General features: G+C 35.5%; 5 protein-coding genes across 15 annotated transcripts; 1 reads left to right on the plus strand and 4 right to left on the minus strand.

The window, feature by feature from the left end:
• Positions 1 to 858: 858 nt before the first annotated feature.
• On the plus strand, positions 859 to 15,645 carry LOC142338386 (uncharacterized). 3 transcript variants are annotated; one of them, XM_075388126.1, is made up of 4 exons: positions 859 to 1,077; positions 2,254 to 2,433; positions 3,942 to 4,160; positions 15,218 to 15,645. In XM_075388126.1, the coding sequence occupies exons 3-4, from the start codon at positions 3,978 to 3,980 to the stop codon at positions 15,497 to 15,499; spliced, it is 465 nt and encodes a 154-aa protein (XP_075244241.1). In that variant the 5' UTR covers positions 859 to 1,077; positions 2,254 to 2,433; positions 3,942 to 3,977; the 3' UTR covers positions 15,500 to 15,645. The 3 variants fall into 3 exon arrangements, with proteins under 3 accessions (XP_075244241.1, XP_075244240.1, XP_075244239.1); XM_075388125.1 differs by lacking the exon at positions 859 to 1,077 and adding an exon at positions 1,733 to 1,814; XM_075388124.1 differs by lacking the exon at positions 859 to 1,077 and adding an exon at positions 1,742 to 1,814 and having other exon boundaries at positions 2,240 to 2,433.
• A 2,904-nt stretch (positions 15,646 to 18,549) lies between these two features.
• On the minus strand, positions 18,550 to 40,637 carry LOC142338387 (uncharacterized). Its single transcript, XM_075388128.1, has 5 exons — positions 40,389 to 40,637; positions 33,926 to 34,107; positions 24,452 to 24,629; positions 19,391 to 19,523; positions 18,550 to 18,883 (listed from the first exon to the last, which is right to left on the minus strand). Exons 1-5 carry the CDS (start codon positions 40,453 to 40,455, stop codon positions 18,757 to 18,759), a joined length of 687 nt encoding a protein of 228 aa, XP_075244243.1. The 5' UTR covers positions 40,456 to 40,637; the 3' UTR covers positions 18,550 to 18,756.
• Positions 40,638 to 53,002: 12,365 nt separating this feature from the next.
• LOC142337613 (uncharacterized) lies at positions 53,003 to 169,604 on the minus strand. Of its 2 annotated transcripts, XM_075386964.1 has the most exons (31): positions 169,144 to 169,604; positions 159,972 to 160,421; positions 159,054 to 159,265; positions 157,246 to 157,404; positions 156,723 to 156,835; positions 144,604 to 144,732; positions 144,007 to 144,106; positions 143,036 to 143,110; positions 142,618 to 142,759; positions 139,975 to 140,108; positions 135,544 to 135,731; positions 134,873 to 135,137; positions 130,698 to 130,778; positions 130,325 to 130,435; positions 129,391 to 129,554; positions 128,645 to 128,842; positions 128,007 to 128,127; positions 127,470 to 127,581; positions 123,175 to 123,308; positions 120,340 to 120,397; positions 119,686 to 119,795; positions 119,212 to 119,309; positions 117,057 to 117,270; positions 115,039 to 115,224; positions 112,401 to 112,460; positions 111,946 to 112,101; positions 59,374 to 59,470; positions 58,786 to 58,822; positions 58,424 to 58,511; positions 53,878 to 54,125; positions 53,003 to 53,355 (listed from the first exon to the last, which is right to left on the minus strand). In XM_075386964.1, the coding sequence occupies exons 1-31, from the start codon at positions 169,373 to 169,375 to the stop codon at positions 53,205 to 53,207; spliced, it is 4,623 nt and encodes a 1,540-aa protein (XP_075243079.1). In that variant the 5' UTR covers positions 169,376 to 169,604; the 3' UTR covers positions 53,003 to 53,204. The 2 variants fall into 2 exon arrangements, with proteins under 2 accessions (XP_075243079.1, XP_075243081.1); XM_075386966.1 differs by lacking the exons at positions 53,003 to 53,355; positions 53,878 to 54,125; positions 58,424 to 58,511; positions 58,786 to 58,822 and adding an exon at positions 58,846 to 58,900 and having other exon boundaries at positions 169,144 to 169,603.
• Positions 169,605 to 218,651: 49,047 nt separating this feature from the next.
• Positions 218,652 to 236,695, minus strand: LOC142338389 (uncharacterized). Of its 5 annotated transcripts, none has more exons than XM_075388134.1 (4): positions 236,542 to 236,695; positions 222,108 to 222,755; positions 221,096 to 221,299; positions 218,652 to 218,931 (listed from the first exon to the last, which is right to left on the minus strand). In XM_075388134.1, exons 1-4 carry the CDS (start codon positions 236,555 to 236,557, stop codon positions 218,834 to 218,836), a joined length of 966 nt encoding a protein of 321 aa, XP_075244249.1. In that variant the 5' UTR covers positions 236,558 to 236,695; the 3' UTR covers positions 218,652 to 218,833. The 5 variants fall into 5 exon arrangements, with proteins under 5 accessions (XP_075244249.1, XP_075244252.1, XP_075244250.1 ...); XM_075388137.1 differs by lacking the exon at positions 236,542 to 236,695 and adding an exon at positions 224,143 to 224,245 and having other exon boundaries at positions 218,704 to 218,931; positions 222,108 to 222,798; XM_075388135.1 differs by lacking the exon at positions 236,542 to 236,695 and adding an exon at positions 224,054 to 224,185 and having other exon boundaries at positions 218,704 to 218,931; positions 222,108 to 222,803.
• LOC142338388 (uncharacterized) lies at positions 236,600 to 254,154 on the minus strand. Of its 4 annotated transcripts, none has more exons than XM_075388133.1 (7): positions 253,960 to 254,154; positions 252,652 to 252,829; positions 246,362 to 246,652; positions 245,985 to 246,147; positions 238,026 to 238,210; positions 237,656 to 237,726; positions 236,600 to 236,991 (listed from the first exon to the last, which is right to left on the minus strand). In XM_075388133.1, the coding sequence occupies exons 2-7, from the start codon at positions 252,708 to 252,710 to the stop codon at positions 236,693 to 236,695; spliced, it is 1,068 nt and encodes a 355-aa protein (XP_075244248.1). In that variant the 5' UTR covers positions 252,711 to 252,829; positions 253,960 to 254,154; the 3' UTR covers positions 236,600 to 236,692. The 4 variants fall into 4 exon arrangements, with proteins under 4 accessions (XP_075244248.1, XP_075244245.1, XP_075244246.1 ...); XM_075388130.1 differs by lacking the exon at positions 253,960 to 254,154 and adding an exon at positions 253,798 to 253,897 and having other exon boundaries at positions 252,652 to 253,185; XM_075388131.1 differs by lacking the exon at positions 253,960 to 254,154 and adding an exon at positions 253,798 to 253,897 and having other exon boundaries at positions 252,652 to 253,191.
• Between the last annotated feature and the right edge of the window lie 17,606 nt (positions 254,155 to 271,760).

The raw sequence follows: 271,760 nt of genomic DNA on the forward strand, positions 1-271,760 counted from the left end.
CTCTTAAAGAACAAATTCGGCAATTTTTCTGTCCAAGTACACTCTCTATAAACTGGTATATAAACTTCAAGCTCATATATAAATTCGCACATTTTGAAAAAAATATGTCGAACTAATAAAGCAATCACCTACCTAGGCAACGCTTTTTTCCAACGCATCTCTATTAGGAACGCAAATTTATTCATAAAACTTTCTTTAAAGCACGACAATTCCAAGAATTTCGAAAGCGTTCTGAGTCATGGAATACTAAGAATGGATCTGCTTATTGAGTATGATATTGTTCAAAATCTACATTTTTAACACTGATTTCTTTGTCTGCACAGAGTTAAAAGTGACATGATCATAATACGCTCTGAGTAAAAACAAAGACTCCGGACCCTCTCCATCCTAACTTTCCAATGAGGGCACATCGCTCACTTTTTAAGTGGCCAAACATGAAACACTAAGCGCCGGCATTGCGTTACAATGCGTCATGCTGCTAAGAGGGTGTGAAACTGGAGCCTTGGTTCAACATAACAGTTTTTCGTTCCGATTGGTCATGCGAGGGCGTGCCTAGACCTTGGCCCAGACTTCAAAAACCCAATTAATCACAGCTAATTCCAAATTGCCATCAGGACTGGCTTGTTGGTTGAATGGAACCTTATTGGCGTCAAAGTTGTCTCAACAATAGTTCTCTTACATCAAAATCAGACCGCCAAAAGAGCAAAAACTGGTACCTTAATTTCGCTGCACAATTTCCAATTTAAGACTCTATATCCTCGCCCTAGGCGTACTTTACCACTTATTTTATCTTGGTGCTCTTTCTGCGCAGACCACTTACACCGTTGAGAGGAAAATTGATTGTCTTTCTGTGGTTTTTAAAAGACTTTTTCCACATTTGGTTGTTTCTCTTGTTTTTCAAGAATCACCTCTGCTATAACTTTACAACTTTATTAACGCTCATTCACTCATTCCCTGTAAAATCAATATTCTTTCTCTGTCATATCGACTTTACTACTAGAACCTTTGTAGTTCTTTACGTAATATAATTTGTTAGAACCTAATTAGTAAAAGAGCGTCTCCACCGCAATCGGAGAAGTAAGCAACACTCTCATCACCAAGTTGTTCCATACCTATTCACCTATAGCAGTTTTCCCTTTCAATCTCAATTAATTCTCCCCGATTTTAATTAATATAGAGGCAACACTAGGGTTAAACGATTCGCGGGAGAAGTCGTACCCATTATAAATACAGCGAACAGCGGCTTCCAAAATTTCCAGTAAAATAATGTTTTTCAAAAACTTTTGTTTTTTGACTATCGCAATTAATCAAATTTAAGACTTTAGATTATTTATTAGTCGGTTTATAATTTCCAGAGTCACTTATAAAGATTTTTATTTGAATCGTGGATAAATTGTGGAAAAAGTGCTAAGCAATCTAATAGCTGATATCAACTGTTAAAATCTTTGAAAGAACAAATCTCAAATTTCCAGTTATAGTTTTCCGGTGCCTTGTTCCCTTGTCATTTCTTTGAACTAATCAGACTAAATTAAGATAGTGCAATTAGAAAGAGAGGCGATACCTATTTCCTATTCAAACAATTAATATCCTTTTAAGAGGAAACGGTGGCAAACATGAAACCCCTGGGCAATAAAATTAAGTCAAATTATTTCACGAATTAAACGGAAATTAGGTAAGCTAACACTCTACCAAATTTAGCAGGGTCGCTATTGGTAAGTCATTTCTGATTCATTTTTTGGCAATTTAAATATATTTTAAATTCTTAGTCATAATTTCAATTTTGGTGCTTGGATCAGTAGGTAAAAAAAGCTGAAGTAAGTAATATCACCAACAATTTAGAATTAATTGCATCCAGCTGAAATCTTTTTCAATAAAGGTTTTTAGGACTAAATTTTGATAAAAATAGTGCAAGTTTTCAAAGAAATGCTGATATTAAGTAAAAGTTATTGGGAATAGTTTCTGTAAAGAAATAGTATTAAAAAACGCCTGAATCATGCCTGAGTTTCCGGAAAAACTATTGCACTATTTTTGTTTTTTTTTTTTTTGTTGAGAACACATTTTTGTCATTAAATATTTAAGTTCAAATTCTCGCTCCGTTCTGAGTGAGAAACAAGTCGCTTATGACTTATCTATGTTTTATAGACAGGAAAGAAGGAAAATAAGGAGTCGTAAAAACTTCACTTAATCCATAATTCTGTTCATAATTTTGCTCCCGATGTTGTAATATTGCTCTATTTAGAATTGTTATCTTAGGAAAATCAGAAGGCGCACACTGATTGACAGAAAGACACCATAACAACCACAACAACCAAAGATCAAAATAATTTCGAATAGACAACATACCCCTGAAGAAATATCCAATTTTCAATTTTAGCTGCTGAGACGATTCATAATATTCAGTTCGCTCTAAACCAGAACTTCAGATCTACAAACGTAAGTAATGATAGATGAATGGTTACATGACAATTTACCCAATTCCATTTTACCCAATGCCATTTTAACCTACGCCATTTTACCCAACCTGCCATTTTACCCAATGCTATTTTAACCAATGCCATTTTACTCAATACCAACTTACCCAATGCTCTTTGATCTTTTCGTTCAATTACCCGATTACAAATTAGCAGTCGCTGTTACAAGGATGCTTTAAAATATTTGTGGACAATATAATCCCATGTCTGGTTGTGATAGTTTCATATCAAGTCCGACAGGCCATTTATTTCACAGTTGGCTAAATAGTCGTTCTGGTTATTTTAGCAATAGGGTAAATTGGGTCAGTTGGCATTGAGTAAAATGGCATTGAGTAAAATGGCAGGTTGGGTAAAATGGCATTGGGTATAATGGCATTGGGTAAAATGGAATTGGGTGAAATGGAATTAGGTAAATTATCTTCACACCAGATGAATTTATGAGTCGCTGTTTCGAAAAACTCAAATTCACCTGTTTACATGAACATGAACAAAATGTGTCAGTATTTCTTAATCGTGAGCGAACAATTTAATCGTGGTTTATCTTCTTTGATAATGTTTTACTCTAGTATGGTGATAATAGTCATTATAGTTTTTCGGGGGTCTATGAAACATCCGCAAGTGCTGAAAATGGGTTAGAAACTAGTGTAGGGTTCGAATCGTCGTGCCTTACTTCAAACGATTTTGGTGTAGCATTGCATCAACTGATCTTAACATCTCAAACTTAGTCATATCACACAATCTCTTTTCTTTCCATTCCCTGTTTCCCAAGGCTTCATCTCACTAGTCAGTTTTGAACAAGCATAGCTTCTAATCTAAGCAATTTCTTATAGAAAAGCTCTACCTCTTAAAAAAATTAAATTCTATAAATAACAAATTCAAAGATGTACCTTTTTATAGGAAAAGTTTCTAAATATGTTACAAATTAATGTCTTACTGTATTCACAGCAATTTACAAATTGATGAGAAAATTGCGCGACGTTACATGTAAATTGTAACATATTATATTTTTTTTTTTTGCATTATTACATTATAATTTACATTAAAAACCCCGTTTATCATATATTTCCTATACTCAACTAAGTAGGGTCGAAACAACAAGTTTGTATTTTTTTTACGTAGCACTTCAAATTTGATTGCATTTTTAACTTTCTATCAGGCTTATATCCACCAGTTTAAGAGTGGAAAGAACTGTCCATGATAGGTGGCTCAAAAGTAATTCAAAATAGAAGAATTTCCCCCAAATTTTTTTGCAGACTGGGCGTTTATTGTTCGAAACAATGATGATAAAAGTGCCCAATTTGAATTCAAAAGACGTATATTTTAGTTTTAGTTAAGTGCAAATTCAATTACAAAATCAAAGAACGAAAGGCAGGTCCTATGTTCACAGCCTAGCAATGTTAATCACGAGGTAGACTTTCACCCAAATTGTCTCTTCTTAGACGCAATAATTCTCAAGATAAATAATTTCAGAATAAAATACAACACACCAGCACGCTATAACACGAGATGGTATCAACAACCGACATTCCGAATTCACAGAGCGGAATAACTCAAAAACTAAAGATGTCGAGAGCAGCCAATCATAGTGGAGTTTCTAAGCTGATGTTTGGGTTTTGTGTGCTTGTGGCTGTGACCATTTTTGTGCAGGAGACGACAGCATTGACAATTGCAGTTCCCGAAACCGAGCAAGTAAGATCCAAAAGTTTTCCTCCATTGAATCTCAAAAATCTGATTTTTACCACTGAAAATTAAAATTTTTCAGCTATTAAATGAATGATAGTTTAAGAATCCATTGATGAGCCAGGAAATGAAATGGAACGAAAAAAGGGTTGGCAACAAACATTGCTTCCGTCGTCAATATTCACCCTAAAATTGCTCATTTTAGAAACTAGGAAGACTCAATTTTATTGGGCCTATCATAGGGTACCCGTATTTAACGGCAAGTCAATATCAGTACTGGGCACGTCAAATTGCAAGTCTTATATCAGTACTGATTCAGAGCTATGATCATGTCACTTTTTACACTTGTCAGTATAAATGCAAGTCTTGGCCAAGACGTGCAAGACTAAATGCAAGTCATGGCCAAAACGTGCAAGTCTAAATGCAAGTCTTGGCCAAGACGTGTAAGGCTAAATGCAAGTCTTGGCCAAGACTTGGCACCTCTAAATGCAAGTCTTGGCCAAGACTTGGCACGTCTAAAAAGCGTCAAAAATAACAAAAAAAATGTCAAAAAAGGCCGAAAAACGTGGAAAATAGGTCCAAAAAACGTCAAAAATAGCCGAAAAAAAACATCAGAAATGGCCGCTTGGTGTCTGATAACTGGGCCTCGGGCCAGCAAGGGGACCCTAACTGAATTGCCCCTCTTCAGAATCTTCCCTCGGATAGGAATGTTTGACATGATAGGAATGTTCAGCAAATCTGAAAAATCAAGATTCATCGATTTTTGGCTAAAAATCGGCTCGAATTGGCTAAAAACGGCTGAAAACGGCCCATAGTTACCTGAAATGACCCATTAGGACCTCCCGTAGGTCCTGTAGAAGTGTCTGGTACCATTTTGTACCAGTCTGGTATCGATTTTCAGGACCCCGGGAAAGTACTGATATGTACTTGTAGACTTGCATTTAGACTTGCCCAGTACTGATCTTTACTAGCAGTTCAGTCAGGGTAGTGGATCGGAAAAAAGTCAACTCCAAATTCCCCAACGTTCTCACGCCTTGTTAAATTTTTTGCCAAATTACTTGCAAATCTTGGGAGCCAAAAACGAGTTATATTATTTGTCTGAAATGGAGATCCAGCTATTCACATTAGCAACTGACTTTAGTAAATTTTACTTTATTTTTTGCCAATTGCTCTTAAGATCAATGTTTACCGAGGAAAATTGAAACAAGATAAAAAAAAGTTTGATTTAAATAAATTTTTCTATATACTGTTGAACAAAATTGTTCCTTATCTCTGCAATTTTACACAGACACTCACTTTAAAAAATTTCTTGTTGTGTCTTTGTAACTAAAACAGTATTTAATGATATCATTACTCAGAAATTGATTTCAACAGTTTCAATAAAATTCTTGGTTCACAAGAAACGCTTTCCGATAGCATAACTTTGTTTTAACAAAAATTTTAATGTCTCCTTATACTCAGATAACAATCATTTTTGGTTTTTTATAGTTTCTTCCCTTATTTTATGTTAAAGCAGTCCGAAATAAATTGAAGGCGAACAAAACTTTCTTTGATGACCTCCAGTGGACTATTTGGTTATTGTTATTATTATGAAAAACAGTGGCCTATTATGAAAAAATTTTTTGGACATAATTAGCCATTTTATAATTTCATTTTGAACGTAATTTTTAGGTTAAACTGCCAATTGAGACCATATTTTTTTCAGAGGAGAATGAGAGTTCATCCAAATTGGTTACAAAATTGTAATTCTTTTCTGAATAATTTGTGAACACGTGGCGTGTGAAGATAATAGTTGAACGTTAAGTATCCTATTATGCTGCCTTTTTCAGTTTAAAGTAGAGTATTTCTTTTTTTTGCCCAACTGATCAGGTTTACATTTAAGTAATTGTCTATTTGATCAATAAGCAACAGACTATCCTATGCTAATAGTCTGCAGACGTCATATCTATTGATCAGCGTTAAATGAAAATATGAAGATCACATTCATTAAACCAAGGGGGGATAAAATTCTTCTTTAGTTGAGAGGTAAGATATCTGACGGCAGAAATCTATTTTATAGATTCTATGTTTTCAATGACATAGTAAAATTGTTTTTGAATTGATAAAGGCAAGAAACAACCAAAATCACCTTCGAAAAATGAATTATAAAAGCGCTATTAGTTGCCAATTAATACATTTTTCGAATAATTTCTTTAGCTTACTGAACTCATTTTAAACTTGAAATAGATTTTGCATCATGTTTGATTGGATAAAAACGAGAAGCAAGGAATAAATTAAAGCAACTTCTGGAACGAGATGTAAAGCTTTCCAAGTTTTGGCAAGATCTTATGAAATAACTTTCATAGGAAGTTAATTTCATAGGACAACGATGATTCGAAATTTCTGAAACATTATTTATTTGAATGACATAGAACCAAAGGTTTTTAACTGTTTTTTTATCTTTAGTTGACAGCAATACTTGTAACTTCTGTTAGATAACAAATAGGATGCTGCTTTTCAGTATGGGGTAACTTTTAAAAAAAAATTGTCAGTCATAAATCAAAAATTGTTTTTCATGAGCTTTTTTCAAGTGAACAAAAACAATTTAAATGTAAAAACGGGAAAAAAATGTGAAAACGCTTTTAGTCTTGGCACATTTTTATATACGCATCAATGTTTTATTTGTTTGAATTAAAAAGATGCCAATCTCATTTTTTTTAAATTTGGCACAGAGTTGAAAAGATGTTTGCTTTAGGTTAATATGAGTTCTGTTACAATTGAATGCAGGAAAAAATCTATAATACAGACTCTTTGAGATGACAGACGAGAAAAATGAAACTATTATTAGTAGCAAACTATAAAACTCATTAGGAGACTTACTTTTAGTATTTATGAACTGAGGGATTCTGTTGCTTTGGTTTCTGGAAATACAGAAAAGGTAGCCCTGTTAGCAATCTTTTACTGTTAATATATACTATCCTTCTAATCTAGATCCTGATTTTTTTTATTGTTAAGATTGAGAAAAGTTAATTCATAAAACATTTGAAGACCGTGCTGTCGAATTTGATCCGAAACTCATCTTTCCCGGGTCGAGGTTTGGCGGTGAATTTTCGTGAAATGCGGTGAAAAAAATTAATTTTCACCGCGTATTTCTTACATCTTTTTGCGGTGAATGCGGTGAATCGCGGTGAATTATTTATTTTCACCGCGTTTTCAGCATTCTTACAAAAAAGAATGGTCCCCACATGTGATCGAACCTCTGCCCTCCTGCATGACTTTCATGGTTTAGTCCACTGCGCCAACTGTCACTATCATCTCTGCAATTTCTTGTGAATTTAAATCAGATTGAGTAAACTTTGGAAATCACATGCGGTGAATTTTTGTAAGAAATGTAGTGAATTTGGCGATGAATTTTTGTAAGAAATGCGGTGAAATGTGGTGAATTATTTTTTTTCACCGCATTCACCGCTTTCACCGCATTTCTTACATTATTTTGCCACAAAAGTTGATGCGGTGAATTTTTGTAAGAAATGCTGTGAATTTTGCGGTGAATTTTTGTAAGAAATGCGGTGAAATGCGCTGAAATATTTATTTTCACCGCATTCACCGCAATCACCGCATTTCTTACAAAAATTCACCGCATTAAGCGCATTTCTTACAAAAATTTACCCAAAAACCTCGACCCGGGTTGCAATAGCATAGAGTTGTTGCTGAAAACTCGATAAACTTTTCCTAGGAAGCCAACTAAAACAAAATATGAAGCGAAGTTACTTTTTTCAATTGAGAGATTTTGGAGATCATTGCGTGATAATTTAGATTAGAATTTTTGATACAACTATTTTTTCTTGTAATCTTTTTAAATTTTCTAAATTTTTAAATTTTTTCTTGTTGATTTTTTGCTTTTTCTTCTTTAAAATATGAGCGAATTTTCCTAAATGATCAGACCTCGTCTCGTATTCAGACATTCTTTGCTGGTTAAATTTTGGCACAAAATTTTTATGGTATTCTGAGGCCGTTTTGCAATGCTCCGAGTTTCATTACGCTGACTTTTAAAAATATTCTTCTTATCTTCTAGTTTCTCTCTAAATATCTTCTAGTTTATAATCAAGCATTCTGCTCATTTTAGTTCAAATGAACGAAGGAAAGTGGCTAAATGAGCAACATTTCAATCATAAAAATCTATCAAAAAATTATCTCTGGACATTCTCCTTCGGAGTAATTTTTTGGAGACTACAGGGAAATTGTAATTAATTCATGTCAACCTGTCGTTGTCTACAAAAAGAGACGTTTATAACAAAATGTATCTGTTTATGTTGGTATTTGACAATTTCAATTGATCCTTAGCTGAAATGAAAACATCTGTTCAAGTTGTATGAATTCTTTGTGTTCAATTAATATTCATGATGGGTACACAAACCGGACATGATAGATGTGTGTGACAAATTTGTTATGTCGATTTTGTAATTAATCTTTGATGGGCAATCATTAGTTCAAAATCTGGTTTTGCACAGTATAAAGAAAACGGGGTACAACAAAACAAATGAAAAGTAAACTTTTCCAAAATTTCTTTAAAGCAGGTACTTTTTCCTCTGTAAACTGTTATTTTGTTACTCAAAAAAGATAGAAGTGTTTTTTCTGTTACGCGAAAAATGGCCTGCTTCATTTGCTTTGACCACCAGAACGGAAAAGGAAAATATTCAATCTCAAATATAGGCAAGAAGCGCCGAAACAAAGTTTCGAACGGATATTGTGCATTGAAAATTACACAGCTTAAACTTCATTTAGATATGGCACAAGAGCTAAAGCTGAAAATATTAGAAACAGCAGCAATTAGGAGCTCAGATTTTCTTCTCATGTCCGTTTTTGTCGAATGTCATATTTAATTTTTCCGATCCCACTTTAGTGAGAGGGAGGAATTATATTATGAATTGGTTTTTTTTGTTTAGTCAATTGAAGACAGGGCTACCTTTTCTTGTAATCATCACAGAGAGTTGTCAGTGGTATCATTGAAAAGCTCATCCACCAAAAAACATATAAATAGAAGGATTTGTTTGAAATTTGTCTTTTCCGGGAACTTATTGGGATTTAAATTTGTGAATACTAGACCGATTTCTGTTGTTTTTGTTCATATTTTCCGTAATTGTAGCCCAAATGTCCTTAATTTTGCTAAAGTTTATTAAGATTTTTAAAATTAGTGTTATTGATTATAACTCAAAAGATAGAGGAGTGATAATGAATGGATTAATTGGAAAATTTTTTGCCAATTTTTCGCTAAATATTTTTATAGCTGCGAAGCTGTAAGCTGAGCGTAGCTATATTGCGGTGCTCTTGGTTTTTTACAATTCAAAGAATTTGAATTGTATTGGGGCGCTGTCTTGTTTTTAAGATCTGTTCACACATTTTCATGATTTTTGAAGTCAAATTGGAGTAGTGATTTTGGTCACGCCGAAACAGGAAATGAAGCGAAAAAGCGAGTGGTTTTGCGGCGTGAAATTTTTTCGCTCCAAATTTAAAGTAGAGTGAGAAAACGGTGTTTGAACAAAAATTCGGTTTCTCGGTAGTGGTTTTTTGTTCACATGCGGCAATTTCTCTCTGATTTTTACTGTTTTTTCGATTTGCTGGATCGGATTTTTTCTAAATGGTTTTCCCAATCCCTTCACAGCTCATTCTAGGCCTAATTTTTTTATTTGAATTAAATTTTAATTTCTCGCTAATGGTTTTTTTTGTTCACATGCGGCATTTTGACATTGATTTTGTGTTTTTTTTCTTATTTTTTTTATCTGATTTTTTTAAAAATGTTTTTCTCAATTCATTCATAGTCCATTCTAAGTCTAGTTTTTCTTTTTAGTCAATGAAAATTCTTTGAATTTTACGTCAGGACTTGTCCTGCTATGTTTTTTTGTTTCGTCGTCTGACGCTCTTTTTTGGTTTTACATTTGTTCACACATCAAAGCTGAAAAAGTCAATATTTCTGAATGACTTCTTCCTCTCACTAACGGCATTTGCGCGCGTGACGTCATTTCTCACTCGCTTTAGCAAAAGTTTTTAGGTTATTTGCGTGATTAGATTTTGATCATACGTGACTTACCTCACTCAATAAAATGACTTTTGCACTTTAAAACTTAAGTTTAGTTTGAATTTGTTTAAGGTCAAAGGAACTCATACGTGCAGTAAAGGTCCCTTATATGAGGCTTCTGCGGAATGAATTTTAACAAGTGTTTTTAATTTATCGCTGAATGTTTTTCTTTACTTGTTTTTTTGAGCGGTTTCGAATTTTTTTTTGAATTTAGATCTGTATCTGTTTCTATCTCTATTATATGGCACGCAGGTCTATTCTTTCGCAGCTATTCCGGCAATCTGTCGGCTATGTTTTGAATTTCAAGCCTCCTCTTCAAAAATGATAACAACTAAGCTTCCTAGCCCATTTTGTTTCAGTTTGTCAGAAAAAGAAACCTGAAAACTTCTAACCTCTAAACACACAAAGAGGGCCTCTTTTTCCTATAAGAGTCTTCTTGACTTAATTGCTAACTTTTAGCTAATTTAACGCGATTTGTATCCAAAATGCATCTTTTATTTTTGATAATTTGAAGTATTTTAATTGACAAACTATCTCTTTCGCAAACTTTTGGAATAATGAGATGTTTTGATTGCACGTGCAACTATCTAAAGGCTAATTTTGGTACTCTATGTGAAGTCTTACAATCAAAATTTATTCGAATTGTTTTGTGGTGCGATATTTTTTTACTATAATTTTGCAATTTTTGTATTTAATGTCAATTACTGACAAAACTGATGTCATCAAGATTCCTAGAATTAACGAAAATCCAGTCCAGATGAAAATGTGGTCCAATGAATAAAACATATAAGCTTCTGAGTAAAATCAAGGTTTTCAACTCATTAACAAACTCTTTTCAAATTGTTTTCTTGGGTTTTGCTAGCACTTTTTTGAATTTTTTCACATTACCATGACTTAGACCCACTAATCAAAAAATTTAATTGGCTTCTAATTGGTCTAAGGGAAACTATATTGTGTTTTATTTTGTTATCTCATGGCTCTGATGACTTTGTTTATATTTGTTCTAAGACAAAATCAGTGAACTTTTCACTTATGAACAGTTTCTATCAAATTTCTGTCGACCTGAAACTTGATCTCAGCTACGACAGCCCAATTTTTTGTTACCATTTGAATAAAAAATTTTTCTCTCATGTGGTATGTTTGATTTAAAACTAGTGGTTCCTTGTTTTTTTCTCCACAACGAGTTTTCAAAAAAACATTATGTTTTTTTACATATTGAACCACTTTTGGAGTTCATTTTTGTTTGTTTATAATTTGACAGATTATTGCCAGTTACAAATTAAGTCTGCAAATGTTTTTGATTATAAAAGTGCTCAATGTCTTTGTTTTGGATGTAAAAAGGAACTGATTCAATAACTTAAAAAAATTTATTATGGTTAATGGTTTTTACCTTCAGAAGAAAAATTTTCGAGAATCAAAAGTAATTTTGAACCTTCCCTTTTTCGTTCTCGATTTTGTCATTATCTGGATTAGTGTCAGTAGTCTTAAGTATCTTCTGGTTTTGGCTGAACCAAACATCATTTTTCTGTTGATTGTATAGTTTGATTGATGTTTTCAGGGCTGCCATTGTTTTCACAAGAATTTTTATGAATTTAAATTGCTGGTCAAAATTTCATGTCCTTTTTGTCTTTTTCACGTAAACCCCTTTACAATTGGACCCAATAATACTCAAATGAGACCCAAATACTCTCCGTTTACAAAAATTTTTCAATGGTTTTTTTGTTCTTATTGTTAAAATAGCTTCAACACTGGGTTTTTTAAAATAGATCGTTAATTTTTGATTTTTATCCGTGTTTAATGTGTTTTGGAGTCTTACGACTTACTCTCATTAATATCAACCGAACTGTTTTCTTCTGGAGTTGCGGGATAATCTATTTTTACTTTTAGTTCAGAACTTACCGTCTTTATCACTTTTGAAAAAAAAACCTATTTTAAAAAATTCAGCGAAGTGTTTAGCCTTGTCAATTTTTATATTCTTTCTATGAATATAATTTGATTTTCCATTATAAAGATATGTCATTTTTTCTTTTTGGATCTCCAAATCTAATTTGTAGAAGTGTTTTGCTTTCAATAAATCGTTTGTTGGCTTTGATACTATGCATTTTCAGTTAAAACTTTTGGTTATCTGAGATTTTTTTTAGGTTTTTTTTTGTTCTTCGTTTGCCACAAAAAAAACACTCATGTGGAGGTCCTATTGGTAAAGAAATATTGCTGAAATGATAATTGTCAGTGAAAAGATAATTGTTTTAGCGGCTGCGACAGAGTTTTCTTGCTAAATCAATTTTTTAAAGACTTTTTTTGTTTGTTTTTGCTGTTCTTTTTCCCGTTTTCTGTCGTAATCTGGATAATGACGCTTCTGAAACCCCTTTTTAAGAAATATAAATTAGCAATTATCAATTGTTTTCTCAATTATACATCATTGGTACAAATTGAATTTTTTAATGATTTCAGATGATACCTATCGATTTTATTCACTTAGAAAATAATGGTTTTCAAAATCAAAAACCTATATTTGAACTCGGCCTTACTGCCGTTCTTTCTTCGATTTAACACTGAGTCTCATTAAGAACAAGTCCCATGTCTTTTAAGTGAATTAAAGGTTAAATTGTTCAGTTTTGGTGTTACTTGATGCCTTTTTTATTTTGTCTTATTGTATTTTCTTTTAAAGTTTTGAATCAAGTTTTGAATGTAGTTAATGTTTGTTTTTATTTGATTTTTGCGTTAGTCTTGTCTCGTTATCTCATTAATGTCATTTTTCATCGCCCCAGTTATGCATTTTTACTTCATACATTTAGTGGTTTCTTGAACGATATGTGATTTTCTGAAAGTTTTCGATCTCTTCCTGATTTGTGTAGGCCATGAAAACAAAATGCGGATGAGGGGGTTCTTAAATTTTTTGTGTCAACGCACATTACCAAGGCTCCTTATTGATGACTGAGTCAATTTTAATTTAGCTGACTTTTTCAACTTTAGGAAGTGTTTTGATGTTTTTTGTCAAATTGAAATGTACAGCAAAAAATGTGTCTGATTTCAGAGTTGTAATTAAACACGTTAATTGATGCATTGGTATTAAAACCAAGAAAATATACTACATATTTATGCAAAATCATAAACACTTGCTCTCTTTGAAAAAGAAGTTTTATTAATTAAAATCAGTAAAAAAAGTTCTAATGCTCTTGCAACTTAAACATATGTATACATCAATGATTTTCAAAAATTTGGGTTATTTATCCTTCTATAATAATAACTGAATTTTTACACCTGTTGTGACCTCAATTACTTCGATGCACTTTAGGCCATTAATCATTTCAAAAATGGTGCTGAAGTAATTACAAAAACAATAGCTTACACTATTATGGGAAGCTGTCGTGTTGCTTTATTTGCAATAATGCTTAGTGTCTTTTTGCTGGTTTTTGATAGTATGAGTTGTGAAAATTTTGAGTTGTGAGAATAATACGTCAACTTCTCTCCGAGACAAATTTTGCTTGAAGCAAAAATTCTACCATGAAGAAAGCTTTGAAAATTTCAAAGTGTTTCAAGAGCGATTTCTCTATACTGGTTTGTCTTGAATAGTGAACGGTTGGCGTCAAAAGAAATGAACGCAAATTTCGGGTTTGTCTCACAAGGACCTCAAATCCTGTTTTTCGCTGGTCTGCTAATAGTGAAGCATTACTTTTAAGTTTCACCTTTAGTAACTAATGATTCTAAATTCACAATACGTTGTTCCGGCAAGTAGGAAAAAAGTTCAATTATCTGAAAAAAATGCTACGTGCTCTTAAGTAATGTTGTTTTTTATTTTAATTTGGCTGGAACAATATTCCCATTTATCGCTGATTTGAAGTTCTTTCAGTAAACGCATCTTGTCCTGAATGTAGGAGATAATTGATACCATTTCTGTTCACCGCTATAAGCGGTTCACCTTAAGTTCTGCAGCGACGACCTTAACTTACAAAGATTCTTAAAACTCAGTTGTCAGAGATTGCCTCATCCCAATGTGACGTGCTTAACTTTCATGCGTTGAGAAATGATCGATGCTCCAACATGATCTATGCAGACAAAAACAACTCAGGAACAGATTTGAAATTTTTTGGTCAGATTTCACTAAATGAGAGTCATATCTTAAACATTAAAACAAAAATTGATACTAAGATGATACAAAAAAAATCACGGTCTCCAAGGCTAAAGTTATGCAAACATTGCTCTCTGGTCAGACCATCATGAGCAGTAAACAGTCAGAGAATTAGTTGCGATCTGAATTCTTGGTCTGTGAAAACCATGGTCTCGCAAGAAGTTGGGAGACAATCGCTACAACCAACTCTGTTAAGAGCGGCAAAGCCGGTGAGATGGTCTAGAATTGGAGGTGAACTTTTGACGGATGGTATCAATATAAATCGCAGTATAAGAGTCTGAGCAGAGATCAACGTCTGGTAATAGAATTGATCACTGTCAGAGCTAAAAGATACCCTTTCTATTGAACCACTAAGATTGGTCCCCATCGAATGAATACTAAAAAGTGAAAATAATTGTAAATGAAAACAGATACCGTTGAACTGTGTCCCAAAAATGTATTTTAGAAAAAAGATTTGATTCTTCGGTTTTTCTAAGTCTTTTTTAGAAAAATCTAATCAGAGAATGGAGTCGGTAATTTATAATCCGGTCATAGAACAGAGTCGGGAGTATGGGGAGTGTTGTCGGATCAGAAGGAGAATTGTCATGATTCTAATATGATGAGTGTCACTCAAAGTCTGGAAAATGAAAATAAGAGCAACTGATGCTCATTTGGGCGTCTGGATTTTTTAAAACCTCCTATGTCTTAGCAGAATCATGTTAAACAAAGTTTTCATCTTAACAACAAATATCTTAAGCTGTCTTGGTAAATATTTTCTCGAAATACCCGTGCGAAGATCTCGCAACTTCATTCATATCTTGACGTTTTCTTGCTTGGAATCCTATCAAGATCTGATCAATTTATTTCAAGTTTCATTTCAATGCCCCTTTAATAATTTTTTAGGACGCCCTTTTGTACAGTGAAGACTCAAGTGACCCAACTTCATACGACAAGAGATCATCAGCCATGCACTTCTTCAAACGAGAATCTCCCCTGACAGAGGAAGAGTTGCTAAAGAGATCCTCCCCCTGGCACTACGGAAAGAGGTCATCCCCTTGGCACTATGGAAAACGAAGCTCGCCTTGGCACTATGGCAAACGATCCAGTGCCATGCACTTTTTTAAGAGAGATTCAAACGGGTATCCTTACTTAGATGAAAGCAGCAGTGAGGGATTCTATGCCTGAACGGAACGGAGATCAGGCGCTGATAATTAGCTCTTAACTGAGTACGAATCAATTTTGAATCTATCAACCGAGTTGTGATTTAATAATTATATTTGGATTGTTCACAATAGCAATGGTCAGATATGTAATTGAAGTTTCCCTGTTAAGGTTACTTTTATAGGGAAGCTAATCTCCTAGACAAGCACCGAGAGTTATCCAGCAAGAATTTTCAGCAGAAAAGAAAAACCTGTAATCTTGTGAGACCTATCAAGATAACTATATTCCTGCAAGAATCATTGGAAAAGTTAGTTTTCACAGGCAGAATACAAGCATTTAAAACAAGCATTAAGTTGTAAGAAGTACATATGCTCTAGTAAATTTACAGAGCTCGTCATTGTTGTGCACGATTGCGCTTAATAACCTGTCAATTTGACAAAAAACAAAATCCGCCAAATTTGTAAACAATTGCATAAAAGGCCCTCGCAATAACTGATTGCGCATTGAAGAGACAAATTACAAACTAGTTTTTGTCGAAAGAGTGACTCCTGAAAAAAATGCTCCTAAATACTTTATTGAGAGTTTGATACAGAAACTACCGAAAAAAAATTAAGCTAGTCACAGTTGTCCAGAAAAACCTCTCAATGTACGTTTTGGGCCAAAAAGCTCTCAAAGAGTTTCTCAGGAGTGAGAAAATAAATAAATAGCGATTATACTGAGCGGCAAAACTAAGTTAGCGCCCCCTATTTTTACGAATAACGAAAAATTATTAATTTTTGAGGCAATATTACTCCATCTTAAAATCGTATTTTGAGTACTATTTATACTCTAGTCCTCTCGCCCACCTATGAAATTCAGATAAAATGCAACGTTAACTTACCGGAAATCCCAATGTAAACTTGATGAACTCCATCCAAGTTTCATAATAAAAACAAACTTGTAGCAAAATCAACAGATATTTACATGCTTTCTTTTTCTACGTTTATCACAACTGCAAACACAATTTAAAGCAAATAATCATAGTTGAACAAATATGAAAACATATCACATCTCGTAACAATTGTCTTTTTACATTGAAACTTTGATAAATTTCATCAAATTTACCTTGCGATATCTGGTAAGTGAACGTTCCATCTTATCTGAACTTCATAGATGGGCGAGGAGACTAGTGCATAAATTGTATTCAAAATGTGAATATAAATTGGAGTAAAATTGCCTCAAAAATTGAAGTTTTACTTCGTGAAATTAGGGGGTGCTTTCTTACTTTGCCGTGCAGTATACAATTTACAGGAGAGATTTGATTAGTCGATTAGGCTAGTGGTTTTGATTTGAGGGATGAGAACGCAAAAAATTCCCGCAATTGCCGTTTTAAATATCATTATTTTACTTCAATCAAATTTACGGCCAAACTGGGGAACATTAGAATATATAAATTTGTCAGTAAAATTTTCTTTAATTTTTTTTGAGAACAATTTTGTTTTAAATATATAAGTTATTTTTTTTGTTCTTTACAGTTGTAATCTGGGCAAAAATCAAATTATATCAATGAACAAAAAAGTGTTGTCAATAAAACTCATTAGTACTAATCGTTTAGGCTATTTTTGAACATTTTTTATGAGACGGTGAGTTGCAAAGGCCGGTAAACGTGATACATGATAATTTCACCAATTTTTTCTCTTGTTCAGTTTTTTTAAAACAAAAAACTCATCGGCAACAAAGTTATCTTCTCCCAAAATCACCAAGGTTGTGTAAAACTAAGTATTTCTTGAAGAACAACTCATCAAAAATAGAATTTACAGATATATATTTCAAATTAACAAACTAAATTTCTGAAAAATTTGCAGTAGTTCCACGCACTGTTGTAGCAAAATTCCCAAGTTTATTGTTCTCAGCTAAAGCAACATTTGTCTTACCGGTGCAGCATTTTTGTTCCCCACAACTAGAGTTCGACAAATATAATGAACTGAAGCCTAGCATTGAGAAAAATTTCATGGAAGCCAAATAAACTGATCACTGGTTTGAGGTAGTACATTATATTAGCTTTAGACAGCAAAACATTTAAAAGCAGGCCCCGTTTGAGGCAGGCCCCAAGAGTGGTGGAATTTTTTTTTATTTTTTTAATCACCCAAGTGGTTGGTTATTCTTTCTTTAAAATGGATTGAGAAACTGGTATTTGAACCAATCATCGTTTTTCAGAGAGTTTTTTTCAGGTGCGGCATTTTGAGTTTTGGTTTCAATTTTTTCCTAATGATTTGTCACGAATTAAATAGAATAACCGTGTTGTTTGGTAGCTTAATATTAATATTTTAAGAATTCACTGGGTCAGTAATTGTTTTTACTACTCCAAAGTTCTGGGTTTATAAAACCATTATTGCGTTTTGATTTCGACCAGTAGACCAGTATTTGTTCTTTCGGATCTTTTCCGTTTGTGCCCCCCAGTACGTTATGCGTCCCCCAGCTACTGAGCACGTGCTATTACACATAGTAAATCATTATGCAAAAATATGGCACGTGCGTCATCGGGGTGTAAATAATATGCGCCCAAGCTGGGGGCATAAACGGAAAATATCCGTTGTTACTTTTTGGTGTCTTTTCTCATAGTTGCTTTAATGACAGGTCCTATTCTCATCTAATTCCTAAATTCTCATCAGATGCTGCTTTTAACGCAAGAAAGCCTAATCATAGGCGGTTTCAAGCGCTGACAACAAAATTATATAATATTGTCTGATGGAAGTTTTGTCATACGTTTGTTTTTCCTCTTGAGGTTCTGACACTAACACATCAAGAAGATGTATGTCAACATGTCTCATCAGATGACTTTTTGATCGTACTTTGACCGCATAAAACATTTGGTGCGCATTAAACTCTTAGAAGTTATCATTTTGGACTGGAGCCTCAGAGAGATTTGGAAGTATTCTTTTTGGTCAATCGGCACAAGTTGGGACCGCTGAGTTTTCTTTAATTTTCGTGAGCTCAAACTGTCTTGAATAGTCTCGCTACATTTATACATTATACATGTCTTTCTTCGATTTCGAACCTAAACATTCAAACTTAAGGATATTGAAGACAAAAAATCATTGCAAAAAACGTTAATTTGGACTTTTTTCCATTTACCGATTTTTAAATTACAGTATTGTATTTCCCAACAACGTAAATGATTGAGATTATTACCAGGTTAGAAAGATTTATGAAAAACATTGTGTGTGTTCTTTGTGGTTCGATAACAATGTACACTGTAGCTTGCTGCCGTTTCTCTAAATGAGTATTATCGGATGATAGACTTAGACACAGAGATTGGGCAGTTCAGTGTCTGGCACCATGCCGTCATTGCCGCATATTTGTGCCCTATCGTAAGTGTTGGTCATGTCGAAGGGTGCTTCGTAGTTGAAATTGCCAGCTGGACCATACCTGAAACACACAGAGAGAAAAGTACTCTCCTGAAGAGAGAGCATTCATTCCAAGAATGAAAACTGTTATCTGAAAAAATGTGAGGAGATTGAGATTACTTTTTTTTCAGTCATATACAAGCCTTATTTCCCTCAAAAAATGGTATTTGCCATCAATTTAATTTTTTCACACTTGAAAAAGTTTCTGTTTTGTCAAGCAAAGCGAATCAATTTTAATCCCGAACCCAGAGAACAGCCAATTTCAGCGCAGGAAAATCTATTTGCGAGTTTAACAGCAGTACTCATTCAGAACTATAGTCAAGTCGCTTTCTAAAGAAAATTTTTGAATTTTTGGAATAATTCACTGTTTAAAACAACCTTCCTTCAAATTCATTAGAATCAAACCACTCCCCGCGCACACTTACACCCGTACATTATGCGCTTGAAATTACGTTGTCTGGGCGACCTCAAAAACGCAGTATAGTCTGATCAGAGGTGATCGAGCGCGGTTGAGGTATGCACAAGGTACCTGCAGACGAAGTTGGTCCATGTCTTCTTCTTGTTCTTCTTCTTGTAGTGAGAGACACACTTCTGTTGGGCACATCCCACGTACTCCGTGTCATGCCAGAGCAACTGTGTGAGATGTGTACAAACTTTACCAGCTTAAACAGGAGGAGAAAATCGTAACTGCAAATTGTGCATAAAAAATACATATAAATACAAGTCTTAAATTGCAATTGGAAGAAAAAGAATCTAAAAGCATATCAACAACAAAACTAGCCTCTGATTGTCAACAGTGCACATAAACCCGCAGACACAAAAAATAGAGCAGCAAAACATTTTTTTTCTAATCTTTCACGTGGAAGTCATCAAAACACGTCACTAAACACGCGTTTTGTTTTGTTGCTCTATTGTTTTGCAAAAAATTGTTTTGCTACTCTATTTTTTGGGTCTGCGGGTTCGTGTGCACTGTTGACAATCAGAGGCTAGTTTTGTTGTTGATATGCTTTTAGATTCTTTTTCTTCCAATTGCAATATAAGACTCATCAACATCATCTTTAAGCTCATCAACATCATACTACTCAAAGGTAAAAAGCACAAAAATTCATTTATAAAATACACTAAGGCATAGAATGACAACAAGGAGGCTCGGTAATGTGGGTACGCACATAAGGTTCCGACCCCGCTCATCCACATTCTTCATTTAATTGACTGCCAAATGATAAAGAGGGAAAAATTTGAAAAACATACATATCGTCCAATAAGCAACTAATGGAAAAAATTGTTGTTAATAGGACTACCAGAAAAGACCATAAGAAAAACCAAATAACAAATAACGGCAAAAACTTGATGTCTGTATTAAAAAAACTCATAGCGAAATCAAACTCGCATCAGATGAAACCTAAATAAAACAGATTAACCTATACTTCATTGCACAAGATATGGCACCTGTCATCAATTGACTGGGTAACAGGGCGACAGAAAGAGCAAAAAGGTGAAATACGTTTCTAATTTAAAAAAAATATTTTCAAAGTGATTATTCTCATTAGATATTCGCTTAAATCAACAAAATGGTCAATTACATATCCAGAGGAAGCAATTGAGACCTGTCATTATTCAGTTTACGTCACACAACTCCAAAAAAGGGCATATACCAGCAAACTAAAAAGTTTTACACAATTTTGCGCAAAAATAGCAGTCAAGCCGTTAAAATTATAAACTTGTCACTAAGAGCATTACAAAAGTTAAATTGTGCAAAATTTCAAAGCCAATGGGACGTACCTTTTATATTAGGATTTGCAAAAAAAATTAAATTCAATTTAAAAACTCAAAATTAAATTTAAAATTTGTACAAAAATCTAAAATATTTTATGAAATCTTGAGGTAACAGTAAGAAGAAGGCCAAGAAAGCAAGAAATGTTTGAATCAATAAATGTTATTACTTTTTTTAATGAGATTGAAATTTATGGTGACGAAAATGAGAGCAAAATGCTGACAGTAGAAAAATATATTTGTTAAAAAGTTAACATGAAAACCATTAAAGCAAATAGCTATAAACTGAAATCGGTAAAGAGGTTCAGTTATAAGTCCTGGGGAAGCAATTGAGACATTTCATTATCAGGTATATGTCGTACAATAACAAAAATAAAGACAAACATAGGCAAAAACAACCGCATAAAATGTTCAAAAAAACAATGGACAAATTAGGATACGCTTTTTTAAAAGCTATGCATTGTCTCAACTATGCGATTGACCTGTAAATAAAGTCAAAAGAGAATTGAAGTAAATTGTGGCAAAGTTCAAAACTTCACTGACATTTGTTAAAACAACTATATTCAAAGACATAAAAGACATTCGTATTAAACTGAAATCATGGTCTAGGTTCATTTATACCTCCTAACAAAACCTTGGATCTTTGATTGATATGACTATGTCATTACAATTAAATATTATTACAAATGAAGCAATGCATAAGAAGTCCATAACATTTTAAGAAGAGAATTGGTGAGAGCCATAAAAACCATCATATTAAATTTGAAACAATATACTTTTTTTGAGTTTTTTTAGAAATAGTATTGAGCCCTGGTTTAAAATTATTGGCAGTTGTTTAAACAAATTGTTTAAATGCGGAATTATTTTGAAAAAAGACTGCACCCTATTAAAGTCCTATTTTGTTTAATGTAAGGATCCATGTTGAGCTGAAGATCGACCATGATATTGCTGCGCGTCTAATAAAACACTCAATTGTTTAAATAGTTACGGAAAAGATCAAGTTTTAAACAAAGTTTACCAGTGTATCAAAAATAAATCAAGCATTTTGTATAGTTGTTGAGATTGAATTCGCAAAAACTTGCAAAAATATAATACCAGAACACTCTTAAGGCAAGTGGGGGTAAAATTAGCTTGTTCTGAATTTACGAAGAATGTGACTGCAGTTTTTTGGTGTCTGCTTCCGTCAAATTTTAAGAAAGTGGGCTTAAAATAATAGGTCCCATTTTTGTTGAAAAAAGTCTCAATTTTGATAAATTTAGAATAAGTTGTAGCCAAAAAACTTGGATGAAACAATTCAACTATCCTTCTCTATCTTTAAAGACAAAATTAATCCCACTAACGGTAACTATTTTAACATATTTTTGCCAACATTGACAAAAATATGGTCAAAAACACAAAAATTGTGAATAAAAACATCGTATTTTTGTCTCCTGTTCACAAAATTTTAATCCTTAATAACTCCCTGTAATAAGCGAAAAACAAAAAATCTTTTTGATTCCATATTCTCCGCTGGACTGGCTTTCTAATGATACAAACCACAACTCTCTACGATGATTATATGGATCGCCAAAATTGACTAAACAAAAAACCCATTTGAGTATTTAGTTTCTCCTCCCACTAAACTAAGTCGGAGCAAATACCACAAAAAAGTAGAAGAAAAAAATTCAAATTTTTGAACACAAAGTGTTTAAGCAAGCAATCTGTTATCTGAGAATAATTTTAAATTGACGCTTTATAAAGCCGATGAGATACGCTGTTTTTGAGTTTAAGTGAAAAAACAGCAAAGCGAAAACCCTATTGAAAAGGGCGGGACTCAAGAAAAACGCAACAGTTTTAAGGAAACAGTGTCAAGATCGTAAAAAAATTTATTTACCAAGACAAAAAGAAAAACAACAGCGGGCAAAATTTTTTAACATTTTAAGAAAAAAACACAATGTCGAAGTTAAAAAACAATCAAGGATCAGCTGAAAACTTTTAATAAGTTAATTTACGTTTTAATAGAAACCAGGAGGTTGGTCGCAGAGTAAATCAGGGCTGAATCAAAATAGAAACATTGTGTTTTCTAGGATGGCCAGTATTCTGTTCATGTCCCAATTTACACGCGCCAGTCTTGCTTTTCGAGTAGAAATTACTGCATAAAAATAGTATGCTCAGCTTAATTCCCGCCAACAAGGTTTGATTTATATGCGATTCGAATTTCTGCGTGGGTGCTTGTACCATTTAATTTGTGTAGCAAGTCTTAACCTCTAATCTAATTGGACTTCGTGTTAATTGCCTACACACTAACTTATATATAAATAGCGTGTATACTTCTACAGTATTTACCAGTTATAAGCTACAAAATTATGACATTACTCCGCTCAGACTTAGTTTTGGGGTATGAGTAATTTTCAGACTATACAAGATAAGTTTAGCCTGGGCGAACTCTATGGCCTCAATATAATCATTATGAAGAAGTTTAAAGCACTTAAAGAAATTTAGAATATTCTGGAGATGCAATGTTTCAGAACTGAATTAAAATTTTACCCTTGAAATATGCTGGTTCAGTGCTGAAATGCTCTGCCACTCAAGTCCGGGAAATGAAATGACCTCTGAATTGTGCAACTAAGTGCAAAACAGGCAAAAATTTACTAATAAATCATAATTACGATGGTGTCAAAGTCATATACACCTTCAACTATCAACGGCCAAATTAAATAGGTTCAACTGCTTCTCATTAGAAACCCAACTGACCTGTCTCAAAAAAGAAGAATTTGGAAGCTTTTAAAAAGAACAAAAAAGTGAAACATAGAAAAAAAATTATTAATTTTATTTCATGAACAAAACTACGAAGTCATAAAAACATTATTAAAAATTAGTCAGAACATAAATACGAGCTCCTCTCGGGACTCGCACTTGGGCACAATTTTTCGGGACATGGTACTAAGACGCTCAGGCTGCTACGATTTATCTTGTAAAAACAATTGGGCTCTTGAAATCTGTCACTCGCAGTCTTACTTAATAAAGAGTCGCTAATAATGCTAAATTATGTCAATCCATCTCAATCAAAGAAACCAGATGGTATACGGGTAATCCCAAACTAAATTGAAGGAGTTATGGAGTTAAAAGTTTAATAATCTGGATATGCTGATGCTCAAATGAAATCTGTAAAATTTATTCACTCAATATTCTGGGGAGGAGTCCGGTCCATCTTTGTCCAGAATAAATTTGGCCGGCGCATAGAGTTCGAAGGAAAAAGAAAGAATGAAAACGGGTCACGAGATGCAAATTGTTAAGCGCTTCTGATTCGTGGGCGTTTTAGTGCCAAATGCTGTGCTTACAAGTTAAAAAGATGTTTAATTGCTCTCAAACGAAGTTTGCAGCAATTATATTAGTCCTGTCGTTCTTTTTTATCCGATTTTTCGCTTGACCGATTTTTCATATGACCCATTTGACTTTTCGTCCCCAAAAACGGGATAAACAGGTAGCACCCAGTGGGCATTAAGTGCTCTTAGAGCCTTTCAGATCACTAGTCTCCAAGGATGCTATTCACAGAAACTGTTTTGGAGACTTATATTTATGGTGTGAAGGGCGTTTCTTAGAGGTTGAAGATCTCCCCAGTGTTGACCCCCCCCCCCCTATTGCCCCAGCCCCCCCCCCCCCACCCCACTGTTGCCCCCCATCAGCCACCCCGGTAAACCCCTCCCCCCCCACCGGCTAGCTACTGACGAAGCCAACCGCTCGCCGGTCGTTTGAGAGCAATTCGCCCGACGTTGGTCGGTTATGTTTTTAATTGCTTATAATCCTACCTACCCTGACAATTAATGAACCAACTTACACAGGCAGTTCTGTTTGTACCACTCGTAGTATTTAATCTCCGCGTACCATTTCTTCACGAAGTCATACCCCACATTCCTGTTCTTCTTGAAGCCTCCTATGCCATAGAGGTTCTCACCCATTGACCCGAATCTCTCCTCCAACGCCTTTGAGAGTGGATCATCATACGGCAAATGATTCTAAGAAGATGTAGCAGCAAGGTTACAAATTTCATTGACATAATCTGTTGCTTGAGGCAGGACCTTCAGATCAGCCCAGACACTAAACGTTTTGTGCAATCTATTAAATGAGAAGATTCAGCTGCAGCAAACCAAATGATTTGATAGATTCCTCGACAAACTTCTCTTTGTGGAACTTAGTTTTCAGTATTATGTAAAAGAAGTTGAGATAATCCCCACAGTCCAGAAGACACAAAAACGACGTCTGAAATGTTCAGTATAGTTAGTTTTTAATGAAAGAAATTGTCGGTATGTTTATTCTAGAGCATAAGAAAGCCTCAGCGTGTCCGGTTTCGGAAGATTCAGTATGTTTGGTTTTTAAAGGAAAGAATTCGTCGGTATATTTGATTTCAAACCTAGGAAACCGTCAGAATGTTTGATTTCCAACGTAACCCGGGACGCAACTTCCTAGTAGTCATACAAGGATCATACATGATGTCAAACAAATCATAACGTATTTCCTAGTACGATCCTTGTATGACTACTAGGAAATCATATATGATCCTTGTATGAAATCAAGGAAATCATAAATGACAGGTAAAACTGCTCGTAGATTGCAAGCATTCGAAAACCAATTAATGACCGATTAAAACTTACAAAATCATTTATGATCCTTGTATGACTACTAAGAAATCATAGAGCGATGACCAATGCGATGATTTACAGGACAGTTTAAGGGAAAACCAATTTTTTTGTAACATTTTTTGTCATTAAGAATCAACAACTCACAACTATGGCGTTTTATGGTAATACTGATTAGTAAAGGTCCTGCTTGGTCCTTTTCGGTTGTTCGAATAGCGTTTATGGCGAAACCAGCTTGAGAAAAGAAACCATCTGTAATGAGAGAAGACTAATTTTAATTCAAAACCCATTTTTTTTTCATTGGTTTTTTTCTGAAAACTTTTGAATTGCTGCAGCTGTGACTTTGTCCGCATTCATGTGATACAAGAAGCTAAAAAAACTCAACCTGAAGTTTCAATAAAACGTTTGAGTTTTTAAATGATCTATGTAGGACTACCAAAAAATCAAACAAACCATATAAGACGTTGTATGATTACAAAAACTGCCCATTTTATTGCTTTGGTAAGTTTTGCTAACGCCAAGTATGGTTATTGTTGTTCTTTAGGAAAATGTCTACTAACTTTACGATTGCGTTACGCCTTCAAAAAAATTTTGTATGATCCTTGTATGACTAATAAGAAATGATGGAAATCATATATGACCTAGTATGATTACAACGAAAATATTTTTTTTCTTAAAGAATGGCTCCATTGATCGAGTTTTTTTGGTATCAGTTGTTTAGGGCGTAACTGATTAGCATTTTGTGTTAAGTTTGATATTTTGTATGATCCATCTATGACTGCTAAGAAATCATACAAATCATATATGATCTAGTATGGTTACAAACAAAAAAATTTAATAATGGCTATTGGCTGAATGATCGAGTTTTTTTGGTATCAGTTATTTAGTGCGTTATGGATTAAGCATTAGTGCTAAGTTTGATATTTTGTATGATCCTTGTATGACTACTAAGAAATAATACAAATCATACATGACCTAGTATGATTGCTAGGAATCATTTATAACCAAGTATGACTACTACGGTTTGTATGATGAGCAACCCCGGAAGAAATTGCCGGTGTGTTTAGTTATAAAACAAAGAAATCTTTGGTATGATCAATTTTCAAACGCAAGAAATTGTTGGTATGTTTGCCGTTAAACGTAGGAGATTGGCAGTGCATATATGGTCTGAAGCATAGCTTTGACATCCAGAATTGCTTGACATCTCTGCTTTAGCTCGTTGATGAAAGTTAGCGAACGAATGCAAATGTTATCTCTGTTTTTAAAGTTTAAAATGTAACAGAACTGTCGAATATGAACAGCGATTTGATTCAAAACTTAATATTTGCAGAGTTTTGATACGATCATGACAAATCAATCGTCTTCTATGGATTTCTTGTGGTTTAAAACGAAACGTACCAACCCTTTCCTCTCTCTGAAATCGAACATGCCAACGTTTTACTACAAATGAATTCAAACAACTATGAAAATCAAGTTAATTTTTTTTCTTCCTGGCCTTTTAAAACTTAAGATGAACAAATATAACAGTTTTTATGTTTCAAATGCTTAAAAAGCAGTTTATGCTCTTCCATTGACTGAAATCAACGCTGAAAAGGTACAAAAATTGCTTTGGAATTTCAAATTTTTAGAGCAAACATATATTTTACATTTTGAACCAAATTGCAATCTCAAAGCGCCATTGAGTTGCCAAAAAACAATAACTCGGGGATGTTTCTTACTTCTTTCTTTAATTCACTATTATTCAAAAATTTTGCAAATTAATCGTTTTGTGTAGATTTTGTAAAGCAGTGTGATAGAAAAAACTTCATATATCATTTAAGTCATATATCATGAACAGTTAGGTCTGCTCGAAGAAAATATTCCGTGTTTACGGCCAGATCCATCAAAAGAAAACATCAGTAGTTAAACGTATAGACCAGTAAACTTATCAGTTTGCATTTTTTGCTGCGCTCATAGAGTGTTGGTTTATGAGTTTTCGCAAGCGGAATAAAAATCGTTTTTAAACAAGTAGAAGAAACTAATTTCTCAAAATGAGAGAATAACAAGAATGATATTTTACAGTATAATTTAGAGATTTACAGGAGAGATCTGATTATTAGATCAAGATGGTGATTTGATTTTGGGGATGAAAAAGGACTCAAAAATCAGCTGTATATATACCCATTATCAGTGTGAAAGTCAAGATACAAAACTAATCTTAGCACCATAATTTATAGTGGGGGTCACAAGGGTTACCCAATATGGTTTGCTATATAAATGAATGCATTTGCACTTTTCTAGGAATTCATTCACACTTCCGGAGTTATCATAATCATTTAATACAAGCTGGGAAGATTTTTCATCAATTAATCTAACTCCAATAAAAGTTATCTAGAATCATCAGTTTGAACCGAGTATTGATTCACAGCACCATTTCTTGAAGATTCATTAAATCAGTATTGGAGACTTGAATCAATTTACTCCTGTCAGATTAATTTCGTAAGTTAAACTTTCTAATAACACTAAGTTTAAGTCTTCAACTCGAACCAAAATTCTAACACCCCCACTCAGACTTGAGCTGATTGCGTAGAGTCTGTTACCATCAAAACTGCTCTGAATGTTTCCATTTTCGGAACGGGTAAGGACTTTGTGAAGATGTCCGCTGCCATTTTGTCTGTAGGAACGTAATGAATTGAAATATTCCCATCTCCCGTTTTGTCCCAAATGAAGTGAAACTTTGTCTCGATGTTCTTGCTCCTCTTGTGCATAACTGGGTTTTGGCAAAGTCTGATACAACTTTGGTTGTCCTCTCCACTTGCCATTGGTTGTTTCTGTTGGATGCCAAAATCCTCTAGAAGTTGTTTCAGGTAGAGTGCTTCCTGAACTGATGCCGGCATGCCCTGATATTCTGCTTCTGATGAAGAAAGAGAAACTGTGGCCTGCTTCTTGACACCCCAGCTGAGTGCTGCGCCACGTCCGTTGAGCTTGGATAATAGCCCGTTGTTGGTTTTCTGTCGTTCATATCTCCAGACCACTCTGCATCACTTTACCCCACTAAGTCATAACTAGCCTCTTTTGTGTCAGTAATTTTTAAACCTTTTGAACCTTGAAGATATTGCAAAAGTCGTTTTCCGCATAGCCATGTTGATTGGTAGGTGCATTCATGTGCCTGGACAGAATATTGACTATGAACATGATGTCTGGCCTCGTCTGTGTGGCCAGATAAAAAAATGATCAAACCAAGCTTCTGTAGATCCTCTGGTCCACTTCTTCGTCTCCGTTCTGTGCTGTCTGAAGTTTCAAATTCAAATCAGCTGGGGTTCTGGAGGGTTTATATTGATCCATTTGAAACCGCTCAAGCATTGTTTCTATGTAGCATTCTTGGTCGACTGTGACTTTGCCCTATTCTTGTCTGATTCTAAGGCCCAGAAACCAGTGTAGTCTCCCTCTGTCTTCCATGTGAAATGTTGCTTCTAGTGACTTCTTGACATCGGAGATCACTGTCATACTTCTTGATGCTACTATGATGTCGTCAACCCAGACCAAGATGAAGGTGTGATCCTCTGCCTCTGATATTGTGAACAAGCAGTGATCGTTCCTGCTTCTGGTGAACTCCTGTCTCAGTAGGAAGTTTGCCAGCTCTTTGTACCAGTTGTTAGCAGCCTTTTTAAAACCATAAATTGATTTATTTAGTCAACATACTATCTTCTCCCCATCTGATCCGCGTTTTACAAACTCCTGTGGCTGTTCCAGATACACTTCTCTCTCAATTGGTGAGTGCAGGAAAGCAGTCTTGTCATCAAATTGGTGCATCACATAGCTCTGATTCGCTGATAGCTGAAGTAGAATCCTGAATGTCTCTGGCTTACAGGTAGGCGCAAAAGTCTCAAAGTAGTCCAGTCTTTCCACTTGTTTGAAGCCTTTCGCCACATAGCGTGCTTTGTATTTGTCGACTTGACCACTGGGTCCCAATTTCACTTTGTAGACCCATTTGCCCGGTATGACGTCCCTGTCTGTAGGTTGTCTCACTAGGTCCCAAGTCTCGTTGTCTTGGAGTGCCTTGACCTCGTCATTCATTGCCCGGTACCACTGGTCCCATTCGTCAGCTTGCTTGGATTCGAAGACTGTTTTGGTTTCCGCATAGTTACCCTCAGTCACAGCAAGATGGGTCCTGACTTCTCCAAAAATTGCGGATTATTCCTTGCTCGTGTTCCTCGTCTGGGCTCTGCCCTGTCCGCTTGTTCCAGTACCTCTTCAAAGAAGCCAACTGTCTATGAGAAGTCCTCTGTTTTACTGCCTTCCAGTCACTCAGAGTCTCTGAGACTCCCTCTTGTTGCAGTAGATTCTTCATCCAGTGCTGCTTCCTCAACATCTGAGGCATCTCGTCTCAATGTCGTTTCTTGAGTGTTGACGCTCTCTGCGTCATGCCACTCCTCCTTTATTGCAGTAGATGTGCCCTGCTCCTCTTAGTTGCCATCGTCTTGATGACCATCATCTGGGTGCCAGATCCCCAGTTGCTGTGACCCCTCATCTAGTAAGTCGCGCGTCTCTGTGTTGTCAGGGATTGAGCCCACTACGGACTCCTTGATGATCACATCTCGAACTACCACAACCTTGCCTGTGTTGGGTACGTACACCAGCTATCCGTTGTTACATTCAGTATAAGCCACAAACTCTCCTTCCAGTGCTTTGGGTTCACATTTGCTGACATCTCTGTCCCGCTTGCTCATGAAGACTGTGCAAACAAAAATAGATAGTTTATTTATTGAAAGCTTAGGTTTTATACCTCGCATCAATTCTGCTGGTCATTTTTCTACTCCTTGTCTCACAACCAAATTCCTGAACCCTGTTGCGTGAAGAATTGCTGCTGCCCACATCATCTTGGGAAGTCCTGAGTAAATGAGCAAAAATCTTGCCATCTCCAGCAGTGTCTTGTCGCACCTCTCAGCTAACCCATTCTCTTGTGGCGTCTCTGGTATGGTCTTCTCCTGTAGATTGCCTGCATCTAAGCAGTATGTCTAGTACTGCTCTGAGAGAATATCCTTCGCATTGTCTTGCCTCAGCCTCTTGGGCGTCCCCACACTGAGAACAAATTTCTTCAGGCTGGCCAGTGCTTCACTCTTTGCCTTAAGCAAGTCCACAAACACAAACTTCATGTACTGGTCTGCAAACACAATGCAGAACCGGAACACTGACAGTGACTATACTCTGAAAGGTGCCATCACGTCTGTGAACTCCCTCTCCAGCTACTCTTCTGCTTGGGTCTCGGCCATTCTTGGTACTGGAGCCTTTCTGATCTTGGCCAATGCACACACATTGCATACATCATCGAGTTCCCCCACTGTCTCTGGTGCATTCCTGACCACATCCGCCTGATTCAAATGACCCAATCGTCTGTGCCATTTCCTTGCACTGTCAAGTTTCACGCTGTTGGAACTCATCTTGAATTCTAGAACGCTGCAGGGCAAGTAACAAATTATTTTCTTGTGTTAGTTTTACCCTAGTTCCCTTCTGGAGTTTCATGCAGCTGTTTCCTTTCTCGAAAGTGAAGCTATGTCCCCACTCCGTGCATCTTGAGACTGATAGGAGGTTTGAAGTATAGTCCAGCACACACAAAAAATTTTTGAGTTTGCATTGAAATTCCCCTTTGATTGAGGGTATGCTGATCCTCACACAACCTCTGCCCACCACTCTGGAAGCCTCCCGTTGGGATTTCTGAACACTCCACTGATTGAATGGGCACAAAGTCCAGGAACGCATCGATGTTCGTCACTATGTGATCTGTACAACCACTGTCCACTAGCATGCCTGCTGTCTTCCACTAGGTAAGAGCTGCCCAGTATTCCCCGTCTAGTGAAGCCAATGTTCGACCCATTGCCACTGACACCTGTTTGCCTCCATCTCTTTGTCTCTTTCATGCCCTTTCTAGGTGACCTTTCTCACAACACTTGCTGCATTGTGCTGTCTTCTTCCTCCTGCAGCACTTAGCAAAGTGTCCAGGGATCCCACACACAAAGCAGTTTCCTTTCTTGGGTCCCTTCTTGAAGTCACGCTTCACTGCCAGTGCCACTGAACCACTTTGTTCCTTGTGCCTCTGTGCTGTGCTCTCATGGAAGTTCTGCAGCCTTTTCCTCAACTCTGTGAAGTTCGTCGCCGGGTTAAAGCTTTCCTGTATAACAAAACTTTCATACCTCATTGGCAGACCAATGAGGACCAAGGCGTTGAAGAGGGTCTCTGAAACTGCTACCCCTGCTTCTTGTAGCCTTGTGAGCAACTCCTGTCCTCTGATGATGAAGCTATCCAAATCCTCAGCATCCTCGAGCTGCAGTCAAGCAAGCTGTGCCACCAAAGTCACCACGGTCGGCGTCTCCACACTCTGAAATCTCTCTTGCAAAAGCTTCCAAGACTTTTCTCTATCTCCGATGCCGTCATCTCCCACACAGTCTTGTCGCATCAGCATGAGGGTTGCTGCATCTAGAGTCAGTGCCAGATGGCACCATACATCGTTCCGTTTCTCCTTGATGTCTGCAACTTCCTTCTCATATGCATCCTTTCAACACCTTGTGGTTCTCATTGGCTAGTGGTGCAGGCTCGTTGGGTTGTTCCTCTGTCCCAAGTAGTGAATTGTAGAGTCCCTTCCTCTGCATCATTGCCACAAATCTTGTGCTCCAGATTGGAAAGTCCTGTGCTTTTCCTGTGTAGGTCAGGAGCTTCACTGTCTGTTGATCCATCGTAGTTTGAGCAGGCAAAACAGTTTTGAAAAGAAAAGTTGCTCAGCAGAAAAGGATTATGACTGTCAACAACAAATTAGTTTTGTTTTAGAAATTAGTTTTAAGACTTAAAAATTGCTGGGCCCATAACCTGTTGAGCTATGGGTTTTCGGAAGCGGAATAAAAAGCGTTTTTAAACAAGTAGAAAAAATTAAATTCTCAAAATGAGAGAATAACAAGAATGATATTTTACAGTACAATTTAGAGATTTACAGGAGAGATCTGATTATTAGATCAAGATGGTGATTTGATTTTGGGGATGAAAAAGGACTCAAAACTCAGCTGTATATATACCCATTATCAGTGTGAAAGTCAAGATACAAAACTAATCTTAGCACCATAATTTATAGTGGGGGTCGCAAGGGTTATCCAATATGGTTTGCTATATAAATGAATGCATTTGCAATTTTCTAGGAATTCATTCACACTTCCGGTGATATCATAATCATTTAATACATGCCGGGAAGATTTTACATCAATTAATCTAACTCTAATAAAAAGATATCTAGAATCATCAGTTTGAACCGAGTATTGATTCACAGCACCATTTCTTGAAGATTCATTTATATCAGTATTGGTGACTTGAATCAATTTATCTCTGTCAGATTAATTTGGTAAGTTCAACTTTCTTATAATACTAAGTTTAAGTCTTCAACTCGAATCAAAATTCTAACATAGAGATAAAAAACCTCTTTTATCACTTGTAGTCTTAGACTCTAGAATTTTCAGCTCTAAATAAGCTACACGTACTTGAAAATCTCTTCATTTTTTGTTTCTATAACTAATTGATAAAAAAAACAAAACTTGTCTCACTTTATAAACAAATTTGAGCTATGTTTCATAATCAAAGCTAAAAGATTCAAATAAGTTTTTAGACATTGTTGGCTGTCAAATCCTCAGAAAAAAGACTTTTTTAATTGAAGTTTGGGGCTGGTTGTTTGTTTTTTACTCATTAATGATCGAAATTTGAGCCGTTAATGATCAGATCAAATTTTGTTAAAAAAGAGTTTTTTGATAGTGAACAGACGGTAGGCTATACAATTCTTTGACTATTTGTTATTAACAAAGCATAAATATCGAATGTTTTGACAATAACTGACATAAAAAGCAAGGGTTTGAAAGTTTTTAGTTTCTTTCATACTGCATCATCTCAGACTTTTAAGGTTAGTTGTCTCTAGGTTAAACAACCTTTTCGTAGCCCAGTTTCGTGTAGTTTTTCCCTTGCAATTTTCGTGGTCGAACTTGCCCTAACGTATTCGAAGTCTTTCGCATTTTTTTACACTTTAAAAGAAATGGTAAAAATGTTAATAAAAACTTATAATTTCAGTAAGTTGAACAGTTGTCTTGTAACATCTGGTATAAGCTCCTGTCATCATTGCTACTTTCTTTGCAAAAGTTTGCTGGAGGCGTAGTTATGACATTGAAACCGTGCTAAACTAGTAAGAGGATTATTTATCTTGGAAGAACTTGTAGGAGGAACATCGGCTTGCGTAAACTCTGGCTGAAAACTTCCTAAACTAAAAAGTTTGCTGACTAAATACAGGGTCATGCCAAAAAAAATTTCTGCGCGTGTTAGTGCGATTCTTACAAGATAAGTATTCTGGGATGTCTGGGGGAAAAACAAGGCGTCAATCTCTAGCCATGCGTCAATCACGCAATTACTATATTTAGGAGAATGGTTTCAATTACTAGTCAAATATCAGTTTAAGTGTTTCATTTTCTGTTTTTATTTGAACATTTATTATTTTTCTTTTAATGAATTGATTTACAGTTTTCGTTAATTATGGTTCTTCTGAATTATTTTGTGACATTCAATTCTATCATGTCAATACACTGCCTGCTAGAGAGATCCCGGCTGTTGTTTTCAGGAAATTGAAGATATTGAGGAAACTTTTTCTTTTATGGCTCAAATAACGCCATTCTTACCTTTTTGCACTTGTCTGCTGTCTCTTGAGCAGACCTCTCCAAGTCGTCATCCCACTTGAGTTTCTTCATGTTGAGTGGGTAACCAGAAAAGTACTGACCCTTTCTGTCCTTCCACCCCAGGTCATTGCGGAACACATTCTGACTGTCCAATGCTTCCTTCTTCTGCTGTTCGGTCAACTCACCTATAAGAAGTTACCCAGTTCGGTTTTCAGTAAGCTGCCACAGGAAATTACTATGGAAAGTTACTCTTGTTACTCTTTTACTGAGCAGTATCCTAGTCAATAGACCTCGACGTATGAAAAGGATTTAAAAGTCTAGTAAGGGAGAGGAGGAGGAGGAGGAGGAGGGGGGGGGGGGGGGGGCAAGGTGAGGTCCCAGACGAAATCAAGTATGTCTAGACCAAAGATGAACCCACGAGGAAGGCGTCGTGCGTTCAATATTACAAAGCCTGGAAACTTCGTAAAGTGCATGAAAGACTAGACATGAACTCACTAAGGTCTGGTGAAAGCACGAAAGTCTACACATAAGCACTTTCTGTCCGCGACGGTCTGGACATACCAGTTTCCAACTGGCACTTCAACCTGTGGGTGAATAATTAATGTAACACCAGACTTCTATAGATGATTTCGAGCAAATCATGCACTTTTTTATGGAACGTATGAAAACCCAGGAAATCGTATCTTTGGTTGGCAATTTTTTCCTTAACTAACATAAAAAGGAGACCTAAGAGAAAGCACTTCTGAGTGCAAGAAAGAAATTTCATTGCAAAAGTTTTTAGTTAATATTGAGGAGTGTTCAAAGATGGTTTTCAAAATGAACCAAAAATTAATCCCAAGACGCAGAACCGTCCTTCATTTAAGGTCAATTTGCTTTCAGAAACCAAAACGCCGACCAATATGTCAAAACTGTACTCTGTTCGTGAATGATGAAAATAATGCGCCATTCAACTTTCACCCAACGATATCTTTTCTCGAGAGATATAGGTGGTACCATTGAAAAGCCCTTGAAAACTGTGCTTTTAAGCAGATTCTCAAATTTTCTGTTTATCGAAAAAAAGTTGAGACCCAGTTTTTTTCTTCATTTTTGACTTTTAACCATTTCACACCACGTAGATGAGCTTTTTAATTACATTTAATTTAATCACCATCTCTGTAAAATTGTTATCATAAAAAATACGGTAATGGGAAGACCCTAAAATATTGACTTGTTGAACAAAAATCATCAAGTTTATGTCTATGTGCTTATGTAACACTTAGATAAAGAATTAGGAATCAAAAATCTCATAAAGTTGTTCTCACTTTCATTAAGTTGTTAATTGATTTTCAAGCAGGTTAAAAAGTTTAGAATTGCAGTACTAAACAAAAACAATTTCAAATGAAAAAGCGCAAAAAGATTAGGAAAACCAATTAATCCTTTTATGGGGATTGTTTCCAAAAAGGATGATAATTACAACATATCTAAAACAGTTCAATTAATTGTGAAAACTAAATTATTTCCAATAGAAAATGGCGTACAATAACATCTGCTATCTAAAAAAAACAAAACTTCAAGGTATTGTTCGTTGTCTGAAAGTGAAAAAAAATGGATCACCGAGTGCAAATTATTGATGAAAATTGGGATACCTTAAGTTCTCAAAAGATTCAAGTTGCCAATATTTTACTACAATGATAAAACAAAGCTCTAGCTATCAATTATGAATGCAATACGGCCGAATTTTTTCATTAATAGCCGCATCGTCTCTTAAGATGGTTTTTATTTCACTCCTGTTTTGTATTTTTTTAAATTCATAAGAGGATATTGGTTCCTTCATCTTTTTTTGCCAATTTTTACTTTTCTTCGACAAATTATTTTGCATTTTCTACACAAGTCTTCTTCTTCGTTCAATCCTTTCAATTAGCATATAATAATATTTTCTCAGTAAAAGAACAAAAGTGAATGAGTGAAGCAATAAGAAAACCGAAAATGAAAAGGACGAAACCAATAAAAACCCATTTCCAGTTTTGCCTTAGAAACTAGTTTTACTTAGTTTTAGTTTAAGTGTCTAATGCTATTTAGTAATTGTATCAGTATGTTTATCTTCTCGTTAATAAAGATTAAGAGTAAAAACCAAACCCAATTATCCCAACAAAAAAACATTTAACTTTTGTAAATTTTTGCTGATATGTCATCATTTTCAGGCTAATTTCCTTTTTTGCTTCGTTGAATCGTTATTCAAGTGCAACTGTTTTCAGTTAATCGGTAGGGTAAACATTTTTAGGAGTGAAACAATTGTGGTGCAAAGTGGAATCAGTTTTTCGAAGCCATTGTTTTAGAAATAAGATCACAAAAAAATCAAAAAATAAATACATTTTCATGCCGTCTGCTTTCCAATCAAACCATGTGCTTAATTTGTATCTCTTTGTTCGGCAATGTTTGTGGCCGATTTTTTGTCTGAAAAAAAGTATTCAGTTTTTAAATACTTGTTCTGTTAAAATTTCTATGAATACGTTTATCTTGTTGTTATGATTCCCTAATCCCTTACTAGAGTGAAAACTAAATTATTTCCAATAGAAAATGGCGTACAATAACATCTGCTATCTAAAAAAAACAAAACTTCAAGGTATTGTTCTCTGTCTGAAAGTGAAAAAAAATGGATCACCGAGTGCAAATTATTGATGAAAATTGGGATACCTTAAGTTCTCAAAAGGTTCAAGTTGCCAATATTTTACTACAATGATAAAACAAAGCTCTAGCTATCAATTATGGATGCCATACGGCCGAATTTTTTCATTAATAGCCGCATCGTCTCTTAAGATGGCTTTTATTTCACTCCTGTTTTGTATTTTTTTAAATTCATAAGAAGATATTGGTTCCTTCATCTTTTTTTGCCAATTTTTACTTTTCTTCGACAAATTATTTTGCATTTTCTACACAAGTATTCTTCTTCGTTCAATCCATTCAATTAGCATATAATAATATTTTCTCAGTAAAAGAACAAAAGTGAATGAGTGAAGCGATAAGAAAACCGAAAATGAAAAGGACGAAACCAATAAAAACCCATTTCCAGTTTTGCCTTAGAAACTAGTTTTACTTAGTTTTAGTTTAAGTGTCTAATGCTATTTAGTAATTGTATCAGTATGTTTATCTTCTCGTTAATAAAGATTAAGAGTAAATACCAAACCCAATTATCCCAACAAAAAAACATTTAACTTTTGTAAATTTTTGCTGATATGTCATCATTTTCAGGCTAATTTCCTTTTTTGCTTCGTTGAATCGTTATTCAAGTGCAACTGTTTTCAGTTAATCGGTAGGGTAAACATTTTTAGGAGTGAAACAATTGTGGTGCAAAGTGGAATCAGTTTTTCGAAGCCATTGTTTTAGAAATAAGATCACAAAAAAATCAAAAAATAAATACATTTTCATGCCGTCTGCTTTCCAATCAAACCATGTGCTTAATTTGTATCTCTTTGTTCGGCAATGTTTGTGGCCGATTTTTTGTCTGAAAAAAAGTATTCAGTTTTTAAATACTTGTTCTGTTAAAATTTCTATGAATACGTTTATCTTGTTGTTATGATTCCCTAATCCCTTACTAGAGTGAAAACTAAATTATTTCCAATAGAAAATGGCGTACAATAACATCTGCTATCTAAAAAAAACAAAACTTCAAGGTATTGTTCTCTGTCTGAAAGTGAAAAAAAATGGATCACCGAGTGCAAATTATTGATGAAAATTGGGATACCTTAAGTTCTCAAAAGGTTCAAGTTGCCAATATTTTACTACAATGATAAAACAAAGCTCTAGCTATCAATTATGAATGCCATACGGCCGAATTTTTTCATTAATAGCCGCATCGTCTCTTAAGATGGCTTTCATTTCACTCCTGTTTTGTATTTTTTTAAATTCATAAGAGGATATTGGTTCCTTCATCTTTTTTTGCCAATTTTTACTTTTCTTCGACAAATTATTTTGCATTTTCTACACAAGTATTCTTCTTCGTTCAATCCATTCAATTAGCATATAATAATATTTTCTCAGTAAAAGAACAAAAGTGAATGAGTGAAGCGATAAGAAAACCGAAAATGAAAAGGACGAAACCAATAAAAACCCATTTCCAGTTTTGCCTTAGAAACTAGTTTTACTTAGTTTTAGTTTAAGTGTCTAATGCTATTTAGTAATTGTATCAGTATGTTTATCTTCTCGTTAATAAAGATTAAGAGTAAATACCAAACCCAATTATCCCAACAAAAAAACATTTAACTTTTGTAAATTTTTGCTGATATGTCATCATTTTCAGGCTAATTTCCTTTTTTGCTTCGTTGAATCGTTATTCAAGTGCAACTGTTTTCAGTTAATCGGTAGGGTAAACATTTTTAGGAGTGAAACAATTGTGGTGCAAAGTGGAATCAGTTTTTCGAAGCCATTGTTTTAGAAATAAGATCACAAAAAAATCAAAAAATAAATACATTTTCATGCCGTCTGCTTTCCAATCAAACCATGTGCTTAATTTGTATCTCTTTGTTCGGCAATGTTTGTGGCCGATTTTTTGTCTGAAAAAAAGTATTCAGTTTTTAAATACTTGTTCTGTTAAAATTTCTATGAATACGTTTATCTTGTTGTTATGATTCCCTAATCCTGCTCATAATTTTTAGAATTCAAAACTATCAACCAATGTCTTTTTGCCATTTTTTTGCTTTAGCAATCCAAAAACCAATGTTTTTTCAATGGTAATTGTAAATGTAAGAATGTATTTACTTTTTATGTCATTTCTACACGAAATTTACACCAATCTTCTTTTTTCCATCTCGTAAAGCGTCAAGGAAAAAACAATAGTAGATTTCATTTCTCAGTTTCTCAACTCTCAATAATCTTGCAAAGCGGTAATATGAATATGGGTAATCTTTCAATCTTTCAAGCGTATGGTAAGTTCATATACGGATCTTTCCCGTTTGTGCCCCCAGCTTAGTGGGTGCATATTATTTGCACCCCCAGACGCAAGTGCCATATTTTTATATAGTGTTTAACTATGTAATACCACGTGCCCAGTAACTGGGGGCACATAACGTCCTGGGGTCACAAACGGAAAAAATCCTCATACAATATAATATTGGAGACGCTGGCATAATTTTGGATATAAAAGTCTGGTTTTATTGTATTGGTCTTGCAGGACCGGGAACCTGCAGATTACATTTTGTTGCAGGCATGAATGCACTTTAGCATACGACTCTGTCATATGTAATCATGTATTAACCTGGTGTAACAAGATCGTGGCGTCATAGTATAACTTTTCTTGCCACTCAAGATTATGCATGATCTTGAAGGACTGGGGTTCGTTTCTGTACAAATTTTTCAAGACTCCGATATGCACATGAATGATATTTTATGACTCTGGCATTGTATGTCTTATTTCAAGAATCAGGAATGATTACTTATTTTTACAGTTCTAATGTTTAATTATGTCTAATTAACTCTCAGAACTATGTCATGATCTTGTTTTACCTCGTAAGAATCTGGTATGATTAAGTTAGCTCTTACAAGACATGATTGTGATTGTTATAGTGCTGCAAGGCTCATCTGCCGCCATGATTACGTATAATTTTCTAGACTTGCAATCAGTTAAAGATATTTTACAAAAACAACCATTTTTCAAGTAGAGATCGCAGAAACAAAATCTTATAAATTAGGTTTCAAATTTCACTTATCTTTGAAAATACCGGCAGGACAGCTCAAATGCATTATGTCATAGTTCAATTTGAAAGATGGAAACAATAAATTGGACCTAAAGGGAAAAATAGTTGGCATGCAAATGACCTCGGTGATGCTCAATTGCATGTTTTGTGGTTTTCCGAACGTTCGCTTATTTCAACTTTGTGGGACACGCTATAAATGCACATGAGTTAGCAAATTTTTCAGAGCTGCTATAAAGTTTAAAGGTCAAAGGCTGTCAAGAAAACATGCGGTATATTTCATATAAAACAAAATGCCGCCAAACAGAATATAGACATGGGCATGCAAATGAGCATGTGAGGGACAATTACATTTAAGATTTTCGGTTATCAATCTTTGCAACTGTATGGGACTCAAATGATAGGTTTTCCTCCAATTGAATTCCCAATGAATTATATCCCCTAACACCCACCCGACGTGGGATTGTAAGCGAAAATTTTTGTGTGGTGTGTATGCGTTTATGACAATTAGGGGCATATATAGTCTGTCCCATAAAGTTGAAATAAGCGAACGTTCGAAAAACGCCAAAAACGTGCAATTGAGCATCAATGTGCTCATTTGAATGTCAACGTTTTGTCCATTAAATTTTCATTCATCAGTTTTTTCTACTTGTTTTAAATTTGAACTTTGACCTTTCAACGCTAACCTGTGGCTTTTGAAACGTTCGCTTATTTCAACTTTATGGGACACGCTATAGTAGTTAATATATATTATGTTCTAAATTAATCTCTTCTGTAACAAGAAGAATTCGTGAACTTACCATTTTGGGCTTGTGCGATGTAGCTGCAAACCACAAAAACAAACGAGATCAAGAATAGAATTCTCATCTTTTTAAAAAGTTTCTCAAGGCAACTTAACTAAGCAAGGTCCGGTCAAATTGTGAAATTATCAAGGATTTCACACTTCAAACAAACTTCGCGACATAGAAAACACGTGGACCTTAAATTGGACAGTTGTTTTTAGATAAGAAACAGATGTCGTGCTAATGCACTGCCCAAAAAATAATTAAAATAAAAGAGTTCAAATAATTGAACTACTGTTCTTTTGCTTTCGATTGGGTGCCAATTATTAGTCTTCTGGGGGTAGTAAAATTAGCGGAGCAAATTGAATTTCGATCAATTTTTGTCTGAATTTAATTAAGGAATTTCAATGCCATATTGGTATTTGAACTTGGATAATCGCACGCGCATATTTTTACTCCTCCTCTATAACTGGCTCATTTTTTTTACAGGTGAAATGATCCTGTAAAAAGTATCAAAGGTAGAGTGCATTTATATGAAAACGCTGAGAATGGTTATGTAGAACCACTATACTTCACTTTGATTACATGCATTACAAAAAGCTCCTTTTGAAAGTATTTTAAAATCTAGTGTGTCAAAAGAATTGTTTCAAAACAGTTAGTGGGCAGATGCACTGACAAAAAACGGTTAATTTTTCGGAAATTTCATCAAGGATATGATATAATTATACACCGCCAAAGATTGGGAAGATAGTTCTGAGTTTGGGGCAAAAACAAACCTATTATAGCAGCGATCAACTTCTTCCCAACAAATTCTATAAAATTCACCGATATAAAGTATATTGATCAATGAATATTTAGAAAAAATACCTGGCGGATTGCCCTTACAAAAGGTGCGAATGTATAGTCTCAAAAATCAATGCCAGGCGTGAGGCCTCAAAAAAAACTTTACAGAAAGTTCAGATGTTGTTGTGATGCCTTTAATTGATTTAACCTCAATTAATGTTTTTTTAAACATGTAAATTACTCAGACTATAACCCTAAAGTTAGATATCTACATGCTCTAAAATGCTAAATAAATTAATCAGCATTGTTATTAATATAGTAATCTTCAAATTGTGGCTGTTCGTTTTTATAGGTAAAAATAGGATTTGAAGGCTCCTATTTGTTTATTAACGGGTACTTTCCTGTGTTGATCGAGCAAAAACTCGGTTAAAACATTTTTAAAGCAAGTTTTACTATGAAAAATTCTTATTGAGGAGGGCAATTTGTTCCATTTTTGAACGTTTTTCCAGATTAAAGATTTGTTACTCCACTTCGTTTTCGTTTTCTTTTTTATAATAATTTGATTTGTTCTGTTGTTCTGTCTGGCGTTATGGCGACTAGTAAACACTTTAAAATTTTGGGATGTTTCCCATTGTTTTATATCTGTTTGTAGCTTCATTAGGCTAACTTTTGAGATAAACAATTCGGCTGGTAGGATACGATCCTTAATGAGAAGAACAATGGAGTGGTCAAATTTTCGACGAAAATAACAAACTTTTATTCCCCAGTTAATTTGCCTGTTTATGCGGTTTATGTTATTCACTGTAAGAGTTTGGAGGAATACTCCACTGAAAGAAAGATGAGAGAGTACAACTGACTTGAAAACAAAATGTTTTCAAAATTTTACCAAAAATATGCAATTAGAAACATATCGTTACTTATTATTTCATTTTATCTAAACGAATGAAAGTCCGTGTCAATCTATTGAACAAACAACAGTGACTGCGGAATGAACTCTGAAAACTCGGAGATATATCATGTAAAAACATACAGGAAAAGAACTCGAAATATATTGATTATTTCAAAGACTACATCAAAAATCTGTTTTATCAGATAAAGGAATTTACTTGCAATTATCTGGAATTATGAAAAAACCGCATTACACTGGAAAATCAATGGCTGCTCAAAATTAAAAAAAAAACATTAAGTGGAAGATGTTAAACTTTGAGGAAAACTTTTCAAGATTTATAGTAATCACTTTGGTCACAATATCTCGTGAAGTGCAGAAAAAACTTGTTCTAACGAAACAAACCAAAAAGAGCAGAAAAAATGGAATAAAGCAATCAAAAGCAGTCTTGTGTATGTAGGTAAAAGTTAAAGGCAGAACATGAGTAGATCAAAAACTAATCGAAATTGTAAAAAAAATCGTGAAGCAGTATTATTGTAAAACTTATACAAAGATGTCGAAAATTTTTATATTTTCACAGCTTCCACCAAAAATAAGGATACAAGGAAAAGAATCAGCCCATTGAACGAAATAAGGCCTACAAAAGTTAAAAATAAAATCAAAAATTTTGACCTTGATATCATTGAAGCAAAAAAAACCACAGTTAAAAACTGCAAAGTTTTTGGAAAGCATGAAAAGAACTATATCATTAGAATTGTCGCATCTCTGGAATTTTGCTCACCCAAAAATATATCTCGTAAATATTTAATTGCTAGTGTGTGATAAATACAAAACTGATTTAAAAATGATAAAAACAGACCGTTCTAAAAATTGTATTAAAAATTAAAATCATCGCAAATCACATTGCAACAGCAAAACACTTGACAACATAGCACAAAGCATACAACAATGTTGGAAGTTTGATTGAATTATGAACTTAGATCAAAATTTTTGGGGTACCAAACTGATTATACACTTGGGTTTTGAACTGATTATTCAGAACAGTGAATAAAACGTACCAAAATTTTCCAGATTCAGGATTTTCAGTTAGACAAATGTTTGCCGAACTGCGAAAATCAAATTCATCTTGAGACATCTAATTAAAACAGATTGAAATGAAACTAAAAGTTATTTATCATCAACACCTCCCCCCAAAAATTGTACAGAAGTTACACATATAAAATAATTTAAACATTATTTGCAAAGATTTTTAGAATTTTAGAACTTAATAAATTAAATGAAGCCACCAACAAAAAAATAAAACATCATGAAGTATATAAAAAATCTTGAATAATTTCTGAGTTTTATTAAATGCAGGGTAAACAGGCAAAAGCTCCCAATTATCGTAGAATTTTTTTTTAAAATGGCAAAAAAACAATAAGTGTTTACAGATAATGTCAAAAAAGCGTGAAAATTATTATGAAATCAAAAAAGTTACGAAATATAGTTGAGAAATTTGTGAAGAGAGATCTTTATTATTTGGTTTTCGCGTCACTGAAATAATCGAGACATGTTTAAGTAAAAAAAATGCGAAAAAAAACCGAAATTGAAGAAGCAAAACAATCTTTCAACTTTTAAGAGTCAACCTCTCAAAACTTTTCACACTTCAGTTACGAAACAAAATTTCATTGAATTTAACAATTAACTTTAACATTTAATTTAACTTTTAACATTTAACGATGGAAAATTTAACTGTTTGATGAGGCAAAAAAGAGTTTGTTTTAACAAATCAAACCACAATCCAAAGTAAAATGTTAGAGCAAAAAATTGTCAAAAACCGCCAGATTGGCTTTTATTATTTCATGAAAAAACACTTCCTGTCACAGAACAAACTACACAATGTAAAATGTTTGATTTTGATTAGAGTTTGATACAACATAAAATGATTACAAGAAGTTTTATAAGCAAAATCCAAATATACAAAATAAGCAGAAAGCAAGAAAAAATTTTTTAAAAAAACCGATTGTGCCATTGAAGGGCTATTGAGGATAATTAAATACATTATAACATCAACTGCAGCCGTCTAAATAAAAGAAAACCAATCCCTCTATTCGTGTCGAAAAAACCTCAAGGAAACTAATGCTGTCCTTGAGTCGAAAACACAAACACTCCTCCTCAAATCGCAAACAACCACGAGCTCTCCAACATTATGTACTTTCAGCTATTGCTATTAAAAACATTAAAAATCATAATTTCGAGATCGTTTTGGCAAAAGTCTTATCATGATGAAAAAATTTCTCAAAATTTAAACTCGAAAACTCACCAGAAATAGAATAAATTTAGAAAACGCTCAACCGACGAAACAAATATCGACTTGAACTAAGTGGGTTTTTGGTAAAAAAAAAGTCAGTTTTAGTGTTTATTCAGGCAAATAGACGGACAGAAAAAATACGTTCATAATCAGACTATGCTGCAAAATTTGAGCTGATTGTGAAAAACAGCTTGTTCTCTATCAAAAAGTCAGCAAACTTAAATACTCTAGGGCTTCCGGAACTGAATTGAAGCAGTATGATCTCAAAAACCAATTAAACAAAAAACTCTTTTTCGAGCAATTTCGACTTGAGTTTTTTGTTCAAGCTGGATTTCTTTTTATTCAGTAAATTTAAACCAATAGATATAATTAACTATAACTAGAACGATAACTAGAACTATATGAGTCCCGCCATAAGGAGCACGAGAGCGTTGGATGTTATAATTGGCAAATTTGTTTGTGTATTTTTATGTGTATTTTTTGGCTATCGATGCTCAAAATGAACATCTGCTGTTTTTTACAACGTTTCTTCTTCTTCATATTCAACCAAACAAGATTACAGCCAGCTTGATAGACAACCCCAGGTTAGGGTGAAATCAATTTTCAATAGATAAAATTTCTCGAAAACCTTCAATTCCAGGGTACTTTTAGCTTCCCCTTCCATAAAATTTTTTACTTCTGCCTGATACTGACATGAATTTCGATATGGTGAAAAGTTAAGAAGATTGTTTAATTGAGAAAAAAATTGAATCGGGCTACTCTGTTAAAATAATTATCATCAGAACGTTTCCGAAAAGTTTTCGGCTTTAATAAATAACTTGATATATTAACACTGTTTACCGTTTTAGTGTAAGGTCCTAAATTCTCTCACTAATCCTATTAATTGTTGCTTGTAATAACGGTTAAGCATTTTTAAACATCACTCCTTGAATGTTTGGTAAACCATCCTATCTGGTTTTGTTTTTGGATCAAATAGCCATTATTCATTAAACAACTAAATAGCTATCAGTTCTTTTGGTTAATGTTGCCCATAAGTGTCAAGTCCACGGACCAGAATTATACTGGTACAATCTTGCAAAAACAAGGCAAGGTCTAGTCTTCAATTTTCTTGCAAAACGTTCTGTATTAACAGTTTAGCCTGATGAATCATAATTCAAAGAAAACCGCTTTAAGAATTATGCTGGGCCTCTGAGCTGACCTTCTTCATAAGTCTTCTCCAAAATATTTCTTTAGGCTGTTTTACATAAAATTTAACTGACGATTACTCCTGAAACAAAATTTTATAGTAAAATAAACTTAACGTTTATCTTAAAACTGATTTCGTTGCAACTGTAGACACAAAATACAATGGGAAAAATGACTACTTACAAAATTTGCACGTTTAAAGGTTTAACGAAAAAGCTATTAAAAATTAAAGAAATTAATAAAAAAGACCTTTTAAATTTGCTATTTTCAAACTTTACTGTCTTTATAAGATCTGCGCGAACATAAAATGATTCCGAGATATTAACTGAAAAACAAATAGTTTAATATGTTATTACTAAGGAAAAAATGCTTGAAGGCTGCTTTTTTGTTTCTGTCAGAATGTTCAATTTTCAAATGTAATTGTTCTAACCATTATAATTGGCCATTAATTCAAGACGAATTCAAGACGAAACAAAGCGAAACAAAGCAGTTGCTCTTTCTTGCTCTTTTTATGCCATTCAAAATCTTTGAAATTCACGTTGCTTTATTATCAAAATGGCCAACCAAGAGAACTTTACTACAGGAAATATTTCCGAACTGAAACAAATTATTGAAAAACTTACAAATACTGTAACAAAGCAAAACCTAGTCATACAAAATCTTACGGATCGTCTCGAAAAACTTGAGAATAACCAAATTACTTCAGAAATCAACATTTATCAGTTAGAAAAACGATTAACAGCAGTAGAAAGATATCAAAACAGACCGTTTCTTATTTTTACTAACATCGACATCCCAGCTGATGGTAATGTACTCGCACCAATTTTACAAATAGTAAACAACATCTTACAGGTTAGTTTGAATCCCGACGAAATCTCGATTGCCCACCCACTAAAAAATGGAAACATTGCGCCTATTATTGTTCAATTTTTGTATTTGCAACAAAGGGACATAATTCTGAAACGTGCTTCATGGTTAAGAGGTCTGAGAAATTCGATGGGGAATCCTATTTTCATTCATGAACGACTGGCGAAAAAGGATGTTATCATTGAAAAAAAAGCTCGAGAACTGGACATTCACTATAAGATTAAGAAATCACACTTATGGGCTTTTGATGGTGAAAGATATCAACCAGTTGATGACATCAGCTGAAGAAAACTTCAATATATCAGGTTATCAGAAAAAAATTGCTAAAAATAGGGTGGGAATTGGTGGAGGAGTAGCCATGTTTTGCAGGGAGGATATTCTTCTGTTAGATAGCTTTCCAACGAACTATGATGAGAGCCTAGGTATAAAAATTAGAACAAATAACGAAAACTATACTTTGATTACATACTATGTTCCCCCTGGGTTCAATAAAAATCAGTTCTTGACTGAATTTGACAGCTATCTTGTGACTATGGTGGATGCGAACCAAAATCTTATTATATGTGGAGACTTCAATATAGATCAGCTATCTCTGACTCCAAAAAAAAGCGATTTGAAGATGTTATCTCTAGTAACGGTATAAACCTAATGGATTCGGGTATAACTAGAGAAACGTCGACAACAAAATCATCCCTCGATTTATTTCTGACAAATATCAACAAAATCTATGCATAGTAAATTCTATCAGTTACGACATCACAGATCATTATCCAGTATTTTTCAGTTTAACAAAAAGTATGATTAAACCCAAGATAAAAGCATCTAAACGTCGCAGTATGTCTGCCTTCAACAACAAAATACTGTTTGAAAAATACAAAAAGCAACTGAAAAACAATTTAATCATATTTCAGAACAACAATACGGATCAATCTTTCAACGCATTTTGTAACTTTTTACATTTTGTAGTCGACAAACACCAGCCTTTGGTTGAAATAAAACAAAAGAAAAATAGGAATCAATGGGTCACAAATCGAATAAAAAATCTTTTTGCGAAGAGAAACAATGCAAGAACAAAATGGTTGAGAACACAAAACAACATCGATAAAAATAGATATCTTCAACTGAAAAGCAAGAGCACTCAAATCATGAACGACACAAAAAAACTTTTCATACAAAACAAAATTCAAAATTGTGGTAGGGACTCAAGAAAAATGTACAAAATCATAAACAAATTGATAGGCAGGAACAGAAGAAGTGATGTGAGTTATAACCTTGTTTTCAATAATATTGGAACTGATGACCCCAGTAGCATAGCTGATTATTTCAATGAACATTTTGTAAATGTTGCAGATGAAATAGTAAGCAAATTACCTCAAATAAGCTTTCCTTCATCTAATTATGCTGAAGAACAATCTATGATGCTACATGAAACAAATTTAGTAGAAGTGCTTTCACAAATAGCCAGCCTACAAAATTCTTTTGCGCATGGTGTGGATCTGATCACTAACACCTTCATTAAGAGATTTGATAGAACTTTAGCCCCATTTTTAGTTAATTACATCAACGAATCTTTTTTGAGCGGAGTTTTCCCAAATAGCCTAAAACGAGCAACTATCCAACTGCATTTCAAAACGGGATCAAAAACTGATGCCAATAACTATCGACCAATTTCGATTTTGCCGTCTTTTGGAAAAGTATTTGAAAAAATTATGAAAATAAAAATTCTCAACTACATAGAGAAATTCAAAATTCTTGGTGAAAATCAGTTTGGTTTCCGTAATCGGAGATCAACAGTCGATGCACTCGTAAATGTAGTGGAAAACATAAGGTTGGAAAAAGAAAAAGGGAACAATAGCACCACGGTCATCCTAGATTTGAAAAAGGCATTCGACACTGTTAATCACTCGCTGCTGTTGAAAAAATTAGAAAACTTTGGAATTAGGGCTTAGGTTTTAAGCTGGTTTTCTTCATATCTCAAATCAAGAACACAGTGTGTTATATGGAAAAATAGAATATCGAAAGAACTAATAGTAAAAAATGGAGTTCCTCAAGGTTCTGTTCTGGGTCCTGTATTATTTATACTGTACTTTAATGAGTTTGTGGACGCTTGTAAATTATCCACTCCGTATTTTTTTGCCGATGATACCAGATAAATTTTCTACTGAAACAAAAAATACTACCTCAGCTTGAACAAGAGACCATGTCCTGTATAAAAGTTAAAAAACTAGTCAATGCACTTCAATATAGCTTGATCATTCAAAACGATACGTTAAAAAAACTTGTTTTTAAATAAAATCTGGGCGCTTAATTAAGATACGTTAGTATTTGCAAGCGTCCACTCCTGATGAAATTTTGGATTTATGGATTTTTCATAGTGGATTCTGCTGTGTCCACAACTTCTGCGTGCTTTATAAATTAACAGGAGAAATTCAAATTCAAATTCAAATGAGACTAGATTTAAATGCTTTCAACTAACCTACCCCAACGTTTTCCAGGCCAACCCTCTGCTATTTATTAATTGAGAAAAATTCCAATACGATATGAAAGAACTACTAAAATTTCCTTTTTTCCATCAAAATTTAGTTGCCTGTTAAACACATAAGCTTTTTAGCAACAAACTAACAACCTCATTGCGCTTGGTTCCAATAAAGGAATAATGAAATTCAATAATTTGTCATAGTATACTGCTTTTTCATTTACTTTCGGAATAAATTATGTCGTTCACGTAGTTTTTTGCGCGCGCGCCACACACCCGCGCACACAGACACATACCCACACGCACGCATGCATACCACACACACACACACACACTGTGATTGTTTCCAATGGTTCCAAAAGCCAGAAAAAAAACAATTATCAATGTTAAAAAGTAGTGCGTAAAGATCAAAAAGCAACAAACACCACCATAAAAAACCTGTGGGTCTTCGTTTTTGCTGCTATACTTTTATTTTAAACTCAGGTATATGATTTTGAGACACAAGATTTTCGAACAAAAAACAAATTGAAATAATGTCTTTGTAACTGTGATCAGTCAATATTATTGAGGGGCGATATTCGGCAAAAGTTTTTAAAAATCCAAAAAAACTTTGTCGATTCTGTGTTCATCATCTGATGCGTACGCAATTATTCTTTTTTTTTTACCAAATGTTGCTAAACAATTTTATTTTCAGCATCTTTCGAATTTTTTTTGACATCAGTTGATTCATCTTTTTTTTTCATCAGTTGCAAATTATATAGAACGATAAAACTTTTCAATACATTTCTCTTATTGTTCCTATTGACAAACGAGGTGTATCGATGAGAGGTCTAGAGTTATTTGAGTTATTTAAGTAAACAGGTTGACTGAAAACAATCCAAATGATTAGATTTGAAGATGCATAATGGGGCGGAAAACATAAAGGAATCAAAAATCGAATCAAATTTTAGATATTCAGATATTCAGTTTTGGACGTCAATACTATACTTGAGTAGAATTGACCACTGAACGCATCTAATTTCTATAAAATGTACGAAATGATATTACTAGTTCCTATATTTTGTTCACATATCAAATGAAAAACTTCTACATCTGACGTGAAATTGATTCTAACTTCCATCAAATGTTAGCTGAAAATTTTTGCCTTACTTTGCCTAATCGAGCTTTGTCATAGTATACTGCTTTTTCATTTACTTTCGGAATAAATTATGTCGTTCACATAGTTTTTTGCGCGCGCGCCACACACCCGCGCACACAGACACATACCCACACACACGCACGCATACCACACACACACACACACACACACACACACACACACTGTGTTTGTTTCCAATGGTTCCAAAAGCCAGAAAAAAACAATTATCAATGTTAAAAAGTAGTGCGTAAAGATCAAAAAGCAACAAACACCACCATAAAAAACCTGTGGGTCTTCGTTTTTGCTGCTATACTTTTATTTTAAACTAAGGTATATGATTTTGAGACACAAGATTTTCGAACAAAAAACAAATTGAAATAATGTCTTTGTAACTGTGATCAGTCAATATTATTGAGGGGCGATATTCGGCAAAGTTTTTAAAAATCCAAAAAAACTTTGTCGATTCTGTGTTCATCATCTGATGCGTACGCAATTATTCTTTTTTTTTACCAAATGTTGCTAAACAATTTTGTTTTCAGCATCTTTCGAATTTTTTTTGACATCAGTTGATTCATCTTTTTTTTCATCAGTTGCAAATTATATAGAATGATAAAACTTTTCAATACATTTCTCTTATTGTTCCTATTGACAAACGAGGTGTATCGATGAGAGTTCTAGAGTTATTTGAGTTATTTAAGTAAACAGGTTGACTGAAAGCAATCCAAATGATTAGATTTGAAGATGCATAATGGGGCGGAAAACATAAAGGAATCAAAAATCGAATCAAATTTTAGATATTCAGATATTCAGTTTTGGAAATCAATACTATACTTGAGTAGAATTGACCACTGAACGCATCTAATTTCTATAAAATGTACGAAATGATATTACTAGTTCCTATATTTTGTTCACATATCAAATGAAAAACTTCTACATCTGACGTGAATTTGATTCTAACTTCCATCAAATGTTAGCTGAAAATTTTTGCCTTACTTTGCCTAGTCGAGCTTTGTCATAGTATACTGCTTTTTCATTTACTTTCGGAATAAATTATGTCGTTCACATAGTTTTTTGAGCGCGCGCCACACACCCGCGCACACAGACACATACCCACACACACGCACGCATACCACACACACACACAAACTGTGTTTGTTTGCAATGGTTCCAAAAGCCAGAAAAAAACAATTATCAATGTTAAAAAGTAGTGCGTAAAGATCAAAAAAAAACAAACACCACCATAAAAAACCTGTGGGTCTTCGTTTTTGCTGCTATACTTTTATTTTAAACTCAGGTATATGATTTTGAGACACAAGATTTTCGAACAAAAAACAAATTGAAATAATGTCTTTGTAACTGTGATCAGTCAATATTATTGAGGGGCGATATTCGGCAAAGTTTTTAAAAATCCAAAAAAACTTTGTCGATTCTGTGTTCATCATCTGATGCGTACGCAATTATTCTTTTTTTACCAAATGTTGCTAAACAATTTTATTTTCAGCATCTTTCGAATTTTTTTTGACATCAGTTGATTCATCTTTTTTTTCATCAGTTGCAAATTATATAGAATGATAAAACTTTTCAATACATTTCTCTTATTGTTCCTATTGACAAACGAGGTGTATCGATGAGAGTTCTAGAGTTATTTGAGTTATTTAAGTAAGCAGGTTGACTGAAAGCAATCCAAATGATTAGATTTGAAGATGCATAATGGGGCGGAAAACATAAAGGAATCAAAAATCGAATCAAATTTTAGATATTCAGTTTTGGAAATCAATACTATACTTGAGTAGAATTGACCACTGAACGCATCTAATTTCTATAAAATGTACGAAATGATATTACTAGTTCCTATATTTTCTTCACATAGCAAATGAAAAACTTCTACATCTGACGTGAAATTGATTCTAACTTCCATCAAATGTTAGCTGAAAATTTTTGCCTTACTTTGCCTAATCGAGCTTTGTCATAGTATACTGCTTTTTCATTTACTTTTGGAATAAATTATGTCGTTCACATAGTTTTTTGCGCGCGCGCCACACACCCGCGCACACAGACACATACCCACACACACGCACGCATACCACACACACACACACACACACACTGTGTTTGTTTCCAATGGTTCCAAAAGCCAGAAAAAAACAATTATCAATGTTAAAAAGTAGTGCGTAAAGATCAAAAAGCAACAAACACCACCATAAAAAACCTGTGGGTCTTCGTTTTTGCTGCTATACTTTTATTTTAAACTCAGGTATATGATTTTGAGACACAAGATTTTCGAACAAAAAACAAATTGAAATAATGTCTTTGTAACTGTGATCAGTCAATATTTTTGAGGGGCGATATTCGGCAAAGTTTTTAAAAATCCAAAAAAACTTTGTCGATTCTGTGTTCATCATCTGATGCGTACGCAATTATTCTTTTTTTTTACCAAATGTTGCTAAACAATTTTATTTTCAGCATCTTTCGAATTTTTTTTTGACATCAGTTGATTCATCTTTTTTTTTCATCAGTTGCAAATTATATAGAATGATAAAACTTTTCAATACATTTCTCTTATTGTTCCTATTGACAAACGAGGTGTATCGATGAGAGTTCTAGAGTTATTTGAGTTATTTAAGTAAACAGGTTGACTGAAAGCAATCCAAATGATTAGATTTGAAGATGCATAATGGGGCGGAAAACATAAAGGAATCAAAAATCGAATCAAATTTTAGATATTCAGATATTCAGTTTTGGAAATCAATACTATACTTGAGTAGAATTGACCACTGAACGCATCTAATTTCTATAAAATGTACGAAATGATATTACTAGTTCCTATATTTTGTTCACATATCAAATGAAAAACTTCTACATCTGACGTGAAATTGATTCTAACTTCCATCAAATGTTAGCTGAAAATTTTTGCATTACTTTGCCTAATCGAGCTTAGCCTAATACACTACCCCCCCCCCCCCCCCCCACCCTCATATCCTTAATTGCTAATTTTAGTTGATAGAAATGAGTGAACTGATTTAAATTCAAGCATCATTGTGATCAATTAAGCTTTATTCACATTTACAATGTACAAGCGTGTACAACTAATCTGTACAATGTTAGAATCATAACTCTTTTTCCATATAGATACACTTTTCCTGTTACTTCATCACCACCAAAGAATCTTGAAAACTTGCAACAGAAAAGTGGGACAGAATAAAAGACAGTTATCGAATTTTGGCATAAGAAGTTTTCCGTTCGCTTTTGCTAGCTCTGCTATCTTTTCTCGCCACTGATGGTTCCGGTTCAACGAGATCGTCATTGTCAGGACTCGCCAACTCTTGTTTCAGCAGGTGTGCCAAAACATCACACCGCTCGCTGAAAAAAAGTTACTCTAGCTGTTAACGACCATTACCTGTAAATAAGGGGACGATTCATATTTTCTACAAAAAATAAATAAAATTTACTTCTGTGAGGAGAAAGCAAGAAATAGTTCAGCATGGCCGAACCCTTTACCATGTACAAATATCAGAACATTCTCCGAACTACTGATCTCAATTGATCTCTTAGAGTACTTAAACTGACACAATCGTTTTTGGAACAATTAAAGATTTAACCAAATTGTTAAACGCAATTGTTACAACAAAAATAAAAATCAACAAAATAGAAATTTTTACAAGCCATGAGAAATATCAGTATACAACCAACTCTCATTTTTCTAAGATTTTTTTACAGCTTTAAACGCTGCGTCCGAGGAATTAAACACGTGAAAAAAATTTATCAACTTTAAAAGCACGAATTCCAATTCTCGACACATTTACACGACCAGTTTAGGACAAAAAGAGCCAAGCAAGATTAGTAATTAAGAAGTATACCAACCTCAATTGTATTAAAGCTAACCTTTTCTGAGGAACAATCGAAGAAATATTTGACTCCTCGATGTTCAGTTTCTCAGTCCCAATGTTCACAGCTCCAGTTGCTGACTTGTCAGTTTTTGTTTTGGTCGCAGTTGAATCAGGACTCAGATCAAATGCCATCTGCTGTAATTCTTCTGGTGATTTATCAGGAAAGAGCATTATCAGGAGAGAAATAAGTTCACTGGCATTCAGACCGGCTGCTGACACCAGACTTGAGATAAATAACTCTTCCTGAAACATAGAATGACCGACTCCTGAATGGATCTCACAAACACAACCGACTTAAGATCGGCAAATTGTTTTCAGGCTGACTCTATTGACTTAATTTAACTGCTGACTCTTGACAGCAGTTAAATTAAGTCAATAGAAATAGAAATAAAAAAACATTTTAAAAAATTGGACAATTTTTTGGACAAAATTTCCTTTTATACTGTATGTATTTGCGTGCAAGTAATTAATGGAGTCGATAGAAATAGGATATAACAATTCAGTCGGCTAATTTTGTTTAGTCTGAAATTTTAGGAAATTTGAGTTTTCTATATTTAGTATTCCTACATGTAAACACGAAATAGGCAAAACATGCTGCAGTGTGCGACCGAAGACAACTCAATGCAGATCAAATCTGGAGCCGAATGTTATGAATTGGATTGGGAACTCGAATTAAAAATATTTTAAATCGACATGTCAATTCAACTGTATCCCATGCCTTAGCCAAGTGATTAGGCTTCACTCACACATTATAATAGACCACGGACTGAGTACACGTAATCTGCATAAAGATAGACTAACTGAAAGCTTATCAATTACAATCACTTGAGGTCACGGAGGTGACCATCTCTATATAAATGATGTCAATATGATGTAATTATGACTGTAAATTCTCTCAGTGAAATGACAATCGTCATTAACACCATAGTGGCTATAGCACCATTAAAAAACAAACATAACAACCAAAATAAAAGTTTTCTCAAAAAAATATTATTAAACAAAAGGCAGTCAGGTACTTCTATGAAGTTTAAGAAATAGCTGACTACGTGTCCGGACAAAACAGTCCCAGACAAAAAAGTCCCAAATTGCTATATATTCCTAGCCAAAACATTCCCAGACGAAATAGTCCCAAATTGCAAAATATTCCCAGACAAAACCGTCCAAGACAAAATAGTCACAAATTACAAAATATTCCCAGACAAAACCGTCCCAGACAAAATAGTCCAAAATTGCAAAATATTCCCAGACAAAAAATTCCAAGACAAAATAGTCCAAAATTGCAAAAGATTCCCAGACAAAACAGTCCCAGACAAAATAGTCCCAGACAAAATAGTCCCAAATTGCAGAATATTCCCAGACAAAACAGTCCCAGACAAAATAGTCCCACATTGCTAAATATTCCCAGACAAAACCGTCCCCGCCAAAATAGTCCCAAATTGCAAAATATTCCTAGAAAAACCAAATACAAACAAAAAAGTCCCAGACAAAAATAGTCCCAAATTGCAAAATATTCCCAGACAAAACAGTCCCAGACAAAACAGTCCCACATTGCAAAATATTCCCAGACAAAACCATCCAGGTAAATAGTCCCAAATTGCAAAATATTCCCAGACAAAACCGTCCCAGACAAAATAATCCCAAATTGCAAAATATGCCTAGAGAAACAGTCCCAGACAAAATAGTCCCAAAATGCAAGATATTCCCAGACAAAAACGTCCCATACAAAATAGTCCCAATTCGCAAAATATGCCTAGAGAAAAAGTCCCAGACAAAATAGTCCCAAATTGCAAAATATTCCTATACAAAACAGTCCCAAACAAAATAGTCCCAGACAAAATAGTCCCAAATTGCAGAAAATTCTCAGACAAAACAGTCCCAGACAAAATAGTACCACATTGCTAAATATTCCCAGACAAAACATTCCAAGACAAAAAAGTCCCAAATTGCTAAAAATTCCGAGACAAAGCAGTCCCAGACAAAATAGTCCCAAAGTGCAAAATATTCTCAGACAAAACAGTCCCAGACAAAATAGTCCAAAAAAGCAGACTAAATAGTCCCGAATAAATATCGCAACAACTGTAAAAAATAATCTACAAACAACTAACAAACATAATCTTTCCGAATGTTTTGTTTTTATTTGATATGAACGAGGATTATACCAAAAACTTGTTTCAAGATACATATTTTGGCTAAAACTAAGTTTTAATCAGCTTAATATTTGTTCAATGAAGTACATCTTAAGTGGTTCCTTTGTTAATTGGTGTGCATATGTTTAAATCTATGTTTACTTGGGACTATTTTGTCTAGGACTGTTTCTTCTGCTTACTTGGGACTTACTAAAATTAAATATTTAAAATTAATACTATCACTAACAAAAAGATTATAAAAAAGGACAAGGAGGCACGGTAATGTGCGTTCGCACATTAAGTTCCAACCCCGCTCATCTATATTTTCCACTTAATTGTCTACCAAATGAGGAAGAGATAAAAAATAATAAAATATATTAAAATAATAAAAAAATTGAAAAGTTCAAAAAGTCACAGTAATTTTCTTAAAACAAATACATTCAATAACATAAGAGGCATTAGCTAACAACCGAATGAATAGAAAAGGTTCACATGCACCTCTCGATGAAAAATTTAAGATCTTTGAGTGGTTAAATTTAAAAATCAGACTGCCAAAAGAACAACAATTGAAGGCAAAAGACAAGAATTCAGTTAATTTTTTACTAAAACTCTTCCTCAAAGCCTTAAAAACCCTCTGTTTCTCTGAAAACAAACCGTATCTACAATTGGCCTCAAATTTACGTAAATTGGAGCTGTCATTAACGGAGCTGTGAATAAAAACTATTGTCAGTAATTGACATTAAAAAAACAAAAGCAAAATATTTTGAAAAAAGGCAGCATCAAAATAAAAACCAAAAAGTCTCTGATTCTAAGAGTCCATGATATTATCAAATCTCTCCCTGATTTTGTCGCACGCCCAACAAACCGACCAAGTGTTCCAAGCATTTGCGAATTAGACCAATTGTTGAATGGAGTTCTTCAAATATTGAAAAAAAATGCTTTTTGTATAATTATCCAGTTAAATCTGCAAAAAACGGCAAAGTTTTAGTTTCATAAGACTTTCATACGGCGCCTAATAAAAACTATCGCTCCTTTTGAGATTAAAGAGTCTGTTGTAAGGTTTCTAGGTCACTAAGAATGGCAAACTTTAACAAAGTGGACCAAAAAAAAACATTTTGTGCAATTTTTGATGAAAAAAGTTGGAATTTTGGAAATTTTAGAAAAAACTTTAGCCAAAAAAACTTCAATCAAACAATTCAGCAACGCTCTTTTATTTCCAACGGTAACAACAACACTCTGCCGTTAAAAATTTTAACTTATTTTGAATTTTATTAGCGAAATTGTGCCAAATTTTAGCAAAAATTATTGAAATTGTGAACAAAAACAGTCGAATGTTCACAAAACTTTAAATCTCGATAACTCCCTGTAAAAAACGAAAATCGAAAAAATCTTTTTAATTCCGTATTCTACGCTGGACGGGCTTTTCAATGATGCCACTCACAATTCTCTACGCTGAATATATCGATCGGCCAAAATTGACTGAACAAAAAAAAACCAGTTGAGCATATAGTTCCTCCCTCCCCACTAAAGTGGGGGTCGGAACAATTAACATAGTCCACAGGACGACTGAAATGAAGCAAAAACAGAATGACAGTAAATAGAAATTATGTTTACAATAGTATTCTTAGATTTTTATTTCTTATGAGGCATTATAAAAACACATGCGCTTACCATATTTTAACCATTATAACCGTTTCAAATGACTAAATAAACTAATATATTAAATAGCTTGTGACTATTATCTTAAATTTAGCACAACTATTGTATGTTAAAGAAAATAGTATTTCAAAATCCCATCATTTTTACATACCCAAACTCGTGGACATGATTTACGGTATGTACCACAACAAATGACGAAAGTGGTGCTCTTTCATCTTGGGTAAAAATGCGTTAAAAGAGATTGTTTGACGAATTATTCGCAATGTTGTTCATAAAAAGTAAAAAAAACCTTGAAATTAGCAAATATAAGTTTTGCAAAGTAATCTTTAGAAGATCTGTAGAAGGTTACACCTGGCCAGATCTCATTACATTGTAGGCAAATCAAGCACCTTCAACAAAAATGATTACACTAATTATCACCAAACTCACACCATGAAATTCAGTCAATGACCTCAAGCACATCAGTTATTTTTAAAAGTTTTGACGGTCAGGAACAAAAAAAAACATTTTTACAGCTTTTGACAGTCAACAAATGGTAGCACCAAAATTGACTAATATGAAAATCAAAAACGCAAATCACTAAACCAATAAAATTCACAATTTTGGTGCTTCATGACCATTAAAAAACGATTGCTCCCTATAAAGTATACGTGAAACAAGCGTAATTAGCATTATGATACATGGTTTCTGGAAAACTGCAAAGGTTTCCATAAATGGAGATAAATCAATATCAGATACTATCAAATGATTTCATACCTGATGTTTCAGAGCTTCCATTTTCTTGACATGCAGCTGAGCCTTCGCAACCTCCATCAACCTGTTTTTCTCCAATTCTACATGCAACCTAAACAAAACCTGAAAGTTACCTCAACAGCACTCAACCAACAGGTGTGTCTCCATCAACCTCCTTCACAGTATATACCCCGCCATAATAAGATTCCACTATAGAAAAAAACGGTTGTCGAGGGCAGGGGTTTTGAGTTCTTGTCCCAACAGTTGGGGAGGTCTTGGGGCTAAATTGACCAACAGTCGACAGTTCTTTCCCCTTTTTTCCAACTATAAAAGAATGAACGATTATCATGACAAAGAGCAAAAATGAAGAGTAAAAATATACTTACTCTGAGAAGCCCTCGTCAATCGCTGCAGAAGTATTACCTGAAACAACTGTTTGGTTTAAGCTGCTCACTTCAACGGCAATAGCCAAGGCTGGTTAGTTGTACACATCAAGCCAAGCTGGTAAAGAAAAAAAGACACAGTTCATTACAACTGAAGATACTGTAGTCTATGGAAAGGTTATCACTATAATAACAAAAGTAGAAAACTAAAGCTTTGCCTTTTTTCATTACAGTTCGTTTTGCATAAAACTGAAAAAGCACTTATATCACCTTCAATTCAAACACTTGCATTTATTTTGAAACTTTAACACAATTTATATGACACTTGGAGCATTCAGAATCTGACATCCGATAAGTAAATGTACTATACGCTTCAAAATATGTTAATTATAACATACTTTAAGGTAGCTTATGCTTTTACGGCAAAATTGCTTGACAAATCAAGGTTCACTACACCCAATTCGTCTCGTCTTGGTTGTAAAAAAACTGACATACAAAATCATTAACTTTTAATAACTTCATTTGCCTTAACAGAATTGAAATCAAGTTAAAAATAGAAAGAGATTGACATTGGGTAAATTATCATGTAACCTTGTTTGGTGCTTGTCATCTTGTCAATTTTGTGTTGCAACAGATCATTTTGCCTAGTTTTTTCTTCCTCAATTTGCTCATCGATTTTCTTCCGAATCTGAAAGAAACATAGATAAATCAAACACAAACCCACGAACGTCTGACAAATTCTCAAACAATAGGCGGGGCTACACTCTAAAAATCTCTCGTGTGAAATCACACGATTTTTTCTCGTGTGGTGAAAAATCACACGATTTTTCGTGTGATAAATGCGTCTCGTGTGATTTCACACGAGAAAATTTTCCTCGTGTGATGAAAAATTACACGATTTTTCGTGTGAATGAATGTATGATGAAATGAAGCAATTTTTATAAAAAATTCAGATTTTTTCCTCGTCCTAATTTCCTTTAGAACAGACGGCTGAGCTATCCATGATAATTTCATGCTACATTGGGCTCTTTTTAGTGATTAAAGCCAGAGATAATACTTTAAATTGAAAAAGTTGGGTATAAAGTGCATTTTTTCTTTGTTTTGTCATTTCAAAACAGAATCTGGTTATTTCAATGTACTATACGTGAAATCAATGGTGATTTCAATGGACTAAACACCCAACAAAAAGAGCCCAATAAAAAGATTTTAAAAATTCAAGGCATAATGTATTTAACGTAGATGTAGCGCACTCTAGAGTTATAGGTTCAAAAAGCTTCTTGAATAATGCATTCTCAGTGGGTATTTTACTCATCCCAATTTCTTTTAGAACACAAGAATGTTCTCTCAATTGGATTCTCATACTATTTTGGGCTTTTTTCAGTGATAAAAACAAAAGATAAAACTTTAAAATGATAAAAATGTGGTAAAGTGGGCCACCTAAATTTTTCCCGCAAAACCCTTTTTTCCAACGCTGATTTTGAGTGACTGTCAAGTATAATTTGTAGAAAATCTCATTTTTAAAATCAAAATCAGTGTTTGTTTGCGCAAAAAACTCATAGCTGGAGAATATAAGAGAATCTAACACGTTACCGAGGAAACTGTTTTGTGAGGTTTGTACATTTTTTTTCTTTGTTTTTGTCATTTAAAAGACAGTCTGGTAAGCTCAAAGGACCATACGTTGGCTGTCAGGATTGGAAATTTATGCGGTGGTTGATAAACACCTTAAAAAAGAACCCCATTCCAAATGATTTAAAATTTTTATGGGTATTGTGTTCAAAGTAGATATAGCGCACTCAAGAGTTATAAGCTCAAAATGCTTCTTGAATATCGCAAACTCTGTGGGTCGTTGACTTGCTTCTTCTAAGTGAATTCACACAAATGTACGGATAAATTGAATAAAATCATTTTTTGACAAGTTTTTGACAGAATTTTTATGGAGAACCTGCTAAAACATATTGAACTACAACCCAGACTGAAAAGCCGAAATAGCCACATCAGCAAATGTTGCTCTAAGATGACTTACAACGGCTAACTCTTTAGCTGTGATTCATAACGAGCTGCCATTCTTGATTTGGTCATCTTTTAACCCTTTTTCAAGGAATAGTTGGAGAGAAAACACAATGAATCGCAAAAAAAGGGTAAAGTGGGCCACCTCAAAGATCCTCTCACAAAAAGTGTTTTTATCCTTATGTGTTGACTGTAGTTTGTCAGTCAAGCTGAATATTAGCAGTTAATGGCCTTTGAGCCTTATATTTATGAATAACTCTGACCGGAGCCACGACCTGACGTTTTTATTGGATAAAGAGGAATCACTTCTTTCTGTTTTGACAATAGTATTTATTTTTGAGTTTCATAACCGGAAAAGCGAAGAAAAAGTTCTTCTAGCGTTTTAACTTGCTTCTCCTAAGTGAATTCACACAATTGTATGGATAAATAGAATAAAATCTTCTTTTGACAAGTTTTTGACAGAAATTTTACGGAGAACCTGCTAAAACATATTGAATTACAACCCAGACTGAAAAGCCGAAATATCCACATAAACAAATGTTGCTCTAAGATGACTTACAACGGCTAACTCCTTAGCTGTGATTCATAACGAGCTGCCATTCTTGATTTGAACATCTTTTAACCCTTTTGAAAGGAATAGTTGAAGAGAAAACAGATTGAATCGCAAAAAGTGGGGTAAAGTGGGCCACCTAAAAGATCCTCTCACAAAAACTATTTTTATTCTTATGTGTTGACTGTAGTTTGTCAGTCAAGCTGAATATTAGCAGTTAATGGCATATGAGCCTTATAATTATGAATAACTCTGACCGGAGCCACGACCTGACGTTTTTATTTGATAAAGAGGAATCACTTCTTTCTGTTTTGACAATAGTATTTATTTTTGAGTTTCATAACCGGAAAAGCAAGGAAAAAGTTCTTCTAGCGTTTTGACTTGCTTTTCCTAAGTGAATTCACACAAATGTACGGATAAATTGAAAAAAATCTTTTTTTGACAAGTTTTTGACAGAATTTTTACGGAGAACCTGCTAAAACATATTGAATTACAACCCAGACTGAAAATCCGAAATAGCCACGTCAACAAATGTTGCTCTAAGATGACTTACAACGGCTAACTCTTTAGCTGTGATTCATAACGAGCTGCCATTCTTGATTTGAACATCTTTTAACCCTTTTTCAAAGAATAGTTGCAGAGAAAACACAATGAATCGCAAAAAGTGGGGTAAAGTGGGCCACCTAAAAGATCCTCTCACAAAAACTGTTTTTATCCTTATGTGTTGACTGTACTTTGTCAGTCAAGCTGAATATTAGCAGTTAATGGACTTTGAGCCTTATATTAATGAACAACTCTGACCGGAGCCACGACCTGACGTTTTTATTTGATAAAGAGGAATCACTTCTTTCTGTTTTGACAATAGTATTTATTTTTGAGTTCCATAACCAAAAAAGCGAATAAAAAGTTCTTCTAGCATTTTAACTTGCTTCTCCTAAGTGAATTCACGCAATTGTATTGATAAATTGAATAAAATCTTCTTTTGACAAGTTTTTGACAGAATTTTTACGGAGAACCTGCTAAAACATATTGAATTACAACCCAGACTGAAAATCCGAAATAGCCACGTCAACAAATGTTGCTCTAAGATGACTTACAACGGCTAACTCTTTAGCTGTGATTCATAACGAGCTGCCATTCTTGATTTGAACATCTTTTAACCCTTTTTCAAAGAATAGTTGCAGAGAAAACACAATGAATCGCAAAAAGTGGGGTAAAGTGGGCCACCTAAAAGATCCTCTCACAAAAACTGTTTTTATCCTTATGTGTTGACTGTACTTTGTCAGTCAAGCTGAATATTAGCAGTTAATGGACTTTGAGCCTTATATTAATGAACAACTCTGACCGGAGCCACGACCTGACGTTTTTATTTGATAAAGAGGAATCACTTCTTTCTGTTTTGACAATAGTATTTATTTTTGAGTTCCATAACCAAAAAAGCGAATAAAAAGTTCTTCTAGCATTTTAACTTGCTTCTCCTAAGTGAATTCACGCAATTGTATTGATAAATTGAATAAAATCTTCTTTTGACAAGTTTTTGACAGAATTTTTACGGAGAACCTGCTAAAACATATTGAATTACAACCCAGACTGAAAACCGAAATAGCCACATCAACAATTGTTGCTCTAAGATGACTTACAATGGCTAACTTTTTAGCTGTGATTCATAACGAGCTGCCACTCTTGATTTGAACATCTTTTAACCCTTTTTCAAGGAATAGTTGAAGAGAAAACAGATTGAGTCCCAAAAAGTCGGGTAAAGTGGGCCACCTAAAAGAACCTCTCACAAAAACTATTTTTATCCTTATGTGTTGACTATAGTTTGTCAGTCAAGCTGAATATTAGCAGTTAATGGCATTTGGGCATTATATTTATGAATAACTCTGACCGGAGCCATGACCTGACGTTTTTATTTGATAAAGAGGAATCACTTCTTTCTGTTTTGACAAAAGTATTTATTTTTGAGTTTCATAACCGGAAAAGCAAGGAAAAAGTTCTTCTAGCGTTTTGACTTGTTTCTCCTAAGTGAATTCACACAAATGTACGGATAAATTGAAAAAAATCTTTTTTTGACAAGTTTTTGACAGAATTTTTACGGAGAAACTGCTAAAACATATTGAATTACAACCCAGACTGAAAATCCGAAATAGCCACATCAACAAATGTTGCTCTAAGATGACTTACAACGGCTAACTCTTTAGCTGTGATTCATAACGAGCTGCCATTCTTGATTTGGTCATCTTTTAACCCTTTTTCAAGGAATAGTTGAAGAGAAAACAGATTGAGTCGCAAAAAGTCGGGTAAAGTGGGCCACCTAAAAGATCCTCTCACAAAAACTGTTTTTATTTTTATGTGTTGACTGTAAATTGTCAGTCAAGCTGAATATTAGCAGTTAATGGCATTTGAGCATTATATTTATGAATAACTCTGACCGGAGCCACGACCTGACGTTTTTATTTGATAAAGAGGAATCACTTCTTTCTGTTTTGACAAAAGTATTTATTTTTGAGTTTCATAACCGGAAAAGCAAGGAAAAAGTTCTTCTAGCGTTTTGACTTGTTTCTCCTAAGTGAATTCACATAAATGTACGGATAAATTGAAAAAAAATCTTTTTTTGACAAGTTTTTGACAGAATTTTTACGGAGAAACTGCTAAAACATATTGAATTACAACCCAGACTGAAAATCCGAAATAGCCACATCAACAATTGTTGCTCTAAGATGACTTACAACGGCTAACTTTTTAGCTGTGATTCATAACGAGCTGCCACTCTTGATTTGAACATCTTTTAACCCTTTTTCAAGGAATAGTTGAAGAGAAAACAGATTGAGTCGCAAAAAGTCGGGTAAAGTGGGCCACCTAAAAGATCCTCTCACAAAAACTATTTTTATCCTTATGTGTTGACTATAGTTTGTCAGTCAAGCTGAATATTAGCAGTTAATGGCATTTGAGCATTATATTTATGAATAACTCTGACCGGAGCCACGACCTGACGTTTTTATTTGATAAAGAGGAATCACTTCTTTCTGTTTTGACAAAAGTATTTATTTTTGAGTTTCATAACCGGAAAAGCAAGGAAAAAGTTCTTCTAGCGTTTTGACTTCTTTCTCCTAAGTGAATTCACACAAATGTACTGATAACTTGAAAAAAATCTTTTTTTGACAAGTTTTTGACAGAATTTTTACGGAGAACCTGCTAAAACATATTGAATTACAACCCAGACTGAAAAGCCGAAATAGCCACATCAGCAAATGTTGCTCTAAGATGACTTACAACGGCTAACTCTTTAGCTGTGATTCATAACGAGCTGCCATTCTTGATTTGGTCATCTTTTAACCCTTTTTCAAGGAATAGTTGAAGAGAAAACAGATTGAGTCGCAAAAAGTCGGGTAAAGTGGGCCACCTAAAAGATCCTCTCACAAAAACTATTTTTATCCTTATGTGTTGACTATAGTTTGACAGTCAAGCTGAATATTAGCAGTTAATGGCATTTGAGCATTATATTTATGAATAACTCTGACCGGAGCCACGACCTGACGTTTTTATTTGATAAAGAGGAATCACTTCTTTCTGTTTTGACAAAAGTATTTATTTTTGAGTTTCATAACCGGAAAAGCAAGGAAAAAGTTCTTCTAGCGTTTTGACTTCTTTCTCCTAAGTGAATTCACACAAATGTACTGATAACTTGAAAAAAATCTTTTTTTGACAAGTTTTTGACAGAATTTTTACGGAGAACCTGCTAAAACATATTGAATTACAACCCAGACTGAAAAGCCGAAATAGCCACATCAGCAAATGTTGCTCTAAGATGACTTACAACGGCTAACTCTTTAGCTGTGATTCATAACGAGCTGCCATTCTTGATTTGGTCATCTTTTAACCCTTTTTCAAGGAATAGTTGAAGAGAAAACAGATTGAGTCGCAAAAAGTCGGGTAAAGTGGGCCACCTAAAAGATCCTCTCACAAAAACTATTTTTATCCTTATGTGTTGACTATAGTTTGACAGTCAAGCTGAATATTAGCAGTTAATGGCATTTGAGCATTATATTTATGAATAACTCTGACCGGAGCCACGACCTGACGTTTTTATTTGATAAAGAGGAATCACTTCTTTCTGTTTTGACAAAAGTATTTATTTTTGAGTTTCATAACCGGAAAAGCAAGGAAAACGTTCTTCTAGCGTTTTGACTTGTTTCTCCTAAGTGAATTCACCCAAATGTACGGATAAATTGAAAAAAAATCTTTTTTTGACAAGTTTTTGACAGAATTTTTACGGAGAAACTGCTAAAACATATTGAATTACAACCCAGACTGAAAAGCCGAAATAGCCACATCAACAAATGTTGCTCTAAGATGACTTACAACGGCTAACTCTTTAGCTGTGATTCATAACGAGCTGCCATTCTTGATTTGGTCATCTTTTAACCCTTTTTCAAGGAATAGCTGGAGAGAAAACACAATGAATCGCAAAAAGTGGGGTAAAGTGGGCCACCTAAAAGATCCTCTCACAAAAACTGTTTTTATCCTTATGTGTTGACTGTAGTTTGTCAGTCAAGCTGAATATTAGCAGTTAGGGGCATTTGAGCTTTATATTTATGAATAACTCTGACCGGAGCCACGACCTGACGTTTTTATTTGATAAAGAGGAATCACTTCTTTCTGTTTTGACAATAGTATTTTTTTTGAGTTTCATAACCTGAAAAAAGGAAAAAGTTCTTCTAGCGTTTTAACTTGCTTCCCCTAAGTGAATTCACACAAATGTATGGATAAATTGAAAAAAAATCTTTTTTTGACAAGTTTTTGACAGAAATTTTACGGAGAACCTGCTAAAACGTATTGAATTACAACCCAGACTGAAAAGCCGAAATAACCACATCAACAAATGTTGCTCTAAGATGACTTACAACGGCAAACTCTTTAGCTGTGATTCATAACGAGATGCCATTCTTGATTTGGTCATCTTTTAACTCTTTTTCAAGGAATAGTTGGAGAGAAAACACAATGAATCGCAAAAAGTGGGGTAAAGTGGGCCACCTAAAAGATCCTCTCACAAAAACTGTTTTTATTTTTATGTGTTGACTGTAAATTGTCAGTCAAGCTGAATATTAGCAGTTAATGGCCTATGAGCCTTATAACTATGAATAACTCTGACCGGAGCCACGACCTGAAGTTTTTATTTGATAAAGAGGAATCATTTCTTTCTGTTTTGACAATAGTATTTATTTTTGAGTTTCATTACTGTAAAAGCAAAGAAGAAGTTCTTCTAGCGTTTTAGCTTGCTTCTCCCAAACAAATTCACACAAATGTACGGATAAATTGAATAAAATCGTTTTTTGAGAATTTTTTGACAGAATTTTTACGGAGAACCTGCTAAAACATATTGAACTACAACCCAGACTGAAAAGCCGAAATAGCCACATCAGCAAATGTTGCCCTAAGATGACTTACAACGACTAACTCTTTAGCTGTGATTCATAACGAGCTGCTATTCTTGATTCGCTCATCTTTTAACCCTTTTTCAAGGAATAGTTGGAGAGAAAACACAATGAATCGCAAAAAGTGGGGTAAAGTGGGCCACCTAAAAGATCCTCTCACAAAAACTGTTTTTATCCTTATGTGTTGACTGTACTTTGTCAGTCAAGCTGAATATTGGCAGTTAATGGCCTTTGAGCCTTATATTTATGAATAACTCTGACCGGAGCCACGACCTGACGTTTTTATTTGATAAAGAGGAATCACTTCTTTCTGTTTTGACAAAAGTATTTATTTTTGAGTTTCATAACCGGAAAAGCAAGGAAAAAGTTCTTCTAGCGTTTTGACTTGTTTCTCCTAAGTGAATTCACATAAATGTACGGATAAATTGAAAAAAAATCTTTTTTTGACAAGTTTTTGACAGAATTTTTACGGAGAAACTGCTAAAACATATTGAATTACAACCCAGACTGAAAATCCGAAATAGCCACATCAACAAATGTTGCTCTAAGATGACTTACAACGGCTAACTCTTTAGCTGTGATTCATAACGAGCTGCCATTCTTGATTTGGTCATCTTTTAACCCTTTTTCAAGGAATAGTTGAAGAGAAAACAGATTGAGTCGCAAAAAGTCGGGTAAAGTGGGCCACCTAAAAGATCCTCTCACAAAAACTGTTTTTATTTTTATGTGTTGACTGTAAATTGTCAGTCAAGCTGAATATTAGCAGTTAATGGCATTTGAGCATTATATTTATGAATAACTCTGACCGGAGCCACGACCTGACGTTTTTATTTGATAAAGAGGAATCACTTCTTTCTGTTTTGACAAAAGTATTTATTTTTGAGTTTCATAACCGGAAAAGCAAGGAAAAAGTTCTTCTAGCGTTTTGACTTGTTTCTCCTAAGTGAATTCACATAAATGTACGGATAAATTGAAAAAAAATCTTTTTTTGACAAGTTTTTGACAGAATTTTTACGGAGAAACTGCTAAAACATATTGAATTACAACCCAGACTGAAAATCCGAAATAGCCACATCAACAATTGTTGCTCTAAGATGACTTACAACGGCTAACTTTTTAGCTGTGATTCATAACGAGCTGCCACTCTTGATTTGAACATCTTTTAACCCTTTTTCAAGGAATAGTTGAAGAGAAAACAGATTGAGTCGCAAAAAGTCGGGTAAAGTGGGCCACCTAAAAGATCCTCTCACAAAAACTATTTTTATCCTTATGTGTTGACTATAGTTTGTCAGTCAAGCTGAATATTAGCAGTTAATGGCATTTGAGCATTATATTTATGAATAACTCTGACCGGAGCCACGACCTGACGTTTTTATTTGATAAAGAGGAATCACTTCTTTCTGTTTTGACAAAAGTATTTATTTTTGAGTTTCATAACCGGAAAAGCAAGGAAAAAGTTCTTCTAGCGTTTTGACTTCTTTCTCCTAAGTGAATTCACACAAATGTACTGATAACTTGAAAAAAATCTTTTTTTGACAAGTTTTTGACAGAATTTTTACGGAGAACCTGCTAAAACATATTGAATTACAACCCAGACTGAAAAGCCGAAATAGCCACATCAGCAAATGTTGCTCTAAGATGACTTACAACGGCTAACTCTTTAGCTGTGATTCATAACGAGCTGCCATTCTTGATTTGGTCATCTTTTAACCCTTTTTCAAGGAATAGTTGAAGAGAAAACAGATTGAGTCGCAAAAAGTCGGGTAAAGTGGGCCACCTAAAAGATCCTCTCACAAAAACTATTTTTATCCTTATGTGTTGACTATAGTTTGACAGTCAAGCTGAATATTAGCAGTTAATGGCATTTGAGCATTATATTTATGAATAACTCTGACCGGAGCCACGACCTGACGTTTTTATTTGATAAAGAGGAATCACTTCTTTCTGTTTTGACAAAAGTATTTATTTTTGAGTTTCATAACCGGAAAAGCAAGGAAAACGTTCTTCTAGCGTTTTGACTTGTTTCTCCTAAGTGAATTCACCCAAATGTACGGATAAATTGAAAAAAAATCTTTTTTTGACAAGTTTTTGACAGAATTTTTACGGAGAAACTGCTAAAACATATTGAATTACAACCCAGACTGAAAAGCCGAAATAGCCACATCAACAAATGTTGCTCTAAGATGACTTACAACGGCTAACTCTTTAGCTGTGATTCATAACGAGCTGCCATTCTTGATTTGGTCATCTTTTAACCCTTTTTCAAGGAATAGCTGGAGAGAAAACACAATGAATCGCAAAAAGTGGGGTAAAGTGGGCCACCTAAAAGATCCTCTCACAAAAACTGTTTTTATCCTTATGTGTTGACTGTAGTTTGTCAGTCAAGCTGAATATTAGCAGTTAGGGGCATTTGAGCTTTATATTTATGAATAACTCTGACCGGAGCCACGACCTGACGTTTTTATTTGATAAAGAGGAATCACTTCTTTCTGTTTTGACAATAGTATTTTTTTTGAGTTTCATAACCTGAAAAAAGGAAAAAGTTCTTCTAGCGTTTTAACTTGCTTCCCCTAAGTGAATTCACACAAATGTATGGATAAATTGAAAAAAAATCTTTTTTTGACAAGTTTTTGACAGAAATTTTACGGAGAACCTGCTAAAACGTATTGAATTACAACCCAGACTGAAAAGCCGAAATAACCACATCAACAAATGTTGCTCTAAGATGACTTACAACGGCAAACTCTTTAGCTGTGATTCATAACGAGATGCCATTCTTGATTTGGTCATCTTTTAACTCTTTTTCAAGGAATAGTTGGAGAGAAAACACAATGAATCGCAAAAAGTGGGGTAAAGTGGGCCACCTAAAAGATCCTCTCACAAAAACTGTTTTTATTTTTATGTGTTGACTGTAAATTGTCAGTCAAGCTGAATATTAGCAGTTAATGGCCTATGAGCCTTATAACTATGAATAACTCTGACCGGAGCCACGACCTGAAGTTTTTATTTGATAAAGAGGAATCATTTCTTTCTGTTTTGACAATAGTATTTATTTTTGAGTTTCATTACTGTAAAAGCAAAGAAGAAGTTCTTCTAGCGTTTTAGCTTGCTTCTCCCAAACAAATTCACACAAATGTACGGATAAATTGAATAAAATCGTTTTTTGAGAATTTTTTGACAGAATTTTTACGGAGAACCTGCTAAAACATATTGAACTACAACCCAGACTGAAAAGCCGAAATAGCCACATCAGCAAATGTTGCCCTAAGATGACTTACAACGACTAACTCTTTAGCTGTGATTCATAACGAGCTGCTATTCTTGATTCGCTCATCTTTTAACCCTTTTTCAAGGAATAGTTGGAGAGAAAACACAATGAATCGCAAAAAGTGGGGTAAAGTGGGCCACCTAAAAGATCCTCTCACAAAAACTGTTTTTATCCTTATGTGTTGACTGTACTTTGTCAGTCAAGCTGAATATTGGCAGTTAATGGCCTTTGAGCCTTATATTTATGAATAACTCTGACCGGAGCCACGACCTGACGTTTTTATTTGATAAAGAGGAATCACTTCTTTCTGTTTTGACAATAGTATTTGTTTTTGAGTTTCATAACCGGAAAAGCAAGGAAAAAGTTCTCCTAGCTTTTTGGCTTGCTTTTCCTACGTGAATTCACACAAATGTGCGGATAAATTGAATAAAACTTTTTTTGACAAGTTTTTGACAGAATTTTTACGGAAAACCTGCTAAAACATATTGAATTACAACCCAGACTGAAAAGCCGAAATAGCCACATCAACAAATGTTGCTCTAAGATGACTTACAACGGCTAAATGTTTAGCTATGATTCATAACGAGCTGCCATACTTGATTTGGTCATCTTTTAACCCTTTTTCAAGGAATAGTTGGAGAGAAAACACAATGAATCGCAAAAAGTGGGGTAAAGTGGGCCACCTAAAAGATCCTCTCACAAAAACTGTTTTTACCCTTATGTGTTGACTGTAGTTTGTCAGTCAAGCTGAATATTAGCAGTTAATGGCCTGTGAGACTTATATTTATGAATATCTCTGACCGGAGCCACGACCTGAAGTTTTTATTTGATAAAGAGGAATCACTTCTTTCTGTTCTGACAATAGTATTTATTTTTGAGTTTCAAAACCGGAAAAGCAAAGAAAAATTTCTTCTAGCGTTTTAACTTGCTTCTCCTAATTAGATTCACACAAATGTACGGATAAATTGAATAAAATTGTTTTTTGACAAGTTTGTGACAGAATTTTTACGGAGAACCTGCTAAAACATATCGAAATACAACCCAGACTGAAAAGCCGAAATAGCCACATCAGCAAATTTTGCTCTAAGATGACTTACAACGGCTAACTCTTTAGCTGTGATTCATAACGAGCTGCCATTCTTGATTTGGTCATCTTTCAACCCTTTTTCAAGGAATAGTTGGAGAGAAAACACAATGAATCGCAAAAAGTGGGGTAAAGTGGGCCACCTAAAAGACCCTCTCACAAAAACTGTTTTTATCCTTATTTGTTGACTGTAGTTTGTCAGTCAAGCTGAACATTAGCAGTGAATGGCCTTGGAGCCTTATATTTATTAATAACTCAGACCAGAGTCACGACCTGACGTTTTTATTCAATAAAGAGGAATCACTTCTTTCTGTTTTGACAATAGTATTTTTTTTGAGTTTCATAACCGGAAAAGCAAGGAATAAGTTCTTCTAGCGTTTTGACTAGCTTCTCCTAAGTGAATTCACAAGAATGTAGGGATAAATTGAAAAAAATCGTTTTTTGACAAGTTTTTGACAGAATTTTTACGGAGAACCTGCTAAAACATATTGAACTACAACCCAGACTGAAAAGCCGAAATAGCCACATCAGCAAATGTTGCTCTAAGATGACTTACAACGGCTATCTCTTGAGCTGTGATTCATAACGAGCTGCCATTGTTGATTTGGTCATCTTTTAACCCTTTTTCAAGGAATAGTTGAAGAGAAAACACAATGAATCCCAAAAAGTGGGATAAAGTGGGCCACCTAAAAGATCCTCTCACAAAAACTGTTTTTATCCTTATGTGTTGACTGTAGTTTGTCAGTCAAGCTGAATATTAGCAGTGAATGGCCTTTGAGCCTTATATTTATGAATAACTCTGACCGGAGCCACGACCTGACGTTTTTATTTGATAAAGAGGAATCACTTCTTTCTGTTTTGACATTAGTATTTATTTTTGAGTTTCATAACTGGAAAAGCAAAGAATAAGTTCTTCTAGCGTTTTGACTTGCTTCTCCTAAGTGAATTCACACAAATGTACGGATAAATTGAATGAAATCTTTTTTTGACAAGTTTTTGACAGAATTTTTACGGAGAACCTGCTAAAACATATTGAAATACAACCCAGACTGAAAAGCCGAAATAGCCACATCAGCAAATATTGCTCTAAGATTACTTACAACGGCTAACTCTTTGAGTGTAATTCATAACGAGCTGCCATTCTTGATTTGGCCATCTTTTAACCCTTTTTCAAGGAATAGTTGAAGAGAAAACACAATGAATCGCAAAAAATGGGGTAAAGTGGGCCACCTAAAAGATCCTCTCACAAAAACTGTTTTTATCCTTATGCGTTGGCTGTATTCTGTCAGTCAAGCTGAATATTAGCAGTTAATGGCCTTTGAGTCTTATATTTATGAATAACTCTGACCGGAGCCACGACCTGACGTTTTTATTTGATAAAGAGGAATCACTTCTTTCTGTTTTGACAATAGTATTTATTTTTGAGTTTCATAACCGGAAAAGCAAGGAATAAGTTCTTCTAGCATTTTGACTTGCTTCTCCTAGGTGAATTCAGACAAATGTACGGAAAAATTGAATAAAATCTTTTTTGACAAGTTTTTGACAGAATTTTTACGGAGAACCTGCTAAAACATATTGAATTAAAACCCAGACTGAAAAGCCGAAATAGCCACATCAGCAAATGTTGCTCTAAGATGACTTATAACGGCTAACTCTTTAGCTGTGATTCATAACAAGCTGCCATTCTTGATTTGGTCATCTTTTAAAACTTTTTCAAGGCATAGTTGTAGAAAAAAACAATGAATCGCAAAAAGTGGGGTAAAGTGGGCCACAAAAAAGATCCTCTCACAAAAACTGTTTTTATCCCTACGTGTTGACTGTAGTTTGTTTCCCTCGGCAGTGGACTAAACATGCATCCAGAAACACTCGGCAAGTGATGTTTCAAGCCGCTTTGCGCATTTTTATCAAGAACTCGGGCTTTGCTTATAGCGAAAAAATAGGGTACACTTAGGAGCTTTGCTGATTTCTCAAAAACTACTGTACCAAATTTAACGGGCATAGGCGCGTTTTGTTGCTACTGAAACTCTCTTGATTGATGTTTTTAGTTGTATTTCTGAATCAATAACCGCAAAAAGTTATCTATGTCCAAACTTTGAAAAAAATTGCAATTTTTGTTCATTTGGGGTCAATTTTGGTCATTTTCGAATTTCTCATTCAATTTTTGACCAAAACGAGTAATTAGTGGCTTAATCTGTTGCTGTTAAGACTTTATTCTCTGGAATGGCTAGTCACATTCCTGAAAATTTTCTTTAGAACACTCATTTAATGATGAATTCAGAAAATTAAAATCCTTTCTCAATTTTATGGCTGAGTGGTGTTATGCGCAATTGCACAAGTTTTTCGGCGCGTGTTTTGTGTTTTCTAGAGACTATTTAAAGTGTTGAAGCTAATTGTGTCAAATATTGGGGTTATTTCAATAATTTTTCTTTTTTCGCGATTTCATCAAAATTCTGTGGATGTTGTTTTATGTCAAAACACACAAAACATCATAGCCTTCATGGTGAGGTGGGAAATTTTTTCCCACCTCACCATGAAGGTTCGCCGTGACCTAGAACGTGGAACTGGAACAGAATTACACCCACAAATACGCCGGGAACGCTGTTTCACGTTGTTTTACGTCGGTTCCGGAGATCTTGGGCTTCGATTTTAGCCCAAAAAATGGGGTACAGAACAGTATTTTGTTAATATCTGCTAAAGTACTGAACCAAATTAAACGGGAGTGGTCGCATTTTGTTGGCACTGAACCGGTCTTGCTTGCAGTTTTTGGTTGGTTTCTCAAATCGGTCTTATCAGAAAGTTATTAATGTTTAAATTTGAAAAAAGTCGAATTTTTGGGCTGTTCTGGGTGACCCAAATTTTGGTACAACAAAACGCGAGAGTTACCAAACAAATGTTAGTGTTTAAGAATCCCCAGATAGTGGGCATTATCCCCATATAAATTTTATATGGTGTTTTATGTAGTTCAGACGTTGAACTTTGGCTCTGAACAGAGGTCACCTCGCTTTTTTGGGCATTTGGCAGGGTACCTACTTTTTGCTATAACTTCTTCTAGAGTGCACCGATTGGGCTCATTTTTTAATATGATGCGTATCTCAAGCAGTGCTACAAACTATTCTAAGGGGGTTTTTGTTTTTGTTCCGCCGTTTTAGAGAAATTGGCCAGTAAACTTGCCGTCGATTTTAGCCCCAGAAGCGGTTGACACCAGCGTTTGACACCAGCGGTTGACACATCTTGAAGCTTAACTATCTTGCAAACCTTAGTGTTTTAGAATACTCAGTTAGTGGAGAGTCTCCCCATATAAATTTGTAGCATGGTGTTCCGAACACACATGGTGTATTTTAGCGAAACCTGACCAGTACTTGGGCGATTTTGGCATTTGGTACGGTACCTTTATGTTGCAATATCTCCTCGTAGAGTGAACCAATTTTTGATCTGTTTGTTGATTTGAACTCAGCTTGAGCCGTACTTGAATCCCTGTAAATGGCGTTTTGTTTCTTTCAGCCGTTTTCGAGAAATTGGCCAGGACACATACCTCCATTTTGTCCAATTCGTGTCCGGTACCTTTCGTGTTTCAACTTGTGAAATGTTGAAAATTATTGATTTTGAATGCAAATTTAGGTGCATTGGACTCCATTTGTAACGGGCAAGCTCCCCATATATATTTTGTATAGGTTTTTCCGAGATCTAGGGGGTCAATTTTCACTCTGCAAGTGACCCCCCAACCCCCTGATTTTATGCTTAGAATCAGGTTATTCACTTGGGAAGATGTGAAAACTATCAGATTGGGTCACCCAAACTGGTCCCATAGACCGGGTATATTGTCCTGGTGCCCTGGTTATAGTTATGGCTTGTTATTATTTATAACAGTTGATATTTATAACGCGAAACAGGACTCGAAATGGGTCATTTGGGTCATTTGGTACGGTACCTTTATGTTGGAATATCTCCTCGTAGAGTGAACCGATTTTTGATCTGTTTGTTGATTTGAACTCAACAGCCGTACTTGAATCCCTGTAAATGGCGTTTTGTTTCTTTCAGCCGTTTTCGAGAAATTGGCCAGGACACATACGGTCATTTTGTCCTTTTAGTGACTGGTACGTTTCACGTTTCTACATGTGAAATGTTGAAAATTGATGCTTTGACTGCACGAATAGGCTCGTTGAATTCCATTTGTAATGGTGAATCTCCCCATATATATTTTGTATGGGGTTTTCTGAGATCTAGGGGGTCAATTTTCACTCTGCAAATGACCCCCCAACCCCCCTAAATACACCCGTTTTTCAGCCTCTGTCGGGTCCCCTCAGCAGCATCCAAGCTGTTCCCCAAACCCACTATGGGTCCCATAGGCCCAGTGATCCAGTGTGAATTGGTCCCAGTTGTGGTTATAGTTGTTATAGTGTTTATAGTGAGTTGTGTTTGGAAACAGAACCCGAAAATGGGTCATTTTGGTCATTTGGTACGGTACCTTTATGTTGGAATATCTCCTCGTAGAATGAACCGATTTTCGATCTTTTTGTTGATTTGAACTCAACTTGAGCAGTACTTGAATCCCTGTAATTGGCGTTTTGTTTCTTTCAGCCGTTTTCGAGAAATTGGCCTCGACACATACGGTCATTTTTGACCTCTTTGTGACTGGTACGTTTCACGTTTCTACATGTCAAATGTTGAAAATTGATGCTTTGACTGCACGAATAGGCTCGTTGAATTCCATTTGTAATGGGGAATCTCACCATATATATTTTGTATGGGGTTTCCCAAGATCTAGGGGGTCAATTTTCACTCTGCAAATGACCCCCCCCCCCCAATCCTCTGATTTGGTGCTCATAATGTGGTAATTCACTTGTAAAGGTGAGTAAAATTGACAAATTGTGTCAATAAGACTGGTCTCAGAGATCCTCTGTATGCCACTTTTGCATGCCACGTAACGTATCTGATTATAATTAGAGTTTGGGTGTTGGTGAATTACTATTTACTACTATTATTCTAAGGTGAGGGCGTTTCGCCCACATGAGGTGCACACCCCCCCTGCCCCGTAGTTGACGCCTCTGGCACCCCCCGCTTTGGTTTTGTTTGTGCACCTCATGCCGGGGATGTGGTTCGTTCGCTGCGCTGCGTTTCGACATTTTGCGAGTTCTTGTCTTCTTCAACACTTTGTTCTCAATGTTTAATATATGTGTCCATGACATGTGTCCATGACTTTTGTGTAACGTGTTCTTTAGAGCGGATAAAATATGGTTGAACTGCTTTTTGCTTTTGAGCGGAAAGTGTACAGCTAGCTGAGAGAGTGCACTACTCGGCTTGGTTGAGTGGAGGTCATGCATGATTTCATGCATGACTTCCATTCACCCAATCCTAGTAGTGTTCTCTCTAACCTAGTAGCTACACTTTCCGGGCAAAAGCAAACTGCAAGGATACCCGGAAGTGCCTACCTAACTGCGCGGGTTGTCGCAGAGCTCCCACAAATGTGGCGAGCCTTAAGATAGGCGTAAAAGTGTATTTGAAATGTTGGTTCGTTTTTGTCTTTAGCTCAAAACCTGCTATTTCAGTTCTCAATGGAAAGACCTGCCCCAATTAGTTTCAAACTGAATGGCCCTAAGAAGAAAATTAAAAGTGTCCTCTTCGTAGGTGACTCTCATGTCGCAAAAATGGAGAAGGAAGCTCTTGGGGTTTGCAAGTTTGAGTTTGTTGGCATTGGAGGTGCGCAGGCACACGATTGGAAATTGAATTTTGGGAACGTAATTCAACGCTCGAAAGCGGAGGTCGTTGTGATCCAAATGTGAGGAAACGATGTTAGTCAGCATCCCAAAAAATTAGTTTGCGATAAACTGCCCATTGGTCAAACAGCGCAACATCTCTGTGCCCTAATGCGTTTCTGCCGACAGGAGGGCAAGGAGGCATACGTAGTGAAGGTTGTCAGTAGACAAAATTGTAGTTCGCATGCGGAAGCGATAAGCATGCTCAATAAGAGACTGAAAGATCAAAGGAAGCACTATTTTGTCACGCACGATGTGGATTCTGACGAAAAGTTTGCTAGCGATCAGGTCCACTTGACGAAAGCTGGATACGCTGAACTTTTTTCCGTCGTTGATAACTTTATTGCCGACATGTATTACTTTTGATGTTTTGTTCTTTTGTGTTTGTAATATTTGTTTTTCGTTGGGGCCACAATAGTGACCCAGCGGTAGAGCCTTGTTGAAGATGAGTTGTTGCTCATTTTTGCACATGGAATTGAAATTTCGTGCAATTTTTTGCAGAAAGTTAGCCCTCCTTGTTTTCATCCCTAACCTCTTAATTTCAATTTATTCAATCAATAATGCGTTGCAATTGAGGCCACAATAGTGACTCAGTTGTGACGTACAACAATTATTACAAAAAGTTGGTTTGTTTGCTTTAAAAGGGAAGAGTAACACCTAAATTTCACAAATCCTTTGTTTTTCAATTGAAAAAACTCTTCCTACAACGTTTGCCTACCCAGAGCGAAATGTGCTAGCTTTTAGCCGTTTTCTGTTGCACTAGTGGTTTTGTAGGTGTATTCTGATGCCCAATTTTGAAACAATAGTCGGATTGTATTTTTTTTTCTAGATTTCAATGTGAGAAGAATTAGGTACTCTTGTTCTTCAAAATTAGGGCATCTTTTTTTGCTAATATCTCACTAAGTTGTCTTTTTTTCGAATATTTGACCATCAGAAGGTGTTAGTCAATCAGAGTAGACGTGTTCAAAGGCAAAAACAACAACAGTTTCTACCTAAGTTTGTTCTGTAGAACAAAAAACATATTTCGTGGTCGAAAATTTTCCGCTCGCTTTTCTCTCCTAATTTTTAGACTTGAAAATTTCGTTCTTTATGGAATTTTCCCGCTATTTTTGGTCATAATTCGTTGAAACCGTCTGTATAGAGCTAATTGGAGCAAGTAAAGCGTCAGAATTGTCTTTTTTGCAAAAATTATAGAAATTTTTACCTTTTCTTTGATTTTTCCGTGGAAAAAACTCTTCCAACAACGTTTGTCTACCCAGAGCGAAATGTGTTAGCTTTTAGCGGTTTTCTGTTGCACTAGTGGTTTCGTAGGTCTATTTTGACGCCCAATTTTTGAACAAAAGTCGGATTGTATTTTTTTTCTAGATTTCAATGTTAGAAGAATTATGTACTCTTGTTCTTCAAAAATAGAGCATCTTTTTTTGTTAATATCTCAGTAAGTTCTCTTTCTTTCGAATATTTGACCATCAGAAGGTGTTAGCCAACAATAGTAGACGTATTCACATGTGAAAAACAACAGTTTCTACCTAACTTTGTTCTGTAGACTAAAAAACATATTTCGTGGTCGAAAATTTTCCGCTCGCTTTTCTCTCCTAATTTTTAGACTTGAAAATTTCGTTCTTTATGGAATTTTCCCGCTATTTTTGGTCCTAATTCGTTGATACCGTCTGTATAGAGCTAATTGGACTAAGTAAAGCGTCAGAATTGTCTTTTTTGCAAAAATTATAGAAATTTTTATCTTTTCTTTGATTTTTCCGTGGAAAAAAACTCTTCCAACAACGTTTGTCTACCCAGAGCGAAATGTGTTAGCTTTTAGCGGTTTTCTGTTGCACTAGTGGTTTCGTAGGTCTATTTTGACGCCCAATTTTTGAACAAAAGTCGGATTGTATTTTTTTTCTAGATTTCAATGTTAGAAGAATTATGTACACTTGTTCTTCAAAAATAGAGCATCTTTTTTTGTTAATATCTCACTAAGTTCTCTTTCTTTCGAATATTTGACCATCTGAAGGTGTTAGTCAACCATAGTAGACGTGTTCAAATGTGAAAACAACAACAGTTTCTACCTAAGTTTGTTCTGTAGACTAAAAAACATATTTCGTGGTCGAAAATTTTCCGCTCGCTTTTCTCTCCTAATTTTTAGACGTGAAAATTTCGTTCTTTATGGAATTTTCCCGCTATTTTTGGTCATAATTCGTTGATACCATCTGTATAGAGCTAATTGGAGCAAGTAAAGCGTCAGAATTGTCTTTTTTGCAAAAATTATAGAAATTTTTACCTTTTCTGTGTTTTTTCCGAGGAAAAAACTCTTCCAACAACGTTTGTCTACTCAGAGCGAAATGTGTTAGCTTTTAGCGGTTTTCTGTTGCCCTAGTGGTTTCGTAGGTCTATTTTGACGCTCAATTTTAGAATAAAACTCGGATTGTATTTTTTTTCTAGATTTCCATGTGAGAAGAATTAGGTACTCTTGCTCTTCAAAAATGGACCATCTTTTTTTGTTAATATCTCACTAAGTTGCCTTTCTTTCGCATATTTGACCGTCAGAAGGTATTCGTCAACAATAGAAGACGTCTTCGAACGCGAAAACAACAACAGTTTCTACCTAAGTTTTTTCTGTAAACTAAAAAACATATTTCGTGGTCGAAAATTTTCCGCTCGCTTTTCTCTCCTAATTTTTAGACTTGAAAATTTCGTTCTTTATGGAATTTTCCCGCTATTTTTGGTCATAATTCGTTGATACCGTCTGTATAGAGCTAATTGGAGCAAGTAAAGCGTCAGAATTGTCTTTTTTGCAAAAATTATAGAAATTTTTACCTTTTCTTTGATTTTTCCGTGGAAAAAACTCTTCCAACAACGTTTGCCTACCCAGAGCGAAATGTGTTAGCTTTTAGCGGTTTTCTGTTGCACTAGTGGTTTCGTAGGTCTATTTTGACGCCCAATTTTTGAACAAAAGTCGGATTGTATTTTTTTTCTAGATTTCAATGTTAGAAGAATTATGTACTCTTGTTCTTCAAAAATAGAGCATCTTTTTTTGTTAATATCTCACTAAGTTCTCTTTCTTTCGAATATTTGACCATCTGAAGGTGTTAGTCAACCATAGTAGACGTGTTGAAATGCGAAAACAACAACAGTTTCTACCTAAGTTTGTTCTGTAGACTAAAAAACATATTTCGTGGTCGAAAATTTTCCGCTCGCTTTTCTCTCCTAATTTTTAGACTTGAAAATTTCGTTCTTTATGGAATTTTCCCGCTATTTTGGTCATAATTCGTTGATACCGTCTGTATAGAGCTAATTGGAGCAAGTAAAGCGTCAGAATTGTCTTTTTTGCAAAAATTATAGAAATTTTTACCTTTTCTTTGATTTTTTCGTGGAAAAAACTCTTCCAACAACGTTTGCCTACCCAGAGCGAAATGTGTTAGCTTTTAGCGGTTTTCTGTTTCACTAGTGGTTTCGTAGGTCTATTTTGACGCCCAATTTTTGAACAAAAGTCGGATTGTATTTTTTTTCTAGATTTCCATGTTAGAAGAATTATGTACTCTTGTTCTTCAAAAATAGAGCATCTTTTTTTGTTAATATCTCACTAAGTTGTCTTTTTTTCGAATATTTGACCATCAGAAGGTGTTAGTCAATCAGAGTAGACGTGTTCAAAGGCAAAAACAACAACAGTTTCTACCTAAGTTTGTTCTGTAGAACAAAAAACATATTTCGTGGTCAAAAATTTTCCGCTCGCTCTTCTCTCCTAATTTTTAGACTTGAAAATTTCGTTCTTTATGGAATTTTCCCGCTATTTTTGGTCATAATTCGTTGATACCGTCTGTATAGAGCTAATTGGAGCAAGTAAAGCGTCAGAATTGTCTTTTTTGCAAAAACTATAGAAATTTTTACCTTTTCTTTGATTTTTCCGTGGAAAAAACTCTTCCAACAACGTTTGCCTACCCAGAGCGAAATGTGTTAGCTTTTAGCGGTTTTCTGTTGCACTAGTGGTTTCGTAGGTCTATTTTGACGCCCAATTTTTGAACAAAAGTCGGATTGTATTTTTTTTTCTAGATTTCAATGTTAGAAGAATTATGTACTCTTGTTCTTCAAAAATAGAGCATCTTTTTTGTTAATATGTCACTAAGTTCTCTTTCTTTCGAATATTTGACCATCTGAAGGTGTTAGTCAACCATAGTAGACGTGTTGAAATGCGAAAACAACAACAGTTTCTACCTAAGTTTGTTCTGTAGACTAAAAAACATATTTCGTGGTCGAAAATTTTCCGCTCGCTTTTCTCTCCTAATTTTTAGACTTGAAAATTTCGTTCTTTATGGAATTTTCCCGCTATTTTTGGTCATAATTCGTTGAAACCGTCTGTATAGAGCTAATTGGAGCAAGCAAAGCGTCAGAATTGTCTTTTTTGCAAAAATTATAAAAATTTTTACCTTTTCTTTGATTTTTCCGTGGAAAAAACTCTTCCAACAACGTTTGTCTACCCAGAGCGAAATGTGTTAGCTTTTAGCGGTTTTCTGTTGCACTAGTGGTTTCGCAGGTCTATTTTGAAGCCCAATTTTTGAACAAAAGTCGGATTGTATTTTTTTTCTAGATTTCAATGTTAGAAGAATTATGTACTCTTGTTCTTCAAAAATAGAGCATGTTTTTTTGTTAATATCTCAGTAAGTTCTCTTTCTTTCGAATATTTGACCATCAGAAGGTGTTAGTCAACAATAGTAGACGTATTCAAATGTGAAAAAACAACAGTTTCTACCTAACTTTGTTCTGTAGACTAAAAAACATATTTCGTGGTCGAAAATTTTCCGCTCGCTTTTCTCTCCTAATTTTTAGACTTGAAAATTTCGTTCTTTATGGAATTTTCCCGCTATTTTTGGTCATAATTCGTTGATACCGTCTGTATAGAGCTAATTGGACTAAGTAAAGCGTCAGAATTGTCTTTTTTGCAAAAATTATAGAAATTTTTATCTTTTCTTTGATTTTTCCGTGGAAAAAACTCTTCCAAAAACGTTTGTCTACCCAGAGCGAAATGTGTTAGCTTTTAGCGGTTTTCTGTTGCACTAGTGGTTTCGTAGGTCTATTTTGACGCCCAATTTTTGAACAAAAGTCGGATTGTATTTTTTTTCTAGATTTCAATGTTAGAAGAATTATGTACACTTGTTCTTCAAAAATAGAGCATCTTTTTTTGTTAATATCTCACTAAGTTCTCTTTCTTTCGAATATTTGACCATCTGAAGGTGTTAGTCAACCATAGTAGACGTGTTCAAATGCGAAAACAACAACAGTTTCTACCTAAGTTTGTTCTGTAGACTAAAAAACATATTTCGTGGTCGAAAATTTTCCGCTCGCTTCTCTCTCCTAATTTTTAGACGTGAAAATTTCGTTCTTTATGGAATTTTCCCGCTATTTTTGGTCATAATTCGTTGATACCATCTGTATAGAGCTAATTGGAGCAAGTAAAGCGTCAGAATTGTCTTTTTTGCAAAAATTATAGAAATTTTTACCTTTTCTGTGTTTTTTCCGTGGAAAAAACTCTTCCAACAACGTTTGTCTACCCAGAGCGAAATGTGTTAGCTTTTAGCGGTTTTCCGTTGCACTAGTGGTTTCGTAGGTCTATTTTGACGCCCAATTTTTGAACAAAAGTCGGATTGTATTTTTTTTCTAGATTTCAATGTTAGAAGAATTATGTACACTTGTTCTTCAAAAATAGAGCATCTTTTTTTGTTAATATCTCACTAAGTTCTCTTTCTTTCGAATATTTGACCATCTGAAGGTGTTAGTCAACCATAGTAGACGTGTTGAAATGCGAAAACAACAACAGTTTCTACCTAAGTTTGTTCTGTAGACTAAAAAACATATTTCGTGGTCGAAAATTTTCCGCTCGCTTTTCTCTCCTAATTTTTAGACTTGAAAATTTCGTTCTTTATGGAATTTTCCCGCTATTTTTGGTCATAATTCGTTGAAACCGTCTGTATAGAGCTAATTGGAGCAAGCAAAGCGTCAGAATTGTCTTTTTTGCAAAAATTATAGAAATTTTTACCTTTTCTTTGATTTTTCCGTGGAAAAAACTCTTCCAACAACGTTTGTCTACCCAGAGCGAAATGTGTTAGCTTTTAGCGGTTTTCTGTTGCACTAGTGGTTTCGTAGGTCTATTTTGACGCCCAATTTTTGAACAAAAGTCGGATTGTATTTTTTTTCTAGATTTCAATGTTAGAAGAATTATGTACTCTTGTTCTTCAAAAATAGAGCATCTTTTTTTGTTAATATCTCAGTAAGTTCTCTTTCTTTCGAATATTTGACCATCAGAAGGTGTTAGTCAACAATAGTAGACGTATTCAAATGTGAAAAAACAACAGTTTCTACCTAACTTTGTTCTGTAGACTAAAAAACATATTTCGTGGTCGAAAATTTTCCGCTCGCTTTTCTCTCCTAATTTTTAGACTTGAAAATTTCGTTCTTTATGGAATTTTCCCGCTATTTTTGGTCATAATTCGTTGAATCCGTCTGTATAGAGCTAATTGGAGCAAGCAAAGCGTCAGAATTGTCTTTTTTGCAAAAATTATAGAAATTTTTACCTTTTCTTTGATTTTTCCGTGGAAAAAACTCTTCCAACAACGTTTGTCTACCCAGAGCGAAATGTGTTAGCTTTTAGCGGTTTTCTGTTGCACTAGTGGTTTCGTAGGTCTATTTTGACGCCCAATTTTTGAACAAAAGTCGGATTGTATTTTTTTTCTAGATTTCAATGTTAGAAGAATTATGTACTCTTGTTCTTCAAAAATAGAGCATCTTTTTTTGTTAATATCTCAGTAAGTTCTCTTTCTTTCGAATATTTGACCATCAGAAGGTGTTAGTCAACAATAGTAGACGTATTCAAATGTGAAAAAACAACAGTTTCTACCTAACTTTGTTCTGTAGACTAAAAAACATATTTCGTGGTCGAAAATTTTCCGCTCGCTTTTCTCTGCTAATTTTTAGACTTGAAAATTTCGTTCTTTATGGAATTTTCCCGCTATTTTTGGTCATAATTCGTTGATACCGTCTGTATAGAGCTAATTGGACTAAGTAAAGCGTCAGAATTGTCTTTTTTGCAAAAATTATAGAAATTTTTATCTTTTCTTTGATTTTTCCGTGGAAAAAACTCTTCCAACAACGTTTGTCTACCCAGAGCGAAATGTGTTAGCTTTTAGCGGTTTTCTGTTGCACTAGTGGTTTCGTAGGTCTATTTTGACGCCCAATTTTTGAACAAAAGTCGGATTGTATTTTTTTTCTAGATTTCAATGTTAGAAGAATTATGTACACTTGTTCTTCAAAAATAGAGCATCTTTTTTTGTTAATATCTCACTAAGTTCTCTTTCTTTCAAATATTTGACCATCTGAAGGTGTTAGTCAACCATAGTAGACGTGTTCAAATGCGAAAACAACAACAGTTTCTACCTAAGATTGTTCTGTAGACTAAAAAACATATTTCGTGGTCGAAAATTTTCCGCTCGCTTTTCTCTCCTAATTTTTAGACGTGAAAATTTCGTTCTTTATGGAATTTTCCCGCTATTTTTGGTCATAATTCGTTGATACCATCTGTATAGAGCTAATTGGAGCAAGTAAAGCGTCAGAATTGTCTTTTTTGCAAAAATTATAGAAATTTTTACCTTTTCTGTGTTTTTTCCGTGGAAAAAACTCTTCCAACAACGATTGTCTACTCAGAGCGAAATGTGTTAGCTTTTAGCGGTTTTCTGTTGCCCTATTGGTTTCGTAGGTCTATTTTGACGCTCAATTTTAGAATAAAACTCGGATTGTATTTTTTTTCTAGATTTCCATGTGAGAAGAATTAGGTACTCTTGCTCTTCAAAAATGGACCATCTTTTTTTGTTAATATCTCACTAAGTTGCCTTTCTTTCGCATATTTGACCGTCAGAAGGTATTCGTCAACAATAGAAGACGTCTTCAAACGCGAAAACAACAACAGTTTCTACCTAAGTTTTTTCTGTAAACTAAAAAACATATTTCGTGGTCGAAAATTTTCCGCTCGCTTTTCTCTCCTAATTTTTAGACTTGAAAATTTCGTTCTTTATGGAATTTTCCCGCTATTTTTGGTCATAATTCGTTGATACCGTCTGTATAGAGCTAATTGGACTAAGTAAAGCGTCAGAATTGTCTTTTTTGCAAAAATTATAGAAATTTTTACCTTTTCTTTGATTTTTCCGTGGAAAAAACTCTTCCAACAACGTTTGTCTACCCAGAGCGAAATGTGTTAGCTTTTAGCGGTTTTCTTTTGCACTAGTGGTTTCGTAGGTCTATTTTGACGCCCAATTTCTGAACAAAAGTCGGATTGTATTTTTTTTCTAGATTTCAATGTTAGAAGAATTATGTACTCTTGTTCTTCAAAAATAGAGCATCTTTTTTTGTTAATATCTCACTAAGTTCTCTTTCTTTCGAATATTTGACCATCTGAAGGTGTTAGTCAACCATAGTAGGCGTGTTGAAATGCGAAAACAACAACAGTTTCTACCTAAGTTTGTTCTGTAGACTAAAAAACATATTTCGTGGTCGAAAATTTTCCGCTCGCTTTTCTCTCCTAATTTTTAGACTTGAAAATTTCGTTCTTTATGGAATTTTCCCGCTATTTTTGGTCATAATTCGTTGAAACCGTCTGTATAGAGCTAATTGGAGCAAGTAAAGCGTCAGAATTGTCTTTTTTGCAAAAATTATAGAAATTTTTACCTTTTCTTTGATTTTTCCGTGGAAAAAACTCTTCCAACAACGTTTGTCTACCCAGAGCGAAATGTGTTAGCTTTTAGCGGTTTTCTGTTGCACTAGTGGTTTCGTAGGTCTATTTTGACGCCCAATTTTTGAACAAAAGTCGGATTGTATTTTTTTTCTAGATTTCAATGTTAGAAGAATTATGTACTCTTGTTCTTCAAAAATAGAGCATCTTTTTTTGTTAATATCTCAGTAAGTTCTCTTTCTTTCGAATATTTGACCGTCAGAAGGTGTTAGTCAACAATAGTAGACGTATTCAAATGTGAAAAAACAACAGTTTCTACCTAACTTTGTTCTGTAGACTAAAAAACATATTTCGTGGTCGAAAATTTTCCGCTCGCTTTTCTCTCCTAATTTTTAGACTTGAAAATTTCATTCTTTATGGAATTTTCCCGCTATTTCTGATCATAATTCGTTGATACCGTCTGTATAGAGCTAATTGGACTAAGTAAAGCGTCAGAATTGTCTTTTTTGCAAAAATTATAGAAATTTTTATCTTTTCTTTGATTTTTCCGTGGAAAAAACTCTTCCAACAACGTTTGTCTACCCAGAGCGAAATGTGTTAGCTTTTAGCGGTTTTCTGTTGCACTAGTGGTTTCGTAGGTCTATTTTGACGCCCAATTTTTGAACAAAACTCTGATTGTATTTTTTTTCTAGATTTCAATGTTAGAAGAATTATGTACACTTGTTCTTCAAAAATAGAGCATCTTTTTTTGTTAATATCTCACTAAGTTCTCTTTCTTTCGAATATTTGACCATCTGAAGGTGTTAGTCAACCATAGTAGACGTGTTCAAATGCGAAAACAACAACAGTTTCTACCTAAGTTTGTTTTTTAGACTGAAAAACATATTTCGTGGTCGAAAATTTTCCGCTCGCTTTTCTCTCCTAATTTTTAGACAAGAAAATTTCGTTCTTTATGGAATTTTCCCGCTATTTTTGGTCATAATTCGTTGATACCATCTGTATAGAGCTAATTGGAGCAAGTAAAGCGTCAGAATTGTCTTTTTTGCAAAAATTATAGAAATTTTTACCTTTTCTGTGTTTTTTCCGTGGAAAAAACTCTTCCAACAACGTTTGTCTACTCAGAGCGAAATGTGTTAGCTTTTAGCGGTTTTCTGTTGCCCTAGTGGTTTCGTAGGTCTATTTTGACGCTCAATTTTAGAATAAAACTCGGATTGTATTTTTTTTTCTAGATTTCCATGTGAGAAGAATTAGGTACTCTTGCTCTTCAAAAATGGACCATCTTTTTTTGTTAATATCTCACTAAGTTGCCTTTCTTTCGCATATTTGACCGTCAGAAGGTATTCATCAACAATAGAAGACCTCTTCAAACGCGAAAACAACAACAGTTTCTAACTAAGTTTTTTCTGTAAACTAAAAAACATATTTCGTGGTCGAAAATTTTCCGCTCGCTTTTCTCTCCTAATTTTTAGACTTGAAAATTTCGTTCTTTATGGAATTTTCCCGCTATTTTTGGTCATAATTCGTTGATACCGTCTGTATAGAGCTAATTGGACTAAGTAAAGCGTCAGAATTGTCTTTTTTGCAAAAATTATAGAAATTTTTACCTTTTCTTTGATTTTTCCGTGGAAAAAACTCTTCCAACAACGTTTGTCAACCCAGAGCGAAATGTGTTAGCTTTTAGTGGTTTTCTGTTGCACTAGTGGTTTCGTAGGTCTATTTTGACGCCCAATTTTTGAACAAAAGTCGGATTGTATTTTTTTTCTAGATTTCAATGTTAGAAGAATTATGTACACTTGTTCTTCAAAAATAGAGCATCTTTTTCTGTTAATATCTCACTAAGTTCTCTTTCTTTCGAATATTTGACCATCTGAAGGTGTTAGTCAACCATAGTAGACGTGTTCAAATGCAAAAACAACAACAGTTTCTACCTAAGTTTGTTCTGTAGACTAAAAAACATATTTCGTGGTCGAAAATTTTCCGCTCGCTTTTCTCTCCTAATTTTTAGACGTGAAAATTTCGTTCTTTATGGAATTTTCCCGCTATTTTTGGTCATAATTTGTTGATACCATCTGTATAGAGCTAATTGGAGCAAGTAAAGCGTCAGAATTGTCTTTTTTGCAAAAATTATAGAAATTTTTACCTTTTCTGTGTTTTTTCCGTGGAAAAAACTCTTCCAACAACGTTTGTCTACTCAGAGCGAAATGTGTTAGCTTTTAGCGGTTTTCTGTTGCCCTAGTGGTTTCGTAGGTCTATTTTGACGCTCAATTTTAGAATAAAACTCGGATTGTATTTTTTTTCTAGATTTCCATGTGAGAAGAATTAGGTACTCTTGCTCTTCAAAAATGGACCATCTTTTTTTGTTAATATCTCACTAAGTTGCCTTTCTTTCGCATATTTGACCGTCAGAAGGTATTCGTCAACAATAGAAGACGTCTTCAAACGCGAAAACAACAACAGTTTCTACCTAAGTTTTTTCTGTAAACTAAAAAACATATTTCGTGGTCGAAAATTTTCCGCTCGCTTTTCTCTCCTAATTTTTAGACTTGAAAATTTCGTTCTTTATGGAATTTTCCCGCTATTTTTGGTCATAATTCGTTGATACCGTCTGTATAGAGCTAATTGGACTAAGTAAAGCGTCAGAATTGTCTTTTTTGCAAAAATTATAGAAATTTTTACCTTTTCTTTGATTTTTCCGTGGAAAAAACTCTTCCAACAACGTTTGTCAACCCAGAGCGAAATGTGTTAGCTTTTAGTGGTTTTCTGTTGCACTAGTGGTTTCGTAGGTCTATTTTGACGCCCAATTTTTGAACAAAAGTCGGATTGCATTTTTTTTTCTAGATTTCAATGTTAGAAGAATTATGTACACTTGTTCTTCAAAAATAGAGCATCTTTTTTTGTTAATATCTCACTAAGTTCTCTTTCTTTCGAATATTTGACCATCTGAAGGTGTTAGTCAACCATAGTAGACGTGTTCAAATGCGAAAACAACAACAGTTTCTACCTAAGTTTGTTCTGTAGACTAAAAAACATATTTCGTGGTCGAAAATTTTCCGCTCGCTTTTCTCTCCTAATTTTTAGACGTGAAAATTTCGTTCTTTATGGAATTTTCCCGCTATTTTTGGTCATAATTCGTTGATACCATCTGTATAGAGCTAATTGGAGCAAGTAAAGCGTCAGAATTGTCTTTTTTGCAAAAATTATAGAAATTTTTACCTTTTCTGTGTTTTTTCCGTGGAAAAAACTCTTCCAACAACGTTTGTCTACTCAGAGCGAAATGTGTTAGCTTTTAGCGGTTTTCTGTTGCCCTAGTGGTTTCGTAGGTCTATTTTGACGCTCAATTTTAGAATAAAACTCGGATTGTATTTTTTTTCTAGATTTCCATGTGAGAAGAATTAGGTACTCTTGTTCTTCAAAAATGGACCATCTTTTTTTGTTAATATCAAACTAAGTTGTCTTTTTTTCATATATTTGACCATCAGAAGGTGTTAGTCAATCATAGTAGACGTTTTCAAATGCAAAAACAACAACAGTTTCTCACTAAGTTTGTTCTGTAGAACAAAAAACATATTTCGTGGTCGAAAATTTTCCGCTCGCTTTTCTCTCCTAATCGTTAGACTTGCAAATTTCGTTCTTTATAAAGTTTTTCCGCTTTTTTGGTCATAATTCGTTGATACCGTCTGTATAGAGCTAATTGGACTAAGTAAAGCGTCAGAATTGTCCTTTTGCAAAAATTATAGAAATTTTTACCTTTTCTTTGATTTTTTCGTGGAAAAAACTCTTCCAACAACGTTTGTCAACCCAGAGCGAAATGTGTTAGCTTTTAGTGGTTTTCTGTTGCACTAGTGGTTTCGTAGGTCTATTTTGACGCCCAATTTTTGAACAAAAGTCGGATTGTATTTTTTTTCTAGATTTCAATGTTAGAAGAATTATGTACACTTGTTCTTCAAAAATAGAGCATCTTTTTTTGTTAATATCTCACTAAGTTCTCTTTCTTTCGAATATTTGACCATCTGAAGGTGTTAGTCAACCATAGTAGACGTGTTCAAATGCGAAAACAACAACAGTTTCTACCTAAGTTTGTTCTGTAGACTAAAAAACATATTTCGTGGTCGAAAATTTTCCGCTCGCTTTTCTCTCCTAATTTTTAGACGTGAAAATTTCGTTCTTTATGGAATTTTCCCGCTATTTTTGGTCATAATTCGTTGATACCATCTGTATAGAGCTAATTGGAGCAAGTAAAGCGTCAGAATTGTCTTTTTTGCAAAAATTATAGAAATTTTTACCTTTTCTGTGTTTTTTCCTTGGAAAAAACTCTTCCAACAACGTTTGTCTACTCAGAGCGAAATGTGTTAGCTTTTAGCGGTTTTCTGTTGCCCTAGTGGTTTCATAGGTCTATTTTGACGCTCAATTTTAGAATAAAACTCGGATTGTATTTTTTTTCTAGATTTCCACGTGAGAAGAATTAGGTACTCTTGTTCTTCAAAAATGGACCATCTTTTTTTGTTAATATCAAACTAAGTTGTCTTTTTTTCAAATATTTGACCATCAGAAGGTGTTAGTCAATCATAGTAGACGTTTTCAAATGCAAAAACAACAACAGTTTCTCACTAAGTTTGTTCTGTAGAACAAAAAACATATTTCGTGGTCGAAAATTTTCCGCTCGCTTTTCTCTCCTAATCGTTAGACTTGCAAATTTCGTTCTTTATAAAGTTTTTCCGCTTTTTTTGGGCATAATTCGTTGATACCATCTGTATAGAGCTAATTGGAGCAAGTAAAGCGTCAGAATTGTCTTTTTTGCAAAAATTATAGAAATTTTTACCTTTTCTGTGATTTTTCCATGGAAAAAACTCTTCCAACAACGTTTGTCTACCCAGAGCGAAATGTGTTAGCTTTTAGCGGTTTTCTGTTGCACTAGTGGTTTCGTAGGTCTATTTTGACGCTCAATTTTAGAATAAAACTCGGATTGTATTTTTTTTCTAGATTTCCATGTGAGAAGAATTAGGTACTCTTGTTCTTCAAAAATGGACCACCTTTTTTTGTTAATATCACACTAAGTTGTCTTTTTTTCGAATAATTGACCGTCAGAAGGTGTTAGTCAATCATAGTAGACGTGTTCCAATGCCAAAACAACAACAGTTTCTACCTAAGTTTGTTCTGTAGAAGAACAAACATATTTCGTGGTCAAAAATTTTCCGCTCGCTTTTCTCTCCTAATCTTTAGACTTGCAAATTTCGTTCTTTATAAAGTTTTTCCGCTATTTTTGGGCATAGTTCGTTGATACCAGTTGTATAGAGTGAATTGGTTCAAACAAACTGTCAGAATTGACTTTTGCAAAAAAAATTTTGAAATTTTTAGCTTTTCTCTGATTTTTCCGTGGAAAAAACTCTTCCAACAACGTTTGGCTACCCAGAGCGAAATTTGTTAGCTTTTAGCCGTTTTATGTTGCACAAGTCGTTTTGTAGGTCTATTGTGACGCTCAATTTCGGAACAAAACTCGGATTCTTTTTTTTTCTAGATTTCCATGTTAGAAGAATTAGGTACTCTTGTTCTTCAAAAATGGACCATCTTTTTTTTGTTAATATCACACTAAGTTGTCTTTTTTTCGAATAATTGACCATCAGAAGGTGTTAGTCAATCATAGTAGACGTGTTCCAATGCCAAAACAACAACAGTTTCTACCTAAGTTTGTTCTGTAGAAGAACAAATATATTTCGTGGTCCAAAATTTTCCGCTCGCTTTTCTCTCCTAATCTTTAGACTTGCAAATTTCGTTCTTTATAAAGTTTTTCCGCTATTTTTGGGCATTGTTCGTTGATACCAGTTGTATAGAGTGAATTGGTTCAAATAAACTGTCAGAATTGACTTTTTTGCAAAAATTTTTGAAATTTTTAGCTTTTCTCTGATTTTTCCGTGGAAAAAAACTCTTCCAACAACGTTTGGCTACCCAGAGCGAAATTTCTTAGCTTTTAGCCGTTTTATGTTGCACAAGTCGTTTTGTAGGTCTATTGTGACGCTCAATTTCCGAACAAAACTCGGATTCTTTTTTTTCTAGATTTCCATGTTAGAAGAATTAGGTACTCTTGTTCTTCAAAATCAGAGCATCTTTTTTGTTAATATCTCACTAAGTTGTCTTTCTTTCGGATATTTGACCGTCAGAAGGTATTAGTCAACAATAGAAGACGTCTTCAAATGCGAAAACAACAACAGTTTCTACCTAAGTTTGTTTTTTAGACTGAAAAACATATTTCGTGGTCGAAAATTTTCCGCTCGTTTTTCTCTCCTAATTTTTAGACTAGAAAATTTCGTTCTTTATGAAACTTTTCCGCTATTTTTGGCCATAGTTCGTTAACACCACTTGTATAGAGAGAATTGGTGTGAATAAGTTGTCAGAATTGACCTGTTTTGCAAACATTTTAGAGATTTTTTTACTTTTCTTTGCTTTTTCCAGGGAAAAAAACTCTTCCAACAACGTTTGGCTACCCAGAGCGAAATGTGTTAGCTTTTAGCCGTTTTATGTTGCTCTAGTGGTTTTGTAGGTCTATTGTGACACCCAATTTTTGAACATAAGTCGGATTGTATTTTTTTTCTAGATTTCCATGTGAGAAGAATTAGGTACTCTTGTTCTTCAAAAATGGACCATTTTTTTTGTTAATATCTCACTAAGTTGTCTTTCTTTCGGATATTTGACCGTCAGAAGGTATTAGTCAACAATAAAAGACGTCTTCAAATGCGAAAACAACAACAGTTTCTACCTAAGTTTGTTCTGTAGACTGAAAAACATATTTCGTGGTCGAAAATTTTCCGCTCGTTTTTCTCTCCTAATTTTTAGACTAGAAAATTTCGTTCTTTATGAATTTTTTCCGCTATTTTGGGCCATAGTTCGTTAACACCACTTGTATAGAGAGAATTGGTGTGAATAAGTTGTCAGAATTGACCTGTTGTGCAAACATTTTAGAGATTTTTTCCTTTTCTTTGCTTTTTCCAGGGAAAAAAACTCTTCCAACAACGTTTGGCTACCCAGAGCGAAAGGTGTTAGCTTTTAGCCGTTTTATGTTGCTCTAGTGGTTTTGTAGGTCTATTGTGACACCCAATTTTCGAACAAAAGTCGGTTTGTATTTTTTTCTAGATTTCCATGTGAGAAGAATTAGGTACTCTTGTTCTTCAAAAATGGACCATCTTTTTTTGTTAATATCTCACTAAGTTGTCTTTCTTTTGCATATTTGACCGTCAGAAGGTATTCGTCAACAATAGAAGACGTCTTCAAACGCGAAAACAACAACAGTTTCTACCTAAGTTTTTTCTGTAAACTAAAAAACATATTTCGTGGTCAAAAATTTTCCGCTCACTTTTCTCTCCTAATTTTTAGACTAGAAAATTTCGTTCTTTATGAAAATTTTCCGCTATTTTTGGCCATAGTTCGTTAACACCACTTGTATAGAGAGAATTGGTGTGAATAGGTTGTCAGAATTGACCTGTTTTGCAAACATTTTAGAAATTTTTTCCTTTTCTTTGCTTTTTCCAGGGAAAAAAACTCTTCCAACAACGTTTGGCTACCCCGAGCGAAATGTGTTAGCTTTTAGCCGTTTTATGTTGCACCAGTCGTTTTGTAGGTCTGTTTTGACGCCCAATTTTAGAACAAAACTCGGATTCTATTTTTTTTTCTAGATTTCCATGTTAGAAGAATTAGGTACTCTTGTTCTTCAAAAATGGACCATTTTTTTGTTAATATCACACTAAGTTGTCTTTTTTTCAATTATTTGACCGTCAGAATGTGTTAGCCAACAATAGCAGACGTGTTCCAATGCCAAAACAACAACAGTTTCTACCTAAGTTTGTGCTGTAGAACAAAAAACATATTTCGTGGTCGAAAATTTTCTGCTCGCTTTTCTCTCCTAACTTTTAGACTGGAAACTTTCGTTCTTTATGAAATTTTTCCACTATTTTTGGCAATAGTTCGTTAATACCACTTGTATAGAGAGAATTGGTGTGAAGAACCTGTCAGAATTGACTTGTTTTGCAAACATTTTAGAAATTTTTACCTTTTCTTTGCTTTTTCCAGGGAAAAAAAATTTTCCAACGTTTGGCTACCCAGAGCGAAATGTGTTAGCTTTTAGCCGTTTTATGTTGCACTAGTCGTTTTGTAGGTCTATTGTGACGCTCAGTTTTGGAACAAAACTCGAATTCTATTTTTTTCTAGATTTCCATGCTCGAAGAATTTAGTACTCTTGTTCTTCAAAAATTGACCATTTTCTTTTTTGTTAATATCACACTAAGTTGTCTTTCTTTCGATTATTTGACCGTCAGAATGTGTTAGCCAACAATAGCAGACGTGTTCCAATGACAAAACAACAACAGTTTCTACCTAAGTTTGTTCAGTAGACTAAAAAACGTATTTCGTGGTCGAAATTTTTCCGCTCGCTTTTCTCTCCTAAATTTTAGACTTGAAAATTTCGCTCTTTGTGGGATTTTTCCGCTATTTTTGGTCATAATTCATTGATACCATCTGTATAGAGCTAATTGGTGCAAGTAAAGTGTCAGAATTGTCTTTATTGCAAAAATTATAGAACTTTGTACCTTTTCTGTGATTTTTCCGTGGAAAAAACTCTTCCAACAACGTTTGGCTACCCAGAGCGAAATTTGTTAGCTTTTAGCGGTTTTCTGTTTCACTAGTGGTTTTGTAGGTCTGTTTTGACGCTCAATTTTAGAACAAAACTCGGATTCTATTTTTTTTCTAGATTTCCATGCTAGAAGAATTTAGTACTCCTGTTCTTCAAAAATTGACCATCTTTTTTTGTTAATACCACACTAGGTTGTCTTTTTTTTGATTATTTGACCATCAGAATGTGTTAGCCAACAATAGCAGACTTGTTCCAATGACAAAACAACAACAGTTTCTACCTACGTTTGTTCCGTAGACTAAAAAACATATTTCGTGGTCGAAATTTTTCCGCTCGCTTTTCTCTCCTAATTTTTAGACTTGAAAATTTCGTTCTTTATGGGATTTTTCCGCTATTTTTGGCCATAATTCATTGATACCATTTGTATAGAGCTAGTTGGCGCAAATAAAGCGTCAGAATTGTCTTTTTTGTAAAAATTATAGAACTTGTACCTTTTCTGTGATTTTTCCGTGGAAAAAACTCTTCCAACAACGTTTGGCTACCCAGAGCGAAATTTGTTAGCTTTTAGCGGTTTTCTGTTTCACTAGTGGTTTTGTAGGTCTGTTTTGACGCTCAATTTTAGAACAAAACTCGGATTCTATTTTTTTTCTAGATTTCCATGCTAGAAGAATTTAGTACTCCTGTTCTTCAAAAATTGACCATCTTTTTTTGTTAATACCACACTAGGTTGACTTTTTTTTGATTATTTGACCATCAGAATGTGTTAGCCAACAATAGCAGACTTGTTCCAATGACAAAACAACAACAGTTTCTACCTACGTTTGTTCCGTAGACTAAAAAACATATTTCGTGGTCGAAATTTTTCCGCTCGCTTTTCTCTCCTAATTTTTAGACTTGAAAATTTCGTTCTTTATGGGATTTTTCCGCTATTTTTGGCCATAATTCATTGATACCATTTGTATAGAGCTAGTTGGCGCAAATAAAGCGTCAGAATTGTCTTTTTTGTAAAAATTATAGAACTTGTACCTTTTCTGTGATTTTTCCGTGGAAAAAACTCTTCCAACAACGTTTGGCTACCCAGAGCGAAATTTGTTAGCTTTTAGCGGTTTTCTGTTTCACTAGTGGTTTTGGCGGTCTGTTTTGACGCTCAATTTTAGAACAAAACTCGGATTCTATTTTTTTTCTAGATTTCCATGTTAGAAGAATTAGGTACTCTTGTTCTTCAAAACTGGATCATCTTTTTTTGTTAATATCACACTAAGTTGTCTTTTTTTCGATTATTTGACCGTCAGAATGTGTTAGCCAACAATAGTAAACGTGCTCAAATGCCAAAACATCCACAGTTTCTACCTAAGTTTGTGCTGTAGAACAAAAAACATATTTCGTTGTCGAAAATTTTCCGTTCGCTTTTCTCTCCTAATTTTTAGACTTGCAAATTTCGTTCTTTATAAAGTTTTTCCGCTATTTTTGGGCATAGTTCGTTGATACCAGTTGTATAGAGTGAATTGGTTCAAATAAACTGTCAGAATTGACTTTTTTGCAAAAAATTTTTGAAATTTTTAGCTTTTCTCTGATTTTTCCGTGGAAAAAACTCTTCCAACAACGTTTGGCTACCCAGAGCGAAATGTGTTAGCTTTTAGCCGTTTTATGTTGCTCTAGTGGTTTTGTAGGTCTACTGTGACACCCAATTTTCGAACAAAAGTCGGATTGTATTTTTTTTCTAGATTTCCATGTGAGAAGAATTAGGTACTCTTGTTCTTCAAAAATGGACCATCTTTTTTTGTTAATATCTCACTAAGTTGTCTTTCTTTCGGATATTTGACCGTCAGAAGGTATTAGTCAACAATAGAAGACGTCTTCAAATGCGAAAACATCAACAGTTTCTACCTAAGTTTGTTCTGTAGACTGAAAAACATATTTCGTGGTCGAAAATTTTCCGCTCGTTTTTCTCTCCTAATTTTTAGACTAGAAAATTTCGTTCTTTATGAAACCTTTCCACTATTTTTGGTCATAGTTCGTTAATACCACTTGTATAGAGAGAATTGGTGTGAATAAGTTGTCAGAATTGACTTGTTTTGCAAACCTTTTAGGAATTTTTACCTTTTCTTTGCTTTTTCCAGGGAAAAAAACTTTTCCAACAACGTTTGGCTACCCAGAGCGAAAGGTGTTAACTTTTAGCCGTTTTATGTTGCGCTAGTCGCTTTGTAGGTCTATTGTGACGCTCAGTTATGGAACAAAACTCGAGTTCTATTTTTTTTTCTAGATTTACATGCTAGAATAATTAGGTACTCTTGTTCTTCAAAATTAGGGCATCTTTTTTTGTTAATATCTCACTAAGTTGTCTTTTTTTCGGATATTAGACCGTCAAAAGGTGTCAGTAAACAATAGTAGACGTGCTCAAATGCCAAAACATCAACAGTTTCTACCTAAGTTTGTGCTGTAGAACAAAACACATATTTCGTGGTCAAAAATTTTCCGCTCGCTTTTCTCTCCTAATTTTTAGACTAGAAAATTTCGTTCTTTATGAAACTTTTCCACTATTTTTGGCCATAGTTCGTTAATACCAATTGTATAGAGAGAATTGGTGTGAATAAGCAGACAGAATTGACTTGTTTTTTAAACCTTTTAGAAATTTTTACCTTTTCTTTGCTTTTTCCAGGGAAAAAAACTTTTCCAACAACGTTTGGCTACCCAGAGCGAAATGTGGTTGCTTTTAGCCGTTTTATGTTGCACTAGTCGTTTTGTAGGTCTGTTGTGACGCTGAATTTCGGAACAAAACTCGAATTCTATTTTTTCTAGATTTCCATGCTAGAAGAATTAAGTACTCTTATTCTTCAAAAAATAGAGCATCTTTTTGGTAAAACCTCACAGTTGTCTATTTTGGATATTTGAGCATCAGAAGGTGTTAGTCAACATTAATAGACGTGTTCAAATGCGAAAACAACAACAGTTTCTATCTCAGTTTGTTCTGTAGAACAAAAAACATGTTTTGTGGTCGAAAGTTTTCCGCTCGATTTTCTCTCCTCATTTTTTGACTCAAAAATTTCGTTCTTTATGAAACTTTTCCGTTATTTTTGGCCATAGTTCGTTAATACCAATTGTATAGAGAGAATTGGTGTGAATAAGCTGACAGAATTGACTTGTTTTGCAAACCTTTTAGAAATTTTTACCTTTTTGCTTTTTCCAGGGAAAAAAACTTTTCCAACAACGTTTGGCTACCCAGAGAGAAATGTGTTAGCTTTTAGCCAATTTCTGTTGAATTAGCGGTTTTGTAGGTCTATTGTGATGCCCAATTTGAAACAAACGTTGGATTGTGTTTTTTCTAGATTTCCATGTTAGAAGAATTAGGTAATCTTGTTTTTCAAAATCAGAGCATCTTTTTTTGTTAAAATCTTAATAACTTGTCTTTTTTCCGGACCTTTGATCGTCCACAGGTTCAAATGCAAAAACAACAACACCTTGTACCTATGTTGGTTCTGTGGAAAAAAATATTACGCGGTCAAAAAGTTTCTACTATCCTTAATCTCCTAATTTTCACATCTTTATAACTTTGTCCTTTTTGAAAGTTAATATAGAAATAACAAAACTAAGTTGACGTGCTTTGCAGATTGAAATGGTCAGGCATTACGTATGCACAAGAAAAAGAAAGTTTGGTCAGTTTTTGTTGAGATCGGTGTTGTCTTATATCCGCAGAACGGGAACCTCTATAAGAGAAACTTCGAAAATGTTCTCAATACCGAGAACTACCCTTCAGAGACGCGTTCAAAGAAATAAAGTGGTTCTCAGCAGAGGAAGGAGGCCAATTTTGAGAGCACAGATTGCAAGAGATGTGTTCCGAAAATCTGTGGACGCGAAATCCAGAACAGAAGTTAGGAAAATTGCGTACCAGACAGCCTTACAGGAGAAAGTGGTTATGCCTAGATCCTGGCTTCAAAAAGAGATAGCTGGCGTTGATTGGTGCTTGAACTTTCTAAAGAAGTATCCATATCTAGATTACATAATCAAGAAAAATAAGGGTTCGACAAAAGATCTGTCTTTCGAATGTTGCGTGTGCGAAGAGCTGTTTTATGAGTCAACTCAAATTACCTTGTGCAAAAGTTGCTGCAAAGTTAAGCGTTTTTCCTGCTACAACCCATCAAAGTGCTTGCAAAAAGAATCGATCGATGAATAGTCACAGACCTATGATTCTTTGCTGTTAATTTTGTTCAATAAAATGTGTGAAATTGACTTAATCTGAATAAACATGGACCCCGGTACTTTTATTTTAATTGGTTTGATGATCTAATACACAAAGCAAAGAAGAGCCATAATTATGATCTTCTCTTATTTTTGTGCAATGAATTCTGTCTTTTTAAGATGGAAAAGAATTAGGTTTACTGCCATGGAAAAAATGAAGGGTCATAATATTGATCTTCATTATAATTTAAATTCGTAGGCGTAAAGCTTGCCCTTGTTTAGTTTGCTGATCTGTTGCACAAAGTAAAGAAGAGCCATAATCATGATCTTCTTGTAACTTTGTGCAATGAATTTTGTTTTTTTGAGATTGAAAAAGTATCAGGTTTATTGCCATGATAAAATTAATGAAGGGCCATAATATTGACCTTTATCATAATTTATTTTTTTCTGAGTAAAGCTGGCCTAATTTCAGTTTGCTGATCTCTTGCAAGAAATAAATGAGAGCCATAATCAAGATCTTATATTAATCTTGTTTAACCAATTTTTGTCTTTTTGAGATAGAAAAGAGTTAGGTTAACTGCCATGGAAAAAAAATAAAGGGCCATAATATTGATCTTCATTATAATTTAAATTCGTAGGCGTAAAGCTTGCCCCTGTTTAGTTTGCTGATCTGTTGCACAAAGCAAAGAAGAGCCATAATTATGATCTTCTTTTTTTGTGCTATCATTTGTGTGTTCGTGATTAAAAGAATTAGATTTACGGCCATGAAAAAAGGAAGGGCCATAATAATGACCTTCATTGTAGTTTAATTTTTCCGGCATAAAGCTTGTCCTTGTTTAGTTTGCTGATCTGTTGCACAAAGTAAAGAAGAGACATAATCCTGATCTTCTTTTAACTTTGTGTAATCAGTTTTGTTTTTGAGATTGAAAAGAGTTAGTTTTCTTGCCATGAAAAAAATGATGAAGGGCCATAATATTGACCTTCATTATTTTTCTGTCTAAATTCAGTTTTGCTCCAGAAACTACGGAAGCGACGCAACAGTGGCCTCATCTAATTATTCGTAGGCGTAGAATTCTAAGCCTTTATTGGAAAACTAAAATCTGAGAGGAACATTAATGTTGGAGTAAATAATCTTATCACAGCTATCATGGGTTTGCCTTTTTCTGGGTTTACAACTTTTTTTTCCTAGATCATGTCCTTGACTGATATTGTGAAGACGTTGGGTTACAACACCGAGCAGACAGGACAACTCCTGAATATTGTTAGGCAGAATTTTCTGCAATTGGAATCCTTCGAGCAATTACCGGACGACAGGCTGGAAAAAATGGGGTTGCCTATCGCAGTCATTTATGCCGTACGTAATAAGCTTAGTACGGGCACCGAATCACCTGCTGCGCCCTTGCAAACACCGAGAAAGCAAAAACCAGCCGTCAACTCAGCGGGAAGTATCCCGGTGCAGATTCGAACTCCGGTCATTACGCCTGAGTCAATTAATGTGCGTGAGCCGGCTTCGCTTGAAGACCTTAGAGCGCTCACAAGAGGTATCAAACCAGAAATTGAGGGCCACAAAATGAAATTGGCGTCCACGGTGTGCAAGAAAATGGTGGAGGTATTTTTCTTTTTGTGTTAACGACGTGTTCTTTCGTCTTTTTCAATACTGCTTCGGGATACCTTAAACCTCATAATTTTTTAGCTCCACGGCTGCAGGCCGAGCACAACAATCAAATGCTTCTATGCGCAAATGTGCGTGGACCTGTTTCCGGCTTATGTTGTTGAGGGACAAAAGTATCCGTATGTTAGTGTCAATAAAAAACATTGCTCATTTAAATGCGTGTGACCGTTTTTTTTTTGCTTCTAGGGCCTATTTTTCCAGCCGTCGCATAAACTTGCAGATGGGATATCAGTTCCTCAATCAGGCATCTTCGAGCACAAATTACGTAACATGCGCATGAAAGAGAAAGAGAATTTACCGCCCTCCGATGAGTCTAACGATGACATAGGTAATAAACATGATTTCCTTTGGTTTTAGTTGAGAAATCTCTTACCCCAAACTTCTTGGTTTTTAGTTGTGATAGACAGCCAGCATAACGTTCGTAAGAGAAAGCGCGCATCGGGCAGTCGGGTAGTGAAAACTGCTGACCTTTCAGAACTAAAGAGACTTTTCTCGAGGACCGATCAGTCCAGTGAAAATATACGTGCTTCGACGTTTTGTCAGAGGAAAGAATTACTCCAGAACACAAGAGAGGCCGTCGATATCACTGAGTACTGCTCGGTCATTGGACTGTCCTTTAATGATATGCTACACGTTGGTTAATTTTCTTTAAAAAAATAAGTGGAGAGAAGGTTCTTTTTGTTTTTTGCCTAGGTTGACCTTGAGTATAAACGCTGGACGAAAAACGATCTTGAGAAACCATTCGAAATCCTCTTCAAAGAAGAGCGAGAAAAAATTTTGTTCATGGCAGAGCAAGATGAGGAGCTTCCAGTTGAAGCTGAGGCCATCTTGCAAGGTATGAAAACGTTCATCCGATTCTTAGTCAGGGAAAGGCTGCTCCAAAGTTCCTAGTGTTTTTTTCTAGAAAACAATTCAACCGTCAAGGCATTACTTCTTCTGCCTCATCTTGTTTCCCAAAAGAGGAATGTTGGAAGCAGTCGTGTCAGTGACACGGAGTCGAGATGCAGAATGAAGTTGAATTTTATCAGCCAAACAACTGTAAGATAATTCCAGTTCATTAAATATCGGTTAAAAGATCTAAAGAGTTTTGTTTTGGACCAGGACAATATTGATGAGTTTGCGGGTATATGGAATCTTTGTAATGGAGCCATTGTGCAAAGCTCTATCAAGGTATTTTATACAATGTTCATCTTTTACCTTTTGACACTTAATTGATATAACCAAAAACCTTTGTAGGCTTACGTTGTTTGCGGACGCGAGTTAGCAGAGCTCCCGACATTGATTGATGCAGTTGAGTTGAGTCACAAGTACTTCACTTGTCTCAACCTCAAGTACCCAAATTCAATATCTGTTATCTGGTCATACTTTGACAAGTATGTTTGGAAGAAGCCAGTTCCCAAAACAGTACCCGCAATGGAGGATTTCAATAGAAAGCTCAACCTTGTTTGGGCCAAAAAACGCCAACTTGAAAATTGAAGGGCCATAATATTGACCTTCAAGTTAAATACTCTGAAACTGCTGTGCTTCATTGGGTGAATAAATAACCAGGCCCTGAAAAGTTTTTGTTAAAGTTAAAACGCTGGATTTGCTGAAAAGGACGCTCAAGTTTTTGCAAAGACTGAAGAAGAAAAACTATCACTCCTAAGCTTTAGTCTGTCTTATTTATTCTTTTCTCTCACTTATTAATTAAGACTTCTTCTAAATTTGTAATAATCGTTGCGTTTTCTTTTGACAAGCTTATTTGAGATGTCTTTTACTTATGAATTCGACCTTTTAAATCAGTTTTTTTCCGTTCGCCATGATCTGTTCTCCTTCTCCTCCTAAACTGGTTGTAACACAGCTTCTGTTTTTCAGAGTAATGCAGATATTAGTAGCAGGGCCATAATAATGACCTGCAGATTTAGTGACGAGAACGTGCAAATGAAGATTGGAGATTGTCATTCTGCTACAGTTTCGATTGAGACAGAAACCTCAATTAAATGAATTTGACTTGATTTTTGGGGTGAACCATATTAAACCATATATGTCCTTATCAGTGAACAGACTTGTTTGAACTTACTTTTGTATTACGTGCTAGTTTTCAATTAGTTCATCTTGTTCATGAAAAAAGATTGATAAAATGTAGATCTCTTCTATGGTGACTTATTTGCTGCTCGTAGACAGGGCCATAATAATGACCTGCAAGTTTTTAAAACATTTTCCTCGCCATGCGTATCTTCTCAGGTTGACAGCAAAGTTTCCTGGTTCGCTCTGTTTTAGAAGTTTTGATATTTCGAGTGAAACAATCGGGAAATTTTTGCTTTCTGCTCAAAACGGGCCATAATATTGACCTTTTAATTGAAAAGCAATTTCCCTTAAAATGCCGGCGGCCGAAATTACAGCCAGAGTTGAGTCAACTGTCCATAATTACAAACTACTGGCGTCAATTGACTTTCGTCTGACTGAATCACTAATTGACAGAGATTGAGTAAGAAGTCACAAAGCTATTGCTGCAGAAAATGTGATCGATTTTTCCGACCAAGATAGCCTGTATCGTTTTCTTGAGGAGAGTTATACAACTTCCTTTCAATCTGTAGACTATAAACCATCTATCAATGAGTTCGTGAGTGATTCTGACCGCGGTTATTGTGGTTTCTCAGTAACTGCAAACAAAAACATAAAAAAAGGTGTAATTGTTTCTGGATTAGTAGGAGTTGTTGGAAATTTGTCGGAAGCTTTAGAATTTGAGTTTGACTTTTCAACATTTGTTTGCCAATACACTCATCAAAATCGAATAATGCTGGGACCAATCTCTTTTGTTAATCATTCTTGTCACCCCAATGTTGCCTTCAAAATACACAAGTCAAAAATGGGAATAGTGCGTATGGTAAACCTTAGCGACGTGGCTCAAGGAGAAGAAATCTGCGTCAGTTACGGTGCAAAATACTTTTTGCATGGAGATATCAACACATGCCAGTGTCCACATAGCGATCTCCACGCTGCAAAGAAAAGTCGCTCCACAAAAAACAGCAGTCGTCCATTGGACTCTAATCGTCAGCAGGTTTCATTCTCTCAAGAGAAACAACCACTAATGTCAGACCAAGTCCACATAGATGACGGGAATTCAAAGAATTGAGTTTTGCCGCTCATGGAGCAATCAGGTGCTCTCGTAGAGGACATTTCTATCTCTCAAAATTCAAATGCATTGGCAAGGCAATCAACTGGGCGCCCACAACGTAGAATTGAGAACTACGAAACTTTCTGGGGGAATGAACAAAGGCAGGAATTTTCCCTTAAATGTACAATTTGCGAAGAAAACATTGATGTGGCTGATATGATGTATCACATGAAGCTACATCATCGTTTCGAGGCGCAAATTCCCTGCCCTGTTTGTCAACACCTTTTTCGATTCTGTCAAAGCTTTGTGCGTCATTTTGACAAACATTTGCCAGATATTCAAAACAAACTGATGATTTCTCAATCAGATTTTGTTTCCAGTGCTGTTTGGGATTCACAAGCTCTGTCAATTGCGCCTTCTAGTCAAGAAAGTGTTTCTAGTGGGCTCCAAGATTCTCAACAAAGCTGGGAATCTTCTGACAGTGAAATTGATGCGGTGTTGGAACTTCAGAGTTCATCATTCCTCAATAAAAGACAGCCTTCGAATATAGCAGTACCTTCGGTATCAAAAAAAGGATCCTAAATGAAATAAAGAAAACACTAACGGAAAAACGGTCCACTCTGTGCAGACAAAATAATTGTATTGTAATCACTAAAAGTTTGCAGCAGTTTTTGATGCACCTTTCACTAGACCACAGTTTTGATAAAAACTTCTTCTGTCTTTTCTGTCCTCGTTTTTATTCCTCGCCTAAGTGCCTTCGGATACATATTGTCCGAAGTCATTCATCAGAAACAAAACAATCCGATGAGTTCTTGCAGGAGAACGAAAACTTCGTTTCAGAGTCAGAAACTCCCAATGAGACAGTGGAAACTTTTGAAAAACACCTTAAAATCATCCAAAAAATTGCCCGAGGTGAAGCGGGTGATGAAGTTCTTTTACGTGTATTATCATCTTCCTCAGTAACTTTAAGCAACGCATTCAAGTTCCTTGATCAATTTGGGAGCTACTTCAACCTTTTGTTCGAGTCAATCTTTCAAATTATTGAAAATTCCCTAGCTGCTCCCTCTGAACTTTGCTCGGAAAATTTCGAGCTTCTATGTAGTGCTATTCACAACAGTAAATTTTGTACTATAAAAAATAGCAATGACCTCCAAAAATTTTTGCGGAAACAAAGCAACTATGTATCTGAAGAAGAAGTGGTTCTCGGCACGAGGCAGGAAACCAGACTCAAATTTGGCCGCCCAATGCAAGTCTGTGTAAAACAAGCCTGCTATTTTGTCCCCATTTCAAAAGTTTTGAAAAATATGCTCCTAAAAAATGACAAAGTGGTGGATCAGATTTTTAGTTACAACGAACTTTTGAGAAAAGTTACTGACCAAGGTCTTTTAATCGATATTCAGCAGGCCAAGTCGTTTGAAAACAATGGAACTCCATTTGAACTGCCTCAACCTGAAGGTGTGGAGATGACCCCTCACTCATTTAAGCTGAGCCTACAATTGTACTCAGATAATTTCGAACCAGCTAACCCAATTGGGTCCCGCAGAACCATACACAAAGTTACTTGTTTTTATTGGATTCTTAAAAATCTTCCTCCGTGGTTGACGCAGCAAGCGCGTGCAGTTAACGTTGCTGCGGTCTGTAACACCTTAGATTTGCAACGCTATGGTTACAAGATGATTCTTTCTAGAATCAGTAAAGATTTGGAGAGCTTAGAAGAACCATTCAATGTCGTAACTGATGAGGGTACGAAAATTACTATCACTGGAGCTCAATTCACTTTTGTAGCTGATAATGCTGAGTATCATTCGGCGCTAGGTTTTGTAAAGAGCTTCTCAAAATCGTTTTGCTGCGAAAGATGTCTGACAACTGTTGACGATTTCAATAAGCACTTTGACCAATCGAAATGTTTGTTGCGCAGTTTCAAAAGTTTCAAGAAAAACGTTGAAAAAGCTGAATTAAACCGCCAACCGTCAAAAGGTGTTCGAGCAAAGTGCCACCTAGAAACGAAGTACTTTAGTGCATACCGCAATGGGACAGCTGACATTCAACATGATTTATTTGAAGGTGGAACTCAATATACTTTGAAACTAGTGATTCACGACCTGATAGTCAGTCGCAAAGTTATCTCCATTGATATTCTTAATTATAGGCTGCAGTCTTTTGCCTACGGTCCAGAGATTGACGGCAAACCAACAGAAATTGACCTAAATAGGTAAGAAATTTTTTTTCTGATATTGTCAGATTATCTAATCGCTGTGACTCATTTATTTAAGTTCAGAGAAGAAAAGAACTAACAAATCAGCTTTTCCAATACACTTTAGTACTTGCTCAAAAGATTTCTCATATTTTTTTACATAACCTAAATAGGGGTGGTTGATTTATGCAGGCTCAAAGATTTGAAAGACCACAGTGTACGGGGCAAAACAGATCAAATCTTCACGCTCTACAGGTTCCTGCCTATTATTTTGTGCGACCTTATTCCACAACAAGATGAGCTCTGGCAATTTTTAATTCACTACTTTGATTTGGTCTCTCTACTTCTGTCCCCATCGTTCGTGGAAGCTGACCTAGTGATATTGTCATATGAAATTAGTAAGTAGCATTAATTGGTTTTGCTTCCGAACACTTCTACGCTTTCTGAGTCTTTTTGTGTATTTTTTCTTGCTTGCCTTAAAAGGGATGTTGTGTTTTTAACAGGAAAGCACCTGCAAAAATTCAGAAAGCTGTTTCCTCACCAACCAGTAATCTTCAAGCAGCATCGCCTAATCCATTACCCAACTGTTTTACAGCAATCCGGACCTTTCATCCACCAGTGTGTGCTAAAATATGAAAGAAAGCACCAGTTTTTTAAACGTCTCGCACATCAGGTGTGCAATTTTAAAAATATTTGCAAGACTATGGTCAACAGACACCAATTGGAGCAATATGTGCACTGGTCGTCGTCAGATGATTCTCTGGCGACTGAATTTGGTCCTGGAAAATTGGTTCCCTGTGAGATTATTTTCTCGAAAGAAAATGTGAAAATTCTTGCAGAAAATTTTAACCTGGTTGAAAACGTTGTATATGAATGCAAGAGAGCAAAAACATTGGGAATATGGTTTAAAATTTTTGATGTTATTATTATCAATTACAATCCTAGCACCGATATGCCAGTATTTTTGAAAATTGAAAAAATTTTGCGAGTGGCGAACCAATTGGTTTTCTTTGGATATACACTTGAAATATTCAAATATTCAAATACTTCCAGAAGTTATCTGACAACCGAAACCCCTGTAACCAAATTTGTTTCTTACAATTCTCTGTTCGACTATCACTGCTATTCCATACATCGATGCTTCGATCAGAAATGTATTTATGGTCATATCGTTTTGCGAAATAAACTCCTCTTCAATAACTTCGCGAGCTTGCTAACAAATGCATAAAAACTTCCAAACTTCCTGTAACGAGCTAATGTTCTAGAAACAATTGTTTGTAGATGCTGTTGTAATGTTGTTTTGTCCAAAATTATTTTTTCCAAACAATTGTCTTGAAACTAAAGTTTTTTCTATTGTTGTTGGTGTCGCTTGATTGTAAAAATCTCCAGGATGGCTTGTCTTTCTAATCACGCGCTTAAGTGTATGAGTGAAGATAAAAAAAATTGAAAACGTTCCAGATAATGCTAAACAACACAAAAATGAGCAAAACTGAATCACAATCGTCACTGTTGCTCAATGATGGTAAATTGACATATACAAAAGTATCAGGAAATAAGGTAAGCTTACTCTTAAGGTGGATTCCATGATAGCTTCTTCTTTAGCCTAAACTCTTGTACCAGGCGTAAAGCTCAAAAACTACTGTAATTTGTGAATTTAGTCTCTAAAACTACAAGTAACTTTCAAGGGTATTTCGTTGATTGCTTTGGTTTTTCTTCTGTCCGTGTCTTGGCAGGGAAACTGGGCCATAATAATGATTAGTTGAGGCATACTGTTTGTAGTTTTTGGAGAGTTTTCTGCAGTTGGGCCATAATTTTGACCGACACGAGACATCTTATGCCACTATTTGTTTCTACTCCCTGTTCTACATTTGAAGCCATAGTATGCATTAAGAGTGACTGAAGTCACAGTTTTGGATGCTTTTGACTAGCCGTCTTTTTAATTCCAAATTTCACTAAGCCTGTGACTCTCATTTATGTGTGCCCATAAGCTCTTCATTTAGGTTAGCTGCATTTCCCAGCATCTCTAGGCATTCAACTCCAAGTTTTTTTAATTCAATTTTGTTTGCTAAGGTATTAAAATCAGCATGAGACTGATAGTTCAATGATCAACTTTCCTAGGAGGTTGAATTCGAGACAACAGTAACGTAAAAATAGCACAACGTCATTTCTACAATTCAACCTTGTACAGATTTTTCTAAAATTACAAATAACTTTCAATGTTCATTGCTTCGACTTTCCTTCTTTCTGGTTTTTGGCATGAAAGCTGGGCCATAATACTGACCAGTTGAGGCATACTGTTTGTAATTTTCAGAGAAAATGTTTTCGCAGTTGGGAAAGTGTTTTCGCAGTTGGGCCATAATTATGACCAACATGAAACGTGTGCCATTATTTGTTTTTTCCCTGTTCATGCAGTTGGGCCATGTTCATTGCTTTGACGTCTCTTCTTTCTGGGTTTTGGCATGAAAACTGGGCCATAATAATGACCAGTTGAGGCATTCTAGTTGTATTTTTCTGAGAAATTGTTTTCGCAGTTGGGCCATAATTTTGACCAACCCGAGGCGTTTCGTGCCAATACTTGTTTCTACTTCCAGTTCTACAACTGAAGCCCTAATTTGTATTTAAACTGAACCACTGTCTCTCATTTCTAGTGATTTCTAAGCCAATTTTCGGTTGCTGAACCGAAAAAAATATTACATGAGAAATCATGTGAAGTTGGCCAAAAAATCGTGTATTTTTACCCGATTTCTCGCGTAAAAAGAATCACACGATAAAAGGTCGATTTACACGAGAAATCGTGTAAGTTTACACGATTCTCTCGCGCTTAACCTCAGGATTTTTCGTAAGATTTACACGGTTAATCATGTAATTTTCATGCAATTTTTCGTGTGTTTCAAACCGATGTTTCATGTGTTTTCACACGAAAAATCGTGTGGTTTTCACACGAAAATTTGGTTGAGAACACACGAGAAATCGTTTGAATTTTACATGATTTATCGTGTGAATCACACGAGAAATCCTGAGATTAACCCCGAGAGAATCGTGTAAATTTACATGATTTCTCGTGTAAATCGACCTTTTATCGTGTGATTCTTTTTACGCGAGAAATCGGGTAAAAATACACGATTTTTTGTTGAATTCACACGATAAATTTTTAGAGTGTAATTAAAGTCAGAGGCGTCAACCGGATCCATTCTGCCCACGCCTCTCCCGCTTAGTGGGAATATAACTTTTACTCCCTCGATCTCACGTACTATATTTTACATCGTAATATGCTATACAACAACCCATAAATTGTTATGGGGACATAAAATAACAATGATGGGGAAGGGGCTATAGAACTGCTTATGAGTGACTAGGTTAGTATCTATGTGAAGCGTACGGTTTACTACGGAGTGGTTCGCACCCGCAACCTCCTGGGTACTAGACTGCAGCATTGACCACTCGGCTATCTGGCCTTGCAACACATTATCTTACAATCGCTTTTGTTTTAGCAACGAAGTTAATTTCTGAAAAATAGCAATTTAGAACACTCGAAAATCAAAAAGTCAAGCATGAAAAAGTCACTTGAGAAGTTAAACCGAAAAAATGTTCTAGAAAAAAACACAAAAACGGTGCATAAAAGAAACACAAACTGCATAAAAAGACATACATTTGCAATAATTGCTTCAAACTTTGTTCAAAAACAATTGAAAAGACACAACTATGAAAGAAAAGACGACTATATTAGGATTCTTATATAAAATCATACGAGTAACTTTGCGACTTACCTGGCAGATTGCAAGAAAATAGCCGCAATAGCTTCCTAGATCTACAGTTTAAAGAAGATAGTAAAAGAAACAAACCAAACGAAACCTCTTTTCTTTTAAGGCTGAGATGCTATAGTTTGATTATGAATCTTTTTAAATTATTGCTGTTTCTAGTAGCTGTCGTCAAATACAATTCAATTGGAATGACACGTACTCACTCGGCCCTATCTCACTCAATTGAAGTGAAGAAAAATCAATTTTGAGAGTGGTGCAAGTCACGTGTGACCGAAAATTTAATCACGCGAACAAGACTCTCCACTAAGAGTGAAAAATGACATCACGCAAGCAATTAAGTTGAAACTGCATGAACGAATGAAACGAAAAGCGGATTTGAAGTGATTGTGACGTCATATATGGTCGTAACAAAAATCCTGTTGATGAAATAAAACAAACATAGCAGGACAAGTCCTGCAATACAATTCAAACAATTGAACATACAATAAACAGAAGACAACACTACCAACCTAATTAGTAGAGCAGCCTCAGATAATGAACTAGTCATAAACCAACAAGTCCACGAAGGTAAATAGAACACTACCAAAAATCTGAGAACAAATTACTTTCATTTCACTCTGAGTAAAATAAGATTGTCGAAGATATTAACTCCAATAAAGTCAACTTCGAAACAGTTTTACATAATGGGAGTTTAGACAGCAATTCACAACTTTTTAGAAAACAACTGACAGACAAAGCAAAAGCACGATAAAAATTTGGCAAAAAACCTTTTTCAACTATTTCATTGAAATTAAGTTGACATCAAAGCCATTTAAACATAGCCTGCAGATTGCCGGAAAATAGCCACAATAGACGCTTGGGGCCTTCCATGAATTGAAACAACTAAAGCGATTAGATAGACAGATCGACCACCAGTCCTTTAATAGACCACTAGACTTTTTGGGTTATCTTTGGACTGTCATTTTTATGAGACACATAAGCTCTATAAGGAGAAAGCCCTAATACGGCTTTTCACAATTAGGATCTTTTCCGTTTGTGCCCCCACAGCTTAGTGGGCGCATATTATTTGCACCCCCTCAGATGCACGTGCAATATTTTTTACATAAGGAATTACTATGTAATGGCACGTGCTCTGTAACTGGGGGGCGCATAACGTACTGGGGGCACAAACGGAGAAGATCCCAAAATTAATATTCGAAATCAAAAACTTAAGACTCTAATAATCAAGAATTAGGGCATATATGTTTGGCACTACTTAGATGCACACTATTGACCTTTAACAAGTAAATGTTCAAAAAATTTAAAGTTCCATAAGTGAGTTCAGAAGTCATTTTTTTGAGTGAGGTAAGTCATTGGAAAAGTCAATTCCAAGAAGTCAGGTTAAGACGAAACAAAAATCTGTTAGACGAAGTAAAAACAAAATTAGGAGCGCTATAATAGCCGCCTGGAATTGAGGACGCGGCTATTAATAATACAAAGATAAATAAAATCTTCAAACTTCCTTGTTATTTCTATAGATTGAAAGCAATATCAACTTCAAATAAAACAAAAAATAAAAATTGGAGGACACGTAAATAAAGGAACAACCAATGCAGACAATACTCAAAAATTCAAACTTTTTAAAATAAATGTTGCCAAACTCAATAAAATTATTAGCAGTAAAGAGAAACCCTTAAATGAATTCAGTTTTTCCAATGAGAGAGCAAACAAGGCCTATTTTAATGACTATGTGACAGAAAGAAAATAGTCACAAAAAAACCGGTCAAATGTAAGAAATCAGAAACATTATAAAAGCAGTCGTGTCAAAGTCGAGAAAATAGTTAGCTACGAAAAAACGATTACATATACTCAAATATTACTCATTAAACGAACCTGAAGACATGACATTAGTGACACTCGGTGACAGAAAAAGAAAACAACTAGCAGAACTCGCAATAATTTATATATTTGAAATAATTTTAAAAAATTAAAACAGGTGTCGAATCAGTTACAATGCCCAGTGTTGAATTGAAAATTAGATTAACTCAAAAAAGCCTTAAAAATGGCACATGAGATACATTATTATAGAAACTAAGTAACAGAACAACGCAAGTTGTGTCAAAGTTGTTTTTAACTTGTCACATAGCTTCAATTATATATACGTACAAAAATTGATAACGCATGATACGATATGATGGTTTTGTACTGCGTTGAGCCCTCGTTGCTAATTTCAAAGAAAATGCAGCTGAATTATTAGGGCCGCTGACATCGTCACCCTGTAGTGATTGATAAATTTATTATCTTGCCACCAGTCTTGCAACGGAATACATACTTCTTGCAATAATTCGATTATCGGTCTAACTTTTTCTATCGATTACACAAGTGAAAAAAAGCTTCAAACGTAAGTTTAAAGTATCAGAACACATCCTCAATTGTTGTTGCCAATTGTAAAAGGAAACAATTTCCTTTATACTTAGTTTCCCCACAACCTATACGCATAATTTCATTCAGAAGGCACTAAATCTCATTCCATTAGGTCATCTAAGGTTTGGCGTTGATACTCCTATGTTATTCATAGTTTGCAATTTCCCCGTTACAAAACCCCAATTTGACTTTTAACTACGCGAGCATTTCAGCATAAGTATTTTGTTAATGTTACTCACATGGCGCGAATGACTGTTCATGAAAGCTAATTGACTTGTGACTCTAACTTGGTAAACAGAGAAATTTAAATGCTCAATGAAAACTGCCGTGGTATACAACACCTCCAAACAAGGCCATCAAAGCCAATATTTGTATCTTTCAAGATCGGAATCCCCTCATTAGTGTTCAAAAACACAAAGCGTGATCCAGTATATCTCACCTCCTCAAACTCCTTGATCAGTTTTGTGGCTGGTGACTGTGCCTCTAATGCCGCTAGTGCTGATGCTGTAGCAAGTGAGTGCTGGTGGCCAACTTGAGTTAGAAGGCACATTTTTAATGTCACCAGGCGATCATGATGCGCTTCGATAGTCGCAAGCTAAAGCAAAAAAATATTCACATGGAAGTACCAAGCGTGCAAATATTATTTGTAATTTCAAGGTATAATGCTAGCGTTATTTTCGGATGAGTTTTCACAGAGAGGGAGAGGTGGAGGGAGAGGAGAGGGAGGGACACAAATAATCTTTGTGTCCCTTATAATAGCAAAATAAATGATCACTTACCTTTAATTTTGATTTTTTTTATATAGAAAGTATACTTAATGTTGGTTGTGGTACAGGTTGTTGTGGCAAGTGGGCGTATCAGTATAAGTGTTGGGACATATCCTCGTTCACTCACCTTTCTAGCGCTCTGAAGTTGTTGCGCGGCCAAAAATTTTGCCAATTTCTCTTCCTGTGTCTAAATATACAGATTTTTATCCACACAGGTAAAAGAAAAAAATGACAAGTTTGACATTACGAAACTATACTTCAAACTATACTTCAACTTTATCTGTGCAAACAAAATTATCAGTTCTTTCTGCGACAACAAGAGCTTCTAGATATCCTTGTAAAGTAAGAAACATAGCTGGCAAATTGCCAGAAAATAGCCGCAATAGCTTCATAGATCTGTAGTCTCAAAAAGAAGGTAAAAAAGACAGACACAAAGAAACTTATTCTTTTCATTAAGGGCTGAGGCGTTAAATTTTGATTAAGAATCTGTATAACTTATTGCTGTTTCTATTTGCCGCTCTTAAATAACCTTCAATTAGAGTGGCACACACTCATTTGACCTTATCTCTTTGAATTAAAGCAAAGAAAAGTCAATTTCAAAGTGAGGAAGTCATTTTTGAGAGTGAGGTAAGTCACGTGTGACCAAAAATTTAATCACGCGAATGAACAAAGAAACTAGCTTCACTAAGAGTAAAAAATGACGTCACGCACGCAATTCAGTTGAAATTTCATGAGCGAATGAACAAAAAGCAGATTTGAAGTGGTTGTGACGTCATATGGTCGTAACAAAAATCTTGACGACGAAATAAATAAAAACATAGCAGGACAAGTCCTGAGGTACAATTCAAAGAATTTTCAGTGACTAAACAAAAACTAGACCTAGAACGGACTATTAATTCGGAAAACCATTTCTAAAAAAACAGATACAAAAAAAAACAAAAAAAAACAAAAAAAAAAACAGAAAATCAATGTCACAATGCCGCTAGCGAGAACAAAAAACCCCTAGCGAGAAATGTAAATTTGATTCTAACAAAAAACTAGGCATAGAATGAATTATGAATGGATTGGGAATACCATTTAGAATAAAATCCGATCCAAAAAATTGAAAAAACAGTAAAAACCAAAATGAAATCGCCGCATGTGAACAAAAAACCACTAGCGAGAAAGCAAATTTTTGTTCAGTCACCATTTTCTCACTCTACTAATTTGCTCACACAAAATTAGAGCAAAAAAGTTTCACGCCGCAAAACCACTCGCTTTTTCCCTCCATTTCTTGTTTCGGCGAGACCAAAATCACTACTCCAATTTGAATTCAAAAATAATTAAAATGTGTGAACAGATCTTAAAAAAACATAGCCGGAAGAATTCCGGAAACAACTCGAAGGAGAAAATTGCTCAAACTTATGACTAAACAACTAGAACAACTATTTTGAACCCTGAATCTCCACAAATGCCATAAAAAATTTCAGGAAGAATAGAAACGACATTCAAAAACAAATTGAACAAAAAAAACTAGAAAAACTTAATGACTTTTTTTAATAGTACAAGGAAACATAAAGCCGGAAAAAGTTCCTTTGTAATAAGAGCAATGAAAAACTCGCAAAACAATGGGCAAGTCATAATAGGCTAAGAAGCTTGCCTAAGATTAAAAAAAAGAAAAACTGCAAAAAAATAAAAAAAGGTTTGGAATTTCTCAATTTTTCTGTCAATTTTCCTAAGAAAAAAAATGATTTATACCAAGAAAACTTTAGTCAATTGGTAACTCAATATTCCTTAAGTAAAAAGCTTCTATTCAAATCTCACTTGAAGCATCAAAACAACAAAAACAGTCAAAATATCATTAAATTTCGTCTAAAAATCAGCAAAACTGATCAAAACCTCCAAATTAGCATTAAACTCAAATTAACTACTTGAAACCTTCAATTTCTATCAAAACAAGCCTAGAACTAATACAGAATCATAATCAAACCTCATAATCATCAAAAGTTGCAAAAAACTGCTTTTAAAAGCCGCACGTGAACAAAAACAATTCGCTCGCTTAGAGAAAATTTTTTCACACATCAATTTCTCGCTCTCTCAAAAACAGCGGTATGAACAAAAAGCACTCTCTTTTCGCCCCGCTCTTCACTTTTGTTCAGCACCAAAATCAATCCAAACTTTCACGCGATTCATTTCCGGCTTCAAAAATCACTCCAATAAAATTGATTAAAAAAATGACTTCTCCAATACTCCTCTTCGAGTCGTAAAAAAAAGAGAGCGCCTCAATACAATTCAAATTCTTTGAATCGTAAAAACCAAGAGAAGGCCAATAATAGCCTCAGCTATCGCTTCGCGACTATCAAAAATGGCAGGATCTTTGTCAGAAACTAGCATGGACAAACTGATGACTCTTTTGCATAATGGCTTGAATACCCGATACGAGGCCAGACTAGCCACAACAATTGTCAAATATCATAAAAATCAGTAATAGGCATTACATTTTTTGTGTATAGCGACAGTTAATGAATCAAATACGCCGCACCGCCCATGCTAGCGACCAGTCGATACCAATGAAAAAAGAAATCTCGATATTGTATCTTTGTCTGCAGATACGACGAATTTAACTCCTGCAGATGGACTCTCATGTGCAGATGTGGAAATTGCAATCTCTCATCGAAGGTCAGCAAAGGAATGCAGACACAAAATCACAAGGGTGGAGACCCCTGAACCCGTCTTAGAAACCTAACCTACAACTAGTTCTGGACGTGTAGAAATTGCACGCATACCTTGACCCCTTCCAGTCTCTCCTTCACCATCTGTTCTTCTATCTTCAGCAGCATCTCGTTGATCCTCTTCTTTGGTACCGAGGTGGCCCCAGCTGCTGTCCTCTGACTCCTCTCTTGGATGAGAGATCGCACAAAATCAACATCAGACATGTCTTCAGTCTCAAAGCTCTTCCGTAATTCTCGCGCCTGAAAAAGACAAAGTCTCTATCGCATCCTGCTCTCAAATAATACAAAGGTTTCTTCACAACTTTCAACACAGCATGCAAATACTAATACGGAAGAATACAACTAGCGCTCAGCCATCGCAAGGGGTATTATTTATGAGCAAAAATTATATTTAAGTATTTTTGAATCTAAATGAATCTCAAAAATGTTATTTTGAATTCGACTTTTTGAACAAAGAAACGTGTGTTTTGAATTGAATTGAGGTTGCAAGCTCTGAAATCTTATTTGGAAGCCTATTTTCTAAAGCAAGGTACAGTTATTGTCAATAGACAGTTATTGTCAATGGCGATAAGGATCCTGAAACCGCCATGTGCATTAATAAGGCTTGTAATGTTGTTTCTAGCTACATATACTGATTTTTAAAAAGTGTTTCTAAATGAGAATGTGCAAACTTCGTTTTTATTTACTATTGTAAACAACGCCAAAAATGAAAAATGTGTTTTTGTATGCAAAATTGAAAGTGTTAAACCGAGCCGGCAGATTGCCGGAAAATAGCCGCCGTTGACGCGCTTGATGCACATCGGGATTGAAACAGAAAGAGAAAAAAAGAAGAGACAAATTGACAGAATTATTTTTCTGTTTTTTTTCAGTGTCAAAAAGTGTTCTAATTTGGCGTGCAGTTTCAGTTAGATTCTAAAACTATAATTTATTCAGCTTCTAAACTGAGAGCTAATCAGCTTAATACCGATATCAGCTAGCAAACACACTAATCAAGTGTGATAAACTAATTCTCAATGACTTAATGACCGCGCTTTATCGGTTTATCCCGCCTCTTTTGATTTTGCTCTTTTGACCGTATTCACTATAATGCTTAATTCGTTACATGAAAGAATTTAACATCCATTTAGTTGAAACATAGAGTGGAGTAAGTCAGAAGTCAAACGTGAAAATCGTGACTTATGTAAAACGAAAAACGTGCTCAGAAGGAAAAGCGAATTAAAAATACATAGAAGGACAAGTCCGGATGTACAATTCAAAGAATTTTCATTGAATAAACAAAAAACTAGACCTAGAACGGACTATGAGTGAATTGGGAACAAATTTCTACAAAAATTAGATTAAAAAATTTTAAAAAAATGAAAATCAACGTCAAAATGCCGCATGTGAACGAAAAACCACACAAGCTAGAAAGAAAAATTTGATCCAAACAAAAAAACTAGGCCTAGATTGAACTATGAATGGATTGGGAAAACCATTTAGAAAAAAAATCTGATCCAAAAAATCGAAAAAACAGTAAAAATCAAAGTGAAATTGCCGCATGTGAACGAAAAAATTTCTCACTCTACTTTAAAATTAGAGTGAAAACATTTCACGTCTCAAAACCACTCGCTGTTTCGCTCCGCTTCCTGTTTCGGCGGACCAAAATCACTACTCCAATTTGACTTCAAAAATCATGAAAATGTGTGAACAGTTCTTAAAAAAGACAGCGCCTCAATACAATTCAAATTCTTTGAATTGTAGAAAAAGGAGAGCGCCTAAATAATAGCCGTTTGAGAGGCTGACGGCGGCTATTAAGAATACAGTCATAGATACGATTATACACCGCTTTGGGGGAGGGTTAAGGCTTTCTGTGTTACATCTGAAATAAAACATAAAATAAAAAATTGAACGGCAAGCCCCCCCCCCCCCAATCGACAAAGGTAATTGACTTTCTACCGTGATTAAAGTGCAAAATTATCAATGGCAAATGATCACGTACTACTTTAAAGGGGTCCATCACTGTTATTGAATTTTCTTCAAAAATGTTTGACCTCACAAGCCTCCTACACTGCATAACAGTAATTAAATTTTACCTCAATCTCTTGCAGCTGTTCTGCTACCACTTTGTCAACCTTTTTCTCCGCTCTCCTGTACAACATCTCTTCTAACTGTCTTTGGCTCTTCAGTTTCTGAACTGTAATGTTAGACTCAATAGAGGCCAGCAGCTGTTCACGTTGTTGTAACAGTTGGTTGCTGGAGTTGAGGTCGTCGCTAGTTACAGAAGATAGCTGTTCGTCAACCAAAGCCCTTAAAACGAGATTTGCTCTAAAATTGATTATAAGTCTGGAAATATATACCTTGTCAGGGACTGTTTTCTTTTCCCCACGGAAGATTATAACCCTCCACAATTGAATAAACCATAATCTATACCAAATGTTGAATCTATAAAAAAATATATAGCTCGTAGAGTGCTCAAAAATAGCCGTCGTTGAACCCACTGATCGACCTTGGGATCGAAGCAGTAAGAGAAAGCATGAAAAAAATGACGACAGCCGAATTTCTTTTCTAAGTGAAAAAATTTTTTAATTTGGTCTGTAGATTATATTCGATAAATATGGTGAATTCAACCACTAAATTGGAAAACAATGAGCTTATTACCAATGCCCGTTAGTAGCTTACTCTAAATTACTTTGATAACTTAATGCACTAAGTCTTTAAACATTAAGTAAAAGCACCCGGACGTTATTGGTTTATTCGGTTTCTTTTGATTTCGCTTGGACCTTGAACGCATTTGCACAAATTTGCTGAATTAATTCTAAATTCCATCCAGTTGAAACAGAGAGCGAGGTAAGTCATAAGCCAAACATGAAAGTTGTGACTTATTCAAAACAAAAAAGTTAAACGCATAAAAAATAGGAGGTTAAGTCCTGACCTACAATTCAAAGAAAAGAATGGGCTGGGAAAGTCATTTAAGAAATCCTGTTGATAAAATTGAACAAAAACATAGCGACTAACGTTCGAAGAATTGCTCTCGAAAGACTAGTTTGAGCTCTAATCAATTGCAGCCTGCTCCATTCGGGGGGAGGGTTGCTGAATGGGACTAAGAAACTCACAAGGGGCTGCAAATAATCTAATTAGAGGTTATTATATATACACCACAATAAAGATTTAAAGTGAAAAAAACTACACTAATTTTTGGCGCACTTATCATTTGGCTTTTAGTATTCAATTACCGTTGATTGAGTTCAGCTGCTTGAAATTGAGAATGAGATATAAATTAAAATCTCAAGAGTTGAAAGACTCTCATACTAACCACCGAAAACTGCAAAGAAAAAACTATTCAAAATTAAGTATATAACCCATATATATGAAGAAAAGGAACTAATTAGAAAAAGTCTGAAGATTAAAGTCCATGACGTTCTATTATTTAACATTCGGAAAGCATATAAAATCTTTTTACTATTTCTACAACAAGACAAAAGCTATAATAACTAAAATACGTGCGACACTTGGAAAAAAAGTAGTGTTAAGTCACAAATACCAATAAACAGATACTGTCATACGAAACTAAATTCATTCATGAATTTGTCCATTCATTCATTCAATCAAATAATTAAAAGCTGATTAAGGATGTCATATATGAAACTTAGTGACAGAAAAGAAATACAAATAGGGGCGAAACCGAAAAGTTCACTACAATTTATTGAAAACAAATTATGTTTAAGTCATCAGAAACCATAAGCAAAGAAAGCAAATGTATATGTATATATATATATATATATATATATATATATATATGTATATATATATATATATATATATATATATATATATATATATATATGTATATATATATATATATATATATATATATATATAAAAGTAGCATTCTTGGAGAATTATCAAGAAAGTATAAATCACATTGGCGCAACAAAACCTCACTCCTTTTGAAGCAATTGAAAAAACTTCACGCCCAAAATTACTCCCTTTACTACTTCAGCGTAATTAACATCACTTCTCCAGATGTAACTTCTTATTGAAATCAAAAAAGCGGGGAAATGATGAGCGCAAAAATAATAGCTTCTGAGATGTCGGCTTGATATAGCTCTCAAATTGTACTAAAAATTTCGATTGAAGAGTTCTCAAAATTACCTTTAAAATAAATCGATTTCGTTCATAGATCAAATTGGAAAATGGAATACAAAGTTCTTGTTACTTAAACATAGAAGTGCACTTTTTTAAATTAACCTGATTATTCTTTGTTCATGCTGACGCAGCTTCTCTTGTTCTGATCTCTCCTCAATTCTTCTCAGTTTCCATTTCTTGCTCTTCTTGTTTAGCTGTTTCTACAAGAGAAAAAATGATTTCCATTGAGTCTGGAATGCTATAAGATATCAAAAATCTCTGAGTATTCCGTTAAATCAGTAAGCCGACCTATAACGGTAATTTTTTGTGATTTCGGATTCTCGAACAACAAATTTGACGAATTATCCACTCAAATGTGATTTTTTGTCTCAATCAACAGTTGCCTCATTGCTTTTTTGAGTAACCATTTTTAGAGTAACCGTGTAGAGTCATGTAACCACTTTAGAACACGCATTGCATTATACTGGTGCCTTTATTCATTTTTATCTGCTGGAATTTCATATAAGAACTGGAGATGAGAAATATGCCACTAAAGAGTATCGTTTTATTAAAATAGCAAGTGCGTGTTATATCAACCTGGTAAGCCATTTTGAGTTGTTCCAACTCCTCCTGTAATGTGAGTTTCATTTTTTCCTTGTCTCTTTCAAATTGCTCCACCAATGCCACACCCTCTTCGGGGTCACAGCCTATATTCAACAGCATTCACCGTGCAACCAGCAAACAAGACAATATTGCAACTGCTGAATTCCGAGGGCTATGCCCGTTCCGGCACAGTCTGATGATAAATATTACATTGCTGACGTAGACAATTTTCGAGTCTTTCCCATCATAACAACTGTGGGGTCTATAATGGAGAAAGACCTCTAATTTCGACCCTCGAGTGCCTGTAGAGATTGTTGTTATAAAGGTGGCTACTATTTAACAATTAGCAAAAGGCAATTGGCAAAATAAAATTTGTCAGATCTATTCTGCCCCTCCACCCGCGGGGGATAGTTCCAAAATTGCATATGCTAACTAAATTGATGCAGATAACCAGAAGAGATCCGAAAATTATGACATACCATTTAATAATGCGAAGAGCAAAAAGTATTAATTGAATTGAACCGAATTCAACTCAAATTACTACGCAAAACGGCAAACAAATTTTTTCGTTGTCGTGAATTTGATGGTTTCTCTAATATCGGCATAGTTGAAGGTTACAATGTCGAACAGCGAAGTTAACCCACCCACCTGTTTTCTGCAACTCTTTTGTATAAGAGCCACTCGTTTGTTCCAGGGCAGCATACACCTATAACATTCAAATACAGCAGGCAAAGATGTGATATTGTACCAGCTGTCACAATAAATGCAATGAATTAGCTTCCAACGACTCTTTTTTTTACAGAGCATTGTTTAGTAAAAATAGGGTTGAGAGGGTAAAAATAGGGTTAAGATTGTAAAAAACAGATACACCATTTTGACGCTCATAATAACAAACAGGCTCGGTAACGTCTGTTTGCACACAATTTTCCGACACCACTCGTCCACATTTTTGAACTAATTGTCTACTGATTAAGGAAGAGATAGAAAACGACCAAAACTCAATGTCTATTTTTAAAACAAACTTTTTAAACGAAGTCAAAATAGCATCAAGTAAAACCTAAATTAAACCGCATGTACTTCACAATAAAAATAAGGGATCTGTCGTCAATGAGAAGACTAGGTAACAAGTAGACAAAAAGAACAAAAGGTAAAAAAAATAGGTTTGTATTTTTTTAAATTAATTTCCAAGTCATGAAAACTATTAGCTAGCATTTGGAAACAGAGCAAAGGAATTGTCTCAAAAATAGCCGCCGTTGAACCCTGGGCGGCTCACATCGGGATTGAAACACAAAAAGAAAAATGTAAGAGATAGATATTGACAGATTTTTTCGAAGTGTCAAAAAGTGTGTTCTAACAACAATAATTTGATCTGTAACCTGTCATTAATGCGACAATGAAAACATAGACAACTTAAAACATAAGCAACTGAGCAACAAGTTGACAGAAATAAGATGAAGAAGTGGCCAAGTTCAAAAATTCGCTGTTATTTTCTGAAAATGAAAACATGTCAAGTCAAAAAAACCAATCCGTATCAACCGAAAGCTTTTTAAAGGTTCAATAATACCATTTGGAAACCAATTGGATCCCTGATTATTGATATAAGGTCTTCAGACTACAAAAAGAACAAAAAAACGTGAGCAAAACACAAGAATTTAATTAAAGTTTACGAGAACATTTTGTCGAAGCCATGAAAAGCATGATCTTTTCTCTGAAAGAATAAGATAAGTTCATGGGCGTCACTTGCGCGTAAATAGAGTCTTTAATTGAACCCTGAGTTGATAGCTAGCTGTTCCAATTTGAGGTGTCCTTGAGAAACACGTAATTGATTCTTACATTAGCAAAATAGATATTTTGGTAATTAATTTTCAAAATACCAAAATTAAATTACGCAATTGGGATAATTATGGATTTGAATAAGCAGAAAACCGACAAAATTATATTTCCAGAATACTCACAGAGGAAGCAGAAGAAAAAAGCCTTCTTTGGAGAATAAGAAGAGATAAAAAAATATCACTACCTCTAAAAATTTTAATATATTTTTAGCAAAACTGACAAAATGTTCAAAAATCCGTGAAATGTGAACAAAAAACGGAAATTATTCAAATAAACCCACATTTTAACAACCTTTCAAACCTCGACAACTCCCTGGAAAGAACGAAATTCAAAAAATATTTTTAATTAAAGATTCTACGCTGGACGGGCTTACTAATGATACCGCTCACACATCTATGTAGAATATATCGATGGGGAACAATTAACTGAATAAAAAGCCCAGTTAAACATATAGTTCCTCCCCCAAAAAAGTGCGTTGGGATATATTAAACAAAATTGATATGTATAAATGTGTATTTTCACTGTCAAAAGATACTTGAAAGACAGCTGTAAATTTAAAAAGTAATTGTGATTTTCGCAATTAATTGACAATTAAGGAACAAAAAATTAGCATCAATTATATTGTGCAGGATATTAAAGTAGACCTAACATATCCATTAAAAGCTAAACTAAGACAGATGAAACAATAGAAAATTGTCAAATAACGGAGAAATTCTTATTTGCTTCCCGAACTTTCGTTTTGAAAACTTCGACAAAAAGTAAGAAATAGGAATTAATCGTTTCATTAAATTAAAAATTTCAAAAAATCAACCATGGATCTTTATCTCTGAAATGCGTTTCAAATGAGACAGAAAAATGTTAGCTTGGCCCCTGATTTTTGTGATATTTGAAGGAAACTGACCTATAAACACCTTGAAGGGAAAAAGCTACAAAAAAGCAGGAATAATTGAGTGAAATTTAACACCTCGCTTTTCTTTCCACGAGAATATGACTCGAAAATAAAAACTTAGAAATCTGGCTTTAGCTCTCGTGTTTTAGCTTATCTCCAAGTTTTCTCAGTGAACCGGCAAAAAAATTTTAAGGCAGCGCTTATTTCGAATTCTTTGCGATTGTGGCAAGCTTGAAAACTACAGTTTTCTGCGCTTTGCTCTTAGATGAGTACGTACAATGACTACCTTTTTGCTTCAAAAAGCGTGCAGCAAATATAACTTCTTAGAGACAAAATTTGTTCCCGCGCAAGAGGATAGAGTGTTAATTTACTCTCTATGCACTGCCCTATAGCATGACGACAAAAATTGTTCCTCCCAGATTTGGAATTGCGCGAAATTGGCAAGATCTTGAAGAACAAGGAGAAAGCCGCCATGTCAATTACAGCCGTTCTACTTTGTACAGCAGCCCCCTAAAATTCTCATAAACTTACGAAATAAATGTGTAAAGTGTTACCTCTACAAAGCTAGCGTTTGAATGAATGAATGAATGAATTCCTCTAATTCTTGAACAACACACGTTTTGTAAAGAAAAAAGCATTGACACATAACGAGAGCAATAGAGTCTGCCATACAAACTGCCACATCGCGTCTGCCATTACAGATGAAATAGGATACTAGAGTGACTAGGGCAATGAAAGGAGTTCGTACTTGAAGCGCTAACCTTATCAAATATGGCGGCTATGATTTGTATGACTTGATTGCTGCACTCAATATCGAACTGCATCTCTCTATCCAACCACTTAAGAGTTGACTCTGTGGAAACCCGAAAACGCGATTGGATGAACTCTTGGGCATCTGAACATTAAATAGCCAATACCAGGTATAACGAGAAAACTGACAAACATGAAATTGTTAAAATATTGTAAACTGGCAAACAAAGGTACTGCAACATTAAAGCTTCTCTGATCATTACCCCATTAATGGAATAAGTCTTAATAAAAAAGTACTTGATCCAGATTATAGTGCGTTTGTGTAAACCATCTCTAGCTAAAGAAAAATAGAAAAAAATTAAGTCTTTGAGATAACGTTTCGAATAAAATATTGTGAAACCAAAAAAAAAATTTATATAACAAAAATCAGATCTTGCATTGGTAACAAAAGGCAGGTTTATAAATTGTTAAATTGTTAAGCAGCCAATAGCCTTAGATAACGCAATGGCAGTCAATAAGTTTTTTGCCAACGCAGGTTGTTCAACATTCAATTTTTATATACAGAACAAAAAACAGAGAGTGAGAAAAAGCAATGGACCTGGAAAACAAATCTTCCGCTGATTAAGACTTTGTAAGAAACAAATTAGTTAAATTATCAGCAGCAGAAAAAATGGAAAATCTAACTTTTCTTCTCAGTTATTCATTCGAAGATGGTACATTTCCTAGAGCAAATAGTACGAACAAAAATTTTTTTAGATACAACGTCTGCATTCAAATGGTGTATTCTCCAATTGGGTGCAAGCAATGTGTGGTGTTCCTTAGGGATCCACCTCGGCCCACTTATTTAAATATCTATTTAAACCGTTTACGTTTAACCTGCAAAAGCTCGATGTTATTCTTTCTGCTGACGAAAACAATTCGACAGCCACAGGAGTTCAAGCAATCCAGGTCGAACCAAATCTGTTAAAACTAACTTGAAGAGTGGCTAAGTTTCAGAACAATGGTCGTTAAAGCAAATAAAACAGTGCAGATGAATATTAGAGCAACTAACATGTTGAGCAACAAAACAAATTGTTTTATTTCGATGGCAGTATAAACAGCCAGTTTCAAATACTCTGAGTTTCTAGCGACAAAAAGTTATCTTTTTGTGAGCCACAATGGAAAATTATGTAAAAAAATGAGCACTGTCGCATAGTTGCAAAATTGAGACATTTTGTGCCATGGACAAATACAAATAATAAAATAATTTAAATCCTGTCATCTAATAATTCAATCCTGTCATTCAATATAGAAATCTAAGGTAAGGCTGCTGTAGTTTTTCTTCTCTTCTTTCTATGATTCTTTTGCAAAAAAAATAAAATTTGTTCATTTAAGAAAAAGCTGGACACTTGTGAAGACATTTTGAATAAACTCCATTTTTTAATCATTGTACGATATGCATAAATACGATTTTAGAAAATTCGTCTTAAAATCAATCAGCAGTATACATAGTGAGGATTTTAGCAACGAATTCTTTGATCTGTCCACTGCAGAAAAAGAAACTAGACATATAGCAGCTAATATACTGAACCTACCATTATGCAAAAGAAAAAAAGAACATTATTCAGTCAAACTTCGCAGTAATAAAATATATCCATTCATTGAAAAAACACCGTGAGATTTTAAAAATTTGACTGCAAAAAATTCAAGTTTGTGTACTCCTTTAAAAGATTCTGACTTGGTGTGTAATCACGAATTAGCAAGGTGTAGTACTGAAGTCCAGTTCATATTTCTTTAGTGAAACGTATCATCATGGTCTGGGGTACATATTCACTGTCGCAATACCGAATAAGAATAAAAAACTGAGATATAAGGATTAAACTGTTCTCAATCAAGGTCAGGCTGAAAAGAAGGCGCGAATATCATCGCTGGCTGTCTCAATCTCAATCATCGCAATGCTTTTATATTATCCATAATCATATATTCTATTTATATGGAAAAATCAATTCCTTCTTTTTCAAAAACTTAACTGAAAAATAGCTTTACCGAGAAAACGGAAGAGCTTCAAGATACTCATGTTCTGTAGGAAAAACAATATTGCTTTTGCTGATTTCCCATTCAAAAGAATCAAGGTGATCAAGCAAGAATACCTGTTGTCACAAATGTGTGTGTGGGAGTATCCTTCCTTCTAAATCGCATAACTATTCAAAATACAAATCTTAGAACAATTTTCGATCGTTTTTGTTTAGTAGGTCAGAGTTGAGCAATTACTGTTCCGACCCAACTTCTGGAGGGGGGAGGAACTATGTAATCAAATGGGTATTTTTTTTACTGTTGTCAATTTTGGCCGATCGATATATTCATCGTAGAGAAACGTCAATGGTATCATTTAAAAGTTCATCCAGCGTAGAAATCGAAATAAAAAGATTTTTTTTTGAGTTTTGCAGTTCTCGAGGAGTTATCGAGGTTTAAAATTTTGTGTGAACAAGGCATACTTTGCATGAATTTGTTCGCTTTTAGCGTAATTTAGGATTTTTTCTAGAAAAATATTTATCCAAAGTTACATTTCAGGCTTCACAGTAATACAATTCTCTGTTGCCAATAAACGAAAAGCGACAAAAATAATAGTTCTGGTCTCAAAAGGTAGTTAACTGTCAAAAAAAATCTAATTCAATTCGAGGGCTGTTTTTGTAGAAAACTTTTCATGATTTTTGTCGCTTAGAGAGCTCTTACTTTTCATATCGAGGTTCGGCTGATTAAAAAACCTCGTTTACAGTCCAATGATGACCAATGAACAAAAAATTGGTTTGCAAGAAATCACTCATGCTTTTTTACTTCGACTTTTTGTAATTTTTAATGAAATTTTTAATTTCATTTTGAGATTTTAGTATAACTCTGGAGTCCTATGGCATTGACTTGTTGACTAAAACTGTAATACGCTTCCTAATGAGCATTAGGTGAACCTACCCAGTGTTTTGAGTGGAACAGCTAATTGCTGTTAAGAATTTAAAAATCATTTTTCGAATTTTTTTAAACATTAAACGATCTTAAATTTATTTTCGTGAATTGTAGGACCCCATCCTTTCTACAGCAACCAAATATAATCTGCTTAGCGGTCTTATACGCTAACTATTGATCTCATGACTTCGATGCCACAAATTTTTAGAATTTGAAAAAAATTGGATATTTTTTTTTTTGAAATTCTGGTTCCTTTTGAAATCTTATCACATTATCCTATATTGATGGTTCTCATTGGTTTAGAGAAGACATTCAAGGGATCATAGACAAAAATTTCAGAGAAAATCTCTTGGTTTAAATGGCTTGAACATTTTCTCGCACTTTTCTACTGAATTTTTGGTTTTTGACTGTATCTGTTGTTGTTTTTATAGTCATAAGACTTATTGTGCGACTTATGATAGAAAAACATCCTTGTCTTCCTATAGAGGCATGAAATAGCGTTTTTATTGACATCTGATGAAAGCTATTGAATTTGATGGCTGTTAAGACTTTATAAATAATTTTTCGAAAAAACATTTTGAACATCAACCGACCTTAAACATATTATCGTGAAATGTAATAAGCCTCAGTAATGACAAGATTACCTTCTTTTCTGCTGCAACCAAAACCAATATAGTTAGCGGTTTTATCTTCTAAGTATTGATTTTATGACATCGATGCCACAAGTTTTCGCAATTTGGTTTCATTGAAACATATTGAATTTTATCCTATTGAAATTTAGTTTTGCATTATAATGCATAGAATTTATCAAAAATCACTTCTTTAAAAGCTAATGATTTTTAAGACTTTGGAACTTTTTGGTTTAAAAAAAGTTGATTGATTTTTGAATTTCACCTCATTACTTCTTCTTTTTGTCGACCTGTTACCTAATCTCATTAATGAGAATTCCCATCTGCTGTGTAGTTAGGAAAAATATTTGTAGCTAAATTAGACATTGAGTTTTGCCGCGAAATTTTTGTTTTTGCTTATTTTGTCGTTTTTTCCCTCGTAGTCGTCTTAATGGCAGCTCTCGTGACCGCTGTAATAAGGCATGGCTTTATGTAATTCAATTAGTAGTTTGGTTTTGTAACAATTTTTTTAAACTCAAACATCTATTTTTGATTACCTCTTCATTTGGTTGACAATTAAGTCAAAAATGTAGATGAGCTCTGGTCGGAACATTATATGCGAACGCACATTAACGAGCATCCTTGTTGACTTTTATGCTCAAAATTGTGATTCACACAAAACTTCTTGGAAATGTCTGGATATTTATTTTGTACACTGCAAAAATTCTTTAATAGCAGCAGAGCCAATTCTAAATGCTTACCGATTTCGCCACTGATAAGTTTCTCCTTTGCCACCTCGTCAAATTGCTTATGGATGTCTCCCATTTCTACACTGCGTGCGCTCTTTTCTGCAATGTACTCGCTCACTTTCACCTACACGCATAGACACACGAATTATAGACTACTCATAAGTCGACGGAAAATATTAATTATAATTGGCGCGGCATAAATTATTAGCAACAACGTGCAACCAATTTAAATTCGGTTCTGATGAAAACATTAAAAAATAAGAACTTCAGTAGATCAAATTTGATATTGTATTGGTCGGTTAACAAAATTCCTTTAAAAGTTCTCAATATTTCCTGGCATTAAAAACTGTCTGGCAATTTTTCACAATAGCATAGCAACGTTTGTTATCGGTCAGAACTGATTTTAAGTGAAACATCATGGTTTTGGTTCCTTTCACATGTCAGAACATTTTCGTTCGTTTCACAAGTGATCGAGAAAAAATACATTTCCTAAATGGTTAGAAAAACATTAAATATCGTAAAATTGATTAGAAGTGTTGACAAAGTGACCTTGTCCAATTGAGTGAGCTGGTGTTGTTTCTCACTCAGCATGGCAGCTTTGATAGCCATTATGTCTCCCCTCAGTCGCATCATCCATCTCGATTCCTCCACCTCATCAATGCGACCCAAACTGAAATGAAATTCAAAGCCAGATGAAAAAACAGTAGCAGGTCTGCCTAAAACGGTGCAAAATTTGGCTCTAAATTGTTCATACGCCTCTTTGACACAAAAATATGAGGACAATTTGCATTAATATTTTTGAAGCTTGATAAAAAAAACTAGCACATGAGCGATTATAATTATAACACGGCCTAGTAACTCATGGTCATGATAAACAAGTAAGCGCACTCTTTATAATGATGACATGCGAATGATTCTAGGTCAAATTAATCGAAACAGAGATTCGCTAAACTTAAATTGATTGATAGTAAGAAAAATAAGCGTGGAAAAATACGAATCAAATTGTATAAAAATTAAAAGCGGGATGATGACTGAAACACTCCATCGTAAATAGCTAACCACTTAAGATGATGGTGATGTTAAATTTGTGTTAAAACAATCTTTCCTTAAGCTCAAGAGTGGGATGGATAGCAGAATTTCTCAAGAAACTCTCTAAAATTAGGATTGTAAGTATTTGCTATGACTACCTAATTTGAGTTTCGAGGAATTGTTTCATCTGGTCTCTGATCACATTCAGAGCTCCCCGCTGTCTGTCCGAAGCAACCTCCTTCAGAGTAACAAAGTGCCTGCGCCATGCGGTTTTCTCCTCCATCTTGCATTTCACATCTGCCACGTGAGAATCAAGACACTTTTCCAGGATGTCAACTGCTGACTGGAATTGAACTCTAAATCAATGGGAACTGACTAGGTTAAACTTCTCTATTCGCATATTTCAGGACTTTGACGAAAAACAAAGGCGGTGAAGTAAATCAACCAAAGACATGTGTTACGAGAAACGGTCTTTCTATATTGAGCGAGCTATATCTTTTGTCAATATGCAAAAAAAAGAATTATTCGAAGGAACTTTTAATAATACAGGAAAATGATTCTCGAAAGATTGTTCACCTCACTTAATTACGAGGCGCTAAATTTTTTGCAAATGATATTTAAACTGATGAAAATCGTTTGATAGAGTTGCGACTTCTGAAGCGCGGTTTCATGTTCTTAAATTGATCCTATCTATCAGAACCATCTCTTATTTTTCACAAAAGTGCTTTCCGTTCTCTACAGAAAATAAAATATGAAATAGATAAGATCGGTGGCCAGCAAATATTATATCAAGTCATATCAAGTAGTAAAACTCAGATCTTTGAATCAGATTAGAAGGAACTTGAGAACAACTCGTCAGAATGCCCCAAAATAATTTAACATTACGGAGACTGTAATTGTCAACCTGATGGAATCAAGCCGCGTCTCCAGATCCAATGCTGCTATATCGGGTGTGTCTGAACTTCCGATAGAGTTGGTTTCAGATTTGAGAGCCAGCTCTGCTTTCTGAGATACAAGAGCCTCATTGATGAGCTGTTTCACCTGTAGACGCAAATCCGCGGCTTTTATCTGAAAACAATCACCATGAGCAAAGCACTAAATGAGAGGCGGAAAAATTTATTTGCCTTAGGTGTACCAAAGATGATAATATAAATGGAAACAAACTATAGATCACAGGATAATGTAAAGGATTTGCGCGCACTTAAAAACAAACTTTAATTATTAGAAACCTTCCGACCTCATTAACTTAGCTAAAATTTTTGTATCTTGTTCCAATTTTCACGATAATTTTAATCGGATCCAGTGCTAAATGGAACTGCCAGAGGTGGGCTACAATTGATATTTTTGCACCCTTATAACGGTTTAATAAATGTTGTTATCGCCATCGAGAAGTTATCAAACTGTTCTGAGGCGAAGTCAAGTTGCCGAATAACATCGAGAGGTTCGTAAAACCCGTGTGGCAAAGGTTATAATCAACTCTCGTTGCTTTAACATTCGTTTGGATTTTTTAAATCAACTCTCGACACTAGGTCACAATAAAGCTAATTAGACTACATTTTTCTACCAATTTTTTTTACCACAGTTCACTTAGCAACAGTTGCGAGAAAAGAGTTAATGAAAAAGATAGTCTAATCCCAAATTATAGTTCCACCACTGTTTCAGATTTTTGCAACGAAAGTTGATTAAAATAAAGGTGAAAGAAACCTCCACTTCTTACTATCCAATCGATTTTTAAACCACTATGAATACAAAAACCAATATTACTATTGTGTTAAACCCGGTTCGATTAACAGAAACAAAAACTTGCTCGCAAATAAAAAAACACCCCAATCACTTACACGTCTGGAACTTTCCATCTGTTCAAACCTCTCCAGCTGCAGCACGTGCGCTAACTCATCTAACTCCTTCCTGTGTTGCCTGTCCAGTGCCTCCAACAGATTGTGACGCTCCTGAAATCATGATTACATATACATTTGTAAAACATTATCCGTTTATGTACTCACTATATCATGACGGCAAAACGAATGTTTTATTATTTTTCTGTAGATTATACCTACATTATACAAGATATTCTAATTGCACCTTTTATTGAGAGTTAGCAAGCATTATCAAAGGGAAAAACAATTGTTAGTTTACATGCTAATGAGAAAAAACCGGATGTGGAAGAGGGATCCTAAAACAGTAGACAGAGCCAATGTTAACAAAACGTACCATTTTTGATTCTTTCTTCAAGAGGTGAGAAAGCGGCTTCCTCTCCTTCAACTGCTTCACTCTCAATCTCAGTATCTGCTTCTAAACAGGTAACCTTAAATGTTGTTGACCACCGTCGAAAAAGCATAAATCGAAGTCTTAACTGTAAATCAGCGATTAACGAATATAGAATGCAAAATCTTTTCAGTCAAAAAAAGCAAACTTTAGTGTGTACTTCTTATCACGCTAATGGTATTGTGGTATTGGCGCCGTGCTGTTCTATGTCCTATTGATAATGATTGCTGTATTGCATCATAAATGAGCTCTGATTGAGCTCTGAAAAAGCTTTGTTTATAAAAGGGGATCATTAAATATAGAGATTACTTCATTGGAACAATTATATCAAAATTAAAAGCAACAAGATATGGGAGGGGGATTACTGCAACAAGATAATTGGTATTAAAAGCAAAACAGAGGTTTGGCAAACAAAGTTAATATATAGTTTCTTCGAGGAAAGTTGATTATGATGCAAAACAATTTATGATCATTTACTGTTCGTTGGTGCTGCGAAACAAATGACCACTGTGGTTGCGTAATGTGCAGTGAAAAAATGAGTGGAATAATGCATTCGAGTGATGACTACTAACAGCTCTACAGTTACGAAGTTTACAACATTGGTTATATTGTTATGATAGAAGCATCAATCAGGGAATATTTTGTTGAAGTGGAATGCAAAGGATACAAACTAAACGGGAGCAAACGTAGAAAGAGTAAGTTTTTACATACAATTTAATGACAATAAAAACAGATAAGGGATACGATTTTGGCATATGAATTTCTTACGTGTTGGCTTACGAATTGATTAATTCGTAAGTTTCCTCCAAGGTGTCTTCTAGTGGGTTCATGACGAACGCCAGCACGTAGATATAATTAATGAATTCGCGTTCAAACGCCACTGCTTTTGGAGGGAGACTGTCTTTTTGCACGTGATCTACGAATATTGATATTGTGCCTGATATAGTGTAATAATTTCAAATGTTGCAATAATTGAACCGTCTCTGACTTTCAATGGAACTTCTGTTGTGTTTATAGCAAGCTGGGTTAATCCGTTTTGTTGTTTAGTAATTCCAAATGGCTAGCGAGGGCCATGACAAGTTATTAGACTTTGGAAATGGCTCAACGATGCCTATACTATTTGTTTTGCTGAATTCATATGCTCTTCTGGTTGCAATTGTAATTGCTGCTGTTGTCCGGGATAAAGAATGTATTCTTTTGTTGTCTTCAGGGGTATTTTCTCCTAGCATTCAGTCAATTCTGCTCTCCTGTTCGTTCCCTTCATTTTCATTGTGTTCAACTGAATTGTAAATTCCGAGAAATGCAGTAGTCGGTTGTGTGGGTCAAGGATAATTTAGTGTCTCTCAAAAACGGTAGACCGAGTAGTATGGAAGATAAATTTTCAAAAAATAAAAACACTTTATCCATTAATATATGTCCAACTTTGAATTTGAGATGAACTGTGATCAAATTTGGGTATAGGTGATTGGTGTATGAACGCTGTGAAAACACTAATATCTGGAGCAGCTTTTTTGTTTATTTCCATGTTGGTTATACTTTTTATTTTGTTACATTGTTTTCGTGACATCACACTACTGAACGCTCCTGTCACAGCAATGGTTTTACTAAAAATGGATTTGAATTGTAAGGGTACAAGAAAAAGGTTCTCTCTAAAAGTTGATGTGAGATTATCTAGGTTTTGTAGTAAACAAAGCACGTTATTGTTTTTGGCTGTTGGTTGAAATGCATCTTCTCATTTCAATCTCGGTATGCTGGTTGTCGCTGAGAACAACCTCGGGCAGTGTGCTGATTGCTGGCAGGTGTCCAACGCACTGTTAAGAAAGACTTAGGGGATCTTTCTCTGTTATTGTTAAAAATTCTCTGTTCGTTCCTATTATAAAAGCTCCTGTTTCTTGAGAAGCTTCCTCGGTTTTGTCCCCTATACGCTCTTCGTCCTCGACCTCTTTGGTATGGGTGTGGCTCACGTTCAGTGTTTTGTCGGTTTTCAAAGTCAAGTTGTCCTGGCCTGTTTTGCGTACTGAAAGTTCTTTCTCTACCGTAATTGTTGAAATTTGGCTGGCTTGAGAATGCCGGAAATTTTTGCTTTTTTGATTGTGATATTTGCATTGATGCGACCGCTGCAGCCAGAGCTCGAACAATTGCTGGGTTGCTTGATGCGTTATGTGCGCTTAATGCTGTGGTGTGCGATGATTCTGGGTATATTTGGTCAATTCGAACTCTTCTTATGATTATTGCGCACAGCTCGTTGACTGCAATACTGTCATTTTTCAGAAAACCATTTTTTGTTGTTAAATCAAACGCCTTGTATAAAATGCTCCCTGATTCTTCGATGTCTTTCGTCTGTGCGATCTATGCCTCCGTCGTCGTCTACTATTGCAAGATTTGCGAGTAGTTGTAGGTCGGTGAGAAAATCGTCCGGCTGTTCTTTTATGGGGTCAAACTTTCGTGACTGTAGGTCCAGCTCAAAAATTCTTCTTTGATCTAACCCTGCATAGCGGTTGCGTAGCTCTTGTTATGAGTTGTCCAGGTCTTTTTGCCTAGCTCCTGACAGCCGGAGATAAAAGTTTAGTGCATCCCCATCAAGATGTAGGTGAAGATATCGTGCTCGTTGGAGATGGGCTTCAGGTATTCTTGATACGGCAATGCTGGCTCGAAGCAGGCCTTCAAATTAATCCCAAATTTCATTTGATAATCCAGAGAAACGTCGCGGTTTGACATGGGGAGGGCTTGGTTCTGCCATTGGTTTTGGTTTGATTTCTTGTTCGTTTGTGTGAGAAAAGTTAAATAAAAGAATGTAGTGAGAAATTGATCTGTGTAGGCTGTTTTCAAAAAGCAATGGGTGGTTTGATTGGATATTTAAAGGAAATTACTGTTGTCTGGTTTAGGTTTTGGGGCATGGTGTTGTAGAAGCCAGTTGAATTCCATGTAAAGATTGCAAAGTTGTACAGTGGTTGTATTCCGGAAATGAATTTAACTTGCTCTGAGTTGTCCTCGAATGTGACGTTAACTTGAATGCCGGTGGGTAATGGCCATTTAGTTTCAACTCTTGCAATGCCGCTATTTATAGTTAGTAGCATTTTAATATGACTGTTAGAATTTTAATTGAATCAAAGGGAGGGTTTGTTGTGTAAAAGTATGATGAGAGTTTATCTGTGCAGAAAACACGTTCCGAATCTCTGTCGCCATATTGCATACTCCCTAAGGAGGTTTCGCTATGGAGCTTTTATCCTTCTAGTACGGTTTTTATTCAATATTGTGCTAAGTTTTTCCAAGTGCGGGGTACGATGTAAAAACGTTCTGATTTCTGCTAAGTTGATTTCTAAGTTAATAGGGGTGCTTGATACAAGCGGCTGAACAGAGGTGCCGTAGTGGTAGGAACTGAAATTATACAATTTTAATGCGTGTAGTATTTTTCCATTCTCTGTTTTTATCAACCAATCAAAAGCTAAAGCGCGATACTTCTCATTATGAAGTAGTAGCTCTAAAGCATGAAAGAATATAAGAATTGCTGTAGACGCAGCCCACTGATATGTATACAGGAGTATCCAGGAAAAATTGTTAATTTAGTTGCAAGAAATTTTTTACGATTCACAATACATATTAGCTTACGATATCTCACAATTTCTGAAAGACAACTATAGGGCATTCGCTAGTAAATTTTTGACACTAAACGTGATCTGAAAAAATGATTTACAAAGATGACTATCTATATTTGAGACCCAATTGGTTCCACAAATGAACTCAGTAAAACAGATGAAGATCAAAATTGATCCATTGACTGGATCTTTTCCCGTTTGTGCCCCCCCCCCCTCCCTGTAGGTTCTAAGCGAGCAATTTATTGACCAATAAGAAATTATCTGAAGGGTAGGCTTATGTGCGAATCTTGATGATTATGTAAATAACATTCAGTTAAGTTAAGAAGGGGGTACCTAAGAAGAGGCGATATTTGAACAGATCCAAAAATTCCTATCAATCCAAAATAGACTGCCGCCTTTTATACATACAAGAAAAATGAGATTGTTGCAGCGTATTTAATAACAGCTTAGTAGAGTAAAATTTCTTTGTTTATGTCCACTAAAAAAGTTTTATTTTTTTTTCAAAATCTGTTATCCAAAATTAACCTCGTGATTAAGTCGCAATTTCTTCATCATTTTGTCTGCCTCCAATTTGAAAGCATTGTCAACTTTGCTCTTGGCATCGCCAATGTCAATTTCTATCTTTTTCGCTAATCGCAACAAGACATCTTTATTAGCATCGTTTCCTTCGGATTCCTTTGCAACCGCCTCAGCTTCTGCGATCAGAATTGATCGAATCAGCAGCAAAAGAAGATGTTCACGCGTACGTTCACATGATTTGTCGAACTCAATTGATTCTGCAATATCCACACTAAAAAAGTAAAGTTTATTCACAAAGGTTTATGGATAACACAGCTTCGAGATAAGGGAAAAAAGTCTTGAGAGCACTTTCGTAGAACCAGCCAACTCAATATTATTAGTTAGTTTTTCAATTCTACCAAATTTTGATCCTCCGTTTGGGCAATGGCACTTCATTTATAGGCAATTAAAAAAACCTACTCTTAATGTTGCGTGGCCATCTCAGCTAGGTACGCGTTTTGAGATCTCCAAAACCAAAGATTCATAAATATACAAACAAAATTGATAAGCAGTTGACAATATGTTTCAATCACCTGTGAAAAATCATCAATTAATACCATTAAGGTAAAGGATTTCGACAACACTGATTTTTTGATAGAACGAGCCTTGAAATTTGGCATTCCTTCTCTCATACTTACCATGCAATTTCTTTTTCCGTCTTCACAGCATCGTCAACTGCAGCCAGCTGCACAACAGTACAATTAGTGTAGTCCTCTTGAATCATCGAGGTCAGTGCTGTCAAGGCATAGTCAAATGCTTGTCTAGAGCCCATTAGGTATGCCTTCATTTTACCCATCACCAGACCCGGTAAGGTCTTGGAGGACACCTGAACATTATGTTCATAACAATGGTTGCACTAAACATATTAAAAACCAGAATGTTCACAGATTTATACATTCATTCAAATACGAACTTTTTATATTGGAAAACAATACTTATGACAACTTTTTGAAAATATCGGAACAACGATCACCTTCGATTCTACCAATTGTCACATACAATTTCAAAAGTTTTAAATGAGTATTATATGTGATTTCCCCGCCAAATTCAAATGATCAGTTAATTGAAAACAGATGTGACGTTGTCATTATGATTATTATCGATAAATGCTTTCTGTCTAAGAGTAAGTCAACACTGACTCGTCAAGATTCACAATGCTTGCCATTTCTAATGAGCCCCTTGTTTTTCCGAAACAATCTATATCTAGATTCCAAAACTTTGATCATTCTCATCATCAGTTTGAGCAGTGGTTCGAATATTTGACACGCATAATTAAGATACGATGTCTTATTTGTGCATTGAAAAGCAACAGGGTTCTATATACTGGGACGAAATGCCAAGACAAGGAGGCTCGTCAATGTGCGCTCGCACATAATGTACCGACCCAGCTCAACTACCGAATGAGGAAGAGATAGAAAACTTTCCTAAAAATCATATATCCTTTAAGAAACAACTATTTGAAAAAATTAATGCTGGATTAGAGGGTCGATGAGACTTGCCATTTATGAGAGTACTGGACAAGACAAATATAAAAATAAAATAATAGCGAACATTAATTACGACCAAAAATCGAGGTCTATAATAAAATAACACATAATAACAAAAATTGGAACCAGATGAAACCGGAATTAAACAAGTTAACCTGCACTTCCTTGGATAAGATATGACACCAGTCAATAAGAAGACTAGGTAACAGGTCGACGAAGAAGAGCAAAAAGGGGCCAAAGTTCAAAAATGCGTTTCTACTTTCTGAAAAACCAACTTCAGAATCAATATGTATCAACTCATCTGATTAAAAGGTTAGCCTATACCTCATAAAGCAATTGAGATCAGCCATTATCCATAATATGTCACACGACTATAAAAAGAACGGTAAAAACGGAAAAAAACAACTGAATTCAACAAGAAAGCGATGTCGCAACCGTTAAAATTATAAGCCATTCACGGATAGCATTAAATATTCTCAATTCCACATTTTTCAACCATATTCTCCAGCCAATTAGGCCACCCCATTGGTTTGATAATGTAGCAAGGAAACGCAAAAACTCAGAGGTGGACAAATTTTCAAAAATAACTTTTCTTTATAAAAATGCGTAGTACCAAAGCCAGGAAACCATTGACTGGAAACAAATCAGTTATAAAGACTGGATCTTGGTTTTATGGAAAATAGATGCCAGCTGTCATTATCGAGATCAAGCCACAAAAATGACAGAGATAAAACAAAAGTTACAAAGCTCAAAAATCCAATGAGTTTGTTAAAATAAATACTTTCAAAAAATTCAAGCATACCATATGCTTCCAACTTCAAACAACAACAGATCAGTTTTAAAGGCTGATCTTTATAAAAATGCGTAGTATCAAAGCAAGGAAACCATTGACTGGAAACAAATCAGTTATAAAAACTGGATCTTGGTTTTATGGAAAGTAGATGCCAGCTGTCATTATAGAGATCAAGCCACAAAAATGACAGAGATAAAACAAAAGTTACAAAGCTCAAAAATCCAATGAGTTTACTAAAATAAATACTTTCAAAAAATTAAGGCAAACCATATGCTTCCGACTTCAAACAACAACAGATCAGTTTTCAACTGCTCACGAAGCCATCTGTGCTTCTTGAAGTGACACCAAATCAAATGAGGGCAGAAAAAAATACGGACCTTGATCAAAATTTCATAAACAATTCGTCGAAACCACAGTGCTGTTTCCATTAAAACTATAAAACATTGAAAACTATTGAGAACCTTAAAATATCAAAAAAATTTTGCATTTATAGCTTGGGTCTCCTTTGATTTTAAATGAGTTTTCTTTGCACAGAGTCTCCGTGAAAAGGGCATCAAAACGAAAGACAAATATCGATCAGTATCAAACTTATGAAATTCATATGAAAACACATTTCTCAGCTCTAAAGACGCCAATCAAGGAAAACACAACCAACAGCGCAAAAATTGTTCGGAGCAAAATGATTAGCCTTTTCAATAATGAGATGAAGTTACTTCTTGACAACAATGAGAACGACAATAAGTAAAATATTTAAATTATTAATTAAAACCGTTAGCTATAAACTGAAATCAATAAATCAAATCAATTTAATTTGTAAAAGAGTAATTAAGGCATTGGTTGTCAAGAATATACCGTACGACAACAGAAAGTACGACAATAGAAGCAAAAATAAAAAGAAAAACTCTAATAAATTTTGCGGGAGAACGGTTGCGCAGAACTGTAAGCCATTCATTGAAATCTTTAAAAATGTTTTTTGCGCATTCTTTCCATGCCAATTGCAGCTATCTTGAATGAGATTATTTGAAAAGGGAAAAATATAACCCCAAATACAGGCAAACCAGCAATATCTTAAAACTTTTATGAAATTTTGTACTAAAAAATCCGAGAAATAATACGGAATGTTTTTTAATTCACTTGGCTTAAGGTTATAAAAATTGCCCAGTGTCAGTAGAGACTGTGCTACATGGAAAAAAGACAAAATTGGCAAACTAAAAAATTTCAATGACATTTTCATAAAACAAATATATTCGAAGTTCTGAGAGGCATTAGATAACAAATGAAAACATTGAATACGTTCAACAATAGCCTCCAAAAACCCAGTTGTATCATTCATTTTTAATGCAAGGTCATGAAGCTGCCTGAAAGAATGAAAAATGAAGGCAAATTTACAATAACACGAGGCATAAAAACTATGAGGTTTTCTCTGAAGACATAATATAATCTCTTTTGGCCTCAGTTTACTTTAAGCAAGATCGGTCCTTAAATGCACCTCTATAAGAAATCATTTTCGTCAGTAATCAACAAAAAAATATCAAAACTGCAGAAATATTTTGAAAAAGACCGCGACTTAAACATAATCCGAATAAATATTGATTGAAGAATCCAAGATCAACCCAAACCAAGCCCCAATTTTCCTGATCCTCCAACAAAAACGCTTAATTTTTCCGTGCGTTTGCAATACAGGTTATTAGTAAAGGAAATTTTTAAATAAACCAAAATTAATGATGCATTTTGGATAAATATTGTTTTAATTTTTTGAAAAACCGGCAAAAATTTAATTACAACTTGACTAGCTCTTTTTGGTGTTTTAAAAAATTGCGAGAGCGGATGTTAGGTCTTTACTGTCGGCATATTTTAACAAAGTGCCAAAAAAGCGTATAAGAAGCAACTTTTTATTTAAAAAGTTGAATTTCAAAAAATTTAGCGAAATTATTAACCAAGAGGCTACAAAAAAACCAATTGAGAAGCCTCCTCTGTCCTTTAAAGTAAAATCAATAACACTATTGTTAACAATTTTTAAAAAATTCAGCTAAATTGACAAAATATGGTCAAAAAATACTGAAAATATGAATAAAAACAACGAAATTCGGTCTATTATTCAAAAAACTTGAAATCTCGATAACCCCCAGTGAAAAAGATAAATCGAAAATTCTTCTTTAATTCCATATTCTGCACTGGACGGGCTTTCTAATGATACCACTCGCAACTCTCTATGACGTATATATCGATCGGCAAAAAATGACTGAACAAAAAAGAACTCATTTGAGTATATAGTCCGCCCCCCCCCCCCAAAGCGGGTCGGAACAATAATAATCCTAAAAAAGGGCATCAAATGTTTTAAATGAAGAGAGTATAAAACATAAACCGACTAACGTCCGAAAAATTGCTCTCGAATGACAAGTAGCGCAATTTAATTCAGGGGCTGCAGCCTCTTTAAAATTTTCTTTATGGGTGCGGAAACATCAGCCGACGGTAGGTTTCCAACCTCAACGTCCTGATTCCGATTGCTTCACCTCGACGGAGGTATTAACCACTCGGCTATCAGGTACTGGTCATCGAGACTCTAACAATCGGTTTTGTTTGAACAACAAACTTGATTTCTGAGTGAGAGCAATTGAAATTACTCAAAAATCAAGAAGAAGTGCGTGAAACGGTCACTTGAGAAGTCAAAGGTTGTTCTAGAAGAAAAACGCGAAATGGTCACGCAAAAAATCTGCATAAAAATACACACCTTTACAATAATTGATTCTCATTCGAGAGCAGTTAATAACATGAATCATGTATAACACCTGCTTCTGTTTTATGTCTTTGCTGTTCTGATCTCTCCGTAACATGTGTCGTTTCTCCCTCTCACTCCGCTTTCTATCTCTCAGTTCTTTCCGAAGTCTCCTTTCACGTTCTTCGCTCGACTCCTCACTCGACTCTAAACAAAGTAGCAGTAAAAAAACAGGCTGATCAAAACCTCAACTTAAAAAATGAATATATGAACCATGGAAATCATTTTTGAAGCTGTATGTATATGTATCATTTAGAGGCACATAAAACTTTTCATTGATATGACAACAGCACGCAGAAACGCAGCATCAATAACCATCCAAAACAAGAAAACCTCAAAAATGAATTCAACTATTGAAAACAAACGTTAAAAATTATTTGCAACACATTACAATATTTAAACCAAATAAACTAGAATTTAAGGGGGGCTAGAATTTAAGTTATTACTTTTTTAGAGAACTAAGAGAAAAAATAAATCAAGCTTCACCCAACTATTTGAAAATCAGAGGAATCTCTGATAACCAATTATGCAGTCTTGGGTGGTAAGAGTGGTGTCTATGGACTGCAGTTTCGATCTGCGTAATTTTGTATTCCAAATCTATATCACGATTTCTGTGACAATTCGCTTATTTCATCCAATTTCTTATTAAAAACAATAGCAGCAGATCTAGTTAGTGCCGGAAACTTAACAAAGCATTCAAAGCGTGCAAAGTTATATTTAGCATGTGCTGCTTCGTGTGCGTTTTTACCAAATAGCTCAATATTATTTTAATATGTTGGGCTACCTTCAGACACTGATTATTTTTAAGCATAGCCGGCAAACTGCCGGAAAATAGCCGCCGTTGACCCGCTTGACGCACATTGAGATTGAAACAGAACAACAAAAAAAATATCAGAGAAATTGACAGAATTTTTCTAAGCGTCAAAGTGCTGTTATCGGTGATTAAATTTTGCATTTTTGGCTAGATTCTAAAATTACACTTAATTCAGCCTCTAAACTGAATGTTATTAGGCATAATACTAATGCCAGCTAGCAACCGCTTTGATGAACTTTCATAACCTAATGCTATATTACTTAATGACCGCGCTTCATATGTTTATCCCGTTTCTTTTGATTTTGCTCTTTTGACTTTGACCGTATTCACTAAATTAAGTAACTCAATACGTAAAAGAATTATAAATCCATTCAGTTGAAACAGTGAGTGAAGTAAAAGAAGGTCAAGTGTGAAAATGGTGACTTATGTAAAACGAAAAACATGATCAAAAGGTAAAACATAGCAGGACAAGCCCTGAGACGTACAATTCAAAGAATTTTCACTGACTAAACAAAAGACTAGACCTAAAACGGACAATGAGTGAATTGGGAAAACCATTTCTAAAAAAAAACTCAGATCAAAAAATGGAAAAACAGAAAATCAAAGTTAAAATGCCACATGTGAACAAAAAACCACTAGCGAGAAAAGAAAATTTGGTTCAAACAAAAAACACTATGCCTAGAATGAACCATGAATGGATTGGGAAAACCATTAAGAACAAAATCCGGTCCAAAAATCGAAAGAACAGTAAAAATCAAAGTGAAATTTTCACATGTGAACAAAAAACCACTAGCGAGAAAGGAAAACTTGGTTCAAACAAAAAACTATTCCTAGAACGAACCATGAATGGATTGGGAGAACCAATAAGAAGAAAATCCGGTCCAAAAATTGAAATAACAGTAAAAATCAAAGTGAAATTTCCGCATGTGAACAAAAAATTATTAGCGAGAACGCGAATTTTTGTTCAAACACCGTTTTCTCACTACTTTAAAATCTAAGTGAAAAAATTTCACGCCGCAAAACCACTCGTTTTTTGCTCCACTTCCTGTTTCGGCGTGACCAAAATCACTACTCCAATTTGATTTCAAAAATCATGAAAATGTGTGAACAGATCTTTAAAAAAAGACAGCACCCCAATACAATTCAGGTTTTTTGAATTGTAAAACGAGCGAGAGCGGCTAAATAATAGCCCTTGAGAGGCTGACGGCTATTAACCAGGGTTCTGTAATCGTTGGGAAGACATTCTACGTTTAGGTAAATTAACTAAAGGAAAGAGAACATTTCTCTTAAAAAACAAACAAACAACAAAACGGTCACCAATACTTTCTAAAATTAACCTAAAGGTTGTCAAACAAATGAAAATCATTCTCTGCATATTGAAACCTTTAAATATATTAGACTATATATCATTCAGAAGCTGATACCAACTTTCATTAATGCGGCTGAGAGTCAAAGTAACAAAAGAGCGGCCAACATCGATTAATTTGAATTAGTTGCCGCCTTGGCCGTGGACTAAATTGAATTAGTAGCTGCCTTGGTACGGTGCTCGTCAAAAAAGTTCTCTGAAAAAATTTTCTTTTACCAAAAGGTTTTACCTGAACCGTTGGGCTCCGAGATATTGTTTATAAATCAACTTTTAAGTGACTTGACGTGAAATTGCAAAAAAAATATGAGGAACTATCAGAACTCTTATCCACATTATGACGTGATTTAGAAAAAAAACTGGAAAAAATTTTAAAGACGACAAAAATTTATCATGACGCCAACAAGGGCTTCTCTCCGCTTCTTACAAATAATACCACTTGAATAATTTAAAGCATAGAATTAGTAAATTATACTGACGTATATTGACAGGCAAGACAGTGACGACGGATGAAAATCCGAAGCAGTGGATGAGGATGAAGATGACCAGTAGCATCACCAAGAATCCCAGGGTGAAGAAGAATATTATGCCCAGAGCGAACCAATAGTACTTCACTTCGGTCTGCAATTGAAAACAAATTCCAATATCAGAAACAACTTTGTCTTTAATTACAAAACTGTTCGTCCTGGTGACCAACAATCAGAGCTCAATCAATTCCTTATATATTACAGAGAGTATATTGACATGCCAACAATCTGCAGTTTGTTCCATAAGAGTTGATACTCCAATAAGAGGGGAAATTTTTTTCAGATTTTCTGTATCCGTTCTCCTGAAATCTACTTCTATATTTAAATAACTCTTATTACCGTGGAAATTATCTATTTTAAAAAAACTAACGTGAAGCACTTCCAGATCTGACGTCATGAAACAGGCTGGGCACTCTGGCGACAGAACGAACTCCTTCCCATAGTACTAGAACATACCAATTCATGACCAATTTTGTTAGAGGTCGCCCTGCCCTCACTAATGTTTCCCAACGCTTTTTAAATAAAACAAGGGTTCATATTAAATAAAGCTTCCAATTATTTGCGCAAAATAAAATAAGAAGCAATCAAAGAGAATGAGCAATTCTTCTTGTTTTTCCTTCGAGTGAATATAATTCCACAACATAGCTGGAAGCATGTCGAAATAGCAGCGAAACAGAAATTGGTGATGTAGGAATATAGATAGCAACAGAGATAGAATTGAGTTGATGGAGTTGCTGATGCAACACACAATAATTTATTTAAAAACTAAACATATTTTAAACTTTGTTTTCAAAAGAAATTCAAATTGGTTATTTTATTATCTTCATTGTTAACATTTATCATTAAATAAGACCTTTACTGACCTTGAAAGAGCTCAGAATTAGCTTGAGTGAACGTAATGTAACAGTGTTCAAAATGATTTCGCGTGTGAGGTAAATCAAATCTTAAAAAAATAGCAAGATCTCAAGAAACCGTCAAAATGAAATCAAAAGTATAATATTCGGCGAAAAACAATGTTGTTTTCTTAGAAAAAAATATTTTATGAATCGGAGTTTACACAAATTTGTTACAAATTATAAGAAACACAAAGTTCTTGTAAAAAATTGGAAAATTCACATCTGCCAAAAGCTGTATGTAGCTGATTTGCAGATCAATTTTATTCTGCAAAAGCTTTCGAATGATAGATACAATTTCATGGAGTTCAAAATTTTCGAAAAACCTTTTCATATATGGGATTGGAACGAAACAAGCGATCATACAAAAATCTCATGACTTGAATAAAATTCAGTTAACTCTTGCATATAAATATCTCTAAAGTACGAAATTCAGTCATTTACTTACGTTATTGTAAGATGAGCGTTGATCAAGCAGAACGAACTCTACTGTAACTGGTCTCCATTGTTTGTCAGTTGGGAATCCACTGCCATCACCATATACAGACCTAAAAGAGAAAAAAAGTGTACTATGCTATGAGCGAGTATTATCACAAATAGACTCTTTTGATGATCCCAAACAAACCGATAACAACAACCTCTGAAATTTTCTAACTCCTCAAACTGTAGGCACACAATTTTCCCAAGAAACTAGGTTCGATTTCGCATCTGCGCCAAACTATAGTATGGTATGTGCGACTCAGTTCAAACGTTTACAGCGATTGAGCATCGAAGCTGTATGGTAATCGAGTGTGAGAGAACTCTGTTTTAAGCAATTGTTCGTTCTTTCTTTTCATGTGCAAAATTTACAAGGTCAACCAGGTCTTTTAAGCTGAATTGTCAGCCAGGTCTCAGTGGTTTTTGATAGCAAATTTTGCGTATAGTAGCCAAATTTGGATGAATATTTTTTTAATTACAAAACTCTTAAATTTTCAGAAAAGTTTTGCGGAGCTAGTCGTTTCCGAGTAATGAGAATGATTTAAATAAGCAGAATAAATGAACCAACACATCATAGGAGAAGTTGAGATGGGTTTCCTCAGGTAGAATTGTGCCTCCGGAAACCGCAAGAGTAGAACTGTCTGAATTCCGTGTCCAGGGTCCAAACGAAGTGTCAAAGTTGATGTTGTCAAAGACACTGTAAAATTAAGAGAGGCATTTCTAACAGATCCAATAACAAACATAAGGCCTATGGATCATCTGAGAAGAGAGAGAGAGAGAGAGAGAGAGAGAGAGAGAGAAAGATTAAAATAAACATTTTTACTGTGCTTTTTTATTATTATTTCGTTTTGGCCCCAAAAACTTAAACCATAGTCAATTTGGTCTGAAAAAACCTTACACTATCCTGTTTGGAGTAAAAAAAATCAACTCTGATGCCTTTATATTTTCATACGGTGCCCTTATGCTTCTTGCTTTGTAAAACAACTTGTAGGTGTTTTTGTATTTTTTTTGGGTCGCTTGCGGCTAAATGAGGGGTGACGGATCATGATTTTCAACGAGATTTTAGACTAAGCTGACGGATTTTTCGACTATTTTGACGTATTCGGGACCTTTTTTGGGTACAAAAATAAGACTTAGTGCCAGTCTGGCAAGTGAAAATTCAGATTTGGTGTAGCTCTGGCAAGTGAAAAATCAGAATTGCCGCACGTCTGGCAATTGAAAAATCAAAAATGGCACATGTCTGGCCATTGTAAAATCAGAATTGGCCCCAGTCTGGCAAGTAAAAAATAATAATTGGCGCAAGTCTGGTAAAAGAAAAATCAGAATTGGCGCGAGTCTGGCCATTGTAAAATTAGAATTTTGGTCCAGTCTGGCAAGTAAAAGATCGGAGTTGGCGCAAGTCTCGCAAGTAAAAAAATAATAATTCGCGCAAGTCTGGTAAAAACGAAAAAATCAGAAGAATTGGCGCAAGTCTGACACTTATAAAATCAGTATGAAAGCACGTCTGGCAAGAAAAAAAATGACATGAATCAGCGTATAAAACAGTACTGATGCGGAATTGCATTTAGACGTGCCCAGTACCGAATCGTACTTGGAATTCGGCAAGGGAAAGCACACATAAACGTTGACAAAAACGACGATCGTTTATATTCAAATTTCAAGAAGCCATATCTAAGGGCGGTCATGCCTACGCCCTCAAAGCCCCAACAGTCCAAAACCAAAGTTCGTCTCAGTGGTACCAATTCAACACGAAACGTGCATTTCTTGTGAGCCAAAGAGTATCAAAAACATGACATTGGCTTATTGGTGACCAGTAAACAGTTTTTGAGACTAAACAAAATCATCTGAATATTTTTGGCTTTTCAACTTTCTTTTGAAAAAAAGACTTTTGAAGTTAAAATTTATCATAAAACTAAAAGAAAAAACTAATATATGTTCGACAAAAAATTCATTTTTAGAAACTGAGACTGACGTTCAAAACTCACACAACCGTCTTTTGTTTTCTCTCATATAATCAAATGCACCGTTTTGCTTTCAAATACAGAGAGCAGAAAAATGGCCCAAATTTTTTATTTAAAAAAATTTTTGCCAAAAGTGGCCATAACAAAAGTGGCTTGCTCAAAGACGCCAGTTTAAAAATGCCATACTAACATCTTTCAAAGAATATATTACTTGGGGAAAAAAGAACGAAAATGTTTAAGACATTTCTTAAAGTTGTACAATTCACTACAAAGATTTCATTTTCCCTTATAGTACCAATAACAAGGCTGAAATATGTAGTCAAAAAATTGCGTTTTGTGGAAACGAGACCATTAGGAGCATATAATTAACCTTAAACTTTATTGACCGAATTTTATTAGAAAATAGTCTATACCAAATTCAAAGACTTCTTTAAACAGTGCTATGGGTAATTGCAAAATCACCAATCGTCTTTCTAATCGACAATTAGCATTGAGCGGTACGTTTCGGAAACTAATCACCAGTTAGGCTTGCATTTCGGTAATTACATACTGTATTCGTGGGAAATAGGTTTTATATATAGTTGATTTTGTCACATAATTTTATGACCCATGTATTAAGTTTAGAGTTAGAAGCGGGTGTGGAAACTAGTTACACTAAAAAAATTTTGTTCAAATTTTTTTAGTGTAACTATAGTTACCACACACGCCAATAACTCTACTCTTAAAACATGGGTCCTTAAAAACGGGACAAAAATGAATATATTTTCAGAGCCATGAGAGATGTTTTCTTAGACCGTTTGGCCAGAAAAAAGGCAAAGTTAAAATTAAATGCTCTCAATGTCCAAACGACAATCAAAAACTATCCATAACCCGCTTCATTATATAATTTTGCTAAATATCATGCGAATAAATTGAATAATAACAGGCAAAACTATCACAAAAACAAATTTCGCCCTTAACTCTGCATAACTAATGCCTCAAACTTTTTGCTTCATAAACCCTCGTAAATGGTTTTCAAATTCGTTACAAGGAACAAAAAATCAGAAAAACAGACGATAAGTGTGCGACTTTAAAAATTAAAAAATCCAAAACTATAATTAGTTACTTGACACTCGCTTCATCAGGAGCCTCTACCACTGCGAAAAAACATTTTGAAAATAGAAATAAATCAATCACCGCCACCCTCGAATCAATGCACGCGGAAAAAAGAAAGAAAGAAAAAAAATAAAGAGAGAGAGAGAAAAAAGAGAGAGGGAGAGAGAAAGAGGGTAGAGAGAGAGAGAGAGAGAGAAAGAGAGAAGAGAGAAGGGGGAGAGTTAGACGAATCCAGAGCGGGCCATTGTATATGTTTGCATTAAACTGAGTATCGGAAAATGCTGATAACTCTTTCGCATCATTAATGGGAAAAAACGCATTTCAAAAATGCTTTTCGACATTTTTTCGGGCTAACCAAAACATCAACGACTTCTTTTAATTCCTTTCTACAAAAATTACTTAATTGTAAGACCGGATAACGGATAAATAATTAAACTTAATTCATAACAGCACTTTTTTTTAAATTAAACAAGGAGGCTCGGTTATGTGCGGTCGCACACGAAGTTTCGGCCCCGTTCATCCACATTTTTGGCATAAATGTCTACCAAATGAGGATCAGATAGAAACCCCCCCCCCCCAAAACTCAAGTACTTTTCAAACAAAAAATGTGTTTGAACAAAAAGATCGCGTCCATCGCAAATAACTCAGAGGAGTAAAAAAACAACATTGGATTAATGAGATAAGCCATTATTAAGAAAGCAAATCAAGACAAACAACAAAAGCAAAAAACAATATTAACAATATTAACAATATTAATAAAAACATTAATTACATCCAAAAAATAATGACCATTTAAAAAAAACTTATTAACAAGGTCAAAATGGCGTCAGCTAAAATTGAAACTGAACAAAATAACTTGTACTTCACTAGAAAGGATATGGGACCACTCCAAAAAAGAACGACAACAATTAGACACAAAAAAAAACAAAAAAAACAGCAAACTGAAAAAAAAGGACTTACCATTTTAAAAACAAATAACTTCAAAGCAATGAAAACCGTTGGATAGCAATTAAAAAATGTCAACAAGTTCATGATCACAAACGCCTCTATAGGAGGGCAGTAAGACCCGTCATTATTTAATTTTTATGCGGCTATAAAAATAATAAATAGAGAGAGCAAGCAATAACTCAATAAAAACTTGCGCGAAAACGCTGTTGAAGCCGTAAAGCAATATTTTGCCCCACAACTTATGTTCGGTTGCGCCCTCTTCGAATGCCAATATTGTGGTATGTGAATTCTCAATATTAAGACTCGGTGGGCCATGAAAGCCATGAAAACCATAAGCTATGAAATGAATCAATTAAATAGGTTCGTTTATTCGTCCGAAGGCAGCCTTTGAGATCTGTAATTACTCAGAATGCGTCTTACGTTTACAAAAACAACGTCAAATAGAGAAAAAAAATCGAAAATTAATTTTTTTGCGAGATACCCGTTTCGAAGCCAGTACTGTCATAACGCATTCTTTAAAAACTTCAGATTTTGTACACTTGCGCTTTCTCTCGACGCCAATCATGTCCTATGTGATCATTAATTAACGAGACTAGGTCACGAAAACAGACGAAAACAGACAAAAACAACAAAAACAACACAAAATTGATTTTTTGAACCAGTGTTTTCAAAGTCATGAAAGCCATCAGCTATCTACTCAAATCGGAAAACAGGCTCATCGAATCCTCCATAAAGAGCCAGTGAGACCTGTTATTCGCCAGGAAAGTTCATACGACTAAAAAACAAAGTGAAAACGACAGCTAATGACAAGAGCACAAAAAGCTCAAATAAATTCTTCGAGAGTGGTGTCGAAGCCGTTAAAACCATAATATGTGCCTTTAAAGATTTTGATTTGTTTCATTGTGCCTTATTTTGAACGCTAGTAATTAGTTATGTGAACTGTCAATAATATCACAACATGAAAAAAAAAGTCGTGAAAAATGGAAAATAAAATCTGGAAGTATCAAGTCAAGGAAATCATAACTTAACGCAAAGAGCCTCAATAAATTTTAAATTTTAATTTAGTAGGCAGAAGAAATCTTTCTTTACTGAAATTAAGCTACAAGTTGACCAAATAAAGAGAAAAATTGTGACAAAGTTCAAAAGCCCTTGTATTTTTTTATGCGGTTACAAAAAAACAAATAAAGACAACAAACAAGTATTCATACGAAACATGTGGGAAAACGCTGTCGACGCTATAAAGCCTAATTTTGCCCCTCGTGTGGTATGTGACCACTCATTAATGAGAATAGGTAACAAGTAGACAAAAAAGAAACAAGGGCAAAATTAGGTAATAATTTGTTTTTTTTTTAAAACAATTATTTTCAAAGCCATGAAGGCCATTAGCTACAAAAAAAAATTTACCAAATAGGTTCGTTTATTCGTCCAAAGAAAGCTCTTGAGGCTTGTATTTGTTTAGAGTATGTCTAACGTCTACAAAAAGAACGTCAATTATACAAAAAAAATCAAAAATTAGTTTACTTTTTTTTGCGAAAACCCGTGTCGAAGCCAGTAAATTCATTGCGACTTCTTCGATAAGATTGACTTTTGTTCACTTGCACCTTCCCTCAACAACAAAATTGTCATATGTGACCTGGAACTAACGAGACTAGGTAACAAATAAAAAAAAGTACGAAAACGTGAATTAAAGTGTTTTTTTTTATTTTTGACAACAAACGTTTTCAAGGTCATGAAAGCCATCAGTTATCTACTCAAATCAGAATACCAGCTCAATTAATCCGCCATAAAGTGCGCCAATGAGAGCTGTCTTTGTCCAGGAAGTTTCATATGACTAAAAGTAAAAACAACAGTTAAAGAAAAATATAAAAAATTCAATTAAATTCTTCGAGAAAGGGGGGTCGAAGCCGGTAAAACCATTATCTAAGCCTTGAAAGAACTTTATTTGTTCAAATGTGCCTTACATTGAACGCCAATAATGTAATATGTGAATTTTCAAAAATGCGATAACGGGACAAAACGAGAAAAAAAAACGTGAAAAATGGTCCAATGCCTACAAAAAAATTGTGAAAACTAGTAGTACCAAAGCCAGAAAACCAAAACGTAAAGCGTAAAATTAGGATGAAATTTTAATTCAGTAGAAGAGTAAGAAAAAGCATTCTTTCTTTGCTGACACTAAGCTAAAAGTTGACTAAAGAGAAAAATAGTGACAAAATTCATCAAGCCATTGTTTATTTAAAAATCAAACATTTCTAAAAGTCAAAACGACCAAAACTTTTTGAGAAAAGAAAGCAGATAAATTAATTTGGAACTGCTTAGGAAACCAATAGAACACATCAACAGTGAGCTTTGATCTGAATTGTTCTCTTCTTTAATTGACAAAAATAATCAAAATTTTTTTTAAAACAACGACTGAATACCTGAATAAAATCCGAATTTCTATCGAATTGCAACAGTTCAAGATTGGTCAAGACCAACCCTGCTATTGCTGATCATCCACTAAGAACACCCAATTGTTTCAAAAGTCATAGATCCAGATAAGTTGTTAGTAAAAAGATCAAAAATAAATGCTGAGTTTTTGATGATCAAAAAGTTAGCAAAAACGGCAAAACTTTAATTCCAGAGTACTCTCAACAGAAGTGGAGGTAAATCTAGCTTCCATTGTACTTTACAAACATTGTGCTAATTGTTTTTAGGTGTGCAGTTCTGGCAAATTTATTCAAACTAAACTAGAGTAGCTTAGTTTGGGCGATATTTAATGAAAAGGCTGAAATTTGAAATAATTAGCCAAAAACGTTATATCAAAATAGTCAACAAAGCTTTTTTGTATGTGAAAACAAAATCAGCAAAACTATTGTTAACAATTTTAGCATATTTTAGCAAAAATGACCATATTTAGGCAAAAATTCCGGAAAATGTGCATAAAAATAATGCAAATCGGACTGATATTCACAAAAATTTACACCAGGATATTTCGCTCTAGAAAAAGAAATTCAAAAAAGAATCTTTTTGGTACCATTTTCCACGCTGGACGGGCTTTTTAAGGATACCGATCACAATTTTCTACGATGAGTATATCGATCGTTAAAAATTGACTGAACATTAAAAAAAACCCATTTGAGTTAATAGTTGCTCCCCCTCAAGAAGGGTCAAAACAAAAGTTTTTTACAGGAGATCTTTTCCCAGGAAAAATGCAATTATGGAATATTTAACATTGGACATGACAACCCTAAGCTTTTCAAAATAGAGCACAGCATTTTTAACGATACCATAGACATGGGTCGAGAAAAGTCGATTTGATTTTAAGAAGCACAATTGAGGAAAACATAAAATAGATAGCGCATCTGTAAAACAAAAATATTGAACTTTAAACTGTGATTATACTGGATACCATAATAAGGCAAATGAAATCGTACGATAAATATTAAATTAATCGATGTTCAGAAAAAATTGTACTTCATAAAAAAACAATTTCAAAGCTAATTCCACCAGCTATCAATTAAAATATAAAATTTCACACTAAGATAGCCATGAACTGTTTTCTTTCTGCAAAACTTAAAGGTCATATCAATTATTGGTGGTAAAATGGACCAAAATTTTCATATCATTGCTCATCAGTCCTTTACGCAATCTTAAGGTGCGCATCTTTGAACGAAATTTCAAATGAGAAAAAAAAAATTGCTCCTCAACTGTTTGAATAGTTGAAGAGTCGAGCTTGACCAAAAAAATTTTTGTCATCATGCACTAGACATAATTGCTTTTGCATGTTTTTAAATTACTCAATGTCTTTTGGAGAAAAAAGGAATGAAACAACAAATTTGGAACCATTAAAGGGTTGTCTCGATTGAGTTAACGCTGTGATCAGTCGGCACATCCATTTTCAAAAATTGAGCGACGCGTTCGAAATGTGGTCCCCATTACTTGAGTTTAAAGATAATTGTAAAAATTTACTTAAAAGCGATTCGAAGAAAAAGGCCGAAAAAGATCACAACTGTTATTTTGAGCCCTATTTACTACCTTGCTACATGATTAATAAAAATTGGCCCTGCTAGCTTTGTCAATGAAAGCAAAAGAGCCGTAATCAACAAAACTTTTGGTGACAAAATCGCTGCCACTATCTGTCTAAAAGTGGGTTCCTTTCACTTCCAAGGCAGTTAAAAAGAGATGGAAGGAAAAAAGAAACCAAGCACGAAAAACAATAATAATCTCGCGCTGAAAAAAAACCTAAAAATTTAATTCTTCGTTAGGGGAAAAGCACAAATAGTTTAAATAAAAATGCACAGAAGCAATGCTCAAAAATTTAGAAACTGCCCGTGCTTTTTAAATAAGCAGATTATGTAGAAACAGCAAGTTGGATTTTCTGGTCGATTAATTTTTCTTATGGGCATTGGAAGAGCAAAAGATAAGCAAAACAGCGGATAAAATGCTCTCAGACAAAGATTGATATCGTAAATTGGAAAAATAGCAAAATCCTTGAAAAAATTGAAGCTGGTTTGACTAAAATGTCTCATGAGCGAATGCCATTAGTCAAGAGGGGCCGGAACAAAATTTTTTCCAGGTAATATATATATTTTTTAAAAAAATGCAGTTATGGAATATTTAACATTGGCAAACATGTATTGAATATAGAGCGCAACAATTTTAACGATACCACAGACATGGTTCTAGCAAAGTCGATTTGATTTTAAGAAGCACAATTGAGCAAAATATGAAAAAAGATAGCGCATCTATTCAACAATAATAATGAATTTTAAACATTGAGCATACTAGATACCATAATTAGGCAAAAGCAATCATAAGAAAAAGGTTTAACTAATCGACGTCCAGAAAAAATTGTACATCATAAAAACAATTTCAAAACGAATTCCAGCAGCTATTAAATAAAAAATAAAATTAGATAAGATAATTAGACTAAGATAGCCATGAAGTGTTTTCTTTCTGCAAAACTTAAAGGTCATATCAATTATTGGTGGTAAATATGGACCAAAATTTTCAGATCATTGCTCACCAGTCCTTTACCAGTCTACGCTTTCTTAAGGTGCGCATCTTTGAACGAAGTTTCAAATGAGAAAAAAAATTGCTCCTCAACTGTTTGAATAGTTGAAGAGTCGAGCTTGACCAAAAAAATTTTTGTCATCATGCACTAGGCATAATTGATTTTGCAAATTTTTAAATTACTCAATGTCTTTTGGAAAAAACGGAATGAAATAACAAATTTGCAACTATTAAAGGGTTGTCTCGAGAGTTAACGCTGTGATCAGTCGGCACATCCATTTTCAAAAATTTAGCGACGCGTTCGAAATCTGGTCCCCATTACTTGAGTTTTAGGAAAATTGTAAAGATTGACTTAAAATCGATTCGAAGAAAAAGGCGGAAAAAGTTCACAATTAATATTTTGAGCCCTATTTTTTACCTCGCTACATGCTTATAAAAAATTGGCCCTGTTAGCATTGTCAATGAAAGCAAATGAGCCGTAATCGTAAAGACTAAAAAACGCTGCCACTATCTCGCTAAAAGTGGGTTCCCTTCACTTCCACGGCAATTAAGAAGAGAGAAAGAGAGGGAAGGAAAAAAGAAAACAAGCGCGAAAGACAATAATAATCTTGCCCTGAAAAAAACAGTTTAAAATTTTAATTTTTCGTTAGGGTAAAAAGCATAAATAGTTTAAATAAAAATGCGCAGAAGCAATGCTCATAAATTTTGAAACTGCCTCTGCTTTTTAAATCAGCACATTATGTAGAGCAGCACGTTGGGTTTTTTGGTGGATTAATTTTTCTTTTTTAAAACTATTGGCATTGGAAGAGCAAAGATAAGCAAAACAGCGGATATGTTCACAGGCAAAAATTGATATCGTACATTGGAAAAATAGCAAAATACTTTAAAAAGTTATAGCTGCTTTGACTAAAATGTCTCATGAGCGAATGCCATTAGTCAAATATTTTCTTTTAAGATTAAGCAGTGGAACTTCGAACAGCCCATTTTTAATGTAAAAATTGGAAATAAGCTATTGCAGTTGGAGCAAAAGGTGTTAGAAATGACTTCGAAATTATGAGTGGCACTGAATCAGAACGCTCAGACAATTAGAAGACATGCATAAACGCTCGACTCAAGCCGAGACAACAATTGGTCGGACTGCTTTTCAAGAACTAGTTTTCCAACGAAGAGAGAGCGTTTTTTTTTTCAAAAAAATTAAAGACTAGAAGGATCCAAATAATTTTTCAAACTTTGATCGAGAGGGGTGAGAAGATAGTAAAAATCAAACTAGGTATCTATTCAAACATTTAAAAAATTGGAAAATTACCCCAACAATCTCCCGAAATTATAGTCCAGATATATTTACGGTAATTGAAGATAGCCTTACACTCTACGCCCTAAACTAGTGTGGTGAGATATAGTGGGGAAGACCCAAAAATTATTTTTGCTCATAAATATGATTCGCTGCCTTGTTTTTTTTCATAAAGACATACAAGGAAATGGTAAAGCAATTTCGGTTTAAAGTACAACTACACCTGCCAAAATTTTTTTTTAAAGTTTGTTAAAATACTACTCTAATTGTGACAACTTCTTGCAAGATAAATATACAAATCATTGTCAAAACAGCTTACCAGCAATCTCAAAGTTAACGCAAAAACAAACATTTCAATACCACTTGTGTTCGGATTTTGACAACTACCAATAAAACTTTGGAAACCGAATAAAAAGAATTTGATAGGATTATAGGGGTGACGTCTCAGCAAATAGACGCACCAAAAAATAGAATTAATAAACGAATCTGATTGGACGAAAATTGGCCAATTAAATGGAAGACGCAAAAGTAATACAATACAGTATCAATAAGCCGAATTCAATACGATAGCTCCCTGTATAATTTCTGAGAAATACAAGAATGAATTTTGAATTAAAGAAGGGACGCGGACAAATTCTTTTATTTAACAATTTCTTGTTTAAGAAAAATAAAACTAATGAAAATGTGGTGTACTTTGTTTGCGTAGAACCGAGTTGTATAGCCAAATTGTTAACAAATCAGGATATTACAAGTATTATTCGGGTTTCTGAGGAACATAATCACCTCCCCCCCTACCATCGAAATAAAAACGATTAAATTTAAACAAGAACTTTTTAGTGATACTCGACAAAACCCAATAAGACCTTTGAAGGAAATTTATGAAATTAACCTTGATAATGTTTCCGATTTTGTCCCCCCTCGTTACGAAAACCTTAGGGGCACTCTAAATAGAAAACGATCTTTAACTTTACCACCAATACCCAAGACTTTAGACCAGGTTTTCATTCGAAATTCTTGGACAAAAACTTTGGATGACCGCAATTTTTTTACTTCATCAGGTGAGTGGTATTGTTATATATGCCACTGATGCTGGTCTCCATTTTTTTCAACAATCAAAAGTTTTGTTGGGGGTCGGTACTTTTAAAACAGCACCCCCTCCATTCTTAGAAATTTATGTTATTTACGGAACCCACGAAAATTACAAAATAACAGTTATTTGGGCATTTCTTGGCTCGAATACAGAAGTTTATAAAAAATTTTTGGAAACTTTAAAAAACAAATGTTTCAAAAAATTTCAAAAAATTTTAGTACCAGAGTTTAAAATTACAGATTACGAAACTGGGGTAATTTCGGCCATTCCCAAGTTTTTTTCATATTCAACTCATTTAGGTTGCTGGTTTCACTACACTCAGTGCATTTACCGAAAAAAACAAGAGATGGGTTTGACAACTCAATATAAGTCGGACGCAAATTTTCAAAAAATTGCTCGAAAATTATACAGTCTTGCTTTTTTTTAACCAGAAACAGAAGTTATATCCGCGTTCATCGATTATCAAAACTCAATCAAAAATCAATTGGATCGCAACAGAAACTTGCAAAAAAATTTTGATTATGTTTGGAATTTTTGGCTTTTTGGAAGCCTGAAGTTAGAAATGTGGAACGTATTTGACCGGCCAGTTACCATGAGAGCCACTAATAAGTGTGAAAATTGGAACTCAAATTGGAACAAAGAAGTTGGGGCAAGCAACCCCAATTTTTGGAACACAATTAAAAAACTAGGAAAAAAAGAGCGAGAATCTAATTTGGAATTGCTTCGACTGGAGCAAGGGGAATCATCACCTTTGCAGAAAAAAAAAATTATGTGCAGTTCAATGAAAAAATACTTCGCCTGAAAAACTTGTATTTGTGGGGCTTAATTTAGCTTAATTCTTATTGGCAAAGTATGTCTGAAATATGTTATAAGATAAAATAGTCAATTTAAACTGATTTTCTATGCATAATTTTGTATGTGTTCAATTTAATTTGCGGCTATGCTAATCCGCTGCCATTTCAATACACGGAGCTATTTGTTCAATTAAATTTGTATTATATCGCATCTTGCCTCTGATTGGTCAATTCATTTTCTATATTTTGGTACGTCTTCCAAATTCACTAGCGCCGATTATAGGGTTTTCCCACTCGATAACGGCTATTTAAGGCTCGGTTTTCCTTGCCCACTTTGAATAAAAAACCATCACTATTATAGTATTTAATCCAAGGTAATCTATAAATAGAGTGAAGTTAAGGAGCCCTCCCCCGTCCCCTCCGTTTAACAAGACAACTCAATGCTGATATAAAAAGATATCTACTTAGCTATCTAATAGCTACTAGTTATATATTGCGCAATTATATTATACTGACTTGAGCTGTGAGATGTCGTCATTTAGTGTGAATGATCTGAGTCTGTAGGGACTTCTGTTGATGACGTCAATCTGCACTTGGTACACTTGTGGCAGTGGATCATCCGACAACAGCTAAACAGATCAAATGCATATGAGACCCATAACGACTCTGCGATTTGTTGAATTTCAGTCGAAATATAATCGTGACGAACTAGGCAATAAAAAACGTACTCTAAACGTTTGATTGTTTAAGATCAGAAAAACATTTTTTGCTGAATTTGATAACAAGGAATCCGAATATTCTCTGCTGATATTGTCCAACCAAATATACTTTCAAAAATATGTTTTTTACGGAATCGTGGACTTTTATTAGGTTATATCATACTATGAGCCGCAGCTCCTAATTCAGATTTCTTCAATTATTTAATTCCTTGAAATGGTCATTTTTACCGCTCGCAAACTTAAATAATCCTGGTACGCATTATCATTTAGAACCGGAAAATCAAGATAATTGAATAATTAATGCACTTTGATCTTCTGACCTTGACACTTTTAGTGATTTCGATTCCTGGATTGGTGGCAAAGGTGAGTGCATTCCTAATAGCCACAAAGAGGGGAGTACCTGTTGTCTGGAGCCTCAGATAGGCACTCACATAAACATCGTCTCCCTGTCCAGGTGTCTCCCAAATGTGGTAGTTGATCTAATCAACAAAGACCTTAACATTCAAAGTTAACTTTTCAGCAACAGAAAACGAAGAGAAATAGATAGATAACTAAAAATCAATCGCTGAATTTCAAAGCAACATTAAAATTCATTTGCCAAGTTAACCAAATTATAAGTTTTGACTGGAATCAAATAATTTTGAGTTAATATTTTTAAAAATGTAAGAGATTTTCTAAAATGTGAATAGTGGAAGAACCAGTTTTGTTCCAACTCTCAAATTTATTTGGGGGTTAGGAACTTTATGCTAATCCAGCTTTTTTCCGTTCTATCAATTTTGGCTTATCGGTATCGTTTGCGAAAAGTTACAAAAAAGTTCTATATCAGTAAAAAGCTTTTAGTAATTGAACCGATTGTTGGAAAGATTTTTTTTACGAAATGCATTTCTCGAGGAAAACAGACTTAAAGGTTTCAAAATTTTTCACATTTGAGACCTCCTTTTAAGGCTTCGTCTATGCTCAGTCAAGAATCAAGTGAAATGGCTAATCGAAGTTACCTGCGTATTCAGCAGATTCAAAAGAAAAACATAAACCGACTAACATCGGCAAAATTGCTCTCAAATGACAGGCGCCGCAATTTAATTCAGGGGCTGTAGCCTCAATAAATTTTTCTTTATGAGCCCGATTCCGACACATACGTTTACAATAATTGCTTCTCATTCAAGAGCAGTTAAACATCTAGATTGGCAGATTAAAACATAATATAAATTATAAAATATTTCGAAAAGATATACTTGAACAAATTTTGTTTTGTTTTTATTCCATTTTTTATCAAATAGTTTCTTTGCTTGTGATCTAATGAAAAGTATTTGCGGAGGAACAAAACTATTGCACATTTTTGGAGAAATTGAGTCAAATTTTGTCACAAAATTAAGACTTCTTGTACATTATAAGCATCAAAAACTCAACCGACAACTGTACGGGCTAATGTTATTTAACATTAATATTAAAAAAATTTCCCTGCCAACTTTTACCGCGTTTTCAGCGATTTAAAGTGTTAATCGTCTTGAAGTCCCAAGGACGGTTTTATTTTTCACTCAGTCGCCATATAAAATAGTTGCCCAGCAAAACGATCAGAAATAAACTGATGTCAGTGTTGAAAAACAAAACCAAAAATGAACCGGGATAAACTCCGGGATCCCTTTTAGATGCCTCTTAATTAAATTTGGTTTGGGCTCGTCTGCTATCAGCTCTATTGATATTTGATATTTGCATTAGTCATTTATCCTCTCACGGGGAAGCAAGAGTTAACCTAAATACCAAATCGAGAGAAATACCATCTTTTTGAGATTTTTGTATGAGACAACAATCAAATTTATTCCATTTTTTTTCATTTATGCATTCGGTGTCATGAAAAAAAAATGCCGGCTATTTTCATGCAATCTGCTGGGTATGTTTCTTTTAGGAATGAATTTTTTGTTCGCCAATATGAACTCAAAGTATTTTGAAACGGTTCTTTGATATCCGTCACCAACAATAACTTCTTATGACATCCGTCCCCTTAACACGGACTGAATACTGTCACTTCATCAGAAGTTGTAACCCAAAAACTGAGACAGCCCAGACAACTGGATATTTGTTACCACCTCTACTGATGTTTAAACATGTAAAAACTCTCTATAATACTTACCTGAAACGAATGTGAGGCTCCTTGGTTGCAACAGACCCCCGCCAAATCCAATAAGTATCTATAGGTGACGCCATCTACTTCTGAGAAACAAAGATCGCTCAGACAAGGTACATTCAGGGATCCAGTTGAAGTCAAACTCTCGTTCGTTAAAGAGGATCGCCGATCCAAATTGTCCAACCTCAAATCGTAAATGTTGAGGCGATAATTGGAATCTAAAGGACACAAATTAGCAAATTAATTTTTGAATTATTAGCTTGAGGATAGAGACGAAAAAACTTAGCTGAAATTGTTCCCACTAAAAGAATAATTTTTGCAATTTTTCCATCAGTCGGAAACGATGTCATTAAATTAGCACAAAATGTTGAACGAAATTGTTTCTTTATAAAAACTGCACCGAAATCAGGCGGGAATTTTGATGATTGCGTATGGTATAATCTGTACGGCCCACATTTTAGTTACATAACAACTTTCGTTTCTGTTCTGTTGTACACTCGCGCAGAGATTAATACACGATTTTTTGTCTAAAATTGGCAAATTGTTAAGTCATACGAGAGAAATTTTTCGCATGAAAATCTTCTACATTAATCTATCTTGAAAAATGACTGGACTAAACCACCCGAGGAAAAATTCTGCATCGATTTTATTCTGGTTGCCTTTCTGAATAGTATTGCAATCATTTTAACAGTGGAACTGATTACAAAAAGCTCAATCGAATTTCAACCTCCAACAACAATGCATGGCACTTGATAAAAATTTTGGTTTCAAGACACGGATTTATGGGTTTTTCCATCCTGTGAGAGTCTTTCCATCCATGAGATTTCGGCTGGTTATAGATAATTACATAAATCAATTTTTCTTCCTTTGTTTGCTGAGTGTGGGGTTGGGTAAGTAGTTCTGACAAATTTGCAGCTTACTTACATATTTCCAATGACACTGAGTAGTCGCTCACGAACTGATCCAAAGTAAAATCAATTGAATCTCTCTCGCCAATCGCCAAGTATACATCTTCATTAAAAGTACTCAAGCTCAGAAGCGTCGGAACACTGTCAACGAAAACATCGAGCGGGTTCGAAGTGCCTTTTGGTTGGGTGGGTTTTTCGGGATCCCGCACGCTAGCCAGAATCGATACATTAGTACTTGGATTTACGAATAAGTTGCCGACAAACAACTGCAAGTTTGCAGTGGCCTGCAATGTAACGTCTTCGGATATATCCCCACTAAAAACTGCAATAACAGCTTCGGTTTCTTCAAACGCGTATTTGTCGAGAGGTTCCCACTCTACTTGAGAGGTTGAAGTTGAGGTAGCATTGAGAACTGGTTTCCGACATTCTGATACGCCAGCCCCACAGCCAAACGAGAGAACGTCACCTGAAATTTTGAAAATAATTGACCAAAATTTGATATTAATTTGAAGATGCAAACTCAATATTTACCACTACTTTAGATTAAAATAGATAAAACAATATCTATGAAAAGGTCAATTGTTAGGATGTAGGGCTTAAAAAGCATAATGAAAAATTCAATAAAATAAATTAGCATAATGAAAGTTCGGGAATTTCATGACAAAAATTAACTTAACTTTGAAGCCATTAACAAACTTACGGAGATCGGAATAGGAAATGATTTTTGTTGTTACCCACTTAAGTGGGGGAAGAACTACATAATCCAGGAACTATATATAGGAACTATATACATTGCGAGTGGTATCTTTAGAAAGCTTGCCAAGCGTAGAATTTCAAATTAAAGAGATTTTTTGAATTTCCCTTTTTCCGAGGAGTTACGGAGGTTTAAAGATTTGTGAACGCTAGCCTATTTTCCGGTGTTTTGTTCACATTTTTCGTATCGTTTGCTCAAAATTTGATCAATTGTCGATAATATTTGATAAAATTGATATTATTAGCCTCATTAGTTTTACGTTTGAAGATCAAAAAGAGTTGGTGAACTGTTTGAATTCAGTTTTTGCAAAAATTTTAAGCTGAATTTTTAAAAATTCAGCATTTTTCCCTTTTTTCATAAAAAATCGCATCAAATATGTCTATTTGGCCCACTTAACCCAGTGTGACCGGTCGTGTAAGTACACAAACTACCGACTCAATTTTCTTTTCTCAGATACCGGCTAATTGTTCCACCAGTTCCCAGGAAACTTCTCTGGGAAAAACAATTTTGGTAAATTGAACTTGGTAAATTGAAACGATATTTATAAAACTGCATACTTCAATTTTGATATATTAGGATTTTCGTTTGCCAAAAACCTATTACTAAACATTTTAAAACATCTGAGCAGCGATAGCAAGGCACGTTTTGATCTCATCGTTGAGTTTTGAAAAAGGATTCAGATTGTATTTTGGGTCTCTTTTTGGCAATTTTTTCCTCCCAATAACTAGAAAGTCTTCTCTCAATAAAGTTGCACTTAAAAAGAGGTCCCGTTACAATTCAATAAAATCTAATGAGACGATATTGTGTTTTATGAGTAAAGCTCATGATTTTTATGGCTCCGACAAATTGTTATTGTAAACTTTTAAAGAATTCTTGAGACTTTCAAGCATTTGGTATTCTCATTGTAGTCTTATCTCTGAGTCCAATAAGTCAAACTTCTAGTTTGAAGCTTTCAAAGAAATTAACTAATGATTTCAGTTGATACATAGTGCTTTCTTGGTAAAATAGCTCGATATGTATCCAAAATTCATCATTTACTTTTGATATAATAACCTTTTGGTCAAATTAAATTGTTTGATAACATTTGGTACAATTTTTTGTTTTAATGGAGAAGCAGAGGGAGCAAGATCAGTTTTGAACTAGTTGTGGAATATTTTAATGGAGCGCGGTATATCTTTTTAAAATACTTTTTTGTCTGTTAATTACAGACCAAAATGAATTCAAATCACAACTCAATTATCAGCAGTTATCAACAGATTGTCAAATTTTCTAAATGATTAAACCAATTATTTTTGGACAAAGGTGATTATTGAAAATTTTCTATCCCGCACTCTTTTGGTGGACAATTAAGTCAAAAACGTAGTTGAGCACGCTCGGAACATTATGTGCGGCCGCACATTACCGAGCCTCCTTGTTTTATGTAAAAACAAAAGGAAGAAAAAACTTATATTAAAAAACCAATCTATAAATTAATTAGTTCATACACAATCTAGCTTCGAACGCAAGAAGTTTATGTTTTAAGATATGTAGTTAAGTGATATATTTTCATACATGTATTTTGAATCTAAACCTTTCTTTTTGGCATGATTTAATGAATAAACATCTTTCAATGTTGATGCTTTACATAGAAAAGGTTTCCCTTGAGGTTGATCGGTTCTCAACAAATGTTCCGTCTGTAAGTAATTCTAAAAGAAAGATGATAATGAAAAATCCTAAAGATTTAGATTCAAAAAACAAACTGATTGTAGAATTACATACACCACATTTGGCCTTTTGTTGATTCATCATGTGAATGCAGAGCCCCATTATTCTGTGACCAAACAACTTTTTTGAGAAAAATTTAGATAATTTCTTAAGAGCACAGGTAATGAAAACAAATTAGAAATTAAAAACACCCAACAAACATGTTTTATAATTATTTTCACTGGATTTCGATTGAAGGAAGTCACGAGATTGGTTGAAATGGCAATCAAGAAAGTAGAAAAAATTTCAATAAGACTATGCGCAGAGTGAAACAACTACATTCTGAGATTCTCATCCAAGGGCATTTGTAAAATTTATCAGAAGTTGTTTCCACTAAGTGTTGATTTCGAAAGTTACCTTCTGAAGCTTCATTATGATATTTTCAGTTCGCTAAAAAATATTCCGATCCTTCTTTTGCATCTAACTGAATTCTTTAAATCCAATGAAAAATGCAGAAAAATGAACATTTTTCACTGACAGTCAAATGAATTAGGGTTGATACTATCAATCCTGCCGTTGAAATGAAGAACAAAAATGAGAGGCTACAGTTTTCAGCTTTGTTGCACCTCTTAACCTGGTTACAAATTACCCGATAGATTATCATTTAACGTAATTTCTGCTTCCAGTTGTCTTTTAGAAAAACACGATGAGCACGGAAGCGTGGAAGAACAAAAATTGCAGTCTTTTCAGAAGTCAATGAACTTCTTTTTCGGTCGTTGTTTTAGAACTAGGAGAAATCCAAATGTTGTAGATTTGTGGCACCTCTTGACCTCGTTACAAATTACCCGATATATTATCATTTAACGTAATTTCTGCTTCAGATTGTATCTTGGGTCTGGGTCTCTTTTTGGCAATTCTGTTTCCCCAATCACCAGAAAGTCTTCTCTCACTAAACGTGCACTTAATAAGAGGTCCCCTTACAATTCAATAAAATCTAATGAGACGATATTGTGTTTTATGAGTAAAGTTCATGATTTTTATTGCTCCGACAAATTTTTTTTTGTAAACTTTTAAAGAATTCTTGAGACTTTCGCATTTGGTATTCTCATTGTAGTCTTATCTCTGAGTCCAATAAGTCAAACTTCTAGTTTGAAGCTTTCAAAGAAATTAACTAAAAATTTCAGTTGATACATAATGCTTTCTTGGTAAAATAGCTCGATAAGTATCCAAAATTGATCATTTACTTTTGATATAATAACTATTTGGTCAAATTAACTTAATTGATAACATTTGGTACAATTTTTTGTTTTAATGGAGAAGCAGCGGGAGCAAGATCAGTTTTGAACTAGTTGTGGAATATTTTAATGGAGCGTGGTATATATTTTTTTTAAAATACTTTTTTTGTTTGTTAATTACAGACCGAAATGAATTCAAATCAAAACTTAATTATCAGCAGATATCAACAGATTGTCAAATTTACAGACAAAAGGAAGGCCTATGAACATATATGAAAATTTCAGCGAAAAGCATATGGTTTTTTGGCTTCAACACGTTTGCATAAAAATGTTTGCGAAAATTTGATTTCTGCCTGTAATGAGTATTAATGCGTAGTTTTTTTAGTTAGTCTCTCTAGAGAAAAGTACAATTGTCTTCCTATGCAAAGACAATTTAAACTATTTAGAAATTTTCAGCTAAAAACTTATGGCTGTTGTGTCTTATGGTTTTAAATATTTGATTTAAAAACAAAATCTTTGTTTTTAGATTTCCCGTTTTCAATCTTTTTTTTGCAGTCTTTGAGTGTAATAATAAACAGAAGTCATATTCTTGCTCAGTTGGATTATAATGTAGCCTTAATTGTTCTTTTAGTTCTTAGATAATTGTTTTTGGCGTTGATACAAGTTTTCATAAATTTTCTATTCATTTTTTCAAATGCTTTAGGTTCGCTTGTAGCACAAAAAAGAAGTCCCATGTCAAATTAATGTCGTTAAAACAAAGCGCAATTAATCATTCAATATTATTAGTTAATAGATTTTGATCTTTATTTTCCGCTAAAATGAAAGTCATTTGATTTAGTTTACTTTTAATCTGGTGCCATTTTGACTTTTTCATTTAGTTTAAAAAAACGGATAGATACTGAGTAATGTTCGTAAGTAATGCTTGATGTTTTTATTTGATTTTGCTTTTTGTGTTGTCTCTTACTCTATTTAAAGGCAGTTATCACCGGCTCTCTAATGAGTGATTGTTTCATTTGTGCATTGGCTAGAGCCTAAAGCAATTTACTAAATGATTAAACCAATTATTTTTGGACAAAAGTGATTATTGAAAATTTCCCACACACTTTTGGTGGACAATTAAGTCAAAAACGTAGTTGAGCACGCTCGGATCAATATGCGCGGCCAGACATTACCGAGCCTCCTTGTTTTATGTAAAAACAAAAGGAAGAAAAAACTTAAATTAAAAAACCAATCTATAAATTAATTAGTTCTTACACAATCTAGCTTCGAACGCAAGAAGTTTATGTTTTAAGATATGTAGTTAAGTAATATATTTTCATATATGTGTTTTGAATCTAAATCTTTCTTTTGGGCATGATTTAATGATTAAACATTTTTCAATGTTGATGCTTTACATAGAAAAGGTTTCCCTTGAGGTTGATCGGTTCTCAACAAATGTTCCGTCTATAAGTAATTCTAAAAGAAAGATGATAATGAAAAATCCTAAAGATTTAGATTCAAAAAACAAACTGATTGTAGAATTACATACACCACATTTGGCCTTTTGTTCATTCATCATGTGAATGCAGAGCCCCATTATTCTGTGACCAAACAACTTTTTTGAGAAAAATTTAGATAATTTCTTAAGAGCACAGGTAATGAAAACAAATTACAAATTAAAAACACCCAACAAACATCTTTTATAATTATTTTCACTGGATTTCGATTGAAGGAAGTCACGAGATTGATTGAAATGGCAATCAAGAAAGTAGAAAAAATTTCAATAAGACTATGCGCAGAGTGAAACAACTACATTCTGAGATTCTCATCCAAGGGCATTTGTAAAATTTATCAGAAGTTGTTTCCACTAAGTGTTGATTTCGAAAGTTACCTTCTGAAGCTTCATTATGATATTTTCAGTTTGCTAAAAAATATTCCGATCCTTCTTTTGCATTTAACTGAATTCTTTAAATCCAATGAAAAATGCAGAAAAATGAACATTTTTCACTGACAGTCAAATGAATTAGGGTTGATACTATCAATCCTGCCGTTGAAATGAAGAACAAAAATGAGAGGCTACAGTTTTCAGCTTTGTTGCACCTCTTAACCTGGTTACAAATTACCCGATAGATTATCATTTAACGTAATTTCTGCTTCCAGTTGTCTTTTAAAAAAACACGATGAGCACGGAAGCGTGGAAGAAGAAAAATTGCAGTCTTTTCAGAAGTCAATGAACTTCTTTTTCAGTCGTTCTTTTCGAACTAGGAGAAATCCAAATGTTGTAGATCATTATTTTCCGAAACCAGAAAAAGATTATCGGTCATAATTTTTCACTGTCCCTATTTTCGGGCGACCGTGAACAACAGAGACAATATTTCGTCACTGTGAAACACGCATCACTGTTGTCGGTGGTTGCAAATCTAATAAATACGACAGTGTCAATTAGACCATAAAGACTTTCAGAAAAATCTCTTCTAATACTAATTAGGGATTGAAGAACAATCAGTGGTTGAAATTACCCATAAATAGATTAATTACAGAAATTCCCCTTGCAACGATAACTGGGGATCAGAAAGACAATTAGCAGTTTTGCAAATATCCATATCATTGCCCAAAAAAGACAACTGAGTCTGTGATTAGCGTCTCCAGTTATTACCAATTAGGTTCCAGTAACAAGACTTCAAGCTAACGCAATGATAGAAACTGCAGAAATGAATTACGTTTATCGGTGAATACGAGTGAGGTGATCCATGCTTTTTCCGGCATTTATGTCCACGACTAATTTAACCATATTTCACCGTCATTAAAAGTGAGGCAGAGTAATAATTGGTAACGAGGTACAGGCACTGTTGCCCACCGAAAGCCAATATCAAAAACAACAGGATGCACTTTTGCAACGTTTTCAGCTTTAGGCATATCACCTTTACACCCCACAGGTGCTAGTGCTTTTTTATATTGTTGCGTGCTTTTAACGAACATTAAATTTGTAAATTGGCTTATCAAAAAAACATAATAGGTCCAATGTTTTTCACCAGATATCTATATGTTGGCATCAAAAACTTGTTAAGTTGAGTTGACTGTACGTTTCGCCAGACTGGCCAGCAGTCTGAACAGCAACCTCTTGAGCAGTGGGTTCCCTGCTCTCTTAAGTCGTTGTTACAGATGTGGGTTCTGTCTCACTTGTTGTCGTTGGTGGCAATGGTTGTATTCTCATTCAGAAGGTGGTCTGTTGATGTCTAGATTGTCTTTCTTGCTGGGATCTGGAGGCATTTTGAGGAGCTTGGCGAGGAGGCCAATGAAGTGTGCGTCTTGTTTCTCTTTGGAGTAATGGTGAAACTCGTCGAGGTCAATATGAGGATCCGGTTGACATGGCTGTAACAACGGCATCAGTTATTATTCGCCTAACTGTTCAGAGGATTGCAGGAAGGTCTTTCAGTGTGAGGGGTCGGTTCAAGCCTAAATCATCCTTGTATCTTATGCAGCCATTGTAGCTGGCAGCTTGGTCTTCTTTGCAGTTGACACAGTTGGTGGTATCTCTGGGGTCAGTGCAGTCAGCTAGCTTGTGATTACCTCATCATCTGATGCATCGGGTTTCTTGGGAGCACTCATTTGCCTTGTGACCAAAGCCTTGGTACCAACCGCGCTAGATCACCACATTACGTCTTGAAAGAGGAGAAGAAGGTTGGGCTTGTATTAACTCTTCAAATCGGTATTTGGTGAGCTCGATTATCAGGCTGCGACTGATCAGAAGCGTTTTTGTGGTCTCTCATCACGTGAAGGCTCTCACCAGCTGATTAGGTGTTTGGGTGGCTGGGCTTCGGATGCGCACTATGCTCACTTTTGATGAGTATATCTTGTTGATAGCTGCCTTAACCTCGTCCAGATTCTTGTCCAGCCCTACTCCGACTATCACAAAGCTAAGGTCTTTAGCATTTCTGGTGCTGATCTTCTAATCGGTGGAAGGCAAAGCTTCTGGACACGCGCTTTGGATAACGGAGAGGGCCTTCTGTTGTTGTCGTTGTTCTAGGCCCGAAGGATCTGGATTGTTTCGGCGGCTTTTTCAGGATCTGACCATGGACATGTAGGATCAATTCCTGCAACGCAGGATAAGGCGAGTGGGCCTTCTCGAACAGGGCTTGGTTTGGGTCTCTTTGTAGCTGGAGTTGTAATTTGCACTTCTTTTGCCATCTTGCTGTTAGCTGTTGGGTTTTAGAAGGTTGTAGTTGTCACTAAAAACTTATTCCTAGATTTATGAAAAGGAGTCGGTTGCCGAACTCGTCCCATAAATCAATGGATCTGGAGTATCATCAGTTTTGAGGATAAGAGTTACAATAGAAGCTACTTTAATTTTCAAAAATAAAGCGTCCTTAAAAACAATCATTGAGATTGAAGACGAACTTTGAATATCTGTTTTCGTCAAGAGCATCGATAGCTTGACTTATGTCAAACGTAAATAAAAACCTAAAGTGAACAGCAGGATTACATTTTTACAGTCTTCATTATTCATAATAATTGGTTGCCCTCGGCTAGGTGTCTTGTTCGTGGTTGTATGTTGTTGCAATATATTGCTCAAAGTTACCTAGACAAGAAACAATTTTATTTAAAACATTTGCTATTGATTGGGAGTTTTGATATAGATTTCCGTTATCATCCTTAACTTTTTATGACTGACTGACCTCAATCATCTCTTCATTCATTCATAAAGCCCGTCGAAATTGGTTTAGACTCTTTCATCTTGAGAGCTTTAAGCATTCTATTAAGTTTGTTTTAGGCCTGTGTATGATTTAAAATTGTAGTTGTTGTTGTTGTTGGGGATTTTCTTTACAGAAGGGATTTCTCCCGATCAAAACATTGTCATTTAGCCATTTATTGCAGTCGTCTTTTATCGCAATTGTAGTCTTTTTCAGTATTTTAATATTTCAAGAGCCAACTTTTCAGTTCTTATATTTTGATTCTTTTGTTGTTTTCAACAAACAAGAAACATTTCTCTTCAGCAAGCTCTTATGCACTATTACAAGCCAACATAATTATCTGTCTCAATGATGCGGGATCTATTCTGACTAAGAATGGGGATCTATTCTGCCTAAGGATGGGGATCTATTCTTCTATTCGAAAACTGATCGCCTGAGTTCAGCGATGCCATCTTCAGTTATTAAGACCTTGAGATCAGCCAGCCTTATCTATTAGATAAATTTACTTCAAAAAAGCCCCAAATTTTGGAAACCTGCTAGGTAAGCAATGGAAACTTTAAATCAAAATGAGCGAAAACTATTTTTGGATCTTTTTGGTTTGTGCCCCCAGCTTAGTGGGTGCATATTAATTGCACCCCCAGACGCACGTGTCATATTTGTACATGATTTACTATTTAATGGCAAGTGCTCTGTAACTGTGGTGCATAACGTACTGGGGGCACAAACGGAGAAGATCCGGAGGACAATTAGCCGTTATCAACTACCCATATCATAGTTCAGCAGACCAATTACGCCTTTTAAATTGGATCTGGTAAATACTTTAATAACTCTTCATAAATAACTCACTTGGGACAAGTTGAGATGCAGTTACCACGAGAAGAAACAGCGATGCGTTCCCATTAGTATTATCAACTGTACAATTTAGTTCAGCATCAATTGAGGAGCCAAAGTTTAAAGTGCTGAAGCCAGTCTGCAGTTGAACGAGACAGCTACTACCACAGAATCTTTCACTGCAACTTGCAGCTACGTATGCAAAAGACAATGAAAACAGTAGCAAGAGTAAGGTGAAGGAGATCATATTACAAGGGCTTTGAATCAATAAGATCAACAATTAATCTGAAACAAGAACAGCATGGAACATCATTTGTCAATGTTGATGTAAACTTTCTACTGATGCTGTTGAATGCACATAGTATCAGTAATTTTTGGAAAAATAAATATGTGTAATTACTTCAACAGTTGCGACTCCTGAAGAAATAAAATTTTGATCATTATCACTGTCAACGAAGCCTGTTAACTTTAAAAGTAGGAAATTTTTAATATAAACGTTGTTGTAAAGAACAAATATTGCTTCATTTCGAAATTTTCAACTAATGAAGAAAAACAATAATTACAAAGAAAAAGAGAAAACGACAAAAAGAGAAACAGTGTAACAGCAAAGCGTAAGATACAAAAGCCATGTATAAAATCATATACAACGTGTAAAGCATAAGAAAAACAAAATTCAAAGTACATAGTCGTATGCAGCGTATAAGATCAGAGGCAAATCATTACAAAGCACGTGTGTAGATACATTTTATGACATACACTTTAACTAAAACAGGCCAAGTTTTCAGAGTTTTCATGGTAAATGCGTAACACCCTTGAGACTATTGGAATGTTGGGGAGGGCAGCACATGACAGGTGAAATTTCTCGACGAATGGCTCCTCGCAGAGCCTGCAGGCACAGTCCGGAGGGTCGGGTGGGCCATAGCAATCACTTCTAATACACAAAAGATGATGCTAACCGTTGATGTAGAAAAGAGCAAAAGGACGTCTATTAGGCTCTAGATGACTGTAAACGGAGAAAATCATCATCATAGAGGTGCTGTATAAGGTCCGTATTTGACCAGAGCTTGGATATCCGAGCCCAACGTTTCCGATACAAGCCGATCACTCTCCGGCAGTGATCTTGGGTCAGAATTGCGTCATCCGACCCATCAAACACAGTTACTCCATGGGTCGTGACTGACTTCATGACCGCATCCAACAGTCTAGGCAGTTTGAAACCCCGTTTTCTACAAATTTACACTGTTTCGCAGTGATTTGATCGCTTTCATCGATTTTTTCTTTAAATGAGATACATGACCCGTAATTGTAAAGGTCGTGGAGAGAACAATACCAAGATAAGTGAAGTTGCTGACTTATTCAAGTGGGGTATTATTACAGGTTAGACGTTCGGAGCGGCCCAAACTACCGCCATTTCTGAACTTCATGTATCTGGTCTTATCGACGTTGACTTCCAGATCGTTTTCAGTTGAAAAGACATCCAGGGCATTCTGGACCTTATCGATAACTGTCGATCCAATAACAGTATCATCAGCATAGAAAACAACGTCACAGCCTGTTATAGACAAAACAGGGGCTAAGTCAGCAATATAAAGGCTAAAGAGGAGAGGGGAGAGCTTGTCGTCTTGAGGGACCCCAGAATCGGTTAATATCTCATCCGAAAGGTAATTACCTTGGCAATTTTGGACACGCTAATGGGTGCTAATAATGGCATTTAGGATTCTAGTTGGGACGAATAAATCGTACAACTTCTTAGTCAGCAACTTGATATTGTTTCAGTGTCTGATAACAAGGCACGATACCAAGTCCAGCAACTTGATATTGTTTTAGTGTCTGATAACAGGGCGACTCTCATTGTTCGGTGAGGTTAAAAATGCAGAAAAAAATCAGTACCATACAAATTCCAGCAACTTGATATTGTTTCAAATTCTAATAACACGGCGAATCTGATAGTGGGGTGACAAAAAGGAAAAGAAATATCAGTACCATACCAAATCCATCAACTGGATTTTGTTTTAGTGTCTGATGACGACGCGACTCTCATTTTTCGGTGAGGTTAAAAATGCAGAAAAAAATCAGTACCATACCAAGTCCAATAACTTGATATTTTTTCAAAATCTAATAACATGGCGACTCTGATAGTGGACTGACAAAAAGGGAAAAAAATATCAGTACCATACCAAGTCCAGCAACTAGACATTGTTTCAAGTTCTAATAAAACGGCGACTCTGATAGTGGGGTGACAAAAAAGGAAAATTTATATCAGTAGCATACCAAGTCCAGCAAATCAATTTTGTTTTGGTGTCTGATGACGAGGCGACTCTGACTGTTCAGTGAGGTTTACTATGCAGAAAAAATCAGTACCATGCCAAGTCCGTCATTTTGATATTGTTTTAAATTCTAATAACATGGCGACTCTCATAGTGGGGTAATAAAAAAAGGAAAAGAAACATCAGTACCATACCAAGTCCAGCAACTTGATATTGTTTCAAATTCTAATAACAAGGCGACTCTGATAGTGCGGTGATAAAAAGGAAAAGAAATATCAGTACAATACCAAGTCCAGCAACTAGATATTGTTTCAAGTTCTAATAACACGGCGACTCTGATAGTGGGGTGACAAAAAAGGAAAATAAATATCAGTAGCATACCAAAACCAGCAACTTGATATTGTTTCAGTGTCTGATAACAAGGCACCATACCAAGTCCGGCAACTTCATATTGTTTAAGTGTCTGATAACAAGGCGACTCTAATTGTTCGGTGAGGTTAAGAATGCAGAAAAAAAATCAGTACCATACCAAGTCCAGCAACTTGATATTGTTTCAAATTCTAATAACACGGCGAATCTGACAGTGGGTTGACAAAAAAGGAAAAGAAATATCAGTACAATACCGAGTTCAGCAGCTGGATTTTGTTTCAATTTCTAATAACACGTCGAATCTGACAGTGCGTTGACAAAAAAGAAAGCAAATATCAGTACCATACCGAGTCCAGCAGCTGGATATAGTTTCAAAATAATAACATGGCGACTCTGATAGTGGGGTGATAAAAAAGGAAAAGAGACATCAGTAGCAAAAAAAGTCCAGCAACTTCATATTGTTTCAGTTTCTGATAACAAGGCGACTCTCACTGTTCGGTGAGGTAAAAAATGCAGAAAAAAATCAGTACCATACCAAGTCCAGCAACTAGATATTGTTTCAAATTTAATAACACGGCGAATCTGACAGTGGGTTGACAAAAAAAGAAAAGAAACATCAGTACCATACCAAGTCCAGCAACTTGATATTGTTTCAAATTCTAATAACAAGGCGACTCTGATAGTGCGGTGATAAAAAGGAAAAGAAATATCAGTACAATACCAAGTCCAGCAACTAGATATTGTTTCAAGTTCTAATAACACGGCGACTCTGATAGTGGGGTGACAAAAAAGGAAAATAAATATCAGTAGCATACCAAAACCAGCAACTTGATATTGTTTCAGTGTCTGATAACAAGGCACCATACCAAGTCCGGCAACTTCATATTGTTTAAGTGTCTGATAACAAGGCGACTCTAATTGTTCGGTGAGGTTAAGAATGCAGAAAAAAAATCAGTACCATACCAAGTCCAGCAACTTGATATTGTTTCAAATTCTAATAACACGGCGAATCTGACAGTGGGTTGACAAAAAAGGAAAAGAAATATCAGTACAATACCGAGTTCAGCAGCTGGATTTTGTTTCAATTTCTAATAACACGTCGAATCTGACAGTGCGTTGACAAAAAAGAAAGCAAATATCAGTACCATACCGAGTCCAGCAGCTGGATATAGTTTCAAAATAATAACATGGCGACTCTGATAGTGGGGTGATAAAAAAGGAAAAGAGACATCAGTAGCAAAAAAAGTCCAGCAACTTCATATTGTTTCAGTTTCTGATAACAAGGCGACTCTCACTGTTCGGTGAGGTAAAAAATGCAGAAAAAAATCAGTACCATACCAAGTCCAGCAACTAGATATTGTTTCAAATTTAATAACACGGCGAATCTGACAGTGGGTTGACAAAAAAAGAAAAGAAATATCAGTACCATACCGAGTCCAGCAGCTGGATATTGTTTCAAATTAATAACATGGCGACTCTGATAGTGGGGTGATAAAAAAGGAAAACAAACATCAGTAGCATAAAAAGTCCAGCAACTTCATATTGTTTCAGTGTCTGATAACAAGGCGACTCTCACTGTTCGGTGAGGTAAAAAATGCAGAAAAAAATCAGTACCATACCAAGTCCAGCAACTAGATATTGTTTCAAATTTAATAACACGGCGACTCTGATAGTGGGGTGACAAAAAAGGAAAATTATTATCAGTAGCATACCAAGTCCAGCAACTTGATATTGTTTCAGTCTCTGATAACAAGGCACGATACCAAGTCCAGCAACTTGATATTGTTTTAGTGTCTGATAACAAGGCGACTCTCATTGTTCGGTGAGGTTAAAAATGCCGAAAAAATCAATACCATACCAAGTCCATCAACTTGACATTGTTTGAAATTCTAATAACACGGCGAATCTGATATTGGGGTGACAAAAAAGGAAAAGAAATATCAGTACCATACCAAGTCCAGCAACTACATTTTCTTTCAAATTTAAAAAACGGAGACTCTGATAGTGAAGTTACAAAAAAGGAAAATAAATAATAGTAGCATACCAACTCCAGCAACTGGATATTGTTTTTAGTGTCTGATGACGAGATGACGAGGCGGCTCTGATTGTTCGGTGAGGTTTATTATGCAGAAAAATCAGTACCATACAAAGTCCGTCATTTTGATATTGTTTCAAATTATAATAACATGGCGACTCTCAAAGTGGGGCGATAAAAAAAGGAAAAGAAACATCAGTAGCATACCAAGTCCAGCAACTTGATATTGTTTCAATGTCTGATAAGAAGGTGACTCTCATTGTCCGTTGAGAATAAAAATGCAGAAAAAAATCAGTACCATACCAAGTCCAGCAACTTGATATTGTTTCAAATTCTAATAACAAGGCGACTCTGATAGTGGGGTGACAAAAAAGGTAAATAAATATCAGTAGCATACCAAAACCAGCAACTAGATATTGTTTCAATTTTAATAACACGGCGACTCTGATAGTGGGGTGACAAAAAAAGAAAAATTAATATCAGTAGCATACCAAGTCCAGCAACTTGATATTGTTTCAGTGTCTGAAAACAAGGCACGATACCAAGTCCGAAAACTTCATATTGTTTTATTGTCTGATAACAAGGCGACTCTCATTGTTCGGTGAGTTTAAAGATGCAGAAAAAAATCAGTACCATACCAAGTCCAGCAACTAGATATTGTTTCAATTTTAATAACACGGCGACTCTGATAGCGGGGTCACAAAAAAAGAAAAATTAATATCAGTAGCATACCAAGTCCAGCAACTTGATATTGTTTCAGTGTCTGATAACAAGGCACGATACCAAGTCCGGCAAATTCATATTGTTTATTGTCTGATAACAAGGCGACTCTCATTGTTCGGTGAGTTTAAGGATGCAGAAAAAAATCAGTACCACACCAAGTCCAGCAACTTGATATTGTTTCAAATTCTAATAACACGGCGAATCTGACAGTGGATTGACAAAAAGGAAAAGAAATATCAGTACCATACCGAATCCAGCAGCTGGATATTGTTTCAAATTAATAACTTGGCGATTCTGATAGTGGGGTGATAAAAAAGGAAAAGAAACATCAGTAGCATAAAAAGTCCAGCAACTTCATATTGTTTTATTGTCTGATAACAAGGCGACTCTCATTGTTTGGTGAGGTTAAGGATGCAGAAAAAAATCAGTACCACACCAAGTCCAGCAACTTGATATTGTTTCAAGTTCTAATAACGCGGCGACTCTGATAGTGGGGTGACAAAAAAGGTAAATAAATATCAGTAGCATACCAAAACCAGCAACTTGATATTGTTTCAGTGTCTGATAACAAGGCACGATACCAAGTCCGGCAACTTCATATTGTTTTTTTGTCTGATAACAAGGTGACTCTCATTGTTCGGTGAGGTTAAGGATGCAGAAAAAAATCAGTACCATACCAAGTCCAGCAACTAGATATTGTTTCAATTTTAATAACACGGCGACTCTGATAGCGGGGTGACAAAAAAAGAAAAATTAATATCAGTAGCATACCAAGTCCAGCAACTTGATATTGTTTCAGTGTCTGATAACAAGGCACGATACCAAGTCCGGCAACTTCATATTGTTTATTGTCTGATAACAAGGCGACTCTCATTGTTCGGTGAGTTTAAGGATGCAGAAAAAAATCAGTACCACACCAAGTCCAGCAACTTGATATTGTTTCAAATTCTAATAACACGGCGAATCTGACAGTGGATTGACAAAAAGGAAAAGAAATATCAGTACCATACCGAATCCAGCAGCTGGATATTGTTTCAAATTAATAACTTGGCGACTCTGATAGTGGGGTGATAAAAAAGGAAAAGAAACATCAGTAGCATAAAAAGTCCAGCAACTTCATATTGTTTTATTGTCTGATAACAAGGCGACTCTCATTGTTTGGTGAGGTTAAGGATGCAGAAAAAAATCAGTACCACACCAAGTCCAGCAACTTGATATTGTTTCAAGTTCTAATAACGCGGCGACTCTGATAGTGGGGTGACAAAAAAGGTAAATAAATATCAGTAGCATACCAAAACCAGCAACTTGATATTGTTTCAGTGTCTGATAACAAGGCACGATACCAAGTCCGGCAACTTCATATTGTTTTTTTGTCTGATAACAAGGCGACTCTCATTGTTCGGTGAGGTTAAGGATGCAGAAAAAAATCAGTACCACACCAAGTCCAGCAACTTGATATTGTTTCAATTTCTAATAACACGGCGAATCTGACATTGGGTTGACAAAAAAGGGAAAAAAATATCAGTACCATACCGAATCCAGCAGCTGGATATTGTTTCAAACTAATAACATGGCGACTTTGATAGTGGGGTTATAAAAAAGGAAAAGAAACATCAGTAGCATAAAAAGTCCAGCAACTTCATATTGTTTCAGTGTCTGATAACAAGGCGACTCTCACTGTTCGGTGAGGTTTAAAAATGCAGAAAAAAATCAGTACCATACCAAGTCCAGCAACTTGATATTGTTTCAGTGTCTGATAACAAGGCGACTCTCACTGTTCGGTGAGGTTAAAAATGCAGAAAAAAATCAGTACCATACCAAGTCCAGCAACTAGATATTGTTTCAAATTTAATAACACGGCGACTCTGATAGTGGGGTGACAAAAAAAGAAAAATTAATATCAGTAGCAAACCAAGTCCAGCAACTTGATATTGTTTCAGTGTCTGATAACAAGGCACAATACCAAGTCCAGCAACTTGATATTGTTTTATTGTCTGATAACAAGGCGACTCTCATTGTTCGGTGAGGTTAAAAATGCAGAAAAAATCAATACCATACCAAGTCCAGCAACTTGATATTGTTTCAGTGTCTGATAACAAGGCGACTCTCACTGTTCGGTGAGGTTAAAAATGCAGAAAAAAATCAGTACCATACCAAGTCCAGCAACTAGATATTGTTTAAAATTTAATAACACGGCGACTCTGATAGTGGGGTGACAAAAAAAGAAAAATTAATATCAGTAGCATACCAAGTCAAGCAACTTGATATTGTTTCAGTGTCTGATAACAAGGCACGATACCAAGTCCGGCAACTTCATATTGTTTTATTGTCTGATAACAAGGCGACTCTCATTGTTCGGTGAGGTTAAGGATGCAGAAAAAAATCAGTACCACACCAAGTCCAGCAACTTGATATTGTTTCAAATTCTAATAACACGGCGAATCTGACAGTGGGTTGACAAAAAAGGAAAAGAAATATCAGTACCATACCGAATCCAGCAGCTGGATATTGTTTCAAATTAATAACATGGCGACTTTGATAGTGGGGTGATAAAAAAGGAAAAGAAACATCAGTAGCATAAAAAGTCCAGCAACTTCATATTGTTTCAGTGTCTGATAACAAGGCGACTCTCACTGTTCGGTGAGGTTAAAAATGCAGAAAAAAATCAGTACCATACCAAGTCCAGCAACTAGATATTGTTTCAACTTTAACAACACGGCAACTCTGATAGTGGGGTGACAAAAAAAAAGAAAAATTATTATCAGTAGCATACCAAGTCCAGCAACTTGATATTGTTTCAGTGTCTGATAACAAGGCACGATACCAAGTCCAGCAACTTGATATTGTTTTATTGTCTGATAACAAGGCGACTCTCATTGTTCGGTGAGGTTAAAATTGCAGAAAAAATCAATACCATACCAAGTCCAGCAACTTGATAATGTTTCAGTGTCTGATAACAAGGCGACTCTCACTGTTCGGTGAGGTTAAAAATGCAGAAAAAAATCAGTACCATACCAAGTCCAGCAACTGGATATTGTTTCAAATTTAATAACACGGCGACTCTGATAGTGGGGTGACAAAAAAAGAAAAATTAAAATCAGTAGCATACCAAGTCAAGCAACTTGATATTGTTTCAGTGTCTGATAACAAGGCACGATACCAAGTCCAGCAACTTGTTATTGTTTTATTGTCTGATAACAAGGCGACTCTCATTGTTCGGTGAGGTTAAAAATGCAGAAAAAATCAATACCATACCACGTCCAGCAACTAGATATTGTTTCAAATTTAAGAACACGGCGACTCTGATAGTGGGGTGACAAAAAAAGAAAAATTAATATCAGTAGCATACCAAGTTCAGCAACTTGATATTGTTTCAGTGTCTGATAACAAGGCACGATACAAAGTCCAGCAACTTGATATTGTTTTATTGTCTGATAACAAGGCGACTCTCATTGTCCTGTGAGAATAAAAATGCAGAAAAAAATCAGTACCATACAAAGTCCAGCAACTTGATATTGTTTCAAATTCTAATAACAAGGCGACTCTGATAGTGCGGTGATAAAAAAGGAAAAATTAAAATCAGTAGCATACCAAGTCCAGCAACTTGATATTGTTTCAGTGTCTGATAACAAGGCACGATACCAAGTCCAGCAACTTGATATTGTTTTATTGTCTGATAACAAGGCGACTCTCATTGTTCGGTGAGGTTAAAAATGCAGAAAAAATCAATACCATACCAAGTCCAGCAACTTGATAATGTTTCAGTGTCTGATAACAAGGCGACTCTCACTGTTCGGTGAGGTTAAAAATGCAGAAAAAATCAGTACCATGCCAAGTCCAGCAACTAGATATTGTTTCAAATTTAATAACACGGCGACTCTGATAGTGGGGTGACAAAAAAGAAAAATTAATATCAGTAGCATACCAAGTCCAGCAACTTGATATTGTTTCAGTGTCTGATAACAAGGCACGATACCAAGTCCAGCAACTTGTTATTGTTTTATTGTCTGATAACAAGGCGACCCTCATTGTTCGGTGAGGTTAAAAATGCAGAAAAAATCAATACCATACCACGTCCAGCAACTAGATATTGTTTCAAATTTAATAACACGGCGACTCTGATAGTGGGGTGACAAAAAAGAAAAATTAATATCAGTAGCATACCAAGTCCAGCAACTTGATATTGTTTCAGTGTCTGATAACAAGGCACGATACCAAGTCCAGCAAATTGATATTGTTTTATTGTCTCATAACAAGGCGACTCTCATTGTTCGGTGAGGTTAAAAATGCAGAAAAAATCAATACCATACCAAGTCCAGCAACTAGATATTGTTTCAAGTTTAATAACACGGCGACTCTGATAGTGGGGTGACAAAAAAAGAAAAATTAATATCAGTAGCATACCAAGTCCAGCAACTTGATATTGTTTCAGTGTCTGATAACAAGGCGACTCTCACTGTTCGGTGAGGTTAAAAATGCAGAAAAAAATATCAGTACCATACCAAGTCCAGCAACTAGATATTGTTTCAAGTTCTAATAACACGGCGACTCTGATAGTGGGGTGACAAAAAAGGAAAATAAATATCAGTAGCATACCAAAACCAGCAACTTAATATTGTTTCAGTGTCTGATAACAAGGCACGATACCAAGTCCGGCAACTTCATATTGTTTAAGTGTCTGATAACAAGGCGACTCTAATTGTTCGGTGAGGATAAGAATGCAGAAAAAAATCAGTACCATACCAAGTCCAGCAACTTGATATTGTTTCAAGTTTAATAACACGGCGACTCTGATAGTGAGGTGACAAAAAAAATTAAAATCAGTAGCATACCAAGTCCAGCAACTTGATATTGTTTCAGTGTCTGATAACAAGTCACGATACCAAGTCCAGCAACTTGATATTGTTTTATTGTCTGATAACAAGGCGACTCTCATTGTTCGGTGAGGTTAAAAATGCAGAAAAAATCAATACCATACCAAGTCCAGCAACTTGACATTGTTTGAAATTCTAATAACACGGCGAATCTGATAGTGGGGTGACAAAAAAGGAAAAGAAATATCAGTACCATACAAAGTCCAGCAACAAGATATTGTTTCAAATTTAAAAACACGGCGACTCTGATAGTGGAGTGACAAAAAAGGAAAAATTATTATCAGTAGCATAACAAGTCCAGCAACTTCATATTGTTTCAGTGTCTGATAACAAGGCGACTCTCACTGTTCGGTGAGGTTAAAAATGCAGAAAAAGATCAGTACCATACCAAGTCCAGCAACTAGATATTGTTTCAAATTTAATAACACGGCGACTCTGATAGTTGGGTGACAAAAAAAGAAAAATTATTATCAGTAGCATACCAAGTCCAGCAACCTGATATTGTTTCAGTGTCTGATAACAAGGCACGATACCAAGTCCAGCAACTTCATATTGTTTTATTGTCTGATAACAAGGCGATTCTCATTGTTCGGTGAGGTTAAAAATGCAGAAAAAAATCAGTACCATACCAAGTCCAGCAACTAGATATTGTTTCAAGTTCTAATAACATGGCGAATCTGATAGTGGGGTGACAAAAAAGGAAAATAAATATCAGTAGCATACCAAAACCAGCAACTTGATATTGTTTCAGTGTCTGATAACAAGGCACGATACCAAGTCCGGCAACTTCATATTGTTTAAGTGTCTGATAACCAGGCGACTCTAATTGTTCGGTGAGGTTAAGGATGCAGAAAAAAATCAGTACCACACCAAGTCCAGCAACTTGATATTGTTTCAAATTCTAATACCATAGCGACTCTGATAGTGGGGTGACAAAAAAAGGAAAAAAATAATGGTATCATACCAAGTCCAGCAACTAGATATGGTTTCAAGTTCTAATAACACGGCGACTCTCATAGTGGGTTGACAAAAAAGGAAAAGAAATATCAGTACCATACCGAGTCCAGCAGCTGGATATTGTTTCAAATTAATAACACGGCGACTCTGATAGTGGGGTGATAAAAAAGGAAAAGAAACATCACTAGCTTACCAAGTCCAGCAACTTGATATTGTTTCAGTGTCGGATAACAAGGCACGATACCAAGTCCAGCAACTTGATATTGTTTTATTGTCTGATAACAAGGCGGCTCTCATTGTTCGGTGAGGTTAAAAATGCAGAAAAAGTCAATACCATACCAAGTCCAGCAACTTGACATTGTTTCAAATTCTAATAACACGGCGAATCTGATAGTGGTGTGACAAAAAAGGAAAAGAAATATCAGTACCATACAAAGTCCAGCAACAAGATATTGTTTCAAATTTGAAAACACGGCGACTCTGATAGTGGAGTGACAAAAAAGGAAAAAAAAACATCAGTAGCATAACAAGTCCAGCAACTTCATATTGTTTCAGTGTCTGATAACAAGGCGACTCTCACTGTTCGGTGAGGTTAAAAATGCAGAAAAAAATCAGTACAATACCAAGTCCAGCAACTAGATATTGTTTCAAATTTAATAACACGGCGACTCTTATATTGGGGTGACAAAAAAAGAAAAATTAATATCAGTAGCATACCAAGTCCAGCAACTTCATATTGTTTCAGTGTCTGATAAGAAGGCGACTCTCACTGTTCGGTGAGGTTAAAAATGCAGAAAAAAATCAGTACCATACAAAGTCCAGCAACTAGATATTGTTTCAAATTTAAAAACATGGCGACTCTGATAGTGGAGTGACAAAAAAGAAAAATAAATAATAGTAGCACACCAACTCCAGCAACTGGATTTTGTTTATAGCGTCTGATGACGAGGCAACTCTCATTGTTCCGTGAGGTTCAAAATACAGAAAAAAATCAGAACCATACCAAGTCTAGCAACTTGATATTGTTTCAAATTCTAATAACACGGTGAATTTGATAGTGGGGTGACAAAAAAAGGAAAAGAATTACCAGTACCATACCAAGTCCAGCAACTAGATACTGTTTCAAGTTCTAATAACACGGCGAATCTGATAGTGGGGTGACAAAAAAGGAAAATAAATACCAGTAGCATACCAAGTTCAGCAAATGGATTTTGTTTTAGTGTCTGATGACGAGGCGATTCTCCTTGTTCAGTGAGGTTAATGATGCAGAAAAAATCAGTACCATACCAAGTCCGTCATTTTGATATTGTTTCAAATTCTGATAACATGGCGACTCTGATAGTGGGGCGATTAAAAAAGGAAAAGAAACATCAGTAGCATGCCAAGTCCAGCAACTTGATACTGTTTCAATGTCTGATAACAAGGCGACTCTAATTGTTCAGTGAGGTTAAGAATGCAGAAAAAAATCAGTACCATACCAAGTCAAGCAACTTGATATTGTTTCAAATTCTAATAACACGGCGAATCTGACAGTGCGTTGACAAAAAAGGAAAGCAAATATCAGTACCATACCGAGTACAGCAGCTGGATATTGTTTCAAAATAATAACATGGCGAATCTGATAGTGGGGTGATAAAAAGGGAAAAGAAACATCAGTAGCATACCAATTTCATTAACTTGATATTGTTTTAGTGTCGGATAACAAGACGACTCTCATTGTTCGGTGATGTTAAAAATGCAGAAAAAAATCAGTACCATACCAAGTCCAGCAACTTGATATGGTTTTGAATTCTAATAACACGGCGACTCTGATAGTGGGTTGATAAATAAGGAAAAGAAACATCAGTAGCATACCAATTTCATTAACTTGATATTGTTTTAGTGTCGGATAACAAGACGACTCTCATTGTTCGGTGATGTTAAAAATGCAGAAAAAAATCAGTACCATACCAAGTCCAGCAACTTGATATGGTTTTGAATTCTAATAACACGGCGAATCTGATAGTGGGGTGACAAAAAAGGAAAATAAATATCAGTAGCATACCAAGTTCAGCAAATGGATTTTGTTTTGGTGTCTGATGACGAGGCGACTCTCCTTGTTCGGTGAGGTTAATTATGCAGAAAAAATCAGTACCATACCAAGTCCGTCACTTTGATATTGTTTCAAATTCTGATAACATGGCGACTCTGATAGTGGGGCGATAAAAAAAGGAAAAGAAACATCAGTAGCTTGCCAAGTCCAGCAACTTGATACTGTTTCAGTGTCTGATAACAAGGCGACTCTAATTGTTCGGTGAGGTTAAGAATGCAGAAAAAAATCAGTACTATACCAAGTCCAGCAACTTGATGTTGTTTCAAATTCTAATAACACGTCGAATCTGACAGTGCGTTGACAAAAGGAAAGCAAATATCAGTACCATACCGAGTCCAGCAGCTGGATATTGTTTCAAAATAATAACATGGTGACTTTGATAGTGGGGTGATAAAAAGGGAAAAGAAACATCAGTAGCATAAAAATCCAGCAACTTCCTATTGTTTCAGTGTCTGACACCAAGGCGACTCTCACTGTTCGGTGAGGTTAAAAATGCAGAAAAAAATCAGTACCATACCAATTCCAGCAACTTGACATTGTTTGAAATTCTAATAACACGGCGAATCTGATAGTGCGGTGATAAAAAAGGAAAAAAATATCAGTACCATACCAAGTCCAGCAACTAGATATTGTTTCAAGTTCTAATAACACGGCGACTCTGATAGTGGGGTGACAAAAAAGGAAAATAAATATCAGTAGCATACCAAAACCAGCAACTTGATATTGTTTCAGTGTCTGATAACAAGGCACGATACCAAGTCCGGCAACTTCATATTGTTTAAGTGTCTGATAACAAGGCGACTCTAATTGTTCGGTGAGGTTAAGGATGCAGAAAAAAATCAGTACCTTACCAAGTCCAGCAACTTGATATTGTTTCAAATTCTAATATCATAGCGACTCTGATAGTGGGGTGACAAAAAAGGAAAAAAAATAATGGTATCATACCAAGTCCAGCAACTAGATTTGGTTTCAAGTTCTAATAACACGGCGACTCTCATAGTGGGTTGACAAAAAAAGAAAAGAAATATCAGTACCATACCAAGTCCAGCAGCTGGATATTGTTTCAAATTAATAACATGGTGACTCTGATAGTGGGGTGATAAAAAACGAAAAGAAACATCAGTAGCATACCAAGTCCAGCAACTTGATATTGTTTCAGTGTCTGATAACAAGGCACGATACCAAGTCCAGCAACTTGATATTGTTTTATTGTCTGATAACAAGGCGACTCTCATTGTTCGGTGAGGTTAAAAATGCAGAGAAAATCAATACCATACCAAGTCCAGCAAATTGACATTGTTTGAAATTGTAATAAAACGGCGAATCTGATAGTGGGGTGACAAAAAAGGAAAAGAAATATCAGTACCATACAAAGTCCAGCAACTAGATATTGTTTCAAATTTAAAAACACGGCGACTCTGATAGTGGAGTGACAAAAAAGGAAAAAAAATAATAGTAGCATACCAACTCCAGCAACTGGATTTTGTTTTTAGCGTCTGATGACGAGGCAACTCTCATTGTTCGGTGAGGTTAAAAATGCAGCAAAAAAATAAGAACCATACCAAGTCTAGCAACTTGATATTGTTTCAAATTCTAATAACACGGTGAATCTAATAGTGGGGTGACAAAAAAGGAAAAGAAATACCAGTACCATACCAAGTCCAGCAACTAGATATTGTTTCAAGTTCTAATAACACGGCGAATCTGATAGTGGGGTGACAAAAAAGGAAATTAAATATCAGTAGCATACCAAGTTCAGCAAATGGATTTTGTTTTAGTGTCTGATGACGAGGCGACTCTCCTTGTTCAGTGAGCATAATTATGCAGAAAAAATCAGTACCATACCAAGTTCGTCATTTTGATATTGTTTCATATTCTGATAACATGGCAACTCTGATAGTGGGGCGATAAAAAAAAAGGAAAAGAAACATCAGTAGCATGCCAAGTCCAGCAACTTGATACTGTTTCAGTGTCTGATAACAAGGCGACTCTAATTGTTCGGTGAGGTTAAGAATGCAGAAAAAAATCAGTACCATACTTAGTCCAGCAACTTGATATTGTTTCAAATTCTAATAACACGGCGAATCTGACAGTGCGTTGACAAAAAGGAAAGCAAATATCAGTACCATACCGAGTCCAGCAGCTGGATATTGTTTCAAAATAATAACATGGCGACTCTGATAGTGGGGTAATAAAAAGGGAAAAGAAACATCAGTTGCATGCCAAGTCCAGCATCTTGATACTGTTTCAGTGTCTGATAACAAGGCGACTCTAATTGTTCGGTGAGGTTAAGAATTCAGAAAAAAATCAGTACCATATCAAGTCCAGCAACTTGATATTGTTTCAAATTCCAATAACACGGCGAATCTGACAGTGCGTTGACAAAAAGGAAAGCAAATATCAGTACCATACCGAGTCCAGCAGCTGGATATTGTTTCAATATAATAACACGGCGAATCTGATAGTGGGGTGACAAAAAAGGAAAGCAAATATCAGTACCATACCGAGTCCAGCAGCTGGATATTGTTTCAAAATAATAACATGGCGACTCTGATAGTGGGGTAATAAAAAGGGAAAAGAAACATCAGTAGCATGCCAAGTCCAGCATCTTGATACTGTTTCAGTGTCTGATAACAAGGCGACTCTAATTGTTCGGTGAGGTTAAGAATGCAGAAAAAAATCAGTACCATACCAAGTCCAGCAACTTGATATTGTTTCAAATTCTAATAACACGGCGAATCTGACAGTGCGTTGACAAAAAAATAAATAAATATGAGTAGCATACCAAGTTCAGCAAATGGATTTTGTTTTAGTGTCTGATGACGAGGCGACTCTCCTTGTTCAGTGAGGTTAATTATGCAGAAAAAATCAGTACCATACCAAGTCCATCATTTTGATATTGTTTCAAATTCTGATAACATGGCGACTCTGATAGTGGGGCGATAAAAAAAGGGAAAAGAAACATCAGTAGCATGCCAAGTCCAGCATCTTGATACTGTTTCAGTGTCTGATAACAAGGCGACTCTAATTGTTCGGTGAGGTTAAGAATGCAGAAAAAAATCAGTACCATACCATGTCCAGCAACTTGATATTGTTTCAAATTCTAATAACACGGCGAATCTGACAGTGCGTTGACAAAAAAATAAATAAATATGAGTAGCATACCAAGTTCAGCAAATGGATTTTGTTTTAGTGTCTGATGACGAGGCGACTCTCCTTGTTCAGTGAGCATAATTATGCAGAAAAAATCAGTACCATACCAAGTTCGTCATTTTGATATTGTTCCATATTCTGATAACATGGCGACTCTGATAGTGGGGCGATTAAAAAAGGAAAAGAAACATCAGTAGCATGCCAAGTCCAGCAACTTGATACTGTTTCAATGTCTGATAACAAGGCGACTCTAATTGTTCAGTGAGGTTAAGAATGCAGAAAAAAATCAGTACCATACCAAGCCCAGCAACTTGATATTGTTTCAAATTCTAATAACACGGCGAATCTGACAGTGCGTTGACAAAAAAGGAAAGCAAATATAAGTACCATACCGAGTCCAGCAGCTGGATATTGTTTCAAAATAATAACATGGCGACTCCGATAGTGGGGTGATAAAAAGGGAAAAGAAACATCAGTAGTATAAAAATCCAGCAACTTCATATTGTTTCAGTGTCTGATAACAAGGCGACTCTCAGTGTTCGGTGAGGTTAAAAATGCAGAAAAAAATCAGTACCATACCAAGTCCAGCAACTAGATATTGTTTCAAATTTAATAACACGGCGACTCTGACAATGGGTTGATAAAAAAGGCAAAGAAATATCAGTACCATACCAAGTCCAGCAACTAGATACTGTTTTAATTTCTAATAACACGGCCACTCTGATAGTGGGTTGATAAATAAGGAAAGAAACATCAGTAGCATACCAATTCCATTAACTTGATATTGTTTTATAGTGTCTGATAACAAGACGACTCTCATTGTTCGGTGATGTTTAAAAGCAGAAAAAAAATCAGTACCATACCAAGTCCAGCAACTTGATATGGTTTTGAATTCTAATAACACGGCGAATCTGATAGTGGGGTGACAAAAAAGGAAAATAAATATCAGTAGCATACCAAGTTCAGCAAATGGATTTTGTTTTAGTGTCTGATGACGAGGCGACTCTCCTTGTTCGGTGAGGTTAATTATGCAGAAAAAATCAGTACCATACCAAGTCCGTCATTTTGATATTGTTTCAAATTCTGATAACATGGCGACTCTGATAGTGGGGCAATAAAAAAAAGGAAAAGAAACATCAGTAGCATGCCAAGTCCAGCAACTTGATACTGTTTCAGTGCCTGATAACAAGGCGACTCTAATTGTTCGGTGAGATTAAGAATGCAGAAAAAAATCAGTACCATACCAAGTCCAGCAACTTGATATTGTTTCAAATTCTAATAACACGGCGAATCTGACAGTGCGTTGACAAAAAAGGAAAGCAAATATCAGTACCATACCAAGTCCAGCAACTTGATATGGTTTTGAATTCTAATAACACGGCGAATCTGATAGTGGGGTGACAAAAAAAGGAAAATAAATATCAGTAGCATACCAAGTTCAGCAAATGGATTTTGTTTTAGTGTCTGATGACGAGGCGACTCTCCTTGTTCGGTGAGGTTAATTATGCAGAAAAAATCAGTACCCTACCAAGTCCGTCATTTTGATATTGTTTCAAATTCTGATAACATGGCGACTCTGATAGTGGGGTGATAAAAAGGGAAAAGAAACATCAGTAGCATAAAAATCCAGCAACTTCATATTGTTTCAGTGTCTGATAACAAGGCGACTCTCACTGTTCGGTGAGGTTAAAAATGCAGAAAAAAATCAGTACCATCCCAAGTCCAGCAACTAGATATTGTTTCAAATTTAATAACACGGCGACTCTGATAATGGGTTGATAAAAAAGGAAAAGAAATATCAGTACCATACCAAGTCCAGCAAGTAGATACTGTTTTAATTTCTAATAACACGGCGACTCTGATAGTGGGTTGATAAATAAGGAAAAGAAACATCAGTAGCATACCAATTCCATAAAACTTGATATTGTTTTAGTGTCTGATAACAAGACGACTCTCATTGTTCGGTGATGTTAAAAATGCAGAAAAAAATCAGTACCATACCAAGTCCAGCAACTTGATATGTTTTTGAATTCTAATAACACGGCGAATCTGATAGTGGGGTGACAAAAAAGGAAAATAAATATCAGTAGCATACCAAGTTCAGCAAATGGATTTTGTTTTAGTGTCTGATGACGAGGCGACTCTCCTTGTTCGGTGAGGTTAATTATGCAGAAAAAATCAGTACCATACCAAGTCCGTCATTTTGATATTGTTTCAAATTCTGATAACATGGCGACTCTGATAGGGGGGCGATAAAAAAAGGAAATGAAACATCAGTAGCATAAAAATCCAGCAACTTCATATTGTTTCAGTGTCTGACAACAAGGCGACTCTCACTGTTCGGTGAGTTTAAAAATGCAGAAAAAAATCAGTACCATACCAAGTCCAGCAACTTGACATTGTTTGAAGTTCTAATAACACGGCGAATCTGATAGTGGGGTGACAAAAAAAGAAAAATTAATATCAGTAGCATACCAAGTCCAGCAACTTGATATTGTTTCAGTGTCTGACAACAAGGCACGATACCAAGTCCAGCAACTTGATATTGTTTTAGTGTCTGATAACAAGGCGACTCTCATTGTTCGGTGAGGTTAAAGATGCAGAAAAAATCAAGACCATACCAAGTCCAGCAACTTGACATTGTTTGAAGTTCTAATAACACGGCGAATCTGATAGTGGGTTGACAAAAAAAGGAAAAGAAATATCAGTACCATACAAAGTCCAGCAACTAGATATTGTTTTCAAATTTAAAAACACGGCGACTCTGATAGTGGAGTGACAAAAAAGGAAAATAAATAATAGTAGCATACCAAATCCAGCAACTGGATTTTGTTTTTAGTGTCTGATGACAAGTCAACCCTCATTGTTCGGTGATGTTAAAAATGCAGAAAAAAATCAGAACCATACCAAGTCTAGCAACTTGATATTGTTTCAAACTCTAATAACACAGTGAATCTGATAGTGGGGTGACAAAAAAGGGAAAAAAATACCAGTACCATACCAAGTCCAGCAACTAGATATTGTTTCAAGTTCTAATAACATGGCGAATCTGATAGTGGGGTGACAAAAAAGGAAAATAAATATCAGTAGCATACCAAGTTCAGCAAATGGATTTTGTTTTAGTGTCTGATGACGAGGCGACTCTCCTTGTTCGGTGAGGTTAATTATGCAGACAAAATCAGTATCATACCAAGTCCGTCATTTTGATATTGTTTCAAATTCTAATAACATGGCGACTCTGATATTGGGGCGATAAAAAAAAAGAAAAGAAACATCAGTAGCATACCAAGTCCAGCAACTTGATACTGTTTCAGTGTCTGATAACAAGGCGACTCTCATTGTCAGGTGAGAATAAAAATGCAGAAAAAAATCAGTACCATAACAAGTCCAGCAACTTGATATTGTTTCAAATTCTAATAACATGGTGACTCTGATAGTGCGGTGATAAAAAGGAAAAGAAACGTCAGTAGCATACCAAGTCCGGCAACTCGATATTGTTTAAGTGTCTGATAACAAGGTGACTCTAATTGTTCGGTGAGGTTAAGAATGCAGAGAAAAAAAAGTGCCATACCAAGTCCAGCAACTTGATATTGTTTCAAAGTCTAATAACACGGCGAATCTGACAGTGGGTTGACAAAAAAGGAAAAGAAATATCAGTACCATACCAAGTCCAGCAAGTAGATACTGTTTTAATTTCTAATAACACGGCGACTCTGATAGTGGGTTGATAAATAAGGAAAAGAAACATCAGTAGCATACCAATTCCATAAAACTTGATATTGTTTTAGTGTCTGATAACAAGACGACTCTCATTGTTCGGTGAGGTTAAAAATGCAGAAAAAATTCAGTACCATACCAAGTCCAGCAACTAGATATTGTTTCAAATTTAATAACATGGCGACTCTGATAGTGGGGTGATAAAAAAGGAAACGAAACATCAGTAGCATACCAAGTCCAGGAAAATTGTATTGTTTCAGTGTCTGATAAAAAGGCACCAAACCAATTCCAGCAACTTGATATTGTTTTAGTATCTGATAGCAAGGCGACTCTCATTGTTCTGTGAGGTTAAAAATGCAGAAAAAATCAATAACATACCAAGTCCAGCAACTAGATATTGTTTCAAATTTAATAACACGGCGACTCTGATAGTGGGGTGATAAAAAAGGAAAAGAAACATCAGTAGCAAAACAAATCCAGCAACTTCGTATTGTTTCAGTTTCTGATAACAAGGCGACTCTCATTGTTCGGTGAGGTTAATTATGCAGAAAAAATCAGTACCATACCAAGTCCGTCATTTTGATATTGTTTCAAATTCTGATAACATGGCGACTCTGATAGTGGGGTGATAAAAAGGGAAAAGAAACATCAGTAGCATAAAAATCCAGCAACTTCATATTGTTTCAGTGTCTGATAACAAGGCGACTCTCACTGTTCGGTGAGGTTAAAAATGCAGAAAAAAATCAGTACCATCCCAAGTCCAGCAACTAGATATTGTTTCAAATTTAATAACACGGCGACTCTGATAATGGGTTGATAAAAAAGGAAAAGAAATATCAGTACCATACCAAGTCCAGCAAGTAGATACTGTTTTAATTTCTAATAACACGGCGACTCTGATAGTGGGTTGATAAATAAGGAAAAGAAACATCAGTAGCATACCAATTCCATAAAACTTGATATTGTTTTAGTGTCTGATAACAAGACGACTCTCATTGTTCGGTGATGTTAAAAATGCAGAAAAAAATCAGTACCATACCAAGTCCAGCAACTTGATATGTTTTTGAATTCTAATAACACGGCGAATCTGATAGTGGGGTGACAAAAAAGGAAAATAAATATCAGTAGCATACCAAGTTCAGCAAATGGATTTTGTTTTAGTGTCTGATGACGAGGCGACTCTCCTTGTTCGGTGAGGTTAATTATGCAGAAAAAATCAGTACCATACCAAGTCCGTCATTTTGATATTGTTTCAAATTCTGATAACATGGCGACTCTGATAGTGGGGTGATAAAAAGGGAAAAGAAACATCAGTAGCATAAAAATCCAGCAACTTCATATTGTTTCAGTGTCTGATAACAAGGCGACTCTCACTGTTCGGTGAGGTTAAAAATGCAGAAAAAAATCAGTACCATCCCAAGTCCAGCAACTAGATATTGTTTCAAATTTAATAACACGGCGACTCTGATAATGGGTTGATAAAAAAGGAAAAGAAATATCAGTACCATACCAAGTCCAGCAAGTAGATACTGTTTTAATTTCTAATAACACGGCGACTCTGATAGTGGGTTGATAAATAAGGAAAAGAAACATCAGTAGCATACCAATTCCATAAAACTTGATATTGTTTTAGTGTCTGATAACAAGACGACTCTCATTGTTCGGTGATGTTAAAAATGCAGAAAAAAATCAGTACCATACCAAGTCCAGCAACTTGATATGTTTTTGAATTCTAATAACACGGCGAATCTGATAGTGGGGTGACAAAAAAGGAAAATAAATATCAGTAGCATACCAAGTTCAGCAAATGGATTTTGTTTTAGTGTCTGATGACGAGGCGACTCTCCTTGTTCGGTGAGGTTAATTATGCAGAAAAAATCAGTACCATACCAAGTCCGTCATTTTGATATTGTTTCAAATTCTGATAACATGGCGACTCTGATAGGGGGGCGATAAAAAAAGGAAATGAAACATCAGTAGCATAAAAATCCAGCAACTTCATATTGTTTCAGTGTCTGACAACAAGGCGACTCTCACTGTTCGGTGAGTTTAAAAATGCAGAAAAAAATCAGTACCATACCAAGTCCAGCAACTTGACATTGTTTGAAGTTCTAATAACACGGCGAATCTGATAGTGGGGTGACAAAAAAAGAAAAATTAATATCAGTAGCATACCAAGTCCAGCAACTTGATATTGTTTCAGTGTCTGACAACAAGGCACGATACCAAGTCCAGCAACTTGATATTGTTTTAGTGTCTGATAACAAGGCGACTCTCATTGTTCGGTGAGGTTAAAGATGCAGAAAAAATCAAGACCATACCAAGTCCAGCAACTTGACATTGTTTGAAGTTCTAATAACACGGCGAATCTGATAGTGGGTTGACAAAAAAAGGAAAAGAAATATCAGTACCATACAAAGTCCAGCAACTAGATATTGTTTTCAAATTTAAAAACACGGCGACTCTGATAGTGGAGTGACAAAAAAGGAAAATAAATAATAGTAGCATACCAAATCCAGCAACTGGATTTTGTTTTTAGTGTCTGATGACAAGTCAACCCTCATTGTTCGGTGATGTTAAAAATGCAGAAAAAAATCAGAACCATACCAAGTCTAGCAACTTGATATTGTTTCAAATTCTAATAACACAGTGAATCTGATAGTGGGGTGACAAAAAAGGGAAAAAAATACCAGTACCATACCAAGTCCAGCAACTAGATATTGTTTCAAGTTCTAATAACATGGCGAATCTGATAGTGGGGTGACAAAAAAGGAAAATAAATATCAGTAGCATACCAAGTTCAGCAAATGGATTTTGTTTTAGTGTCTGATGACGAGGCGACTCTCCTTGTTCGGTGAGGTTAATTATGCAGACAAAATCAGTATCATACCAAGTCCGTCATTTTGATATTGTTTCAAATTCTAATAACATGGCGACTCTGATATTGGGGCGATAAAAAAAAAGAAAAGAAACATCAGTAGCATACCAAGTCCAGCAACTTGATACTGTTTCAGTGTCTGATAACAAGGCGACTCTCATTGTCCGGTGAGAATAAAAATGCAGAAAAAAATCAGTACCATAACAAGTCCAGCAACTTGATATTGTTTCAAATTCTAATAACATGGTGACTCTGATAGTGCGGTGATAAAAAGGAAAAGAAACGTCAGTAGCATACCAAGTCCGGCAACTCGATATTGTTTAAGTGTCTGATAACAAGGTGACTCTAATTGTTCGGTGAGGTTAAGAATGCAGAGAAAAAAAAGTGCCATACCAAGTCCAGCAACTTGATATTGTTTCAAAGTCTAATAACACGGCGAATCTGACAGTGGGTTGACAAAAAAGGAAAAGAAATATCAGTACCATACCAAGTCCAGCAAGTAGATACTGTTTTAATTTCTAATAACACGGCGACTCTGATAGTGGGTTGATAAATAAGGAAAAGAAACATCAGTAGCATACCAATTCCATAAAACTTGATATTGTTTTAGTGTCTGATAACAAGACGACTCTCATTGTTCGGTGAGGTTAAAAATGCAGAAAAAAATCAGTACCATACCAAGTCCAGCAACTAGATATTGTTTCAAATTTAATAACATGGCGACTCTGATAGTGGGGTGATAAAAAAGGAAACGAAACATCAGTAGCATACCAAGTCCAGGAAAATTGTATTGTTTCAGTGTCTGATAAAAAGGCACCAAACCAATTCCAGCAACTTGATATTGTTTTAGTATCTGATAGCAAGGCGACTCTCATTGTTCTGTGAGGTTAAAAATGCAGAAAAAATCAATAACATACCAAGTCCAGCAACTAGATATTGTTTCAAATTTAATAACACGGCGACTCTGATAGTGGGTTGACAAAAAAAAAGAAAATTAATATCAGTAGCATACCAAGTCCTGCAACTTGATAATGTTTCAGTGTTTGATAACAAGGCACGATACCAAGTCCAGCAACTTGATATTGTTTTAGTGTCTGATAACAAGGCGACTCTGATTGTGCGGTGAGGTTAAAAATGCAGAAAGAAATCAGTACCATACCAAGTCCAGCAACTTGATATTGTTTCAAATTCTAATAACACAGCGAATCTGATATTGGGGTGACAAAAAAGGAAAAGAAATATCAGTACCGTACCAAGCCAAGTCCGGCAACATGATATTTTTTAAAATTTAAAAACACGGCTACCCTGATAGTGGAGTGACAAAAAAGAAAGTAAATTTCAGTAGCATACCAAGTCCAGCAACTGGATTTTGTTTTAGTGTCTGATGACGAGGCGACTCACATTGTTCGGTGAGGTTAAAAATGCAGAAAAAAATCTGTACCATACCAAGTCCAGCATTTTGATATTGTTTCAAATTCTGATAACAAGGCGACTCTGATAGTGGGGTGATAAAAAAGGAAAAATAAACATCAGTAGCATACCAAGTCCAGCAACCTGATATTGTTTCAGTGTCTGATAACAAGGCACCATACCAAGTCCAGCAATTTGATATTGTATTAGTGTCTGATAACAAGGCGACTCTCATTGTTGGGTGAAATTAAAAATGCAGAAAAATCAGTACAATATCATGTCCAGCAAAATGATATTTTTTCAAATTCTAATAACACGTCGATTCTGATTGTGGATGACAAAAAAGGAAAAGAAATATCATTACCATACCAAGTCCAGCAAATAGATACTGTTTCAAGTTCTAATAACACGGCGACTCTGATAGTTGGGTGACAAAATAGGAAAATAATTATCAGTAGCATACCAAGTCCAGGAACTTGATATTGTTTTAGTGTCTGATAGCAAACGACTCTCATTGTTCGGTGAGATCAAAAATGCAGAAAAAAATCAGTACCATACCAAGACAAGCAACTTGATATTGTTTCAAATTCTAATAACACGGCGAATATGATAGTGGGGTGACAAAAAAGGAAAAGAAATATCAGTACCATACCAAGTCCAGCAACTAGATATTATTTCATGTTCTAATAACACGGCGACTCTAATAGTGGGGTGACCAAATTGGAAAATAAATATCAGTAGCATACCAAGTCCAGTAAATAGATTTTGTTTTAGTGTCTGATGACGAGGCGACTCTCATTGCTCGGTGAGGTTAAAAATGCAGAAAAAAATCAGTACCATACCAAGTCCAGCAACTAGATATTGTTTCAAAGTTAATAACATGGCGACTCTGATAGTGGGGTGATAAAAAAGGAAACGAAACATCAGTAGCATACCAAGTCCAGGAAAATTGTATTATTTCAGTGTCTGATAAAAAGGCACCAAACCAATTCCAGCAACTTGATATTGTTTTAGTATCTGATAACAAGGCGACTCTCATTGTTCTGTGAGGTTAAAAATGCAGAAAAAATCAATAACATACCAAGTCCAGCAACTAGATATTGTTTCCAATTTAATAACACGGCGACTCTGATAGTGGGTTGACAAAAAAAAGAAAATTAATATCAGTAGCATACCAAGTCCAGCAACTTGATAATGTTTCAGTGTTTGATAGCAAGGCACGATACCAAGTCCAGCAACTTGATATTGTTTTAGTGTCTGATAACAAGGCAACTCTGATTGTGCGGTGAGGTTAAAAATGCAGAAAGAAATCAGTACCATACCAAGTCCAGCAACTTGATATTGTTTCAAATTCTAATAACACAGCGAATCTGATATTGGGGTGACAAAAAAGGAAAAGAAATATCAGTACCGTACCAAGCCAAGTCCGGCAACAAGATATTTTTTAAAATTTAAAAACACGGCTACCCTGATAGTGGAGTGACAAAAAAAGAAAGTAAATTTCAGTAGCATACCAAGTCCAGCAACTGGATTTTGTTTTAGTGTCTGATGACGAGGCGACTCACATTGTTCGGTGAGGTTAAAAATGCAGAAAAAAATCTGTACCATACCAAGTCCAGCATTTTGATATTGTTTCAAATTCTGATAACAAGGCGACTCTGATAGTGGGGTGATAAAAAAGGAAAAATAAACATCAGTAGCATACCAAGTCCAGCAACCTGATATTGTTTCAGTGTCTGATAACAAGGCACCATACCAAGTCCAGCAATTTGATATTGTATTAGTGTCTGATAACAAGGCGACTCTCATTGTTGGGTGAAATTAAAAATGCAGAAAAATCAGTACAATATCATGTCCAGCAAAATGATATTTTTTCAAATTCTAATAACACGTCGATTCTGATTGTGGATGACAAAAAAGGAAAAGAAATATCATTACCATACCAAGTCCAGCAAATAGATACTGTTTCAAGTTCTAATAACACGGCGACTCTGATAGTTGGGTGACAAAATAGGAAAATAATTATCAGTAGCATACCAAGTCCAGGAACTTGATATTGTTTTAGTGTCTGATAGCAAACAACTCTCATTGTTCGGTGAGATCAAAAATGCAGAAAAAAATCAGTACCATACCAAGACAAGCAACTTGATATTGTTTCAAATTCTAATAACACGGCGAATATGATAGTGGGGTGACAAAAAAGGAAAAGAAATATCAGTACCATACCAAGTCCAGCAACTAGATATTATTTCATGTTCTAATAACACGGCGACTCTAATAGTGGGGTGACCAAATTGGAAAATAAATATCAGTAGCATACCAAGTCCAGCAAATAGATTTTGTTTTAGTGTCTGATGACGAGGCGACTCTCATTGTTCGGTGAGGTTAAAAATGCAAAAACAAATCAGTACCATACCAAGTCCAGCAACTTGATATTGTTTTAAATTCTAATATTACAGCCACTCTGATAGTGGTGTGATAAAAAAGGAAAAGAAACATCAGTAGCGAACCAAGTCCAGCAACTTGATATTGTTTCAGTTTCTGATAACACGGCTAATCTGATAGTGGGGTGACAAAAAAGGAAAAGAAATATCAGAACTATACCATTTCCAGCAACTAGACATTTTTTCAAGTTCTAATAACACGGCGACTCTGATAGTGGGGTGACATAAAAGGAAAATAAATATCAGTAGCATACCAAGTCCAGCAAATGGATTTTGTTTTAGTGTCTGATGACGAGGCGACTCCAATTGTTCGGTGATGTTAAAAATGCAGAAAACAATCAGTACCATACCAAGTCCAGCAACTTGATATTGTTTCAAATTCTAATAACACGACTAATCTGATAGTGGGATGACAATAAAGGAAAAGAAATATCAGTACTATACCAATTCCAGCAACTAGACATTTTTTCAAGTTCTAATAACACGGCGACTCTGATAGTGTGGTGACATAAAAGGAAAATAAATATCAGTAGCATACCAATTCCAGCAAATGGATTTTGTTTTAGTGTCTGATGACGAGGCGACTCCAATTGTTCGGTGAGGTTAAAAATGCAGAAAAAAATCAGTACCATACCAAGTCCAGCAACTTGATATTGTTTCAAATTCTAATAACATAGCGACTCTGATAGTAGGGTTATAAAAAAGAAAAGAAACAGAAGTAGCATACCAAGTCGAGCAACTTGATATTATTTCAGTGTCTGATAACAAGGCACCATAGCAAGTCCAGCAACTTGATATTGTTTTAGTGTCTAATATCAAGCCGACTCTCATTGTTCGGTGAGGTAAAAAAAGCAGAAAAAAATCAGTACTCTACCAACTCCAGCAATTTGATATTGTTTCAGATTCTAATAACACAGCGAATCTGATAATGGGGTGACAGAAAAGGAAAAGAAATATCAGTACCATTCCAAGTCCAGCAACTAGATATTGTTTTAATTTCTAATAACACGGCGACTCTGATAGTGGGGTGACAAAAAAGGAAAATAAATATCTAGCATACCAAGTCCAGCAACTGGATTTTGTTTAATTGTCTGATAGCATGGCGACTCTCATTGTTCGGTGATGTTAAAAATGCAGAAAAAATTCAGTACCATACCAAGTCCAGCAACTTGATATTGTTTCAAATTCTAATAACACCGCGACTCTGATGGTGGTTGATAAATAAGGAAAAGAAACATCAGTAGCATACCAAGTCCAGCAACTGGATATTGTTTTAGTGTCTGATAACAAGACGACTCTCATTGTTCGGTGATGTTAAAAATGCAGAAAAAAATCAGTACCATACCAAGTCCAGCAGCTTGATATGGTTTTGAATTCTAATAACACGGCGAATCTGATGGTGGGGTGACAAAAAAGGAAAAGAAATATCAGTACCATACCGAGTCTAGCAACTAGATATTTTTTCAAATTTCATAACTTGGCGACTCTGATAGTGGGGTGATAAAGAAAAGAAAAGAAACACCTGTAGCATACCAAGTCCAGCAACTTGATATTGTTTCAGTGTTTGATAACAAGGCACCATAGCAAGTCCAGCAACTTGATATTGTTTTAGTGTCTAATATCAAGCCGACTCTCATTGTTCGGTGAGGTAAAAAAAGCAGAAAAAAATCAGTACTCTACCAAGTCCAGCAAATTGATATTGTTTTAGTGTCTGATAACAAGGCGACTCTGATTTTGCGGTGAGGTTAAAAATGCAGAAAGAAATCAGTACCATACCAAGTCCAGCAACTTGATATTGTTTCAAATTCTAATAACACCGCGAATCTGATATTCGGGTGACAAAAAAGGAAAAGAAATATCAGTACTGTACCAAGTCCAGCAACTAGATGTTTTTTCAAATTTAAAAACACGGCTAACCTGATAGTGGAGTGACAAAAAAGGAAAATAAATTTCAGTAGCATACCAACTCCAGCAACTGGATTTTGTTTTAGTGTCTGATGACGAGGCGACTCTCATTGTTCGGTGAGGTTAAAAATGCAGAAAAAAATCAGTATCATACCAAGTCCAGCATTTTGATATTGTTTCAAATTCTATTAACAAGGCGACTCTGATAGTGGGGTGATAAAAAAGGAAAAATAAACATCAGTAGCATACCAAATCCAGCAACCTGATATTGTTTCAGTGTCTGATAACAAGGCACCATACCAAGTCCAGCAATTTGATATTGTATTAGTATCTGATAACAAGGCGACTCTCATTGTTGGGTGAAATTAAAAATGCAGAAAAATCGGTACAATATCTTGTCCAGCAAATTGATATTGTTTCAAATTCTAATAACACGTCGATTCTGATTGTGGATGACAAAAAAGGAAAAGAAATATCAGTACCATACCAAGTCCAGCAAATAGATATTGTTTCAAGTTCTAATAAAACGGCGAATCTGATAGTGGGTTGACAAAATAGGAAAATAATTATCAGTAGCATACCAAGTCCAGGAACTTGATATTGTTTTAGTGTCTGATAGCAAACGACTCTCATTGTTCGGTGAGGTCAAAAATGCAGAAAAAAATCAGTACCATACCAAGTCCAGCAACTTGATATTGTTTCAAATTCTAATAACACGGCGAATATGATAGTGGGGTGACAAAAAAGGAAAAAAAATATCAGTACCATACCAAGTCCAGCAACTAGATATTATTTCAAGTTCTAATAACACGGCGACATTGATAGTGGGGTGATAAAATTGGAAAATAAATATCAGTAGCATACCAAGTCCAGCAAATAGATTTTGTTTTAGTGTCTGATGACGAGGCGACTCTCATTGTTCGGTGAGGTTAAAAATGCAAAAACAAATGAGTACCATACCAAGTCCAGCAACTTGATATTGCTTCAAATTCTAATAACACAGCGACTCTGATAGTGGGGTGACAAAAAGGAAAAGAAACATCAGTAGCGAACCAAGTCCAGCAACTTGATTTTTTTTCAGTGTCTGATAACATGGCACCATACCAAGTCCGGCAACATATTATTGTTTTAGTGTCTGATAACAAGACGACTCTCATTGTTCGGTGAGGTTAAAAATGCAGAAAAAAATCAGTACCATACCAAGTCCAACAACTTGATATTGTTTCAAATTCTAATAACACGGCTAATCTGATAGTGGGGTGACAAAAAAGGAAAAGAAATATCAGTACTATACCAAGTCCGGCAACTAGATATTTTTTCAAGTTCTAATAACACGGCGACTCTGATAGTGGGGTGACATAAAAGGAAAATAAATATCAGTAGCATACCAAGTCCAGCAAATGGATTTTGTTTTAGTGTCTGATGACGAGGCGATTCTCATTGTTCGGTGAGGTTAAAAATGCAGAAAAAATCAGTACCATACCAAGTCCAGCAACTTGATATTGTTTCAAATTCTAATAACATAGCGACTCTGATAGTAGGGTTATAAAAAAGAAAAGAAACAGCAGTAGCATACCAAGTCGAGCAACTTGATATTATTTCAGTGTCTGATAACAAGGCACCATAACAAGTCCAGCAACTTGATATTGTTTTAGTGTCTAATATCAAGCCGACTCTCATTGTTCGGTGAGGTAAAAAAAAGCAGAAAAAGATCAGTACCCTACCAAGTCCAGCAATTTGATATTGTTTCAGATTCTAATAACACGGCGAATCTGATAATGGGGTGACAGAAAAGAGAAAGAAATATCAGTACCATTCCAAGTCCAGCAACTAGATATTGTTTTAATTTCTAATAACACGGCGACTCTGATATTGGGGTGACAAAAAAGGAAAATAAATATCTAGCATACCAAGTCCAGCAACTGGATTTTGTTTTATTGTCTGATAGCAAGGCGACTCTCATTGTTCGGTGATAGTAAAAATGCAGAAAAAAATCAGTACCATACCAAGTCCAGCAACTTGATATTGTTTCAAATTCTAATAACACAGCGACTCTGATAGTGGGTTGATAAATCAGGAAAAGAAACATCAATAGCATACCAAGTCCAGCAACTTGATATTGTTTTAGTGTCTGATAACAAGACGACTCTCATTGTTCGGTGATGTTAAAAATGCAGAAAAAAATCAGTACCATACCAAGTCCAGCAACTTGATATGGTTTTGAATTCTATTAACACGGCAAATCTGATGGTGGGGTGAAAAAAAAGGAAAAGAAATATCAGTACCATACCGAGTCTAGCAACTATATATTTTTTCAAATTTCATAACTTGGCGACTCTGATAGTGGGGTGATAAAAAAGGAAAAGAAACACCTGTAGCATACGAAGTTCAGCAACTTAATATTCTTTTAGTGTCTGATAGCAGGGCGACTCTCATTGTTCGTTGAGGTTAAAAATGCAGAAAAAATCTGTACCATACCAAGTCCAGCAACTTGATATTGTTTCAAATTCTAATAACACGGCGAATCTGATAGTGGATTGACAAAAAACGAAAAACATCATTACCATACAAAGTCCAGCAACTTGATATTGTTTCAAATTCTAATAACATGGCGACTCTGATAATGGGGTGATAAAAAGGAAAAGAAATATCAGTACCATACCAAGTCCAGCAACTAGATACTGTTTTAATTTCTAATAACACGGCGACTCTGATAGTGGTTTGATAAATAAGGAAAAGAAACATCAGTAGCATACCAATTCCATTAACTTGATATTGTTTTAGTGTCTGATAACAAGACGACTCTCATTGTTCGGTGATGTTAAAAATGCAGAAAAAAATCAGTACTATACCAAGTCCAGCAACTTGATATTGTTTCAAATTCTAATAACACGTCGAATCTGATGGTGGGGTAACAAAAAAGGAAAAGAAATATCAGTACCATATCAAGTCTAGCAACTAGATTTTTTTTTCAAATTTAAAAACTTGGCGACTCTGATAGTGGGCTGATAAAAAAGGAAAAGAAACACCTGTAGCATACCAAGTCCAGCAATTTGATATTTTTGCAGTGTCTGATACCAAGGCACCATACCAAGTTCAGCAACTTGATATTGTTTTAGTGTCTGATAGCAAGGCGACTCTCATTGTTCTTTGAGGTTAAAAATGCAGAAACAATCTGTACCATACCAAGTCCAGCAACTAGATACTGTTTTAATTTCTAATAACACGGCGACTCTGATAGTGGGGTGACAAAAAAGGGAAAAAACATCATTACCATATCAAGTCCAGCAACTTGATATTGTTTCAAAATCTAATAGCATGGCGACTCTGATAGTAGGTTGATAAAAAAGGAAAAGAAACATCAGTAGCATACCAAGTCGAGCAACTTGATATTATTTCAGTGTCTGATAACAAGGCACCATAACAAGTCCAGCAACTTGATATTGTTTTAGTGTCTAATATCAAGCCGACTCTCTTTGTTCGGTGAGGTTAAAAATGCAGAAAAAAATCAGTCACATATCAAGTCCAGCAACTTGATATTGTTTCAAATTCTAATAACATGGCGAATCTGATAGTGGGGTGACAGAAAAGGAAAAGAAATATCAGTACCATACCATGTCCAGCAACTAGATATTGTTTTAATTTCTAATAACACGGCGACTCTGATAGTGGGGTGACAAAAAAGGGAAAAAACATCATTACCATACCAAGTTCAGCAACTTGATAATTTTTCAAATTCTAATAACATAGCGACTCTGATAGTGGGTTGATAAAAAAGGAAAAGAGACATCAGTAGCATACCAAGTCCAGCAATTTGATATTGTTTCAGTGTCTGATAGCAAGGCACAATACCATGTTCAGCAACTTGATATTGTTTTAGTGTCTAATATCAAGTCGAATCTCTTTGTTCGGTGAGGTTAAAAATGCAGGAAAAAATCAGTCACATATCAAGTCCAGCAACTTGATATTGTTGCCAATTTTAATAACATGGCGAATCTGATAGTGGGGTGACAGAAAAGGAAAAGAAATATCAGTGCCATACCAAGTCCAGCAACTAGATATTGTTTTAATTTCTAATAACGCGGCGACTCTGATAGTGGGTTGATAAAAAAGGAAAAGAGACATCAGTAGCATACCAAGTCCAGCAACTTGATATTGTTTTAGTGTCTGATAACAAGACGACTCTCATTGTTCACTGAAGTTAAAAATGCAAAAAAAATCAATACCATACCAAGTCCAACAACTTGATATGGTTTCGAATTCTAATAACTTGGCGAATCTGATGGTGGGTTGACAAAAAAGGAAAAGAATTATCTGTAGCATACCAAGTCCAGCAATTTGATATTATTTCAGTGTCTGATAACAAGGCACCATAACAAGTCCAGCAACTTGATATTGTTTTAGTGTCTAATATCAAGCCGACTCTCTTTGTTCGGTGAGGTTAAAAATGCAGAAAAAAATCAGTCACATATCAAGTCCAGCAACTTGATATTGTTTCAAATTCTAATAACATGGCGAATCTGATAGTGGGGTGACAGAAAAGGAAAAGAAATATCAGTACCATACCAAGTCTAGCAACTAGATATTGTTTTAATTTCTAATAACACGGCGACTCTGATAGTGGGGTGACAAAAAAGGAAAATGAATATCTAGCATACCAAGTCCAGCAACTGGATTTTGTTTTATTGTCTGATAACGAGGCGACTCTCATTGTTCGTTGAGTTTTAAAATTCCGAAAAAATCAGTACCATACCAAGTTCAGCAACTTGATATTTTTTCAAATTCTAATAACATAGCGACTCTGATAGTGGGTTGATAAAAAAGGAAAAGAGATATCAGTAGTATACCAAGTCCAGCAACTTGATATTGTTTTAGTGTCTGATAACAAGACGACTCTCATTGTTCGCTGAAGTTAAAAATGCAAAAAAAATTCAGTACCATACCAAGTCCAACAACTTGATATGGTTTCGAATTCTAATAACATGGCGAATCTGATGGTGGGGTGACAAAAAAGGAAAAGAAACATCTGTAGCATAAAAGTCCGGCAATTTGATATTGCTTCAGTGTCTGATAACAAGGCACAATACCATGTTCAGCAACTTCATATTGTTTTAGTGTCTGATAGCAAGGCGACTCTCATTGTTCGATGAGGTTAAAAATGCAGAAAAACATCAGTACCATACCAAGTCCAGCAACTAGATATTGTTTTAATTTCTAATAACACGGCGACTCTGATAGTGGGGTGACAAAAAAGGAGAAAAATATCAGTAGCATACCAAATTTAGCAACTTGATACTGTTTCAGATCCTAATAACACGGCGAATCGGATAGTGGGGTGACAAAAAAGAAAAAAAAACATCAGTACCATACCAAGTCCAGCAATTAGATATTGTTTTAATTTCTAATAACACGACGACTCTGATAGTGGATTGATAAAAAAAGAAAAGAAACATCAGTAGCATACCAAGTCCAGCAACTTGATATTGTTTCAAATTCTATTAACACGGCGAATCTGATAGTGGGGTGACAAAAAAGAAAAAAAACATCAGTACAATACCAAGTCCGGCAACTAGATTTTGTTTTAATTTCTAATCACACGGCGACTCTGACAGTGGGGTGACAAAAAAGGAAAATAAATATCAGTAGCATACCAAATCCAGCAACTTGATATTGTTTCAAATTCTAATAACATAGCGACTCTGATAGTGGGTTGATATAAAAGGAAAAGAAACATCAGTAGCATACCAAGTCCAGCAACTTGATATTGTTTCAGTTTCTGATAACAAGGCACCATACCAAGTCCAGCAACTTGATATTGTTTTAGTGTCTGATAAAAAGGCGACTCTCATTGTTCGGTGATGTTGAAAACGCAGAAAAACATCAGTACCATACCAAATCCAGCAACTGGATATTGTTTCAAATTCTAATACCATAGCGACTCTGATAGTGGGGTGACAAAAAAGGAAAGAAAATCAGTTGCATACCAAGTCCAGCAAATGGATTTTTTTAGTGTCTGATGACGAGGCGACTGTCATGGTTCGGTGAGGTCAAAGACGCAGAAAAACATCAGTATCATACCAAGTCCAGCAACTCGATATTATTTTAATTTCTAATAACACGGCGACTCTGATAGTGGGGTGACAAAAAAGGAGAAAAATATCAGTAGCCTAACAAATCCAGCAACTTGATACTGTTTCAGGTTCTAATAACACGGCGAATCTGATAGTGGGATGACAAAAAAGAAAAAAAAACATCAGTATCATACCAAGTCCAGAAACTAGATATTGTTTTAATTTCTATTAACACGGCGAATCTGATAGTGGGGTGACAAAAAAGAAAAAAACATCAGTACCATACCAAGTCCAGCAACTAGATATTGTTTTAATTTCTAATAACGCGGCGACTCTGACAGTGGGGTGACAAAAAAGGAAAATAAATATCAGTAGCATACCAAATCCAGCAACTCGATATTGTTTCAAATTCTAATAACATAGCGACTCTGATAGTGGGTTGATAAAAAAGGAAAAGAAACATCAGTAGCATACCAAGTCCAGCAACTTGATATTGTTTCAGTTTCTGATAACAAGGCACCATACCAAGTCCAGCAACTTGATATTGCTTTAGTGTCTGATAACAAGGCGACTCTCATTGTTCGGTGATGTTAAAAACGCAGAAAAACATCAGTACCATACCAAATCCAGCAACTGGATATTGTTTCAAATTCTAATAACAAAGCGACTCTGATAGTGGGGTGACAAAAAAGAAAAAAATTATCAGTAGCATACCAAGTCCAGCAAATGGATTTTTTTTAGTGTCTGATGACGAGGCGACTCTCATTGTTCGGTGACGTTAAAAACGCAGAAAAACATCGGTACCATACCAAATCCAGCAACTGGATATTGTTTCAAATTCTAATAACATAGCGACTCTGATAGTGGGGTGACAAAAAAGGAAAATAAATATCCGTAGCATACCAAATCCAGCAACTGGATATTGTTTCAAATTCTAATAACACAGCGACTCTGATAGTGGGTTGATAAAAAAGGAAAAGGAACATCAGTAGCATACCAAGTCCAGCAACTTGATATTGTTTCAGTGTCTGATAACAAGCCACCATACAAAGTCCAGCAACTTGATATAGTTTTAGTGTCTGATAACAAGGCGACTCTCATTGTTCGGTGATGTTAAAAATGCAGAAAAAAAAACAGTACCATACCAAGTCCAGCAACTTGATATTGTTTCAAATTCTATTTACACGGCGAATCTGATAGCGGGCTGAAAAAAAAAGGAAAAAAACATCATTACCATACCATGTCCAGCAACTTGATAATGTTTCAAATTCTAATAACATGGCGGCTCTGATAGTGGGGTGATAAAAAAGGAAAAGAAACATCAGTAGCATATCAAGTCCAACAACTTGATTTTTTTCCAGTGTCTGATAACAAGGCACCATACCAAGTCCAGAAACTTGATATTGTTTCAAATTCCAATAACACGGCAAATCTGATAGTGGGGTGACAAAAAAAGAAATATCAGTACCATACCAAGTCCAGCAACTAGATATTATTTCAAATTTAAAAACATGGCGACTCTGATCGTGGAGTGACAAAAAAGGAAAATAAACAATAGTAGCAAACCAAATCCAGCAACTGGATTTTGTTTTTAGTGTCTGATGACGAGGCAACTCTCATTGTTCGGTGAGACTAAAAATGCAGAACAAAATCAGTACGATACCAAATCCAGCGACTTGATATTGTTTCATATTCTAATAACATGATGACTCTGATAGTGAGGTGATAAAAAAAGAAAAAAACATCAGTAGCATACCAAGTCCAGCAACTTGATATTGTTTCAGTGTCTGATAACAAGGCACCATACCAAGTTCAGCAACTTGATATTGTTTCAAATTCTAATAACACGGCGAAACAGATAGTAGGGTGACAAAAAGGAAAAGAAATATCAGTACCATACCAAGTCCAGCAGCTAGATATGGTTTCAAGTTCTAATAACACGGCGACTCTGATAGTGGGGTGACAAAAAAAGAAAATAAATATCAGTAGCATACCAAATCCAGCAACTTGATATTGTTTCAAATTCTAATAACATAGCGACTCTGATAGTGGGTTGATATAAAAGGAAAAGAAACATCAGTAGCATACCAAGTCAAGCAACTTGATATTGTTTCAGTGTCTGATAACAAGGCACGATACCAAGTCCAGCAACTTGTTATTGTTTTATTGTCTGATAACAAGGCGACTCTCATTGTTCGGTGGAGTTAAAAATGCAGAAAAAAATCAGTACCATACCAGGCCCAGCAACCTGATATTGTTTCAAATTCGAATAACATGGCGACTCTGATAGTGGGATGATAAAAATGAAAACGAAACATCAGTAGCGCAACAAGTCTAGCAACTTAAATTTCTTTCAGTGTCTGATAACAAAGCACCATACCAAGTCCAGCAACTTGATATTGTTTCAAATTCTAATAACACGGCGAATCTGATAGCGGGTTGACAAAAAAGGAAAAAAACATCATTACCATACTATGTCCAGCAACTTGATAATGTTTCAAAATCTAATAACATGGTGGCTCTGATAGTGGGGTGACAAAAAAGGAAAATAAATAATAGTAGCATACAAAGCCCAGCAACTGGATTTTGTTTTTAGTGTCTGATGACGAGGCAACTCTCATTGTTCGGTGAGACTAAAAATGCAGAACAAATTCAGTACGATACCAAATCCAGCGACCCCATATTGTTTCAAATTCTAATAACATGGTGACTCTGATAGTGGGGTGATAAAAAAGGAAAAAAACATCATTAGTATACCAAGTCCAGCAACTTGATATTGTTTCAGTGTCTGATAACAAGGCACCATACTAAGTCCAGCAACTTGATATTGTTTTAGTGTCTGATAACAATGCGACTCTCCTTGTTCGGTCAGGTTAAAAATGCAGAAAGAAAACAATAGCATATCAAGTCCAGCAACTTGATATTGTTTCAAATTCTAATAACATAGCGACTCTGATAGTGGGTTGATATAAAAGGAAAAGAAACATCAGTAGCATACCAAGTCAAGCAACTTGATATTGTTTCAGTGTCTGATAACAAGGCACGATACCAAGTCCAGCAACTTGTTATTGTTTTATTGTCTGATAACAAGGCGACTCTCATTGTTCGGTGGAGTTAAAAATGCAGAAAAAAATCAGTACCATACCAGGCCCAGCAACCTGATATTGTTTCAAATTCGAATAACATGGCGACTCTGATAGTGGGATGATAAAAATGAAAACGAAACATCAGTAGCGCAACAAGTCTAGCAACTTAAATTTCTTTCAGTGTCTGATAACAAAGCACCATACCAAGTCCAGCAACTTGATATTGTTTCAAATTCTAATAACACGGCGAATCTGATAGCGGGTTGACAAAAAAGGAAAAAAACATCATTACCATACTATGTCCAGCAACTTGATAATGTTTCAAAATCTAATAACATGGTGGCTCTGATAGTGGGGTGACAAAAAAGGAAAATAAATAATAGTAGCATACAAAGCCCAGCAACTGGATTTTGTTTTTAGTGTCTGATGACGAGGCAACTCTCATTGTTCGGTGAGACTAAAAATGCAGAACAAATTCAGTACGATACCAAATCCAGCGACCCCATATTGTTTCAAATTCTAATAACATGGTGACTCTGATAGTGGGGTGATAAAAAAGGAAAAAAACATCATTAGTATACCAAGTCCAGCAACTTGATATTGTTTCAGTGTCTGATAACAAGGCACCATACTAAGTCCAGCAACTTGATATTGTTTTAGTGTCTGATAACAATGCGACTCTCCTTGTTCGGTCAGGTTAAAAATGCAGAAAGAAAACAATAGCATATCAAGTCCAGCAACTTGATATTGTTTCAAATTCTAATAACACGCCCAATCTGATAGTGGGATGACAAAAAAGGAAAAGAAATATCAGTACCATACCAAGTTCAGCAACTAGATATGGTTTCAAGTTCTAATAACACGGCGACTCTGATAGTGGGTTGACAAAAAAGGAAAATAAATATCAGTAGCATACCAAGTCCCGCAACTGGATTTTGTTTTATTGTCTGATGACGAGGCGACTCTCATTGTTCGGTGAGGTTAAAAATGCAGAAAAAATCAGTACCATACCAGGCCCAGAAACTTGATATTGTTTCAAATTCGAATAACATGGCGACTCTGATAGTGGGATGATAAAAAAGGAAAAAAAACATCAGTAGCGTACCAAGTCCAGCAACTTAAGTTTCTTTCATTGTCTGATAACCAGGCACCATACCAAGTCCAGCAACTTGATATTGTTTTAGCGTCTGATAACAAGGCGACTCTCATTGTTCGGTGAGGTTAAAATTGCAGAAAAAATCAGTACCATACCAAGTCCAGCAACTTGATATTGTTTCAAATTCTAATAACACGGCGAAACAGATAGTTGGGTGACAAAAAAGGAAAAGAAATATTAGTATCATACCAAGTCCAGCAACTAGATATGGTTTCAAGTTCTAATAACACGGCGACTCTCATAGTGGGTTGACAAGAAAGGAAAATAAATATCAGTAGCATACCAAGTCCCGCAACTGGATTTTGTTTTTAGTGTCTGATGACGAGGCAGCTCTCATTGTTCGGTGAGACTAAAAATGCAGAACAAAATCAGTACGATACCAAATCCAGCGACTTGATATTGTTTCATATTCTAATAACATGATGACTCTGATAGTGGGGTGATGAAAAAGGAAAAAACATCAGTAGCGTACCAGTAAGTCCAGTAGCGTACTAGAGTCCAGCAACTTAAAATTCTTTCAGTGTCTGATAACAAGGCACCAAACCAAGTCCAGCAACTTGATATTGTTTTAGTGTCTGATAACAAGGCGACTCTCATTGTCCGATGAGGTTAAAATAACAGAAAAAATCAGTACCATACCAAGTCCAGCAAGTTGATATTGTTTCAAATTCTAATAACACGGCGAATCTGATTGAGGGTTGACAAAAAAGAAAAAAATATCATTACCATACCAAGTCGAGCAACTTGATATTGTTTCAAATTCTAATAACATGGTGACTCTGTTATTGGGGTGATTAAAAAGGAAAAAAACATCAGTAGCATACCAAGCCCAGCAACTTGATATTGTTTCAGTGTCTGATAACAAGGCACCATACCAAGTCCAGCAGCTTGATATTGTTTCAAATATTTTAACACGGCGAATCTGATAGTGGCTTGAAAAAAAGGGAAAAATATCATTACCATATCAAGTCCAGCGAATTGATATTTATTCAAAATCTAATAACACGGCGACACTGATAGTGGGGTGACAAAAAGGAAAAGAAATATCAGTAGCATACCAATTCCATAAAACTTGATATTGTTTTAGTGTCTGATAACAAGACGACTCTCATTGTTCGGTGAGGTTAAAAATGCAGAAAAAATCTGTACCATACCAAGTCCAGCAACTTGATATTGTTTCAAATTCTAATAACACGGCGATTTTGATAGTGGGGTGACAAAAAGGAAAAGATATATCAGTAGCATACCAAGTCCATTAAGTTGATATTGTTATAGTGTCTAATAACAAGGCGACTCTCATTGTTCCGTGAGCTTAAAAATGCAGATAGAAATCAGTACCATACCATGTCTAGCAACTTGATATTGTTTCAAATTCTAATAACACGGCAACTCTGATAATAGGGTGACAAAAAAGGAAACGAAATATTAGTACCATAACAAGTCCGGCAACTTGATATTGTTTTAGTGTCTGATAACAATACGACTCGTTAAAAAAGAAACTCAGATGGCCATTCTGTTTTGGTTAGGAGAAAAAATCAATTATTGAATTTCTTTTAAATCAAAGACACGAACGCCAACAAAAAAAAACAAAAAACCCCGCAACTATCAACAATAGTAAGTTAACGCAGGAAACACAAAGCAAAAAATTACGTGTTTTTTGCAGTTTTATTAAAACACTCATCAAGATTTTTGTCAGTCCTTTTGTGAACATTGAGTCAAGCAAAATGGTCGAAATTGGTACCCGCATTCTGATCATTTAGGCTAGGGTTGTTTTCTTTTTCGCCACCAACGTTTTCTCGGGCCTCCAGACTTCTCCGCTTGAAGAAGCGGACTTCATTACCGGGGTTGTTAAGACTGACATTGGCTAACTCAAACATATGCAGCCAATTCTCTTCATACTTCAGTTTGAAAAGATCTAAGCAAAACTACTGTACAAAAACAACTCAACTTTCAGAGAAATGACAATGCAGTATTGGTTTCAAACGAAAACTAAGAAAACCTCAATATTTTATGGTCATGAGCTTTTTATTTAACGTCGACCAAAATTATTTTAAAAGAAAGTAACCCTTGAACGTCTCTTTTTTACGGGCGAGAACTCGGCTCGTGGAATATTTCCAACTTTATTTTTCCATTTGGGTGACATCATGTAACATTTCAACTCCTCTCTGGTCCACAACATCCTACTAGCATTACGTCCATTTATTTGACGGCTAACGCTCTCCACAACTGCCAAATCTTTTCCTTTGTTTTCGCCCATCGGAATCAGTAGTAGAGGAATCATTCAGTGGAAAACTTTTCGCAGTTGGTAATATCACACCCAATTTTGATATCTCCACAGTCTAAAGGAGACAATATTTTACATAATGCGTCATAAATACTCACGGAAGATTGATAGAAACGCCAATTTTTTCACAAAAAATAGTGGTTTTTATTTAACGAAAGGCAGTTACTAACAAAAGAGAAAATTTGGTTTCGTTCAAAGTCCAAAACCTTAATAACCAATTGTTTCACTGCATTGGCAGACATTTGAATTTCGCGATAGTTTTTATTAGCCAACGTATTAAATTGCGATCGTAATTCTTTCATGCAGTTGATTATGAGATTCGCCGCCACCATAATCTTGTCTGCTGCCACCTTGATGGCATAAGAAGCCTGCAAATCAGCCCTTTTTACCTCCATGTCATTGATTTCTTCTGGATTGGTTGTTCGTAGTCGTTTGAGTTTCTTATTCCCTGGAGTTAAAGAAAAAAATATCCTGTGAGATTTGCTACGACCTGCCGCGTTGAATTCCTCGGAGTTCCAGAAAAACAATGCCCCATAATTTTCTCAAACCGAGGCGTTTTTTCAAACCACGAACCAATGAGAATAAAAATATTGAACTGCAGAGTTTCGAATGTTAATAACAAGCAAAAAATGTTACCATCGGTCCTTGGATAGCACTGAAGTTCAGTTACTATTGCCTTGTCTTCGTTTTGATTCATATCAACCAATTCATCAGACCAAGCACTAGGAGCCACGGACATGTCTTGTTGGTCTTGTAGATTCCTCATTGTTGTCCTCACCGAACCCGCCACGTTCCTGGTTCTGTTTCGTAACTATTGGTGATTAATCAATTACCGACTGAGAGCTTTTTTCTAAGCTGAGTTTTTTCTTTGCGCCTTGCGAGAAAAAATATCGTTTACGTCATCATACAGCGCCGAGTCAGGGTCCACTAGTGGGACCAGTGGAACAAAGCCTATTGTTCCCTGGTTATCAGATATTTGAGCACAAGCGTCCTCAGCCCATTTCTCAACAAAAGCTTAGGGCCCCATTTGAAGAACCTCTGCGCGCCAAATATGGTCGTTTGTCCTCGGATTGATCTGTTTGAGATTTACATTAATAATGTCACCAATCTAGAAAAAAGTCATTACCTCACTAAGGTTCCGCCTGACAAAATTAAACTAGTGATTGAGATTAAAAAAACAACTAGTAGCTGAACATACAACCGGTCGATGTCCTCCAAGCACACACTACGGTGTAAACATTCCATTGCCATGCAGTCGTTGTCTTCAAAAAAAAGCCAATGCTTTTTCTCAATTGGTGTCGGGCAACTTTTTTTTGCTTGCGCCGACATTTTCCTATTGCTAAGACCCAAACCGCGATTTGAGCGCTCTAAGCGTTTTGAATCAGAAACCTAAAGAGAAAACTCTTATTCAGCAATCTTGTTAAAAAAAGAAATAAGGGAGCTAAAATTGAAAAAAAAATAAGCAAAATCTTGGTAAGGCCGTTGTACAGCCCCGCATAACTTTAGAAAAAAAACAAACTAAGTATGTTATGCACTCCCAATATGTTATGCACCCGCAGTTACACATAACGGGTCACCTCATAGAGAATCAGTATGTGAAAATAATGCATATGGGGTTTGCAAATAATATGACCCACTAAGCTGAGGGGCAAAAACTGAGGTTCAAACTCCTTAGGGTCAAACTCTAAGAACCCACCATCACATCAAGAATTTTTTGCCCCTTTGTCTCGGTTAAAATAGTTTCAGCGGATCGCATGAGTGGTATATAATAAGCCGAAAGGTTCTAGGTTCGCTTAATTCCCTCCAAGCGTTTGTTCCGTTTTTGAGGACTAAAAGTCAAATGGGTGAGATGATAAATTGGTCTGCCGAAACATTGCATTAAGAAGAAAGACCACAAGATTATTATAAATGCTAAAAACTTCGTTTGAGAGCAATTAATGTAAAACCGGAACTTGGTCTTTGAATTCTCTCTAAGAGTTTCAAAACGTTCGATAGCGTTTTCAAGTTTGTGTGACATATGTACCACGTTATTAAGAAGTGTTAGCGATTCAATTTGTGAGGAATTGTAAAAAAAGCCGAGGAGATATTGATATCAACTGACTGTATGCAATTATATATATATATATATATATATATATATATTTATATATATATATATATATATTTATATATATATAAATATATATATATAAATGTATATTAAGATATAAATTATATTAATTTAAATCAAGACAACCGTCTGCAAAACCATTTTTTATTATTCCCAAAAATAACATTTATCAAAAACCGATACCATCAAATAATAAAACGTAACCGACCAACGTCGGGCGATTTGCTCTCTAAAGACCAGCTAGCTGAGGGTGAATGGCGGAGTGGTGCGGGGTGAGGGTGGGTTTTGTGGAAAGTTGGCTGAGGTAGAGGTCAAAAATTTTAAGACTAACAACCACCCTTCACATCATGATTTTATCTCTTCTCTTAAGTTTTGGTGAAGAGCTTATTAATAGACTATTAATCGACTAGTGTTTGGGGGGGGGGCTTTAGGTTAACTGACCGCTAATGGAAAGATCCAAAATTACATCTGACTCGACTTCGATTTGATGTAACGAATATATCATCGCAAAAGTATAGAGACTTATTTGTTTTCATTTATTTTCAAAAATTGGGTTGAATGCGTCAGAGCTATTTGAGCAGTAGAATTAGTTTAAGTAATTTTGAATTAAGAACGTTGAGACTTACATCTAAATTAAAATCAGTTAAATAAAATCAAAACTCACCGAGTCCCCCTGCTCCTCGTTTATCACTTGTTCTACACTGACAACTTGCTCCTCATATTGTTCATGATAGAAACCATATTTTTTCCGACCTTCAATATTTTGACTTTGTTGACTCGAAAATTGATTCCTGGCGTTCGTGACTGCTGCTCTTGAAACAATTCGAGAACTTCGTGTTGTTGCTAGCACGTTCATTTGTGGTCTAACAGTAACGTTTCGTTGAGCCATTTGAATTTTCACTTTTGTCAATTGCTCAAAAATAGAACAGAAATATTCTGAAAGACAAACAAGTGGCTTTTAAATGTTTTCATTATAAAGATCAGCGTCATCATAATCAAAGCGTTAATCCCCACCCACTCAGACCTATTTATGTACTTCGATAGAACACAATTGCATCCCCCAGCCATTACATGTTTAATTAAAATGGGCTTAGCGACAGAGGTTGGTGATGGCATTTATAACTGGTCCTCCTGGTCGCCATGCAAATTTGATGAAGTCGGTGACGATGGAAAAGTGAGATTCATCATACATGGAAGCTGTGCAAGATTCAACACAAGCTGCAGAAGGTTAGCCGGAGTTCGATAACTACATTTTGTTTTCAAAACACGATCTGAATCGTTGAACTTTCTTATTCAATGTATAAAATAACTACATACATCAAAGACAACAAAACAAGACAAGGAATTACTTTTAAAAGTGAGATTTAATGCATACTCATTCATCAAGATTCAATGCGAGCTTCAAGCGAGATTTAGTGTCTACTCATTCATCAAGATTCAATGAGAGCTTCAAGCGAGATTCAATGTATCCTGATTTAGTTTGGGGCTGGCGCCTCTGGAAGTTCCATTTGATGGGGCATCACTTGCGGTGGCGCTTCCAGTTGACTGGCCTTCCGCTTGACTGCCGCTTGTGCAGCCGTAACGGTAGCAGCTGACGGAATACGTTGTTGGGATATCATTGAACCCACACTTGGTATTTGGCCAACTGCGTTTACGCTTTGAGTGAGCTGCTTGATTGTGTTGTTCGTTGTCGTCGAAGGAATGTTACCCAGCTGCTCGGTAACAGCAATCAAGTTGGACAGGTTCGGTGGCACCTGGGCTGCCGTGGGCTGGGATGATACGATGGCAGGGATGGTACTGCCTAAACTGGGTTTTGAGATGGACGTTGGGCGATCCCAGACAACTGGTTTTGAAGAGCTGCAGCGACTTGAAAGGCGGCGCTGTTGGGATAATAGGTGCCCTTATTGAGGTTCTTTACAGCTGTTACGTCTTTCAGCACTCCCCAGATAGATTTAGTTTTTTGAAGAAGCAAAGATCCATGATCATTAACATTTGAAAAGTTTCTTTGGTTGTAGTTGGTGATGATTTCTTCTGAAGTATAGATCTACTCCGCTGATAAAGAGGCTATTTAGCCTCCTGACCATAACAGAACTCAATAAATTAACTCAGTAAAATAACTCAGTAACAGTTACACAGTAACTCAGTAAAATAATTCCGTAAAATAACTCAGTAACACAGTTACACATTAACACGTTAAAATAACTCGGTGACTCACAAACTGAGTAACACGGTAAAAATAACTCAGTAAAATAAATCAGTGGCTCAGTAACACAGTAACTCAGTAAAACAGTAACTCAGAACACAGTAACTCCACAGTAAATCCGTTAGTTCCAGTTCTCAGTAAACAATAAGGTAAATAAAACAAGGGGACACTCAAACTGTAAAAAATGAAGACTGAATTATAAGTTATTGGAAGACTCCGACTCTGAATTTAAGCTGTTGTTATTGCTGTCTTTGTGAGCTCGTTCATGATGACGCTAGAGATTTGAAGTGTAAATTGTCTGGAAATCGCAGAGCTTGCATTTTGTCGGTGTTATGCTATTCAGATGTATCCTTGCAACGTGGCGAGCAGTGAGAGAGTGCGCAGGTGAAGCGTACTAACTGTGCGCGCACTCAAACCTTTTCTCCTTCAACTTCGCCATCACAGTATCTCTTGGCGCCCGTCTTTTCCTATTAACCATCAGCTCCCTTTTATCTTCACTATTTACAACCTTCCGCAAAGTAAATATCCCGTGGCACGCCAATGTATCAGGATGAGCAATCATTAGAACCAATTCCAAGTCGTCACACGTAATGAGGGATGGGTCGATTTCTACTAGCATCTATATATTTTCCATGATCAATAAACAAACATGCGGTGTAAATCCATTGAGTCTACTATTCAGACACAGGAAAAATATGAAATAGACCGATTAACTTTGGGATTGACACCGCACGGGCGGAAGCGAGCTTGTACCACTTATATGCTTTTACTGCTACACCACAACTAATTCTGTGTCGCACATCAACCTCCATCCTCCGACCTCCGCCCTCCGACCTCCGACGTCCGAGACCGACCTCCGAAACCGACTTCCACCGACCTCAGCAACCGACCTCCACCGACCCCTCAGCTACTGACCTCCACCGACCTCCGCTACCGACCTCCACCGACCTCCACCAACGTCCGCTACCGACCTCCACCGACCTCCGCTACCGACCTTCACTGACCTCCGCTACGGACCTCCACCGACCTCCAACGACTTCCACCGACTTCCACCGACCTCCGCTACCGTTTTCCACCGCTTCCACCCCAAAGATGTAAATGCACAAATATGTGGGATAGTTGGAGATAAAACAGCTTTTGAGGGTATCGCCATCTTGAAAAATATTATGCATGATAACAATTATTCGAAATTTTCAAAATTTGCTATGTGCAGTCTGTCAGTTCTTTGTTTGCACAGTCTGATGATGCGAGAAATGTGAAACATTCTGTCCAGCGTTGACTTATAATATAAATGAGGCTGAGAAGATCAAGGAGAGACTGGGATCTTTCCTAATCGACTCTGGGCAGACTGGCGAAAGTATTTATACTGCTATTTGTCTGGTTCAATAATGGTTACAATTGAAATGCAGTGGTACAACAATCAAACTAACTACGACTGAGATCCGGGTAGACATTTACTTTTGAGACCCTTTCAATGGTCTGATTTTAAGTCAATTGACATGCAAAATCGAATTGCGAAGCTAAACTGTATTTGCAAAACAGAAGAGAATGAGTTAAAAGGAGTAGAGCAGATTTGGACAAAAAAGCGTACACTTTCATTGCAGCGGCAATAGAAACGAAAGTGAATTATCATTGTACAAGGCCCATCAGCATTGAACAATAAGAACAGAAGATGGGAGGGCAAAACAAACCTAATAATTTATCAGTAAACTGATAAATCATTAAGTTCGTTTTGCCTTTCCGAATTGTGTTACTGATTGTTCAATGTGGATGGGCCTTGCACATTGCTAATAGTATACGATAGTACCCTATAGTCATAATAATTATAACAACATTAAAAAAATGGTAATCATTAAAATTAATTTCCGGAACATAATAGTAAAAATTAAAAAAACAGTATTTTGTTTTAAAAAAAGTTATCAAAGCAATAGAGTTTACTTAATTTTCGGCAAAGCTAAATTTATGTAAAAAAGTGTACAAAAATTTTGGATTTTTTAATTCACGCAAAAACTAGATAGAGGTGTGCGGAGAGTTCTCAATTTTCAACTGTTCAATTTTCGTAGGAAAAAGGCTAAAAATTTTGTATTTTATCGTAAGAAATACGCTGAAGCCTTGTATGAAGTATGCTGAAAACTTTTATGTTTCATCGTATTCTGATGCACTGAAATTAAAATGAATTGTGTATAGATCTTGAAGTGATTAATTTTTTCAGTATTGTGTTGATAACTGTGCCGATTTCTTAAAAGTCTCAGTATTTTATGTAATTTTTGTAAAGTGCATAAAGTGCTGAATGGGGAAATTTTGGATTTGCTGAACTTATGTAAAGGATGTGGTAAAAATTATTTTGAATTTTTGCAAGATATGCGTTGCCAATTGCTGAAAAATATTTCCACTTGCAGCGCATGAAACTAAACTGTGAACTCTTTTTTAGATCATTTCAGGACATTCATTCCGCTCAATTATTACAAAAGTTTTTGCTTAAACTTAAAAATGATTATACCTCGATCTGGATTTGTCTAGGAATATAGCAGGCGGTCACTGCGGACTAAGGTACTTTTTGCCTATGAAATAAAGCTATCTGAAGCTGGTAATTTTAAAACTAAGGCTAAGTTATATTGATTTTGAAAGCAGTTACGTTAGGAACAGGTTTTAGTAGCAATAACTGTATTTTAACCAAAAAGTTGTAAGTGAAACTAATCTCGTTGACAAAAGTAAACGCACAAAATGCAATTTTAAATTGAGATCGAAGTTTCATTTTAATATCAATGGACGCATATTCATCATAAGTATAGTAGGTATTATTTTTAAAAAAATGATGGACTACTTGTATAAAAAAATCCAGATAAAAGTTGGCCAGCTTTTTGTAAGCAGCAATGACTTCAGTTCCATGTGAAATCTGTGCAAAGTGATCATGTCTTCATCAGTTCAACAAACAACTCCGAACTGAATCTCAGTGCAATTCAGCACTGTAGAAGTGAAAATCAATTGCATCAAGAACTGAATCATTAAGAAAGAAGTGTAAAACTTGATTTCCGATTGCCAAGAACTGTAGCCAACTTCTCATCCACTGGCCAGTCTTTAAAGCAGACACCTGTTCTGGACAGACGTTACAGCCGGCTGCCATCAAGATGGGCAGAACTGTACTTTTTCTCTGCTATCTATGTACAATATGCAGTTCTGAAAACAGAATGCACATGAAAAGCATACCCCAAAACAGACTACGCATCGTCGACAACAGTGAAAATTAGAATGTCGAATATCACTCATGTCAGGTGAAATGAGTGATACCCCCCCCCCCCCCCCCCCCCCCCGTTAACGTTTAATTCTCTCATCTTAAAGTGATAATAAAGTCAAATATTGGGGGTAATTAGAGCATTTATAGATCTGGTCACTTGGAGTGCGTCCAGCAATTAGCGCTGGACACTTTACGGGCATTCGGCAATTAGCTGAATGCAATTAAAGGGGCTGAATGCAATTAAAGCATGCTTTTTCAATGTTTCAGCACTGAAATGCTATGACAACCAGTTCCGGGAATCAACAACTTACTGATCATGTTGAACCGATTTTACGCGGAAATCATCTCACTGCTAATTACAAAGATCGCTGTCTTGCGTCTGGATTTTTCCTGTAAGCAGGTCAGTTAATTTTTCTCAATTAAGATTAACTCTACTATTGATAAATAGATGAAAAAATCAAAATAAGCCATCCATATTAAATTAATTAAAAATGTCCCCAAAAAGAGGCAGATGCAGATTAAAATTTTGAAGAAAACAGTGTAAAAACAATGTAAGTTGTTAAAATTGCACTCTTAAACTCTTTTCCCCATAAAATGGGAGTGCATACGCATTACACCCTAATCCCCGCTAATTAGGGGTTTATTAAGGGGGAAACCTCGGCCCGGGAATGTAAAATTGCATTTTGTGCGTTCCTTTTTTGTGAACGAGTGCATTATAAGCTTATTACAGTTTGACTCAGAATATCCAGCCCATTTGAACAATGAAAACTCCACAGACGATCACAGTGTATGTAACATCTCCATTTCCAACAGAAGTGTCAGTGACCTTGGGCTCTAAAAATAAACATAATACAAAATTGTAAAGATATCAGCTAGTTGAAACGAAAAATTCTCTGGAATGAATTTCAACAATTGTTTTCATTTCGAATCTGTCTATCAAGATATCTAGCCAGGAATTGTTGTCTCATCCGTACGAGAACTGAAGTGATTGAAAAAAAGCTAAAAATAGTGGGTTGTGAATCGAGTTTTGATTTTGTATAACAAAAGAAGATCTGAATTCTAACTGACGAAATGACAACATAACAATGACTGAAACCTAATGTTTTGTTGAAATTCAAGCGCGTGCTTGCTCTGAGCGTTATTATAACTCATTTTCCTGAGATATTTCGAAGCAAAATGGCAAATTTTTCAGTAGAATTAATTCAAGTGAAAGATGTTGTTATGCTCGAGAGAAGGTCAAAATGTATTCCTGAAACATGTTTTGTTTAGAAAAAAAATTTGGAGCAAATATTCCAATCAGACAAGGTCAATAATTCGTTCAATTTTTTCTTACTTTTTGGTATATATTCTGTTATGATAAGGTTGCATTCTCTTGTTTTCAGCACCCAAAAGATAAAAGCCCGGGTCGAATGTCGTCCCTAAAATCCTCCCATTTTGATGTAAGAATGGGGGGGGGGGGGTAATTTGTCTATGGGGGGTAAATTGATGTAAGAGTGTGGGGGTAATTTGTTCAGAGGGGGTAAAATGATGTAAGAGTTGGGCTGCAATGGGAGGACTTTTAAGGAATTACCCCTCCTGACTGAAATTGCCATGTAAGAGTGGGCTGCAATGGGCTGCAATGGGAGGACTTTTAAGGAATTACCCCCCCATGACTGAAATTGCCATGTAAGAGTGGGCTGCAATGGGCTGCAACGGGAGGACTTTTCAGGAATTACCCTCATGACTGAAATTGCCAAGTAAGAGTGGGCTGCAATGGGCTGCAATGGGAAGAGTTTTCAGGAATTAAAATGAGGTAGGAGTTGGGCTGCCAATGGGGGTAAAATGGTGTAAGTGTGAGGGGGTAATTTGTTCAGAGGGGATAAAATGATGTAGGAATTGGGCTGCAAGGGGATAAAATTGTGTAAGAGTGAGGGGGTAATTTGTCCAGAGGGGGTAAAATGAGGTATGAGTTGGGCTGCCAAGGGGGGTAAAATGGTGTATGAGTGAGGGGGTAATTTGTTCAGAGGGGGTAAAATGATGTAAGAGTTGGGCTGCCAAGGGGGGTAAAACGATGTAAGAGTGAGGGGGTAATTTGTTGTGATGGGGCAATTCTAACAATTATTATTTATATATATATATATATATATATATATATATATATATAGACCGTCAAGAGTTGGACAAGCATCGATGGACTGGAGGATAAGGCGACGCAGCTGAGGGTTCAGAGGTTGTGGGTTCAAGACTGGCAGTCTTCAGGTATGGGGGCTAAAAGATTGAGGGGGTAAAATGATGTAACAGTTGGGCTGCCAGGGGGTAAAATGATGTAAGAGTTGGGCTGCCAAGGGGGGTATAATGACATAAGAGTGGGGCTGCAATGGGAGGATTTTTTAGGAAAATGCAGCTCAAAACTCTTACGTCTTTTTGGGCTGCATTGGGCTTCCAAGGGCGGTAAAATGGTGTAAGTGTGAGGGGGTAAAAGACAAATTAACCCCCCACTCTTACATCTTTTTTGGTCTGCCAAGGGGGGTAAAATGGTGTAAGAGTGAGGGGGTAATTTGTTCAGAGGGGGTAAAATAATGTAAGATTTGGGCTGCCAAGGGGGGTAAAATGGTGTAAGAGTGAGGGGGCAAAAGACAAATTACCCCCCAACTCTTACATCGTTTTACCCCCCTTGGCAGACCAAAATAGATGCAAGAGTGGGGGGTCAATTTGTCTTTTACCCCCTCACTCTTACACCATTTTACCCCCCTTGGAAGCCCAATGCAGCCCAAAAATAAGTAAGAGTTTTAAGCTGCATTTTCCTAAAAAATCCTCCCATTGCAGCCCCACTCTTACATCATTTTGGGCAGAAAAATTCAACCCGGGAGATGACAAAATTTATCTGGACACCATAAATATAGAAAACTGCGGAACGGAAAGTTAGGGCCAAAACAATGTTTTTAATCCTATTTTATCGTATAAACGCTCAATCGTTTGTTTTCCTGATATTTCCGAAGATATAAGATGATGAACTAACGTGGCTTGGTAATGACGCAGTTTTCAGGCATGTCAAAATGGGTATGGTCGTTGCAATCAGATCGCTGATATTCCCGAATTATGGGGTCAGAGTCTGGGTCTTGAACAATCTCATACTCCCACCACCCACCAAAACCAGTGTTTGATCTGTCATCCAGAAATCGGACGTCCGAATTTCCCGAGTCCGGAAGCTCAAAGATCACACCTGGAACAAATTGTTCACCCTCTTCGATGCTCATCTAATCAGCGGATCGTTTACTCCCTCCCCAATATGCATCCCCATTGGGTTCGATACCTCATGCAATTTTATCTGCATTTTGATCACAGAAGAAAGTCAATGAAGTTTTCTAATTCGACGGTTTAAATTTGACAATTTTTTAATTTCATTTTTGGCTTTCAGAAAGTTATTTTCTTGCAATAACGAAAATTTCCGGCTATTTTGTTGAATTGTCACATATTTGATGATTTTTAAAGTCCAGTTAAACTGGGGGTTGTGGTCATACCGAAACAGGACGCTGATCATAAACCGAGTATTTTGCAGCGTGAAATTCTATTTTATAATTTTAAGGTGTTGATTATAAATTTGCTTTCTCCATAGTGGTTTTTCATGCATGTGTGGAAACTTAACTTCCATTCTTCGCCAATTTTTTTTCTTTGTGTTTTCGATTTTTTTCATCTGCTTTTTCGGATCTATTCTGTTACGCCCCCCCCCCCCCCAGCTCAGTGAGCTTATATTTTTTACGCCCCCCAGGCGCACGTGCTATTTTCTTACATAGTGACGTGCTATATAACAACATATAATTTATAACTGGGGGCCTAAAATACACTGGGGGGCCGAAACAGAATAGATCCGCTTTATCAAATCTAATCATCGTCCTTTAATGTGTGATTGAAGTCCTTTAATTTTTTTAGATATTGAAAGTTTTTTGAAGTAGTTCAGAACTCGTCCTGCTATGATTTTTCCTCTTAGTTCATTAGCGTAGAGGATAGAAAATAAAAAAAATCTATCCTACCGTCAGAAGAGTAGACCCCGGCCCGCATGTACTCCCCAGTTACGGGATCCTCAACTTCATAGAGGTAATCGTAATGAAACTGAATGGCGCATTTGTTTCCAATTGGTTCATCACTTGTGGGAAAATTGAAATCACATGCGATGGTCACAGAGGCTTCCCGGTCACGCCACCCTCTGGAAGTCCTGTACTCCCTCCACATTGCGTGAAAAATCATGTCAGGAACAAAGTAAGGGTCATATCTGAATGTAAAGGAACGGTCCTGTGTGCCATCCATGTATTCTATCGGATCTAATTCTTCGTAGAAAGCGCCCATTTCACGCCTGGAAAGGTGCTGTCCATCATTTTTAATCAAAACTGGCGCAATTATGGGTGATCCGGTTATTGAATTGTACTCTCCGGGAGATGTTATGGTCTGGGGATATCCGGTTCCCAAACTGATGTAGCCATTTTGACATACATACACAGCTCCGACCCAATCCTTGCCGAAGTGAAACGGAATTGAAAGTTCATATTTGGGTGCGCAAGCGTCTTCGCCACGCACAGACAAAAAGCCGTCATGAGTGGTGTAAACGAATCTTTTCTCAAAGTACAATAAACAAGCAAAGAGAACGACAGTACGACGATGAAAGGTAAGAGAAAACATTCTTTCTTTAAATGCCACAGGTGTTCACGGACGGATAATGCATTTTAGCTAAAGTAACATTTACTCAAAGGCTACTCCCCAAGTTGAGGTGCGCGACCCAAGCCAGCTGTGGTCAGACTCACTTGGGTCGCGCACGGGAGGGGGGGGGGGGGGGGGGGTAAAGCGGTGCAGAGTATGATCAGGATTGAGCTTTTTCCAGAACTATGTGGTCTGATCAGAAATCTATCAGGAGTTTGGATGGTCTGATCAGAACCCAGAGGTCCAGCCACAGAAATCAGCAATTCCTCCAAAAATACGAAATAATTATCCCGTGGGGAGACTGGTCCTTGCAAAACATTACCCATTTTAGTTGACGACATGTGGAAATTACGAAAATAGAACAACTTAAAAAAGATGAAGATTTGTTTTGTGTTAATGAGATTAACATCTTTGTTTGTAAAAATTTGTTTCTTCTGATATCCGTGTGAGTGAACTAAGTAAGTCGAGCACCCCCTGAGCAACTCAAGTTGGTCTAACAAGAGACAATGTATGTCTAGATAGTCTGGTACCCCTGTGCGCAACCCAATTCAGTCTGAGCAGCGCTTGATTCGGACGCTCACCTCAAACTGGGTTTTTAAATGCGCTTTTGTACCTAAAATTGTTGCCCATTCGAAGCAGTTTCATTCACTCTGAGGATAGGGGCTCTCAATCTTGAACTGGCTGAAGGTTGAGACAAATTTTTGAAAATAAGTTGAAATCAAAAATTAGTTGATAAATCTATATTTGATAAATCTTGACAAGCCCTGCAAATTTTTGATTTTCTTTGAAAAAATAGGATGTCTTAGCATGATCCTGTAATCCTAAATTTTCACAATATACCATGTCTTGATGGGCTCTCTTAAACGTCCATTTTACTGAAACTTATGCGAACTTCTCGAGAGATTTTCTATGTCTAAACAAAATTCTTGTCAATTTTTGAGGTCTGTCGATTCTGATTTTTCAGCACTAAGTGATCGATCAAAATTAGCTGATCGGTCAAGTAATCGCTACAAATTGATCAATTAATCAAAATCAACGGGAAGAAAATGGAAAAAAATTCTGTTAGCGTATGCCTTAAAGACTAATTAATACTAATAATTAAAAACAGCTTTTAACATCAATCGGATGGACTCGGTTAGACATTAATGGAACGGTTCATCCATTGGAGTTGAATTTGATTTTTGGAAGGTCAATTTCAATCAATTTAATCGTTTTTTTTCTGAGCTAATTAATAAATGAAGTTATCAAGAAATTATGAAACATCATAAAAAATAAGATAACTTAGGCAGATAAATTTTGGCTCTTCTTTAGGTCTTCGGTTTCTGAAAAACAAATTTAACAAAGTATTTTATGACTGGACATATGGCACCTAACATCAATTGAAAATTTTGAGAGAAATCTCTGCACAACAGTCAAATGACAGACTACTTTTGTTTTGGCTCGATATACCAAAATTTGAAGATGCACTTAAGTATTTATGTTCTGAAAGTAATATAAGTTAAACCAAAATTTTGCGGTAATGAAAAAAAGCAAAGTTATTTTTGTTATAAAATGCTTGTTACCAATCACTGCTTTTGAATAGTTTGCATATTATTATAGCACTTGCGACAGAGGTCTTCGTTGTCTGACAGTTTCTACTTCAAGAAATCTTTGAAAGTCTTGACGATAGTGGGTTCAAGTAGTTGGACATTAGATAAAAAAACAATAACGTTGGGACTGAGTCCAAAAAGGTGTTCTTCCTCGAGTTTCTGTTCTCAATGGCTCAAAAAAACAACATTATTATCTTTATTCATGCTTCAAATTTTGTAAACTCGTACAGCGAGTTGCAACTGGTTCCTTCTCACATACACCATTTTGCAAGTCAATAATACTGATTCATGTTGATTTATCTGCCCATCAAGTCTGCATTAAGTCTAAATTCAGGGGAAAATTTACGTCTTTACGTGATTTCAATCTCAGATATCGAGACTCTAGAACATATACCAATTCGTCTATATTTAAATAAGCAGGCACACAATAAATAAAGTCAGGTTAATTTAAACTGAAAAAACACCTTAACCTACCTTAAGCGTTCAGGTATTTTCGCCTTACTTGAACTCCACTTAACTGAAAGTTACCAGAAAAATTAAAGGGGCTCCACTTGAACTTCTACCTGAGCAAACCTTAAATTTACCTGAAGAACACACCTGAGCTTTAACCTCAACTTTTCAGGAAAAAAATAGTTAAAGATTTTTGCCATAAAAACTAAGCTAATTTAAGGTATTTTTTATAAAAGTAAGGGTTTGCTAGGGTAAAAGTTTGTTTGGTAAATTTGCTTAAAAATGCAATTACATACTGTAGAACGTTACAAAAAGTTAAGGTAAATTAAGGTAATTTTACCTTAACAAGTTTAAGTTAAATTTTAACCTTAATCCATGTTAAGGTAAAGTTAGGGTAAACGTTACCTTAACTAAAGTTTATATTCAACTGTTGCTAAGGTAAAATTGAAAAATGCAGGTGCTGCATATATTGGCCGACAAAGCATGCAGGCGACAAAGCATGCAGGTTCTACATATATCGATGTTTTCATTGAAAATTTCATTTCAAAACTTTGGCAAGATTGACCAAATTTTAGAATGTCTCTAAAAACCGTATCATAATGTCTCAAGCTGTACCAAGTTTTGATTCACTGGGTAAATATCAATTATGAAAGATTTTGACTCAAAAGTTTTTTTTACATGGTAGGTTTTAATTTACAACGAAAACTGGTATACCATAGAATTTGGAAAAAGTTTTTGGTAGTGTCTTGACATTTACGTCCACGTTTTAGAGGCCATTGCTCTTGATGAGTTAATCAAAATGCAAATAACCAGAAATCAATTGCGACTATTTTTTGCTATTCATTTTTGTTCTCGATAAACAATGATAGTTGGATCTTATTGCCAACCTGATCTAAATTAAACTTTGTTTTCGACCTACTATCTAGTTATTTTCTTTTTTGTTTTACATCAGATAATTTCCGTTATGGCATATATGCTTGCATTTTTCATTGGCAACTTTTGGACAGAGCTCCCTCGGCTTACTAATTGCGAATTTTAGAAGTTTCGAAGTTTAGATGTTTAGAACTTTCGAAGTTCAGAAGTTTAGAACTTAGAAGTTTAGAATTATAGGTCTTAAATAACTAATGGTAAGACTTGCCAAACAATGATTTGAGCTTCATGAAACACTTTCACTTCCACAGAAAGTATAGTTACAAAAGATTGATTTGCCAACAAAAAGGTATATTCCACGTAATGTTGCAGTTAACAGACTTAAGTTGCCTTTTTCTATACAAACTTAAGTGCTCGGTGAAGTAAAACTCACACAACCGACCCACCATGTTACTATGTTTAAAATCGACAAGACAAATAGTCGGTTATCTTTATTATTATTATAGTCTTATTATACCCCCTCCGAAAATCCCCTCAACCATTATAGTACATTTAAGGCAATGTGGGCAGGGGTCAATACATTATAAGTGCACTAGGGCTGGTGGAAGGGGGGGGGGGCTAAATTGTAAAAGACACCTCCAAAAAAACTCTCACCACAGGTCCTACTTATTTTCCTTTATATAGATGATGGAAAGCATGCATGACAGTGGCTATGCTGAGTTGCTCAAACCTTTCTACCCGAGCTATTTTTATCTATGCTTAAGTGAATGCTCAACTGTAGTTATTAAATTTGATTGGAAAGTGGTGGAAACTTATTGAGAACATAACTTATTGAAACGTTTTTTGAAGGTGAGACATTTTAAAATGAAAACAAAAGTAACTTAGAAAATATTTTCAGGTAGTTAGTCGCAGTTCTTCAGTTTTAAAGTGCATCAAATTGGAATGTTCACATAAAATCTTTTTATAGATTGCATTTAACCATACACGCCTGTTAATAAATTGATTTGTTGACAAGTTGTTCATAAATCTTTTCAAAAAAGGTCCGAAAATTACATTTTGGCACAATTTCAACGAAGTTGATGTTCTGTTCGTGTGATGTCTACAATTACAATAAAACACTTCTGAAAAGAACACAAATTGTTAAAGACAAAAATGAATTTTTAAATTTAAGATACAATGATCTACGTTTATAACAAAAACTTTGTTATTGACGAACTCTGATTTATGCTTAAAATAAACAGCTTCAACGAATTTTCATCAAAAGAGAATGCATTAACTCACGCCTGCTTGTGACGCAGTAGCTTTTTGATGTGATATCTCTTCAAGCATTTCTAGCAAGCGTAGTATGGCATTTTCGGCAGCCATATATTCTCATCAATTCAAAGTGATTATTCAAAAATGCTACATACTATCCATCGAAAAATTTGGTTAAAACATGTATGCAGTTCTTGACAAATGTCTTTGTTTTGAAGACATGTATTCTCATCAATTCAAAGTGATTATTCAAAAATACTACATACTATCCGTCTAAAAATTTGGTTAAAACATGTAAACAGTTCTTGACAAATGCAAAAGTCTTTGTTTTGAAGACATAGATTCTCATCAATTCAAAGTGATTATTCAAAAATGCTACATAGTATCCATCTAAAAATTTGGTTAAAACATGTAAACAGTTATTGACAAATGCAAAAGTATTTGTTTTGAAGACATAGATTCTCATCAATTCAAAGTGATTATTCAAAAATACTACATACTATCCATCTAGAAATTTGGTTAAAACATGTAAACAGTTCTTGACAAATGCAAAAGTCTTTGTTTTGAAGACATAGATTCTCATCAATTCAAAGTGATTATTCAAAAATACTACATACTATCCATCTAAAAATTTGGTTAAAACATGTAAACAGTTCTTGACAAATGTCTTTGTTTTGAAGACATGTATTCTCATCAATTCAAAGTGATTATTCAAAAATACTACATACTATCCGTCTAAAAATTTGGTTAAAACATGTAAACAGTTCTTGACAAATGCAAAAGTCTTTGTTTTGAAGACATAGATTCTCATCAATTCAATGTGAATATTCAAAAATACTACAAAATATCCATCTAAAAATTTGGTTAAAACATGTAAACAGTTCTTGACAAAAGTCTTTGTTTTGAAGACATATATTCTCATCAATTCAAAGTGATTATTCAAAAATACTACATACTATCCATCTAAAAATTTGGTTAAAACATAAAAACAGTTCTTGACAAATGCAAAAGTCTTTGTTTTGAGGACATAGATCCTGTCTAGCGCGAGTTTAGTTGAACAAAAACAAAATAGAATCCTTAACAAACAAAAAAATCCTGGAACGTAAATAGAACATAGCTGCACTAGTTCTGAAGTGTAATACAAGAACCTTAAAAAATCCCATATCTGGGATCTCGATTCAAGACAGAGTTGACCGAAAACGCAGACAGAAAACGAAGTTACTAACAAAAAAAAACAGAATGAGCTCAAATTAAAAACGACAATGAAAAGCCACAAAAAATTATAGCTCATTTGCTTCGAGGCGACAGGACAATATGCTATCGACATCGATAATCTTCTTACCTTGGCGAAAAACATTTGCCCCAAAATTGGCATAATCGTTGTAATCAAGATCACATTGATTCAGAACACAAAAATTTGAAACCAAAAAAGGCACGTGCGCAAAAACGGAGGACATCAAGTTTTTTGAGAAACACCAAAAACAGATAGTAGAACGAGCTCTTCTTTTGAATCTGGGTTCTGCCAAATTGACTTGGGATAGTAAAACAGATAGTAAAACGAGCTCTTCTTTTTAATCTGGGTTCTGTCAAATTGACTTGGGACGTCTTCACAACCATTGTCGCGGAAGAAGAATGCTTAGTCAATGCACGCCCCTTGGCGCACGTCAGAAGTGACCACGAAGACGAAGATCCACTAACCCCAAATCATTTCTTTATTGGTTGAGCATTCCCTAATGTGCCAGCCTGTATTCAACGAGAACCTTCTTTGAAGACGAAAAGTTGGACGCAGATCAGACAACGACTGGAAGCAATATGGAAGAGGTTTGTCCGAGAATACTTGCCTACTCTGAAGGCCCGAAGGAAGTGGACCAATCCAGAATCAAAGCTTGAAGTCAACGATGTTGTTTGGGTACTGGAAGAGCGGACTCCGGCCCTTAGGAATTCAGCCCTTAGGACGCGTGACAAGGACGTTCACCGACCCCGACCAAACTGCTAGATATTGTGAAGTAAAAAGCGCTCTTGGCCTTTTAACTTGCCCAGCTGTGAGATTAGCACATGTTTTCCCGAAAAGCAAACGAACTGTTCCGATTGATGTTTTTTTTTCCCAAAGTTTTAGCGAAGAAATGTGACTCAAATTTCGAAATAAATTTTGAAAATCATAAAAATGAACATCAGCTTCCAAATATTGATGCCTTGATACACTTGTGCACTCAAATTTACTTAATGTAAGTAATCTCACTTCGCAGCGCAAAATCAAAGTGTTCTCTATGAGTTTAAAAAACACATATTATCAGATAATTTTACAGGTCAAAACAGTAAAACATTGAATTTTTAGAAAAGGTCTCTGGGGATATAACTTGCAATTATCGTTTCAAAACGGTTTTTCATGACCTAACAGGTACGCCCGCCAAATTTCAAAAAGCAATTGATATTGCAATAAGAGGACTTACAAATACAATATGCTTTGTGAACGACATTTATTTAATAGCAAAGGCACAAAAGAAGAACACCTATAACATGGTTTTGTTCTTTTGGAAAAACTGCATGAATCTCACCTTCGTAACATCCTAATGATTTGTCACTTTGGCAATGCTGAAACTGAAAGTATTGATTATCAATTACCTCAAATTAGAACTTTTCAGAAATAAAAGTTTTGGCAATTTTCTCCCTTACGTCCCCAGAAACACTTTAAAAGATTTCTTCTCTTCTTAATTGTTTACATCATATTATCAGTTTTATCCCAATTTTAGCCCAACTCTCCCAATTTTACATCCGTTAAAAACAAAAATTCAAAATTTTCAATTTTCAATTTTCTCCTTATGGTTTCGGAGCGTCTCCGTTAATAAGTGGCAGCTGACCGAGGAAAATCCATTGTTTTTGAATCCCTTTATTCTCTTGAACGCTATAGTCTTAACGAATTCGAAATATTTGGGTTAGTTTGTTCTGTTCTTTTTGACTCTTTGTTCTCAGAGAACAGTGCCCAAAAAAATTAAAGTTGTCTAACACAAAGAGTTGACCACCTCCTGCCTTAACAATTTTCTATCAGATATGTTTAAAGCGCACAAATGTGTTGAGCTGACTACACATTCCAAAAACCCGTTTCAACCAATTTACGATAATGGCAAACAAAAGAGAATGCATAATCTCAAAACGAGAACAAAACTCTACCTCTTCAAGTTGGCCATCATAAACATTCGTTAATTGATTTTTATCTTTTTGCAAAACAAATTTCACTTTCAATGAGCCAGTCAATGAATTCTAAATTCTTGTAATAAGTTTTGTACAAGAAACAATAAAGTACTTCATTCGCCCCCAAAAACAAGGTACCAAAGTGAATATACGTTTGAAAAGAACAAACATCAATTGCATCGCAAACAATTTCTAGTAAACAATTAACTCTAACCCAAAAGTCCACTACCAATTATCATTCCATTCATAGTAAATGGCAGTAGCGGTATCGCCTGGTGAATATACGTATCTAGCTCCTTTAAATTTTTATTAAATCCGAGAAGTAACTTTCATTGTTTTTTTAACACAAACTTATTCAGACGGCAGTCACACTTTGAATTTGAAAAGTTCGGCATTCAAATTCAATCAATTCGGTTCAAATATCCACCACTTCAGCGAATAACAAAGAATAAATCTGACAAATGCCCCGCAAACACAACCCGTAGAGATAATGCCACGCAAACACAGAACTCTGTTCCAGAATATGTCGACCGAAAATCAATTCGAAACTATGCCCCATTTTTAAGCCTACCTCCTTCTACACAAAATGCTTCATCCTTCGCATTAACAATGCAAACTAAACTCCTCGTGGACGCCAAAGACTACCCTTTTTTGCGGCCGCTATTGAAAATAATTTAGTATAATTTTTATTTTTTAATCGGATCCTTATAAAGCAGGGAATATGTCCTAAAAGAAGTCTGTGAGTGCGTAATGAATCATAACTCAATTAATAGGCTCAATTCAAAGAAATAAATTCATATATCTGCTTGTTGGGAAAGACCTACACGTTAAATTGGGTTGTCTATTCCATGAAAAAACGATATTCTAAACGCGTTGCGAGAAGCCCCTAACGATTACTTGAATGGCTGTCAGCCAGGAACGTGTAGTAAATTGTGCATGGTGACGAATTGCTCGTGGCTCTGCATGAACTGCGATCTGATCATTCCTTCTGTTGAGTGCAAACGCTGCACCGCATATTGCAGTGCAAACGCTGCACCTCCCGGGCCGAGGTGTCAACGCTAAAAAACGCAAAATTATGTAAGATTGGCGTTGAATGCGTTGAATTTATGTAAGATCTACGCATGAGCGTAGATCATACAGAAATTCAACGCATTCAACGCTAATCTTACATAATTTTGCGTTGAATTTTTGCGTAGATCTTACATATTTAGCGTTGAATTTTAGCGTAGATCTTACAAATTTAGCGTTGAGTTTAGCGTTGATCTTACATAAATTCAACGCATCCAACGCTAATCTTACATAATTTTGCGTTGAATTTGGCGTAGATCTTACATAAGTTCAACGCATTCAACGCTAATCTTACATAATTTTGCTTTGAATTTTGGCGTTGATCTTACGTGTTTAGCGTTGAATTTTAGCGTTGATCTTACATAAATTCAACGCATTCAACGCTAATCTTACATAATTCTGCGTTGAATTTTGGCGTAGATCTTACATATTTAGCGTTGAGTTTAGCGTTGATCTTACATAAATTCAACGCATTCAACGCTAATCTTACGTAATTCTGCGTTGAATTTTGGCGTAGATCTTACATATTTAGCGTTGAGTTTAGCGTTGATCTTACATAAATTCAACGCATCCAACAATAATCTTACATAATTTTGCGTTGAATTTGGCGTAGATCTTACATAAGTTCAACGCATTCAACGCTAATCTTACATAATTCTGCGTTGAATTTTGGCGTATATCTTACATATTTAGCGTTGAGTTTAGCGTTGATCTTACATAAATTCAACGCATCCAACGCTAATCTTACATAATTTTGCGTTGAATTTTGGCGTAGATCTTACATACTTAGCGATGAATTTTAACGTTGATCTTACATAAATTCAACGCATGCAACGCTAATCTTACATAATTCTGCGTTGAATTTTGGCGTAGATCTTACATACTTAGCGATGAATTTTAACGTTGATCTTACATAAATTCAACGCATGCAACGCTAATCTTACATAATTCTGCGTTGAATTTTGGCGTAGAACTTACGTATTAGCGTTGAATTTTAGCGTTGATGATACAGAATTTCAACGCATTGAATGCTCATCTTAAAAAAGGTTGCTTTGATTTTTGGCGTAGATCTTACATATTTAGCGTTGAATTTAGCGTTGATCTTATATAAATTCAACGCATTCAACGCTAATCTTACATAACTTTGCGTTGAATTTTGGCGTAGTTTTTACATATTTAGCGTTAGATTTTAGCGTTGATCTTACATAAACTCAAGGCATTCAACGCTAATCTTACATATTTTTACCTTAAATTTTGGCGTAGATCTTACAAATTTACCGTTGAATTTTAGCGTAGATCTTACATATTTAGCGTTGAATTTAGCGTTGATCTTACATAAATTCAACGCATTCAACGCTAATCTTACATAACTTTGCGTTGAATTTTGGCGTAGATCTTAAATTTTTAGCGTTGAAATTAGCGTTGGTCTTTCATAAATTCAACTCATTCAACGGTAATCTTACATATTTTTACCTTGAATTTTAGCTTAGATCTTACAAATTTACCGTTGAAATTTAGCGTAGATCTTACATATTTAGCGTTGAATTTAGCTTTGATCTTACATAAATTCAACGCATCCAACGCTAATCTTACATAATTTTGCGTTGAATTTGGCGTAGATCTTACATAAGTTCAACGCATTCAACGCTAATCTGACATAATTTTGCGTTGAATTTTGGCGTAGATCTTACGTATTCAGCGTTGAATTTTAGCGTTGATCTCACATAAGTTCAACGCAATCAACGCTAATCTTACATAATTCTGCGTTGAATTTTGGCGTAGGTTTTATATATTTAGCGTCGAGTTTAGCGCTGATCTTACATAAATTCAACGCATCCAACGCTAATCTTACATAATTTTGCGTTGAATTTTGGCGTAGATCATACATATTTAGCGTTGAAATTTAGCGTAGATCTTACATATTAAGCGTTGAAATTAGCTTTGATCTTACAAAAATTCAACGCATCCAACGCTAATCTTACATAATTTTGCGTTGAATTTTGGCGTAGATCTTACGTATTTAGCGTTGAATTTTAGCGTTGATCTTACATAAATTCAACGCATTCAACGCTAATCTTACATAATTCTGCGTTGAATTTTGGCGTAGATTTTACATATTTAGCGTCGAGTTTAGCGTTGATCTTACATAAATTCAACGCATCCAACGCTAATCTTACATAATTCTGCGTTGAATTTTGGCGTAGATCTTACGTATTCAGCGTTGAATTTTAGCGTTGATCTCACATAAGTTCAACGCAATCAACGCTAATCTTACATAATTCTGCGTTGAATTTTGGCGTAGATTTTATATATTTAGCGTCGAGTTTAGCGCTGATCTTACATAAATTCAACGCATCCAACGCTAATCTTACATAATTTTGCGTTGAATTTTGGCGTAGATCATACATATTTAGCGTTGAAATTTAGCGTAGATCTTACATATTAAGCGTTGAAATTAGCTTTGATCTTACAAAAATTCAACGCATCCAACGCTAATCTTACATAATTTTGCGTTGAATTTTGGCGTAGATCTTACGTATTTAGCGTTGAATTTTAGCGTTGATCTTACATAAATTCAACGCATTCAACGCTAATCTTACATAATTCTGCGTTGAATTTTGGCGTAGATTTTACATATTTAGCGTCGAGTTTAGCGTTGATCTTACATAAATTCAACGCATCCAACGCTAATCTTACATAATTCTGCGTTGAATTTTGGCGTAGATATTACATATTTAGCGTCAAGTTTAGCGTTGATCTTACATAAATTCAACGCATCCAACGCTAATCTTACATAACTTTGCGTTGAGTTTTGGCGTAGATCATACATATTTAGCGTTGATTTTTAGCGTTGATCTTACATAAATTCAACGCATTCAACGCTATTCTTACATATTTTTACTTTGAATTTTGGCGTAGATCATACATATTTAGCGTCGAGTTTAGCGTTGATCTTACATAAATTCAACGCATCCAACGCTAATCTTACATAGTTCTGCGTTGAATTTTGGCGTAGATATTACATATTTAGCGTCAAGTTTAGCGTTGATCTTACATAAATTCAACGCATCTAACGCTAATCTTACATAACTTTGCGTTGAGTTTTGGCGTAGATCATACATATTTAGCGTTGATTTTTAGCGTTGATCTTACACAAATTCAACGCATCCAACGCTAATCTTACATATTTTTACCTTGAATTTGGCGTAGATCTTACAAATTTACCGTTCAATTTTAGCGTAGATCTTAAATATTTAGCGTTGAATTTAGCGTTGATCTTACATAAATTCAACGCATCCAACGCTAATCTTACATAATTTTGCGTTGAATATGGTGTAGATCTTACATAAGTTCAACGCATTCAACGCTAATCTTACATAATTTTGCGTTGAATTTTGGCGTAGATCTTACGTATTCAGCGTTGAATTTTAGCGTTGATCTCACATAAGTTCAACGCAATCAACGCTAATCTTACATAATTCTGCGTTGAATTTTGGCGTAGATTTTATATATTTAGCGTCGAGTTTAGCGCTGATCTTACATAAATTCAACGCATCCAACGCTAATCTTACATAATTTTGCGTTGAATTTTGGCGTAGATCATACATATTTAGCGTTGAAATTTAGCGTAGATCTTACATATTAAGCGTTACGATTTTACAGGCTCTCACTCTGCCTTGTGGTGCTAGAAGAAAACAGTAAAGAATTTAAGTGTAGGATGCATTCTTAAATTCGGACTTTGAAGAAGAAAAAGCTATATAGAAAAGTTAGTCAGAAATCTAGAAAAATTTTCTTTTGTAGATATTCTTTTTAAATTTCACCACAACCTAAATAAAGATAGTCATAAATTTGTACAGTTTATATTTGACGGCCGATTTTTGAAGTGTTTCTTTTGGGTATTATTGAAACCAGATCAATAGAACGCGCAATCATTTGAACAACTTGCGAACAAATTTTTTTGAACTTTTCCGACTTTGAAGCTTGCGCTCAAAGGTATTCTTTAATTTGGCCATGTTTTTTAAATAAAAGAGATGCTAACAGAGGAGTCAATTTTTAATGTGTTGACTCCTCTGTTAGCATCTCTTCAAACAAAAAAGGTTAAGTTCTAATCATATAGATACGTTTTTCCTAAATTTCTCATAACATATTTTTGTTATACATGCCATTATTTTGGTTAGGGCTGATTTGACCGAAAAATTAAAGGAAGTTTTTAAATACGTGATTTCCCGAAAAAGAAAAGAAATTAAAATTTTTAATTTAAAAAAGACGAAAAAATAATATTCGTTTCAAATCTGTTCTATTCCTCCTTACCGATTCTGAAAGCATGAGATATCAGATATACAAAAAAAACTTCATTTTAAAATTTTGGAAGGCCCTAACTTCATTTGTTGTCCTAATTTTATATAAATTTGAAATCAAAAAAATTCGTCGAAAATTTTAATGTGATGTTTGATTGAGATTCAGCATAATGTACGAATACTGAATACATGAATTAGACATACTTAGCACAAATATTCTTGCCAATCTGACAAAAGTTGACTTATCTTTTTACTTTAATTTTTGATGACTTCCCTCCACCGTTGTTTTTTCTCAAATTTTTTTTTCTAAATCTTGATTCAAACTGATTGTTACGGATTTCGCCAGAATGACAAATTAAAAAAAGCTGAAATTGAGAAATTAAAAAGAGAAAGATATTTGAATTTATCTCTCAATTTGCATGAAATCTTAAGTTAATCATGAAAATTATGTGCAGTCAATTCATGAAATCAAAATCATTTTGCACTCAATGTTTCGCCAAAATTTTTGACTCAATTTTTGATTAACTTTTTTGAGCTTCACAATTTTTGAAGCCACATTTTTGAGCTTTACAACTTAATATTGAAACGAAATATATCTTTTCCTCTCAGAACAGGAAAATTCTTGACAATTCTGACATTTGTTGGATCATTCTTTGCTGCGCAGATTCTCACACGAGCCATCTTGTTTCCTACCAAATCACCATGCTCGACGCTAATTTGCCGGAAGGACCTTAGCTGGACCCACGAAAAGACAGTAAGTCGACTTTCCCTAGTACCGTGTAATCAAAGTCAACATTAGACCTATGCTAGAATTATATTTCAGTATGTTTGATTGTCGAAGTCTGGATTAGGGGTGCATCTTGCGGAAATCTTGCTTCTAAAAAATGCGCACTTAAATTCTTAAATCCTCATTTCGTAATCCGGAAGTATTTATATGCAGTTATTTACCAAGAAGGTTTTCTGTCATTTCTGCCTATTGAATATTAATGCTAGACTTTCGCATCCATGTCTTAACTTTTTTAATTTACATACTATGTAATTTTGGTCCCACGAACCCCATGGTGCGTCCATTTTCGGTCCAGGACAAACTTGATTCCATCTTAGACTGAAACTCTGGATTTGCTGAACATTTGTATCGCGCAAAACAGTGAAAAGTTCGAGGATAAATCTGTTAGGCAAGTAATAATTTGAAACCACTGTACACCATCACATTTCATAGCCCATTAACTTGAAAAGTTTCAGACAATTATCAGATTTGGCAGCCTCAGAACTAGTTTTTCTATACAGTTTACTTCTCTTGGCCTCTGGTCTTTTTCCTGAGTATCCATCTCCCATCTCTGGAACCACAAATCTCTGTATCCACATTGCAATTTCATTACTCAATGATTTGTACAGATATGATTTGGCAAAGTGTGTGATATAAGCCGATCCATTGGATGAGAATTGCTCTTTCTTCACCAGAAGAGTTCTTTTTGATGCGCTAACTTGGGCTGCTGACGCTCTAACTAAAAATAATTATTTCTTGAATGATTCACACTAATTGAAGTTATGGTAACTTCACCTTAAAAAATCACTTAACTCACCTTAAATGTTAGGGTAAATCTGCCTTTCTTTAACTCACCCTAATTCAGCCTAACCTTACTTCAACTTTACCTTTAAAGTTAACATCTCACTACCTTAGCAAAAACGCGTAATTTCAATCCAAATTACCTTAAATTTACCTTAATTTTTTTAGTTGGTGGGCAAAACAAATCTGAGCACGAAAAAATCGGTTACTTTGTTCAACAATCAAATGAGTAAACCAATCGTAATTAAGTACCATTTGTTAACTATATTTTGAGAGATATTCAACTGATTATCATTTTTGATCATAACAGACGCTTTCAATGTTACGTAATAAACTATTAGTGACGTGTTAACAGAATCCCATTCGCATTTAAGCTCGCATCTTGAACAAATCGTGTATAATCAATCTCATTGTGTTGATTCTGCTAGACTCTAATTGAGAGATTATGCAAACTAGAGCCTAGTGATCTCGGATCCCTAGAGATTAAAGCATTTAAAGTCTTGCAAGTGAAGGCATAGTTATCTTCCATTTTGCTTTCCAAAATTTGCTAAGTCCATCTTGAAAAGTTCACGGGCTTCAATAGTAAACATTGGCACCCTCACCTGTTCGTATTAGTTGAAGTTGAGAACCACATACACCGTCAATTGACTCCATCGGGAAGTTGATCATTTTGCTAAAAATAAGAACATTTAGCCAGTGTCAATATCAAATACAATCTGAGGTACATCGAACAAAATGACCGCTGATCAAAACGCGTTTTTGCATACAAGGGAAACGATCGTTCAAACCCGAATATTCGAAGTCTTAATTTGCCTTTTTTGTTGCAATGATCTGACCGGATGTGTTTTAAAATCGTATTTAGAAAAATCAGAGACAATCTATCCTTGACTAAAATGCCACTACTGCTTTAAACAATCAATTCCAGTTGTTGTTGATTTGCGTAGGGTACAATAGCAGAAGATTGGACCTTACTTGGATGTGAGGACTTTTCTGGGGTCCCTGATTAGCACAAGAATGATGAGGTCAGGATGTGCAGAGAGAAGTCTGCTGTACAATTTCAACTGCAGTCTCTGAGACAGTTGATAGGCTCTGATTGTCTTCACAATCCTCAGATCTGACTGGCCACAGTGTGAATCAAAGAAGTTTCTGCACCTCTCCTATGGTGTTAAGAAGAGGCGTTCTCAAAAAAATTATGGTTTGAAGAGGTAACACCACTGAGTAATATAGTTTGTTTTTTCTATGAAACTCAGATTTTTAGAGGAGTAAAATTGTTTGTCGTTATTGCAGAATTTTTGAGTTATGTCATAATAAAATTTTCCCCGGTAAAACTAACTTTTTATACATATTGGAGAACAACAAATTGTTTTCATCGAAAAAAGGTGCTATGCACACAAAAGTACAACAAGTAATTGGTTGAAAAATTGAATAAATTTGTAGAAAAAAGTAGACTATTTCTCTACATATATGTGAATTTGCGACAGGTTGATCGCCACGACATTCCACCCCAGAACCTGTGAAAAGTAGTTTTAATAATTGCTTCCCAATACATGGGAAATTACATACTGCAGATTTTTTCAATTTTAAGCAAGAAGTTTGAGCTCATAAATTTTACGTTAAAATTTACTGCACAAAAAAAATCGTTTACAGACACATAAAAATCGAAATAATACTTTGAAAGAATAGGTTTTCATTTTCGTACTTTGGCCAATTTCAGTTAATCACAATTTGCAGTCATTGGAAATTGTTCGACACTAAGCGAATCTTGCTGTCCTACAAGATGTCGTGGACAACGCTAACGGATTTGTGAAATCTACTTACTATCTGTCGTAAGTAGGATTTACACGGATTCTACTTAACTTTTCATTTGGACAATTCGAAACGTAGCCTTGTAGGTGCTTTTAATAACTTAGTATAATTAAAACTCACAATATACGCGTAGTTCACGCGCATGAAAATTGCATTAGATTAGCGATAATTAGAACCCAACTACAACTACAACCAACAGTTAGACCTTCTGCGAACCAACAAGACGAAGACCAAGACAATAGAAGAAATTGGAGAAGCAGGAGAAGCATTGTAGGAGCTAGAGACTTCCTGAGAAGTGAGAAGAAAACCTGAGAAGTGACAAGAAAAGCTTCAGAAGTGGAGAAGCAGGAAACAGACAAAAAAGAAGACAAAGGAGCGAGACCAGAAGCAGTAGCCCTTGCATAGGGAGTATTTTAGGTGCATTGAAGCCTTACCAGTTGCTTAGTAACTCGTCCGCAAATTTGCTTGTGGTGTGAAATGGTGCGTTTTTTGCTCTTTTCTCAGCATAGGCTAGCTCAGTGATTTAATAGACAACTCTAGATTAGCACCCGAGAGCGTGTACAGCTCCCTATAAGCTAAAAAGATATCGAATTAATATTATAAAAATAAGACTAAGGGTCTTTGCATTTTTTCTTTTACAGGATAAGTGTTATTGCAGAAATTAAAATTTTTACAATTTTATAGAATAAGTGTTTTTGCAACTTTCAATATAGAAGAAGCGTTGTAGCAACTTTTAACTTCTATAGCATAAGTGTTTTTGCAAATTTTGATTTTGCCATTTTCAGTGCAATAAAAGCTAAATTAAGTTGTCTATATTTAAGCCGACTCCCGGCGCCGGGTAACACGCAAAAAAAATTCAACACATTTCCTCCTTCAAAACCCAAGAAAACCCAAGTCACAGACAAGAATAATCCCTTTGCCCACAAACGCGCAGAGCCGCAAACCAGCACCCCTTCCATCCTCACCTTCCATCCTCACTCATTTGACCCATATTGATCGACCCACTCCGATGAAAGCATAGTTTTGGGTTCAGAGATAGATTTAGGTTTAGATCCAAAAACCAAAACCGGCAAAGACAACCCAACCGAAAATGGAACAGGTTTTACTAGAGCCCAAAACTAGGCCTTGACGCATGCAAAAGAGTCGAAACCGCTAATAAACGTCACAATGTAGAGAAACAAAAGCAAACACTAATTACAAACAAATCGAGTACGTTAATATTAAGGGAGAGAGACCTCGACTAGCTGCCTTTGCCAAAACCATGATAAGAATTACTAACCAAAGAGACCTGGGCAATGTAGGAGAAATGCCAATGAAATAGAGCTTCTCTATAAAACCCAAGAATAAAAAAGCATTCACTTTGCTTACAACACAAAACATCAAACAAGAGTTTCAAAAGCACAAATTAAACGTTAACTCTAACAACAAAAGCCAAGAAAATGTAACTCCATGCTGCGTAATTACAAAACTGTTTCTAGACGTCAGCCTAAATGAACAAAGAATTAAATCCAAAAAAATTTTTAGAGTAAAAAGAAGCGTAACAAATCAAGAAACAAGACTAGTTAGAGTCCTGACAACCAAAGATGAAAACCAAGCAAAAAGCAATCACTAATGGGTAGTTTTGTGTCTGCAAAAATTCAAATATGAACCGTAAAAGCAGCAACCAAAGATAGTGCAATGCTACAAATGCAAAGCACATGGTCACATAGCAGCAAACTGCGACAACGCACAAAGATGTCCGAGATGCGGTGGACACTACCACATCAAAGACTGCAACCAATAAAAACTTGCTGCACAAATTGCAAAGAAAAGCACGGCGCTGCATATAAAAGCTGTCAAAAATACAAGAAGTGAAACAACAAGCGCATGCCGCGTCATATGCAGAGGCTCTCGAAAAAAACATAGAAGACAAAGAACACAGGGAAAGATCACAAAAATAGCTTGTGATGCACAGATGCAAATTGAGAAAGACCTTGAAAATATACTAACGAATCACTTTAGCAAACTTGAAAGCAAACTAGAGCAGATAACAAAAAGCGTAAGTGAGCGACTTAGAGTCGATTTCAAAGCCAAATGGACCAATTAAACGCAAACTTCCGAAACACAGTAAAACTAAAAGAAAAAACCACAGAAAAACCTCGTAGAACAGTTACGAAAGACCTTACAAAAGGGTTATGTGAAATTTCAAAATTCAACAAACTGTCAGTATAGGAGGGAAAATGAGACAAAAACTAAATAAGCTCAACGACTTAAAACCAGAACAATCAGCACTAAAACAAACAACACCTTGAAACAATTTAAAAATAAGAACCGTTTAAAACTATTAAAAAAACAAGGCAACTAAAATGTCGCGATAAAATTCAAATAGAAATATTAGATCTACTGCAAAAACTCAAGCCGACATAGCTTACCTCAACAAAAGCAACTTAGGTAAGAAAAACCACCAAAACTTAGAAGGCTATACCATAGCAGGAAATACCAAATACAGCCGTTCAGGTTCTGCAATTTACATCAAACACCGATTAAATTACGAACTTATAGAAACGAAGACAAATGAATCAGAAAGCCATCAAAGTCAAAAAAGTATCACAATAAAAACATTTGGAATCTACATAACAAACATCTATGTATCACCACAACGAGAAAAAAAGGGCCAAATTACAAAAATACCAAACAACGTAGCCCACTTAATTCCTGGGGACATCAAAATAAAAACCTAATGATTGGAGTCAATGACCTAATCACTAACATAACAGGAAAAATAATTGAATAATAGATTGACGAAGAAAGCTATATAATACTTAAAAAATATGAAGCTATGCACAAAGATGGTGGAACACTAGATGTGCACCTAGCCAACTCTAAACTAAAAAGCTTATTTGATAAATTTTAAGTCTTCAAGGAAAGCCCTAGTGATCATTACCCAAATGTGCGCAGCTATAACATTCATAAACCAATCCAATCACATAATAAAATTAACTGGGAAAAGTTCAAAAAACATATCCTGCATAATTCAGATAACCTAAATGGGGACATAACAAACAAAATAGACTTAGAAAGAAACACAGACAAAAATTACACAAAATGTTCGAGCTGAATACAAAAAAAAATATATGTGAATAAACTCATAGCTCTAAAACCACCAAATAAAAAAGCTGACAAGAGAATAACATCAGTTAGAAGAAAAAACAAATTAAGAAAATTAAGAAGAGGCAACAAAGAAAACCAATTGACAATAAAACCAAGCTAGAAATGGTAACAATTTTTGAAAAGCTGCAAAAATATTACTTAAACAAAATCAGAAAAAAAAATTGTTAATCAATAATCAGGAAGCTGCATATGCCTTCGCCGAAAAACAAAAAAGAACGATGGAAACAAACGAATCAAAAACAGATAAAGCAAAGCACCACGAGAACACTGTCTCATTAGAACAAACATCAAGGCAACCAATCTGAGTGAAGAAGGAAGAAAACACACAGATGAAGAACCTGCAACTTTAAAAAATATATTAAAAAATCGTAAAATATTGTACCTGGACCTGACGGAATATGCATGCTACCAGATGATAAAGCAACCACCATTAGAAAAAAAAAGAAATTTTAGCACAAACGATTCAAACATCAAAATAATTAGGACATGGACCAGACCAATGGAAAACTACAACTGCAGCAATGATAAAAAAAGTAGGAAAAGATCACAAAACGATGAAAGGATAAAGACCATTATCATTATTATACAGCCTAAAAAATTATGCGAGAGCATTGTAAAAGAGTTTGGAAAGTCGCGATGAAAAATTAAACTTGTTCGGCGATCAACAAAGCGCCCACAGTTCTGGCAGACGCACAACAGACAATCTTCTAACGCTAACAGAAAAAACAGCAACAAGCTTTAAATCGAAGGACGCCACAGCTGCTGCCTTCTTAGAGAATGGGCTTCTTTTGACTCTGTGTGGCACGAAGATATTTTTTACAGGCAAATTCAGACTACCACACCGTGGTTGATCACAAAAAGAACTAGAAGCTTCCTAAGTAACAGAAAAATCCAAGCAAAATAAATGCTTTTTAAAATGCTTTACACCCGAAGCAGAGATCCCCCAAGGGAGCAAAATACGCCCAATTTTGTTCAATATGTATGTTAGCAAACTGAAATGTAAAGATACCTCAATTTCGCAATATGCAGATGATATCGCTATATACAAATCGGAATCGAAGACTTAGAAAAATCCTGCAATAAATGGATAATACTCCTCAACGGGGGAAAAACAATATAGACTATTTTAACTAGACAATTACTGAACACAAATCTGAGGCTAAGATTAGGGTCAGAAAAAATTAACGTAAACAACAAGGCAATATTTCTCGGACTTGACCTCAATTATAAATTGACCTGGACAAATGTCAACAAAGTATTTTAAAAAAAAATGCAACAAAAGATCAACATGCTAAGACATCTTAAAGCCAAAAACCTAGAATCTATTATTATTATTATGTACCTATATAAAACAATGGTAAGACCACTATACATGTATGCAAATGCAGCTTGGGCAAATTTAACAAAAATAGAGCTTGGGCAATTGTTATATGCAAGCTATAAGACTTGCATATAACCTGCCAATGTGGATTTGTATAGATGAACTACATCAAATAGGAAACTCGGAAACAGTAAGCAAAACAATCCGAAAATTAAGCTCGGAATACCTTGCAAAGGCCACAAAACAAATTTAAAAAATCAAAAACATACTAGAAAAACATTTGCTAACTTGGAGCCAGATCAAGTTGTATCAAACTCCTTTGCAAAATTATAAAGGGGAAAAATTAATTAAACAACGGTGGATGGGGACTTCCTGGGGTATGACTCGAGACGTTAGCTGAAGCCATTCAAGAAAAAGAAAAAAGAAAAGGTCAGGAAAGAAAAAAACACCAAAAACTGAGGCCAAATTCCAAAACCAAAGGTGGATACGGATGTCTTGGGGTAGGACTCGGGACGTTAGCTGAAGCCATCAAAATAGTGGCAAAATTATTTCAAAACCTAAATCAGAAAAAAAGAAAGGGAAAAGAAAAAACTGGATGCGGACGTCTTGGGGTATGAGTCGAGATATTAATTGGAGCTATAAAAAAAAGTAGCAAACTCTCCTCAAAAATCTAAATCAAAGCAAAACAAAGTCGGATGCGGACGTTTTGAGGTATGAGTTGAGATATTAGTTGAAGCTATCAAAAAAGTAGCAAATTCTCCTCAAAAATCTAAATCAAAGCAAAACAAAGTCGGATGCGGACGTTTTGGGGTATGAGTCGAGACGTTAGCTGAAACCTTCCAGAAAAACACTGCCCGGGCTAAACAATTTTTTCTATTTTTGTATGTAAATTCCTTTACAGCACCCTATATGCTTTTTAAGAATCTGACAAGCCAAAGATCAGATGGAAACATCAGAAATATCAGTGTGGGAGATAAGACTGATCACGGGAATCAGTCTAGTTCTTTAAGCTGATCTATCTCCAGGATACCAGTACGGGAGGGCAGCATGAACGTGGGAAACATGCAGAGGCCTTGATACTGGCCCCACACTCTAACTCGAGGGTACCAGTAAGGGAGGGCAGCATGATCATGGGAATCATGCTGAGGCCTTGATACTGGCCCCACACTCTAACTCCCGGGGTACCAGTAAGGGAGGGCAGCATGATTTTGGGAATTAAGGTTAGGCCTTGATACCGGTCCCACGTTACAGCCTGGGAACAACCACAGCTTGGGAACAACCACTCATCCCAGCAAGGGCAAAAATACCCGCCTCAAAAAGAGGCAGACAACCAAAAGCCGTTGGACTCTGAGTGCACAAGCACGCTTCTTTTCCTTTGAAAGGGAGGACTGGCTGCCGGTGGTGTTCTGAGGGTGCCTCTCTTTCTTTATTCTCTAATGACTTTTTTCTGTCTTCTATTTGCTATAAGCATCAAAACCAGGGGCAAGTCACTATGCTCTCAGTGCACAAGCTGGTTGCTTGTCCTCTGAAAATGGCGGACTGGCTGCCGGTGGTGCACTGAGGGTGCCTCTCTTTCTTTCTTTCTTTCTTTAATTTCTCTTTTCTTTCTTGTTCTCTAAAAACTCTGTACCTTCTCTCTCTCTCAAACTCTTCTCCTTTTCTCACACTCCAAGGCTCCCTCTATCCTTCCCCGAATACACAACAAAGACCCCTGAAATCCCACAACAAGTATCCTATCCATACCAATCTCACTGCCTCCATCCTCCAGACAAGCAATCAAGATAAACCGCCAGAAACAAACGAATATACTGAAACCAAATGCAAACCAAAGTGATAGCGCGGTTCAAAAGGTGGTGAAAGCTACCACCTGAGAAATCGCAATTAGCAGTTCACTGCTAATTGAACACATTAAAAATCAAATCAAAACCTTAGATTAGGGAGAATTAGATGGAATTTTAAGCTAGCGGGCCGAGATACGTTCACTCGGCCGACTTACAAATGAGCCGAAACGATTATTAGCCGACAATTGAGCAACAACCCCGCCCAATTGATTTCATGATAATTAACCTTGCACAATTTTTAATTTGAATTACATGACTCTCTGACTGATTTTCTCATCAGGCGTCAAAATTAGCTGACTTTTAGTCAACAATTGAGCAAATTAAGGTAAGCATTGTTCACAGGGGATAATAAAGATTACATATACTAAGATTGATTGCGGGTTTCACCTACAAATATGCAAGTTTGCGCCATAAATATTTGGTCAAAAAACCCTTAATGGTCCCTTGAAAGACTAGTTTTGCTAATTTCTGTGATTTTATGTGTCCACCAAAAATGATTATTGCACACGATTCTCGTACGACCAATGGACTGTCGCAAATAGGTGCGTACAAGTTCTCGAACTGCCACAGAAGGGAAAAACTGCGAAATTATGAGGAAGATTTTATCGACATATGAAAAAACGTGGGTTGATCAATAGTGGATATGAAAAGATCGAAGGTCAACCTTTGAAAAGACTTTGTATTGACTTTGTTACTGTTCTCGACCACGTAATTAAGGTAGGGAAAATACCCACCTTTGACTTTATTGGTGATATCATTTTGTCGACCCTTCCACTAGGGTAATGCATATCTCAACTTGTGTAAATATAGTACCTGTTCGTATACGGCAGTCCTCTGAGGTATCTGTGACTGCTGCTGTTGGTAGACACAGAAGTGGTGATAGTAGACAACTGACTCCATCTTCTCTGGCACATGGCAGGACAGGAAAGAGTCCAGAATACCATACACTGTTTGAAAAGTGTCCTCCGAATCATTTCTAAATTAAATCTCATCAACTTACCCATTCTTTCTATAAGAGTTGAAGAAAAACTGCTTGAGCTAGGTACCTTCGGACAAAAAATTTGTTCGGAGGGGGCGTGGGGGGAGAGTTACAGGAAAAGGTTTCCCAGATTCCTTTAGTTTAAACATGAAAAACTCTGCGGTTAAATAGCAAAAGAGAAGACTTTTAAGAGGTCATAGGTTATACTCACTTGAGTCTGATCCGTTCTCGTATATCCCAAAGTGGTTCAAATGTGTAGAAGGAATTGGCTGATATTTTGGACAGTGAGAGACCAAATATGGATGAAGCACTTCTGGCAAGACTTGTGATAAGAACCTTCTTGAAGGCTGTTTTCATCAATCCATGGGAATGATGCTTTTGGCCTTCCTTTAGAGGAGAAATTGGTTTGAAATGAGTTCCGATTCCTGTAGTTGACAGTTTCCCAAAGGATGTTGAATTAGAATTGCAATTCACTGCTTTGTTTGGTCTCAGTTTTTCACGCCTGAAGAAAGAAATCTTCGTAGTTTTATTTTCGTCAAATATCAAACAGGAGAGCTTCTAAATAGGGGAAAAGCTGCAGCAACTTCTCAAAGAGTGCAGTTGCTGTGCAAAAACAGTGCGATACATAATATATAATGCCCGGATAAATAATTCGAAAGAAAAATTGGAATCAGAGAGTTTTCAGTAATGGAATGAAAGAAATTAATCATTTATCGAAATTGTTATCGAAATTGATCATTTATCGAAATTTATCATTTATTTTTTTTCAGTTAAAGTTTTCTCTTTTCTTTCTAAGTTTTTAGCTGCATCACCCCGCAAGGGTCATGGTGACAGGGGTAATGGTAAGACCCATATCTATTCAAAATTTGTACCAACTGTTTATAGGCGAAAAACACAGAACATTATGGGTCGAATTGATTTTTTTGGTTGTCCGTATGTTTTTTTTTCAGTAGTGTGCTCTGCTTTATGCTAAGAACAATCAGTCAAAGATAAGCAGTTCTGGTAATTTATCTGTTCTTCCCACGAAACCTGTCCCATTTCAATAAATCCTGTTATCTTGGTAATTCCCACCTTCAAAAACACAGTCATGACGCTAATTCCCGGTTTGTCAACCCTGGTGATCACTCTATTTTATGATAAAATGCCATACCAGTAATCTTCCTGGATTGCGCCCGCTGAACCCACTAAAGCCCTCTATTTTTTGCTTTCCCTGGTAACATCCTAACACCATTCCTGGTAATCCGGTTACAAAATCAGGTTCCTGCCAAAAATTGTCAAACCATGGAAAATCCCAAGAAAGTTTCACACAAGGCCTAGAAATCAGCGGGAATGTGTCAAAAGTATTGACGCATTATATTTTTTATCCAAAGAATTTCTCATTTCATTCACTTCTCCCCGATTATAGTTTTGGAATTAACCGTTCATAATTTTCATGAAAATAGAGGAGGAATTTCAATGTCTGGATATGATTAGCAAATTAACGTAAGAATTCTATTTAGATCTTCTTCCGATATCAGTTCCCGGACTTGAGTGTCAGAGCATTTCAGCGTTGAAGTAGCACATTTAAAGCGTAAGAAATTAATTCAGTTTTGAAAAATTGCATCCCCAGAATATTTTAGTTTTTTATGTGCAATTTTTCTTCAGTATTAATATATTGTGAGGTCATAAAAATCGCCCAGACTAAACTCATCTCGTTTATTCTGAAAACTACAACCCAAAATTAAGTCTGAGCAGAATAATGTCATACTTCTGTAGCTTATAACTGGTAATTACTATAGTATTATACACACAATTTACGCATAAGCTAGTTTATAGCCAATTACCAGAGAGGCTATCTAGCTTTGTGGTTACTAATTGCTACGCAAAGCAAATGCTACAAGTACGCACGCAGTAGTTTGCGTCACATAAAAAGCCAACCATGTAGGTTTGAGTTAAGCTGAACATATTATTTTTCATCCTCTAATTTTTACTGAAAACTGTCCAGTGAAACGTGTTATATGAACAGAGTACTGAAAATCCTGAAAAACAAAAACTGATTCAGCGCTGATTTGCTCTGCCACCGTCCTCCGGGTTACTCTTACAATCTGTTTGATTATCTGATTCTAGTTCTCACAGTTTCCGCTCGTAGAACACCAACATATAACATATCCAGTGCCAATCAAATGCAACTGTCAAAAAATGAAAGGTGTACATTAACGGACATATAGGTGATAAACTAAACGATTTTAATAAACTTAATTAATAGGTTTTTGATATTATATTCCAATTATGTTCTTACTGTAAGTGCCTCTAATAAACAATTTGCTTGGGGAGATCGCGTGGGTGACAGACCGCGCTGAAATTTTATATAGAAACAAACGCTTAAATTTAAGATAAAACCTCAAAAATAGTTGACAAAATAGTTTGTTTAAATGCAAATTCTTCAGTAATTCTGCACAGTTTCAAGCATAAAAATGAACAATTTAAACTATAAGGCCAAAAAACTTCAAAGAAATCAATTATTTCGTTTCTTAAATTTTTATTGAAAAAGCAATTCTATATGTCTCTCTGTTTTCTGCTAGTTAAAAACCAATGAAAAAATCAATTTTTTTGTATCAAATAGATATTGTGGAAAAGGGACGTGTTCAGGCAATTTAGAGCTCCTAAAATTGCAAAAATCCACATTGACAATGTAAAATTAAAAGCAGAAAATTATATTATTTTCTTCATTCTAGAGTATTTTTGTTAAAATGTCTTTTCATTTGATGAAAGAAACCATCCTAAAGCCTTGAATTTTCACAACTTTGGAGATGTAATAAAAGAACGGTTCATGGAATAAACATGAAATCAACTAAATTTGTTTTTGAAAAAAACGAAGGAAGTTGTTTCATATCTATTTATTTGTATTCTTTATAATGCCAGAGCAGATATTTCTAACTAATCATCTCTAACATAATAAAATACAGATTATTTTGAGAGTTAGACAGTTCATGGTTTGCCAGGTTGAAAAGCTTACACATGTTCATAATTTCTGATATTGAGAAAAAAAAATTCACTTCTGTCGTTTTTAAAACTGCTCTTCAAATTGATCATTTATAGTCTGTTGTCGTTTCTGTAAATTGAAAAAAATTGTTTAATCAGGGTGAAATTCCTCATATGAAAAAGAATCTCGTCATTTGCACCCGGGGCCGATTTCAAACGAAAATTTTATTGCGATGCTTGTGTTGCTATATAGGTGCCTGCCACATATTGATAAACAGGAACATGATAACTGCCATAAACAGTCAAACAGGATACCAGTGACACAAACACATACCAGTCCAAAAGCCAGTTGTTCAATCTGTTTTCTTGTACGATAACTGTTGGATAACCATGGACGGTCTGCGGAAACGGCAGCTGGGCGAGACGACAGAGTTTGTTAAGATAACGACGGCCCAGGGAGGAGTTTCGCATTCGGCCTCCAGACTCGTTTTGGTCTTTTACACAACTTTTAATGAGTTTTACGCTCCGGTCTCAAGCAATGTGTGTCATGTGAAAGCCATAGAGGGCGTATTTTAGAGTTGTCATTTTGATTTCCGGACACAAAATTGCTTCTCTAGGACTTTTTTCTCATTTCTGTAGAATACTAAAGTAGATGTATGCGGGACAGTTGACTTGCACGGGTAATGGAGGTAACAACGCGGATAGGGTGGGGGAGCTATGTAGATTGGTAGACAGATTCCTGGGGACAAATTACTTGATAAGGAACCTGGTTGGGGGGGGGGAGTGGGTGGGTATAGATCGGCGGCAGGGTGAAGGCGTTGGGGAAAAAGGGGGCGGTTTACACGGAGAGAGAAGATAGGTTGAAAGGGGATGCAGTAAATGATGAAGAGAGTAGCAAGATACTGACTTACATTGGAAACTAGTTATTGCCCGGGTCAAGGTTATGTCAAAAAATAATGTAAGATTAGCGGTGAATAGCGGTGAAAAAAAAACTTTTTTCACCGCAAAGCGCCCGCATCTTTTAGCGTTGAATGCGCTGAAAGCGGTGAATTTTTGTAAGAATTGCGTTGAATTTCGCGGTGAAAAATTTTTTTTAACCGCATTCACCGGAATTCTTACAAAAAAGACACTGTCGTAGAAGGGTTCGAACCTCTACCTCATGCGTGTCACCAACTTCGTAATCCACTGCGCCATCTGTCACTTACTTCAATGATATTTCCTGTGAATATAAGATAAGCGTTGAAATTAGCGCGATGAATATTTGTAAGATTTGCGATTTTAGCGGTGAAAAATTTTTTTTCACCGCATTCTGCTGGTAGCGGTGAAAAATTTTTTTTCACCGCATTCTGCTTGTAGCAGTCAAAAAATTTTTTTCACCGGATCCTGCTTGTAGCCGCGAAAAATTTTCTTTCACCGCTTAAGCGCTGAAAAACAATTCTTCACCGCTTAAAAGTTTTTTTTTCACCGCATTCATCGCATTGAACGCAAATCTTACACTTTTATTCAAATTCACCGCAAATCTTATATCTTTTAGCGATTTTTAGCGGTGACACCTCGACCCGGGTGCCCGGGTTTGACAACGGAAGCTTATGTTTCCAAAAAAGTCAAAACGGCAGTCGTGAAGATAAGTCATGATCATACTATTAGTCATATCATACAATTTTTTTGAAAGCTCTTAAGATATTCAAACATATTTACAACAAACCAACAAATAATGCCTAGAAAGACAGAAGTTACAAAATTGGTCTTATTCAATTCAGTATTGAAAAGATTTTTCTTTTTCAGTATTGAAAATTTAGGTATATGTATATCCAGAAAATAACAGCAGTAGGGGAATAGTGCTGTGCAAGCAGCTATATGACGGATGGTTTACTCAAATAACAGGGAAAGTAGGACAAAAAAATTGACCAAGTTTAGACAGTTTTGCGTGTCAAAATCACCCAAAAAAAACTATCAAATTATTTAGCGATGTGAATCTTGAGAAGAATCTCATTAGCACTTGACAAAGCTTGATAAGATCTTGGTAAGATTTTTGGTGAGAAAAATTGGATATATGTAATATAGCTCTCAATTATTTGAAAAGTTTCTATGTTTTTTTTTCAATCGTTTGTTAATGATGGATAAAACCGTATCGGCTGACTTAGCAAAAAATTGAAATCATCAAACCAATTAATGCCGTTCCCTATCGCCAATCTATGGCTTCCTGCTCCCTTGAACTTTTCTGTATCTCCTAAGCTCTCAACGGGGTGTTAGGCTGGCTTCCAATCTAAAGATAATTTTTTCCTATTAGAAACAAAACAACCTTGTAATGTTCCAGCATAATCATATATTCTGATCAATTTATTTTATTGAGACCACTAGCGCCAAGAAAGTCTCTATATTCTCTTCCATAATTCACTGTTGTCGTATTAAGATCTTGAATAGTTTTAGTAAGAATTCTTCCTGTGGAATTGTGATAAGATCTTTGTAGCAATTATTTTAGTCATGTGGTCTTTGCGTTAGGGCAATTTTACGCTTGACAGGTTTTCGCCTGGCCCATTTGACTTCTTGTCGTCAAAAACAGGATAAACAGTTAGTAATCGGAGGCCTTTAAGTGGCCGAGCAGCTCTCAAGTAGTCTTACGTTTTACTAGTCTGTAAGTATATGATTCACCGAAACTGCTTTGAGGAGACAATTTGAAGCTGTTGATGGCGGTTCTTAGTCTTAAAATTTTGACCACCTCTTTCATCAATCCCCCGTCACTCCACGCTCCAACAACCCCCCCCCCACCCCCGTCTACCCCTTCCAACCCGTCAATTTGGACCCCCATCTCGTCCAGCTCTCCCACAATCTTGCCCCCAAATGCTTGAAACCCCCCTCACTCCGCTCGCCTTCACCCTAAGCATCCCTAAGCCCCAGCTGGCTACTGCCGAAGCCCACTGCTCGCCAGTCGTTTGAGATCAATTCACCCGACGTTAGTCGGTTATGTTCATGATTTATCAGGAAATTTCCACTGTCAAGTTCTAGAGACCTTTTGAGTTTGAGCCTAAAAACATGATCTTGAAAGACTTGTCTGTGTGTTTCAAGTTTCGTTTCATTGGGTAAAAGGTCATCAGAGCTACAAAGGTGTTTAACGTAAAAAAATTAAAAAACTAAAATTGCTACAAAAATCTATGTGAGGGTAATATACAAAAAAATTCAAATTTGACACTAAGCTTCTAATATACCCTTTAGATGCCAAAACCGAACCCGAAAGTGCGAGTACTTGCAATCATTTGTTGAACAAAACCTCTGTAGTCTAAGAAGCTAAAACTGAAAACGCTTACCATAATCATGCATGATCGCAATCCTCTCTTTTCTAACTCACTTTCGTGCTCTCGACTTTTACTTGACCTAAACACTTGTTTCCGCGCGCAGCAGTGGCTTTTACATCCGGTTTCACTGACACTTAAAAAAGCTATGATCACGATAACTCCTTCTTGGAGACAAAGAAACCTGAAAAAAACCAATGATCTCCCTGCAAGTCTCAGAAAGTGCGACGATATTAAAAACTCTACTCACCAGAACGTTATGACGGTAATTAGGAGAAACGCAGCATAAACAGATTTCAATTTTGTCATTGCCAGGTTATTAAATTTGAAAATTTCAACTTTACAAAATCTCTTGATTTTATTTGCAACGGTTTTGATAAACAAATCACTAATACAGAAGTACACAGGATTGGGCCATTTGTAACAACCTGTCATTATTGATAATTAATTTGTTATATGATTTTGAGCGGAAGTTTGTTGAGATTGGAGAATATGGTCAACTATTTATTCTATCTATAACAAAATGAGTTTTGAGTAATGCGCAATGGCCGATGTGTAAGGCAAGAAACCACCAATAAGTAATTAATTAGTCATTGGAATCGATTAGAATGGAAAGAAATTTGGGAAAAGAGAGGGGAGCATAACAGTCGCATGCGGTATTAAAGTAAATTCAAATAACCGCAATTGATTTCAGAATCGTTAATTATTCATTCAAAGTTGGCCGATGAATAAAAAATATTACGTAAAATGTGGACAAGGTTCGACGCGAAGAACACATTAAAAACTGTGGCTGTACGTTTGATGTTAGAAATTGATGTTAGACAAAAATTGATGTCAGAGAAAAAATTCAGAACTATCTGTTTTTATAGGAAAAACTATTAGCGTGTATATCTGTTCTCTAAATTCATAGCCTGCGGTATACTAGAACACTTTGTATTAAACTTGGGACTACTCAACTTGGGGCAGTTTGTAAAGTGTACTTTTTGGTTTCATTGTCTGTTGGTGACTTTTATTTTACAGAAAACATGAGCTGTTTAAGAAATATTCTTTCTATCTTTGTTTTTTCCAACAATAAATCAGACAGAAGCATAGGGAAAGTTTATTTCCCCGTTCGTCCCTGTTGCCAGTTTTACCGAGAAATCAAAAACGGGTATAAGAAAGGGTGGTCCAATTAATTTAAAGGATAATTTCAGGTAAGTTAAGGTACCTGGTTGACAAAAAGTTTAAATCAGAGAACTTTTAAATAATGGAGATTCGACTTCATTCGTTCCAAAATCGTACGAAAAAGATGACCTTTATCTTTCAGGTAATTTAATGCGCTTTTTTTACGTAAATTTACCTTAGGTTTTTGTGGGTGTGTGAAAAGATAGGTGCATGTATTAGTAGGGTGTGTCACCTGGTGTTTGGTATTTTTGGCAACAATGCTGATTGCGAACATTAGACAATAGTATCTGCTGCCTATTATTTTAAACAACCTTCAATCAAAGGCTTGCCACAATGCCATCCACAAATTGAAATTTCGATTGTGTGGGTTTGTTAGCTCAAAATCAAGACGGACCCAACTGTGTGCGTCAAACTGCTGCTACGCCGACGCCGTAATTAATTGAATGGTTTCACTGGTTGAACTGCAGTTGAGCGAATCCGTAAAAAGATATAATAAAAAAAGTAAACATGAGTTTTAACCAAATAATTTATTATTCCAAAACACAAATACATTAAAGTTAAAGAAGTTCTTGATTTAGTCTCGTAAATAATGCCAACTGAAATTGTATATCCATACATGTACATATAATGAAAAAAAATGTTTAGTTGGAACCTTAAACTGAACGTGAGAACTAAATGGGCAAACAAGGTGGGAAGTTTTCACAAGAACTCCTAACATTCAAGAGAAAACTATCATGTCTCTTCTCTGTGAAAGGGAATATAATCTTGTTAGTAAATAAATAAGTATGTGAACAAGCTGTTTTTCCGTGGCCAATAAGTAAATGGATTCCAGTAGATTTGGTTTCTAATTGGTTATATTGGATAAATAGTTTTGGAAACACCTGCCATGAACAAGACGTACTTAAACTCTTGAACATTTGACAAGTCTATGCGCTTCAAAACTGTTAAAAGGAATTAAAGGTTTTACATTTTGCGCACTTGAAAGTACGCTTCGAAAAATGTCCTCTTTGGAAACAATCCTTTGCTTCGAGTTGCCGTGGTTCGAGTTGCCTAATTTTTCTTACACCAGATTAAAACTGTTGCCGTGAATTCCAGAAAACTTATAGAAGAAAATATTTTTCTGTTTTAAATTGTACCTCCAAATATTTTCCCTTCTGAGGTTTCTTGGGTTTTAAGATTAGGGTTATCAACGTTTAAAAGGAAAAGTCAAAAGAGATCAGGAACTCTAACACTCTTAGCATATCTTCCTAAAAGATCAGAAGTAAGGTTACGAGTGTGAAGTTGAGGAAACGGGGATTCTCTAATTATTTTAGGCAAGTAAAGAAATTTTTCCGGCGTGGTTTGCGAGGCTTGATGAGATTAGCGGGTTTCTCGCAAGCAACTCAGTGTCCCGAAGCCCACTCCCATGTCTTAAAAATTTTTATTTGGTTTCGAAGAGCTCTTTTGAAATCAAAAATTTACCATAATTTTGAAGAGATCAAGAAAAAAATTGAACGGAAAGATAATACCACAGATTTAAGTGAATTCATCATAAAATATAATTAAAGTTTCAAGTGCAAAATTTTTTGTAAAATCTTATAATCTGTAAAAAAAAGAGTAAAAAATTGTTAAATTTAGCGTTCATTTCCAAGTAAATGAAAACAATCGCATTGGATCAACAAGACACTGGAAAAACTTTTCATTGGGTTGACAAATAACATTGGAACCTTGCATTAGATTTTTAGACCATTGTAAAAAGAGACCTAATATCCACCAATTTTGTATTTCGTTATTGACTAAGTGACGCAAAGAGAGCTGAAGTTCTCTCTTTAAAAAAAGATCCAAGCAGTTTTTTAGATGAAAATTAATGCAATCAATCAGTGCGAGCACCTGAACATTCGTATCAAAACAAAAAGAAATGGATATTTCAAGAATAAAGTAATTGAAAACTGCAGAGAGATTTCCCACCCTTTTGCCGTCAGATACCTATACATAGGGTTCTTGAATCTGCAAGCTGTTTCATTTGCCTGTGAAAAAATGTTTGTTTTGCCGTTTTTTTCAACTCAAACAAAATAAATTGTAAAAATTAAAAACAATTTGCCGTGAAATGGCTAGCTGTGTTACAGAAAACACACTATGGAACAATTTAAGAAAAATTAATGAAGATATCTATGGAAATAAGTATGAGATACTTTTTGCGTTCCCATAAAAAATATTTAGCAGAATTTGATTTTACTGTACACCTTTGTTCAACTTGCCATTGGGGAGCATTCTTGTTTGTTTTCAATTGAATTTGAAAAACGAGAATTAAATTTTATACTAATTTTGAGCAGGGCAACATAAAAATGTTTAAAGACGCTATATAGTTTTTAAGGGGGAAGTAAGAAAAGTCCGCAGCTGAAAAACCATACCCGTCATGCGTTCAATTACTAAATTCAAGATTGGTAGATATTGACTATCCGCGCGCTTTTTGGGCGGCCGTAATAACGCTTAAATCGAAGTGTGGATTTTCAGTTTCTAGGTTTTAATAAATTTGGTTCCATATAATCAATTTTTCGAGCTACTTATTTCAATGACGAAACGATTTTTCTTATTTTGGTAGACCGATTCTACAGCGGTTTAGTTTGAGTACGGCATATTAAAAGTTCTCCAGTTTTGGAATAAAAATCGAAAACGCCTCAAATGTCGGATAATAAACAAAAAACCGAAAAATCAAAGAAAAATTAGCTTCAACATCATACGGGCCATACAAGCTAACTCTAACTGTTGGTTGGATTTCTTTGATTTCATAAGCAACTAAAGCTGTCTTAGTCTCTTAACTTCACATAACTTAGCTAAAAGACTGGGGCAATTAAAAATCCTTGATAACTCCTTTGATAAATTGATCACTGTACCAAGCAAATTCACTCATTTTCCAGGATGCTTCCTGAGAAATAACTTTTGGTCATGCTCTCCGTGGATCAACATCAAGCTGTTCCAGATATGATAGATTCTCCAATTCACTTGGGTACAAGACAAACTCATCAGTATAATTGAATTTTGAAAACAGCACCTGCCGCTGCATTAAGATCCGCTTAGCAGATTGCCTCAGTGTCATTGAAACACGATCCAGTAGAACAGTTCGTTTTAAACACCGATGAGTCTTTCCCACACATCAGCCACCCGAAGGGCAGAGGCAAACTTATGCTTCTACTAGACTCAGCTCAATTATGCATACGTGTTTAGTGGTCTTCCTATCTGAAAAGTTGAACGTTAAACACCTTGTTGTACGGAGTGATGGGATAGCTGAAGTCAAAAGCTAATTAAAAACAGCAAAGAAACTTCCCAAATTTTTGTCTTCAGATTCCATTGTATAGGGTTTTTGGACCTAAAAGCTGCTTCATTTGCGAGTGCAAAATCGTTGTTTTTGCTGTTTTTAAACTCGAAAAGCAATTTGTAAAACTCAAAAACAGTTTTTCGTGATATAGCTTAGCTGTGTTACAGAAAACACACATTGGATATTTTTGAGGAACTTTACTGAAGATATTATCAATAGAATTGAGTATGGGATATCTTTCGCTTTCCCATACAAAATGTTTTGCAGACATGGATTCTACTATCCACCATTCTTCAAATTGCCGTTGTGAAGCATTCCTGTTTCTTTCAATTTGAAAAAGAGTTAGAAATTTGAAATAGAATAAGTTTTTATCAATTTGAAATAGAATTACTTATTATCTATTTTTGAGCAAACATGGCAAAATTCGTAATAACGCTATATATATGTTTGAAGGAGTAAGCTAGAAAATTTGGTACTTGAAAAAAAGTCTTCCTGCTTTCAATTACTACGTTTAAGATTGCCAGATATTGACCCTCGGCGTCGAATAAGCGGTTATATTAACGCTTTAATCCAAGTGTGGATTGTCTATTTTTTAGTTTTAATAAATTTGGTTGCGTATGATCAAAGTTCAGCCTCTTGAAAATCTCTCCAGTTTTTGCGATTGAAAATCCAGAGCGCCTCGATTGGCAGATTTTTAACAACAAACAAAAAGAACGTATTTTTGCTTCAAGTCCAACGGGCCACAAAGGCTAAACTTACCACTCAGTTGATGAAAGTTGAAGCCATAAGCAACAAAAGCACTCCTAATTTCCTAATTTCACATGACTTAGTTAAAATTCTGAGGTAAGTATGAGTCCTTGATAACTCTTGGTGCCATTTTTTGAGTGACTCAAGCAACTTCACTCTTTTTCAAGGTTGCTTCTTGAGATGTAAATTTTGGTCATATTTTCCGTGAGGCAACATCAACCTCCTCCACAAATGCTAGATTCTCCGACTCACTTGCAAGCAGATCAAACTCATCAGTAAAAGTGATTTTTGAAAACGACCCCTTGCCGCTGCATAATACTCCGCACAGCAAAATTCCTCAGTGTCATTGAAACACGAATCAGTAGAACAGTTCTTTTTTAACACCGGTTAGTCTTTCCCACTCCTCGGCAATCCGAGGAGCAAAGTCAAGCTTATGCTTCCTCTAGACTCAGCTCAAATATGCATACGTGTTTAGCGTTGTAACTGTCTGAGTAGTTGAACGTTAAACTTCTTGTTGTACGGAGTGATGGGATAGCTGAAGTCAAAAGCTAATTAAAAACAGCAAAGAAATTTCCCAATTTTTTGCCTTCCGATTCCATTGTATAGAGTTTTTGGACCTAAAAGCTGTTTCGTTTGCGCGTGCAAAACTGTTGTTTTTGCTGTTTTTAAACTCAACAAGCAGTTTGTAAAATTCAAAAAAAGTTTTTCGTGATCTAGCTTAGCTGTGTTACAAAAAAACACACATTGGATATTTTTGAGGAACGTTATTGAAGATATTATCAATAGAATTGAGTATGGGATATCTTTTGCTTTCCCATACAAAATATTTCGCAGACTTGGATTATACTATCCACAATTGTTCGAATTGCCGTTGTGAAGCATTCCAGTTCTTAAAATTTGAAAAACAGTTAGAAATTTGAAATAGAATAAGTTTTTAGCAATTTGAAATAAATTTAGTCAATTTGAAATCGAATTAATTATTATCTAATTTTGAGCAAATATGGCAAAATGCGTAATAACGCTATATCTTTGTTTGAAGGAGTAAACTAGAAAATTTGGTACTTGAAAAAAAATCTTCGTGCTTTCAATTACTACGTTTAAGATTGCCAGATACTGGCCCACTGCATTGAATAAACGGTTATATTAACGCTTTAATCCAAGTTAGTTTTGTCTATTTTATAGTTTTAATAAATTTGGTTGCGTATAATCAATTGCTCGTCCTGCTTATTTTAAGGAAGACACATTGCTTCTTGTTTTGATGAACCATTTCTAAAGCAGTTCACTATTAGTTCAGCCTCTTAAAAATCTCCAGTTTTTGCCGTTGAAAATCCAGAGCGCCTCGATTGGCGGATTTTAAACAGCAAACAAAAAGACGTAATTTTGCTACAAGTCTAAGGGGCCACAAAAGCTAAACTTACCACTCAGTTGATAAGAATTGAAGTCATAGGTAACTACAGCAGTCCTAAATTCCTAATTTCACATGACTTAGCTAAACATTTGAGGTAAGTATGAGTCCTTGATAACTCTTGGTGCCAATTTTTAAGTGAATCAAGCATTTTCACACTTTTTCAAGGTTGCTTCTTGAGATGTAAATTTTGGTCATATTTTCCGTGAGGCAACATCAAAGATCCCTTGCCGCTCCATAATAATCCGCTAAGAAAAATTCCTCAGTGTCATTGAAACAGGATTCAGTAGAACAGTTTGTTTTTAACGCCGGTGAGTCTTTCGCACACCTCAGCAACCCGAGGAGCAGAGTCAAGCTAATGCTTCTTCTAGACTCAGCTGTAATATGCATACGTGTTTAGTGGTGTACCTGTCTGTGATGGGATAGCTGAAGTCAAAAACTGACTGAAAACAGCAGAGAAATTGCTCATCTATTTGGCTTCAGATACCTTAATGTAAGGTTTTTGGATTTATATGTTGTTCTATTTGCGTGTGCAAAATGGTTTGTTTTGCTTTTTGTTCAACTCAGCAAAATTTTTTGTAAATATGAAATATAATTTGTTGTTATTCATCTTAGCAGTTCAACAAAATGCACAATATTTTTTAAGGAAAACTACAGAAGTAATTATCTATAGAAGTAAAACTTGGATACTTTTTGCATTCCCATACAAAATACTGAACAGAAATTGATTTTACTGTCCACCTTTGTTCAAATTGTCGCTGGGAATCTTTCTTGTTTGTTTTCAATTCAATTTGAAAAATAAGAATTGGTTTTCATACTAATTTTGAGCAAACGGGGCAAAATGTGCGAAAAAGGGCGACATAGTTTTTAACGGAGGAAATAAAAAAGTCCGCAACTGAAAAACCATACCCGTCATGCGTTCAATTACTAATTTCAAGATTGGTAAATATTGACTTTCCGCGCTAATTAGGCGGCCGGAATAACGCTTAAATCCAAGTGTGGATTTTCAGTTTCTAGGTTTTATTGAATTTCGTTGCATATAATCAATTTCTCGAGCTATTTATTTCATTGAAGACACATTATTTCTTATTTTGGTAGACCATTTCAACAGCAGTTTACATATAGTACGGTACTTTAAAAGTTCTCCAGTTTTTAGGAATGAATATCCAGAACACCTCAAATGGCGGATATTTAACAAAAAACCGAAAGGTCAAATGTTAGCTTCAACATCCTGGGGGCCACACAAGCTAACGCTAACCCGTCGGTTGGTTTGGTTTGAACTCATAAGTAACAACAGCAGTCTTAATTTCTTCACTTCACATGACTTAACTAAAATACTGGGGCAAGTAAACAATCTTTGATAACTCCTTGGGTAAATTTTCACGTAGCCAAGCAACTTCACACACTTTCAAAGTTGCTTCATGAGAAGTAACTTTTGGTCATGTTCTCCGTGGACCAACATCAACCTGCTCCAGATATGCTAGATTCTCCGATTCACTTGGGTACAGGTCAAACTCATCAGTATAAGTGAAATTTTCAAAACGGTCTTCTGCCGCTGTATTATGATCAGTCGAGCAAAATTCAGCAAAAATATGGCTACTAAAATGTGGTCTGTGTCTGTTATATCTTTTATTACTGAATAAGTTAGGATTCGCGGTGCGAATGCTGTGTCTTAAGAATTGAGTAGCAAGTGCTGGTCAATTACACAATTACTTGTGTAGCGTGAATTATGTTTATTGGAAACGCGACGCGGATCCACTGCTAAGATTAACTTAGGATTATGAAGAGCAAATGCAGAGTAACTTGAATTCAGATTGACTAACTGAGATTATGATTAATAGTAATAAATCGATATGAACAAAATATGAAATAATTTAGTAGACTATCGGGAATATTAGTATAGGTGAATAAATAGAAGTCATAACTTTTAGTTTATAAAACACATGATATAATTATATATATAGAGGGTAAATATTTAGTACACATAAAGGTTTCGATATATATTTAGGTATCCATATGTATCACATTTCCCTTGTGACAAAAAAATTTTAATGTATTTACAATTTTTTAATAACTGCACATAACATGAAATTGAAGGAGACGAACATAATTTAACTCAAAATGTAGAAGTACTACTATTGTTAAATAATTGGGTAAATGTGAAGCGAATACGCGTCATAATTTAAGCGTGTGAAATGAATACATTGTACTGAATAATTTAAATGCACAAACAGAAATAAATGGATTCGCAGGGCGAATACTGAAGGAATTAAAAGCTAACAAATGAAGGTGAACTGTAATGAATTCAAAGTAAAATTAACATTATATTTGGATTAGCAGAGCGGGAACAAGACTAAATAAATGAATGCAGTTTACGACAGTTTTACGAAGTTTTTGAATTTAGATTTCATTTTCAGCATCCCACACCGACATTTCTCGTTCTTGCTCATATTCGAAATATCGAACTCTGGGATCCGGTGGTGAAACTTGTCCCAATTGTAAGTCAGGTCTGGGAGGTGACGGGATTCGAGATTGTTCCGCCGTTTGTATGAGGGTTACCACCGAATCGGACTGCTTTGCTTGTTTCTTCTCTTTTTTGTTCTTGCGCTTCTTTGGTTGAGTAGAGCTTGTTGAGGCTAGAGAGCTTGTAGGAGAGATGTCAGCATCTGTGAAGCCGTAGAATTGGTGTCGATTGCGCTTGCGGCCTTTTGTTTGGTCGTCCTGTGTCTGTGCGGGGGGTACTTGTGATGTAGGTGTAGGTGGGGCCGGTACAATTGAAATAAGAGGCAGGTTTTGAGTTGAGACGTCTTCTTGGATATCAGCTGTGGGAACAGTAAGGCGTCTTTTGAATTGTGGTTTATTCGGCTTGCGGACTGTTAATGCACGCGAGACATTTGAATTCACAGAGGATACTACTGATGTAGTATCACGTTGGCGATGTCTGGTCTTGATTTCGCCCCTCTTTTGTTTCTTAAGATCGTTACTATGCTTCGCGATCTTAAACTCTGTGGTTTTTTCGTACGGGGCAGGGCGTCGCTGGGCGTATACCCACAAGTTGGTGGATCGTTCTGCTTTAGTCCCAAATTTGGCGAGATCACTATCTCGGACTTTCACTGGAGTTCTGCCAGGCTCGTTAATTATCGTCGTTGTTGGTGACGATTTGGTGACGAAGGATCCAGGTTTTAGCACTTCGTACAGGCCCGCCAGTTGTCGTTTTGCTCTTTTCTTTTGCGGTAATTTGCGAACCAGTTTGACGTTAAGGGACTGTTCTGTCCTGGGGATAGGGTCTGTGATCTGCGGATGCGTTATAAAGCGGGACTCTTTGATGTCGGACTCCCGATAGCGTTGTCCTGCGTCTAAAGAGGCCTGGCACATCTTATTCTCTATCTCAATGTCACTTCTGTTGGCACTGATCCATCCATTTTCGTCGAGCAAATCCTCCGCAGAAACTGTCTCAGCATCTAAATAGTGATTAACAATTTTTTCATAAGTTAGATTTTGACTTGATGGAAGTGTGCTAATATTCCGTAAGGGAGTATTTGCAGGGCGACCGAAATGAGCTTCAAAAGGTGTTATCTTTGTTGTTTTCTGCTTAGATAATCGTAGATCAGAGACTATTTGTTTTATTGCTTTAGCTGTGGAAAATGTATCTTTATTTTCGGCTTTCATGCAGGCTAAACGTCTTTTAATTGTTTGGATCATTCGCTCCACCAATCCAATAGCTCTATGATCACCAACCGGAGCGTCGAGAATGTCGATATTATTTTCGTTACAATAATTTGTTACTTGTTTACCTACAAGACAAGTTGCTTGGTCTAAGCGTATCGTTCGCGGGATTCCATGAGTATATGCATAATCACGAAGAAATTTTACTACGTTTACCCCATTAGCATTTTCGAATATTCTAACAGTTGGATATTTTGAATAACGGTCAATACATGTTAAGAAGTAAATATCTTTGTCTTTATCATTAATTATCGGACCCCCAAAATCAATCTGTATTTCTTCGTTTGGTTCTTGACAAGCTTTGTGTGGGTGCCATTTAGATTTTGGTATAATAGGTGTGAGATTCTTACCAATATCCGTACACGGGGCGCAATCGGATGTTTTTGCTAAAATTTCCCTATGCATGTAGGGCCACCATGCATATTGGGAGAGAGATATCATCCCCCAACTACCCGGGTGCGTCATATGAATGGATTCGAGCACCGCCTCCTTGATAGAATTCGGAATGGCCACACGTTGGTCAACACACAGACACCCAGATTTTACGTGTAGATCCTTCCAGAAGGAGTGGATGTATGTGCTCACTTCTTTACAGCGGGCCTCGTCATCCTGCATTACACAATCGCGGATCTCTTTCAGCACCGCGTCTTTGCTTGTGAGTACCGCCAGGAAGGACTTAGTGAAGAGTTGGTTTAGGTTGTTTTCGAATACCTCTTCCCGTGAAAGCTCAATGTCATAGTCCTCTGGTGGTGATGATGCTTGGGTGTTGCTGGGTCCGGCTCTGGTAGACGAAATGGGGGTGGATTGGGTGCGAAATGTCACTCTTGGGGTGTGTGGTGAAGTTGATGGGTTGCTTTGTGGTGCCTCTTTTGCTGACATGTTGATATGGAGTACTTGTTGTGTGGAGCTAGCTATCAAATTGCAATTAGAATTTTTCGACTGGATTCGCGATGCGGGTGTGGTATCAGATTGAAGCGGTTGATTTGCACGGCAATTAAAGTTAGAAATGAATTCAGAATTGTAATTGTTTACTTGTGCTCGAGGAATGAGTGAATTAATTGAGGCATTCGAATTATGCGCGCTAATTTTAGCAGGTTTGCAAGAGTGGACTCGCGTCGGATGTACTTGTTGCTTATAATTACTAGTTATGTGCCGCTTTTGGAAAGGAATTTTATTTGCGTTACTAAATAAAGATGTAATCGCGTCGCGAATACGGGAAATTGTTGCTACCATAAATTCCTCATCATATTGATTGACACTTTTAGCGTTCTGATTTGGTTGTCGCGAAATATAATCAACTAAGCCCATTCGGGTACCAGGAATATGTTCAATATTAAAATCAAATGGTAACAAACGGTCAATCCATCGTGTTAATCTACTGTTGTAAGATTTATTAGAGCGGTGTGATTTTAAGACGGAAAGAAGTGCTTTGTGATCTGTTAAAACTGTGAAGGTTTTCCCAAATAGATAATATTTAAAATATTCAATGGCCCAAACCACCCCAAGTAATTCGAGTTCATTTACACTATAACGTTCTTCATTGCTATTAAGAAAACGAGATGCGAAAGCTATTGTTTTCCACCCTTCGCAATCTAATTGTTCGAGTGCAGCGCCTAAACCTTGGCGGGATGCATCACATTTGATGCGCGTTTCCAGTGCTGGATTAAAATGAGTATTTTCCGTAGCGTTTGCAATAACAGTTTTGATATGTTCAAAATGTGATTGATGATTTTCATTCCAAATAAATTTTTCGTTTTTCTTTAATAAGGGTCGAAGAGGGTGACATATTTTGGCAGGATTAGGTATAAATTGGCTTAGATGATGAACACTACCTAAAAATGACCGTAATTGTTTCAATGTTTTTGGGGCTTTAATTTCCGCAATGGCCGCTGTTTTAGATTCGATAGGTTTAACACCACTTTGGGAAAATGTAAAACCAAACCAATTTATTTGATGTTTTGCGAAGTGGCATTTGCTTAAGTTAATTCTAAGATTGTCTGCTTCAAGTTTTTGGAGACATTTGTATACGTATTTGAGGTGCGATTCCTGGGTGCCTTTGCTAACTACGATTATGTCATCCAGAAAACAGTATGTGTTAGTCAGCCCAACCAATGTGTAATCCATTGCCTTTTGAAACTCGGCCGGCATATCTGTAAGGCCATAAAATCCCGTTTTAAAACGATACGTACCCGTTGCTTCGCCGCAAATGATGTTAAAATTACAGTGGCGTGCCGTATCGGGATGTAGCTTTAATTGACTATAGGCGTATTTTAGATCGATTGTTGAAAAATATACATTATCTCCCAGATTTGAGTTATTAATATGTTGTGAAATTGAATCAATGAGGCTATCTATGTTTGGCATTTGATACTTGTTTTTGTGGATTGCTTTGTTTAATATTTTCGAATCAAGAGCTAATTTTACAGATTTGTCCTTTTTGACCGTAATTACAATGGGAGAAATGAAGTTTTTATCCGAACATTCTTGTAATTTTTCAATGTGTCCTTGTTCAGAAAGTTTCTTTAGTTCGATGGATACTTTGTCTAATAAATTTATAGGGACACGTCGGCCTTTTTGATGTGATGGGGTATAATGTTTGTGGAATTTTGAACGAACTGTATGTACTTTAGACTTACCAATTCTGGAGATTAAGTCGGGGTAATCAATAGCAATCTGTTTTTTGATTGGGCAATATTCTTGATCTACCTGATTGATGGTTACTTGATTACTTGATTGATGTATTGAAATTCCAGGAGCTGGAAACAAATCTCTACCCAATAGAGAGCGATGTCCGTCCGCCACTACTTGAATTTCAATTGGATTCGCGTACCAATTGCTGCTTTGAATGGAAGTTTGGAGGATGCCCACCGTGTGAATAGGTTCATTTGAAAATGTTTTTAATTGTTTAGGATTCGCTTCGCGTATCCACTTTGATTTTGGATCATGGGAAATGATTGAGTTCGCCAAGGATTTATTGATTATTATACATACGCTGCCCGAATCCACCAAAACCTTTGTTGGTGTATTGCCGAGAGTTACAGGAAGGTTGGTTGCGTCCACCGAAGTTGCGGAATCTGTTGAAGATATGACTGCTACACAGTTATCTTCATCTGAAGAATAGTTTGACTCCAAATCGGGATCAAAATTGGCCGAAATTTGATTGACATCATCATTTTGATCGTCTTTTTCTACGTTATTGACTCGCGGTCTAGGTTTTGGGTACGAATTGGGATCTTTAGGTTTGCGACAGACCTTTGCGAAGTGGTTCTCAATACCACAGTTATTGCATCGTTTTCCCCGAGCGGGACATTTATTGCGATGGTCGGAGGTCCAGTTAGATCCACAGAAATGACAGGTTGTAGGCTTTTTCCGTGCGGTTGTATTCATATTAGAGAAAGGGGTAGCATTTGCGATACGTGTCCGTTGTACTTGGTTAACCGTTGACTGTGATTCAGTTTTGCTTGCGTTCATTTTTAGTTGGTTGAGTGTACCCATCTCAATATTAATTGCTATTGCCAATGCTTTTTCTGGGTCTACTGCCTCCTTAAGAAGTTCCTTCTGAATGTCTTCATTTTGCATATTCGCGATAAAGACATCCCGGATGATAGTGTCCCCTTTATCTCCTAGGTCACAGTTTTCCGAAAGTTCTTTGAGATGTCCATAGAACTTCTCAATAGGTTCTCCCTTTTGTTGTTTTCTTGTGAGGAAGAGGTATCTATCGAAAGTTATATTATGGATCCGAATAAAGGTTCTATTGAGAACGTCCCAAAGATCCTTCGTTGAGATTGTTTCGAGGTTAATTGTTGAATTCTTTGAGTTGAATACACGGCGCCCCTCCATGCCTAAGCTCAAATACATCAGAGAGGATGCTTTTCGATCACATAACTTCCATGGTTTATCACCACAAAGTACGCCGATTGTCATGACACGTTGACATTGGTTTTTCCACGCTGTTTTTGCCTGCTCATTGCGGGTACGTCGGTCTCGTTCTGATTGCGCCGTCGGATTGTCCACTGCATCCTCATATGCTGGTTCAGGAGGCAGGAGTACATGTTCTGGAGGGTCTACCAAGAGAAGGTCCACTTCAATTCCTTCTCTAGCGAGGATTGCGAGTTTCAATTGTATTCTCCAAAACTCCCAGCGAATTGGGGGTTCCAGTGTCGCCTTTTCCCAAAAGGGTTGAATTCCAAGTGGGGATTTGCCGCTGTCCTTTGTCGCTGACTGCGCCATGTTATATCTTTTATTACTGAATAAGTTAGGATTCGCGGTGCGAATGCTGTGTCTTAAGAATTGAGTAGCAAGTGCTGGTCAATTACACAATTACTTGTGTAGCGTGAATTATGTTTATTGGAAACGCGACGCGGATCCACTGCTAAGATTAACTTAGGATTATGAAGAGCAAATGCAGAGTAACTTGAATTCAGATTGACTAACTGAGATTATGATTAATAGTAATAAATCGATATGAACAAAATATGAAATAATTTAGTAGACTATCGGGAATATTAGTATAGGTGAATAAATAGAAGTCATAACTTTTAGTTTATAAAACACATGATATAATTATATATATAGAGGGTAAATAATTTAGTACACATAAAGGTTTCGATATATATTTAGGTATCCATATGTATCACAGTGTCACTGAAACACGATTCAGTAGAACAGTTCGTTTTAAGCATTGGGGAGTCTCCCACGCCCCAGCATCACGAGGAGTGGCGGCAAGATTTTGCTTCAAATGTTTATACGTGTCTTGCGGCCTACCTGTGTGAGCAGTTGAATTTGTTCTACGGAGTGACGGGATAACTGCATTCAAAATGTACCGAGCTCCTAACACGGAGTCCGTTCATTGATCTTGTTGCGGATTTTTTATTTGTGGTTTGCAAAAATATCTCCGATGAGTCTCTGATCAGAACGCTGCTTTATTGTTGCCTCTTGGCAGAGCCAACATCTCTCATTAAAAAACACAAAAAATGAAAAAAAACATAGCAGGACAAGTCCTGACGTACAATTCAAAGAATTTTCATTGACTAAACAAAAAACTAGACCTAGAAAGGACTATGAATGGATTGGGCAAACCATTTGGAAAAAAATCTGGTCAAAAAAATCGAAAAAACAGAAAAAATCAAAGCGAAATTGCCGCATGTGAACAAAAAACCACTAGCGAGAAAGCGAATTTTTGTTCAAACACCGTTTTCTCACTCTACTTTAAATTTAGAGCGAAAAAATTTCACGCCGCAAAACCACTTGCTTTTTCGCTCCACTTCCTGTTTCGGCGTCACCAAAATCACTACTCCAATTTGACTTCAAAAATCATGAAAATGTGTGAACAGATCTTAAAAAAAAAGACAGCGCCCCAATACAATTCAAATTCTTTGAATTGTAATAAGGCGCTCAAAATGGGTTCTGATCAGACCCAACTGCGTTCGAAAACATTTCTGATCAGACTCAAGTGCGCTCGAATGCGCCTATGATCAGACTTTTCAGACCAAATTGACCTCTGACCAGACCAACTCCAGACCATGATCCAGACTGTAGTGCGCTCGAACTTCCGTCCAGACCCTGTAATTCCGGTCTGGGAACAAACGGGTGTGAGCTCGATTGGGTCTGATCATACAGCAATTTGGGTCTCCACCTCAACCTGGGATGCCCATTGCAATTCTTTTGAAGTTATTACTTCTGATGTACCAAAAGCGAGTTCTAATGGCCTAACACTGGTGCTGAGTAGGCGACAAATGAAAACCCTTCCAATTTGATAACTCCTTTTGCAAGCTCGTCTTTTACTGTCCTGAGTTGATCACAACCTGTACATAGTTGACTGATTTTTTTCTTATGACAATTATTTTCTTTCAGCGAATCGATAAACAAAGAGCGCTTTAAAATGTCTCTTTAAGATCTGTTGAGTTTATATTCTCATACAACGACTTTTAAGAAGAATGCAAGCAAGAAAAATGTAATGCGGCGATGAAAAACACCACGGTTTGTTAGCTCTTCATTTATTTGGGCGATGAACTTGTATGTGTATGTAGCTGGATCAAGTATATAAGCCAGCAAAAATTGCAATAGGGTAAACTTCAATTGACGATGCACACTTTCAAGAGGTTCTGAAAAAATGTCTCACGTTTTGGTCACCAAAATAGATCACCAACTTCAAACAAAAAAAAACATTTTCAGGCAACTACTTGTTAACAGAGCGCGTCTAAGGTGTTTCTCTTTTTATGTGGATGCTTATGGCTTCTCCTAAAGTTTTACAGCTCATAATGACCACGTAAGAGAAAAAATACTACAGTGAGAAGGGAGTATGTTGTAGCTTTAACGATTTCACATCACTGCTCCCAGGTCCGTGGTCAAAGAAATTATAGTCCTCCATTATGGTAATAAAAACATGGGGAGAGGCTCCACTTTTGTGGAAGACCTATTCTGCGAAAGACTCAAATTTGAACCCCTCTCACGCCTACTATCATTACCAACTACCATTCCCTCCAAGAATGTTTTCCCAAATGCCTCCTTCCACTCATACTTCCTCCAACTCCACTCCATACCCGCCCCCAATCTCGCTCGCTCGCCCCCACGAGATAGCTGTAGAAATGGAATTTCTAACTTAAGCTATCTTAAGAAATTTAAGAAAACTTAAGAAATTATGGCAAAGTACTAACTTTGGGTTATTTCTCAGAAGTTTCGAATTAAATTAGATTGAAAGAATAATGGCTAAGTAAGTTAGGACTTTAGAGGCGGTTTATTCAACAAATATTGATTTTGACAAGTACTGACAATTCTGACTTTGTCTGAACTGAACGGATTCATAACCTTTGATGAAACTTAAGATTTCTCAGCTCAAATTAGAGGTTACTTACTAAATTGGGGATGAACTTGTTTCAACCATGGGATTTTTTGGGACTTTTCGCATGAGATTAATTTATAAAAAGAAATCGGACTTGATTATATCTCTTTTATTTACTTTTGCGGAGTATATATACCGCTTGATTTTTGTACTTTCTTAGAGCTTCTTTTTGAATTTAATTTTGTAAGTGAAGTCTCTCCTTTCTGTTGGTAAGACAGAGAATTCTTAGCTAGATTTCGGCGTGTTTTTGTTATAGTTTTCTTAGTAGGCATATGTACTAGAAGTTAACTGGTGTAAGTTAACTTTTGCTAAGTATAGAAGTGTGCCCGCTTTCCTTTATAAGTTAGTTTGGGCAGAAGGTCTTTAAGAGAATTAAAGTCGCCTAGATTTCGGCGTGTTTTTGTTATAGTTTTCTTAGTAGGCATAAGTACTAGAAGTTAACTGGTGTAAGTTAACTTTTGCTAAGGATAGAAGTGTGCCCGCTTTCCTTTATAAGTTAGTTTGGGCAGAAGGTCTTTAAGAGAATTAAAGTCGCCTAGAGGGCTAACTTAGAGAAAAACTAAACTTAGGAATTATTTTCAAAACTTGTTGGAATTTAGAGGCTAAGGCCCCGAACCACCTTAGCTGAATTTTGAATTCTACATTGGCAACCACAGAGGGATTATCAGAATTTGAAGTATGATTTAAAGCTCATGATTTCAGGAAAATGTGAAAGTTGTCTATATGTGATAACGTGAAAGTTCTAAGCATATAAATAAGGCTTTAAAAAAAATTGCGATCTTTAATTACCTTGCTTCGTTGTACTAGAACCAAAGTGACTTCAACTTCACTGAGAAATGTCATCACAAGAGGAACTTGGTCTCAAACAAAAAGTTGGCGAGAGTATCACAAAGTGGGCGGACAGAGCTTACCAAACATGCTATCGAGAAAATCTAGGAAAAACGGACCAAGAGTTGGATCGTCTGGCCCACTGGATTTTCATCAACGGGCTACAAGTGGAGAGCCTGAGGAGTGAACTTCGTAAAGAGCCATTTGTGGGGTATGCTGTTACGGTGGGCTTAGCTATTGACCTGGGAATCAGTAGTGCAACACAGCCTCAGCCGGTAACAATGCGGGACGATGATGATGATGCTTGGAGCACTACTGCGACGATTGGGGAACAAAATACCAGAGATGCCAGCACACAAACGGAGATGGAGGTTCTCGAAGCAGCACTCAGTCCCGAATTTCACTTCCGTTTAATTCAATTGGTCCTCTCTGGGCAACAGAAAATGAGATGGGCTCTTGAACACTTGATGCAGGGACAACAGGCAATTGTTGGAGGCCAACAAGTTCAAACGAGGTCCCGGGTAGTATGCCAGCGGTGTGGTCAAGAAGGCCACTACAGTCGGGGATGCGCAAGATAGAAACGATTCGTGTGCAGTGTTGTCTCTCCTCGAAAGCATCAAAACAAAAGAACTTGCAACTGTTTGTGAATACTCAGACCAAGGACTAACTAAACCTTTTATAAGTTCTTTTTCTATAAATTTGTTTTACATTTCTATTCACTGATGTAAATCGTTTAATTATGTAATTATAACTATTCAGGAGAATAGTTCAGTCCGAAAGGGGTGGTGTAGAAATGGAATTTCTAACTTAAGCTATCTTAAGAAATTTAAGAAAATTTAAGAAATTATGGCAAAGTACTAACCTTGGGTTATTTCTCAGAAGTTTCGAATTAAATTAGATTGAAAGAATAATGGCTAAGTAAGTTAGGACTTTAGAGGCGGTTTATTCAACAAATATTGATTTTGATAAGTACTGACAATTCTGACTTTGTCTGAACTGAACGGATTCATAACCTTTGATGAAACTTAAGATTTCTCAGCTCAAATTAGAGGTTACTTACTAAATTGGGGATGAACTTGTTTTAACCATGGGATTTTTTGGGACTTTTCGCATGAGATTAATTTATAAAAAGAAATCGGACTTGATTATATCTCTTTTATTTACTTTTGCGGAGTATATATACCGCTTGATTTTTGTACTTTCTTAGAGCTTCTTTTTGAATTTAATTTTGTAAGTGAAGTCTCTCCTTTCTGTTGGTAAGACAGAGAGTTCTTAGCTAGATTTCGGCGTGTTTTTGTTATAGTTTTCTTAGTAGGCATAAGTACTAGAAGTTAACTGGTGTAAGTTAACTTT

This window comes from Convolutriloba macropyga, chromosome 4 (genome assembly GCF_964194025.1).
Source record: "Convolutriloba macropyga chromosome 4, txConMacr16.3, whole genome shotgun sequence".
NCBI classification, from domain to species: Eukaryota; Metazoa; Xenacoelomorpha; order Acoela; family Convolutidae; genus Convolutriloba; species Convolutriloba macropyga.

What these genes read in the sequence shown, in the direction of transcription:
- LOC142338389 (XM_075388134.1), bottom strand. An exon ending in CGGGGTCTACTCTTCTGACG is followed by an intron (nt 221,300 to 222,107) that starts GTAGGATAGATT and finishes AATTTGTTCCAG; the next exon opens with GTGTGATCTTTGAGCTTCCG. An exon ending in CTGCGTCATTACCAAGCCAC is followed by an intron (nt 218,932 to 221,095) that starts GTTAGTTCATCA and finishes GTTTATTTTTAG; the next exon opens with AGCCCAAGGTCACTGACACT.
- LOC142338388 (XM_075388130.1), bottom strand. Translation starts at nt 252,836, where the DNA reads ATGACAGGTTGTTACAAATGGCCCAATCCTGTGTACTTCTGTATTAGT. An exon ending in ATTACCGTCATAACGTTCTG is followed by an intron (nt 246,653 to 252,651) that starts GTGAGTAGAGTT and finishes TTCTTTCTTCAG; the next exon opens with GCGTGAAAAACTGAGACCAA. An exon ending in AGAAAAGTCCTCACATCCAA is followed by an intron (nt 237,727 to 238,025) that starts GTAAGGTCCAAT and finishes TCTTATTTTTAG; the next exon opens with CAAAATGATCAACTTCCCGA.
- LOC142338387 (XM_075388128.1), bottom strand. Translation starts at nt 40,455, where the DNA reads ATGAGAATTCTATTCTTGATCTCGTTTGTTTTTGTGGTTTGCAGCTAC. An exon ending in CAGCAGACAAGTGCAAAAAG is followed by an intron (nt 24,630 to 33,925) that starts GTAAGAATGGCG and finishes ACATCTTCTTAG; the next exon opens with AATCATTTGCCGTATGATGA. An exon ending in TGGACCAACTTCGTCTGCAG is followed by an intron (nt 18,884 to 19,390) that starts GTACCTTGTGCA and finishes TGTGTGTTTCAG; the next exon opens with GTATGGTCCAGCTGGCAATT.
- LOC142337613 (XM_075386964.1), bottom strand. Translation starts at nt 169,375, where the DNA reads ATGATCTCCTTCACCTTACTCTTGCTACTGTTTTCATTGTCTTTTGCA. An exon ending in TAGCCGCCATATTTGATAAG is followed by an intron (nt 120,398 to 123,174) that starts GTTAGCGCTTCA and finishes TGAATGTTATAG; the next exon opens with GTGTATGCTGCCCTGGAACA. An exon ending in TCGATTGTTCCTCAGAAAAG is followed by an intron (nt 53,356 to 53,877) that starts GTTAGCTTTAAT and finishes ACTTTTTTTCAG; the next exon opens with CGAGCGGTGTGATGTTTTGG.
- LOC142338386 (XM_075388126.1), top strand. Translation starts at nt 3,978, where the DNA reads ATGGTATCAACAACCGACATTCCGAATTCACAGAGCGGAATAACTCAA. An exon ending in CAGTTCCCGAAACCGAGCAA is followed by an intron (nt 4,161 to 15,217) that starts GTAAGATCCAAA and finishes ATAATTTTTTAG; the next exon opens with GACGCCCTTTTGTACAGTGA.